This window comes from Leptodactylus fuscus, chromosome 1, assembly GCF_031893055.1.
Source record: "Leptodactylus fuscus isolate aLepFus1 chromosome 1, aLepFus1.hap2, whole genome shotgun sequence".
NCBI lineage: Eukaryota > Metazoa > Chordata > Amphibia > Anura > Leptodactylidae > Leptodactylus > Leptodactylus fuscus.
Window position 1 is genome coordinate 57,779,261 of NC_134265.1, and position 288,358 is coordinate 58,067,618.

At 41.5% G+C, this 288,358-nt stretch overlaps 1 protein-coding gene across 4 annotated transcripts; it reads right to left on the reverse strand.

The window, feature by feature from the left end:
- Positions 1 to 752: 752 nt before the first annotated feature.
- SSBP2 (single stranded DNA binding protein 2) lies at positions 753 to 147,344 on the reverse strand. Of its 4 annotated transcripts, none has more exons than XM_075271250.1 (18): positions 147,186 to 147,344; positions 96,666 to 96,738; positions 85,930 to 85,991; positions 83,160 to 83,244; positions 25,346 to 25,435; positions 17,629 to 17,712; positions 11,487 to 11,546; positions 11,335 to 11,401; positions 10,483 to 10,553; positions 9,062 to 9,153; positions 8,115 to 8,163; positions 7,525 to 7,560; positions 4,810 to 4,864; positions 4,580 to 4,650; positions 4,306 to 4,384; positions 3,282 to 3,310; positions 2,894 to 2,992; positions 753 to 1,454 (listed from the first exon to the last, which is right to left on the reverse strand). In XM_075271250.1, exons 1-18 carry the CDS (start codon positions 147,239 to 147,241, stop codon positions 1,425 to 1,427), a joined length of 1,188 nt encoding a protein of 395 aa, XP_075127351.1. In that variant the 5' UTR covers positions 147,242 to 147,344; the 3' UTR covers positions 753 to 1,424. The 4 variants fall into 4 exon arrangements, with proteins under 4 accessions (XP_075127351.1, XP_075127359.1, XP_075127368.1 ...); XM_075271258.1 differs by having other exon boundaries at positions 9,062 to 9,129; positions 147,186 to 147,341; XM_075271267.1 differs by lacking the exon at positions 17,629 to 17,712 and having other exon boundaries at positions 147,186 to 147,339.
- Positions 147,345 to 288,358: the final 141,014 nt, after the last annotated feature.

A 288,358-nucleotide genomic window follows, 5' to 3' on the forward strand; every position in this document is an offset into this window, starting at 1 on the left:
GAATTGATTTTAACACTGCCGAGTGATCTGTGGTTCCTTTGGCAAATGTTAGGTTCATACTTGAGTTTTTGTTTAGGTTCTTAGTGTCCACTTGGAGACAAGAAAAACGTAAACCAAATCCACCTAAAAAGCAGTTACCCGTGAACTCTATACACTAATGGGACCCGATTAGAGATGAGCGAGTACTGTTCGGATCAGCCGATCCGAACAGCACGCTCGCAAGGAAATGAATGGACGTAGCCGGCACGCGGGGGTTAAGCGCGCCGGCTACGTCCAAGCGGAAGTACCAGGTGCATCCATTCATTTCTATGCGAGCGTGCTGTTCGGATCGGCTGATCCCAACAGTACTCGCTCATCTCTAGTCCCGATGTGTTTGCGCACAAAAAATGCAGAGAGAAAAGGACTTTTCTCTCCGTATTTTTCAAGTGGATATAGGGATGGAATCCCTGAATGGAGACCGGGCTCAAGTGTGAACCTAGCCTAACACTGCCAGTCCCCCTCCCTAACCCACCACTGAGCTTTAGAAAATTTACATTTAACAGGATGTTATCCGTGTGTGTGTTGTACAGCAATGATCTGTATGCACAATACTTGTTCTTCATATGTAACTGTTATATTTTACTGTAGGTTTCACGCTGTAATAAGAAAATAAGTTGCTTTATTTGTGTTTGTTATCATTTTTGTAATATTAACAACTCTGGGAACGAAAAAAAAAATGTATAATGCACTAAAATAATCAAGTCCTTGTGTCATTCTTGAAGTTTTCATTTTTTATATACAAAATTGCACCTTTACACAAGTCTCTCAAATGACATAATTGAATTTCCCAGACCCATCAGTCAGTTATTCATAGGATAACTTGTATCAAAAGCAATTTAATAAAAGCACTCGTAAGCATTTTATTCCTATCCATGATTGCAGACATTTACAAAAACCAGAACAACATTTGAGTTTACCTTAAAAAATAACTTATTAAGCAGTGATATACACAGCACAAAATAGTTCAGGGAGAAAATGCAACAATTTAGAATTCAAAAATGTAAACGTGAAAAATAAAAAGATGGAACAGAAGTCTCTATGTCTCGCTACTTAAGATGGCATGTGATAATATCCTTTTACAATGTCCTGTGGGAATATATATATATTTATATATATTTATATATATGTACAGATGATAAATTGCAGTTCTGTTTAGGGCAATTTTTTTTACATATGCCACTCTTTACAGTTGCTTGAGTTTTTAACGCTTGGACCCGCTTCTTCACAAACAGGGTAAATGGCAAGATATAGAAAAAAAAATGTTTCATGTGACGGGGACCAGGATCCTTAAGTTAAATGGCATGGTGATGAATGGTTCTCCTCAAGGGCAGATCTGTGAAGAGGGCTAACTCACTGCAGTCTTCATGACGAGACATGATGAAGAATCACACACTCATTGTCATGCTAGGGGAATACTGTAAAGAAAAATAAACCAGGAGTTAGCAAAGTGGAGCATTTGATGTATTTTATATAGGGCATTATATGCTGTATTCTATTCTAAGCGGGGGCGTTTCCTACAGAGGTTTGTCCTCCCTAGAGGAGCAACTACCCTTCTTGTGGTTCCTCGGTAGAGATAAGTAGGAAGCTCCTGTATTAGATCAGATACAGCCACAACAAGCATTCGAGCCATGATCTATTATTACACCATTATGTCTATATCCTGGAAAGCTTCCTTAGAAGCCTACAAGGACTGAACAATATTTTAAAAAGGACCTTTCTCCATCTCCCACCAGTACAGGTCTTTCCATCCACTGATTCGGGCACAGTTGGAAATTTTTCTCTAGCCCCCACCCTTTCCAAACAATAAATGCATTAGTTTTGGTGCCTCATATACTGTTTAGGCTCTGCAAGCTCAGATGAGCAGGAGCAGACAAGGGGTGTCCATCTCCGCCTGGCACACCCTTGTTGTTTTCCTCGCCTGATCCCACCCATCTGAAAGTAGAGATCCTAAGCATATGAGGCACCAAAACTTATTGCTCAGGAGAGGTAGAGCAAAAAACTTCAATCATGCTGGCAACAGTGGAACAGCAACTACACCGTCCAGTCATATTAATGTGACCACCGCCTACTTTTTGACATCAACGTTAAATAACCAATCGCAGAAGGCACGTGTCATCAGCCATCTGGGTAAATCTATCCTTGCGGACCATGTTCACCCCTACATGCGAAATGTCTTTCCTCAGGATGATGGCATCTACCAGCAGGACAATGCGACGTGCGTGGTTCAAGGAGCACCAGGATCAGTTTACCGTACTCCCTTGGCCAGCAAATTCCCCGGACTTGAACCCAGTTAAGCATCTGTGGGACCACCTCGATCGGGTTGTTCGCGCCATGGATGCTCAACCGTGTAACCTAGCGCAGCTGGCTACGGCACTGGAGTTGGCATGGCTCAACATCCCAGTGAACATGATCACAACATCCCCTCTCTTCCTGCACGTCTCGGTGCTTTCCGCTCTGCCAAAGGTGGTTATTCTGGATTTTGACAGGTGGTCACATTAATGTGACTGGTCTGTGTATTAATGGGTGCTAAGAACTGTATTTGGTGGAGGTGGTGAAAGGCTCCCTTTAGGAGGATGTGTCCTCTATTAAAACTTAGTAAATATGACAACATTTCTTTAAAATAATAAGCAAAATGGACAAACATATACATTACATAACATTTTATAATGCTAAAGTGATACACTCAGATATAGCTCCACACTAAGTGAATGGGACAGAACTTTATGGCCACTACACAGTATATAGAGTGTTAGTTCTGGTGTACTACAGGTCTACTAAACAGGTGACTGGTTGAGGCGCCATTATAATACCAATGACTTATCAACAGGACATAAACAGGACATAAGACACTTACACTCTCGCTCTGAAAGGGGTTTAAGAAGTTCCCACCCATTTCTCCGTCATCTCGGGGAGTGCCTGGCTGGTTACTCAGGCTCATGTTGTTCGGAGAGTTCTGTGTGTGGGATTGAATTATAAAAGGTTATGTAAGGCAGTGCATCCATGTATAGATATGTGCGTGCAACAGAGAGTATCTCCAGACATTACTAGGAATCATACATAAATAGTAATGTATCATCTCACGGAAGTAGAACATTCACTGCGGAGCTGTCACTTCTACAGGATATACCGTAAATGTCTGCTAAGTGGGGTACAACATTAATACAAATAGGGGGTCCCTGAGCCCCTTTCTGGATGGACTTAGTAGCAATGCTGGGCTAAAAAAGTAGAATCAATGAACTTACCTTGGAAATACTGTCCATGTCCCCTGAGCCTAAAGAAACAAGGCAAAGGTTAGTAACAATCCATGTGTACTAATACAAGGTAATGGCCAGAGCGGTGGAGTCGGTAGGCCACACCACTAACTCCGACTCCCTGATGGATTTAATGGTACTTATCTCCATAGACACTGTGGAGATCGCTGCCCAACATGTGTCCACCGGCCACCAAATGAGGGGAACATAAGACCCCATGGACTATTACACCCCAAATCACCCATCCAGCCACCCTACGCCCGCACCCCCATACTCCCCTCCACTACTTGCTTTGGCAATGTCAAATATCTATTTGGACGTGCCAATAAAGTTTCTCAGATTTTTGATTCTGTAGGTTATAAGATTTGTATCTCTAGAGGGGTGTGGATATGTGATATCAAAACAGAAGGAAGGTCATCCTTGACTTGCAACTAAGTTCAGCTATGAATCTGTTACATGACTTTGTGTACACAATGCAGTGCATCATATAAGGCGGAGCTCACACTACCGTTGCTAATATCCGTTGAGGTCTTCCATTATAGGATGACAGTAAAGGACATTAAACTGTCACCAACAACGGTGACCGATTGAATCTGTGTCCGTTCCCATTGACAATGTACATAGTATGACAGACACCATCTTCCGTCATGTTTGTTTAGTTTTGTAACGGAAGATAAAGTCCTGCATGCACTACTTTTTAGCTGCAACCCGCTGTGTGGGTCCTTAGCATTAAAAGGGATTTTCCAGCCCCAAGAACAGTCGGCTCTTATTTAAGTAAGCTCCTCTAGTATAGCTATATAGTGGTCAGGGCTTCAGCTCCAAGTATATGAATAGGAGAAGACCACATGTGAACATGGTGCAACTGCATTTTATTTCCAATTCTACTCCATTCACAGTTTTTTTTCCCAGTTTCATTTCAAATGAGAAAAACCTAGGTAGTTTTCCCTATTGACAGGACACATAAGAAGTTATACAAATCTAATGTCTTTATAAAATAAATAAATGGGGCACTCACCTAATGAGCCATTTATATGGTGCGGTTCCATCCCACCTAATCCACTCATTGGACCATCTGATCCAGGCCCCATAGGGAACTAGCATGGAAAAACAAACAATAAAAACAAGTGTTATTCTGGCAATCTCAAATTGGCCAATATATTCTATACTTACTAAGTGGATAAAAGAAATACATAAAACCATGCAGGAGATTGGTACTAAGGGTTAAATCTTAGCTACAATTCCAGCTATACAATTATAACCCAACCCTACCGCACCCTATCCCAACTCACATTAGGTCTGTTGGCGCCAGGTGGTACTGCATTCATTAGTGTGTACATATTGTCTCCAGAGTTTGTGGAATCTGAAATAGAAGGACAGAAAGAATGTAAGTAAAGCGGACAATATCTAATACATAGCAGCTATATATACCAACCAGTCCATATGCAACACATATGGGACAGAGCAGACACCCCTCCACATCAATGTATGTGCACAAAAAGAAGAGTATAAACCAACCAACCTGCTGGACTGGGCATAATAGGTGTACCCGGAGGACCACCACCACCAGGAGGACCCTGTGGAGACAAATGTATGTATTTATATGTACAATCATAAAAATCCCAATTGTCCAAAAAGTATTATTATGTTGAGTATAACTTACAACATCATGTATAACAAAACAGAATCATTGCATAGCTGAGGTTTTCTTTCTTTGTAAGAATATAAACCACTAAAGACGTAAAATCAGATACTATGAAACCAGGATTGGGTATTCTGGTTGCCTAGTCCATGTATTATCAGACAGCGCCACCTATAGAAGCTAAAGTAACAAGTCATGGATTATACTTAAAGCATAACAAAACTTTTGGACAACATTTGATTTTCTCGCACTGTTCAGCACTATACTTTATTAATGTATTTTGGCTCCTTTCTGCGAAATTCTGTATTCCTTTTCTGCCCTCCCTTGTTTAAACCTAGAAACTTGCTTCTGGTGTTGTACGAAAGAGGAGATTCTCTTCTTTCATATGACTTTAAAGTTGTGCCTATATTATTGCCAAAGATATCACTGGTTGAAAATACAGTCACAATTGGGATACTTATATGTAGTTGCACCAATTCAGTGATATCTCTGGATATAGTAGAACTGCAACCTAGTGTCACATGAGAGGCGAGAATATCCCCTTTTAAACAACAGCAGAAGTAAGTTTCTACGTCTTATAATGCCCAAGATATAATTGTATGAAGTGACCCTCTCCTTATTTTTCTTGCATTACATGCCCAAGCCCATCCATTATATACCATACACGGTGAGAATCAGGGAACAGCTCTCAATAGAGAAGCAAGGGAAAGAATAAAGAGATGCCGGATTTCACAGAAAGGAGCCAACGTTTGTTAATAAAGTATATTACAAAATATATTAATGACAAAAATACTGCCAGAAAAACAAGAGATGCTTCAAAGTTTAGTTACGCTTTAAAAATAAAGAAAAAAAATGTAATACATTAAAAGAAGTGATTCATCAGATCTACTGGAAAATGCAGCCACACAGCTGACGGTCTGTCCAAAGTAACCATAACTTTTCAGCTGACTTAATAAAGTGTCTGCTAAGTCCGTGCTTACTACTTCAGAAGTGATTTTGACACTTATATAAAAGTGCCGACCCCTCTTCACAACTATACAACAAGACATATTCACAGCTCCTCAGGGATGTGAAGATCCCGGTTCTGTTAGCGGTTAATAGGGCTGTTCTCTAATAAATGATGCCCAAATATACGTAGGCACCTGCTAAGTGAATGGCACCGTCATGCACACATACTATATAAATCTCATTAGAACACCAGAAAGATGAAAAATTGCATCGGGAAATTCTCTAGAAGAGGTTTTCAGGATCAAATATCTATTGCCCAATGACCTATACCTGCTAAAACAAGCCACGTTGCAAATTACGGATGCTGCCGAACCCATAGATATTGCCAGTGGCATAACTAAAGTATTGTGGACCCCGATGCAATCTTTTGTCCGGGGCCCCTCCCTCATCCCTACAGCAAATTCTTGATAGTGATGTTAGGGTTATCTGTGGGTCTCCTTGGCTTATGGGCCAGATGGAAGCTGCAATCTCAATACTGATGCCAGGGCTTATGGCCCCCTAAGGCTCCTGGGCCCCGGTGTGACTGCACCTTCTGCACCCCCTCAAGTTACACTCCTGGACATTGCCCAATCTTGTTGCAGGCCAAAAGATTTCCCTACTTCCTCTGACATTTAGTGGTCTGATCCCTTACATATTTTTTTGATACATGGAATGTACAAGGGGGCAGGATGAGCCGAGACCTACACTGAAGATACCGGTACATGGACTTGGTAACTACTAGGGAGTAGAGATGAGCGAGTACTGCTCGGATCAGCCGATCCGAACAGCACGCACCATAGAAATGAATGGATGCACCTGGTACTTCCGCTTTGACGGCGGCCGACCGCTTAACCCCCCCCCCGTGCCGGCTACGTCCATTCATTTCTATGCGAGCGTGCTGTTCGGATCGGCTGATCCCAACAGTACTCGCTCATCTCTACTAGGGAGGTGTATAGGTGTCTCAGAAATTACAGTGAAACTGATACAGATCAGCTGGTCAAAATGCTAAAAATATATATTTGGAAAGCTTTATTTTATCACCAAATGTTCGCAACGCACTAAAACCTATTTTAAAAATGGTTCTCCGTAATTGATGGTGAAAAAAAAAAAGTTTCTGTAGAGTTTCCAGCAACTAATCTCACATGAAACAAATGGTTAAATGCTATAATAAAAAAAAAAAAAGACACTTAAATTATACAGGCGGAACGTATACCGCTGATTCCTACGCCAGTCGTTTTACGGGTTCTCCATAAGCTGACCACATTAGTGTATACCTCTCCAGCAAACGGCAGACTTAATCAATGGATTCTGAAGTCCTCATTGTAGGAAATGGTTGTGAAGTGCCTTTTAACAGTCACATGCATTACACGGATGTTATTATGTAGGAAAGCCTGGCTCTCCCGGCATCTGTGCGCAGATTGGTAACGGTTCTTCAAACGAATATCAACATATGCACATTAAACGTCAGACAAAACACTGGAACGCGGCTCAGATGTTCGCTCCGCAGACAATACTCAAGGGCTCCTCTTAACATCTGGATAACTATTTCTTTGACTAAATAAAATGTAACATCAATTCCAATGAGCAAACAAAACCAGATGAACTTACTACATAATTCCCGGGAGACGCGGACGAGTAGGGTATCTAAAAGCAAATAAAAATCAAAGTTACTCTTTTATTGTTCAGAGAGAACATCTATTGATTGCTTTCCTTGTTGGGGAAATTTTGCTTGCAGGACATATTGTCGTCTTTAGTTATATTAGTCCAGTCTGTGCCATGCAGATAGAACATAAAAGCCAGGGGCGCACATTTCACGCACAGGACCAGCTGCTTAGAGAGGCAGAAAAACCTGCAGATTTTGGTGGGACCAGCTAACCCTCTCATGTGTATGGGGTGGCGTCCAGACCTTTCCCAATAACAGATGTTGGAGGAAAGAAGCATAGGGCATGTTGGACTTTAGAGTGGCTTTCAATATGGATGACCAATCCAGTTATCTGTGGGGTGGGGAAGTCGGACACATAGACCCTGCACTGATCAGCCAATCTGGCCGCTTCCAGGCACTGGAAACTATAGAAATGGCTAGAGATGAAAGTGCAGCAATGGGCACAGCCATTGTGCAGTGGAGACACCAGGGTGGTCTGATTTCTTGAATAGGATTCTGACACTAGGAGTATATTAGAAAGTAAACATATACTAACTGAATTTGCACTTCCAGGATTTGGCCATGGTCTTCCACCTCCGGGACCCCTGAGTAGTAAAGAAAAGATCATCATCATCATCATTATCATCACAATATAATTTAAATATATCAGAATATAAAACAGCATAAAAAGTTGTTCTGGTCTCGTAAAGTATTTCTAACAAAACACATTAGTCACTTATCCACTGAATAAGTATCTGGTCACAAGGGTCTCACTGCTAGGCCCGGCACCGATAAGGACAATGGGGGTCCCGTGTTCCCAGTTTCAATGGAGTGGTGATCACACTGCACACTACAACTCCGTGCAAGCACTTTAGGACTGGCAGAGATGGCTGAATTCTGTACTTTCAGCAAGTTTCATATTTGTTAAATATAGTCAGTAAAATTTTTGGGTGAGTGTGTTCGTTCCCATAGGCTGCCATATAGCTAAGATATGCAAAACTGCAACGACACAGATTGTCAGATAAAACAAACTCAAGAAGAAATACTTGTAGATCTCAGGTCCCAGCTACTGAACCCCTACAGATCAGACTTTGTGAACGCCACACTTACAACATGTCTAACAGATCTTATCTATGACTTGAACGGGTAGGTGTGCGCCATGCCGACAGTGATAAAGTGATAATCACATTTAATAATACTGTCAGAGCGCAAATACAGACTTAAAATGTGCCAGATTTATCTCAGTGACTGACGTTAGACTGTATATCATCCTACAATACACTAAATTTTAAGTGGTTCTGCAAGGAGGCTCAAAAATGTATATCCTGGACACCCCCTTTAAGTTTATATCACCTATGAGTTCATTTTTCGACAAAATGAAAAGTTCCAAAATGTTAGTGCGTTTATCTATAAAAAGCCAGTATCCAGTACATGCAATAGCTCAATGTTATGTACGAATTGTATGTTTCTGTACATTTAGATTTGTTTAAGAAGTCCACTTACATATTCATCCCAGGCATCCCCGGGCCACCAAGTGCGTTCAGTGGCGGTCGCATCCCACCTCCGTAATTCTGTAATGATAACCAAGGGTCAGACTACCACAAAACAAAAATCAAAGAGGAAAGGGGAAAGAAAGGACAGCACATTAATGGCAGCCCTACAGAGGTTAGCGGACAGAGGCTGAACACACAACATACAGCAGAGAACAGACTCATTCTGTCAGTCATTTATACTCTTACAGCTCATCATTGTACTTCGAAAGGTTGGTGAAATAAGTAAAACTTCTTTGTTTTCCTAATGTCATGCAAACAGCGCCACTTTTGCCCATGGGCTGGGTCCGGTACTACAGCTCAGCCCCTTTTATCTGTGTAACTTTTAAACTGACCATTTTTGTTGAGCGCTTTAATCTATGGACAGAGATATTCTGTGGGCTACATCAATACCATAAATCTGACCCTTCCTGCAATCCCTTCTTGTATGATCAGGACAACATTTAAATCCTAAGATGAACACTACATGGACCACCTGGGATCTGGATGCAGAGCGGAAGATAAAATCACCATAAGGAGGTTTTCCTCATTGTAACAGAAGGGTTAGCTTTTTTGGTTACTTGCAAACCTAAATCCATTAGGTGGAGTTCTCCTATATAAATGCCACACAAAACTTATCAATGAGATGGAAAAATCTTTGTGGTGAAAATCTGACGACAAAAATTCTTTCAGCAGGACAAAGTATGGACTAGTATCACACTGGCAATTGTTGCAATGGGAAGACGTTAATGAGTAACTAAAAACAGAAGACATTTCCAACATTTTGGGGAACTTCAACTATACATCATGATGAGAGGTTCAGGTGACACTATGACACAACATGGGCAGTGTCACCACAATTCGAGATCACAGATCTCTTCAATATAGTGTTAGCTATGCACACTACGACCAAGACACAGCATCAGAATTGTTGGTAAAAGCCTCCGACACAAGAAGACTTGAGAACTGACCATTTTCAGACTGTTCCCAAGTCATCAAGGTCACACAGAACCTGTCCCAAGTATCACACAAAACGATATGTTATATTAAAGAAGTTTTCGGGGATCACAATAGGCCATCAATACCAGATCGGCTAGGGTCCAAACCTCGCTACCAGTGATGGTACTCTGCTGAGATTTGCAGCCTCCACTTTGGTCACCTTGGTCCATCTACCTGCACATTGTCCAGTAAAAAGGACTAAACTGCAATACCCTTCAGTACTACTGGTGTAGTCAACATGCGGGTACATGGAGAAGTGTGAGCAATGAAGGGACTAGCTCTGCCCAACTTCTGCGGCTCCTTCAAATAGCTGAAGGGGGAATTGCAAAGAGTTACAAATTGATGGAAAACCCCTTTAAATAGAGCAATAGTACAATTAAAACTTAAGTTACATACCTGTGGACCAAGAGGAACCATTCCTCGGGGGCCACTCATTCTCTGCATTGGCCCTCCCATGTTTGGGTGCCCTGAAGAAGTAAAATCACACAATAAAAGTTATTAATATGATACTACAGCAGTCGACCAGACTTCAGCGTGGTGGAGACAGGTCAGACATATCACATTTAGACTGAATGTCACACTAGGAAATGTATTCTTGCAGTAGTTAGCAGAATCATCACCTTGGATTGAGATGACCCAGCAATGTGGTGACTGAATGATAATGTGACTTACATACTGCACCGAAAGCAATGACAAAAGACAAAGATTTCATTAATATACCCATCAATTTCCTGAAGACTGGTCCAACAAACTGCGGCTATGCCGGCATATTTCTGATGGATGACCATCCTAAATGATCACCACTATTTTAATGAAGAAATCATAATAAGTGATTGTAAACCTAAAATATTGTATCAAGAATACAGATGTTTCTACATATGTGCTCAGAATTTCTTAAGATCATTGATCTCAAGAAAGCTGTGTATGACATTTGTCTGAATTACAGAACTGGATGACAGTGTCTGGTACATAGGTTAAAGAGAATGCCCATTACAGCAACATATTATCTTGTCAGAGATGATATGCATGTCATTGCTGGAACTTCCACCGACCATAAGTACAGGGTCCTGTGTCCCAAGTCTGAATACAATGACAGCATGAATGAACGCCATCGCTCTATTCAATCTCTATGGGACTAACAGACACTGCAGCCAAATACATTGCTCAGCTGTTTGTGCCCAATGACAAATCCAGCACTGCTACATCAAAACAAACACTGTCTTACCAGCTCAGTCCTAGTTCTATTACCTTGTTGTCTTGAAGGATCCATACCACTGGGAAGTAATGTCTGGCTTCCAGGAACGCCCCCAAGTGCCTAAGGAAATAGATATCTTTCTTATAGACAGACAGATAACAGGGATAAATGATGAAGTTACTTTAGGGGTTAATGCTGGAGTTACCTGATTGGGTATTCTTAATGGAGGCCGAGGACCACCTGGATATCGAGGGGACATGAAGGGCTAGAAAGACAAGGAAATAAAAGATTATAGTTAATATCTAAATTTCAGTGTCCACCATTTTGTTGCCACAATTGTATTCATTATAAATCAATACCAAATGTATTCAAGTCATTGTATGTAATAGTCCATAGGCAATAAACATGTAGCAGTGCCGTAGTGTCCAGGTCAAGGACATCCACACCCTGGTCTTTGAAAACACTTTCCATCTTAAAGGGGTGTTCCCATCTTGTCATATAGCTAGGATATATCATCACTTTATATTGGGCAGGGGTCTGATCTCTGGAATTCATACTGACCCCGAGAAGAAAGATGGTGCATGGTGTAACTCTGTATCCGCTTCATTGCAAAGAGATTGTGTTATACAAGTATTTATCAAGTGCCAAATCCACCTGAAAAGCACTTACAATTTAGGGTCCATTCACATGGAGGAAAATAGTGAGAAATTTGGTGTGAAATTTCAGTGCTGAAAAAAAGCCTCCCATTGACTTCAATAGGTTCTGCTAGCGGAATAAAAAGTTAGCAGAACCCATTGAAGTCAATGGAGGCTTTTTTCCAGCGCTGAAATTCCAGACCATTTTCTTCAGTGTGAATGGACTCTTAGGGTAAGTTTACACGGGGCTTTTTGGACCGTAACCTGAGGCGGAGACCGTCTCAGATTCCGGTCCAAAATACAGTAGCTGTGACTGGATGCAGTGCACCAGCATCCAGTCACGCAATCCGTTCCAGATTAGGCCCAATGAAAGGGCCTAGTCGGGAGGAGGGAGTGTCTTCAGGCCGAATCGTGAGGCGAAAGAGACTGAAGAATGAGGATCTCGCTTCCTTTTCTGGGAGCCGGAACAAACCGGCTCCTGAAAAAACAAAAAACACCTGACCGTCTCCCATTGATTTCAATGGGAGCCATCTTTTTGGTTAGGATTTGAGGCGGATTTGGTCAGGATTTGAGGTGGATATGGCCTCAAAATCCTGACCAAAAAACTCTGTGTGAACTTACCCTTAGAGTCAAGTGATTCCTCTTGAGTTCCCCATATACATGCAACTTCGGCCGAGTATGCAGAGAACAAGGAAATGACTGCTACTAGACACCTCTAGCAATGACATTATCCAGAGGAAAAAAAAAAAAGATTTGGCCATACTGGATTCCAACGCCACCAAGTGAGAGTCTGCCCACATTTATACTTGCAGCTGTATACATACAAGCTCTTATATATACAGCTCTCACATTTTTACATGGAATATTGGGACGGCGAGTGGAAGAGACTCAAAGTCACCCCTCACATTTACTCCTGCAGATTACTCCAAGACTGCGATTTCTACAGGTGAGAAAGTAAAAGTGTACGGTAACCCATAACCATCATCCAGACATTATCTTTCATTTTCCGAATAACTACGTTGTTGGATTTCAGTAAACCCGGTGGTTTAGCGGCCATGGATCTAGAATTACAGCAGAAGACTGTATTTTATGTCATTTGTCCACAGGTCTAATTTGACTTAATGCACCATGTTATTTGCTTCCTAATACCCTCTGTGTCACACTGCTATTTTACTACAATGACAGAAAAGACATTCAGCTGGTACTGTATGGAAAAAAGACAACTATAGGATATAATAGGATAAATGGAGTAAACCAAGAAGGAAATGTATTAAAGTGGTTTTCTAGATCCAAATCAAGTTAGGTCATCAGTATGTGATCTGTCCAAGCCTGACACTCTGCCTGCACGGATCATCTGTTTCACCAGCCTCCTGTTGGATAAGTAATGGATGCAGCACCATTCCTATTTAAGTAATAAGAGCAGTGCTGCAATTCACCAGAATCACCACTATGCAGAGGACGGTGCTGCTGCGCTCAGAGCTGTGTGCGCTCCAGGCGTTGAACCGCGCCAGTTCACAGGTCACCATTTCGAAAACTCAATTTGAGTCTGGAAAACCACTTTACAGCTGGTGCCACATGCAACATAAACCACAGTGTTTTTACATTAACTGCAAAGTCCATCACAACACATTACATATAAATATCCGCAGCTGACCTACTGCGTTTTCAAAAACAGTTGAGTTTTTGTAAATCAAAAAATGTCAATTATACCTTGTGGAAACGCCGGCGGTTTTCCAATACGTAAAGAGGAAAACTCTGCCTCCATCATACCTATCTGTGAAAAGGGATGTGCGTTTTTTCCAGCAGCATTTTTTGGCTGTGGTCCGCTACGCGGGGCTTTAGCCTAAAAAGTAGCATTTCTTACTGCTGAAGTGTTCTGGATTAAGATGTGGCGAATTTACTAAAAAAATACTTTCAGGGTGAGGTCATGGAAATTTTTCATATGGTCAGGGCCCCTTTTTAAAGCCACACCACATTTTTTTTTTGGGGGGGGGGTTGTATCATGTCCGGCACATAGTGCTCATATCACATATAATATGGAGATTTCACCTGCTCTCGGAGATCTGCCCACTCTTCTAAGACACCCTTTTTGTAGGCACCTATTGGACATTCTGGGGGAGTTGCCATGTATGATTAGAGGACACTGCCCTCTTAATAAATTGGGGATATATAATCACAGTTTGGTCATCAGAAAGTCAAATCTACAGCAGCTTTAAGATAACATAGGTTTTATAGTAAATTGATCAAGATTTTGGCTGGCTCCACCTTCTAACTGCTAAGTCCCAGCGTCTTAATAAAAACAGATGACAGGAGTGGAAAATTTCACAAAAAGTTAATTTTTTTTTATTTTTGCTAAGATTTATTTTTTTTTTTTTACAGCAGAAAACCGTGCATAAAGATTAATAAATCTCTGCTAGGTTTCTAAAATCTCCTTTAAAGCACTTTTATAAGATGACCACAGGGAGGTCTCCCACACCATTTACACACGGGCACAGAGTAGTGTATTTTGGTCCCGATTTTGACGCGGGAAGCCGCGTCAAAATCGGGACCAAAATATGCCTGCCGCGACTGTCAGTCACGGCTACTCGCTCCGGAGAAGGCCCAAAATGAATGTGCCTAGTCTGGAGGGTGTTGCCGCAAGGACGGCGCGGCCCAATGAGCCGCGGAATCCGCCTGAAGAAAGGGTAGCTCCTTTCTTTTTTCCATGAGTGGCAACATGCCGCTCACGGAAAAAAGATCGCTAGCAGTCTTCATAGACCACCGTAGTGAGGGGGCTGTTTATGATGTGGTTTACGTGCCAAAATCCGCCCCCTGTACCCGTGTGAATGAGCCCTTAGATAGCATACTGTATAACTAGGATTTGCTCCCCCTATGTCTAGGACAAAGTCAGTGCAGTACTAGAATAAGAAACAAGCCCCTTCACCTGTACACGAATTTATTACAGGCTATTAGAATTCATGAACGACCATGTGTCATATAAAAAAAAAGTCATGTTTACGTCCTTCTACCTAACAGGTCTCAGGAACATGTTCCGTTATTTTACATATCCTATACCTCTGATAGACTTTTTGTATTTATATTGTAAAATGATTTTGTTTTAGCAATTTACAGTTCACATATAAAACTACAAAAGACAAATACAGTACATCACACTAACCCTGAACTAAATCCTAAGATCCCTTGCTTTAAAGTCTCAGGAATCAGTCATAAAATATTCCAATATTTTTTCTGGCTTGATGCCTGTAAAAAACTGTCTTATGAATTGCCAGTAACAATCGGCACCGCGCTAAAGTACAGGCTGAAACTCTGGATTCATACAAGACACATAAAATATCATGTATTTACAAGAATATTAGGTTTATTTCCCAAAATAAAAAAAACTATTATTAAATTATATAACTATTATATAAAATGTACAAAATGTTACTGAAATGTGAACCTTAGTTTTTCAAGGTTCAGTTTTAGATTGATTGTGAAGGATGATAACTCATGAAGGAATATGAACTATGAAAGAGACTAAATTTTGTTCCAATTTTTTGATATGGAAATATTCAACAGATATCCTATGCATTTTGGAAAATGCCATGTGTCATCATGTAATATATTATCTATCTATCTATCTATCTATCTATCTATCTATCTAACTATGTATCCATTTATCTATCCATCTATCAAAACTAGATTAAACTAATTCTGTCTCCGATAGAGATCCTCCAATGACCTCTATCCTAAATTCTATAGCCATGTGGGGGCTGTGCAGCTCTCAACATGTCCTGTAACAGGAAAAGTGCTCCAACAAGGACAGAGCTTGGACCAGACACTTGGGGGAAGGTGCTTTGGTTTGTCACGGTGCCACCGGGATCTCTGACCCTCAACTAAACAAACAAATGGCGTGACTTGGCATCATGGTGACATTGTTTTATCAGCAGGAATTGTCTAGTCTGGGAGTCTCTACTCCTCTTTCCTCTGAGTTATTAGAAATCACGGCTGTGCCAACAAAACAGCTGCCAAATTAAAGGGCTTTTACTATTTACGGTCATATATATTGTTACTGTTGTTGTCCTGACTTTATTTAAAAAGGGCAATGTGGATATACGGGGAACAGAAGGAGTAACCATGAAGACTACAAAGGTGTTTTTTTTTTTGTTTTGTTTTTTGAGAGTGGGAGACTCTAGAAAAGGTGGGCCAGTTATCATAGACTTGGCCCTTATTCCCACTGAGCTGATTCTTGGTCAAGTGTTGGATGAGTCAAATGTTGGATGGGTCAAGTGATGGCTGTGTATGGAATCCGAGCCGATCCTGTGGAAATGGACCAGAGTCTGCGATAAGTGTAAAAAAAAGTATAGGAACCTTTTTTTTCGTGAGTCAAACACCACACAGTGTGTGAATAGGCACTTTATGGGTACCTATGCTGTCGAACAACTTGCAATTTTCTGGCAGCATTTGTGACATGAATAAATATTGTAATATATTAGGTTTTGGCTCCTTTCTGTGAAATCGACTTTCTGTTCTGCATGCACTCACTTGTTTCTTTCACTGGAGTATGGGTTCATGGGTTGAGGGGGGAATTAGCATCTTAGTTTTGGGTCATAGAAAAAAATGAGAATTCAGTTTTTCTTATGACATCAAATAGTTTGACACCCCGGCCACCATCACCACCAATCGAGTGTCATTCGATGGATATCTCGAATGAATACTGGCAGAAAAGTGATCTGCTTATATATGACACCGAAAGTACTGTTCTAGGTTTTATAATGTCTAGATACTACTGTGACTCCCAGCTTCCCTGTAATACACCAGAGCCTGCACACCCATAATCCAGTGAAAAGCAATGGAAGAAACAAAGTGTAAAATACTGAACAGGCAGTGACTTTTTGCGGAGGATTTCATAGAACGTATATTATATCATATGTTAGTGACACACAGAAAACATGGATACAGTGTCTTGTAGAAACTGCCCAGTAGGTATAGGGAGGTCATGCATGCACCCCTGGAAATTTTAGTAAAAGGTATTCCAAATTAGTTCCTTTTGCTGGAATAAGGACAACAGTAGCAGCACCACCTACTAGAAGGTGACAGCCTTGTAAGTCAATGTCCGACTTTCACAGACGTTTTGTAACATGACTTGGATACAAACAAAATGTAGAAGAATCTCTTCAAAAAGCAAAAGACCCCAACCCCCAGATAGCAGTTTCAGGGTTCTTGAATCAATGCAGAGCGGGCTATGGATTGGCTAAGTGAGAGGCCACTGATGTGGGAAAGGAAGGGTACGTGACTAGCTCCCCGATATCAGGCACCAACGCAACTCTTCAGTGGCATTACCACTCATGTGCTGGACCTCAGGCACATGCACTGTGTAGAAGAGATGGACTTCCTTGGCTTCAATGTAGAGCTGCGCAGGCACCAGACACGAGTCCCACAAGACTTGCCTTTAGTCAGGTATAAAAGCAGCCATGTAAGCCTTCGGGTCTATAATCTGTGAGTGGTTAGTGCCCCAAAAAGTGCTGACAGGAACCCTTTTAAAGGATATGTATGTTCCCCTGGGAATTTTGGGTATACAAATTAGTTGCGCTAGAGGCGTTTTGCTTTTTCCATTTAGGAGAAGTAATTTGCATACTTCTTCCATAGAAAACAAAGTAGAAATTTGGCACCCTGGATCTTGCACTGGACTCTGCCCAACCAAACAAAAAGAAACAGTGTGTGGCCTCCTACCTGACCGTGGGGTCCTATCATGGAGCTGCTGAGGTTGTGAGGTAGGTGATGTGCATGTGGTGATGACTGTGAGCCTGGAGGACCCTAGGGGGTAATGAGATCATGGATATTAGACAGGGACTTTACCATCTGGAGCAGGAAAAGCTGAGTGATCAGATTAGAATGTATTCAGCCAGCTAAGGCTCTGTTCACATTAACACTTATTTTCTGTCAATATATTTGAAGGAAATAATAGTATAGTCTGCAGCACTATTCTTACGGTCAAAAACACCTGAACCAAGCCAGATCCCATTCAAAAAGCAATGATGCTAGTGTGAACGGAGCCTAACAAGGCTCTCTGCCCCAATATTGTAAAAAATCTAAAAGGGACTGTAATTAAAATGTACATCAACAAACATAAAAAATGTATTAACCTTCTAAATCCTTTAATTTACTCTTTTTATTGTATTTGATTTACCGTATTTCATGTCATTTTTCTGCATTTCTCTACAGAATTGCCGGTCGTGGTGAGAACAGGCAGTGGTTTATCTCCACTTTGCTGTCAAACATTTGAGTTGTCAAATAGCTTCGGTCTCAGAAAAGCGATGTTTGCACATGGCGAGATTTCTTACAAAATACTCCTTTATACATAGTAACACTTACTGTCTGGTTTAACACATGGAAATAAGTGAGAAACCCCCCCCCCCCAAAAAAAAAAAACATATTTTGACCATCAAAATGCATTGTGTGCTCATAAAAATAATCGGTATTAACAGTTGCAATGGTAAACATGAAACATCGAATTTTGGCTTTACAGACGGCGCTTAGATTATCTGATGTTCGGAAATGGCTGAAATTCTGCAAATTTCCATCTGATTGAAAGGGGTTAATGAATATATAATATTGATAACCTAGCCTTAGGATAGATCTTCAGTTTTAGATCTGCACGGATCCCACACTAGGGCCCCCGCAGATCAGCTGCTCCAGGATAGCCCGGCACCCAGTCATGTTTACATGCCAAACCGTGCTGCTCACTTGCCTTACAAAGTGCAGCGCTAACCAGATCCCAATCAAATCTATCAGTTATGACTAGAAGCAATGATGCTAGTGTGAACAGAGTCTAAGAAGGCTCTCTGCCCCAAATCTACGGGGCTTTAAGTACTGCAGAGTGGTCTCATAGATTTCAATGGGGTAGTGCTGCAGTAGCTAAAGCCATGGCTACGCATTGTATGGTGACAGCATTACCAGGAGCTGCACTCTGCTGGAGCAGCTGATCTGCAGGGGGGTCTGGGTCCAAGGCCTAAAGAAGGGTCATCAATATTGGAAAGTGGATAATGCCTCTAATTCACAGACTGTACTTCAGTGGTTGAAAACCTGATCCATTAAAAATAAATCTCAGGATTAGAAAAAAAAAAATCACGATTTTTTTCCCAAAAAAATAGTGCCACTTCTGTCCACAGGCCGTGTCTGGTATTGCATCTGCATAGAACCGAACTGCAATACCAAGCATAGACCATGGACATTTGTCCTCATGCCAGTTATTGCTCCCAAATAATAGGAAACTAATACAATTCTGAATTTAATATTAGAGATTATAAAAGAAGACACCATTGCGGCAGTGTGATGGTCTCCGTTAATAAGTGATCAACTGGAAATATAAAAAGACATCTTCATGTTCAAGTACAGTATAATCGGGAATGTAAATCTGTATAGCATCCTTACATTTCTAATGCAAGAATGTGGTCAAGCACACAGAAGAACACTTTGTACAAATGAATGTCCCCGTCAATACAAAAATTCCAATTATAAAATATAAAACACTAACTTAAACAAATCTAATTTAGGATTGGAGAAAATGTTCCCAACTGCATAATAGAATAGATGAATATTAAACCTAATTTTTGACTGATTTTTTCACATTTTTGTATTGGACTGCAATTACCACTTCATTCCACTAGGTGGCAATGTAGACACATTGAAAATCACATTGCTCCACTTCCCCTTCTTTTTAACCTTGTCACTTATTTTTTAGTTTGAAATATAGTGTTTAATTTTATTTTAGGTTATAAAGTAGTCTTTTTATAAACACCGGGTCGTGCACTGGATTTCTCAGCTGAGATTATTTACCAAAAAATGATCATTTTAAATGGATGAGGAAGAATGTGAGCGCCCCTGTCCCGATATTATTTTCAGATACATATATACTGTTTCTCTCTGTATTAAAGCCAAAACCAACGATTGATGTGATGGAGCCATGTTTTTCCAAAGTATAGTCACCGGAAGCTTAAAAGAAATCCATCTCCTGTCTAGTCATATGACTGAACATGGTGGCGGAGAAGATGGATGAATGAATGAATGAATGGTTATCAATTCTAAACAAATTCCATAAAATTGCCTAAGGCCAATCATAATATGACTTTTATATGGAATTCTTGTCACATCGACTATACTGAATGCAGGATCTGCAGAGGTGGTTCTCCAATATAGGTTTTATGAATCCCTTTGTTATGTATAATGTGCACCCCTCTGCCCCAGACTCTGCTTTAGACATAATATAGTCAATTACTGTTGTCCAGAGTGAACGTGTCACTAAATCGGGGGCCACTGGACCCCCAGAATCTACACACTATGAAAGATTCCTTTTAAATGGTTTGTCCGAGCATAACAAGTTCTCACCAATCCATTGATGGAGTTGCACAGATCACAAGAACAGGAGTCTGGGGTCCCTAAATGTAGTGATGGTCGTGCATACATGCAGCTGCTCCATTTAATATCTATGGGATTGGTAAGAGCCATAAAGATTGAGTGGCATTGTCTATGCACAGTCATAGCTCCATTTTAAAAAGGATCCTTGTTGTTGTGACTGGCGGAGGGTCCAGCAGTGGTACCGCCAAAAAACAGACACTTATTACCCATATTGTCAATAGGTGATAAGTTTGTGATTATGAGAAAAACTCCTTTAAATCACATTGTGTGACTCCATACACATCTGCAGATTCTCAACTAAAATGCTGCAGGGGGTTATTTTTTTTTCTTTACACTACAATATCAATAGGGGTCCCTACCTACACTGGGGTAAGAAGAATACCCAAGTATCCAATAGAAATATTCATTTTGCCAAGTGGTAGTGAAATACTCTGCCCCCCTGTGGATGAGAACCTTGTATACAACTTTCATGGTACACCGGAGAGCAAAACAAAACGCCGCATAGCTACATGACGGGAACAACTCTCACATTTCAGTGTCATGAAGAATATTAGATTCTTATTAAATTGTCCACTAGGGGGTGTTCCAAGTGCATATATAAAATACAATACAACACGTGGGGCTGTGGAGGCAGAAAAAAAGATCAATTACCTTAAGGGTTAAAATATATTATAATAAATTATAATTAATTAGATAAAGGTTGTTGTATATTTATTTTCATAGGAATTCAATCAGTAGCTTTTAATGAATTAAGAGGATTTTTACTACTTCTGTCTGACGCTGGATGTCAGTCCTCTATGAAGAAGCTGGAGTCAGGCTGTGAGCAAATGAAAGAGTTGGAGTCGCTGGTTTGCCCGATACTATGGTTCCCTTTTGGACAGTGGGTGTTATATTACATGTGGCGGCACTATGGAGCTCTGTTGTACTGAGTGTGAGGGCCATTATACTACATGTGGGGACATGGACAATTTACCGAGTGTGTGGGCTCTGACAGGGCCATGATAGTACATGTGGGAGTGCTATGGGGCACTATTATATGTGGCGGCACTATGGAGCTCTGTTGTACTGAGTGTGAGGGCCATTATACTACATGTGGGGACATGGGCAGGGATATTTTACCAAGTGTGAGGGTTCTGAAAGGGCCATGATAGTACATGTGGGAGTGCTATGGGGAACTATTACATTACATGTGAGGTGCCATTATATTACATATGGGGACATGGACAATTTACCGAGCGTGTGGGCTCTGACAGAGCCATGATAGTACATGTGGGAGTGCTATGGGGCACTATTATATGTGGCGGCACTATGGAGCTCTGTTGTACTGATTGCGAGGGCCATTATACTACATGTAGGAACATTGACAGGGACATTTTACCAAGTGCGAGGGCCATTATACTACATGAGGGGACACAGAGAGACATTTTACCAAGTGTGAGGGTTCTGAAAGGGCCATGATAGTACATGTGGGAGTGTTATGGGACACTATTACATTACATGTGAGGTGCCATTATATTACATGTGGGAGCATTGACTGGTCCATAATACTGAGTGTAAGGGCCATTATACTACATGCGTGGGCTCTGACAAGGCCATGATGTGGGAATGCTATGGGGCACTATTATATTACATGTGAGGTGCCATTATATTACATATGGGAGCATTGACTGGGCCATTATACTGAGTGTAAGGGCCATTATAATACATGTAGGGGTAATGAAGGGGCCATTACATAACTGCTGACGGAGGCTCCATACAAAGCCATATTTTATTAACATTTATAAGGGATCACTACTCTGGGGGTACTTCGGTTGGGACATTTTTTCACAAGGCGGCACTTCGCTGGAAAAATTTGAGAAACACTACTATAGGAGACGTCAGAGAAAGAGACATAATGTACCCCCCCCCATATCAGAGACTGTTGGGACTCCCTAGGCTGTAATACAGTCCAGTTATTGGCCAGAATATCCCCAGATTTGATAACATGGGGTGTTTTGGCTGTAACAACGTTAATGTTATTGCGGTTGATTTTTATACATCTATTTTTGCTTCAGCGAGTCTGTCAAACTGCAGAAGATATTTTTCACAGATACTTAGAGTTTAATGTTACAGTAATAAGCATAAAACACAATCTGCTTGACGGCGAACGTTTTAGAACTTGTGAAAATAACCACGACAGAACGGGACTGTGGGGTCAGGGATGAGCGGGTTGTTCGGTACTTTAGGCCTAGCATTACATTAGCTGGGCGGCTCCTTAGGCTTTCTAGCAGGTAGGCACGGCATGTTCAGAAATAGCCGTCATTAAATGAAGAGCTGTCAATCATGTCGCCAAGAGACGATGATATGTTAATTGCAACGTTCTCCGAATTGGCTCATAAAAAGGTAATAACTGGAGCTCCTGTCATACTAAGCGAGGAGTGAACAGTGACACCTAAATATTTAATACTAGTTCTGTTCTAGACTGAGAGGCAATGACTATAATAGGGGAGGGATCGGAATAAATGGAACAACAGCCAAAGCTACACATAAAATATCCATATCTTGTAGCCCAATCTACTTGTCTTCAGTCAGAGAGAAGACAGGAAAGCCTAAGACACCCTATAATGAATGTATCAGTGGAAAACAACACCTTATCTAAAATCAAGCTTTATTACAAATGGATGTTAAAATTTTTTGGAATGTTTATTTTTGAATGTGACAATCTGACCCCGTTCTCTGCTTTATGGAGTGAGCCAACATGAGCCCCTAGGGTGGGAGTGTTAATGACCACTCTATTGTACAGATGGATAACATAGTACCGGGGCAGGTCAGCCAACAAATAACGAAGAGGTATTGAGTGGAACAACCGCTTAAGATTCCTCTTTGTTATCCAGTTTTTAGTCGCTGATCAGCCCCTCTTGATTGTGGCAGATCAGCTGACTGTTTGGTTCTGGTCCAGCAGGACCCTTACTTTTTTCATCATCCTGCTCCAGTCTCTGCCTCCCATTGAAAACAATAGGAGGCACACAGATACGCACCCTCCTGATCTGTGCAAAGGGGGCAGTCACTTTTTGGGACTGGAACTGTCTAGGATATTTTTCTTGACTCCCAGTAAAGAGTTGGTAAAAAAAATCTGTCAGTATTTTCGGCTATACTCATAGGATAGGAATACATCTTTAACACCACCACACCTTCTCTTCACACAAATCTGCCGAGAGCCAACAAATGATCATGAAAACTAAATAACTACAACCTATTGACTTCATTTTATATATGATCGTTCACCTATTACATTATGGGAGGCTTTTTTGGAGGCCAATTTTGAGGCGGATTCAGAATCAAAATCAGCACCGAAAAACTCTGTGTGCACTGACCCTTAGGCTGAGATTTTTTGGCGAGGATTTTGGAGAGGAAAAAAAACAATTCAGGAATTAGGAAATGTTTTTTTACATGAGGGGTTTTTTTTGGAGCTTTTTTTGAGGAGTTTTTAGTTGTTTTTTTTCTTCCAGCACAGTGTACGGACCTTGAAAAAACTGCTAGCGGTTGCAAAAACCGCCTGCGATGTTTCCAGATCCCAATGATTTTTTCAGGCGGAATCTGCCTGAAGAAAGGTCATGTCGCTTCTTTTTTCTGCTAGCGGGAAAAAACACTAGTGGATTACATAGGACTCTACTGTGAGGCTGTTTTTGGAGGCAGATTTTAATGTGGATTCCGCGTCAAAATCCTTAACAAAAAACTCTGTGTGAGCTCACTGCTCCATTGTTGTCAGCTCTGCAGTACCTAACGCCACCGATACACGCACAGTAAGTGAGCAGCGTGACGCCTGCTATGTAAACATTATGAAACATGAACTTTAATATCACTGCTTGCTGTAAACCTTCACTATTTAAAGCAACAACAACTTTTTTTATTGCAAATCTGCATCATGTTCAGACTCCAGATTTTTAACTACTGTGCTGTTTTTGCAAGTAATATTACTTAATTTCTCATGATCTTCAAATCAAATAATAAATAAATAATACAGAAAGTTATATTGGAAGTTTGTAAAATTTTTCATTATATGAAAAAAAACAACAACACACAAGTGTTTCGGTGCACGAGTGACAGAGGCAGAGGTGAACCTAGGGTTTGTGCCGCCTGAGGCGGACGTCTGAAAGCTGAGGGGGCGGGGCCGAGCGGAGGGGGTGGGGCGAGCGTTGTTAGCAGGCAGAAAGCAGGCAGGGAGAGGACCTGCTCTCTGCTAAGTGTGAGGGGCGGCCGCTGGAGCAGCGCTGCGTCCACAGGGCCGCCCCAATCCGGCGCTCGCTTCCCGTGCCGGGCTGCCGAGACGGTGACGCTACGCCAGTCCAGGACAGCTTGTCCTGGACTGGCTTAGCTCAGCAAAAATGCCGCCCTCCCCCGGGGCCTCGGTATAGCGCCGCCTGAAGCGGTCGCTTCAGGTCGCCTCATGGGAGGTGCGGCGCTGGGCAGAGGTATGGGGCATGTCAAGTGAAGCTGGAGTGTACTCCTCTGACTTCAATGAAGAACCGCTCTGGCGTACTACAGCGGGGGGCCGGGCCGGTGTGGCCGGGCCGCAACCATGGTCCGCAATTTATAGCACATGTCCGTAATGGCTGTGAATTGCGTCACTGCACGGACTCGCCCACAGAACTCTATGGGCGAGTGCGGCAGGACACGGACATCTGCAGAGTCTATGTTGCTGATCAGGAACTAGTGTTGCTGATCAGCAACTTGCGGACCGTACATTCAATACGGTCGTGTAAGACCAGCCTTAACTGTAAAAAGACAGCAAACAGCTATTCTGTCAAAATAACTTTAATGTGGTGAATTTACTGCCCTGCTGGCATCTGAGATGACTTGTATGTTGCATCTGAATGTTCTTTATAGTAATATAACAAGAGGTGAGGAAGGTGAACTATCCATTATTAGGCACCACAATAGAGACGCTGCATAAAACGCACTCCGGCAGCTTCTAACAAGAGACAGTATATGCAGAATTACATGAAGAATCTGCAGTCAGCGGCCTCTGTGTTGATGTTTAGTCTACGCATACCTGAAAGAATCCAGGAGGAACTGGACCCACTGGCATTCCATCCCCCGGGGGCATATTTCCTAGAACAGGACTGGGTGCAGCTGCGGCACTCTGCAAGGAAACAAAATGTTGTCATTAGTGTCAGTCTTATCTGTAACTCTGTCATCTAAGAGCATGACCCAGACCAACTCCATTGAATACAGGCCACCATACCATCACCTACACAAAAATACCTAAAGGTTAAAGTGAACCTGCCAGGTGATTTCTTCCACCCCGATTTGAGAGCAGGATGGCCACACCGATGTGTATGTGATACAGAGTAGGACAGCAGAGCTCTGTGACATATAGGTGTATGTGAGTCAGAGTAGGATAGCGGAGCTTTGAAATTACATACGTGTATGGGATTCAGAGCAGGATTTCTAAATACCAAGTAGAGCAATTCCTGCCAGGACTTCTAGAAGAGACAGAGAGTCCTGCTTAACCTGTGCACACAGTGACTGACAACACTAAGGTGTCTTTAGGGCTAATTCACACGAGGCAAATTGACAGTGAATTTGACGCAGAATCCGCCTGAAAATCCGCTGATCCCATTTACTTCAATGGGAGCTGCTCGCTTCTTTTTTCCGTTAGCTTTTAGCAGAAAAAAAAGAAGCGAGCTGCTCTATTTTGCTGTGGATTCTGCGGCTGATTCAGCCGCGGCGTCTGCAGCGCGAGGTCCGGCCCTTTCATTTGGGCTTAATCCATCACGGAATGATGTGACAGGATGCCAGTGCACTTCACCGGCATCCCGTCGTGGCAGACGTGACAGAATATGTACACGCGGAACCCCCGTGTGAACGAGCCCTTACATCATCAAAAGCTTCCAGCCAACAGCTATTTCTCCTGACAGCCAACTACCTCATTCGTATACACGCTTGTCATGGCCAAGTGTGCATGTGTTCTGAATGGGAAGAGGAGAGTTAGCTATTGCCAGACATCTTGAGACCAGAAGGAAATTTAACCTTGCACACTTCAGCTTCTCTCTCTATTAAAGTTCATTGTACATAAGAAAACAGTAGTCATTCTTTTCAGACATGGAATTCATCACAAGAATGGGGAGACCCATCTGTTCTTGCAGTCAGTGTGGGTCCCAACCAAAACCCTTCAACCGTGACATAACGCACACCTGATGAAATAGGTGTTAAAATTGGGATACACAAAACTATTCCAGTGAAAACCTAAGCCTTTATGGCTGCTTCAAATCTCGTAGTATAGAATTACTTAAAGCGTATTTTACCTCTGAACAAACTTTGCAGAAATCATTAGTACCGTGAGTGTACATTCGGAATTATTGGCCATTTATAGGGCTTTTATTCAGCATTTTTCACTCAGGACATTAGAGGGACGTACATCCTGTACTGATGTGAATAAAGCGCTTGGGGTGAGAAAGAAACTCCCTAATCGGGGGCATATCTCTAGGAGATAGAAAGTGCATGGAGTCAGCAGAGACTTCAGAGTGAATGTCAGTTTAACAGGAGGGACCAGGAATAAAATCATATATGTGAAATTTATATTTGGTTGTATTATTGATTCGCAAAGTTTGTTGAAAAGTTACTGATCATTTACATTATAGATTATACGGGATTATTAAAATTCCCCATTTATCTGGGGGAAAACCCTAATAATACCATGAATAAATCTAACTTGATCAAGAATGCGCTCCAGATCTGTTTTACAGCAGCCTATAGTACAATACATAGATCAACCAGTGTCAGGATTTTTGCATTTTTATTAATAACATTCTACTACTTTTCTTTATGTGGGTCTCCTATATTAAATAAGAACAGACAATTCCTTTAAATAGGATTGTCTATTTTAGTAAACCCTAATGTTCCCCATAAAATAATGCTTTCCTAAGAACTCTGCGCCGGGTCATTTGTCCTGGACATTTATGAATATTTGACAACTGGTTTAGTCCATTTTTCTTGCCAAAGGGGTGTGTCCCTACATAGGCAGACCCAAGCACTGATTGGTAACCCCAACTATCAATGTATTAGGAGGAATAACAGAGGAACATCACAACACAGTTCTAAGAGATTATTCAGAATTGCTATAGTGTGAGAAATGCAAATATTTGCTAAACATATCAGGAGAGGTGACAGGTCCCCTTTAAATAAATAAGATGATCAGATATGTCCCGACAGCTCTACAATTTCAGACGCCATCAAAAACTCACAATTCGCACATTACCAAACAAAATAGTATCTGATTTTGGCAATATTTTAAGGAGAAATGACACAGTTAACCCTTACAGTCACAAACCAGCTCTGCCAGAATGACATAGTTGGGTATCCATATACAAAGTGTCTGGCTATGCCCCTTTGCATTCCTATGTTGCAGGCTAGGCATTATGTCATGGGTATTTTACACCAGAGCTTTGCATTCCACAGAGAGAACACGGAAGAAAAAGAGAGAGAAATCATTGATCCCTCTGGGGCTTTTCTCAAGAACATGTGGGCTTATGCTGCGTAGAAGAAAAGCCGCGTGGATCATGGTTCTATTAACTCGCACAGCGGGCTGGATGTTGTCGCTGGCTAACAACTGGAGAGCCACAGGTTAACAGCACACGAGGTTTAATGTGCCAACAAACAGGCAATAAGGCTGAAAGTATGCCAACAAGTTCTAAATAAAGCCAAGTCATTAACACGTAGGGGAAACGGATTTAGACGTCTTCCAGATACAACACTACGATGGCATAAACTAGAATACGACATGCAAATCCTGCCTAGACTAACATTAATATTCATAATAGATTTCAGAGAGGTTTCAATAAACAGATCGAGCACAATATAGTTAATATTTTATGACGCATATTAAAATATTTATCAGCAGTTATGGGGTCTTCCATTAAAGAAAGATGACAACACGACCGCATCTGCATCTGTTGACAAATACAAAGACACATTATTATAGTTTATTAAGCAAAGTATTGCACGATTATTGGGAAATAAGGGAGGAAAAAAAAACCAAACCATAACATAAATACACACACATCTATCTATCTATCTATCTATCTATCTATCTATCTATCTATCTATCTCATCACCTGTGAAAGGTCTAGAAAGTAGAGGACACGTTCACATCCACCAATGGCCAAAAAGGGTAAAGTCAAATTTTTATTTATTTTTTGCTTTCCAGCGTAGAAAAAAAGATTTCTACCTGGAACCGGTCAAGCAAGCTTGCTGAAGTTACAGGATTTTTTTGCATCTTACCCCGCAGCTTATTATAACCTATTAGGATATGCTCAAGCAACAGAATTTCACAGTATATTCCATGGTGAAATCTGCATAAAATCAGCCTTCAATTGATTTCGATGTGAATCATCTCCGTAGTCTGCGTGGCGCAGAATTGTTCACATGGATTTGACATCCACGCCAATACGTAACATTTTAGTTACTGAAGTGGAAATTGAGGCAGGTTATCACACGTGGATAAATCCCATTCTATAGGGCTAATCTGTGGGTGGAACCACAGTGTATAACACTGCAAATCAACAGCTGAAATCTCTAGGTTCAACGTCCAATTTCTGCTGTGGATTCTGTGTCGGACACATAAAACATCAGATATGTGAACATGACCATAAGGTATAATAAAGGGGTTGTTTGGCAAACTTTAACAAAAAAAACCCCCAAAAAACAAGCGCTGGAGTCCTGGGTTCGAATCCTGCCAAAGTCTACATCGGTAAGGAGTTTGTATGTTCTCTCCGTGTTTGTATGGGTTTCCTCTCACAAAAACTCACATACCAAAAAACTAAGTGCTACCACTTGGCAACAGCAGCTTGTTGATGGGTTCTAGTAATGGGAATCTATCCAACATATTTACACAAAAAATAGAAATGATTAAAAATCAGGGTAATGAAGATACATGGCAATTGTAAAATCTTCATCTTTGTAGACTACAGAGGCAATTTTGGATTATCTATTTTACATCTGTTTTATTTTCTATTGAAAACGCGAAGGTACAAGAGCAAGTCAAGGTTGATATATATAATATCATAATATGCACACAATGTGGTTGTTAAGTACACAAAGCAATGGGTAACACAAAGACAACTCTCCTGGTTTATGCGCCATTGATATATCCATCCCCGAATGACTGCAGACCCATATTCAATACTAGTTGGAGTCGTTCTACAAGTTACAGCCATTCATGTACCTAAACTTATACTTTATAAATATCACAGACCTTATTGTAACCACATGTAATTCACTAAGTATACTGGGCGAAGGCTAAACGGGGAATAAAAGCAACACTCGTCTCCTGGATAGCAGAAATAAGGTCTGAATAGGGTTTAATCAAAATGACAAAAGACGACAATCTATGGGCGGTCATGGTCTTGTGATGTCTACATCCCTAAGATGGTATATGTAGAAAAGGAGTCTTTATCAGAAGATTCAATATGGCAATATAGGCATCATATTCACGGATTCTCTACAATTACAATTAAATCTGTGTTTATAGTCTGACTGAGTTTTTTTTAAAAAATTTTTTTTATATCTGGGCAGCAAAAAGTGGACAGTAAAATAAAACTAATGTTCGTGTGTCATTAAATGGATCAGTAGAAAAACCAGACACATTAACATCAGTTAGTGTCCGCTAATGTCAGTTATGAACATAGTAGGGTAGAGTGAACGCCCTCTAATGGACACATTGCTGGATGTGATGTGCATTTATCTATATAGAGGGGTGAGCTTCTACTGTAATGCATAAAGAGGTGCTATCTTCTATTGTGATGCTGTCTGCAAATGAAGTGACGATTGCATATTCTGTAAGGGTTTTCTTTTATAAGTGTTTAACATAAAAACATGGCTTACAAAAATAGGTCAGTTTCTAGTGACACATTGCTTATAAAGGAGTTTTTCACAGGATAGGTGACTAGGGTCTGATTGCTGGGGGGGGGGGGGGTCCCACTTCCATCAAGGAAATGGATTTCAATGGGACCGGCATAGATAGCAGAGCTCTGTACTCTGTCATCTCCGTAGTCTCAGAGTATTAATGGAGTAGCAGATGCACATGCACAACAGTTGCCCAAATCAAATGGGGATCATGGGACCCCTACTCTAATGATCAAGACTCCCACCTCATCTACCCTGTGGATAGGCTATAAATTGTTATTGTGGGGCATCCCCTTTCAGACCCCCTTCTATAGCCAGAGGCTCTAACATAATGACTTTAATGGATCTGACCCGTCCATGTAGTACATCAGTGCGCGGGCAGGGCCCTCTACCCCACTGTGCCAGTCGGTCATTGTTAGTATTATATCTATTTGTATATTTTGTGTACTGTATGTGAACCCTCAAATGTAAAGCACCATGGAATTAATGGCGCTATATAAACAATAATAAATAATAATAATAATTTATGTAATCGGCATGCATTTCCTCTGCGGCTAGTAACCAGAGTTTCTACACATCAGATCACTATATGTAGGATATTTGCTATACCTGGCATATACAGTACAACAGTCATTGATTTATTTACTTCTCTTACTTGTATAGTGTTAACACTTTACAGACACTGTCGGTCACTGTCCTATACAGGCTTTGGCGGTTTTCAATATACTACTATCTTATACTGTGATACAAGCGACCACCTCTCAGGTTTATCATACATCAGGACAAAGCACGGTCTTGCTTCACCTCTCCCTCCTCTAGAAGTTTAGTGCGCAGCACAGCAGTCAATATAACGGCTCCATGAAGATGGAGGGGGCTCCAGATAAATAAGTACAAAACCCTGCCATATATTTGTAATGACATTACTTGCACAGCGTGAGCATTAATGGCAGGCACGGCATATCTCCTCCGCACAGAGCAGGGGACCTAAAATTTATTGATGCAATTATCAATGGTTTTGTTTGCTACACCTGTAATTTGGCGGCTTCCCTCCTTCTCTTTCATACAATAGACAATTTAATTTGCTCCATATTTTATAAATAAAGCACATTGATGTAACATCAAGAAGTCATTATACTAATGGGCTTTCAATAGGTGAGTGGCACTGCAATGTGTGCACTGATGTCTTTCCATTGTCTGCTGATTGTTTTAGAAAATACAACTCATTAAACTGTGCCGACACAAACAACTCTGCTATTCTGACTTTAATATACTTCTGGCACCATAATGAAGTGTCCCTGGCTCTTCTAAATACCACCTAGACATCTAGTAGACCTGGTCTGGCCATCCATCTTGTAGGTCTCAAGGCCTTTCTGGTACCGCATACCGCTATACAGGTATCAGACATGTTTTATATTCTGAACATTAAATTTCTTACAATTGGCAACCCAAAATTACACTGCAAAGTGGTCCTCTAGATTGGTGGGCTTGTGAGACAAGATGGACAGAACTGACAACTGAGTCATGCGTTGGTATACCCATGACCAATGAATGCTTCTACCTTAAAGGGATCATCCACTTTCACAAATTAATGGAGCATCTGTATAATAGGCCAAGGGGGTATTTGACAGTCAACCTCCATTGATCTAGAACTGATGGCCTATATTATGAATAGGCCTTTAATATAATGAAAGTGAACAATTCCTTTAAGGCCAAAAAGACAACATCTCCCCATTCATGTCTGACATGATCTGTCACCTTTTTATTCAAGCCAGTGTCCGTTCTTATTCTGTGTACGTGTAAACCTTGATGACTGAAGAGCAAATGATACAATGGGGGAGTATTCAGTTTCCCCATCGGTCTTGATAACTTCTGACCCGGCAGATGACGCACCCGATTTAAGACGCTTTGATACCTTGTCATTTATCAAGCGCGTCTGGCTGTACTAAAAAGATTTTAGAAAAACCTCTGAGGCCGTCCTCCTCATGCTCCCTTTTAGGAAAGTGGCGAGGGTGGTGTAAAATCACCAACTGTGACAAATATTGTTGGAAGCAGCAGTGTAGGTACACGGGGCGAAAATCGTAAGGAACGCTTCATTCCTGATCACTGTCCAATATAAACTTGTCAAGAGATTGAACAAGCTGCAGATCTGCATTGGGATACATTCCGATTCAATGAGGCCAATCCACGCGTGGCCACCTGCTTTGCTAAAGTTAATAGGTTATTATTGATTGAATTGAAAAGTCGTGGCCATGCAAACAGCAATGTGGATTCCCATTGAAAACAATGGTTTGATGCAGATTTTGTCATGCAATACGTAGCAAACCATATTAAAATTCCATCGCCTGAACTTGCCCGATTACCAAACCAAGGAGCAGCCATTGTGATCTACTTTAGCTGCTGTCCGGATGGAATACAAAAGCATATAGTAAAGTACAAAACAACAAAACTAAATGCTGTCTCTGTATAGGCTGTATGTAAGCTACTTTACTGTCTGAAAATCTCCAGGTAGAACCATCTATGTCTTATTCTTGGAGGTTTCGCATGGATTGTGCTACACAATGCAGGAATTTACAGCCCATTCATTCTACATAGAGCATATAACAATGTAGACTATATAGAAGGCATACATATGTGTTAAGCTATTCCTGCTGTAAGGTCATGCAAACATCGGAAGAAAATAACACAACACAATAATAATAATGATCAGGAATGTGTCTGTAATATACACCGCCATCCCCCAGGTTACAGACTGTGTGTCATGGATGTATAGACACTGATTCAGCAAACCCTTCGTAACAGTAATTAATATACATGGACAATGATCCCAGAAACTAGTAATAAGAAATGGAAAATATTGATATTAAAAGGATTTTCTTTCCTTCCAAGACATTCTGATTTATTTTATATTTAGCAGGAAACCAATCTGATGTGAACAATGGGGCCCGTTTTGGAAATGAAAGCTGAAGTTTGGTTGCAATGGATAACACGGACACTCTTACGCTGAGACAATTTGATACATGAGGCCTAATGTTCTATTCTATAGACAATAAGAGAGTGGACACAACCAATTCCTGCTATGACCTATAGTATATCAGCTCAACCTTGTATAACTATTACTACTAAGTAGGTTATAGCTGCAAACTAGGAATATAGCCCTAGTGTGAGAGAGCTCAAGATCAGGTAGCGGAAAACTGGGGAAGTAACAAAGTATCCGAACTGGGGGGAAGGAATAAATAAAACACATAAAAGGATAAAATAAATCACAAATCTGGGTTATGGAATCAAAGTCTGGAGCATAATGGGAAAAAAAGTTACTAAGTCGGGCTTCAAAATAAAGAATTTATTCATTTTTAAATTATATTATACAATTATTAATATTGAATAATTAGTCACATAATTTGTTACAGATTTACTTTCATAGGAATTCAATCACTGTTTTTTTCATGAATTATATGATCTTTATTGCTTCTATCTGACCACGGCCAGCCATTTAATAAAGGAGTCGGAGCAGGCTATAGAAAAATAGAGGAATCAGAGCTACCGACATACAAACCTGCCACTAATAAGCAATGACAGTCTGTGCAGGTCAGATATAAAATGGCATGCTCCATCAAATTTACAATAATTGATCAAATTAATCAATAATAATAATAAATATATATATATATATATATATATATATATATATATACACACACACACACACACACAGTATATATATATATATATATATATATATATATATATATATATATATACACACACAAATATATATGAAATCCGTAACCGTACAATTAAAAAAAATAAAATAAATATAAATATAGATAAGCAGAGTCTTTGCCATATGAAAAAGTACATGCGATTCCCATGTTCTCCAATAGGTGTCACTCTCAAACTCTGTTTTAATGCAGATTATGAAAGCCATCAAAAAATAAAATACTTTTGTTGTCAAAGGGACGGGGAATAAACTCTGCTGGAGACTAACTGACATATTCCTACTTTTCTCGGAAACCGCAAGACACAGTTTATCTACTTGGGGTTGGCTGGAAAATAACATCTGCAACAAAGGGCTAGGTTAGAATAGAGCGAGACTCTTGAATATTACTAGCCGTATCTGGCTTGTCCTTGTCACAGCTCTGAGTAAAAGCACCAGCAGGCTGCAATATTTGGGGACTTGATGCGGTTTATATAAAACCAACAAAGATTCAAGAAACACAAAATATATAAAATAAAAGTGTAAAATTACCCGCAGATGCAGCGCTCCATAAAACCACCATATAGATGAAATTCTATGGTAATGGCTGGAAGTCCAGAGCTTTAAAGTCAACTATAAGCTAGAATATGGTCATGCATATGGGATAAAATTACTGCCCCCTCTATCAGACTATAGACCAAGTAATGTGGTCACATTTATGTCAAAATCCAAAATAAAAGTTGATTCCAGCCAAGTTTCGTGGAAAATTGAAAAATTCTTCTTTATTGATTAAAATAGCATAATAAAGATGACAGCACACATCTCACAGGAGCATGGGCGTCAGACTGACGCGTTTCGGATTAGTACCTTTGTCGAAGTCTGATGCTCCGAGCCGAGGGAGTGCATTCCGAGCTGAGCTTCTGAATCTGGTGGAAACAACTATGTGCTGGAGACTGATTTGATGCTGCTATTTGGCTGAGTATAAATTCCGTTTCTTCCCCATTTCCTCTATGCACATTTATGTCAGCCTGTGGTGGACAGTCCACACGTAGAAAAGCTGACCAACATACTTAGAGGAGAATTAGGAGAGTCATGACAATCCTTGGCCCAGAGCGAAGAGTAAATGAAGACAATGAACTGCATTAGAAGAAAAGAAAAAGCTTCTTTAAAAGGAAATTTAAGATGTGGTTGCGGATTTGTATGAATTACATTTTTCACCACAAAACCACACCCCCATTGATATAAGTGATAAAAAATACATTCCTTTTTTTGATGTGGCTGCAACAATGCCATGATCGCAATGTTTTAATATACACTTACAGTAATGCCTCAAGGTACACTGCCACTAGCTGCCAAAAACCCACCCAAAGACAATCACCAACAAAACCATGCGGCCACTGCCCGATACGTGTGCGTGGGCTCTGGCTATAAGTGACAGCCACATCAGGTGTTCTTACACTTATAGTTACAGCCTACTTTTACAGAAAAACTTATAGAATTCCCACCTGATAAATAAGAACAAATAAGAATGAACCACTTAAAGGAAGTTTTTTTTTGCTACCACTAAACATAAAATGTCATGTTAAAGGACAGGTAGACCAACCTACCATTAAGTTACATCCTAAACACCAAAACTTCACCACACTGAGTCTTCTTCAGGATCTGCCACGTAATATGGTTCCACCCCAGCTGAGACATAGGAGTTTTCACCAAAGATGGTGAAACATTGATGCTCCTGGTTACCGGCCACATGGTGTTGTGCGGCAGCAGCGTAATACAAGCCCCAATATGACTTACCTTGGCACCTGGACTGGGACCTTGTTAATAGACTCATCTACAAAATGCTACACATTCAGTGTCTCTACAACATTCTTCATTCCTGATCCCAATTAACTATATCAAATAACAATTCATTAAACAATTAGATTACATTACATTTCTATTAACAGAAGTGATGAAGATCTGCTTGCAGCTCCATTGTGGCCTCGGATGATATATCTGTTGTACTTGGCAATACTTTGCTGCTAAGCTGATGCTGCCAGTCCCATCCAACAATATGGATGAACATTCCACAAGTATAATATAGTGGTATATAATAAATAAATACATATATAGATATATGGGAGATGTCCGGGAAGATGAGGATTGGGCTTGCTGGATCTGTTCAATCTTAATATACATTGTGAGAAAATCCGTTACCAGACCGGTTCAGCAGGGGCCTTCTCCCCCCACCACTTACTACACGCGTGGAAAGTGTATTTGTATAGGGAGCTTGAGTCATATAGCAGTCAGTTGAACTAGACCTTGGCCGACAGCCATCACATAACTATAATCAGCTTTTAGGTTCCCAAAAGGAAACCTATAAAATAAATTATATATATCCAAATTGGTAAGTTGATGGTTGGCCATCACCACCACACAAAATTCTCTCCAACGCAAACCATACATTTTAGTGTTAGTTGAACCTGCGGATTCTGGAGGGACTGAAAGATCATCTAGTGTGAATGGGACCTTTTACATCTCCCCAGACAGTAGAAGTCAATGGGAGAGATGAACTGGGTACCAAGACTGTAACAAAGCTGATACTTTTGTTCAAACACTACTTATTTCTAATGGAGGCTTACTCCTCTTTCCCAAAACATACATGCCCAGTTATATATGCATTTATATGGGGAGAGAAATATCTATTCAAGGATGTTTAAAGGTACCCATACCCATTCAGTAGTTGTCAGCCAAGAAACAATCTCTCACATATACATGCACCCTCAGATTGGCTGAGTGTACAAGTGTTTTCAATGGGTAAAGGACAGTAAGCCACTTCTAGCCTGCACTGGTGGTAGCTTATCACCTGGGAAAGCAAAATATTGAGCATATTGAATGTTATTATGCCCAAACCATCTTAGACCTAGGACTAATTCTGCCAAACATCAGTGGGTTTATCCATATTTTTTTTTTATGTGTATGGGGGGCTTAAATGGAGTTTCCCAGACTAAATTAATAATATTAGGATTCGTGGTGGTCAGACACCCAACACTCCATCAGTTTTCCGCATCTGATCCACAGAGAATGGAGAAGGGAGCAGTTAGCTCTGTTCTTTGTGTAGTGGTCACTCCTGGTACTGCAGATCAACTTCTATACATTTTAATGGAGCATAAACTGCAGTGTTCATCTGTACACAGAGAACAGAACTGTCCGCTTCCTTTATGTTTCAGCTTCTGAGAACAGCTGATCAGTGAGGGTGCCCTGTACAAGATCCCCCACCTTACTTCATTATACGTCCAACAGATTTAGCCTGGACAACCCCTTTAATTCTGAGCAGATGACAATGACAAGTCAGACAGCTATAGATTATTTTGTAGCAGGACAAGTTGAAAACAACCACGTCTATCACTTTTATTCCACGGTCAGCCAGCAATGGGGATGGCGTTCAGATAGGTATTAGATAACCGTTGATCTATCCTGCTGATTTTGGCAAGACTGACCACCTAATACGTATAGGTTACTCCATCAATGGCAGATGTAGGGGGAGATAAGAATTGGGCAGTCAAATTTTATATTGTAGGGGAAATAAGTGGCCATTCCCATTCAGTACACATACACTGCTCAGCTGAGCATGCATGTGTAGGGGGAGAATGTGCAAGACAACAGTTGATGGAATGTAACGCTATGTTTATGGCCTGCATTACAGAATGGTAAGACTCATCTGACACCTACAGATACCTCCCTCTATCCCAGAGGTGTAAGATGCGACTACTAAACTGTTATCCTAGTTCTAGTTCCCAGTGCAGAAACCAGGCTGATAATATCTGAAGACAAAGCAGCAAAAACTTCAATAGATGAGAAAAAAAAAAGGGCACGGGTTTACACAAAGCTGAAAGACGGGAGCAAGAATCTACGTGTTAAACAGCATTCAGCCTGACTTAAAACATTAAGATCAACTAGATTGCACGAATGGAGGAAATGTATTTGCATCTCTGCTCCTGGATAGCTTGATAAATAACTAAATGAAAATGTGATACAGTTGGCTTCACACGGCAGTAATGATTTAGTACAAGGACCTGAATGAGAAACAAGGCTGTAACAATCTCACGGACCCAGAAAACAAGATGGAATTTGCACTGTGTTTTGCTAAAACAAGGCGAAAAAAAAAAAGAAGAAGAAAATATATGCAAGATCCAGAATAGATTAAAGCATGGGGCGTATATTGACCAAGCTATGGGGGATATTGATTGCCGGGCTACTGAAAATAAAACTAAATAACATAGAAGTAGAATTAAACTGTACGAGACATTTGCTGCCTCATTTTACAATCTCATCATCTCCTAATGACCACGTTAACATTAGAACCTGCCGCGAATGCAGAGAATACAAATCTTTTAATCCCCCGGTTAGAGAGCGCGCTCTAATGTGGTGACATCCTAAAATAAGTGACAGCACAACTTCACTTCTAGCTGTCGTGAAAGCGTACACAGCCATTTAGTATTACGGTATTATGTATACAGAAAGACAAAGAATATTCTAAAATAATAATAATAATAAATAAAATATTCCTATAGGTATCGGTCACTCGGTGTTCGTATATTCCCTTCTCCCCGCTCTTACTAGGTTGGAGTGGCCTGCGTGCTTCCGCATACTTTGTTTGCCTATTTCGTCTTTGCTGTTCCTATTGTGCTTGGAAATGTCTAATAAAAATTGATCAAACTTAAGTATCTGTCACTCAGGTTTGGAAAATCTTATTGTAGTAGGAGAGGGAAGACTGGCAGGCAATTGCTTATCTGGTAACTCCAACAAGGCTAAGTTTACACAGGTAGATTTTGGTGCAAGTTATATGATAAAATGTAACTATTATAGTAAGAGACCATATTTTGTTCTGAATAGCAGGCAATTGTGTGGCACTCATGATGTCCATTAGCAGACTACAGACCGCTGTAAAATGCAGACTGCACGCTATAGCCAGATGGACAGCGCAAAAGTCAAGAAATATAACAATAAGAAATGAAATATCAGTGTACAATGAATGCCTCATATTGATGCGTGGAGGTCATGACTTGTAAATTTGCAATATGTCCATAGCTCAGAATATTATGTTATGAATCAAAACTAAACTATATGAGCTCCAAGGACTTACAAGAAGCAAAGAAAGGCTCTTTTCCTTCTATTAAGATGCATACTGGAAAAAGTCCCTATTTTTACAGGCATTTACAGACAGTTGGCAACCCTGAAGTAAAGGCTTGCCGCAGGAAGTAGCTTCCATCCTGGAAACATAACAGGAAGTGGAATTCCAGCACGACCACATTCACCATAAATTCAGAAGATCAGTAACTGCAAAAGAAGCCTCCAGTGACTACTTATCTCTCCTAGTGTCACCCTCTCCACTTAGAGAATATATTACATCAGTACTTTATCTCCCCCTTGTAAATTTAGGAAGCTAATACACTACGGTAGTACCATTAGCATCTTCCTTTACATCTCGGCCCTGTACAGTGTGGGATCTTGTTGACTAGTCTGATCTGTGAAAAAATAGATTACATTCTATTCTGCCATGAATCTTAGGTGCCACACCAGCACTAGCTATATAGAGCTATACTACTAAAACAATACAATATGACGGTATGGAGCTATCCTACTAAAACTATCCAATGTGAAGCTATATTACTAACACTATACAATATGGAGCTATATTACTAAAACTATCCAATATGGAGCTATACTACTAAAACTATACAATATGGGGCTATATTACTAAAACTATACAATATGGGGCTATATTACTAAAACTATACAATATGGAGCTATACTACTAAAACTATCCAATATGACAAAATGGAGTTATATTACTAAAACTATACACTATGGAGCTATATTACTAAAACTATCCAATATGAAGCTATATTAGTAAAACTATCCAATTTGGAGCTATATTGCTAAAACTATACAATATGAAGATATATTACTAAAACTATCCAATATATCCAATATGAAGCTATACACTATGGAGCTATATTACTAAAACTATACAATATAGAGCTATACTACAAGTATACAATATTAAGCTATATTACTAAAATTATACAACATGGAGCTATACTATTGAAAGGAGTGCAAAGCTTAAGCAGCGTCACCTGACTAAAATAAGAGTTTGATGGACTTTATTGATATATAGTTTTTTATTTCTTTTTTTTTCTTTTTTTTTTTTTTTTTTTACACCAAGCTTCACCAACCCAGGGTGCGGAAAGAAGTATATACAGAAACGGAAGAGAGGTAGAAAAGAATGGGGGTAAACCTACAAAGGAGAAGCAGAAGAAGAAGAACAGAACAGAAAAAGGAGAAGAAGAAAGAAAGAAAGAAAGAAAGAAAGAAAGAAAGAAAGAAAGAAAGAAAGAAAGAAAGAAAGAAAGAAAGAAAGAAAAAGAAGAAGTGGTGATACTTGTCCAATAAAGGAGAGGGGTGGGGAGAGGGGGGCAGGTGATGGTGGAGAGGCGAGCGAGGGTGAGTAAAAAGGAGGAATGGGGATACAATGGCCAGAGTGCACAAAGCACGTAGGATAGTTGTAGTTTTTACAAGTATATTTTGTGACAGTTTTTGTCGTATGCTGGCACGTGGCTATAAACTGGCATTGATTAGTAATATAATTTACACTATCTGCCATAAATTATAATAAATGTCCGCCCCCTCCTGCTAAATCCCACCAAGGTTGTCATTGTTTTGAAAAAGTAGCAAAAGGACCATAAAAAGGCAAAAAAGTCCATCACAAATCTTTTGGCTCAAATGTTCTACGGCAAATTTGTGAGTTGGTAAGCCAGAACACTGACGCAAACCTCTTGATAAATTCCTCTCTTAGGCTACATTGAAATCTGAGTCAGAGGTTCTGTTTGGAGCCTCCATCAAAAATCACAGATGAAAAAGTCCTACATGCAGTACAGCAAAATGACTGACATGACAGAAAGCCTATGAATCCCATTATAGTTGATGGAGTGCACCGGGATCCATTTGTGATGGTCATAAGATGGATCTGTCCCCATCAAGATCTTTTTTTTTTCTTTTTCTTTTGGTAATGTCAAGACAAAATCTAGGGTTTGTTATGATATACTGGTAATACAATATATGTAATACATATACATAGAAAGACATAATATAGCTTAGGGGCAGAGGTCTGGATGACTCCTGGCCCAGAACCTGTGATCTAAAGAAAGTCATCTACTGCTCCATGCTATGAATAGTACTACAAAAAGGGAGAGAAAATAAAGCAGCAGTCGGAGCTAATGGGACTCGATGTCATTTACTGCAGCTTTCAAGGGTCCACCGTGAATTTATCCTCACTGGCCAAGCCAATGATTTCTCCGTGTACAGCTCAATACAAAGCGGCTGCTTTAACTTTCCAAAAAGATCAATTTGGAAGTGGAATAATGTGCAGATGCTGAACTGTCAGACGCCGGGGCAGTAAAGGCGTCACAAAGCGGTGATTCTCCAAGCAGTGTGGACTGTAAAGAATACGAAGAACTGCAGCTCAAGACAGTCTGCAAGGTAGCAGGGCCACCGCAAGACGTATCACCCTCAAAACCTATTGCGTTGTATAAATTCAGCCTGCCACGGGCACAGGAGATAATTCAACCCGACCGGTGAACGCTGGTTTGTAGCAATAACCTCAGCCGGTGCAGAAGGAAACAATCAATCCCGTACATCGGCTATACTGGATAACATAAAGTATACACCTTTGTGCTGGATATACTGTGATTTTTAGCTTTACTTTTACAGCAAATTATAGTAAGGATTTCCTTAAATGTTATGCATAACATTATGTCGGCATGGCAACGGCGAGCGCAAATTAAGAGAGTTCAATTTTAGAACATTTAGCTGCCCAGTATTTTTCAGCGCACATCTGATGAGCAGGCATTAAACATCGCTCATGTCAAAGGCAATTTACAAAAACACAAACATCCCCAAGACTTCAAGCCGTTCACATTAAGTGGAGCAAATTATTGCAAATGTTACCTTATAAAAATTGTATATTTCTCATTTAAGGCTTTTTAAAGTCGGGTTATATCTTGTCAATTTCATCCCACAAATAAGCAAGATATTTATGATGAAAAAATAAAAATAAAACGCTAATGTGGAACGTAACAGTATTTGGGTGAATCGCGCAGACTCTTCGCCACCCTTGACAGATAGACAGATTTAAAAAAGGAATGCAGTCAGCCACTATTAAAGGGGTTGCCCAGGATTTTATCTATAAATATCTGACTGGTGGTGGGCTGGCAGTGGGACCCTGCACAGATCAGCTGTATAGATGTGTGTCTAGTCCCTGGTCTTTACAGCTCTGTATTCTGGTCTGGCACTGTTACTACACCTACTGACTTTAATGGAAGATGACCTGCAGTAACAATGTCTGGCCACTATACTGTCTCAAGAGCCATCTATTTCAGGCTCTGTGCACTGTATAGTATGGGGGGACTGGATGTGCCCCTGAACATCAGCCCCCCACCAATCAGATATTTATGGCCTATCCTAAGAATAGGCTGTGGATAAAAAAAATCCTAGACAACCCCCTTTAGGGTGAGTTCCAAACATTTCAGAAAGACAACTTTTTTTTGTTGCAGATTTTGCTGCGGTTTTTTGAGCCAAAACTAGGAGTGTATTGAGCAGAAGGTGGGAGTATAAGAACTTCCTTTTGTGGTCGTTGTTAGCTTTGGCTTAAAGGGATTTCCCATGATTTCCCAGGAGTCCATTTGCTGGGATCCTCAATGATCACAAGAATGTATTTTCTGTGTCCCCCATATACAAGAAGTGGCAGTGGACATACTCAATGGGCGTATTAAGAATAGTCAGGTACATAAATCGGCTATCTCCTAAAGTCCAACAGTGAGAAGAGCAGCAGCAAATGCTTGACTGTTACTCTACTGAAACACAGGACCCCCAATCTCATGATCAGTGGGATCCAACCACTAGGCACTTATCACCAATCCTGTAAAATAGGTAATAAACTTTCAGCCTTGAGCTCTGTGGACACAGGCAAATCCTGTCCATAAATTCTGAACCGTACATTGCCCATATTTAGACCTGGTACAGAAATGGTGATTTATGATGCTTGGAGTCACGGCCTCTTCAAGGTTCTAATATCCTCTACTATATAAAGTACAGGCAGCAGAGCTGTAGGGAAACCGGGGCTCCAAGTATCTCTGGATCACTGTGCTACCGGAATTCTGGTCTCCACAACAGATTCAGTCCAAGACGTTCGGGCAACGCACTGTCCGGATTTTAAGGACTAGATTTGTCTGAATGCAGGAAGCCTTAACCAGTTCAAAGGATAAACAATCAATATTAGACTGGTGTGGTCCAACTCCCACCAGTCACTTGTTTGGAGAGGTCAGGGCAAACAGTTGAGTGCTACAGTGACTTACTAAGCACAGCACCGTACATTATATAATGAATGCACTTGGTATGATAAGTATAGCCTCACTTGAGTGGGTCTGAGCTGCAAACAGGCCATGAGACCATTGAACGTGATGTTACATAGCTGTAAAAGGGAAGCAGAGCTCACTCTAAACACACCATGCACAGTGAAGAAGTGGGGCTTTTAAACCTCCATTAAATAAGAAAACAGAGACCAAACTACATACCAGACATGTTAAATAAAGCCTGTGATTTCCAGTGAGATCTGCAGAGTATACAGTAAGTTACACCATATATCTGTTATTGCTTATAGCGTACAGAAAGTCAAAGACGCTCAAAACTGGGCAGGAAACGGAAACCTGCAGTCAGTTTTCAAACCCATTCATTTGAATGGGTTTGAAAAGTGTCTGGCTGTGAGCGCCGGTGAGCGTTTTATGTTCTCCGCGGCGAAACCGTTTTTTTTGTTTTTTTTTTTATAACCGGACACAAAGTCGGACATGCAGGACGCTCACCGGCGATCACAGCCGGACATGGTCTGACAGGTTTCCGTCTTCTGTCTGCAGAACACGGAAATCTGATACGGAGACCGAGACGCTGGTGTGAACTCAGCGTCAATTGCATTTGGGTGAATTTTACCCTAGGGATCTAATAAGGAACCCTATGGCTCCCATAATACATTAGGAATTCCAATAGATTTTTTTTTTCTATCAAAAGAAGAATTACCCAACTATTATTTATTTATTTAATTTATTTATTTAGCTCGGGGGAAAAAACAAACAAAAAAAAGTTACTGAACTGAAATGTTGCTGTTCATGGAATAAAATTACCCATCACTTTTTCTTGTCAATTTGAATGCCTGTTTTGTTTTTTTTCTTTACTGCTGGAGGATTGACTTGTAGCCTGCTTTTTGTCATGTATTTTTTGATTATATATATATATATTTATTACATTTTTTTGGATACATATTCCAATAAAAATCTAAAATTAAAAAAAAAAAAAGAAAACCCCCCAAAACAACCTTACTGCTATGACCTAAAACATTGAACTTCATGAAGGAGCAGGCACCTACATAACATGGAGACTACCAGATAATCAATAGTCCAATTTAGACAAAGCCTTCTCCAGCCACTACTTAGCAAATCTGAACCTGCATCCCTGCCAATTTCTGCAACATTTCCAACACATAAAAATGCTCTTGTCTCATTCAAGGTTGAATAGCAACGAAAAACTTTTTGCACAGGCAAGCATTTTCTTTTTGTCGTAGATTCTGGCTGAGGACACAGTTACGGCAGGAAATAAAAATTACACTGCTCAGGAAGGAAGCTAATGAGCTCCCCTCCTCCAAGTGCCATTAGACGACTTCCTGAATACATGAGAAGCATAGCAGTACAAAAGATAGGCAAACACAGGCCATGTACATTTCAGCACATTGCGTGTTCACAGTCACATATGCCAACCTTCCAAACCAGGCGCCTTGTAAACGTAGGCAGTAGCCTACCCATCAGAACCATGTAACACAAGTAGGATACAAGCTACACCCATGCTATATACACTGGGGTGACTGGTGAATTGCGCTGCCTATTGTCAATGTGGAGTGACATATGTTTGCCATTATGCAGGCTGGAAATAAAATGATGACCTTGATATAGAATTCCTTGAGCTACATTGCATGGCTCAGATGCTGCCTTCACTGATACCCTTGAAGGTTACGTCTTACTGCAGTAGAGGATAACATAATGTATGTGTGTGTTCGATACAACGCTACGGCAGAGCTGGCCATTTCTAGATCAGAAAGACGTTTTTAGATGCTTTAGCCAAGTGCTGAAATATACTCAAAAATAAAAAATGATCAATACATTGAATATAAAAAGCAAGCAAAAATGTAACTACATATAATGCACACACTCCATGTAAAATAATATAGGCAAAAACAAATAATAAAAAATTACATATAATATATATATATTTGGACTGCTAGATACCGCAAAACTTTATGGTCCAGTGATTGATCATTCAAAATAAAATTAATTAAAAAGAAAAAAATTCTTAGTAAATACAAACCCATGATAAAATGGATTCTGTACAGGCCTATGTTAGAGAAATACAGTAAAATATAACTAAAACTGATGGTCTGAAACAAGGCGTACACATTCAGTGTACAACCTGCAATATTACAAGATTCCGGTTCAGGCTACATTCATATATGTACCAGACTATCGCAAATTCTGCCAAAAAAATCACACAAAGGACTTTTTCTTGCACCGCTTTCCATTAAAGAACAACAGACACCTGACGAATGCCTATAGTCATAGGGCCCGCCGGGGGGCTCCATGTGTAACCACTGTTTTAGCGGTCTACCATTCTGTTCCTTCAGACCACAGCAAAAGAGAGAGCTAGTGCTAATGTGAAATATAAAGCTTCAACACCATCAAGTCAAAATATGCTGCCCAATCCTCAAGGTTCACAATTCTGGAAGACAATGGCAGTCTCTGCTGGTGTGTGATAAATTCACTAAGTAGGTATATCTCTGGACCTGGTATTCTAGGATATAACTAATGTACATTTTGGCTACATTTTACACTAGTTTCAGGGATACCCAATAGTTTCCAGAAAAATGTGGTGAACAGTGCAAAAAGTTCCTAGTTTTTGAACCAAAAAGTTTCAACTTCTTTTTTTACACCAGTAAAGGGTTTCATATATACCCCCTACAGCTTCTGAGTAATGGCTCTGATTTGATCCAGCGTTGTGCTTGTCTTCTAGTATATGGACAGGGCTTCTGTTGTCTGATCCTGAACATGAGGACAGGGACCTTGACTGTTGTTGTTGTAGACATTCTCCAGGTGGGTTGGGTACGACAAACAGAGCTGGTAGTAGATACCTTTCAGTCTGCAATGACTGGAGACTACAAGTATCCTAAGCACAAGAGGGAAAAGGTCAAGCTGTCCTAAATCAACAAGAATGGAAATGTGTGTCAAAGGGCTTCTTAAGATTCTTGAAGGATTGCAACATACATCATCATGACTTGTTAGCTTCTGGCAAATATATACTGCAGACACAATGTGGTCTCTCTGTAGGATGTTTACAAGGTCTACACATCAGAATATACAAGCTTAAAAAAAAGCACACAAAACCAATTTAGTGCTATTCATTAACTAAAGCAAAGGTGTCCATTTCCCCAAGGAAGGGCGATAAGAACATATGCACTTGACCAAGACTAACTGTAACGAAACTTGTCAGTAGTATACAATGAAGAAACCCCAAAGAGAAAAGTCATGAAAAAAACTTTTCTGATATAAGTGTATGCATACCTATTACACACAAACACCATACTAAGCTCCTCCATATAACATTACAGGTACTGCACTCAACACAAAGTGAGAAGCTAAAGAAGACCTCCACTCCCAAGTGACGTCAACAGGAGCTAAAGGGCGACACAACCTTTGTGCTATAGGTAATGGTGAAGTTTCAGTGCTCAGACCTGGCATCTCATACATCATAAGACAGAAATCGGTGTATATTTACTTTACAATTCCTTAAAGGGGTTATTAAGCTGGATATGATACAAAAACAAAACAAAAATCTAAAAAACACATAAAACCCATCATAATATTATTATTATTATTATTAACAATGAATACATTATTTACATAGCGCCAACATATTCCACAGCACTTTACAAATGGTATCCAGTACCCCATAGGTATTAAAAATGGAAAATGAATTAAACACCTACTCCCCCCCCCCCTTCCATAGGACACTTATGCTGGTGCCCAATTTCTAGCCTCAAAGCAGGACTTGGTCTTTCTTTGCACGCTGAAACAGATGAAATACAGAAGATGGAGCAGGAAGCAGACAACTCTGTTCTCCGTATGATGGCCAAACGGAGTCATTGCAGCTTATGTCCCATTTGAGTGAATGAGACCTGGTTTACCTACTGCTCAGAGAAGTGCGCTATCTGCATCCTGCTCCGTTCTCTGAACAGTTGATTGTGGGAGTGTAGGGTGTTGGAGCTCCACCAATCTGGTATGGATGACCCCTAGAAACCCCCTTAAAGTAACTAGATAAGCTGCCTCCCAAAAGACAAGCTTATAAAATAGAGTAGATTTAGACAGGAGATGTTTTAGGTGTTCAAAAAAATGCTGATGCACATCCATGGACAGAGGTGGAAGGCAGGAGGGTGCTGTAGTCTGTATATGTATGTATATATGCAGGGGGAGGGGACAGAAGCAGCCTGGACCAATAGTGAGATAAGAGGCGTGTCACAGACTAACAAACTCCCTGCAGACACTGTAGATAAACTATAGTCACAGATCAGAACTCTAGACTAATGGATCAGACCTAAAAGCTGCCAAAGAAGCAAGATCCAAGGAAAACAATTGGTAGACATTCATCCTTTGCAGGTACTGATTTGCATATAATTTTTGAGACCGACTGGACAGTCCCTTTAACATCATAAAATATCATTTTCATAAAGATTATAAACTGGCCATACACATAACGTACACAAACCTACAAAATGCCAAATTACAATCCAATACCGGTGTGAACCGTTCAGAAGAATCCAAAGATGGATTCTTACATTTCAATTTTTTTTTTGCCTTTTCGGTTTAGTACATGTAATGTACCTTGTAATCCAACATGGGTCGGTTTGATAATCCATAGTCAGAATGTTCCCACTTGTTTATTTACAGCAGTAAATGAAGATGGCGATGTGCAAACAAAGAAAACAACCCAAACCTCTTCACGTAGTTCATAAAGACTGATTCCTATTGTTTATCCACCACATCACATCCGCCATATAGAGCTAATTCTAAACCTCAAATAGCACATTTAAGCAAACAAGCACTTACAAATAGAACCAATACTGCGGCGGTATTTGCCTAAATGAATTGGTGTAGGAAGCCGTAAAATGCCTAATAAACATTTGTATTAACTTTTTTTAATCTAGTTAAATGGAATAGCACCTTTAAGAGAAAAGAGGGTCAGACATTCAATTAAAAAAGTATGTATTGATTTCATTTCACTACATTAGAGAGCCGAGACGGCAAACTCCTCTCAGCGTGTAAGCTCTCAAACACATACATCTGAATCTGCAGATCTAACGTCTACGGAAGCAAAGCTAGAAAAAAACAAAGCAAAGAAAAAAAAATATATATATGATATTGAAGATGAACATTGCGTTGAAAGTGCTGGTATAGATTAGCATAAAGTAGTGGTATTATTAGGAACACTCCCTATAGGTCTGTTTACAATGTGACCATGCAATCTGTGTTCTATTCATCATTATTTCTGTATGTAAATGAATACAGGGAACCCTGTCAATCACTGAGTAGGCCCGCCCACTGGACTCTTGAATCCCAAATTACCACCAATTCTTTACATCAATAGACACCACTCTGCGGATTCTAGCACAGTTCTGTAGCTGTAGTGTTCCCAAGCAGTTTCAGCACCCAATATGCTAATTAAGCTGTCTAGTGTCAGGTGGGCTGTACCTGCTCTTGCCCAGGACCGCCCATCTGACAGTAGAGCACCTACTTTGAATGTTCCAACAGTTCCAAAACCAGTGGAGCAGCACCTGTTGATGGATGCAAAGAGTTGTAGTTGGTGGAAGGTTCTCTTTATAGGAGTTTACAGTATTTATTTATTTTTTTAATTATTTCTCCTTAGGATAATCCATAAATATCAGATTGTAGGGGGCTGACAGCTGGACCCTACATGGATCAGCTGTCCAAGGCAGTGTTCAACCCAGTACTATACAGTGTATAGAGCCAGAAGCAAATATGGTTGTAGTGCTCCTTTAATACAACATTCAATAATTTAAAGATTCTAATAGACAGAAAATTAATCCAGAAATATACAAGTCCAGAAGAAGAATCAGGACAACGTGTTTAGTTTCTTCATGAAGGTTCTCTATACCCCTTTAAGAAAGTCCACCAGAATGCTCAATAATCCAAACCTTATCAGTTACTGACGTTTCAGAATTGAAGGAGCTTTAAAGGATTTGCCTAGGATTAGAAAAACAATGCTACTTTTTTTTCCCAGAGACCGAGCCATACCAAGCCATAGGAGGTATCTGAAATTTCAGTGAGCCGCAGTACCTGACATGACCTGTGGACCGATGTGGCACTGTAGCTATACAAGTACATACAATAAAATACAGTAAATACCTAAATATATACATAATATAATAAAACACTATAATAGAAAACAATATCCATGACTACATCTTGCAGAGTTTTTGTGCTAATCCAACTTGTACATGAATTGTCGCCACCTCTCATTTAACCCATGTTACATTGAATCAATTTACCAGACTAAATCCTTCTATTCAGGACTTTTATATGACTCTAAAAACATTAGTAATCCTGCGGAGATGGAGCGGGCTGCAATGGGATTTTAGACGAAAGGCCACATTAAATGAAAATGTCCCCAGTAGTGAGAGTATTTTCCTAGAAATGGTGAGAATACCAAACTGTGCGAGTCACTATAGTAACATAGAGCACTAGTACAAGGCGGCCTTCATGGAGACAGGCGAGCGTCTGACCAAGGAGCGTGAAGAGTTCAGCAGACAATGAAAGGAGCATTATACATATATAATGAAGCCGCTCTGATCAACTATTATAGCATAGATAAATATTTATTACACTGTATGTTCTGGATGCAAGGGGTCCAACTTACCACCCAAAAACAATCAACATGATGCGTAAAAACTGCATTATTTTTTAGTTGCAGATTTTTGCAGCATTTTTTTTTCTTTAAATCAGTCAATTTAGCAGAAGGGACAAGTATAAGTGTAAGTTCACACAAGGTTTTTTTTTTATCAGAACCTGGATGGTTCCGATCCATAAGCTGGGTAGCCGCGACTAAAAGCCGATGCACTGCAGCAGCATCCAGCCGCGCACTCCGCTCCAGATTAGGCCCAATGAAAGGGCCTAGTGCGGAGGAGGTGGTTTCTTCAGGTCAAATTGCGAGGCGAAACGGCCTGAAGAATGAGCACCTCGCTTCTTTTTCCGGGAGCCGGCACAAGCTCCTGAGCAGCTCCCATTGATTTGAATGGGAGCCGTCTTTTTAGTCAGGATTTTGAGGTGGATAAGGCCTCCAAATCCTGACCAAAAATCTCAGTGTGAACTTACCCTAAGAGTTCCCGTTTATATTTCTCATTCCTTTTGAAGCCACTCTCCTCATTGGCACAAAAAAGCCGCCACAGAATTACAGCTTTTTCGCAACATGTGACCTCAGCCTAAATTTGATAACTAGACCGTGTATATAAGAGGTAGTAATGGAAGGATATATTATATACACATATATTTTATGCATGAGGCAGCACCACTTCCCGGCATTCGGGTTGCCTTTAAAGGGGTTGTGACTAGAGATGAGCAAACACTGTTCGGATCAGCCGTTCCGAACCGCACGCTCCCATAGAAATGAATGGAAGCACCTGGCATGTACACTTTACCGGCGGCCGGTCGCCGTGCCAGGTGCTTCCATTCATTTCTATGGGAGCGTGCTGTTCGGAACGGCTGATCACAACTAGAGATGAGCGAACACTGTTAGGACCACTCAATCCCCCGTCTCCTTTGATTATCTTTCTCCATCTCTGACCAGCCCTCTCCCCACATTCCCTAAACTCTTAGGGTTACAACTGCTATCAGCGGCCAAAGCCATTACTCCCCTATATCCCCTCCCCAAATCCTCTTCTCAAAAAGATCACACAGACTACCCACTTGGAAGAATACTCACATTCAGAGCTACACTCATAATAAATATAGATTTATCTGGTCAGCACAGTACTCCTTCAAAATAGAAGCCACATGGACAGACCCCACCGTGTGACAACACCTGACCCCATCTACCACACCCTTGACTTGACTGGTTACTCTATCGCAGCGTTTTACCCACCGACAGAACCCTGTCCTATGTGTTACTGCTTTCATGTCATGTACATCACATGATCATGGACGACTATGAACAATGAACGACAGCAAGCAGAGATCTAGAAATCTGAGAAATTGATACAGAACTTTTCATTACACAATGATATATTTATACTGTAACAAAATGCAGTTTCTTTTGTATCTTCATGGAAAAGTCCTTAAAAAATTCCAATATGAGATGTTTATTTCTGGCCAGTGGTGTGTATTTTCAACATTCCAAGATATAAAGGGGTCCCCGATTTTAGGAACCCATGTCCCTGGCACAGCAATGTACAGCACTGTGTATTGCAGTGTGAGATGTGATGCTGGGCAGATAGTAATAAGTTCTCTCCACTTTCTTCATCTCTGCACAGGAGGAGGAGGAGGCGAATACCCACTGTTCATGGCTGTATTACTGTATAGCGTCCAGTCCCATCTATAGAAGCCAACACATAGTGCCGACTTTATCATAATCTATAGAGTTGGCATTCTTAGCATAGAACACTATAGAAGCCAAAATCTAGTTTTAGAAACATATATATTAGTGCAAAAATAAAAATCTTGACACGTTCCCTTTAACAGGTGTAATACTGGCAGAACAAGCCAAAGCAATGACAAGGTAAGTCACCAGTGATATCCCTTGAGGGATCACCATGGCTGGGAGTTTTAGTGGCATAAGCCTGTGCAGTGGCGTAACTAGGAATAGCGGGGCCCCGTGGTGAACTTTTGACATGCGTCCCCCCCCCCTCCGACCGACACCGAAGACCTTGACCGACCCCCTGCTACGCATTCCTGCGCGCTCTATTATGCCCCATAGTGGCCCCTGTACACAGTATTATGTCCCATAGTGGCCCCTGCACACAGTATTATGTCCCTTAGTGGCCCCTGCACACAGTATTATGTCCCTCAGTGGCCCCTACACACAGTATTATGACCCACTGTGGACATCCATAAGCAATTATTATACTCTGAGGTCTTTTCAGACCCCAGAATATAATAATCGGAGACCCAGGGGGAGAAAAAAACAACAACAAAAAACCTGTTATTCACCTATCTCCCGGTTCTGCTGCAGTCCTCCGCTGTCGGCCTCCGCTGTAGTCCATCTTCAATGACGTCAGACGTCACATGAACCGAGATGCAGATCGTGGAGAGGTAAGTAACAGTGTTTTTTATGTTAGTTACCTCTCCCGGGCCTCCGATCATTATACTCGGGGGTCTGAAAAGACCCCTGAGTATAATGATAGTGCTTGTGGGGCCCGCGTTCCCAGGATCGGTAAGTAAATAGGGCCTGTTACCAGCTGGAGTATGCGACAGCCGCTACCACCGCAGTTTTTTTTTTTCTTAATAGTAACGGCCTATTAAGAAAAAAAAAAAACTGCGGTGGTAGCGGCTGTCGCCAGGCCCCTAATGTCCCGGGCCCTGTGGCAGCTACCTCTGCTGCTATGGCGGTAGTTACGCCACTGAGCCTGTGCCAAATACAAACCGTATGAAGTTTGACATACGTTGATACGATTTACATACAAAGTCCATGCAGGATTCAAACAACTTGATCCCTTCTACCTGTGTATGCAGTTCACACCAGTCAGCGAGACCAGCAATGCAGCACATGGCTCCTGTTTACCAAGCGGCATTAGCGGATTTAGTAAATAACCAGCGGGTATAATGCGCGGTTATGTGATGCATTATACATTGAGTTTTCTTTCGCTAAATAACTCTGCTAGTATAATGTTAATAGAGTCTGACTATAATCTTCCAAGGCTCCGTTCTCCAAGAAGAATGTATTGCCTTAGGTACATAGAGACTTCATTGAGCTCAGAACTCTAAACTACGACAATATAAAAATGTCAATAGGAACGCTGCCGGGAAAGGGGCTTATAACGTTACAAATAGCTATACAATTGGGAAAAAAATCACCACAACGGCGTATTCAGTGCATTCAAGCACCGAATTTTCTCAATGGAGGATTAGGCTAGCTTTCAATTAAGTGCATACATGGTAGCTAATAAATATAGTGTGGGTGTGGGTGTGGGTCTTAACTAATTCAGTGCTGACTGCGCAAAATATAAACTCAAGAGGTGCTCACGTGAGGATAATGTATGTTACGGTTTTTCTTGGAAAAAGTGGTAAGTATGGGCCATCCCGGAATAGAGAATACAAACCGACTGAAAAGCTTTACGGTCAGTTCACACAGATTTTTTTGGCAGCGAATTTTGATGCGGAATCCGCCTTATAATCTGTTGCCAAAAACGGCTCCCAGTGATTTCAATGGGAGCCGCTCACTTCTTTCTGATAACTAGTAGCGGAAAAAAGAAGCAAGATGACTCTTCTTGCCACGGCTTCAGTGGCTGACTCAGCTGCGTCATCCGCGGCGTGAGACTCCCTCTTGATTAATCCCGTTCATTTTGGCCTAATCCGAATTTTGTAGTGCAAAAACAAAAAACAATTTATAAAAAAAAAAAACGTATCTGTCATAATTCCTTAAAAGATGGAACCAGTGTCTGTGTGGGGTACATTGCGCCCGCCATAAGTGCCTATTCTGAAAACCCACTCTCATCCTATACAGGATTTGTGTATGTAGAACACTCATTATTAGGATCTAGTAATTTATGACACTTGTGTATAGAATTCTATAAGAAATGGAATCAAAGTCAAGTGACTACTTCAGGGTCTCCATCAAATCTAGGAGTCTTCTCATGGACTAATAATGTGAGTCTCACACAGGATCCTCTCCTGAACCAGTCCAACCCTGGAACCATGACTTCCATATTACCAGAGACTTGGGCTCAATGGCCTCAAGAACTGCCAAGGTTGCCAATAAATTAGTGTTGAGAAGTGATCAGCAGATGGTCATAAAATGACAGCATCCACAGTTTTACCTTGGTGGGAACTTCACTGTTTGAGGAAAATGTGGCAAGTACAATGAAAAATATCTCAAAATATCAAATTAGACTTTGGTATTTTTGGTGACAATGAACCCAAGGCTGGGATGGTAGTCACCAAATCCTTCTGGTGATCCAGTAGTTGCGTGAAATAAATCTGAATGGTGCAGTTAAAATTCAGACTACATATGGAGTGACCACTGTATATGAACATAGCTACATGCACAGCAATAGCCATGGATGTGAATTATGTACAGACACTACATATTTTAATAGATAGCATAGATAACATTCATCACAAAGCCCAGCTCATCTCTGCATAAAATATAGTTTCCAGTTCCAGCCTCTGAATTACTGGGAAATCCGCCAATTCTTAAGAAAAATGATATTGTCTAGTTAACAACAATGCATTAGCTTCAGGTTCAGAGTCCAGAATGATTCTCCATCTGCTGACAATCATGTGAGTTATGGTGGGACAGCACCATTTGGAGCTATTATATTCTACCATACTATAGAAATATGTATGTATAGAAATCTGCAAATTATACTGTTCTCCGTGATCACGAGGATGCTTGGAAATGAGAGCACTGTATCAGAATGTATAAATGGGCTTATCAAGATGTATCACTTATTAATGTTTTTCCAATCAGTACAAGCATACAGAATCCTCCACAGCGTTGCATACACTATAGTGGGGGTCAAAAAAGACAAACGCATAGCACTCGTCGGTTTCCATTATAGACTTTAAATCGAGCGGCATAGGTCATGAACTCCACCCAACTTTCTTCCAGCCATGGTTTTGTGGCTAGAGAAAATGGAGGATCAGTTCAGTACCTGTTACAAAGGAAATTCCATCTACAGATACCATTAAAAAGTAAGATGTCTGCACATTAAGTGGAAGGAGGAAGGGCTGGTCTCTTTCACACAATGAATCTAGTGGGGAGGAGTTATTTTCCTCACAGCCTCCATATACACCTGCAAATAGCTTTCCCTGTGCACTGGACTGAACATTCTGCACATCACACAGCTTACCATGTAAAACAATTTGCAATGTATTTGAAGTCAGCGTTCCTGGATCTCCTATATTATGTTTACTTGGGTTCTTCTCAGCCATTTGTTTGCTATTGTACAGTTACTCCTGGCAGAATTATATTTAAGTAAACCAGTAGTAATTATAATGGATTGGGGAGGCTCAGACTGCTCCTTACTGTACACGTCTACATCCTCAGAGACAAAGGGGAAATGGGCTGAGGCCATAATTGGGATACTAGAAGTAGACAAACTGGTAGCACACCATGTATGATGGCTTATACAGTCATAGACAGTGAACAGACTTAACAGCAAGACCCTGCAGATATTTCAACTTTTCATGAAGCCTCAGGTACCTTATAATACCAGGTAGCTCCACACAATGTAAATGATCACTGGATGCGCCTCAGCAACTGGACACCCTAAGATACTCTATCATCAGCCCTAAGAAAGGGATCACCTAAATCAAACAATTATTTAAGAAAGAGTCATCTCTAGCAGTGAAAATGCATAAAATTATTTCATCATAGCGTTGTGCGTTTGCTTAGATATCAAAGATATTTTTAGGATATCGCTGTTGATATAACTAGGGATAACAGTGGAAACTTGGAGTCATCATCTGAGGAACATATTTTGATGACGGATATCATGACAAGTAATGATCTCTTATCTGAAGGAGTGAATTAATTGAGAAAGTAACCCGCTTATATCTAAAATTCTCACCCATCTGGGGTGTTATGGTATCCAATGCAGATGACGTAGGGAACCATGGAACTGAAAGGGTTAACAAGACAACAACTTGTATAATGCTATTATTACTTCTGTCCCTACACCCTGCTCGGCAGCCCATACATATGTTAAATCATATGAATTAGTAAATTTGGCTTAGGTGGTTGTTGGAGTGATAATGGTATGGGGAGGTTTCTCAGGGTTTAGGCTTGGCTCCTTATTTCTAGTGAATGTTACAGCATACACAATATCTTAGACAACTGTCACTTCCTATGTGTGGCTTCAGTTTGGGGAAGATCCTGTCCTGTTCCAGCATGACCCTGTGCACAAAGCCGAGGTCGATAAATACATGGTGTGAAGAGTTTGGAGCTGATGAAGTTTGCTGGCCCGCACACAGACCTGACCTCAATCCCATCAAATAAATTGGAACGCCAATTGCCAGACCTTCTCATCCAAATTCAGTGTTGACCGTCACCTTACTAATTCTTGTCTGGCTCAGTGAGTGCAACATCCTACAGACATACTCCAAAAACATCTGTAAAGAGCCGTCCCAGGAGAAACAAAGCTGTTGTAGAAGCAAAAGGGGTCCAAAAATGTATTAACACGCAGGTTTTGGAATATTATGTCAAACAAGGGATGTGTTGGTGACATAACGTAAGTGTGTGAGAAAGGAAGTATGTGTAATCCCATTAAAGGTGTTATCTGGGCACCCTTTTTGAGTTCTGTATGTGCAGAACCTGTGGTTTCCGATCTGGTTCTGACACTGGAGCACAGTATTGGTACCCCAGCCAGCATCTGATTCCCTCCTCTTTGTGTTCAATGGTCTATGACTAGGGAGAAGGATGCCAGGTGCTGGCTATGACCAAGTGACCTTGAATTAGCCCAAAAACCCAAAGTTTGGCAAATAAAAAAATCCCAGGCTGGAAGTTGTGGGGTGAAAAAAAAAAAAAGAAAAAAAAAAAAAAGATCAATTTGCAGATGATCGATGGATAGAGAATCTGGCAAAGTAGAAGGACCCTTCTTTGGCAGGATTTGTTAAAAACCCCCCCCCCCCAAAAAAAACACACAACACTTTAAAAAGAAGAGTAAAAACAAAAATTGGTGGTTAATAAGTGACTAGAATATGGTACGTTACGCTGGGTTCACACATGCGTCTCGGTCTCCGTTCTCAGGTTTCCGTCTTCTGCAGACAGAAGATGGAAACCTGTCAGACAGTGTCCGGCCGTGAGCGCTAGTGAGCGTTTTATGCTCTCCGCAACGAAACAGTTTATTTTAACCGGACACAAAGTACTGCATGTCTGACTTTGTGTCCGGTTAAAAAAACAAAAAAAAAAAAACGGTTTTGCTGCAGAGAACACAAAACGCTCACCGGCGCTCATGGCCAGACACTTTTCAGACCCATTCAATGGGATAGGTTTGAAAAATGACTGCAGGTTTCCATTTCCTAACCAGTTTAGTGAAGGAAACGGAAACCTGCATATCGGAGACCGCGGGTGCAGATGTGAACAAGCCCTAAAAGAAAATTGCAGAAGCTATGTGTGTTTCTTAAGTGACTCAAGAATAAACTAGGAATGAAATGTCCCAATGGTCAGATAGCTGTACGTGTGTCCAACTACACTGGGTAAAATATTTTTGCAGGAAAAAAAAAAAAAAAAAAAAAAAAGTATAGGTATATTTTTTTCCCAAATAATTGGACTTGACTTGTGCGACTCGCCCCATGCAAGTTTTGCATTAATTCTGACTGATATTATAGTCTGTAATTCTCTTTTTCAATTTGTGTATCTGCAGACGCCGGTGGAGGGGCACGACGGGCTTCAGATAGGCAGGCGTAACAAGGCTTAATCGATACTGAAGAAACAGACTTCTGTCAGTCATGTGTAGCCTCATTTCACAAAATTAAAAACGCAAAGTGTTGCCATGGCAGCCAGCCTGCCCCTAAGGTATAGTACTTCACACGAGTCTCGATGTGTCTCAAAGTCATATTAAGCCGCAGCATGCGAGTGATGCACAGTGCCGGGTTTTGCAATGCTCTAAAATAAACCTATGGAGGAGGATGGGTAGATTGTGGGGGCTGAAATAAACATCGCATTAACCTTCAGATCACTTGGTACAACAGCAGTGACTAGATAGATCTATGAATATGATACGGTAGTGGGAGAGTGACCGCCGTAGATGAGGACACAAGCGGCCTAGGTGGTTTCACAATGATTGTCTCTATGACTAGGACATCGATTATCAGATCAGAAGAACTTAATTACCAAATCCTGTCAAAATGAGACATTGTAAAGATTGTTCTAGACCTTATAAGGAGGACTCTACCGAGTAATAGCACTCAGCTGCTCCATTTATATAGAGAAGACTAGAAACTCCAATTGGTGGAGGTCTCTATTAGAATAGGGGGATAAGTGTCTTTCGTAAGATAACCCCCTTTAGAGGGGTTCTCCAGGTAGTCCATAAAGGCTAAGTCCTCCGGAGTTATTTAAGTGACCATCCCAGGGGTTAACAGGTCATGCGACCAGAACCAGCACCCAAATTCGCTCCACCTTAACTTTCCACACTTGTCCGTCTTTGTAAATTCTGGAGCAAGTTTTCTTAAAACTCTGTTTTGTTCCATTCCTCTATTATTCTGAGAATTTTTTTTAATACAAATGGATAAGGGGGTGTTACCAGACAGACAGTCTCACTCCAGTAGCATTGGCTGGTATAGACATTTGGTACCACCTCCGCCTCCGAACTGGGAATACCAATTGTCAATGTATTCCTACATTCCAAGGAAGAATAAGAAACAGCACGGCGTTACATGAAAATTTACTATAGCACACATCACATGTCAGGATTGGTGACAAGTCCTCTATAAATAGAAATGAATGTATTGCAGACAGAAATGAATACAACAGCGTTTTGCATCTAACTTTTTTCTCAAAACATAATTAAAATGGCAGAAGGTTTGCTCGCATTTGGACGGCGTCTTCTAGACAGTGCTGTTTATTCTCTGTCTTTACAGAGACCAGGACAGTATTGTGCATATCGAGATCGGCTCTCTGGGACCAATCTGTACCATGTCTTCCATCATTCAACACAAATCCAATCTATATATATTCAGTCTTCCCCCTCATTCGAGAGATGCACCTTCCAAAGTGTCTGTCTTCCTTAATCAAAAATGGGAAGAGATCCCAGCGCAAAACGAAAAAAAAAAAAAAAAACGTTAAGGAAACTATGGGAATGTTTTCTTTCTTCCTTGATCTGGGAAGCGATCCCATTTTTAATCAATAATTAAAAAAAAGGAAGGAAGAGCTCAAATGTAACAAGAATTCAGAGGAAGTTAAACTTACGGTATCCAGAGATCCGAAAAAGTACCCTGAAAATTTAAAGAGGACATTTCACCAACATCTTCGACTCATTGCACCTTTCAATAGTTACCAATTCCGGACAGCTAGATTTTTTTTCTCTAGACCAGACCATTCCTGAGAAATCGGTGCTTTTGGCTTCAGTATCTGATATGCTAATGTGACTGTCAGGTGGGAGGTCCTGATTTGTCTGCATCAGTTTGGTACCGCCCATCTGATAGAAGCCTAATTAGCATATTGGGTGCTGAAATTAATAGCACTCATTTCTCAGGAATGGTGAGGACTACAGAAAAAAATTCTGACCGTGGATCGGCATCTATTGTAGGAAGCAAAGAGTTGGTGAAGGCGGCCAAAAAAATTGGCTGTAGGCTCAGAAGGGAAACCGGAAGGAACGTGAAAAGTTTCCCTTTTTACAGCTAGTCAATAATGAGATATTTCTGATCTGAACAATCCCTTTCTAGCGTAGCATTATGTGAGAGAACTGCCTTTGATTTGGGGCTTATTTCTTCCGTAGTGAATCCTCCAAATGTTGTGTCTAAACCAAACAATCCCTTAAAAAATGTATTTAATCTGTAGGTGTAAAAATTTCCTCTCTTCTAAGAAATAGTTAAAAAAGTTCATTACAAATGGCCGACGTCCTCCCAGTAGTACCGACCCGTTCACTTTACTGACAGAATGATTACGGTAAACATTTCTTCTTGCCAAAAGCAAGTAACTATAAAGGCTCAAGATCTTCCAAATGCATTTTCATCTAAAACACGGAAACTAAAGTATACAAGTGCTTGGTAGGCAAGATCTTAATATATTACATACACAGAAATGGCAATGTAAACTATCAGCTTTTTTTTTGGCGGCTCTGCATCCCGCCTGTGCCAGCTGGTGAATCGATATATGTAAGTGATCTGACACTATAGCTGTCATATACAAGATAAGGCACTGTCAAGGAGCTCTCCAAGAAACATGATGTAGCAAATAAACGGTACACATGTACCAGAGTATTTAAGATACCAGATGACCATATAAGAATAAATTTACATGCAGTTTTATACAGGCCTATGAAAAAGTTTGGGCACCCCTATTAATCTTAATCATTTTTAGTTCTAAATATTTTGGTGTTTGCAACAGCCATTTCAGTTTGATATATCTAATAACTGATGGACACAGTAATATTTCAGGATTGAAATGAGGTTTATTGTACTAACAGAAAATGCGCAATATGCATTAAACCAAAATTTGACCGGTGCAAAAATATGGGCACCTCAACAGAAAAGTGACATTAATACTTAGTAGATCCTCCTTTTGCAAAGATAACAGCCTCTAGTCGCATCCTGTAGCTTTTAATCAGTTCCTGGATCCTGGATGAAGGTATTTTGGACCATTTCTTTCTACAAAACAATTCAAGTTCAGTTAAGTTTGATGGTCGCCGAACATGGACAGCCCGCTCTCAAATGATCTGAAAACAAAGATTGTTCAACATAGTTGTTCAGGGGAAGGATACAAAACGTTGTCTCAGAGATTTAACCTGTCAGTTTCCACTGTGAGTAACATAGTAAGGAAATGGAAGACCACAGGGACAGTTCTTGTTAAGCCCAGAAGTGGCAGGCCAAGAAAAATATCAGAAAGGCAGAGAAGAAGAATGGAGAGAACAGCCAAGGACAATCCACAGACCACCTCCAAAGAGCTGCAGCATCATCTTGCTGCAGATGGTGTCACTGTGCATCGGTCAACTATACAGCGCACTTTGCACAAGGAGAAGCTGTATGGGAGAGTGATGAGAAAGAAGCCGTTTCTGCACGTACGCCACAAATAGAGTTGCCTGAGGTATGAAAAAGCACATTTGGACAAGGCAGCTTCATTTTGGAAACAAAAATTGAGTTGTTTGGTTATAAAAAAAAGGCGTTATGCATGGCGTCCAAAAAGAAACAGCATTCCAAGAAAAACACATGCTACCCACTGTAAAATTTGGTGGAGGTTCCATCATGCTTTGGGGCTGTGTGGCCAATGCCGGCATCGGGAATCTTGTTAAAGTTGAGGGTCGCATGGATTCCACTCAGTATCAGCAGATTCTTGAGAATAATGTTCAAGAATCAGTGACGAAGTTGAAGTTACGCTGGGGATGGATATTTCAGCAAGACAATGATCCAAAACACCGCTCCAAATCCTCAGGCATTCATGCAGAGGAACAATTACAATGTTCTGGAATGGCCATCCCAGTCCCCAGACCTGAATATCATTGAACATCTGTGGGATGATTTGAAGCGGGCTGTCCATGCTCGGCGACCATCTAACTTAACTGAACTTGAATTGTTTGTCCAAAATACCTTTATCCAGGATCCAGGAACTGATTAAAAGCTACAGGAAGCGACTAGAGGCTGTTATCTTTGCAAAAGGAGGATCTACTAAATATTAATGTCACTTTTCTGTTGAGGTGCCCATACTTTTGCACCGGTCAAATTTTGGTTTAATGCATATTGCGCATTTTCTGTTAGTACAATAAACCTCATTTCAATCCTGAAATATTACTGTGTCCATCAGTTATTAGATATATCAAACTGAAATGGCTGTTGCAAATACCAAAATATTTAGAACTAAAAATGATTAAGATTAATAGGGGTGCCCAAACTTTTTCATAGGACTGTATAAAGCAGTGCATGGACTTTATATTACGGGTGGCACTTTGAGATTTCGGTGTAAAGTGACAAAACATGGCCCCCCTTTCCCTTCAATACTTTGGATATTGCTCACTTTTATATATTGACATGATATAAATCAAATGGGCTAAAACTTATTATAAAAGGTTGTCCACGGAGTTTAATTTGACTTTTTTCCTCCCCAGAAATTCTGAAGCTTGATCTAGGCGTTCCGGGCTTGGTCCCATGATCGGAGACACCACTTGGCCCTCTGGTCGCTCTGCCTTCTCTCACCTCTCCAGTGTTCACAGGTAGTGCGATGGGGACTGGTAGACTGCATTATACCTTATTTACTTAGGAAGTAGCTAACTTCTCCCCCTTCAGTGTCAAGAGAAACAGGGAATTTGGTTGCCTCGTATATCATAGTATGGAGAAAATAAGGGTATGTTAATGGTATGGTCACACTTGGGGTAATCGCACATGGCCCAAACCTTGCCACATGCAGTGGTCATCGACAACATTATTTCACTTCAAAATTTGTACGGCCATTGTGGGTTGGGTCTGGCAGTTGTGTTTGCTGCAATGTGTGCCTATAGCCTTACAGATCTGTATTGCTCACCAATACTATCATCTGTAGGCCCCATGCAGCTCATAATTTGCATCGTATGAAAAAACTAAAAACATCACAAATATAGTAAAAAAAATTAGCAGTGTTAAGAAAATAAAAATTGCACGACGGATCGTGTTTAACTTCTATGTGGCAAATTAAAAGTCTGAACCCGGAGGATGGTTCGCCTTCAGGTTAAGCCTGCCTGTCATTAATAAGTGACTGGAACAGCATAATAGAGCGAGAGACAGCTCAGGACGCACTGAATGAAGCGTCCTCCTGGCTCCAGACGTGATCCTTCTATCCTGATCAGCAGCGTCTACTTATTAATCCAGACAGGTGTTGAATAGATGTTTACCGCCAAGTTGTAGATTTTCATACTGAATTGTTTTCACTGTCTTGGCTGACTGATCTCATTCTACTTAGTGCTGTCAAAGGTACAGACTTCATTCTAGGATGCTGCTATGTGTAGGAATCCTCCATACTAAACACACATGAATAAAACCAATTTGTGAGCCTTAGGGTTCTGTTCACATCACGATAGAGCCTTCTATTGAATGTGCTGTATATGTTGGAAATATTGCCCAGTCTATCAATGTGTGCCTCCGAACCATGTACTGTATAGGAAAATATTGGGATGCGTTGGCCAAAGACTCCCAACACAGTCTCCTAAAAAAGCAAACAAAAAAACCCCCAAAACACTATGCAATACACTTTTATAGAAATGAACCCCATGCATACACTTAGCATATGTGCTGGAGAAAACTAAGAGTCCGCTCACACGGAGGAAAGTGGCGCTGATTCTGCCACGATAACTCACGGCAGAATCCGCGCTGATACAAAAACTCCCATTGAGTTCAATGGGTTCCGTCTTCCGCGAGGACCTCATTGAAATCAATGGGAGGCTTTTTAAACCATTTATTTCAATGTGTTCCGTGCGGAAAATGGAACCCATTGAAGTCAATGGAGTCTTTTTTATCAGCGCGGATTCTGCCGCGAGTTATCGTGGCAGAATCAGCGCCACTTTCCTCCGTGTGAATGGACCCTAAGTCTATCTTCACACAGATGGGAATAGTCCATGACATATGGACCACATTGCTCGTCATGTTTTCTCGACCAAACCCAAACTCCCAACCTTATAGTGATCCATCATGCTAGGTGGCCCTACTCCCACCTGTACTGTACATAAGTACAGTATGGAGCGAGACAGAGCCACGGGGAAGTGAGAACTCCTAGCATCATAGATCACTGTGATGCTGGGAGTCCAGGTTGTGGCTCAGAGTATGGGTTGGGAAGTATGGCAGACATCTGGTCCTTATTTCATGGGCAAAACCTGCTCAAGTGAAGCCAGGCTTGAACAAGGTTTCAAAGTTTCTATACAATTGGGCCAGAGTAAGGAAACGATATAAAACAATACCTGGTAAATTGCCCATGGCCATTACAGGCAGGTCCGTTGCACTATTCTTGGTTTGGGAGGAATTTTGGACCTGGCAGTTTCCTTTTCAAGTATAGTAAGAGCCATGAATTTTATCATCAAGCAGATCTTGGAAGGAAGAAGCAGCGTCATCATCTGGGCTGTCTGATGGAGGTCACAATGTTTGCTCCTTAAACAGATCCGTTTTATGTAAATAATAAAACTCATTCTCCATCCTGTCCCACAATAGAGCGCCTGTTCAACAGGTCACCTAAGGAGAAGCCCTATGACATCACACATTTCTCCAAAGCTAGACACACAGCATGGTCAGAAGACAGGGACAGTTTAAGGCTGTATTCACACTGAGTAACGCTGGCGTTTTTTGTGCTTATTTTTGCACATAGCACCGCGTTAACGCCGTGTATACACCACGTTAACGCCGGGCAACGCCACTGCAAAATAGCGCCGCGTTAACGCGGCGCTATGTGCAAAAATAATCACATAAAACGCCAGCGTTACTCAGTGTGAATATAGCCTAAAGCATACTTCCATATATGTAAAGATTTTACTGCAGATCAGGAAATACATTATATAGCAATTCGCTAAGGGAGCGTTCACACTACCGTCGGTGTCCGACATGTAGTGTCCGCTCCTAGTGTCCGCTCAAAATCTGTCACGGACACTAGGAGCGGACACTAGATGTGTCCGTGACACCTGTCATTCACTTGAATGGGCATCGGGTGCGTTCTTTTGCACTCCGTGCCCGTCCTTTCCTGTCCGCAAGAGAAGATGCAGGGTTCTTCTGTCCGCTTGAGAAGTCGGACATCTTCTCTTGCGGACAGGAAAGGACGGGCACGGAGTGCAAAAGAACGCACCCGATGCCCATTCAAGTGAATGACAGGTGTCACGGACACATCTAGTGTCCGCTCCTAGTGTCCGTGACAGATTTTGAGCGGACACTAGGAGCGGACACTACATGTCGGACACCGACGGTAGTGTGAACGCCCCCTAATACAGGGTTGTTCACTAAAATGCCCCCAGAGGTGATCAAACTGAAAATAAAACAGGACAGCAAGGGTTAATTTAGAGCGCATTACTAAAGAAAAGATGTAGGTATTGTATCTGGTCTTATTCCTGCTTTTGGCTTCTCAAGTGACTTCTGTAAAGGAGCGGACCCTCTGCACGCCATAAAGCCGCCGATTGTGTCATCTCTGGATTACTTGCTTAGCTGCCAGGCAGTTCAGTGAGAAGTATCTAGCCTATATGTTTATTATTTAATATTTCAGATAATTATTGTATGAAGACGACTCCGCCTATATGTCCAATTAGAGTGTAAAGATAATATAGGACCCTTCCTCTGTGAACCCAAGCAATTCTGTAAGAGCATTTGTCGTTCTGGCAGATACCATCCAGGTATTTCATGGATAGCCATTCATCGAAACGGCCATCGTGTAAAGCTACACAGGTCCACAGTAAGCGGATATCCTGGGCTACTATACAGTACACAGAGCTTATCAGCTTCTGGCTCTTCACACTATATAATACAGGGATCTGATGCAGCCTCGAATGGATGACCCTTGAAGGGCTGGCTGACCACTGATCCAATATTTATGGCCTATCCCAAGTCATAAAAATATTTAAAAAAAATCCCAGACAAGTCCTTTAATTTCTGACTACAATTTGTCTTAGTCTTTGCTCACATCAGTGTTGGAGGTTTTGTCATTTTGCCCTATTTTGGTAAAATTCTGTCAACCATGATGGACACAGATCAGGCATCACTGGTATCCAATATCAGGGATCTGGAACTTATTTTTGTTGTCCTGCTTCTTAAATGGAGTAGGACAAGTAAAACAACCAACACACATGTGAACAAAGCCCAAATGCACAATATTACTTATTACCATAGGATACTAGATTATGGTTTGTGGCTTTTTTCATTTTTTATTTTTATTTTTTTTATAATTTTTTAAAGCCCACCCAGAGGTCTAGATGTTGTAGAAACTAACTTGGGCTCATATTGTTGCATTACTGGACTGAAACAACTCATAACCGAAAATACATTTCCCTTTTTCGTATTCCTGTTGGCCGGTCACCACAATCTTTATGTGTTTATGTGGTTATTGGTCAGCCACATTAAACTGTTCATCGTAGGTTTTGGCTGAATTACCACTTGATGCTTCCTGTGCTGGCAGCCACATCCATTGCTAAAATGGACATTTGGTGGTCAGGACAAGCGTCTATGGCCAATTTATGGAGAAATATAGGGCGCATGAAATTGATATATCAATGTAACAAGACAATGTTGAATTAAAATACTAGAAGCAATGCCACGCAATAATATAACAAAGGTATCACATAAAAGTGGGCTTCTTAAAAAATAAGAAAATGGAAAAAATAAGCTGCTTGTGCCTAGGGGGCCATAAGCTAGCTAGCTGTCCTTGGCTCAGTCCTATAGAGACATAGAAGAGTATATAGATATATTGTAATTAGAAATGTTTCACTTGCACATTGTTCTTTTCCCTTACACAATTCCGTATCCTTGGATGACCAGGTAGTGTGTGGGTGGAAGCATTTCAAGGTAAAAACTACTTCTTAAAGTCTGAAAAGTTTGTTTCTAGTCACAATAAGGACAAAAAAAGATTCTTTTAACTGGTACCACTAAAAAAGGGTCATATCAAAAAATACACAAAAATAATCAAGTGAGAAAGCAAAGTAGACACAAGTACGGTTACCATACCGCCAGTCAACGTCCTCGCCATCATTTCAGAAGCACCGTTTTTGTTCCTGATCCTAAATTCCCTACATTTGTGTCTAGTAAGGAAGTCTATGAATAAACCAACAAGAAGCTGACGCCAGAAGAGATCCATAGACGTAAATACAGCCGTGTAATATAAACTACAATAAAATAAATATGATCCAATCCAATATACCTTACTATCCCTGTCCGCATTGTACTCCCAGTCATACCTAGTTACATGCTACTGTACACGTTAACTATATTTTGGCATTACCGGTCTTGGTAGTGATGAGGTTAATCATTAGGAGATGGCCTTGTATAACAAGTAGTTAAAAGACGGAGCTACTGTATAAGTTACTTAGTGTTTCTCCTACATAGGAGATGTAAATACGACATTGTTTTCTATATTTGTGTTGCCAATACATTGAGCCTTATAAGATCCCTTTAAACGGAAATGTCCAAAACAAGAATTATTTGGCCAAAATGTTCTCAGCAAAGAATTTCACGGTCCCAATTTAATTCAGTATTAAGGGGTCAACTACATAACTTTAGAAGGAGACCATACATGGCCATGAACAGATGAGAGTAAAAAATTACCGTATTTTTCGGACTATAAGACGCACCCAGGTTTTAGAGGAGAAAAATAGGGAAAAAAAAATTTTCAGGCAAAAAATGGTAAAATATTTAATATATGGGAGTTGTAGTTTTGGAACAGCTGCAAGGCCACATTGACAGGTGACCCTGCAGCTGTACGGGGATGTATAGGGCGTTTTTTTTGTGGGGCCAGGTGTAGACCGGGCATTTTCAGACACAGGGATACCTAATGTATATGTTTCACAGTAATGTTATACTTTTATATGTATTCTAGGGAAAGGAGGTGAACTTTTATTTATTTTATTTTTTATTATATTTTTTTTAAGTGTTTTTTTTTTTTTTTTACTATTTTAATATCCCCCGCCTAGGGGGCTTGAACCTGCAATCATTTGATTGCAAGTCCCATAGACGGCAATACAAGTGTATTGCCGTCTATGGGAGATTCTATACATTACTATCGCGGAGGGTCATAGACCAGCCGCGATAGTAATATATATCTATGACAGGCCTGGGAGCCTTCATTAGGCTCCCGGCTGTCATCGGAACAGGTCGGCTCCTGCGGCCTCGCCGTGCAGGAGCCGGCCTGCATCACTAAAGGTATGGGGCCGGGGGGTGGGGGGGTGGGGGGGGGTGGTGGCTAACTGACTGCCGGGACCCGCGGTGGAGGAGTGGGTTTGCAGCATGGCCGCGCTACTGCCACCGCTGGTTTTCTTCAGCGGCAGTAGCGCGGCAATCTGCAGGCCCCGGCAGCTAAGACAGTCCCCGGCATCTGCTGTAATAGACCGGCGGATGCCGGGGAGTGTCTTAGCTGCCGGGGCCTGCAGATTGCCGCGCTACTGCCGCTGAAGAAAACCAGCGGTGGCAGTAGCGTGGCCATGCTGCAAACCCACTCCTCCACCCACATTCAGACTATAAGACGCACCCTCATTTTCCTCTGAAATTTGGGGGAAAAAAAGTGCGTCTTATAGTCCGAAAAATACGGTACTAGTCATAGACAACACAACCACTACCAAAGAAAGGATTCAGGTTCATGAGTATGGTACAATACTACTCTCACCCCCTTCCCCGATCTTAGAGAGGTGGAAAGTCTATACTGGATTAGAGAACCAGTAACAGTAGGTTAGGACAAGAGACAAGGTGGAGAAGAGGGGCAAGGCCAGATTAGATGCCGCACTTTTCAAGCAGTCAGCATTCTACACCTTCGGAGATGTTCACTCCACCGATGTTAATGTCTGTTGCTATCTTTCGTCTTAGGAAGTCCTGCATCCTTGATTATCTTCTGTTCTAAAGGTTAAAAAACATGGCGGGATATTGACTCTAATGTAAACATCATGATGGATGCTATGGGAACGGACACAATTAGTCTGTGACAATTCTCTGCAATAGTTTAATGTGAGTTGCTGTTATCCTATGACAGAAGACTGCAACGGACATTAACAATGGTAGTGTGAACACCCCCTTGCAGACAGATTGGACAGCTTCTGCATAACCCACTGACTCTGTAAGGATTAGTCACCCATATAATGCATATGGTGGTGTCCAAACTTGCTTCTGTTGACAGATGACAGAGGAAAGAAGGTCTGAACGTTTTCCACACACCTAATCCTTTTGTAAGCCATTAGAAGAGAAGTTAGTCTCATCTAGTGGTGAAATAACTTCTCGAGAACTCGGCATAGGGCCTAGTACTTCTTTCCAGACTTCTGAGGAGAGTCAGCTAATGGGTATGGCCAGCTTACTCCCATCTACCAATTTAGAACACATGAATGCTTGGTGTTTGTTGGGAAGTTGGAATGGATAGTTGTTGGTTGGACCATCTAACAGCTATCTAAGGTGTATGGCCACCATATCAACAGAATGTATCATTATTCCCAAGCACACTAGTGGAAACCCTCCATTGGCAGGTATTCCATAAATACCACCACTTAGTTGCCCCTCACGTATTAGATGCACTTTACATTGTTACACAGCTGGGTTTACTGCCATGACTTTGCTAAATAACGTAAAGTGTTTCTCCCATATCCATGTATAATTCAGGATCACTTTATACAGTTACAACACATGAGCTCAACATCATATCAATCCTCCCGCTCGGAGCAACCCATTAGTGTGAACCAGCAGTAGAGAGCAGCCTGGACTTTGGCACTTGTGGCACGCAGTTACTTTTGTTCTACTTGGCGGAGGTGAATTTGCTATTGACTTTACCACCTGACCTGCAGTGATATTTACAGATAGGTAAGGTGTGTTCTGTACCTTGGCTGCGAAGTGCATGGTTCATCTAAATCACAGAAAAACGTGTGCAGACTGAACAGCGCACGCCGCAGAGAGGCCGACCTTTACAAGAACTCTGCTGCTCTAGAGCCTTATTTCTAGCACTGGTGAGGTAATGGGGGATATAGTGCAGTGCCGGTGTCCTAAAACTTTAAGCTGCTTTACAAGGCTGATTCCTGAAAATACCCCGTCCCCATGACATCTGACTCACGCATCACTGTCACTGGTCTGATCTATTCCCTGAAGACTAATCATATTTGAGCCGAGAGCTGGCCGGTCAGGTGTAAATGGGAAAACCATAAAGCTTATTATAAAACAGATCATTAATAGAACTACAATTCTCAGCATGTGCTTGCAAATTTGCCTACACACCTACTGTATATATACTAGATTCAGCTGCAGAATCCACGACACGTGTGTAATACTCCATTGTGTCTGAGGCTAATCGGCAAACAAGCCGTAGCCAAGACTGAAGCTCTGCTCTGGCTTTCTACCGCGGAATACACTGGAACGGAATTTGGAGAGTAAACTATTGCAGCCTCAAATTCCATGTGAACCCGGACTAAATCTGGAATGATTTTTTATTTTTTTTTTAACCAGCCATCAAGCACAATAATAACGGATTTTAATGTATATTATTTTGCCATATGAATGCAGTCAATGCATAAAAACAGGCAGAACCCTTCATATGTCAAACATAACACAAGTTTATACACAGATCACTTGCAGACACTGGATACTGACAATTATTGTAGCAAAAGCTGACAAGAAAATCCCTCAGATTTACATTATATGAAGTACATAATGTATATACACTTAACATCAAAGCCATAGAGATGAAAGCAGATCTATTGTATAGGAGAAAGTGAAATCATTAGTAAAGACAAAACAAAACATACAATTATATTGAGCAAACGTGGAAATGGGGCCTTGTGTCTTTAATAGGCTGCTTATCTGCAAGTCTACAGAGGCGGCTGCTATCAATTAATCACCTGCCAGTCAGAATCAGTCAGGTACTCGACAAGAAACAAAGGCAAGATCACTTCAAGCATTAAAATGGATTTCATGACAACGCCATACAAGATGTCGACATGTGATAGAGAACTTTACATTATTAATACAGATCTGGATGTACAGAATAATTGCCTTAAGTACTTATAGCGCCGAGGAAATATAAAGGCGATTACGGTATCAAGAGCTACATGAATGGCTGCAAAGTAACATTCAGGGCTCTGGAGGGAGAACATAGTGGAGGGAATTTTTCAACACATCTAGGACAGTTTTCTGGTGTTGAGGTGTGAGAACGCGGCGCACATTTGGCACAAGCGAGGCAGGGGACACCTGGGCCCGACATATTCAATATAACTCATGGCATGGCTAATACAGGAAATATACAGCAATTCCTGACTGGTGTAGATCTCCAGTGTGTGCCCAATATATAAAGAGGGTGGAGCCTCTAGATCAGGTGTGCTTTGCCCCTCGTGCCTGTTGAGCCCTTTATTAAGACTGGCATACAAAACGCCAGTCTTAATTAGTCTGCACCAATGTCTTAAGACTTGACTAGCATTACCCGTGACTTAGTACGCTGCCCCCTCACCCCCTGCGCGACCCACCTCCAGCACGGCCCTGGCCCCACCCTCCTGCTGGCCTCTTTCCCCACCTCCCCCCCCCCCCCCGCACGCGCTCCGGCGCCCTTCTTCTGCCTGGGCGCACCCGCCACCGCCACACCTGCCCGTGCCCCACCAGCCAGCCCCCCCTCTGCAGCGCGCGACAATGGCCCCCTCTGGTTCAACACACACAAACCCCCGCCGGGGCCCCCCCACCACATTAACCCCATGAGCCCAACTCTCAACCCCCCACCCCTCAGAAGACCAAATCAACCTTGGATTTCTGTCCCAAATATACATGTCAGATTTACGTATGGCAATTCCTGTACAGGTGACCGTATCTGGATGTTACACATCACAAGCCTTACGATGACAGAACGGTGTATAAAATATCATGGTATATACACAAACCACCATATGGTCAAATTGTATTGGTCTAGATGTACAGCCTGGTTATGCAGGTAACTAAATGGGGAATGCAGTATATAATTCATTATTAATATTTGTTATTTTTTTCAGTACATAATGCAGTATATCATTCAAAATTATACATATATATTTTCACAATATACATTAGTTATAAAAAAAAACTATTGCTATTACACAGTTTAGTTTCAGGAGAACAACCAAACGCTTAACATTAGACTCTACATCGCCCACCATCTCTTATTAAAAGGTGTATACATAGCAGTACATACATTACTATTATTATGGATATCAAATGTGCCATTAATTCCAGGGTGCTATACGTGTGAAAGAAGGGTACGAGTACATAAAATGAAACAAACAAAACAAAAAAACATGAACTGAGTAACAGTCAGGGCGTCTCTACATAAGTGTTTTCGTTTTGTTAGGGTTTTTTTTTTTCAAAATGTTGATGTTAAGGGAGAGTCTGATGTGTTATAGGTAACAAATTCTAGAATACGGGTGAAGCACGAGAGAAATTCTGAAAACTGGGCAGCACAGTGGGTCAGTGATTACCACTGCAGTCTTGCAGTGCTGAAGTCCTGGGTTCTAATCCTTCCCTTGACAACATCTGCAAGGAGTTTGTTTGTTCTCAGAAATTCTGAAAATGATGAAATGGTGAGCATACATGATGGAGGTTTTGTGAGGATTTGTAGAGAAAGGATCTAGGAGTGGGACAAACTATTGGTCTCAACTTTCATCAATTTTTTTTTTTTCATCTTGCTGAAAGACTACAAGACGACTACATGACAATTTTCTGTTATCTTTTCAACCAGTGACCCCAAAGAGTTAACAACCTACTACCAAGCACTTACTATTACACGTTACCCTGTCTATTGAGTTCATACAGTAAAAAGAACAAAATGCAAATTAAGAAAAAACTAAAAAGTGAAGACGTGCCATCCGTCTACTCTTTGGATTTCTATATCAGTCAGCTAGTACTAAAAGAATTTCCTATACAAACACACGCTCAACTTGGCCAAGGATGCATGTTTTCTGAATAGGGAAAGGGGAATTAGAAGACGCCAGGCCCTATAGCTTCCCTGAAAACAAAGGAATCTATTTCAATTCCACATTCCCAAATTCCTATCCTTCCCAATGGGAAAAGAGTCAGGAGACCTCTATATACAACAGAGTCATTCAAATCATGCAAAATCCCTCTTGTATCTCAAGTGTATGGGGTGAAATTCACCATACTGTAGAAATCAGAAATATGGCGCTGCCCCTAAATATGGCGGACTGTTTAGGGGGCACAACAGGCATCAATAGTTTTATTGCTTTCACATGCCTATACTGTACGTAACAACATGAAATTTACATAATTGTTAGGATATTCCTGCCAACCCTGTGACAAAAGCAAACTCAGCGGGTCATCTCCTTCTATGATCTGCTCTGCAAAGGTTATGTATTTTCTAACACTGGGGGTTTACATCAGAAATAGATGACCCATGTGTTTTTTAATAGACTGCAGCGAAAAAAGCAAGAATCCTACTGAAATGTGAAACTGCATGACTGATCCCTGTACTAAAAATGAAGTCAGAGGGAAACCACTGAAACCCACAAGATGCAAGAGTAAAGTCAAGACCTAGAAAATGCATTGCACGATGTCCTTTACACAAAGAGATAAAGCTGTCGGGAAAGGTATCACAATGGCCATAACTGTGGGCTGCATTTTACTATTTGCATCCTGCAAAAATCACAAAACTCAGATATCAAACACACATATGTAGCACTGTGTAACATGACTTTCTGCAGCATGAACACTTTCTGTGCTGTTATATCCTATCTGAAACGGCAACAAAAGACATTGAAAACCTATTGAGAGAATTAACACTCTGTGCAGCGCTGTTAATGCATTATGAGTCATGTTAACCTTTGCTACATACGTACACAAAATGTGTGTGTGTATATATGAGACAGTCCAGGTGTAGATCCTTAGCTCATTACCAAACCATAAAAAGCTGCAGTGCCTGCAGTTAATGGCAGTTCCATGAGGTGAAAGGAGGTGTATGGGTCTGTCCTGTAACCCTGAGTCCGGTGAGACTATATTGCTCCTGTTTTGTTCATGGGGCTGTAAGTATGCCACATGTATAGTTAGGTTATCCTTATCCGTTCTGTTTAGTTAGGTTTTTATTTTGGTTTTGCCTGAAGTTAAAGAGGACCTTTCACCGATTTGGGCACGGGCAGTTCTATATACTGCTGGAAAGCCAACAGTGCGCTGAATTCAGCACACTGTCGGCTTTCCCGATCTGTGCCCGGTGTAAAGAGCTAGCGGTGCCGGTACCGTAGCTCTTTACAGTCAGAAGGGTGTTTCTGACAGTGTCAGGAACGTCCTTCTCCACAGCAGTGCCTATCTATTCTGTACACCGTCAGCTTTATAACTGTACATAACATACCCCATCTTAAAGGACATAAAGGTCCCCTTGAAGTGGTCTATATGTAATACTACTTTCCCTTGTAGCAGCCTCAGCAAGGAAAATTAATAACCAATAATAATTTGCTCCAGGAAAATTCTTCTGTTGGGTCTGAGATTAAAGAGATTGTCTAATGAGAAAATTCCTTTAAAAAACTGCTAGTCTCGTCGTCAATACATAGGAGATAACAAACGTGGCACTATGAAAGGCTAATAGCCGAGGCAGCCAACGCTTCCCGTCATCCATGGTTTGAGAGGTTCACTTGGCCTTCTAAAGAGGAGATCAGCGCTTTATAACCAAGATTTACGGCAAAGACATTTCATTTAGAAAACCTGAACACCATGTAGTGATAAAATAGGTGCGAGACAAGAAGCCAACCTTTCAGCTTGGATTTTCTACACTAAATGTAAAGTTTCTGTTCTTAACCATTAACCTTCTCCCAGTAATATTTTTCATTTTTTTCTCTTGTAAAATGATCCTTTTTTTATATAATTTCAAAATTATTGCAAAGCTCCCATTTCTTTTTATACCTTATTCAGAATGAAGACATTTCAGAGGTATTATGGGGATGCTTTACACAGCCTGGCTTGGAGAGTCTCCAACAAGATTAAGAGATCTCCACAGTACAGCGTCTCAAACGTGACTGTATTCACTGCTGAACCGAAGTATAGCACTATGTACTGGGTAAAGGATCTACAGGAGTGAAGGATCAGGATAACATCCACTATAGTGTGCGTAGGGGTATAAAAGAGACAACCACTGTAGTTCAAGTAAGAGATTATCTGAATGACTGAAGACCAGAAAATGGACACCAGCGGATCTCATTGACTATGACCGTTCCAAAGCTGTGGAGAAAAAAAAAAGTCCTCCATGTAGACTCCAGCGCAGATGTGAACATAGCCTTAGACTCAATCCCTGGCTGCAGCAATGACCTGACAGCTGTTGGCAGAGCGGTCGCATCCTGTGTGTAAGGGCTCATTCACACTGGGCAAGAGGGGGCAGATTCTGACACAGCTCAGAATCCGCCCCCTCACAATAGAGGTCTATGTAGACTGCTAGCTTCCTTTTTTCCATGTTCTGGCTCACGGAAAAAAGAAGCAAACTGCCCTTTCTTCAGGTGGATTCCGCGGCCGAGTCAGCCCCGGCGTCCACCTTGCGACAGCACCCTCCGGGCTAGACCCATTCATAGGCCCGCATCAGAATCAGGACCAAAATACGTGGTCCCGTGCCCCGTGTGAACGAGGCCTAAAGAGGGCCCAAGAATTCCTGATTGGATGATATGATACGGATGTTGTGTGTGCCATATTGAAATAGGGGAAAATTCCTTCCTAATTAGGAATTATAAATCTCTGGTTCAACATCACATGTCCAAAAATCCAACACCCAAAACTTACAATAATTTTTACTTTCCAGGCCTCTCGAGTACCATACCTCATACAATGTCCACACACATATCATTCTACCAAAACAATGTAGAACCTGTATCCGTTCCATAGTTTAACACAGTATATACAGATGTAGCATAGTCATTTTCCCCTATACAACCCTGCTACATGTACACTAGTTACTGTGATTTCTCCCTATACATGATACCTGCATACTAGTTACTGTAATTTTACTCTATACATGATACCTGTATACTAGTCACTGTAATTTTACCCTATACATGATACCCAAATACTAGTTACTGTGATTATACACTATACACATCAGTACATGGATACTAGTTACTGTGATTTTTTCCCCTATACATGTATAATAGTTGCAGTAATTTTTCCCTATACATGTATAGTAGTTAGTGTAATCTTGCAGTGATTTTATCCTGTATACCCAAGTGCAGAGAGTGGAGCCCGAGCACTTACATAACCGGAATTAAAGTTTATTTGTAAGACACAAACTGCGACTTACTAAACCTGAAATGTCAGCTACTTGTGCATTGCAAGCAGGGAGGAGAAAGTAAATAAAGATTAGTGTAAGACGCCCATCGTTCTTACAGAAAACTCCTGTGCATATCCTGGAGAGTCAATGTATGAGGAAATAATATTCTGTAAAAATTCTGAATAAAGTCCAAAATAGTAGGGACAGAAAAGCAGATATTAAGAGAAATCCCACATTCAATAGAACTACTCACATAAGGGTGACCATACACTATACATAGCAAGCACTTTTTTTGGCTGACAGCTATTCCTCATGACCCCAAACACATGTAAAGCTCAGATTTTCCAATTCTCTGAATGGGGAGAAATAGCTTTCAGATACCTCTCCGACAGCAGCTATTCTGAGAACAAAAGGATCAGGCATACTAAAATCCAACAGCCCCATCCTCCAGCTTCTATTGTCGAGATACTGCCGTTTTTGTTGACATGCAAATGAGATCTTCAGAGCAATAAGGGCTATGTGGCTTAACAGTTTGGGGAAGGAGAACACCCTCATTGCGCCAAAGAGCTCATCTGCATATCAACAGAAACAGCGATACTTCGGCAACGATTCACAAAAGGAAAACACCATTTGACCCTAACCTACCCAGCTAGGATTGGGTTAATATGCTGGGCTCTGGTGAGAAACTCCCTTTAAAGAGAATCGTGTCAGTTTTTAATAAATAAATTATGAATAAAATAAAATTTTTGAATTTTTTTAAAATAATGTTTCATAGTGGTGTTCTGCTTTGGTCCATCTGGAAACCTATGAATATTTGACAACCATTTTTCAGGCCAATAACGTGTCCCTACAGTCTAACACGGTCGATACTTAAACCAGACAATAATAGATTTATACCATTTCCAGGAAGAATAACAGAGGGATGTCACAATGCAATATATTAAAAAAATAAAATAAAAAGTTCTAGAATTATTACATAAAATACAAGTATTTAGTAAATTGGACATGTGCAGGAGAGTTCTACGTGTCAGTAATGAATTTTTTATTGTATAAATTATACGGCACAGTAAAGATTCTGAAATGACTTCGATCTGTTACCCAAGATGATTTTGTTTTGTTCCTCATAGGTTCTTTAATATTTACACTGAAGAACCTTTATATACAACAGACAACTAAAGTTGTTACAGTGGAGAAATACTGGAGAAATACAAGTGTCTAGATGCTCCTGGCATGTTCAGGAAAGAAACGACTTATTCATGGTAAATCAATGTGTACTTAAGCTGTAGATTTCCTTAAAGGGTGTGGGAGGCAACAGCGGGAACTCCAGAATAATCAGCCTCTATTGTGCACAGTCTATCCACATCACACACTGCTCTGACTTATAATAGATTTCAGCTTTAATAGGAGTGGAAACTTTGCCATAAGTACTATAGTCCTGTATATGCTGTGCAAGAGGGTCCTTTATGTATTGGCACTTCTCAACATATGGCATTAGCTACACCTATAGGAGGAAGCAAAGAAAATGGGCACAGACTAAGCAATTATATCATAGGTTTCAGGTCATGTCTTTTCTATAACTTTTCTTTGCCGTAAATCCTACAATAATCCTGGACCCATAGGCTATACATGTATACTGTCTGACGTGCAGCGCGGTAAAAAAGGCCAAAGCCTTGCATGTCACAGCCATACAATTCATACAAATACGGGCGGGTTCACACCTGCGCCCCGGTCTCTGCTTTCAGTTTCTGTCTTCTGCCCAAGAAACTGGACAGGAGACAGAAACCTGCAGTCATTTTTCAAACCCATTCATCTGAATGGGTTTGTAAAGTGTCCGCCTGTGAGCGTTTTTTGGTCTCCGCAGTGAAAGTTGTTTTTTTTTAACTGGACACAAAGTCGGACATGCAGGACTTTGTGTCCGTTTTTTTTTTTTTTTTTTTTTAAAAAAAAAACGGATTCGCCGCAGAGACCAAAAAACACTCACAGGTGGACTTGGTCTGCCTGTTTTCCGTGCCCTGTCGGCAGAAGACGGAAACTGAAAGCGGAGACCGGGGCGCAGATGTGAACCCATCCTTCGTAATATATTCTTTCACAAGGCTCCATGGTAGAGCTTTACTTTAAGGCCAAGGCCCCACTTTGCAAAAAAAAAAAAAAAAAAACTCCAAAAACTGTGTGTTTTACACGATCTGCAAAGCGGAAGGGATTCTTGCTAACCTCATCCTCACATTGTTGAAAAATATCCACACCAGAAATGCTGCGATTTCAAAAGCCACTGCGTTTTTGTAAATTACAGAATGTCAATTATACTTACGGAAATGCTGGCAATTTCTGTATCGGTATAATAGGGACATTAAGTCAGTCTGCAGAGGAAAACTATGCAGACTTTCTCTGAAAAGCGCTGCGGGAAAAAAAATCATGATGCATTTTTGCTGCGGCTCACTACGTGGGACCTTAGCCTAAAGGGATTTTACTCCTCATCCCCTATCCACAGAAACATACACTTAGAGAGCTGTACACGACCATCTCCTTTGTAGTGGTCATACATGAGCAACACCACAGCATATACATACAACGACTCCCATTCTCATATAGGCAGAGGGTTTCCACATTCCAGACCCTGAGTAATCGGACACTTATCACCTATTCTTGAAAACCCCCTCTGAAGTATAACAGTATGGACCAGACATTCTTCATAACATACTAGACCAGCTGTCACCTACACTGACCTAGTCCCCTGACCACAGAGCATAATGTCGTTGCGACTATTACTAGGAACCATTCCCATTGGCCCCCACACCACAAATTACTAAATTATACTGAAGCACAGACGACCAAGAAAAGCTTAAAGGGGTTCTATCAGCAAAATTAAGCGGGGATTCAGGGTCCGACGTCATCTTCAGCCATACCTCCTCTTCCAGTGATGTCTTTGGGTCCCATCTTCCTCCGGAGCTCGTGAACTGGCATTGATAAAAAATGTGCAGGTGCATGCGCAGTAGTAACATGCTACTGCGTATGCATCCACGCCATTTTTTATCAATGGCAGTTCGCTGGAGGAAGACAGGACCCGAGGACATCGCTGGAAGAGGAGGTGTGTCTGAAGATGACGTCAGACCCTGAATGCCTGCCCACTGCGCATGATAGATAAGTTTCACATATTCTTTTTTAGGGTTTTATTTTAAAACAGGGGGTAGTTTAATATAACTTTAGCGGTGCCTGAATAGCCTTTTTAAAGGCTATTCACGCATATGTGGGGCTCTATCAGCATGATTTTGTTGATAGAGTCCCTTTAATTCTATATTCTAATGGATTTAGCCGAGGACTTTAAGAAAAAAAAAAATAGAAGTTCTTAATTTGTGTTCCTGTGAATACAAGGAACTAACACCCCTGATATAAAGTACTGAATTAATAGATTTCACTTTTTGCTTTTTTAATAATTTGGCAATATTTCACAATTAAGGTAATGGTAGAAAAATTTACTGTCATGGAGATGTCAGAAAGACATGATCCCCAGCTAGACTCTATACTTCACACTTGCTGGATACAGATGACAGCCAGGAGGTGACTTGGAAAGGATTTACGTTAACAAGATTCGGGAGCCGATATTATCCTAATCTTCCTATGCCAAAGTGATCACCATAATCTCTTGAGGTTACGTTGATCCACACCCGACTGCAAAAACATGGAAGCCTAAATAATGGCACATCTAAAGACTTATTTACTTCTTGGTAGTAGCTATATATATTTCCTATCTATCTATCCATCCATCTATGGCTCCACTATTGGTCAGCAACATGGGTCATTATCTTGCCAATATGGCGGATGGGTGCACCACAGCTATGGAAGGGTTTCAGTAGATACAATGTGTATCGTACAGTAATACAACAACCTTGTAACGAAAGTCAATAAAAACAGATCCATTGAGTTCTGTTGGGTTCATGTTATCGGGAAAAGATGGAGCACGTTAGTTATGTTAATAACTGTGAAAAACAGCCATGTGAACAGGCAAATCAAAAACGTCTATCATAAGTCAGTTTTTCATGATCGTGTAAATAAGGCCTCACAGCACCAAATTTTTGAGACATAATCCTGGCAAATTTCTTTTGTCCTGGCATGAAAGGGGGGCGATGTTTATGGAAAGTTTGTGCCGTTAAGTGAGTAGTGGGTAGTGAAGAGTCTCAGGAGCAAAGATTAAAGGGACAATTTTTACCAACAAAAAGTTGTTATGTATGCCAAGATCTGTGCTGCCAGCCATATATATAGCAAAGCTGATGGTAGAAGAAACGTATATGCTAAAGAGAAATAGGAGCTGCAAAGGGAAAAAAAATCCTACTGTATACATAAGTCTGGGCAAAAGAACTTGTGCTCTTACATAATATGGCAAGGCTTGGAAACTAAATCTGGCAAATCCACTGACAAATTTTTATACAGTGAAGCCTCTTTGAGATGAGCTAACTAGCAGGGAAAAAATGGTCTTGTATGGGAGTGAAAGCACCATATGCAATATCTGTAACTCCTGTAGTTTTCACGCTGACCATCAAGTCTAATAATAGCCCAACATTTCCTGTTCTGTAGAGATCACTCCTTTCATCTCAGGAAGAGATCAGACACATAATACAGATAATACAGTATCAGGGCACGGTCACGTCTCCTCCCTGTCCATGCACACGTCACAAAGCACGCCTAGAACATCTCTAGATTGTTGCTGCTTATTGTCCATGTTGCTGATGTAAAGCATCATTCTAAATGAGGTTAGAACTTCAGCTCTGGCCCCACCACAATCTTGCACAGAAAATAAAATACAACTTTTATAAACTATAATATATATATTTATATATTGGATACATTCCCTTTAAAAGTGTCTTCCAGATTGCAGTGGGAACAGATGGTCACTAACTTATTTATAGCCTGCTTTTTGGAGGTCAGTTTACCCAACCTTTCAATTATACCACTAGAACCGATGAGAGCGGATATTCATTTAATTAAACTTATGCATAGTAGATGAGACGTCCTTAAAGGAGACTCTTAACAGAAAAGGAACCTTACAAGGACCTCTTGATGTCAAGCTCTGCATTTCAGGACTGAGGGAAACAAATTGCTGAAAATTGAACATATACCATGTGTGCTATCAGCTTCTAATCAGACTATTAGGATGCAGCCGCCCCTTTCGGAAAGTCCAATATACCTAGCAAATTTATTAAAAATACCCAACATACAATTTTTAGTAAAGCATATATCCATATTTAAGAAGTATTTCTAGTTAAAGCACCTGTATTCAGACTCTGTGGAGGGTAACAAAGGTAACAAGCAGAATTGCGAATGCAGCTCTGGAGTATAGTACAGACAGAAAGGCAGACTGTATAAGTATAACAATAAGGATTAAAATTTGCACGTAAGTTTTTCTATATATAACCTCAAAATGGTGTTGTAGCAAAGAATGGATAGCAAACAACAAGACGGCCGCATGTAAATAATTCAGGAAGCGGCACCTTCTTTTCTCCAGTTTCATGATTTAGCGCCAAACACCAAAAATAACTTCACACTTCATCCTGTAGCTCACACAAAATTGACAAATATTTCATGTACAAGCCAAACAACAATCTTCGCATGGCATGAAACATATGCTCAGCACTGTAAGTTTATGCCGCTGTCAGATTGCTATATAATAGTGACCTGACGACAGAGTAAACCATGTTCTCCTCACTGAATCTACACGGAAGTCACCGGATAAGATGTAGAGAGCAATGCAGACACTGAGCCACACGAGTATGAAACACAGCAGCCCTGCCATGACAGGACCAAAGGCCCAACCACATCATGAACATGGCACTGGTATGTCTCGAGGCGTCGCCGTCATGACGCCCCAAAGTCCATCAGGCCCCGAGGAACCATAGTTAGCATATGGCACACTATTTATGTACTAGGCCTCCTGAATAAGTGCTCAGGAAATGGCGTTACTAAAAGCGCCTTATAGACATTCTTACATTACGTTCACATTAGCTTCAGCTCTCCGGACTACTAAAATAGCAATTACATATGGTGCCCAACACACCACATGGACTATGAAGGGGTCCATTGTTTTAAAACTAAAAAAGGCCATATTTTTCACGTCAGCGGGAATTATCAGGCAGAATCCTCCTGAACATCGAATGTGATGCTTTCAGCTTTGTAAATATACCCCACGGCATAATTCAACCGGAATCTGTCTCCCATGGCAGAGATAGCATATACCCGAATATCAGACCGCTTTAACCCAAGTTTATAGATATCTGGGGTGAAAGTGAAGAATCCTTGAGACAGATACACAAGCCAGAAAAACGGCATCCAGTAACTTTCGCCATGCCCCATATTTGCTGAAATTTCTTGGCACCAAACTAACAGCAAATTCATCCAATGATATGAGGGTGTATTTAAAGGGGCTGTCTGGTTTTAGATAAAAAAAAATTGTCCATGGGCAGGAAATGTTTTAAAAACACAAACTGAGGACTAACCAACTTTATAAGTCTCCTATACTACCTGTCATTGTTAGGGTCCATTCACACAGAGGAAAATGGTGAGGACTTTGGTGTGGAATTTCAGCGCTGAAAAAAAAGCCTTCCATTGACTTTAATGGGTTCCTTCTTCTGCTAGCAGAATTTCAGCGCTGAAATTCCACACCAAATTCCTCACCATTTTTCTCCGTGTGAATGGACCCTTAGGCTGGTCTTACAAGACCGTATTGATTGTACGGTCTGTAAGTTGCTGATCAGCAGCACTAGTTGCTGATCGGCAACATAGATACCGCAGACGCCCGTGTCCTGCCACACTCGCCCATAGAACTCAAGACTCAAGACAGTGCCGCAATTCACGGCCTTTGCGGACCTGCTCTATAAAGTGCGGACCTCGGTTGCGGCCAGGCACACCACGTATAAAACATCCGGTGGTGTAAGAGGCCGCACTGAATATAATGTGTCTGCAAATTGTCCGCAATTGAAAACCCTCAATTACGGACCATTTGCGGACTTACATTATGGCCGTGTAAGACCAGCCTTAGTCGATAGGCTGTGGGAGAAACATCGACAGTGCGTGACTGCTGTGACCCACTAATAAACAGGGACCAAGTAGTGCTTGATGGGTTTTTAAATTTTTTTTTAATACATACACATTGCCTGCCCGTGTCCAATTTTGATTCCAACCTGGACAACGTCTTAACCATGTTTCACCTATAAAAGCTGCAACCAACCTAACATACAATGTATCCAAGAACAGCACCATAACCAATCTACAACAAAACCATACAGCACAATGTGTTCGTAGCAGTAAAACTCTTTACATATGAGAATGTAACTCAAATGCTGAAGAAAATGCGCCATAAAAAGCGCTCGCCACTTACGTAATCATGAAAGGCCTTTGCTTCACTTGAATGTTCACAGGTTTCTCGTCTCTCTGGAGCAGCACAGTACAAATCCCAAAATACACTGAAAAACAGGCAAATAAAAATTTAATAAAACAGCCGAAAGACAAATATTCCTAAAAAGTTCACATGAAGGTTTATGCATGTGGATTTTGGCAGGTTTTATCACCAAAATCCACATCAAAAACGCCACACTAAAGTACCATTGTTTTCAAGCGTACAGAAAAATGAAGAAATCTGTTCTATCTTGACAAGTTTCCTTGCCAAAAATAGCAGTAAAAACCTTGTTGGGTGACTTCAAACATAGTAATGTGGGGAAAAAAAACACATTGACACATTACCTCATCGGCTTTTTACTTGACACCAAAAAATTGGGGCTGATTTATCAAGGGTCGTGAGCCAGAAGAAGCAAGGACCTGACATAGACTTTTGTGCAAGGACCCTGAAGGATGTGCCTAATTTATAGCAAGACGTGCACGGTGTCAGAAGTTGGGTGCAAACTTTGGAGGGACAGGGATTATCAAGACTGGTACAGAAAACGCTAGCCTTGATAAATCAACATAACCTTACAAAAAATCTTTAATATATATGATTTTTAAAGAAATTTTCACAACTTTGACCCCCCCCCACTGATCAGGAGAACAGGGAACTTTCATCCCCCCCATGCTGAATGGAGCGGTGGTCGGGCAGCGCACACACTGCATTGGGTTATCTTCCTATAAAACATAAAGATTGGGTTACAATTACATTGGGTAAAGTTGGTCGTCATTACAACAGATACCCCAATCTCTCACAGCCTCAAAGTTATATAGTGAAATAGGAGTACAGCATATATATTATTGAAGACATTGGTGCTATGGGAGCCAAGATGGCAGCTACACTGGTTTCTCTTGATAATCTTAAAAAAACAAAGACAACAAAAGGCAGGTCAAGGACTTTTCAATTTTAGGGGAGACCAAGCTTAAAATGTGGATACCCCAAAACAATCCCTGTCTAAATAAAGTTACATTTACATCAGTGCTGGCATACACCCGTCGCAGAATCTGTCTGAAATCATGGACTGCAAAGCACTGCAAACATCAGAGAAAACAATGGATACCTTACAGACGCCATTATAGTCAATGTGGTCCCTTGGGATCCATAGTTGTCGGCCATTAGTTCTTCTCTGCCTTTACGATTTAGTCCTTTCCTCTAGTCTTACGACAGAGCACAAACAGTGGATCACAGGACACAGATGAACGCGCCCTAACATAGTATACTGTTCACGGAATTATAAAATACACAAATACGTTGGTTTTAAAGCTAGAAAAATATTGTCTTGAATCAAAAATAGGCCGCCTACCATAAAAAATGAATAACGACCTCAGAATCTCCCAAAGGGTTTCATCAGCCATCTTGATTTTCCATTCTGTTGAATGAAGTCCAGATTTTTACCCTCTAGGATGGGACAGAAGCTGTAGAGCGGCTACTAAAGCCGAGAAGCTGAAATATTAATGACAATCTAGGCATCTAGACGGTTTGTTCTTTGCTTGTTGGAGCCGATGTGCTCAGACACACGCTGCTGAAGATGATTAATAGGAGTTCTTATGAGTCTCCATAAAAGCTTTAGACGTGCACTTATTGGCGGGTCTCCGGATTCTCAATGCACGGGCACATACGGCAATCAATGAGTATTGAGAAAAGCTATTAGGGGACTATATATGTGTACGGCTATGTGAATAAGCACAGATAGGGCTGGTGTGAATTGTAATCTAACTGCTTACAGCTGAAAATGACACAATCTAATACTCATCCAGAATAAGGGGATTCAGCAATCAAGGTATACTCCAAGACGGGATACTGAGGACCTAACCTTAGGATAGGCCTTGAATATCAGATCAATAAAAGGGTCCGCACATGGCTCCCCCACCGGTCAGCTGATCAGAGCACAATGTAGACAGAAAAAAAACAGTAGACAGCGTTGTACACCCAAGGGACCATGTCACATTATTGCTATTCACAAAGACTAGACCGCCGCTGGCTCTGTACACAGTGCTGAGAACCGTTAAATAACAGGCAGGCCAGGAGTTGGACCCTCATCGATCTGATTCTGACAACCTACCCTAAGCATAGGCCAGCAATATCCAGTCTTGGACAGCCCTGTTAAGGAACAGAACTAAAAGTAATAACAGAGCCTTACAAAGTCAATTCTTCTTTCAAGAGATGATAGTCAGATTATTGCTGCAGGTATGGCTTCCAGTGACTGGCCATGTAATGCATACAGTAATAAAAGATTGCACTCCAATTCCATAAATGTATTTTTATGAGGCAGTGCAAAGTTTAGACCTCAGTTGGGGTCTTAAAGGGGGTGGCCAGCCTGAGCAAGTTACTCCCCATGGAGTGGTGCGCACTATTCAACCAACCACTCCATTCATATTTATGGATAGGGGCTAACTTGCTGCGACTGGCCAACCCTTTTAATGCAGGACATTGATGTGCCATGTCCATTACAGCTGAAGCCACTGTTGTAAAGCAGATCTCCATTCTGGCTTATACTACAGAACAGGGTCTGGGCAAGTACGTTTCCTCCATGACAATCATATGCCCTAACTGGGCAGACACAATGGGGTTATCCTTTTACAACAACATCTATGGTTACTCTCAAGGTTTAGTTTACATTTTCGTTAGCATTTTTACTTTTGATGATTTTTACGGTTGTTTTCTATCGCACAATCCCTTATACCTCACGATACATATAAGCAATACTTACCACCACCATGAGTGTAGGAATCCTGGGGGTTCGCCCAATGTGATATTTTTCTCCCATCTTATCTGGAATGAAGAAGAACATTTAAGAGTTAAATCTAATGCTACAGCTTCGGTATATAGAAAGACAAGTCACCGACGCCTGAGCAGTTAACATGAGAAGTGGAGCAATAATGCCTACAAGTGATCAGGGGTAATGGCTTATAGACTAAAAAGCAGCGTTCAGGAGTGTACAGAGCGTCTGGATACATGCAATCTGAATTACTCCCAAGGGATAGTGTTGCTACTCAAAACACAATATATAGCGTATACAAACAACTATAATATGGTGTCCGTGTAGCGGTCCAAGACCGGATTATTTTTTAATGAATTGGTAACGATATGAAATAAGAATAAAATATTAAATTTTACAATGTGATATATGAGGCATTTCTTTGCAGTAATGATTAGCATAGTACACTAAACAAAGGTATGCTGTGCCAAAATGTATACCATACAAAAAGGTATACCATACCAACGGGCAGGTCTGTAGCTAGCAAAGGGCATGAGCCCTGGGTGCGGAATGCCATAGGGGGCACTAACAAGCCACTTTGCCTTGGTAAGTATATTTAAACAGGATCTGTCCTGAGTTTTTCCCCACATGGACCCGGGATCATACACATATGGGGCCACAGACAATAATGGTCAGTGTGTTTGCTGTGGAAACACTTCGAGGCTACGGCCTCACGGGATGTCCCGCAGCAAAAAAGCACTGAGGGAAAAACGCGGTGGCAACGCATCGTGGTTCTTCCTGCAGCTCTTTAGACAAAAATTTTGCAGAGTTTTCCTCCGCAGACTTTCTGTTACAAGTACCTATGGGGAAACCACGGGCGTTCCCGTATGGTATAACTGACATGCTGAGATTTCCAAAACCACGCCGGTTTTGGAAATCGCGGCATGTCCACTCCACAGTTTTTCTTGCAAAGTGGGCTTGGGATTCGCTTGAATCCTATCCACTTTGCCCTTACAGTAAAACGCCACGATTTTTCCCACGGTGTTTCCATCCCATGCGGCCCCGGCCTGACCAAGCATACCTTTGTATGTATGCAGCCTTAGGATAAAGGTGCAAGGGCAGGGATTGCAACAGATTCGCCGATGTGAACTTGCCAACATCAAATCCAAGGCAGTGTAGAATGGCACTATATTGGATTTCTACAAAGCCCAGAGCAAGAAGGAACCAGCTTCATAGGTTCTCCCATGACTTTCTATGTTTGCAGGTCTTTGCAGCTTGCAGGCTTTGCAATGCAAAGTTTAAGGAATTTCACACAGAGCATTGTTTGGGGAAAAAAAGCCAATTTCATCCACATTTCAACGTTGCTTACTACAACATCCATGTGAATGTAGCCTTAGGCCTCCTGCACACAACTGTAGTGGTTTTTACTGACCGCAAATACTAATCTGCAATCCACAAAAAATACATGTGAAAGGGGCCACACGGTGGCTCAGTGGTTAGCACTGCAGCCTTGCAGTGCTGGAGTCCTGGTGTTCAAATCCCGCCAAGGGCAGAAAACCATCTGCAAGGAGTTTGTATGTTCTCCCCATGTTTGCATGGATTTCCATCCCTATATTTCAAAGACATACTGATAGGGAAAAAATGTACATTGTGAGCTCTATGTGGGGCTCACAATCTACATTAAAAAAAAAAAAAAAAAAAAAACACAACACGTGACACTGCATGTCATCTGCAAAAAGACTTCTATGATGCCCTACACTTGTATGTGTTGCAGATGCGGAAAAAAAATAGGACATGCTTCAGAATCTGCTTTTTCTCAATGTGGGGTCTCAGCCTACAAGGGTCTTGGAGGAATACAAACAAGACACCTCCAAGAAAAACCTCAAAAGCTTTGCTTAACCATTGTTCAGATAGCATTGATACTGTAATTTTGTTCTGCAAAGCCTTCTACATACAATAGCAAAAAAGCCAGAATATTGCACCCCATGGAAAAAACTGGGGTCCTGAGGTCAGACAGATGTACATACATCCGGTAAGGAGCTGACTGCTGTGCAGAAGGACTCTTAATCCAAAAATTACATCAATATGTCCAAAGAGTCCTAAGCATTAAGTGTCATCACGTAGTTCTCGTACAAGCATATAACAAAGACAACAGATATTCTATAAAGCTTCAATTTAACAATTTATCCAGACATCCCAAAGTATATATTAAGAAGAGAACGGTACGATATTGATATACAACAGACTTCTATAGTAAGTGTTTTATGAGGTTATGAAATTCCTCTTTATTGAACACATTTACAAGCCTCAAAACAGCCAGAAAAGATTTTGCTCGGTATTCAAAAAGAAAAAGCAAAATAAATCACAAAGAGCTGGTCAATGAGGCAAGAGCCTTTACAGTAAATTCTGGGTGGGGGTCTGGGGACAGATATTCCAGTTGTACAACCATGACTTAATAGGTTAGATGGCTAAAAGATACTGAGACATCCCGAGTAGGAGTTTATGAAAGTAAAACAAAGACGACATTTACAACAATGAATCATTGGGGAGGTAAGCGACCTTCCAGGAAGCACAAATGAGGTATCCAAAAAGGACATACCAAATCCATGACCAAGCTCGTCATGATCACCTATTATTCACATTCTGGTTTTCCACCATAATCCAGTACAAATCTATATGTAGGAATCAGACTTTTTTTGAGGCAAAAAATTGGACTAATAGTGTGCAGAATGTGCTATAATATATATAAGTTTAGATTTTTGCAGCTACTGCACGGGTAATCATATATCATATCACATATCATATGGGTCATCACACATGTTACGATTTCATACAAGTCCTATCAGCTAAAGATGGTCATACACAATAAATAAAGGCAAGCCCTGCTAATGGATAACAGCGGGACGACTAATGTGTATGGGGACTCCTAACTCTATCCCCCCAAATGCAGGCGTTGGAGATAAGGATCAGGATTTTGAATTTCAACAAGTCTAGTGGCAGCACTGTGACCCAGCTGGAGTCCTGGGTTCAAATCCTACCATGGACAACATTTTCAAGGAGTCCTCATATGATACAGTGACCACAAGGTCTGTAAAAGCACTGCGGAATATGTTGGCCCTATACAAGTAAGCTAAATAAATAAATCAAACATGTCTAATCCTTTGCTCTGAGCCACCACCAGAAGTATCTATCAGCTCCTTATTCTCTATTCTCCATTGAGGCTATATGCAACTCCACCAAGACAAGCATGTACAGTGTTGGCCAAAAGTATTGGCACCGCTGCAATTCTGTCAGATAATACTCATTGTCTTCCAGAAAATGATTGCAAGCACAAACTCTTTGGTATTAATATCTTCATTTATTTTGCTTGCAATGAAAAAACACAAAAGAGAATGAAAAAAAGTCAAATCATTGATCAATTTACACAAAACTCCAAAAATGGGCCGGACAAAAGTATTGGCCCCCTCAGCCTAATACTTGGTAGCACAACCTTTAGACAAAATAACTGCGAACAACCGCTTCCGGTAACCATCAATGAGTTTCTTACAATGCTCTGCTGGAATTTTAGACCATTCATCTTTGGCAAACTGCTCCAGGTCCCTGAGATGTGAAGGGGGCCTTCTCCAAACTGCCATCAAGATATCTCTCCACAGGTGTTCTATGGGATTCAGGTCTGGACTCATTGCTGCCACTTTACAAGTCTCCAGGGTTTTCTCTCAAACCATTTCCTAGTGCTTTTTGAAGTGTGTTTTGGGTCATTGTCCTGCTGGAAGACCCATGATCTCTGAGGGAGACCCAGCTTTCTCACACTGGGCCCTACATTATGCTGCAAAATTTGTTGGTAGTCTTCAAACTTCATAATGCCATGTACACGGTCAAGCAGTCCAGTGCCAGAGGCAGCAAAGCAACCCCAAAACATCAGGGAACCTCCGCCATGTTTGACTGTAGGGAATGTGTTCTTTTCTTTGAAGGCCTCTTTTTTTTCCCTTAAACTCTATGTTGATGCCTTTTCTCAAAAAGCTCTACTTTTGTCTCATCTGACCAGAGAACATTCTTCCAAAACGTTTTTGGCTTTCCCGGGTAAGTTTTGGCAAACTCCAGCCTGGCTTTTTTATGTCTCTCGGTAAGAAGTGGGGTCTTCCTGGGTATCCTACCATACAGTCCGTTTTCATTCAGACGCCGACGGATAGTACAGGTTGATACTGTTGTATCCTCGGACTGCAGGACAGCTTGAACTTGTTTGGATGTTAGTCGAGGTTCTTTAACCACTATCCGCACAATCTTGTGTTGAAATCTCTCGTCAATTTTTCTTTTCCGTTCACATCTAGGGAGGTTAGCCACGGTGCCATGGGCTGTAAACTTCTTGATGACACTGCGCACGTTAGACACAGGAACATTCAGGTCTTTGGAGATGGACTTGTAGACTTGAGATTGCTCATGCTTCCTCACAATTTTGCTTCTCAAGTCCTCAGACAGTTCTTTGGTCTTCTTTCTTTTCTCCATGCTGAATGTGGTACACACAAGGACACAGGACAGAGGTTGAGTAACCTTTAATCCATTTCAACTGGCTGTGTGATTTAGTTATTGCCACCACCTGTTAGGTGCCTCAGGTAAGTAACAGGTGCTGTTAATTACACAAATTAGAGAAGCATCACATGATTTTTCAAACCGTGCCAATACTTTTGTCCACCCCCTTTTTATGTTTGCTGTGGAATTATATCCAATTTGGCTTTTTGACAATTCTTTTTGTGATTTTCCATTGAAGACAAATTAAATGAAGATAATAATACCAAAGAATTTGTGATTGCAATCATTTTCTGGAAGACAACGAGTATTATCTGACAGAATTGCAGGGGTGCCAATACTTTTGGCCAACACTGTATCTATATGAGAAGGTCAAGAGGGATATCTGCACAGAAACTGACCACAGATAACACTGTTGCCCTGTAACGCCTTCACCTTCTAGTCACAAAATAAGAAATCCTTTGCAGTCTCACCACCCTGCAATACAACTCCATTCACTTAATGAAGGAGTCGCAGGGCAACGCATTTTGGTCATGCAACAGGTCAAAACGCTATCTAAAGAACATACAAAACAGTTATATAATCTGTCACTGCTTCTGCCATGCCTGTTTCAGTAAAACACTCGATGTTCAAAATATATTATATATCCACCTTAAAATGAAAGCTGGGAGTTACCATTCACCTTACCCAATCCTCTGGCCAAATTTCTACCCACTGTATCAGATGGTGTTGGGACACACCCTACTGACATGATGCAATGATCAGTTGTCAATTCATTAATTTCCAGGAAGAATAACAGAGCAGTAGTACTCACTTTCAAGAAAATATGATGAAACACTTATTTTCTAGGAATAAGAATTTATTAAACCAGACGTGTCAGGAGAGCTGTCAGGTTGTGTTTTACAAGTGAGGTGTATCCATCCTTATAATTAAAATAGAATTCCTTTGGCATGTAATCAGCCATTTATTTCCCCATTGCCCAAACCAGTCCCCTATCACCTCTGCTGCACTACCTATATGTATACACGGTTTAGGGTTGATCGCTCTCCCGGCTATTTACATTTCTGTATCAGCAACTCATTTAACTGCTGTGCAAGGGCCATGCACCCCCACGACTGCGCCTGACGGACAACATTAACCATCATGGCACTGGGGAGAGATAAGGCAAGTGCTGCAGAAAGACCTGTTGCATAGAAGGCATCTGTGTATCTTAGACTCTATTTACACTACTGATGATCACAGGCGAGTGCTGCATGTAAACTGTCAGCAGAGAATACTTTTTGATGGATTAAAAACGCTCTTTATAGACCCAGCTTTTTAATTTTACCAAGTCAATGGGTCTATAAGAAGAAAAAAAAATAAATAAAATTAGATAGATAGATAGATAGGAGGGGGGGGGGGTCTATGAGCAGCCACAATATCAATGTATAGAATCTCCCATAAAATACTGGGAAAAAAAAAGAAGGTTTAAAAAAAATAAAGTTCTGAATCCCTCCTTTCCCTAGAATACATATAAAAGTAGAAAATTACTATGAAACACAAACACATTAGGTATTCCTGTCTCTGAAAGTGCCCGGTCTACTGAATATAGGGTATCTGCAGAGCTCCTGTTCCATCGGGAAGGGGTTAATAGGATCACTGCAGATACCCTATATTCAGCCAGGCTGAATTCCAAGTGGGGGGGGGGGGGGGGGAGAGAGAGAACAGTCCTCAAGCTCAGGGAAGGGGCAGACAGACAACCAAAACACCCCCTCCCCTTTCCCAGCAACTACTGCACCCAAAAACTCTGACCATTTTAATTTTTGAAATTTTCCAGTAGCTACTGCATTGCCCCCTCCTAGGGTTGTACTCGAGCCAGTAAATTTTCCCAGTTTTTTGTGGTAAAATTAGGGGCCTCGGCTTATATTCGGGTCGGCTTATACTCGAGTATATACGGTATTTCTAATTAAAGTACATTTATGTTTACGGGAAACCCCCTTTTAAATATGAAGTGATGATATGAAACATGGACCTTTCCAAGGCTCTGTTCACATCTCATCCAACATATATAGTCATACAATACTGCTGAATATATGTAATAAAGACTCTACATTTGGCACATAATTGGCTACTGAAGTGTATGGGCAAGATTCTCATATATAAGCCATTGGTTTAATGGTATTACCAATCCTCTATAGTTACCGTGTGATAGTACGGCTTCCCAGAAAGTGCTGTCTGCTTATGAGTATGGACCAAAGGAAGAGTGACAAACCCATGGCGAAGATCATAAAGCGCTCGGATTATTGTAGGCAGCAGCGATGATTATTCAACCTCAGTGTTAATAACTCATAAGCCACTTTTCCCAACTTATGTATTTTCAGCACTTCTAAATGCTCTCTTGTAGAACGCAAACCTCGATGTGCTCTCCCATGGGCTGACCCATCTGCCATGAAGCAGGAAAAGCAAGCTGTAAGCAAAAGTTAAAGATGCATGCTAAAATGAACTGGTTAGGAATATATCAGCATGTACTGGCGCTGAGAGGGAGCGCTCCAGAGCGTATGGGAAGAACAAAGCCTGTACAAACTGTATGTGAATATACAATATAATGTATATCTTGTATGTCTATGCTATAATAATGTGGGAAAGATAACAGAGGAAGAAGGAAAAAAAAACAAACACACATTTCAGTAGGATATCCATTCCCCAATGTAAAGGAGACTATCAAATTCAACCTTCTCAAAACCTAGAGTATGTGAATAAGCCAACCCTCTCATCATCTAACAGATACTGTGTAATAGAAGGGACAATATTGGGAAGTCAAAAGATGTCCTATGTCATAAGATAAAATAAGATAATCCTTTAATAGTCACACAGTGGGGAAATTTCAGTATGTTACAACAGCATAGTAATACAGATACAGGGTAATACACAGTAATATATTACAGAAGTAGACACACATAGCTGAGAAGAGAAGATATACTAGGAGTCCATAGCAGCTAAGTAAGAGAAGAAAGAAGGAAGATCTCAGAGTCATTTAGTTTTCTGTTCGGAGTGAGCTTCGCTTGGTCTGATGTAGATTATGTAACCTGACCACGGTTGGAAGGAAGGACCTGTGATAGCGCTCCTTCTCACACTTGGGGTGAAGCAGTCGGTCACCTACAGTGCTGCTAAGTGCCATCAAGGTCCCATACATGGGATGGGAATTATTCTCCCGCATGGAGCTCACCACAGACAGTATCCTTCTGTCACCCACCACCTGTACTGGGACCAAGGGGCTCCCCAGGACAGAGCTGGCCCTCCTGATCAGCCTGTCAAGTCTATTTCTGTCTCTAGTTGACATACTAGCAGGCTACCCCGAGGAAAAAAAAAAAAAAAAAAAAGGGGTGATACAAAAGGTTTAGAATTACAGACTATATAACCAATGCCAGGCCATATATATGTGTGCAAGTATTAAGCAAGGTGGGGCGGGACGGGACTAGTTTTTTTGTACTATGCAATTGGTCATAATTCTGTAATTCTGTCCGTTTATGGAGAGGACCATCTATAGAGCAGATAGAAACTTCCAATAAAAACATTGGAGACTTCACAATTTTTACCTTTTTCTCACAAAAGAAGCAACAATTTGAACTTGTTTTCTGCACGTGCCCAGTTAGAGTAGTAGGGAGTGCCCACTCAACAGGACAAATGAACCATTGCAAAATTAACCTGCAAAAAGTTTTGGAAGTGATGTGATGAGTACATAATGGGTAAATAATGTGGCCGCATCACATACAAAACAACAGCGAGTCCACTGGACGCAGGGACATTCCTCTGAGTCCCATGAGATTTGCCAGCTCTGAATCTTCAGGTCACCTCTTTTCTCGGGAGCCTTATGAACATTCTAGAACAACTGGAAAGTATAAATTTCAGCCACCTTGTGACTCTCGGGTCTACATTTACACTATTACGGAAAGTTCACACAATGGATTTTGCAGTGAGACCAGATATTAAAGACCTGCTATGGTGGCACACGTCAGAAAACGTTCCTAGTCCTATTCGTTTCAATGAGAGGTTTGTGCGGAATCTGCAGGATGCTGAATTTAGCAGATAATGAAGAATCTCAATCCCATTAAAGTAAATGGTAGGAGGAATTTTTTAGATGGATTTAAAAAAAAAAAAAAAAAAAAAAAAAAAGGAAGAGCTGTGTGAACCTTTCCTTAGGTCTGGTTCATATCTGCATTCGGTAGTCCGCTTGCTGCACTTTTCTCTCTGCATGATTCGTGGGGACACCGTGCGGAAAACACACAGACCCCATTATAGTCTATGGGGTCCAGTGGTTTCCTAGCTAACTGATTTTTAATGTGTTTGATATTCCGTTTGGAATGCCGAATGCAGATGTGAACCAGGACTTAGAAAGAGTTAGAAGATATGGGCCTTTGTAGCAACGTAGCAGAGATTTGTATTGCTGATGTAATAGAGGACATAGGAGGAAGAATATAATACACAGCTTATGAGTAACTACTTTTGTATCAGTCTAAGAGCAGGACTAGCTATGGACAGGTTTGCAGCCTGGGAACATGAACCAGAGCAAACAGATATCCTGCTCCGCTTCTGCAGCAAGCTCCTTACTGACACATGGTACGGTGAAAGAGAGCAGATGACTGTCTACATATAGTGTATAAAGTGTCACCTCACTTGTGGTTTACCATTTATTTGCATACTCTTACTACGGGAACAAACAATTAGAAGATGAAATTAGCATTACAAGTGTACAGACAGCGTTTCCTTCAGGGCTTAAGGATAACCAAATTATTTAGAGAAAAGAAAAAAAAAATCTGTATAAATAAAATATCCATGTGCCCATGCAAAATTTTAGAAACTATAAAGTCTTGTAACTATTTTAAGTGTTCCAGTGTAATATATTACATTACAATTTTGTCCAGTGAGCTGACTATCCTCAAGTACATGCCAGTGCAGCGTGCAGGAGGGTGTACAGTAACACAAGGACGATATATGCTACTACATGATGCTCATTTTTGGGACATTTTTCCCTGGAAACACTGGTGAAGAGGTTGGATTCCCTCCCAATCCAATTGGAAAGTGTGTGGCTGTCCTGTACCTCTTTAGATGTCCCATTACAGCCAGAGTTGAGGAATCGGTAGGTCAAAGCACCAACTCTGCCTCCATTTTTCCTACAATTGAACTCTGACGACTCCTCACACTGAATCATAAATGGTAACTTAACAGCCCTGGTCAGTCTGAAGCAGTAGAGATCCTCTAATTCAGTACATGTGTAACAAGTGATACATCGAATTCTACAATATTAAGAGAATTTTAAATATTTTTAAATTTATTTTGAAGTCTGATCTAGTAAGTTTTTCCTGGAGACTGTACAGACCCCAAATATAAAAGTGTACGTGAAGCTTTAGGACTTCTGGAACAAAACTAAATATTCCAACGGGTCATACCTCTACATCCTACAGCATTCCTATGGATCCAGGGGTTTTCACATCCCTCCATTACACACAGGAGAGTCTATCATCTTATCATAGGCTTATGTTACGTTACATTAACATCCAATTAAAGGGGTGGTCTCAAAAAACACTTTCCCCTATTGCTAATAAACAAAACTTTGTATTATTTCTAACACCATCTTTTTACCATCTATAACACTTCTTATTGTGACTATGTCTTCCCACTGCCACCTCCAGAACACAGGCAAACTGCACTATTGTAGGCAGGGCTGCCTTGGGGTACCCTCACACATTTTTATTTATTTATTTATTTTTTAATTTGCTGCAATTTTTTTTTCTTCCTGACATTCATTTCAAAGAGAATTTAAGGCAGAGTCTGTCTGAAGATAGGTTAAGGCATAAGAGTCCTGATTGAGGATCCAAGTGATAGGAGAGCCTGACTGAGCAAACAAAGCATCAGGTGGGTATGGTACCAGTAAACTGTATGAACAACAGCCAGCAACACTACGAGTAGGTGGTAAACAGGCTCTCTCTCCATATACACAAAAATTACAAACCCTATAATTTGATGAAGAGACCATGCCTTGAACTCTTAAAGGGAGTGTGCAAGAAAATGAGTATCAAGCTAAAGGCGCAATGCAGAAAAAGAAAGGCATCTTTGGAAAGTATAGAAGCTGCCCTACAAGGAGCTGTCATTAGTTTGATACGGATTTTCCTGCTGACAGACTCCCTTTAAATCACACAAACCCCATACATTCTACAGCATTTGCCCCATTTACAGATATCACTCACCTCTGACAAAAAGGTCTGCGCGGACTTCTGTGCCCCTACGTGTAGCAGGTATTCATACACATATAGCGCTAATCTGTGGAAACAAGAAGAGACATTGTTATAATTAATATATATTTGTATGGGACAAAACATCGCACTATGAAGCCAAATCTACACCAGTCCCGATAGACAATGAAATCTAAAACCGCTGAGCCATATAACAAGAAGTATTAGGAGTTCTTCATGGATAAAGCGTGTTCTTTGTGGCTTGCAGTAAATTCTGATATAGAAAAACATGAGTGTGTAATAGAGCCAAAGAGATCAAATAATGTTATAAAATCGGCCCTATAGATATCTACAGGTCAGAATGCAAATAATCCAACATTACTAGAATCCCGGGGAGCCAATATGGCCTCCACTACCTAGCCTAGCCAATTTCTGCAATCCGATTGTCTTCTGTTGTTTTTGCTTTGACAGACGGCACAGGTTTTTCACTGTTCTATTGATTTCAATGGCCTACTTGGACACTTATGCGAATGGAAGTAGAAGCCATTTGTATTTGTTCGAGGAATGATGTAAATGATTATCTGCCCCTTTAATTCTAAGCAGTAGTTGCTGTCAGGTCAGGTGGCCACGTGCCTTTTATACCTATCCACCAACAATTATTTCTCCAGACTCCTCATAAAAATGCATACTTGGCAGAGTGCTCCTGTTTTTTGGCACTGCCAAACACCTGAGCAAACTCCTTTGAGAACAAAGGATTGAGTGTATGTTGGAGCCCAGCTACCCAATTCCACCCCCCAACATGGAAGGGAAGTGTTGATGCACCTCAATACACATTATATGGTAGGCCAGCCCTCCCAAAATCATCCATCATCCTCATAAGCAGTAGGTATGAGAGCACATTGCCTTGTCTACAATGCATAGTCGTGTACATGTAGCCTAAGTCCATAAGAAATGGAATAGATAACATATGGATAGTATTAGTATTACCTTCCATACTCTACACAGACCTATACATGTTATTGAATGAGCCTGGACCACAGAATTAACAGAAAAAGGACTTTCCCTGAGTTTTATGGCCTGGGCTCAGAGTCCACACATGGACCTGTACAAAATAAATAATAATAATAATAATAATAATAATAATAATAATAATAATAATAATAATAGACAAAAAAGCAAAACAAAAAAAACAAAAAAAACAAAACAAAACTGGTACTGACAAATTGAGCATCAAATTCCTACGTGCAAACACCCCCAAAGTCAGACTCCATACGTATAAGAATGATACTTGAGCGCCAAGAACAGTTTTCCTTCTCCTGAAATGCTTGATCTCATTGGCTTACTATATATTATTTGCTGAACGCCAACGCCATGGCCAGCCATTTCTGTTAGATAACCTGTAGGAAGGACTTTTTGATCATTTACAGGTAGACACCTCAATAATCAAAGAGTACAGTAAAGTGTTCAGAAGCTCTTCATAAAGACTATCCACAAAGTACATAGCCGAGGCTACTAGCATGGCCAGGAAAGGGAGAGAGACTTTATATCAAACACCTTCCCCAAAAAGTTTTCTGTTTTTCAGTTGTGGAGACGAGTTGGGTACATCTATGGGAAGACTAAGTGGGTCAGAATAGAGTCAGTATATATAAGAGCTTATGTGGCATGGTGGTCATACAGTATCTATATCCTTCATACACATATACAGAATATATCCCTTACAACACGCTTGTTAAACCACAACTAATTTCAAGACCTGAAACCACCCTACATAGAAGAGCATTAAAAATGTATGGAGAAGGATTGCTGAGACAGCAGCAATAAGCAGAGCCAGAGGGAACGAGAAATAAAAATACATAAAATACAGCAGCATTAGCAATACACGTCCCCAGAAGAATGCTTGACTAATCTGTACAGATCGCCAAAAACATTTATTGTATCAAGTCCTACATCATCATCTCGCTCTCAGATCATCTAGTGCAGCTGCCCTCATGAATGGCGATAGTAGGTTTTACGTGGCCTTTGTAGGTATAATACACCTAGACAAGGGAACGCCTGCCCAAATGTCTTCAAGCAAAGCCAGGTATACACTGTAGTCAGCCGAACGCTTGTTCCACTGACAGCTATCTTGCCTAACACCCTACTACCATACACATGCATGCCTGGCTTGGATCTGGCAATGTGAGGTGGTCTTAACTGGAGATGAGCGAACACTGTTCGGATCAGCCGTTCCGAACAGCACGCTCCCATAGAAATGAATGGAAGCACCTGGCACGGCGACCGTGCTTAACCATAATGGAAACCAGAACACACAAGTGTGAGATTCCCAACAGGAGTGCCTTGAAAACCCACCAAGGGAGGCCACAACTTTCTGTTTGTGTTAGATTAACATCCAATGCGGCAGAATACTGGTCAAAAAATAAAAGTGTGCATAAATAGACTGCACCACCATCAATAACCAGCGTGCAAACTCAGACCTGCTTACACCGTCAATAATTTGGCTTAGTTTTGGCAAACTTTTTGCACATTTTTTGTTACAAAATGTTTGAACTAAAGCTCTATCCCTTTCCAGACAACACCAACCCTTTTTTCCCAATAAATTGCACCCTCTTGCTGGAGAATGTACAGAAAGCCTAAAAACCTCTAAATTTGGTGCAATTACCAGGACTCTGGGAACTTTGCCATATTTTCAATAACAAATTTGCCCTGTTGTGTATTTCCACCTGTGTATGTGGGGTCAGATACAGCCGAGGATTATCCCTGTTGAATTCAATGAAGCTAATCTTTGCAGTTTCCAGGCCAAAAACTTCTATCTTTTTGTCTAACCATTCTGCTGGAAAACAGTTCTAGAAATGTTCCTATGCATGTGAACAGGGATGGTAAACCTCCATGCTAAAAATCCACATGAATTCAGACACATCTGAGCAAACCCTAAGAGTCATTTAAATGGATTTCTAAAAAAAAGTCCTGTAATTACTTACATTTTTTTTTTTCTCCAAAAATGTGACTGGATCACAAAACAAAACAAAAAACCACCACAATATAAAAATGCAAAACAATAAAATGCAGTGATTTCTGCTATACTTTGGGAGGACGATAATAAATCTTTCATGGTTGACACCTAACAGAATTTGTTCACAGGAAGCAAAACAATGAACGCTGCCATGCAAAGAGATATCACAAACCTTGAAGAAATCAAATGGCTTATACGGGAAAAATTATTGTTATTGCTATCATACTACCCAGCTCTGAGAGGTAATGCCAGTGAGCAAGCCAAGTGACCACTATTATTATTATTATTATTCTCATCGTATAGACTCGAGTATAAGCCGACCCCCCTAATTTTACCACAAAATAACTGGGAAAACGTATTGACTCGAGTATAAGCCTAGGGGGGGAAATGCAGCAGCTACTGGAAAATTTCAAAAATAAAATGGTTTTTGGGTGCAATAGTTGCTGGGTGCTGGGAAAGGGGAGGGGGTGTTTTGGTTGTCTGTCTGCCCCTTCCCTGAGCTTGAGGACTGTTCCCCCCCCACACACACACACGTGGAATTCAGCCTGGCTGAATATAGGGTATCTGCAGTGCTCCTATTAACCCCTCCCTGACGGAATAGGAGCACTGCAGATACTCTATATTCAGTAGACCGGGCACTTTCAGACACAGGGATACCTAATGTGTATGTGTTTCACAGTCATTTTCTACTTTTATATGTATTCTAGGGAAAGGAGGGATTTAGAACTTTTATTTATTTTTTTATTATATCTTTTAAAGCTTTTTTTTCCCACTATATTATGGGAGATTCTATACATTACTATTGTGGCTGGTCATAGACACCCCCCCCCCCAGGAAAAAAATAAAAAATTATTATAATAATAATAATATATATATAATAATAATATATATAATTTTTTTGTTTTTGCTGACTCGAGTATAAGCCGAGGGGGGCTTTTTCGGCTTATACTCGAGTATATACGGTATTTTATTTTTTTTAAATTATTTAATTTCTTTTTATATAGGACATTTGATGTTTTATTTCCATCTGCCTTATGGAGAGAATAATCTAGCCACATACCGCAGCGCCAATAAGTTCCCTTATTTACCATATACAACATTTAACCTCATGAACCTAAGTCTAGCCGGATTTACTAGGAGTAAGCAAAGTAAGCACACATCCAGATAAGAAAGAGTCTATTACCTCTGATTACAAGATTATACTTGATTACAACCTACAGGTGCAAACACTACTCTCTACATTCTCCATGCAAATCATATGAGAAGACACAGAAGGCTCCTGGAGAAAATACTAAGAAGTCCCGAAACTGGGAGCAATAACAAATTCAAGACTCTTCTTCCAAGATATAGCTGACCACTACTGATATCAGGATGGGAGGAAACCTGTACAGAAGCCGCCACTGGAAACCGTGGACTGGGTAGTGGTGGGAATTTTGTCTCTGTTTAGAGAGCTGGATCTTTTAGCTTCGCAAGCAGAAAAGTGAGGATTATTTTGGATCCAAAATAGCTGTCAAAAGATGTAATCTTTTCTGAGGTCTGCAGAGAGCCAGTGTTGGGTCAAATGGGACAGGGTTGTCTGTTTAAGGGGTTGAAGATATCTGGTTAGGGACATGCTTAAGATAAGATAAGAACAGATAAGATAATATAATCCTTTAATAGTCCTATCCTGGGGAAATTCAGTGCTTACAGCAGCATAGATACAATAATAATACAAGTATACAACATACAAAAGGTCCACAGTAGAGGCATTACAGTGACAGTAGGGACAGATAAAAAGATAAAGGTGAAGAAGATAGTACAGTGTTGGCTTTAGGTCTCAGACAACCCCTTTAAAATAATTTGCAATAAAACCACTTGCTGCAGTTTTTTCAGCCACTATATAGATCCCCATCATTAAAGAGAACCCCATTTTTGTTTCACTCGGAGCCTCCAATATGCCCAATTTACTGTAATATACCCTATTTAGCAACAAGATGGAGTGAAATAGTAAACCGGCACAAAATAACTACAAAATAGTCATAAAACGGACTCAAAGGGCTAAAGACTGGGTAAACTGGCGTGGATTTCCCCTACAGATGCAAGGCCCTCATCATATATGCGGCAGATCAGGGTTTATGAAGACTTGCATTAAGTCTTCCCGTTGCTTCGACCGTAAGATAACTGTAGGTATGACACGTGACCGGCAGAGCCTGCACAGCGGCTGACATGTACATAGGCCTGAGAGTACTAGGACTTGGTTATGAGATTTCACACATCTTACCACTTGACCTCATTGTTGAGTCCTTCATTATATTGGGATTATATACATGCACCTCTCTGACTGTATACAACACTTGTATGGCCGTAAAACCGGAATCATTATTTGAAGCTACTAAAAATAATTGCGCTGAGTAATAGACCATTTATAGTTTATTATTAATTAGCACGCTGGTAATTCAGGAATAAAAGGCAAAGGCTTGGCAAGGCGGCTTCTCTGTACAATAATCAATGTTATCAGTTATGGTCCCAATGCAACACTTACATGGCAATAAGAGCACACACAGTGCTCACAATTACTTCTGCTGATGGTAATTCATTATACAAAGTGCTGCTCTAAATAGAGATTTCAAGTAAGCAATTCAGAAGTGGTAAATAAAAACAAAGATGTCGTATTAGTGGTTAAAAATATATATTATAGGCCCCGACGTAATTGGAAAATCCTTAATTCGTTTGCTAGATCAGCCATATACCCCCTACTTTCTTGTTACGGTCCCAGTCCTACATGGGAATACCGCTATTCTAAAAAACACATGCATTTACCCTTTGTCACATGACTTAAAAGAATTAAACTGCTAAAGGAAAAAAAAAAAGTGAAATAAATGCTCCGTTTTAGCCACTACAACAGTATAGAAAAAGTTGTAATTCAGCTCACCATATATGCTTGAAATGTCCCAATTCCAGAGAGCACGGTGTTGGGTGGACTCCTCCCAAAGAATACTTGTGATCCAAAAAATAAAGGTGCACCAGCTACATCCAGAATGGAAATCAGGAATATTGCAGCAGATATGTAAAATTTAACTTTTATTCTTCATTTTCCAATAAAAAAGTTACATCGTAACTATGGTGGTACATCAACAATAAAGCTTTATTGTTGATGTACCACCACAGTTACGATGTAACTTTTTTATTGGAAAATGAAGAATAAAAGTTAAATTTTACATATCTGCTGCAATATTCCTGATTTCCATTCTGGATGTAGCTGGTGCACCTTTATTTTTTGGACTACAACAGTATGGCTACTTACTAGGGCAAAGTCCCATCAGGGCAAAGCTACAACCAATGACGGTATACATACACAGTGGTCAGTCAAAGGAAATTCATGGTAATCCGAAACATACTTCTTGTCTATTAAGAGCCCAAAAAATGCGGCGGCAACACATTGCGGCTTTTCCCACAGCACTTTTCACAGAAAGTCCGCAGAAGTTTCCTCTGTGGACTTTCTGCTTCCGTTAAACCTATAGGGAAACTGCCGGTGTTTCCATAGGTATCATTGACATGCTGCAATTTCCAAAACCGCAATGGTTTTGGAAATCGCAGTGTGTCCACTGCAAACATTTTTCTGCACTGTGGGGATGGGATTCACTAGAATCTCAGTCACTAGATGGTGACAGTAAAACATTACTTTTTTTTTTTTTTTTTTGGAGTTTCCAACTCGTGGGGCCTGGGACTAAAAGGGTTGTTTAGGTTTCAAAAAAATCCCTGGGTCACATAACTGGAACGAGCCCTTGATCCATCTTCATACTTCTTACCTGACTGAATATATCAATACAATAGTAAAGCCAGCCCCATAGTACAGGTTACTAGAAGCGAACACAAGAGAGCGGACAGGAAATGCAGGGACTTACCCTTTGTTCACATCTGCATTTGCATTCCGTTCGGGGACCCCATAGACTATAACGGAGTATGTGTGCTTGCCGCCAGACCTCTGCACAGAACATGCGGAGAGGAAAGTAGTTCACAATCTAATTTCCTGTCCACGTGATTCGTGAGGGCACCACACGGCAAGCACACAGACCCCATTATAGTCTATGGGGTCTGTGTGCTTTCACTGCACACCACTTGCAAACGCGTAGTCCATTCAGAGGTTCAAATGCGGACTTCCCAAACAGATTACCAAATGCAGATTTGAACGAGGGGTTAGAGGTGGGGCTCTGGTTCAGATCACATAACTCAGGGTCAGAACCAGCCCAAACCTGCAGCTAATCCACAATCGAACCTGGGGAAAGTAAGTCCTGAAACCCTCCCCCGGAGAACCTCTTTATAGTTGACATATCAACCTGAAAACACTGTCAGTATCAGAAAATCCATATTTTTTTTTTTGCAACACAGCCCATATTCCACTGTGTTTGAAGGGGAAAAAAACCCACTGTGAATAATAAGAAAAAAAAAAGAAAGGCTCCGAGACCGTAATCTGAAAAGCGTATCTCAAGAGAGCGCACATTTTCAAATAGATTCCTTAGACAGGTTACTGAGAACTATTACAAAATGCCACTGCAAAACGCAGGCTCCTATCAGGCAGATGATTTATATCTATACCTTGAAAAATTGGCAGAGTTTGTTTTTCCAACAAAGCTTCCTGAATAGAAGTCAGGACAATGATTCAATTACTGGATAAATGATACAGCGCCTCCGATGTACGCTGACATTATTTACACAGCATTGCCAATGTAATTAACTCTCATCATGTCGAGTGTATACTAGTAGCCAAAAACTCGTAGGAGCCCTGCGAGTACTCACGTTACTGGTCAGGGAGCAATATAGCAGTTTTATTATGGTGTGAATATAGTGGAAACCTATTTGTCAGAAAAAAGGTGTACTAAAATGTGTGAACTTGTTAGTGTTGACTTTAGAATGACTTAAAAGGCGATGTGTCCGTTTAGACAACCCCATTCACATGGCAGCTCTTGGCAGATAGGCTGATCCCCAAAGGTTCTGCTCTTGGCAAATAGTTTGCCATAGAAGGCTTGTCTGGTTAAATGGCTCTAAATTCTGGCATAGAGATGGGGGTCCTGTGTTCCCTTACCCCCAAAAACTTCTATATACCCTATATGGCCTTTAAAGTGTTTCCTGACAACACAAAAATATTTTCAACTGGCTCCCAATGGGTTAAAAACAAAAAAAGAATTGGTACTCGTCTCACTGACCGCCTATAATACGCATGCATATACCAGGTCCCAATCGCTGAGGCCGATGACTGGCTGAACAGGCATATCCTGAGTGTCAAGACAGGACCAGGAGACTGACTGGAGACCAGTAGGGTGAATAGCGTTTTGTTTTTTTTTAACCCATACAGGAACGGTTTAATTTATTTTTCTTTTTAACCATTTAACTAATAGTACTTTTACACGGTGCTACAACTAGGACTGGCCCATAGCCCTTCTAAATCATAATGTTAGGAAATGACAGCATTGCATTGTAGTAAAAGTATATAAATAAAATGTACCCCCAAACAAAAAGCAAATAAAGTACCGTACTCCTAGATCATATCTGTAAAGCCCTCCTAAAAAGAATTGCACTAGATTACATTAGAGCTACGTCTCCATTGCTTTGGTCCATTGGCGATGGAGAGATGGACTGCTAAAATAGCAGTGACGCACAGAAACCGAGCCACCCCATTGACTAGAATGGGGTCAGTTTGGGGTCCATTGTTTCAAAACGGAAACGATGCAGATGTGAAGGTAGCCTTAGTAGTCCATTTCTATAATGTCACATATATGAAGACTCCAGGAATCCACTGTGCATACCGGGTGCTCGTGTTCATGACAGGAATCAATCAAAAAAATAATTTAAAAAAATTCTCGAAGAAGCACCTGCGCATAGAGACGAGGCTCCTTGTTAGCCCTTGAGCACTGAAGTTGTACACTTCTTCTTCAAGGGTGCTTGGGAATTTGTGGACTAGAGCCTCATATATCAGACTCACACGCTCGGAGCGCAGGTGCTGTCATGCTCTTAAAATAACAGGACTTTTTTTTCCCCTCTCTCTCGTGTTGGCGACAACAGTTTTATGATCTAAGAATTTGTTTGTTACTTAAAAACCCCTCCGCTGCTCACAACAGTAACAACTTATAATTAAACATTGGCACGACACAAGTCACTGGCACGGATGCCAAATTTACTAATCTTACTGTACAAAACAAGTCATTATTAAGTCAGTCAGCGCTTCCCAATGCTCCTGACACTAGCAGCATCCTGTAGACAACCACCGGGACCATCTTTATCTACAACCTGGAGCCTGTGACCTGGAGTCTACAACCTGGAGCCCTTCGGATGTTGTGAAACCACCATGACATGAGACCACCGGGAGAGCTCACACTTTACAGTAGAGTGTTAAAGGGGAATTCCTATCAAATAAGATAGGATACTAGGATAGGCCACCATTTTGTGATTAGCAGGGGTCCAACTACTGATGGCTCCTCAGGTTACACCAGAAACTGAGCCAGAGTGGTGGACAGAAAAACAGAATTGAAGCGCTCACCACAAGGTCTCCATAGTCAAACACGACTGTTGTTTGAGCCTGGATTTGTCAGTGAAGCTGCCCACGTTTCTCGTTCACGACACTTCAGTGTCGACGGTTTCTGGCCGTCAATGGCAGGACACATAATGTGCACCACAACACCAAATTTCCTTCTGTGAAGGCCGGAAATGGTCCAGGTAGAGACAGAGGTGCATAAAGAAGTTGTCACCTTTGTCTGGATGGCAGACAAAAGCTTGTGCTTGCTAAAATAAAATGATCGTCCCTCCTTAAGGGGCATTCACACGCAGTAAAGTGGCGCTGAACACATTGAAATCAATTGATTTCAATGTGTTTCGCGCGGAAAATGGAACCCATAGAAGTCAATGGGAGTCTGTTTTTCAGCACTGATTCTTACGCGAGTTATCGGGCCAGAATCAGCACCTCTTTACTCCATGTAAACGGACCCTTATGGTCCATCTAGAGCCGTTTGCTGTGTTTGTCCTTGCATAAGTAACACCTGAAATCTCCTAACAACTGGGTCAAAATGGCTCACATGGCAGGCAGTTTATTGATGCAACCAACCCGCTTCTCACAGCCCAATGATACGCCACTCTCAAGTTTGACAACTGGACAAAATTCATTGAAAGTGCATCACAGAAGTAAGTGTAGCAGTCAACGAGCACTCGCCAACAGTTACACTACCCAAAAGTAGCCTCTGAGAGCCTGTTTATAGAGCAGTGTCACAATCACTTATACGCCCTCTTGTGGCAAGCCCCAGTGTCTAATCAGACAACACCTGTAATCATTTACATATGAACCTGAGACATAACTGCACCTCAAATTTTACAATAATCCTACATTTCTGTCTGGGTGTTTTATTTTTTTTGTCAATGAGTACGTAGTGTATAATAAAAGACACCCACTGTGTGAGCATACCCAGTGTTCAACAAGACCTTGGGATCAAACGTGCGCAGTGAGCTAGAAGACATAAATGAAGCGGCAGTGAAGTCTTGTAAATAATGGCTGCAACAATCGCTTGTGACCTTAATTATGGCTTCACCGCAAAAAATTGGATTTCAGAAATGCTAAATTCAAACAGATGGCCACATTTAGGTAGATAAGAGCAGGTCTTCACATACAGAGATGTGCATGCTGTGCTTACTAATGTTTTCTACGTAGTAACAGCTGAAATGCCAGAAATGTACGCTTACAAAACAGAAAATAACATTCCTAACAAGCGGAGCTAACCAGCCTGCAAAACACATATTTATCAGCATTTATAGCAAATGTATCTAGGGTAAACGGGCAGCAGCAGAATGCCTTAGGCCAAGTTCACACCACATTATGAAAAACTTATGTCTCAGATAGAAGTCCATACATTGGGCTATGTCGGCAATTATCTGTCTGCCGTACGTGTTTTTTATTTATTTGCATTCAGAAGTGAAAGGGACAGTGAACGGTACCGGCGATTCTATAACTCAGAGTTTCTGTAAAACCAGACCACGGCTCAGAATATTATCAGTGATGTCACAGTCAGGCATGTAGCGGAGGCCATCATTTTAGAGAGCTGAGACCCCCAAGTATCAGTAAGAGAATGCTTTATCACTGTTCAGAATGAGGTCATAAATCACTAGTTTGGATTGACCACCTGTCACTCTACCCTTCTCCTTGGACTTGTGTGCGTTGCCCCGTGGTCTCCAATGGAATAACTGTGTAGAAAAATGGTCACTGCTGTAGTCAGTGACTGGCTGAATGGTCATCTCCTGTGGGTCTGCAGGTTCCCGCCAGTTTCCGCCTTCTGCCCTGAGATACTGGATACAGAAACCTGGCACTCAGTTTTCAAACTCATTCATTTGAATGGGCTTCCAAAGCGACAGCCCGTGAGCATTTTGTGCCTCTCCGTGGCGAAACTGTTTATTTTATTTATTTTTTTAACTGGACACAAAATCCTGCATGTCTGTGTGTCCGGTTAAAAAAAAAAAAAAAACGGTTTCGCCGCGGACAGGCACAAACCGCTTCGCTTCAATTCAAGTGAATGGGTTTGAAAACAGACTGCCGGGTTTCCTTCCCCTGTCCAGTATCTCGGGGCAGAAGATGGAAACCTGCCGGATTGGCTAAGGCGGGCTTGGGGCAGGTGTGAACCCGCCCTAAGGGCTAGTTCACACGTGAGTATAAGGGGAGGTTTTTGACAGCGGATTTCGCGTCCAAAACCTCCCCTTATAAAGGTGGTCTATGGAGACCGCCGGGCTTCTTTTCTCCGCTAGCGGCGGGCTGCCGCTAGCGGAGAAAAGAAAGGACATGTCCTTTCTTCAGGCGGAAGCCGCGCGGCTTCCGCCCCCAGCAGCTCCCTCCTTTGTCGGCTCATTCATTTGAGCCGACAGCAGAGGGTTAAGCCGCGACAGCGATGGTCGCGGCAGGCGGGTTTTGACAAGAGAGAGACGTGGCTCACCGCGTCTCTCTCTGTGTCAAAACCCGCGCGGGCAGTTCACGTGTGAACTAGCCCTAACTTTTCAAAAACTTTACGAGCTGGACAACCCCTTTAACAGTTTAGCATTTTTATAAACAGTAAGTCAGCTCTCTTTTACAAAAAAAAAAAAAAAAAAAGGTTTTTTTTGCAAAATATGCAAAAATTAAAAAAAAAAAAAAAAAAAAAAAAAAAATTGACAAGAGTAAGGGGATAGATAACAAATTCTATACTTTAGATTACTATATTGCTTTCCACTTTAGCATATTAGCCTTCCACTTCAGCTTGCAGCCAGTTTATCACCGCGTGGCACAGGTCAGATGTGAAAGTAGCGCTACGTAAATAGAGATACACAATAGCAATTATGTTCCTTTGATTAGGTAGAATATAATCACATCTTTATCTATGGCGTTGTGTTTACCTTTGTTAATTAGATCTTGGCTCTTGTTATCTTGGTACAATGAGATTGCTCTGCACTTCGATTAGCCACTTGAATGTAACAATCTGCACTCTTAGTCCACACACATCGCTCCTTAGGCTCTGTGCACACAGCATTTATACCTTCTTTTGAAGGCTCCAATGTATGTCGCCCATTGACTCCGATGGTAAAAAAACACATAGACTGTCCAGTACGTTCTCTCGTGGGTGTCCACTGTATAGGACAGCGTTTTGAAATTTTCCTATCCAGTTAAAAAGTAAGGTATACCAACCCAATGAGGGCCAAAATATGGTATGTGGAAGCCTATGGTTATGTTGGATTAATACTTTGGCGTTCATAAGATTTTCTCTGACTAAAATCTTCCCATTCACAACTATCGAGCTGTAGCTCAACTGGTAGGTCTCCTGCCAGCCAGAAAGGACGTCCTTGGTTAGAGACTCTGGACAAAGTTTATGTAGATGGAAGAAAAGAACTGTCTATAGGTCACCACTCCCTGGTGGACGAGGACCTGTGGCTCGGCCTAGGACTCCCTGTTCTGCTTTGTAGGCATCCCCAAAGCCGGATGAGGTGGTGAGGACCCGTGGTTAAGATTAGGAGTCTGTTGGAGTCCAAAAGTTGGGCAGGGGGTGGGACCTGTCATAATATAATACCCAAACAGAGATAACTGACCAGAGCAATATCATATTGGATAGTGCAGCTAAACTTTGGTTTCACTTATTATTGCCCTACCCTAAGGTGACCACACAATTTATACATATAAAAAAACCACCGTGGAGCTAGTGCATAAAGGGTTAAAAGTCTTATGGCAACCAATGAAGTTTATGCTTTTAATTTTCCTAGAGTAGGTGAAAATGGGAACTGGAAAAAGTAAAATGTCAGGAGTAGCTAGGGTCAGGCCCTTATGCAAAGTGGCAATTATAATGAGCCAAAATCGGGAACCTATAGAAGAAGCCTGAAAACACACTGCCTGAAAAACAGAAACACCCAACAATACAAAGCATTGTCTGTACATTACCATCAGTGATACTACTGTGTCCTTAGAGACCTATCTGCAAACAGTGGGGGAGACTTATGCCGGGAATTTTTGATTGAGTTTTTGTTGCTGTCATTTAGGCCCAAATTTATCAAATGTTGCACAATATGTGATAGTTTCGGGTCATCTTTATAACTAACCTCTGCCATGAGAAGTTACAAGGCCACTGCTGAAGAAGAGTGAAATTTTTTTTGAAAAAACTGGTGTAAATCAGCTTAGATGGGCTAGACTGAATGGGGTAAAAAAAAAAAAAAAAAAGGCAAAATATTTGCACAAATAAACTCAAAAATTGCTATATGATGCCAAAATTCTGAAGTGCAAGGCTTGACAAATTCCTCCAGCGTCTCTTTAGGGCTAGTTCACACGTGAGTATAAGGGGAGGTTTTTGACAGCGGATTTCGCGTCCAAAACCTCCCCTTATAATGGTGGTCTATGGAGACCGCCGGGCTTCTGTTCTCCGCTAGCGGCGAGCTGCTGCTAGCGGAGAAAAGAAAGGACATGCCCTTTCTTCAGGCGGAAGCCGCGCAGGCTCAGCCGCGCGGCTTCCGCCCCCGGCAGCTCCCTCCTATGTCGGCTCATTCATTTGAGCCGACAGCAGAGGGTTAAGCCGCGACAGCGATGGTCGCGGCGGGCGGGTTTTGACAAGAGAGAGACGCGGCTCGCCGCGTCTCTCTCTGTGTCAAAACCCGCGCGGGCAGTTCACGTGTGAACTAGCCCTTAGGAGAATATGGTCAAAGACACCGCATCCAATGGAGTACAAACAAGACAAAAATAAATTAATGTGGCGCATTCAGCGGTGTTGACAGTGCCCTCAGGTTGTTTCGTTGTCAGGAGACCACTTCTCTGCAAATAACACAATAGCTTCTTGGTACTATACTGTGGCCACAGGAATGTCCCATCAAGATCTGATATATAGTATGTTGCCATAATAATCCCATAACAATCCTTCATAAAGAATTCACCAACATGTAACACAGAGATAGAAATAAAACTAAATGTTCTGAAATCTATTGACAAACATCATCTTAAGCTTCAAAATTTAATTAAATTGAAAAGTCAGAACAACCAAACTAAAGATTCCAGTTCTTCTAGAATTTATATTAATACAAGTAAATGTCATAACGCACCAAAACACAACAATGTATCAACTCTGGAGATCTACAAACTGAATTAGCCACACTAGGATATTCATTTGTTTCTAAAAACAAAAAAACCTAAAACACCCTGTTAGAATCTGAAACCTATTTTTTAGAGTGCTACCAATGATAGGATTTTACTGCCTTCTATTCTAAAGGGGGCATTCACACGGAGTAAAGTGGCGCAGATTCTGCCACGATAACTCGCGGCAGAATCAGCGCTGATAAAAAAAAAAAAAAAATTAAACTATTTCCATTGACTTCAATGGGTTCCGTTTTCCGTGTGGAACCCATTGAAATCAATGGGTGGCTTTTTAACCCATTGATTTCAATGTGTTCCGTGCGGAAAACGGAACCCATTGAAGTCAATGGGAGTCTGTTTATCAGCGCTGATTATGCCGCGAGTTATCGGTGCAGAATCAGCGCCACTTTACTCCGTATGACTGCCTCCTAATGCTTTGAGCTAACGGTGGTATCCAAGTTTATAGAATGGCCATACTATAGCAGAACCCTACTGCACCTTTGTGTTACTGGTCAGTGGGTGTCTCAGCCTGGTACAAGGACTTGTTAGACCATACTTACTAAGAATTGTGGTAAAGGAATATGTAAATAAGTCCTTCAATGTGGAAAAGGAGAATTAGCTCTAGCACCACCTTTTGGAAGGTAGCTCCCTGTGAATCAATGCTTGTTGTTGGGTTTTTTTTTACCGAGAACCAAAAAGAATCAAGGTGTTGCAATGGCCCAGTTGAAGTCCAGACCTCTACCCATTTGAAATGCTGTGTCTGCATCTTAATAGACCCATGTATAAATGCGCACAACCTCAATGAGCTGAAGAATTGTAAAAATGTGTGGGCCAAAATTCCTCTGAAAAAGTCACATATAAAAATAACAACTTCAAGTTCTTGCTGCTAAAGGTGATTCATGGGGTGGAGGTAGCTTTACACACATGGATTTTCTATTTTGGCTTCATTTTCTGTGAAATCTGTTGTGTGGGGTTGTCCATCTGAGGTTATATTTACCAGAGTTTAGGAAAAAATTTTATTATTATTTATGGAAATGTGAAACCATAAGAGCAAAATATGAGATTATACAACATATTAAAAAAAAAATAATACTATGTATAAAAAAAATACTAAAAAGTATATTAATAAAATTCTGGGAGAACAAAAAGTAAAATGCTCGACACAGATTGTAATCCAACGTTCTAGTCAAGTACAATCCATGGGTTACATAATCAGCCATAAGAGGATCCAAGTGGCTCCCTGCAATTTCCATAAGTACACCTGTCACCATTCATTGACATTTTATGATATAGTGGTATATTAAAATCCATTTCTATAACATATTTTATGTTTTTTGGAAACACTTCTTTCTTCAACTCACCCATTCACAATCTTAGCGGATTTTTCGTGCTAATATTATAGACTGTAATGTGAATAAGTAGATTTGGCAAGATTCAAGTAGTTTTAAAAGCAGTTCTTGCCAATGAAAACTTGGCAATATTTTAGTTAGCCATATTAAATCTAGCTATATTTTTGCTACAGTAATATTTCTGCCACAAAAAAAAATGTAAGTGTTTATTTGGGACATGTATCAGTGGAATGGGAACGCTGGGATCTACTTGTTTGGTGAGGTCTGACCCCTGAGGCCTAGCAGCTTGATTTGTGGGTTGACCACTGGAACCAAATCTGACTGATCAAAGGCACCTGAGCGGAGAACGAATTTCTTGATCAGTGGATTTGCCCTTGATCTGTGGGGCTTTTGGGGTACAAAATGTAATGAAAAAATGTGTAAAAAAAAAAAAAAAAGTCTGGAAAGCTAGGGTTATTTACATACACTTATATTAAAAGGAAACGCTATCTTTCAGCTTCCTTCACACATTTTTAATCTCAAAAAATGGAAGCAAAAAGTAAATAAAATATGCATATAAAAACACCAGGGTTTTTTTATTTTTACTTTTTTTTTAAGATATGACATGCAATTTTTTTTTTTTTGCAGTTTACTTTTTTTTTTTTTTTTTTTTGTGAAACAGTGTGGTTTAGAACGTGTGTTTTGTTTTACACATGGAGTTTTGTGGCGCTGTTTTTTCCCACAATAACTCGTGTAAAGAATCAGTGCTGAAAAACAGGCTCCCATCGAGTTCAATGAGTTCCGTTTCTCACGCGGTACACATTGAAATCAATGGGAGTCTGTTTTTTCAGCGCTGATTCTTTACACAAGATATTGTGGCAACAACAGCGCCACAAAACTCCACGTGAATGCACCCTAAGGCTGCTTTCACACAGAGTAACACTGCGCTCATGCTGACACGTAAACACGTGTCAGAGTGAGCACAGTAAAACAGAATCCTGTTGACTTCAATGGGTTCAGTCTTCCGTGCGCTACCCATTGAACTCAATGGGAGGCTTTTTTACCTATTGCCTTCAATGTGATACGCGCGTATTACATTGAAAGCAATAGGTATATTATTTAAAAAAAAAAAAAAAGCCTCCCATTGAGTTCAATGGATAGCACACATAAGACCGAACCGATGGAAGTCAAAGGGATTCTGATTTAGCTCACTCTGACATGTGTTTACGTGTCAGAATGAGTGAAGCATTACTCCGTATGAAAGCAGCCTAAGTGTTAAAAGTTCATGTAATTTTTATATTCCTCATTGGGTTACGTGATTTTTTTTTTTAAATATGAAGTTCAGATTGGTGCATCATTGGGCCTTTGGAAAGGAGGGTACAGGCATCTGGGGTCAGACTCGGGTCCTACATATTTCCAAGAAAAAGGCAGAACTCCAAAAATATCAAATCCAAGTGATTTTTATTAACTGATATACAGCTGCATACTGGGTGAGGAAAAAAAAAAAAATCACTTTGATTTGATATTTTGGGAGTTTTGCCTTTTACTCTGGAGACTTGTGCACCTGTGTTTGTAGTGTTTCATATATATATTCTTAATACGTTTTAGCTAAAATACAACAGTTGGTTTCTAATGCAAAAACATTTAAAAATAAATAAATAAATAAATAGCTAAACACCTGTAAGTGAAACTATGCTCAGACTAGGATAACACTAGGTAGATGTAAAGTCACCAGTGGCCAACTTGCTGCAATCTAAAGCAGTACCACTGGCTGAGGGCACACGTAACGGAAATGTGAGGTTTTTTTGATTGCAGATTTTGCTGCGTTTTTTTGAGCCAAGACCAGGAGTAGATTGAGCAAAAGGCAAAAAAACAAAAAAAAACAAAGGCAATGTGCAAAAACACATGTGAAGTGTTAGGAGTCAATTACTGCTGCAGGTTTAATTCATTATTGACAACCTATGCAAAGAAGTAGTTGAAAGTGACCAGCAATAAGGTGCCACAGTATAAAATACCGATTTCAGATTGCAATTCCCCATGGTAAAAACTGAGAAATACAAAATGCTAAGTTTTCAAGACCCTGGCATTAAGGGGGCATTCGCACACACCTATATACTCAAATATCATTTTGTGGTACTTTGAGGCATTTTTTTCTAAGATTCAAACAAAGCGGTAAATACAATGTTAGCGCTTATACGTCTCCTTCTTGCTGGATCCACTTCTGACTTTGCAGTTTTTGCATGGATTCTGCGTCTGATTCAGGTGCAGAAATCTATGGTGCAAGGCTCAGACTGGTCAACAAGGAAAACCACACAAAGCTCTACTTCGCTTTTCTGCCACAGGATGCAATGAGCAGGAATATGGAAAAGAATCTGAAGCAGATGACTGCTGTCCATATTCCATTGTGTGAACCTCGCCTTAGTAAAGCATGGAGTCACTGGGAATACAATTCTAAGAAACTAGAAATTTAGGGATCTAAACATTTCTATTAGGACGGATAGTCTAGTCTAGCTATGCAAAGCTGAAATAGGTGGTGGTAGTGGTAAAATAATAAATAAAAATCTAAAAGGTAGGTGAATAATAATATAATAATAATAATAATAATAATAATAATAATAATAATAATAATAATAATAATAATAAAAAATCTAAGGTAGGGGATAATAATAAAGCTATACTATTAAAATCTAAAGTACCGTATTTTCCGGACTATAAGGCGCACATAAAAACCTACGATTTCCTCAGAAATCGTAAGTGCGGCTTATAGTCCGGTGCGCCTTATATATGGATGGAAGCGGCGGCAAAGTCTGCGTGCCGCTTCCATACATACATAAAAGGCACCGTAAGGTGGCATTCACACTACGGAACGCCGGCGTGTATCACAGCCGTACACGCCAGCGTTACAGCAGGGCTGCCGGACACTTCCTATTCATTTCTATGGGAGCCGGCATGCGAGCGCTCCCCATAGAAATGAATGGACAGACACTTCCCATTCATTTCTATGGGAGCCGGCATGCCGGCTCCCATAGAAATGAATGGGAAGTGTCCGGCAGCCCTGCTGTCACGCCGGCCTGAAACAGAACGTGAAACTTACCGAGCGGTGCAGGGCGGGCGGGCATTCAGGCCTCCTCTTCCTCCGATGTCCTGACCACTTCCTCCAGCACTCACGAACTGATAATGGCCTGGGCGCATGCGCAATATCATAATGCTTCTACTACGGCTACTGCGCATGCGCCCAGGCCATTATCAGTTAGCGAGCGGCGGAGAAGGAGGAGGACGGAACATCGGAGGAAGAGGAGGCCTGAATGCCCGCCCACCCTGCACCGCTCGGTAAGTTTCACATTCTGTTTCAGGCTTTTATTTTAAAACGGGGGGTAGTTTAATCTAACTTTTACGGTTGGGATCTATCAGCATGATTTTGCTGATAGAGCCCCTCCTCGCCTGCCGAGCGCTTCCAATAGAAGCGGCTGGCACGCAGGGGGTTAAGCGGCCGCTGGCAAAGTCTGCCTGCCGCCGCTTTCAATAACATATAATGCGCACCGGACTGCGGCTTATAGTCCGGTGCGCCTTATATATGAACCGAGACGAACTATAAGGCGCTCATGGGCAATGCGCCTTATAGTCCAGTGTGCCTTATAGTCCGTAAAATACGGTAGGCTAATAATAATAATAATAATGGTAATAAAATCTAAGGTAGGGTAATAATAATAATAATAATACCACCGGTAATAATAATAAAATCTAAGGTAGGGGAATGAATAAATAATAATAATAATAATAATAATAATAATAGTAATAAACTATTAAATAAAATCTAAGGTAGGTTAACAATAAATAATAATAAAAATACTAATAATAAACTATTAAATAAAATCTAATGTAGGGTACCTTTAAATGTGATGCTAGAAGCTGAAAACACCAACCCATGGCACTTTGCAGTTTATGTTTGCATACTGGTGTGGTAACATATATATATATCCTATTAATATTATAAATGTGAAAGTTTGTGAGTTTGGATGTTTGTGGGTTTGTGTGTTCGGATGTTTGTTAAGTCAATCACGCAAAACCCGCTTGACCGATTTGGCTGAAATTTTCCACAAACATAGTTAATACACCCCATTGCGCAATAGGCTACTTTTCGTCACAATAGCGCACATACATTTTTCCCAGGACCCCCACAAACCCCAAACTCACATCACTATCTCTGCAATCTCACACACTTTGGACCCCGATTTGGCTGAAATTTTCCACAAACATAGTCCCTACACTCGATTGCGCAATAGGCTACTTTTCGTCACAATAGCGCACATACATTTTTCCCAGGACCCTTTGGATGTTCGGATGTTTGGCGGTCAATCACGCAAAAACCGCTCCACCGATTTGGCTGAAATTTTCCACAAACATAGTCCCTACACTCAATTGCGCAATAGGCTACTTTTCGTCACAATAGCGCACATACGTTTTTTCCCAGGACCCTTTGGATGTTCGGATCTTTGGCGGGCAATCACGCAAAAACCGCTCCACCGATTTGGCTGAAATTTTCCACAAACATAGTCCCTACACTCGATTGCGCAATGGGCTACTTTTCGTCACAATAGCGCACATACGTTTTTCCCAGGACCCCCACAAAACCCAAACTCACATCACTATCTCTGCAATCTCACACACTTTGGACCATAGCAAGCCACAAAATTCATATTACCCCCTACAGCAGAGGTCAGCAACCCCTGGCACACATGCCAAGAGTGGCACTCCTGCCATATTTCACTGGCATGCCAGCAGCACAGGACCTGCAAGAGTTAAATAAAGTCTGTGCTAGAGCTGAGGCATAAGGACACTCCCCTTTGAGAGATGTGCAGGAAACCCAGGGGGTGGAGCTTAGTCGCTCAAGTCTCTGCCTGCTATAGTGATAGCTCCTGCCGAAGCTACTAGCAAACTGAAAGTAAGAAACACACAGCTCCCTTCCTTTACTTCCTATTCTCATTAATGTCAGGCATGGGGTTATTAGTTTTAGTGTTAGTAACTCCATGTGCCTCACATTAATAGGAATAAACCCCATCATGTCCCTCATATTAACCCCTGTGTGCCCCATATAAAGGTTACTACTATGTGAGACATATGGAGGTACTAATAAAAGACCTCAGTAATGAAGATACTTAATTATTACCTCCAAGTCTCTCACATATCAGTAACTAGAGATGAGCGAGTACTGTTGGGATCAGCCGATCTCAACAGCACGCTCCATAGAAATGAATGGATGCACCTGGTACTTCCGCCTGGACGTAGCCAGCGCGCTTAACCCCCCGCGTGCCGGCTACGTCCATTCATTTCTATGCGAGCGTGCTGTTCGGATCGGCTGATCCCAACAGTACTCGCTCATCTCTATCAGTAACTCTTACACTGGGGTTAATGTGAGGGACATGATGGGGTTAATTGCTATTAATAAGAGGCACATGGAGTTACTAAACTGTCATGCACAGGGCCAGACATTATGTTGCTTACTCAAGAGTATCCTGTGCCCAAAACTTACATGTACTGGCGGAAAATAACAAATCATACAATGTCGTATATCGAAGTATATTAACCTGAAATACCTCTGTCCCAAAATCACTATGTACAGTTTATACCAACACCGTATAGCGGCTGAAATACAAATTACATTCAACACAAAAGTCTCATGTGCTCTCAGAATTATAGCAACAACAAGATACACAGTTACATTTTATATCCCATACCTTATACACAGTACGAAAACCTTACCCACGCCTGTATATACCCACTTCTACAATCACCGCAGACGAAGTCGCGGGTACCAGCTAATATATATATATATATAAAAACTCAGATTTAGACAAATGTGTGTACTGAGCAGATGTTTCACGCGTAGAGACTGCAAAAAGGATACTTTAGGAACTGGCAGGAGCCTCTGAAGATTTTAAAATATTTAAGCACAATGATCGCTTCAGACAAGAGCGAGACAAACCGTGTATTCATGGGAGAGACAAGGGACTGCCACTTTAACTGGGACTTTCAGCACCATTAATCACATACATATGGTACCGCTTTACAAGGAATGTACTTTAGAGGCAGGAGCAGAGCCTTGGAAGACAACAAAAATGACCCCTCAGGCAGATTGGCACGGCGAGAACTCGGATGGCTGGAAAAAGCTTGTACAATAACTTATGTAAAACAGTTGCCTAGTGGGCCCCTCCACCACAGATCCTTCCTAGTCGTAGTCTTAGGTTATGGTGTGAGCCAGGAAATAAACCATATTCTGTTAATAAATAGCATTTACTGTATTATAAATTGTAATGTGTGTAGGCCAGGGAGAACTTGGTGGTACTGATGTCTTTCAATATAGTCTACAGCTTTTGGTGGGCATTAAAGGTGAAGAGCACAAAAACCATAAATACAGAAGAAAATAAAATAATAATACACACACACACACACACACACACACACACACACACACACACACACACACACACTCAAAAATGTCCCATGCTGATGAAGCCTAACAGGTACAATCATACAACCCATGTAGAATGATAACACAAGAGGAATACAATGTGAATAAAGAACTACCATATGTTTTTAGCCAACAATCAAAAGCAAAGAGTACAAGTGCTATGTACACACGTTACTGTTGATAATTTTATCATCCGTTTGCAGTGTACGGTGACATGCACACAACCATTGGTGATACAAGTACAGGCTCATACATGTCTACGGTCCCCATGCATAAAGCCGTCATTTTTGCAGTCGTGTGTCTGGGCTGTAGTGAAGAGCCGCAAAATATGGAGCAGATTCTATACATGTCTGTATTTGAGGCTTGGTCCATTCCATTCGGGAATTAGTTCTCTAGCACGCCTCATTTCCCAAGCAATCAATGCTGTTAATTTCAGGATAATGATGTACAATACTGTCAAGTGGGCGGGGTCAGTAAGGAGCAGATAGAGACTGCTGACAGACAACAACAACAGTGAGCAGAATTGTACTGAAACTACCAGAAAAGATTACTCAGGAACATTGGTGGCTGGAGAAAATTCTACATGCGCCGGAATGGTTGGTGGGGCATCTAATGAACGGTGCGATAAATTGGAGCTGGTGAGAGGTCCTCCTTAAATGCTGTTGACCAGATGATAGACAAGCTTTATGATAACAAAACCCACACAGTAATGTGTGCACTCTTCTTATAAGATATGGTAACCCATTCTACAAGAAAAGACTAAAAAAAAACAATTATTAATCTCTTTTTTTAACTCAGAAATCCTAACGTACTTGGTGGTAATGTAAGCAAATAGTCAACATGAACTTACTGTAATATGAAAAAAATAAAATCAGCATAAAAGGGGAAGGAAATGGGGAAAATAACAAAATCTAATAAAATAACCACAGTGAAGAAGACCACACAGAGCTCCAGATGGCAACCAAAATTTGTGATTAGCCATGCCGCCTCTTTAAGACAAAAGCTGGCAGCCGCGGCACACGCAGCCACATGAATTGACATTCGCTCTATTTGCAGTGAATAAAGTGGTGAAGCATTCATCATCCGTCACTCCATCATTCACACAGCTGCTAGTAAAGTCTGGTGCAGGACAAAAGGAGATCTGGGGAACTATTACTGGAGACTGGATTATAAAGGGCGCGAGCCACTGGGGATGGCATTATGAACGTTGGGATGAGACCATTATACTGTTTAAGGGTGCAACTGAGGAGAAGTATTATATGGCTTGGTGACAAAATATTTGTTTTGGCTCCTAAATTTTTTTAGTTTAGAAGCCCATGGGTTCTTTTTCCCCTATAAATAGGGAACTTACTAGCACTGTTAACTCCTTGAAGGGCTGTCCAGGGTTTCAGTTTTTATGACCTATCTGTGTCAGCCACCACCAGATAGTTGTGGCCTATCGTAAAGCTAAGCCAAACCAAAATCCTGGACAACCCTTTTAAGGCTAAGGCCCCACGTAACATCCCGTAGCAAAAAAACGCGGCAATATGTATCATGTTTTTTCCTGCAGCGCTTTCTGCTTTAATTTTACCTACAGGGAAACCACCAGCATTTCCATAGGTAAAATTGATATGTTGAGATTTCCATAACCTTGACAGATTAGTAAATCGCAGTGTCTTTTCTGTGTGAATTTTACCGCACTGCGGGCATGGGATTTGCTAGAATTAGTACACAGTGACTGTAAAACACTGTGGTTTTTGCGGGAAAACTGTGACGTTTATGCTACAAGGGGCCCTGGCCTAACTCAGGCTTGCCCATCTTCTGATCACAATGCCAGTTGTGGAGTCAATCTGATGAACAAGTAGTTATGTTGCAGCCAAAAATTCTCCAACTTGTTGGATATTCTCGTTCATGGGTCAGTGTATATATATATATATATATATATATATATATATATATATATATATATATACACACACACACACACACACACACACACACACAATGGCCTCTTAAAGTTGACAGCTGATCATCTATCTACTGTGTGGGGCCAGTTTGACGTAGATTTGTTGGGGCATCTTATAGAGGTTATTACACCACATACTTTGACAAGTGCTAGGTGCCCTTTATAACACAGAAGAGAATCAATACTCCAAGTCTTCTCTTAATGCCATTAATTGCTTTTCCTCCAGTAACTCCATCAGATTTTACTTAAAGTTTAACCATTTCAGGGTTCAGTTTTCCTTTTAGTAGGGCCAAGCTGGTTCAGGAGATATACATGCGACCTGTCTTATATCACTAGATTGCATTCAGCAGAACTGGGTAGGGTCGAGGGTTTGGAGACAGGGGTGGTTCACACCTGTGATAAAAATAAACTATTTATTTACAGAAAGATCATCCCATGGTTTTGCAAGTCAGCTGCTGGTATAAATATAAAGGTACTTGCCTGAATTTAGACTCAGATTTATTTCAAGACTACATGCAGTTTGGTGGCACTTACAGTGTGAGAGAACTGCATAAATAGTAATTTCCTAATATATACTCTTGCTCAAGGAATGGACGTCAGACAGAAGCAGCACATCTGAAGATAAGAGGATACAATACTTAGGATAGGTCATCAATATCAGATTTTTTCAGGGTCTGACATCCATCACATTAGCAGCTGCAGTGCTGTGTAGTGGCCAAGCCAAGGTGCTGCAGCTTACTACCATTCAAAACTATACATATGTTACGAAAATTATTTATCTTCTATCCTTATGTTAGGGAATAAATTGCTGATCAGTGGGGGTCAAACCGCTGAGACCACAACCGATTAAAGAAAGTAAATAGGAACTGAACTGTAAGGCTAAGGCCCCATGGGTTGGAAACGTGGCAGGAACACATCGCGCTTCTTCCTGCAGCGCTTTGAACAGAAAGTTCAAGGAGTTTTCCTCCGCGGACTGTTACCATTATATCTACGGAAAGCAGCCAGTGTTTCCGTAGATATAATTGACATTCTGCGATTTCCAAAACCGCGCCGGTTTTGGAAATTGCAGTATGTCCGCGCTGCAGTTTTAAACGCAAAGTTTCGTATACATTCGTATGAATCCCATCCACTTTGCAGATACTGTAAAACGCTGTGATTTTTCCAGTCCATGGTGCCCTGGCCGTCGAAAACCATACCAAGGTTTTGTAGGAACTGTACAACGCCACATTTTTCTGTGGCGTTTCTGCCACGTCAGGCCTCAGACTTAAAGGGGTAATGCATTAAAACTATTTATCCCTTAGGTTAGGGAAATAAAATTGTTCTCAGTGGTTAGACCTCCACAACCAGCAATGGGAAAGCCAGAAAAAGCCAAAAGTACAACGCTCAACTTGAAATTGGTGATGTCACAGCAGTCACCCTAGAATCAACAAGTTATTCCGAATCCTATTAATAGGTGATACATTTTAGTGGCATAAACCCTTTTTTAAAAAAACAAAACCCGTCTCCGTTCACATTGTGGTTCACCTTATGTCGAATGAATACGGCAGCGAATCTTAAAAAACCTAAAGAAGCCTATGGTATGGAACTACAGCATACATCAAGGGACACATGCTCATAAAAAGCCACTCATTAGGCAACAGTCAGGGCTACCATCAGTACACTGGAAATACCTTCCATGACACACACTTAACTGAAAGTGGTGTGAACAGAGTCTTATGCTGCAATACACGAGGAATTAAATTAAGCAGAGCAATACGAACATCTGAACTTCTTACTTTCATATGTTGAGACCAATTAAACTTTGGCAACCAAACAGTTAAACGCAGGCATAGTTAAAAAATAAATAAAAGCAGTGGTCAGATAGAGGGGAAGTTGATGGATGGCTGATAATCCCATCAGTTTCCTCTTCCTCTGGGAGACTTCAAAGCATATCGGCCCTTATTTGTCAGTTGATGATTTACATAGCATCCGCAATGGGGTCACCAGGGTAAGATTTCCGCCTGTGAACCAAAACCAAGACACTCAACAATGGATTTTGCTATAAGGCCAACGACAGGAGCGGAACAAAGCCAGAGATTGGGCAACACGGAACCACAACTCAAGTAAAAAATAAAAAGTTCACAACTCTGACTTCAAAATAAAAAAAAAAAAAAGAAGAAAGAAAATATTCATTATTTGATATATTACATACAACACTTATCAGTATTGTATAATTAGATTCTTTAGTAGATTTTGTCGCATATTTTCATTTATGTGACGTTAATCAGTAGTTTTTGTGTGATTTAAAAGGAGCCTTAATGAGACAGACAGCCATTTATGAAGAAGTTGGAGCCAGAGCAGGAATCGGAGTCAGGCGGTGGGAAATTAGAAGAGTCGGAGTTGGTGTTTTGGCCTAGTGACCCCACAGACCTTCTGTATACAGTAGAAAGTCTAATTTTATTGGAAGTCAATTATTATCACAGTAATAGCATTATAAGGCAATAGCTATGACTATATCATGGGTTCACACTCAGACAGGTCAACAACATTGGGGGAGATTCATTATTACAGTCTTAAAGGTGTTGTCCAGGCGTTTTAATTGGGACGGGGGAGGTAAGGAAACTTTTTTTTACTGTTCACATAATAAATCTGGTGCTTGGCATGTCCGCTAGCTTCCAGGTGAGGAAGAGTTCTGGCACATTTACGCTTAATAAATCTTCCCAGTAGGTTTTCAAATGAAAGTATTCATGAGATTCATTCCACATCCCAAAACGTACAGACGACCAAATAGTCTATGACTTATTAGAAGCAGGTTAAGCTTTGAAAGTCATCCAGAATAAAAATAATGTACAAATGTCAAGAAGTGAGCACCTGCTACTCCGCTACCCATCTTCCAACTAAAGCTCTATTCACACTTTAGTTCTTTTCCATCAGGCTTTCCTTGCTCCTCATCGGCATGAAGACCCTACGACATTGCACTATCCTAGTAGAAGTCAAAGGGCTTAAAGGACGAAAAAGAAATGGTTTGTTCTTTAATGAATAAATCTTTATGTGTCACGGGTACTCAACTACTTCTAGTAAAGGTCTGAGGTTGTAATCTCTCCCACCCAATCTGACATTACAAATAATTCATCAGAATAGGATCCATAAGTGATACTAGAAAGGACTGGATAGATGCCACTGAATTGGTTCTTTCCAGGATGCCAGAGCAGTGCTGTTGGTCTACACATGCCAAGGAGAAGCCGGGGTACAGCACTCTAATCTCTGCCAGTCCTATAGACATGAATCAAGTTGGCTGTTCCATTCTGATGGCAATGTAGACTACCATTATTGTTATCAATGGGTTTCCAGTGGCCAGATCCCACCCTAGGCAGACACAGTAGGTTGTAAATACGGCACAGTCCCCCAGATCCAAAGAATCTATGGTGGAAAGTCTGCAGTGTCAAGACTTGGACCACTTTGAGCAACTAACCGTAGAAATAAAATCCATGAGCGTTTTAAGAACTTTATTTTATAGGGTGGGAAATTTTTTTCCAAATTTCCTCTAGCAACATAGAGTATTATATCTGTCTTGTACAGTAAGGTCTGACTACAGGTAGGTAGCAGAATACACTCAGCTGACATCGGAGGGTTTTCCACCCGCCATTTATTTCAGTGGGGGGTGGCATAATTCCGTTTTGATGAGGTAGGTTAGGACTTGATCTAAGTTTATCTCAACAGAACAAAGCATCGGATCCCCTCATGGAAGACCCTCAGGCTATGCATGAGGCCCATAGGTAGCCTGGTCACCAATATATATACACTGTATGTAGTGTACATATATACACATACAAAAGACACATTTACGCGTTTTTTTATATCTTTATATTATACATATAAGCATGCATCTTAACTCCCTCCCCTACACACTCTCGAGGGTGGAAATATGTGACTGTGAAGCACCAGGATCACAGCCCTGATAGAAAACTTTGATAAAGGAATCTCGGTGTACATTTGCTCTTTTGTGTTTGTCAGTGCTCAGAATAAAACCCACTTCATATTGACCTCTCGCTGTTCCTATTTGTCGGTAAGGAAATGAAACGTTCCCTGTGTAGAAACAGCTTAACTCAGGAAAACATGGCATACACAAGCGCTCGTAATTCCCTAACCTGGAGGCCATTCCTCAGGAGATAAACATGCGCTGGCTTTTTGTTCCTGTGACTGTCATGGTAGCAGGAGGTCATTATCTGCCTGTTTGGCAAGTGCCGTGAGGGTCAACCTGTTGTGTGTCACGCGACGTGCGGAAGAAATCCCCTGAAAATTGCATTTAATTAATAAGGTTTACCAAAAAGTTCAAAGATTTTTTTTTTATTCTTAACATTTCTGAAGTCTATAATGGAGCAAAACGGAAGGAATTTTTTTCCTAACAATTCAGCTTTAGACACAAGCGCCAAGTAATAGATAACAAAGGGGGAGGGCGGTATATTTTTAACCATGTGTCGCTAATGACTGGGCGAACAGCTATATATTAGTGAAAAAAGACAAAGGTACAGACTGTTGTAGGTATCACATCAGAACTACTCAGTATTACAATGAAGAACAACAGATGGAGGCCTTTAAGATTGTTAGGCCTAAGTAATACTCGGAGAGGCTTGTGTTTACATCCAGATTAAATAGAAAGCGAAAGTAAATACCATTAAACACGTATGACAAAAATATTTACAGGAGAACACAAAGACTTCAGTGACATTCTACAGAGGAAAGTATAATTGATATCTGGCTACTGCGCACAACCATAGACGATAAGTACAATAGACCTATGCACCAAGAAAATTACCAAAAATGTGCCTAAGGGTGAATTCACACTGAGTAAACGCTAGCTTATTCTGAACGTAAAACACGTTCAGAATAAGCGGCGTCTAAAGCAGCTCCATTCATTTATATGGGAGCGGGGATACGAGCGCTCCCCATAGAAATGAATGGGCTGCTTCTTTCACTCCGTGCAGTCCCATTGAAGTGAATGGGGAGTGCCGGCGTATACGGCAAGCTCTGCTCATGCCGGAGCGTACACGCCGGCACTCCCCATTCACTTCAATGGGACTGCACGGAGTGAAAGAAGCAGCCCATTCATTTCTATGGGGAGCGCTCGTATCCCCGCTCCCATAGAAATGAATGGAGCTGCTTTAGACGCCGCTTATTCTGAACGTGTTTTACGTTCAGAATAAGCTAGCGTTTACTCAGTGTGAATGCACCCTAAAACTGGCACATTTTCGGCACACTGTGGTGTATCTCATCCCCTCTGCCCCACTTTCTATCATTTATTTGGCAGTGTGAAGCAGGAAAACAGCCCGAGCTACATCACAAATCTACGTCAATTCCGGACTAGCACAGACGGGTGATCTCCTACATGTACAAGACTCACTAAGAGGACAGAGCCTCTTATAAATTTGGAGAGTCTTGCGCCTCTCCAGGAATCAATTAAGACTAGTGTGAGAATTGTCAGTCTTAATAAGTTCCCCCAGAGTGACCCAGTGCCAATCTTGAACCCGCCCCATGAACCCTTTCCTGTCTGTTAGGCCAAGTGCATTCAAATATGTGCAGCAGCGAGTCAGTGGAAAAATGGTAGGGATGGCAGGTGGATGATGTACATGTGCTGCCTCCACAGACCCAATGATTTCCTTCAGTGAGACCAGGCTGCAAAAGAGACCTGTCCTGAATGTTGCTCACGGCTCACAGCCCCATATATGGACCTGTGATAATACACATGGGTGTGTATAGGGTCACAGAAAATAATGGATCAGTGTGCTAGCTATGAAAAACACAGCAAGCACAAAAACACACACATTTGCGTACATGGAGCCTACATTGCCCATAGACACGTCATGCAGTGGTTCTCTTCATTCGTGGTTTAGCATGCGCACTCTTCTTTGTTAGTCTCTGAGCTCACTCTATCACTCTCTCCCTGCAGTATTTTGGCACAATGTGCCTGCCGGACCAGTGCCAATATCACGCATGTGCCACTCATCCTATCCTTGGAGAGAGCCTAAGTAAGGATCTGCTGCTGGAATGGATTAGCAATGTGAAGGAGACACAGGGGGTGAACGGGCAGAGGGATCTCGTACGAGACATAAGAATTGCTCCCTAAACACTGCTCGCATGCTCGAGAGCTGTCCAGACTGCCTTTCTAAACAACCAGTCCCACCATAGCCATGGTGGTGCCAAACATAATTTTACAACTACGTAGAAGACCTTTAAATGAAAATCCAAACTTGAAGTGGTTATAAATTAATGGTACAAGAGAGTCTGAAAGTTTAAAAAAATAAAAATAAAAGTTTTGTAAAGAGGATAGGTGTGGGATTATAACCAGCTAAAGTCCACAGTGGAATACAGTAGCATTAACCTTGCACTGAAAAGCCACAGGGATTTTGATCACGAAGGTGGAAGCATTGAGCGTGTCAATCTCTGTCACTGCAGATTTTCTACTATGGAATAGCGGGAATAAAATCTGCAAAGTTTACAACAGCAGAAAAGTAACCAATATCTGACCAATCCTTGCCCACGCACTAGATAAAAATACAAAGTCTGTATAAAATCGGCGCTCTGGAGAAGATATTCTATCCACATATGTAAAATTTGGATCTGGGACGCAGGCTACATCAAAATCTGTGTATTACAAATGGATCTATGACGAAATCCACGGCAGAAAAATCCGCCATGTGTGAAAACAATATAAAATCATTAAGAACGAATGGCTTGACATCTGTAACTCATGTAAAAATCCCAGTTCCATAATGTTCACACTGTATAAACACAAACGTATGCTTAGAAATGACATCTATGTCACAGTGTCTTTTACACCGCTGCCTCGCGTTCATTGCGAGCTCTGTAAATCAGATTGTAAGCTCCACTGGGTCACAGACAGCTGTGAGTGAAGAAATTTTCGGCAAATTGCTGCCTCATATGTTGGAGCTCTATAAATAAAGTAGGATGATGACAATAATGGAGTCGCAAGATACTAATGTAGCTTTTAAGATTTCTAAAATGTTGTATTTTTGTGAACAGGCAATAAAATTGGGAATATATATGAACTGGTGAGAAGAATATTAAAGCAATGTGAGAAGCAATGTAAAGGCTAATTTTTTCCATTTCAGGCGCTGTGGCTGGCTGAGAACCATGATCCCGCACACGATCCTACTGCTTTTTACTGTCTGCAAATACTGAGCCACAACAATCGTTTTCACATGTCATCCGCAAAACGATTTATATCATCCCTTACAATTGTCTGTGCTGCAAATGTGGACAAAAATAGGACACGCTTTATAATTTGTGGCCCTTGCACAGACATGGTTGGAAAAAAATGCAGTGTGTAGGGGCCCATAGAATTGAATGGGTCTGTACTTTCATGCGCAATTGCAGTCGTGCACATGGGGCCTTAAACTGGACCAAACCATCAACATATAGCAGAGCCCAAGCAGCAAAGACATAATGGGGCTGGAGAGACACAGGGTGGAAATGCATTGAAAACACTTTTAGAAAAAAAAAAAAACAGTTTTATCTTCCTATCGAACTGGATGAAATTGAGAAAATGCAGCGGAAAACACACAGAGATGCATTAAAAGGGGTTTTCCAAGCTAGGGGCCGTTTTTGAAGCTCGGGATAGGCCATCAGTATCAAATCAGTGGGGGGGGGGGGGGGGGTCCGACACCCTGAGCCCGCACCCAGGCAGCCTCCAGCACCAGAACCTATACAGGGAATGGAGCCAGAAAGAAGGGTCCATCCATTGTATAGCGGCCGTGCCAGACTACTGCAGTTCTGCTTCAATGGGTCGAGAAATGGCAAGAATGGAAAAGTTTTTAAAACTTTTAGCTATGGTTTGTTCTTCTGATGTGGTCTGTCCCCACGTAATGTGTATAAAAATAGAAAGAGCAAATCGCCAAGGAACAAACTGAGCTTATTATATGGCAAATGCATTAGTCTCTCTATAAAACACATATTATACTGACAAGTTATCCTACATTGTTATTATATAAAACCTGATAATATACCATAACTATAGTATACAAGTCACCAGAATTATTGAAAGCAATTGCGTAAAAATAGGTTTAATGTCACTTGGACGTCCAAGAAATCTCCTGATTCAATCACTTATTAAGTAACAGTATAAGGATGTATAAGTCAAGATGAAAATCGCCAGCAGGAGAGACGGACATCATTGGTAGAGTAGTGACATACTGTAGCGTTGTATAAACTTAGAATACAGTCATAAAGACAGCCCACACATGCTGTCCAGACAATAGAGGAATGGGCGACGGAAAGCAAACAGAAAACGAGAAAGGAAGAGGACGGGGCTGATTTCGGAAGGATGCAACAGCCAGGAGATCAAAAACACAACTTGAGAAGCAAAGGAAACACTGGATTTTTACAATGTGCAAGCGAAATCAGATCACAAAGACAAAGAAGAAAATGAAGCGAGACACAGACTGGTGCTGAAAGGCTTTCTTCACACCAGGTTTGTTGTGTGAGCTCAGAATATAGGCCAGACATATGTCAAGAGTGGCATATTATTATTAACCATCATCAATGGGATTATCCCCTATATATAGTACTGGATAAATTGCTAATCGGTTGGGGTCTGTCTGCGGAGACCCCAACAAATCCCAAGAAAAGGGGTGTCCAGAATGTAGCTGAGGACGCAGAATGCACTTTCTCCAAGTTCAATTCAAGAGGAGCACATGAGACAGCTGAGAGTGGTACTTTGCCACATTCTGTGTACACCACTATGTTCTGAAAAGGAGTATAACATCTTGTTGTTGGGATCACTGGGGATCTCCGTGGGTGGATTCCCACCTATCATACACCGAAATATATTTTGTGGCATAACTCCTTTACAGGTTCTTTACACCAGACAATAGATCACTGTACCCCCCACGCTCAGCCGTACCAAGCATGAATGTGTATGGGAGGAATAGATGATCAAACAACGATTTGGTCCATATCTATTGAAGGTGAATTTTTGAGCTGGAATCTGCCTCAAAAAAAAAAAAAAAAAAAAAAAAAACCTCCCGATTCTCCCATTCATATCAATGGGAGTCAGGAGCCAATTTTTTTTTTTTTTAGAGGAAAAAAGTGTCAGGACCCATCCTCAGGTGGATACTGCCTTGTAAAGCCCACTGAAATGAAAAAAGGAAAAAAAAAAAAAACAAAAAAAAAAACGTTTTTTTGCAATGAACAGCTCCACACCTGTCCATAGGCCGTATCCGGTATTGCAGCTCAGCTCTATTGAAGATGAGGCTAGCCTGTAATACCATACACAACCTGTAGACAGATGTGGCAATGTTTAGGAAGAAAGTACCAATTTTCTATAATCCTTCTCTTGTAACCAGATGTGGATCTGTGTCAGTCGGGCATGACAAGTAATTCCCCTGGACACAAATAAAAATCTTCTCAAGCCACTGACAGTAAGCGGCCATGTAGCGATGATAGTTACATAACGTCTCATTCATTACATAAGACCCGAGACCCCCTTTCATCTCACATCTGTCTCTCTCGTCTCTGTCACATTGCCAGGGGTTGCCTTTCATTTTTTTCGAGGCTACTATATCCACGAGGAGGACTATGGAGAATGTAGAGCAGCTATTATTATCTCTGTACCAGCCAAAGGCAGAAAAAGAGCAAGGCCAAAAGAGGTACAGGGTGGTGCCTTTACAGTGCGGTTAAAGGGGTGGGGTGGGAGGGTCAAAATTAGGAATCTGTATGACTGGAAATACATGTGTCAATGCGGTGTCTGAAGAGATAAAATTAGACGCAGTTTCTTGATGTTACTACACAGACAGTGATAGGTATTTTTCATGGGTTAACAGGCAAAAGTTACCACCCAAAACAATTCTTTCCCACATAGATTGTTTCCATGGCAACGTGAAATTTGGGAGAAGTTTAACTTATTTAACACCCACCTTTCTGCAAGCTTCTGACAAAAGGCGTTCACCAAACCAGGTAGCCTAAAATTAGACAGGGTACCATAAAACGCCACAATGTCACATTCGTCTCCCCACATTCACTAATACTACATACGCCTGTTATATATGGGAAACTAAACAAGGCCAGGGGTATATTCACACAATGCAGATTTGATGCAGAAATTTCTACAATTGTGCCATTTATCTCACTAGGGTTTGCAGGAGTCCATGCGCCTGCTGCAGAAACGATCCCATTCTGATGTATGGAAATTTCTGTGCGAATATACCCAGTAACATTTTGTGACTTGAAAGGCCCGCTTCTATGTGCCAGGGTCCAAGGGTTTGTACAAGGGCTGCAACATAACCTATACTTATCTACATAACTTATACTGTCCAAAGATGTATACAGCGCCACTCTTGCCCATGGGCTGGGTCAGGTACTGCACCTCAGACAAGAAGAGGTTAAGATCAGTATCTGCGGTAGTCTAGGATAGCGTGAATGGATAATGTTGTATGCAACAAGGGGTTAATACTGCATACCTGCTGTCCAGCGGGTTAGTTCTCGCCCCTAAAGAGTCCTACATTGAGAGACAATCCCCCCCGCATCCCATGAAATAGGCTCAGTGAAGTAGGAACCCCTTTCATAAATGACACTTGAAGTTCTGCGACCATTAATGGAAGCGACCTGTAAGGTTATGGTCACACATGAGAAACAACAACACAGTTTTTCTAAAAATTCAGCAAAGTAATTTGACCACATTGTCTGAACAGGACTTTATAAAATCCCATTCATTATAATGTAACTACCGGTTCAAGCAGAGAAAACAAATTAGGAGATTCCGATTGGTCTTGAAGTCAAAACCGCTATTTTATTTCTTGTTGTTAACACATAACCCCAAACGTCCTTTCTTTCAGAAGCAAATAAATCTGCTGCATAAAATATCAGACACGTCATTAAATACATATTAGAAACAAATTTGGTGAGGTTACTCCATGCCAAGCGGGGTTAGTCACTGTGAGCCACAAGTAGTAAAGAAAAAGTGTCTCGTACTCAAAGGATATTCTAAGTATTTACTGCTAAATATTAACGTCTCAGGACTATTTACCCAGAAGCCCAACTCCTTAGGAAGAGGAATCAACTGGATTACTAGGAACCGCTTCTTACAACAAGGCCAGGCCAGGCGCCTCATGAGGATGGCCGGCCAGCAGTCCAGGAGGTATACCGCACTAAAGACTTTTACAGTCTATTTCGACCACAGTTCCATATTTAAATTTCATACAATACATTATTGTTCATTAGTTATTTGAATTATTGTGACAATATTACATTAATATAATAATGCCCCAAGGTTTAAACTTGTGAGTTTCCATATAAATAGAGGACCCTTAGGGGATCTGCCCTTATATACAGTCGGCTTCCCCAAGACATACATACATACTGACTCTGCCCTTATACATATAAGGAGTCTTGAATTTAAAATATAGTGCGCACACCTCCCTTCTCCTCCATACTTTACACTACAGCTATGACCGCCAGAATTTACTGCAGTAAAACTACAACTCCATCAGAGAGTCTGTGAAGGGTTTTTGTTTTTTTTTGTAATAAAATCTTGCAGTTCTCACACTTCGTACTGAGACTTCTAACACCCTTCCTGTAGAGATCACTTCCCAGCAGTCACCTTATCATAGGATCACAAGGACACCTATATAGAGATAAAATAGCCCCCAAGCTCTTCTGCATCCCTGTACAGGTCACAGAGCATGCCCACAACACATGACCACAAAATTCAATGGACATCTCCAATGTCCAGGTTACTATGGTACATGTGGTTACTATAAAGCATATCCCTGACGTATAAGTGCCGGGTTTTAATTAGTTATAAGATAAGTAGGTAGATCGCTATATTCCCTGTAAAACATTGCGAGAACACACGCTCCTTTTCTACCTTTACCATTTGTACCGCGTCAAGTCTTATCAACACGCTGGAAAGATTTATGATCACGTGTGGTAATTCAGCAGAAAACACTATCAACAGTCAATCTGATGGAAACGTTTCCATTCCAGTGATACACGGCACAGACTAGCTCGGGATGAATGTGACTATGTCTGTGGTGCTGGGGACAATAACTCAATGAAGGGCAGACGGGGCAAACCGAGCAAATCTACAGAGCGAATACCACTGTTTACAACCGCAGACACAAGTTCATTGCAAATCTAAACTTTTACTTTTTTTTAAACATACAACACATGGGGTTCATACTGAAATATTATACAATGAGCAGATCTCTACAAATCTAAAGATATACTTGCATCACTGGTACAGCATACATGAGACTGGGACTTGGGAGAAATGTACACAACAAAATGTAACAGAGCAAGGACGTGTCAAGAAAATGCAATCTCAGGACCGTTTTGGATCTGGGTTCAGTACTATGAATAAACTAGGAGCATCTTCTGCACAAATTGAAATCTGCGCCACTTATGGGCCGGGTAGATTTTACACTCGTGCCAGTTTATAGAATGAATTATATACAATACACTAGCTGGTACCCGCGACTTCGTCTGCGGTGATTGTAGAAGTGGGTAAATACAGGCGCGGGTAAGGTTTTAGTAGTGTGTAAAAGGGGTGTAACTTGAAGGGGTGCAGTCACACTGGGGCCCAGGAGTCTTAGGGGGCCCATAAGCACTGGCATCAGTATTGAGATCGCAGCTTCCATCTGGCCCATAAGCCAAGGAGACCCACAGATTACCCTAACCACACTAAGGTGGATTAAACTCCTTAGGACCCATAACCATCACTATCAAGAATTCACTGTAGGGATGAGGTAGGGGGCCCGGACAAAAGATTGCACCGGGGCCCACAAGACTTTAGTTACACCACTGGTTCACACCTTACCCACACTCAACTCACCATGCCCCTCATTACCTTCCATGACATGGGTACAGGTAATAGACACGGGGACCAAGAGAGGAAGAGTTTGGGATCGTTTGCTAGCTAAACCTGAAGAACAGAGAGGCTAGAATATAGGGCTTGTTATTTTTAGCCTTTCCAGGGGTGAAGAAAAAAAAAAAAAAAAAAAAAAGATATTGGAGAAATCCTTTACTTACTTTGATGGCACATATGTAGTGTCTGGTAGGGTAAAATATGTCGACAGATTCCTTTGACAAGAACACTAAGCAAAAGCTATAGACGTCTGTAATAGTGCAGGGCCTAAGGGGAGATATATGACACAGGAGACTCCCTGCATCATGCGTCACTGCCCCAGGCCCTGCTCAAGTCATTAAGCAGTCTATAGGTGTGTGACTTTAAGAAGACGGAAGCAGCTTGAAAGTTGTAAGAGAAAAGTCTTCTCTAAAATACATGAAAAGTAATAATTTGCGACAATATTCAGGATCTTATTTGGGGCTTCCTGAAAAATGAGCAGGTTCTGATAATAACTATATTCCATACTGCTTTCCAGCAGGCACCAGTGGCTTATCATAGGGGCTTGTAGTGCCGTATCTCGTATGCTGTATTAAACCAATACCAGATTAGATAGACCCAGATTAGACATATCTGATGTGCACACACTTGGATCCAGTCCTGTATCAGCTCATTGTGACAAGTGACAAATTGCTTGACGTACTCCTACAAATAGCACTGTAAACCAAAAAGTATCATCAGCACTATTAAAAGGGAGAGGAAAAACAGCTTAATGAATACATCACAAAAGATACATATAGTACCCCAGCCCTGAACATACAGCAAAGCCAACAAAATATTACACAACCACAACAAAGATGCCCCAAATAAATAATATTAAAATTTAAGCACTACATCCAGTGACTGTCTCTCTGCTGTCTCAAATATCATGTCCTCTCTCTATCTGAAACTAAATCTCTCCAAGACTGAACTACTACTGTTTCCACCATCTAATAGATCTGTCCCTGATATATCCATTGCAGTCTCAGGCCTTACTATAACTCCTAGGCAGCAGGCCCGCTGCCTCGGGGTCATGTTTGACGCAGACCTCTCCTTCACCCCTCATGTTGAATCACTCGCACGTTCATGTCACCTCCACCTCAAAAACATCTCCAGAATACGCCCTTTCCTTACCAGAGATACACTAAAGACACTTATTGTCTCTCTGATTCATTCTCGCCTTGACTACTGTAACTCCTTACTAATCGGTCTTCCCCTCACTAAACTCTCCCCTCTACAATCTATTCTGAATGCAGCGGCCAGGCTCTTGTATCAGACTAGACGCTACAGCGATGCTTCGGGTCTGTGCCAGTCGTTACATTGGCTGCCTATTCAATATAGAATAAAATATAGAGTTATCACCCTCATCCACAAGGCTCTCCATAAAGCCGCACCTCCCTACATTTCTTCCCTCATCTCTGTCTACTGCCCAACCCTTGCTCTCCGCTCACTCAATGACCTAACACTTACATCCTCTATTATCAGAACCTCCCACGCTCGTATACAAGACTTCTCCCGAGCTGCACCACTTCTCTGGAATGCTGTACCCCGGACAATCAGATTAACTCCCAATTTCTACAGTTTCAAACGCAAACTAAAGACGCATCTTTTCAGATAAGCCTATCACAATGTCTAACGTAAACCCTTAACCGTCCTCTGTCCCTGCCCCCACATTACCCCACATGATATGATGTCATCTCAGGATAACTTTATAGGTCCAAGCTCCATCCACACGTTACAGGACACGACTGGTGACGGCTCATAAAGTCTTATGTTTGTGTAATGACAGTCACCTCTATTACAGAATTGTCTGACCTCTGTATAAGCAATTCCGCCCCTGCTACCTCTTGTGTCACCCCCTCTACCTCATAGATTGTAAGCTCTTGTGAGCAGGGCCCTCAGTCCCATTGTGTGAAATGATTCTCTTTGTAATGTATCTGTCTGTATTTGAACCCTACAAATTGTACAGCGCTGCGGAATATGTTGGCGCTATATAAATAAAATGTATTATTATTATTCCTAGAGTAAAAATATTTCCCTTTGCATTTTTTTGAGGAGTATTTTTAGCCAAGGAGAACAAAATTTGCAGTAATGAAAGTATTACATAGACCTGTATAACTTTAAAGGGATCCTATCATTGGATACCCTTTTTTTTTATTAACACGTAGGAATAGCCTTAAGAAAGGCTATTCTTCTCCTACCTTTAGATGTCTTCTCCGCACCGCCGTTCGGTAGAAATCCGGGTTTTCTTTGGTATGCAAATTAGTTCTCTCACAGCACTGGGGGCGGTCCCCAGCACTCAAACAGCAATGGGGACGTCCCCAATGCTGGAAGAGAACTCTCCAGCTCCACCTACATCTTCTTCTTGAACACCCTACCCGCAATGTCTTCTTCCGTCCTGGGTTTCAATCTTCAAGGCTTGCGCAGTCGGCTCTGCCATCGGGCAGAGCCTACTGCGCATAACCGTGGCCACAAGAAAATGGCACACAAGCTGGTGTAAACGGCCATTTTCTTGTGGCCGTGGGCATGCACAGTCGGCTCTGCCTGAGGCCCGATGGCAGAGCCTACTGCGCATGCCTAGAAGATTGAAACCCAGGACAGAAGAAGACACAGGTAGAGGGCGTTCAAGAAGAAGATAGAGGCGGTGCTGGAGAGTTCTCTTGCAGCATTGGGGACGCCCCCAGTGCTGTTTGAGCGCTGGGGACCGCCCCCAGTGCTGTGAGAGAACTCATTTGCACACCAAAGAAAACCGGGATTTATACCGAACGGCGGCACGGAGAAGACATCCAAAGGTAGGAGAAGAATAGCCTTTCTTAAGGCTATTCCTACATGTTAGTTAGAAAAAAAAAATGGTATACAATGATAGCAGCCTCTTAAAGGGATCCTATTTCGGCAGCCATTACTATATCAGTCTTCCATGAACAAATATTGAATTTAGGCAATTCAAAATTTATCTTAGGCCAAGTTTTCATATCTGCTTTTATAGTCTGTTGCTCTCATCCGACACAGGATAAGAACAATGGAGTTAAAAGGTGTAGATGGAGTTGCATCCATCTGCATTCACTGCAATTTGTTTATATTTTTTACATTGGAGTCTGTCATTCCAGCTATGTGGACTACAAGAAAGGAGATGTGAACTTAGTCTTACCTGATACACAGTAGAACAGGTAAGAATACAAGCAAATATAAATAAATGCCAGAAGACTAGAGGAGTTTCATGGGCTACAGATACAGATGACGTAGAAAGAGAGAAGCATCAAAATCATGAAATCAATGTTAGCCCCAACCTGGTGTCTGAATTATTTTAGGAAGGCTTTTGACTATTGCCATAAGCCATCATCAACAGTTTCCTTACTGACGTCAATAGTTGTGGGTGGTAGTAGAAGGAAGCCTGCGTGAAATCTACACGAATCCCTCTTTCTGTGTCAGTTCACTGAACATTTGTTATAGTTCCTTTAAGCAAAAGAAAATCAACAATAAGGGCCCTTTCACACTAAATATTTCTGTCTCAGTACAGTCCATGAACCCCCCCACCACCACAACCACTGATCTGATAATGATGACCTATCCTAAGAATAGGTCATCAATATCTAAATCTCATAAAGCCCCACTAAATTGGACGACCCCTTCTTCTTAGAAGTATCCTAAAGATTCCCACTCCGAGGAGCTCAGGAATCAGATGTAACCCTAGTGCAACTCAGCAGCAAGTGTTGAGTTTCCCAGCCGTGCCAATACTGGTGAAATAAATCATTACACAGTTCCTGCTGGAGTCAACACATTGTCCATGTAACATATGGATATTCTCTGGAGGAAGAGACACTTCTTGTCGCCACTGTCTGCGTTATCAACTCAGAATTCCTACAAAATGTATATTTAAGACTTGCGGACCTTTTATAAACTTAGAAGTGCTTGTTCTCAGCCTGTGTAAACAGCGTGTGCTGCCGACAATAATGAAACCGTATGGAAGAACGGGCGCACTAATGATAATTCGGTCACATACAGTCATGATGACGACTTTATGCAAATTAAAATAATGAGAGGTGATCATGGATCAGCACTGACTAGAAGCAGAAATATCAGCCCATGTCAAAGGACTTAAACCTAAAATGTAAGATGTAAATAATTCACAAGTTCCAGCAGAAGCCAAGCTTTAATGGTCATGTTTGTTTTACCTGGGGCTCATACACAAGGAAAAGCTGTGTGTGCTGAGCATGTAGAGCGCCACACAGAGTCCGTGCGGCTCTCGCTATCATTTTCTCAGCAGGTTTTGTCAATACCAAAATAACAGCCTTAACCACAGCGGCTGAAAAGCAAACCGAAAAAGTGACAAGAAATATGGCTGCACTTCCGGTCGTCAATTCGGAAAAACAGCTAAAATAAAATGTAAAAAAAAATTTAAAATGCCAATACCTCTAATTAAAACAAAATAATTATTACGGTTGGGTTACTACTTTTCTATCGAAATTCATTTTTACATCTTGTATGCCAGTACTCTGCTAGATTATGGGGATAATGTTCCTCCTTAAGGAGAAACCACCTATTAGGGGTGTGGAGACTCAGGGCCGCCACCAGGAATTTTGGGGCCCCATACACCCTAAGTGTCTGCCCCCCCCCCCCCCCCCGCCATTTTAACACCACTTTATTTTGTGACATACCAATTATGTATTACCTCCCAACTTTTGAAGAGTAGAAAGAGGTAGAAAATGTGCGGAGCGCTCCGCGCGCCGCAACAAGTTTAGCTCCGCCCACTTTTCTGTTGACTCCACCCATTCTCATTCATTTTCATGTGCTCCCACACAGTATAATCCTCCTACAGTCACCTGTAAATTATATGTCCCCCTCTCTATCTCTCCCCCAGTTTCATATACACCCTTCATCTGCCCCGTTTCATGTCCCCCCCTCCATCTCTGTCCATTCTCCCCCCTTCATTTGCCCCAGTTTAATGCCATTCTCCCACTTCATCTGCCCCAGTGTAATGCCATTCTCCCACTTCATCTGCCCCAGTGTAATGCCATTCTCCCACTTCATCTGCCCCAGTGTAATGCCATTCTCCCCCCCCCTTATCTGCCCCAGTGTAATGCCATTCCCCCCCCCTCATCTGCCCCAGTGTAATGCCATTCTTCCCCCCCCTCATCTGCCCCAGTGTAATGCCATTCTTCCCCCCCCTCATCTGCCCCAGTGTAATGTCATCCCCCCCTTCATTTGCCCCAGTGTCATGCCATTCTCTCCCCACCCCCTTCATCTTGCACAGTGTCATGCCGTCCCCCCCCCCTTCATTTGCCCCCCAGTTTCATGGGCCCCCTTCATTATGTTAAACACAAAACAAACACTTATTTACACTCACCCTTCCTTCATCGCTCCCTCGCCGCTCCTCTCTCTGACGCTCATCTCACTTCACTGACAGGTGTAAGCGCGATGTGACGTCGTGACGTCACGCGCGATGTGACACACGCCGAAGCGCAGCATTAAAGCAGGAGCTGAGCTGAGCTCCTGCTTTAATCGCCTGTGTATTGAGCTCAACGGCGTCCGACGGACGCCGATGAGCTGAAATCGGGACAGGCAAGTGCCGGGGGGCCCCAAGAGGCTCTGTGGGCCCCGGCACTTGCCCGACTATACTATAGTGACGCCGGCCCAGGGCACAATTGCTGCTGCGGGCGCCAGGGGTCCGGCCAAAACCGGGCCCCCCCCCATTTTTCAATTTGGCCAGGCCCCTGACACCAGTAGTGGTAATACTGCCCTATCGGCGGCCCTGTGGAGACTTATAGAGCCATAGCCGCTCCACTGCAAGGGACCATGGGAGGAATATGCAAATCTGTCTCCCAAGTACTCTGCTATGCAGGAAAGATCCCGATCAACATATCTGAGGTATTGCAGCCCCATCCCATATCATTAATGGTGTCACCAGAAAATTATCTATTTTTTTTTTTCATTTTTAAGCTAATTTTTTGAGAATTTCTATTAAAAAAAAAAAAAAAATGTTTTCCCATTTCAGAAATAAAAAAGAAAACATTATATTCTGCAACTAGCTGGTACCCGCGACTTCGTCTGCGGTGATTGTGAAAGTGGGTAAACAGGCGCGGGTAAGGTTTTCGTACTGTGTATAAGGTATGGGATATGAAATTTAACTTTGTATCTTGTTGTTGCTGTAATTCTGAGAATACATGAGACTTTTGTGATGAATGTAATTTGTATTTCAGCTGCTATACGGTGTTGGTATAAACTGTACATAGTGTCTTTGGGACAGAGGTATTACAGGTGAATATACTTCGATATACGACATTGTATGAGTTGTTATTTTCCGCCAGTACATGTAAGTTTTGGGCACAGGATACTCTTGAGCAAGCAACATAAAGTCTGTCCCTGTGCATTACAGTTTAGTAACTCCATGTGCCCCTTATTAATAGCAATTAACCCCATCATGTCCCTCACATTAACCCTTGTGTAAGAGTTACTGATATGTGAGAGACTTGGAGGTAATAATTAAGCATCTTCATTACTGAGGTCTTTTATTAGTACCTCCATATGTCTCACATATTAGTAACCTTTATATGGGGCACACAGGGGTTAATATGAGGGACATGATGGGGGTTTATTCCTATTAATGTGAGGCACATGGAGTTACTAAGACTAAACTAATAACCCCAAATGCCTGACATTAATGAGAACAGTAATCCTATGTACCTGTGTGTTTTTTCAGTTTCACTTTGCTAGCAGCTTCCTTTCCTCCTCGGGGAATCTTTGCAGGATGCAGACCACTATAGCAGGCACAGACCTGAGCGACTAAGCTCCACCCCCTGGGTTTCCTGCACCCCTCTCAAAGGGGAGTGTCCTTATGCCTCAGCTCTAGCAGCCCACTGAAGAGACTCGGACTTCATTTAACTCTTGCAGGTCCTGTGCTGCTGGTGTGCCAGTGAAATATGGCAGGAGTGCCACTCTTGGCATGTGTGCCAGGGGTTGCTGACCTCTGCTGTAGAGGGTAATATGAATTTTGTGGCTTGCTATGGTCCAAAGTGTGCGAGATTGCAGAGATAGTGATGCGAGTTTGGGTTTTGTGGGGGTCCTGGGAAAAACGTAAATGTGCGCTATTGTGACGAAAAGTAGCCTATTGCGCAATCGAGTGTAGTGACTATGTTTGTGGAAAATTTCAGCCAAATCGGTCGAGCGGGTTTTGCGTGATTGAGGAACAGGAGGATTTTCTCTTTTGCTACCAAGCCTAATAGTAGACTCGTATTTGCCAATTCAGCAAGGGTTTTCTTTGCAGCAGTCACCTCATTTACATCACAGGAAGTATTACAACAGAAGATAACACCACTAACCCATCATTATATCCACTACTGAAAATAGAGGTCACAGTTTATGACCACTATCCCCCCCCCCCCCCCCCCAATCTTTGACAGATCACATCTCAAAAACTTTCCAGTTCACTGCTTCTTATGGCCATGAGTCTGCTGTAAAGCAGATCACTAAATGCTGTTAACAGAGCAGAAAAGTATGGGCAAAAACCTTAGACTCCCTGTATTGTAGCTAAGGGCTCGTTCACATCAGCGTTGTGAACTCCGTTATGCAGGTTTCCGTTTCCTGCCTAAAACAGAGGCAGGAGACGGAAACCTGCAGGAGTCTCTCTCACCCATTCATTTGAATGGGTGAGAGAGATGTCCGGCCGTGAGCGGCGGTGAGCGTTTTATGCTCTCCGCCGCGAAACCGGGTTTTATAATCCGGACATGCACTACTCTGTGTCCGGATAAAAAAATCCGGTTTCGCGGCGGAGAGCATAAAACGCTCACTGCCGCTCACGGCCGGACCCGGTCTGAGCTTTCCGTCTTCTGGCACGCAGAAGACGGAAAGCACAGAACGGAAAGAAGAACGCAGGTGTGAACCTAGCGTAAGCTGTAGTTACAGATCACAGCTCTACCCTAATGGAACTGAGATAAGAAGCCGCTAATTCCAGGTTTGGTAAGGTTTTGCTGCTCGATGCTTCTAAGTCCAGATGATATAAGGCATGTAAGAGCTGCACACTTTCTAGGCCACGCCACTGTTATTTCTAACCACAACAGACCCCATCCTTGGTGTTCGAGTGGCAGTGAAAGGCTGTTGCTCGTGATTTTCAATCAATGACTGCCATCTTCTCCACATCCTAGGTATATATTCAAAGACTTGGGACTGTATTCACATATTCAGTTTTGGTGAAGTTTTTCAAAGTCAGGAGTGGATATACAAATGTATCCTCTGCTCTACTGTACTTGGTTCAAAAATTCCATGAAAAACTACCATATTATTTACAGAGAGATTTTTAATTATACACATACTGAACAAAAAAAAAAAAAAACAACTACTTCTTGGGTGTTTTATAAATGTAAATATCCATTTAAAAAAATAAAAGAAAATATTGCATTTTTCACATTATCAGCATAACACACAAAGGCACAGAGACACATGCTATTTTCTTTAGCTCACTCATCAGCTTTGCTGTATAGACAGGGGCAGACTGGTCAAAGTCATCTCATAATTATTAAATATTAGATAGATCAATGGATCTACTGTACTGATAGAGGCCTAGATAAGCACGGGAATACACAGACAACGCCATATAATCACGCTTCTTTGTCCTGTCTGATTTCTAGTGGAGAGTGTGAAAATTGCCAATCAAGCCAATACTTCTTCATTATATCTGCGGAAGCGCGATTCATTCTCTCCCCACCTCCCAAGTAAGGTTCGGGATTGGTCCCTACTTTGGGATTTCTAGTGGAGGGGGCTTTGCTAGATCAGTTCTGGACACTGTCATAATCTAAGATTTATTAGCTGGCAAGACTGTATTTCCAACATGGCGACCTCACTGTTTTCTAAATACATAATGAAAAAACAACCACATAATACCACATCTACAGACTTAGGGCCCGTTCACACGGAGTAAACGCGCGTGTATTTTGGCAAAATACACATGTAAAAATAAGACTCTCATTTACTTCAATTACATCTTACATGTTTATTTTGACGTGTTTTACACGTGTAAAAAAAAAAAGTCATTGAAGTCAATGGGAGTCTTATTTTTTTACACGTGTATTATGCCAAAATACAAACATGTTTACTCTGTGTGAACAGGGCCTTATAAATAAAATGTAAGTAACTAAAATGAAATACAGGAGACAACCCCATCCTATGTGACAGATAGTACCCAATATGAGCTGGCTACAGGAAGAGACCGTTTCCATTCCTGGGAACCCAGAGATCAACCTTTATAACACAAAACAGCAAATTAGAACAGTAGTTCTTAGAATTTTTTTTTTATTTTATTTTTTTTTTTTGGGGGGGGGGGCAGCAGGAGCTTATTTGGGGTAAGTTTACATAGTTTTTTTTGTTTGTTATTAAAAAAAAAAAAAAGAAAACCCCAGTAAGCAGTTTTTTCTGCCCGATTTTTTTTTTTTAAGTAGATTTTAGCACTTTTTTTTTTTTTTGCTGAAGTCTCCTCTAGAAGTTCTTTGAGCAGTTCTTTGCCTTGCACACATGGTTCAGTTTCCTAAAACATCTAACTTTATGGCGCACATTTTTTTTCATTTCTACAGGGGTTTCAGGCAGAACAAGGTTTTTTTTCTCTAGTAAAACAAAACACATTATTACTGACTCCCATTGAAATAAGTGGGAGAGAGAGAGACTCGGGTGTTTTTTTTTTTTTGTTTTTTTTTAAAGGATTTTAAAAGGCATATACCCATAGGGTCCATTTCCACACCAAATTCCTCACAATTTTCCTCCATGTGAATGGCCCCTTAGCATTGTTATAGTTACAGCAATGATTTAAGTATCATTAAAATCAGTTTTCACTCTTTAGATTGCCAAGTCCTTTTTCTTTCTTTGTGGTATTTATTTTTCAATTTAAGCACAACGAGGAAAAAAAAAAATCCTTTTTCTTACCTGGAAACAATCAGCAAGTTTTGTAGTTTTTTTTTTTAAATGGATACTTCATTTTTTGCATATCTTAATATGTGTGAATGCATCGACTTATTGACACAAGCACTTAAAGCAAGAACTAGTCTGGTTATCATATGAACAACTGTCTCGCTATTCATGCATTATAGTGACCATACAGTTTTGATAGCTGTTGGACCGATACTGGTTTATCTGACATCTAATAGTCCAACACACATGCAAACTCAGCCAAGCATGCATGTCTTCTCACCAGGAAGAAGGGAATAAGCCGCTACTAGACAACCCCAGTAGTGGATTATTTCCCTTAGGGCCCGTTCACACAGAGTAAACGCACGTATATTTTGGTAAACTACACGTGTAAAAATAAGACTCCCATTGACTTCAATGACATTTTTTTTTACACGTGTAAAAAAACGTCAAAATACAAAATGTCATTGAAGTCAATGGGAGTCTTGTTTTTACACATGTATTTTTTCAAGTGTATTTTGCCAAAATACATGCACGTTTACTCCGTGTGAACGGGCCCAAAGGGTCCATTCACACAAGGAAAATGGTGAGGAATTTGGTGTGGAATTTGAGCGCTGAAAAAAAAGCCTCCCATTGACTTCAATGGGAGGCTTTTTTTTTTTTTAAACGAGTTACGAGAGGGGGTCCGACCGCTGACAATCTATATTCGGTAGCTCATTGAAACGAATGGAGCAGAAGCACATCTATATCCACTGCTACTTTTTCAATGGGAGAGGAAAGACACCCCTGTACTCAGGACTGGTGGACGTCTCAGTGGTCAGACCCCAACCGATCAGCAATTCATCCTCTATCCATATTTTTCATAGCATAACCCCTTTAGGATTGGGCATATTGAAATCCAACATGTCCAATCCATCCTTCACCCCAAAGCAGGGAATTGGAAAAGCCCCATGCACATTAGATGGCCAATTTGCCCCATAGGTTCAGCTGACATTTGTCTAATCCGAATACGTCTTCAGGCAACTTCTCATCCTGGTCACAAGATTTGCGTTGTTTTAATTCTTTTCTGATTAAAAGTAATATTTGATGTCATCACAAGGGTCAGTGACGACATAACCCAAGGATAGGTTAGGGGATGTCTACCTTCTGTGTCCTACACTGGAGAAAACTGCTTGAGGGACCGGGAAACAGGACCAGTAAGTAGAACCCAGGAAGCTGCAGAACTGGAGTGGTGGGTATTGGGTCTTCTCTTTTTTTTAACCCATTGTAAACCCTTTGTCAATGTTTTGTTCTCTACTGCACAACCCCATTAACAACCACACAGCAATAAGCTTGTCCTAAGTAGTCACAAACCCATACTAGTTGCAATACTTGCTGATGGTTTCCAGTTAACAAACAGAGCACATATAATGTTCTGCTCTCTATTTCATGAAAGCTCTCAGGACTGGATAGGTTCAGCATGTAGATGATTGTTTACATACACTGCACATACACTTGTCTGAACAGTGCCTTAAAAAATATTCTGTAATAACTATGTTAAAATCTACAGCTAAATAATGGAAATAAGTCAGAAAACATCAAACCAAAAAACTTAAAGACAGAAATGTATCCATCACAAGGTTGGCATATACACAAACAAGAAAAAGTGCACAACTATACACAAAGGGCATTAATGGGGGCACTAATACCCATCACCAAGTGCTTGCCATCTATTGCTCTGTAACTATTCTCCAGTGTTAGTGTGGTCAGTGAAACACATTGCTACAGTGCAGTAGCCTCCACCTCTACAAGTTGCAGGGTATATACTGTATACAGTGCAGTAGCCTCCACCTCTACAAGTTGCAGGGTATATACTGTATACAGTGCTGTAGCCTCCACCTCTACAAGTTGCAGGGTATATACTGTATACAGTGCAGTAGCCTCCACCTATACAAGTTTCAAGGTATATATTGTATACAGTGCTGTAGCCTCCACCTCTACAAGTTGCAGGGTATATACTGTATACAGTGCTGTAGCCTCCACCTCTACAAGTTGCAGGGTATATACTGTATACAGTGCTGTAGCCTCCACCTCTACAAGTTGCAAGGTATATACTGTATACAGTACAGTAGCCTCCACCTCTACAAGTTGCAAGGTATATATTGTATACAGTGCTGTAGCCTCCACCACCACAAGCTGCAAGGTATATACTGTATACAGTTCTGTAGCCTCTACCACCACAAGTTGCAGGGTATATACTGTATAGAGCGTTGAAAAGTCCACCACTACAAGCTATATACTGTATACAGTGCTGTAGCCTCCACCACTACAAGCTGCAAGGTATATACTGTATACAGTGCTGCAGCCTCCACCACTACAAGCTGGGGGTATATAGCGTATACAGTACTGTAGCTTCCACTATTACAAACTGCATGGTATATATTGTATACAGTCTGTAGCCTCCACAAATACAAGCTGCAGGGTATAGTCTATATACAGTACTATTTCCTCCACTACTACAAGCTGCAGGGTATATACTGTATACAGTGCTATAGCCTCCACCACCACAAGTTGCAGGGTACATACTGTATACAATGCTGAAAAATCCACCACTACAAGCTGCAAGGTATATACCGTATACAGTGCTGTAGCCTCCACCACTACAAGCTTCACAGTATACACTGTATACAGTGCAGTAGCCTCCACTACTACAAGCTGCAGTGTACATACTACTATATACAGTTCTGTAACCTACACAAATACAAGCTGCAGGGTATGCACTGTATACAGAGGACTTGGAGAAGTTGCTGCTGGCCGGGCTGCAGGTAATGGCTGGGTCCCTGCACTTTCCCCGGGGATCACACCTCTGTCTCTTCCCTCCAAGCCTTGCACGTCCTAACAAAGCCCCGGGAAGGCTGCCGCACAGATGGGACTTGTCTAGAGCCGGAGCCGGGGGGACGAGCAGCTCCGTGCCCCAGGGATGTGAACCTGAGCATGCGGCGCTACTGCCGGAGGAGCCGGGAAAGTTTACCGTGAGAGGGGCTGAGCTCTGGAGCTCCCTGGACTGGGAGAACGGAGAGAAGAGGCGCACGCTATCAGATCGTACAATAATCATTGTCCATACAGAAGGTTGTCAGGGAAATTGCAAGATCTCAACCAATATTTTAAGCTGTCTCACACCTGCAACAAAAGTTATCTAGGGTGCGACATGATCGGCCGTCAGCCACACACACAGAGACAAGTAGAGGAGAGCTGTGCACCTGGAGGATGGGGAGGCCGGCACAGGGCACTCCGTGCACTCACCTCTCTGCCCCAAACTTACTTTCCCCCTGCCCCGGTGTACTGCTCCGTCCTAGCACACACATAGAAGGGGAGGAAGTTAGTGTCAGCCCCGGCCCGTGGCCCTGACTGCCCCCTGCACTTGTCCACCCCCCAGGCTGAGCGCCACTTACTTCTCCCTGGCCTGGCTGTCGGACGGTACGCTGTTACTCTTGCCTTTGGCGTACATGCTTGCAGAAAGCTCCGATTGTCACACACCTGTCAACCGATCACAGCCTCCCCGGGAACAACCCCGTCACCATGGCGACACCAGCAGCGCCCACGCTGATAGGCCCGCCCGATGGCCGGCCCTGCCCATTCACTATAGCAACCAGTTTGATTGACAAGCTCTTCCTTCAGTGTGTCGCTGCTCCCTCCTCCTCCTCCTCCTCCTCCTCCTCCTCCTCCTCAGCAGGACGGGCTCGGCGCGGAGCACACAGGCTGCCTCTGCCTCTGCCTCTGCCTCTGCTGCTGCTGCTCCCTCCTCCTCCTCCTCCTCCTCCTCCTCCTTCTTCTTCTTCTTCTGCTTTCCTCGGAGCTGGAGGGGGGGGAGGAGGGGGGATTTGAAACCGTTCTAGAAGGATTTTTAAACAACTGGCTGTTCCATGGAGCGCGCGGCCCTCCCGCCGCTGCCGGGAGAGAGCGCACAGGAGGGGGCCGGCCGGGAGGAAAGTGCGGCCTGGAGTACAGCCTGTGCCCGGGAACAGCACACTGACTGCACACTGCTCCGCTGCACTACAGCCTAGGGAGGCGCCACAGAGGCTGCTGCTGCTGTACCATGTCTAGTGACATAATGGTGGAAATACACTACAGAACGGATGCCAGGACTATATCACATGTTTATTACCGGTGCCCTTCACATTGTCTGCACAGTCCTTACCCGTGACAGTAAACAGAACACAAACTGGATCCATAAAAACCCTCCCCAGTTCACCTCCATAACTAGCTGCAATTACAGACACCAACACATCAAATCTCTACTTCCCAAACATTGGCCCATAGTAAGGAATGACCCCTTCCCCAATAAAACACTACCTAAAACTCCAAAGGTAACAGTCAGACGTGCAAAAAATAAAGAACTTATTATCTCCAAGCAAACTCAGGGAACCAAAAGCCCCCGTGACAGACCCTTCTCAGCATAACCATGGGGGCAGATTTAGGCTAAGGCCCCACATTGCGAAATGCAGCTTTTTTTGTTGCAGAATTTGTTGCAGTTTTTTGAGCCAATGCCAAGAATGGCTACAGATAGGAATGGGAAATATATAGGAAAATCTAATATTTCTCCCTTCTTCTTAATCCACTCCTGGCTTTGGCTCAAACAAATGCAACAAAAAAAGCTGCGTTTCCGCAATGTGGGGCCTCAGCCTTACATGCAACGTCCCAAGATGCAAATGTTGTATTAGCATCACCCATGGACAAACTACAATCCCCAGCATGTCCACGGCCAAGAGTCTTCTGATTTATTTGTAGTATTTGTATTATTTCATTTTATATTTTAATCATGTTTATTTTGGAGTGTATTATGTATAATAACCTGATATATCATAATCTTTGTTTTATCACGCAAAAGTTATATGTACATTCATTATATTTTTATTGTAAGTTTTGTTCACAGTTTGTATATCCTATATATATTTATGTCATTGCATCTTTTTTTACCCTCCCATTATATGTTCTTTTCCCCTTCCTTTTTATCACTACTGACTAAAGATGAGCGAACACCGTTTGATCGAGTAGATAGTCGATCAAATATCAGGCCGTTTGAGGTATTCGATTACAATCAAATACCACGAGGCAAATGCAGTAAAAATTTGTATCCCCTCCCACCTTCCCTGGCACATTTTTTGCACCAATAACTGTGCAGGACAGTTGGGACAGGAACTATGACAACGGAGGCATCGAAAAAAAATCGGAAAAAGGAATTGGCGGCCGAAATCAGGTGACCTCCAATTTAGACAAATGGTGGATTTAACATTCTATTAATTTGGGACTGTGAACTATGTGACTGTGAGACAGGGACAGATCTACAGGCAGGGTTAGCTAGGGATTACCTTTATTTAGGGGGGAATGTCACTCACCCAGCTCTTTGGGGCTCTATCTGGTGGGGATCCCTGTCAGCTTGCGATATGCGCGAGCTGACTTTTTCCCATAGGAATGCATTGACCAGCGTTGATTGGCCAGTGTACAGCATTTGGCCAAACAATGCTGGTTCTGCCGGAGGAGGTGGAGTCTAAGATCTGTCCACAGCAGTTTCCATTGTGGTCCGATCTCAGATGTAACAGTGCTGACACAGCACTGCTACACGGAGAAGCGGCAGAGCTCAGCACACAGAGATGCAGCAGAGTTGAGTGTGCAGCATGGTTCAGCGCACACTCAGCACTGCTACATCAGATTCAGCAGAGCTGAGTGTCCAGCATGGTTCAACGCACACTCAGCACTGTGGAGATGTAGTAGTGCTGACCGTGCGCTCAGCTCGTCTGCATCTTCGGAGTAGCTGAGCTGAGTGCACGGCCAGCACTGCTTCATCTCCGATGTAGCATCTTCGGAGTAGTCGACCTGAGTGCGCAGCCAGCTCTGCTACATCTTGGCCTAGGAATGCAGCAGTGCTGAGTGTGCATTGAACCATCTTGCACACTCAGCTCTGCTGCATCTGATGTAGCAGTGCTGAGTGTGCGTTGAACCATGCTGCACACTCAGCGCTGCTGCATCTGATGTAGCAGTGCTGAGTGTGCGCTGAACCATGCTGCACACTCAACTCTACTGCATCTCTGTGTGCTGAGCTCTGCCGCTTCTCCGTGTAGCACTGCTGTGTCAGCACTGCTACATCTGAGATTGGACCACAATGGGAACTGCTGTGGATGGATCTTAGACTCCGCCTCCTCCGGCAGAACCAGCGTTGATTGGCTGAATGCTGTACACTGGCCAATCAACGCTGGTCAATGCATTCCTATGGGAAAAAAGTAAGCTTGTGCATATCACAAGCTGACAGGGATCCCAACATAATACAGGTACTTGGGCATGTTAGATGCCCCCAAGCATGCTTCCCCTGCTGTCCCAATTGCATTCCAGGATGTTGGCATCATTTCCTGAGGTGTCATAGTGGACTTGGTGACTCTCCTGAGTCGAATGGTGGGAACCCCTGAAATGAAGCATTTTACCCCATAGACAATAATGGGGTTCGATATTCGTTCGAATAGTCGAATATTGAGCGGCTATTTGAAACGAATATCGAATATTTTACTGTTCGCTCATCTATACTACTGACCTCTTCCCCCCAGTTCTTAGATACACCCCTTTATTTTGTTTCCATGAATATATCCTTCTGATTAATTATATCCTCTTCCTCACTTTCATCCATTCTATATCTAATTACTACCCCAACCCCCATTGCTGGTTTCATCCCAAACCTAAATCTAACACACACCCAGCTTTCCCAGGTGCTGATCAGCCTGCCACATCTTTTTGAACCACGGACTTGCATGGACGCAAGTGATTCAGAAATGCTCCAGCCCCCTGCAGTCTACTTGACAATACATAGTAGGAGGGACAGAGCGCACTGAGCATGCACCATCCCTGCACTCCAGCTCTCCACATAGCAGTTCAGATGACACCTTATCACGCTTCTAACAGTGTTTAGCATTCATTCACCCTCCTTTTTTTCTTTCTTCTCCAGTGTTATGCCAGGTTCACACCTGCATTAAGGTTTCCGTTCCAGGACCCCCTGAGAGGAAACCTTACCTGCTTAAAAAAGCGGTTACCTGCAAAAACCCGCAGATCCCACAGAGTATATTGGGGTCTGCTGGTTTTCAACACGATTTTCAAAAGGGGTTCAAGCGCTGGTGTGAACCCAGCCTTATCTGTACTATTAATATTATAACTTAGCAATGGTTTATTGTTTGTTTAGTATGTTTAACATGATTATTTGCTTCACCTTTGACCCTATGACCCCAAGGGGGTGGAGCTACCACACATTCTTTTTACACTTTTTTCATATTTTTTTGTGTCTAAATATATATATATATATATATATATATATATATATATATATATATATATATATTCCGCGTTATGTATGTACCATTTTGGAATAAAGACCAGCGCTCTTCTGCCTCATCTTTTGCAGTCACTTGGATTATCCTGACGTATACCCTTCACCACGGCTTTGAGGCCAACAGCTGCCCATCTGGAAATTATTCGTACATGCTTATTGAGTGGTTGTGAGCTTATCAGGTGAGCGGCCAGTCAGCAGTACCTTGTTCTAATTTCAATTGCCTTACAGTATTACACTATTAGCGCACTGCACTGTTTTTTTCTTTTCTTTGCAGGAACCAACTGAGAACAGCTGTACAGTGTGGAGAAGACATTTCTGTACAGCGCCACCACAGGGGAAATTAAGCATTACACATTGTCCATTCAAATCTATGGTTTGCTTGTGTAACATAGGACAGGGCTGGTCCTCCAATGAGGGAGACACTCTTTGTAACTGCACTCTACTTTGATCAAGGGATGAAGATCCTGTAGAGCGGATGTATTAACAGAGAATTATCTTTTGGGGTGTATGAAAATGGGTTTAATGAACGAGACAACCCTTTAAAGACAAAATCAATGTCTTATATCTTAGGATAGGGCATCAATATTAGATTGAGAAAATCCTAAGGGCCAGTTCACACGGAGTTAACGCGCGCGCATTCTGGCACGTATACACGTGTCAGAATGTGAGCGCTCAAAACAGAATCACATTCATTCGTTATGGGCGTATAACGCGCGTAATTTTGCGGCTGTAATGACACATTGAAATAAATGTGATTCTGTTTTGAGCGCTCACATATTGACACGCGTATACGGGCCAGAATGCGCGCGTGCTACCTCCGTGTGAACTGGCCCTAAAAATCCCCTTAAAGAGCTCTAATTGTACTGGTCCCAGAAACCTTGTCTGTGCAGTAAGCATTATTGTACCTAGTATCCAGCTGAAAACAACATTTCTGAGAAAACTTAGTACTCTCAGCTAGTCCGGGTGGCTGAAAATACCCCTGGCAAAGCTGGGTGGCTGAGATCAGCTTGACTAAAACTATTCCCCTCTAAGAGTCCTTTCCATTTTGATGCCAAGTACACAAACCTGCTGAACTATGGTCCCAAGAGTTTATGGTGCTCAATATTTTACATCACAGCGTTTTTGGCTGAGGTTGGCTACCTGGGGTCTTATCCTGAAGCTCACGGTACCATTTTTGGAGGAGTTTTGTCCCATTCTTGCATTTGGCTAAATTTATTTTGTGGAAAATGGTCAAACTACCAGGGATCCTGCGATTTTCTAACGCTGCCTAAACTTCCAGCCCAAAATATGCGGAGAAGAAGAACATGAGATAGGGGTGATACCCAGCGCCGCACCTCCCATGAGGCGACCTGAATCGACCGCTTCAGGCGGCGCTATGTCAGGACCCCAGGGAGGGCGGCATTTTTGATTACCTAAGCCAGTCCAGGACAAGCTGACCTGGACTGGCTTAGCACCGAGCGGTGGTTTGGGGAGGCCACTGGAGCAGCGCTGCTCCAGCAGTCTCCCCTGCCGCTCAGACAGAGAGCAGGTCCTCTCCGTGCCTGCTCTCTGCCTGCGAACGGTGCTAAGCCCCGCCCATTCGCTTTGCCCCGCCCCCTTCGCTGCGTCATGCCCCCCCCCCCCCCCGCGCTCCGCCCCCTCCTCCGGGGGGGGGGGGGGGCGGCTTTCTGTAGTTCGCCTCGGGCGGCGAAAGGGGTAGGTTCATCCCTTGTGATACCACACACATTGTCACATACGGTCCAAAAAAATGTGTATGTTAGAAGCAGGATGGTGGTTGAACAACCAAAAATAAATGGAGATGAATGCAGATGGAGTTCTCCACATTTTAGTCTATACTGGGCATTACCATAGTTTCTACTAGTTGCACATGTTCTACCTACAGAGATATAACTTGTTGAAAACACAGTTAGGATTGGGGGCACATATTACAGATCTCTAATATGGTTGTATTCAATATGGCGTTGACTCGGATTAGGAAAAAGCTTCTCCTTTTATTCTGGGAACAGCGCCACTCTAGTCGATTGGTTGTGTCTTGTATTGCAGCTCACCTCTTTCAATAGGATGAGCTGTAATACCAGGCACAGGCTATAATGAAGAAGAGCGGCGCTGTTCCTGGAATAAAACAGAATATTCTTTCTACTCCTGGACATCCCCTCGTAGAATGGAAATGACTCAGAGGCAACATTTTAGTTATCTTTCACTATGACATTTATTCTTTCAGAGATTGTTCTTTAATATATAGTATGTAGTAAATTCGCGTACGTCTCTGCGTCATTTTTATAAATCGGATGCTTATCTTCTGAAACGGTACCATTTTTGCTGATGTAAAACTATGCTCGCAATGACATCATTTATAAATCTGTCCCATTATCTGAAGGCAGGCGCTAAATAACATGGCGCACATGGATTCAGATGCTTGTTTTTATGGGGATGTGTAAGATTACAGCGTGTGCCGAGATAATATTATAGTCGAAGGCAGTCAAGGGTTAAGGACGGACAGGAAACAAGCTACTGTCTGCGCCTCTGCCTGGGAAAAGGAGACCTTCTAAATACAAACGCTGCAGAATCTCTCCTGAAATACAGTATATGCCTATATTACATACCATGGGAGGGGGCAGTTATAGCAAAAAGCCTTCACACCCTTCCTGTCTACAAACATACCATAACATGCTACTCCTCAGACCCTCCCTCGCTTCAGAATTAACCCCTGCTTCTTCTAAAATACAAACAACCTACAATGTAACAAACAACAGCAAAATATAGGACATGTGTTCCGTAAAATGGTAAATTTACATGTCATTGAATTTCTGCACATCAGCGGATTGTACATCTGTACAGCACAAATAGGAGTAGACCCATGTGATTTGACACTGTGATTGTTGTGTTTTGTTTAGTCTTTACCTACAAGTCCCCCCAGGGTCCCCACCCCTGTGGGAGGGAGACTTTAGCTGATAGTATCTCAGCAGGCCCCTGGCTTCCTTGCTTTGTTGTTGCCTTTTCAGCCTGGCTGGTTTTATATCCTTCTCCCTATAGTAAGCACCTAACATCAGAGTCCGATAAATTTGAGGAGGGGGATAGCAGGGCCGGACAGTTTGGGAATATCATGTCTCAGTCACTTGTATTTTGTTAACATATAAAATACGATATAAAACCTGTCATCTGGAATGCCTTTGGCACAGAGCTTTCTTGTAAGGAGTTTTCTCTATAGCTAAGGGCACCATGACTAGAATATATAAGATGTACTAAGTCACTTTAAAATCTGTCTACTGTTCTGGATGTTGCCTGTAGCCTTTTTTACTTTATTGAAGGGTTTCTCCTGGAGTAAGACTTGTATATGAAAATGTGGTATAATGATATAACTAGAATATAATATACCTGTATATAAGGCTTGGTTCACATCTACGCAAGAGTTTCCATTTGGGAGGTCCGCTTGGGGAAACCTAATCTGCTTAAAAAAGTGGTTACTTTAGGAAACCTGTGGACCCCATAGACTATAATGGGATCCGCATGGTTTCCAGATTAAAAATGGGTTAAAAATGCGGAGAGAAAAGTGCTGCTTGCTGTGCTTTCTCTCCACATATTTCATGCGGAGAATGCCCGTATGGAACCGAGCCTTAGATACTAATATTCTACCTGGCCCATAAGATGGTATCCCCTTTGCTCACAATGCTCAGCAGCTCAACGCGGCAAGTTCCCACTAAAAGGGATTTCCCATGAATATAAATATTTAATTTTGTAGACGAATAAAAGTTAAACATTTTTGAAAATATAAACAATTCAAAATTTCGAGGAGTTTGAGGCTAAAGCCCCACTTGGCAAGATGCAGCGCAAAAACAAGTAAAAAAAACACTGTGAGAAAAACTTTATTTTTCCACTGCGTTTTATTGAATGCTGTTTTGTAATTTCATCCCCTATAAAATATATCAGAAGAATGCTTGCAATTCCGTGTGCTTTTCTGCAGCTCTTTTTTTCTACAATGTGTGGATGAAATAAAAAAAAACAAAAACAGTACGATGCTCTGTGTTTGCAATGTGTGGCTTAGGCTAAGGCCTCATGTTGCAGAAACGCAGCTTTTTTTTTATTACAGATCTTGTTGCGTTTTTTTTTATAACCAAAAACCAGGAGTGGATTGAGCAGAAGGTGGAAGTATAAGAGCTTTCTATATATTTCCCATTCCTTTTGTAGCCATTCTTGGCTTTGGCTGAAAAAATGCAACAACATCTGCAACAAAAAAAGCTGCGTTTCCGCAACATGGGGCCTCAGCCTTAGCCACACATTGCAAAAACAGAGCATCGTACAGTACCTGCAAAGTGGGTGGGATTCTGGCTACTCACATATACATTGCAGAAAAATATCCGCAGTCGAAAAGCTGTTTTTAAAAACTCCTGCTTCTTGAAAAGTCCCGGCATGTCAATTATACATACAGAAATGCGTTTTCCATATAATAGGGGCAGAAAGTCAGCAGAAAAAAACTCTGAAAATGCAATTAAAAACATTGTGAAATGCTTCTGAATCGCAGTTTTTCCGCAGCTTTGTGGTTGGGATTAGCCACAATCAGCCTGAATCAGAAATGTAAAATTGCATTGTAAAATGCATCGAAAAAAACACTATTTCTGCTAAAAATAAATCTAATTTAATCTAATAAATCTTCCCCTGTATTCAAAATTTACAGAGGCATTGCTAATACCAGGCAACAAGTATTATGTCTTTGCCCATAAATGCTAGTGATCCCTTTAAGACGTACTTTATTAAGTCTATAAAGAAAAAATATCATACCCACAGAAGTCATCAACCACAAATACAGAAAAAAAAACTACTGCAAACCTAATGCTATGTGTGTGGAGAAATATTCATAGATTTCTATAAACTGGTAGCAAACATCTGGACGCAGCTTTTTTGGCTCTGAGAAACACCCCCCAAAAATCATGCAAAAACACCCCTAAATTCTGTAGGAGAATCACTGAAAGCAATGAAACAGAATAGGGACTAATACTACAAGATTTACAGACCTCACTGTCAGGAATCTGCACCTTGGGTCATTATACTGCCGAATGACCTTATGGTGTAGATCATACATTATTAAAGTGATATCCCGGGTGGAATTCTCTGCACAGTCTATGGCCGGTTTATTTCATTCCTGTATAAAGACTGGATTCTGAAATTGATTTATATGGGAGGTAATATAATGGTGGCAGGGGCACATTTGTTCACCCCATGCTAAATATTTGTATTTGATACCCAATTGGAACGAGTTGCAGGTCTGTTTCAATTATCAAAAAATAAAGAATAATTTCCATGTATGTCTATATACGATATGAGTATGTATAGAACGTCTGTTTTAAAGGGAATCCTATCCTATCCTACTAATTAGGGTTGAGCTGATCTTGAGATTTCAAGATCGATTTTAAAATCCGATTTCATATCATTTTCGCGATCGTGAAATTTGCTCCATTGCCGATCGGAATCCGATCCTTTCCGAACCTGATCCTCAACCCTAGTCAATGCTTCTCTATGGGAAAAGTCACTTTTAGGGTTGAGCCGATCTTGAGATAACCTCCGATCTCGATCCCGCTGGAAAAGATCGGGTCGGAATTCCGATCGCGTTCGTGAAATTTACTCGATCGCCGATCGAAATCCGATCTTTTCCGATCCTGATCGCTCAAACCTACTACTAATATTACTACTAAATGTGAAAGTTTCTGTGTTTGGATGTTTGTTCCTCAATCACGCAAAAACGGCTGAACGGCTTTGGCTGAAATTTGCAACATACATAGATTGGAACCCCGATTAAAACATAGGCTCTTTTTTATCCCGGTAAATTACGTAACTTCCTGATCGCTATGAACAAATTTAGTTTCAGAGTACACTATTATTATTATTATTGTTTATTTATATAGCACCATTAATTCCATGGTGCTTTACATTTGGGAGGACCTGTGATGACATCATCAAAGGTCCTTGAGCAGTTCTCTGATAGGATCACGCTATTATGTGGGCAGAGCTACACACTATTTTGTGGGTGGAGCTATTTAGGAGGAAACTGGACAGTGTGAAAGCTGCAGGAAATGGAGTCTCATGGAAGATCAGGAGAGTACAGAAGTACAGAACATGCAGGCTGTGTGTTGGCAGAAGGACTATATCGGGTGTCGAGTTTTTGTGAGTACGACGGGGAATGTGCTGTTTATGGGGGAGGGGGTAGAACTGTAGCAAATTTCAGCAACATCCATTCAGCCGTTTCAAACACAGAAGCAGCTCACACACTCACATAACCAAACCCCTGTAATCAAAATTGCGGGATGTAGCAGAGCTTAAGCAGTGCTGTAGCACAGCTGAGTAGGCTTTCCATATGCAAAGCTGTACATACAGCTGGGTATCCTGCGCATATGCAGCGATATAGCAGAGCCGAGATGTGAAAGCAGGCGGATCAAACTGTGGCAAATTTCTGCCACATCCATTCAGCTGTTTCTAACACAGAAGCTGCTCAGACACTGACATAAGAACACCCCTGTAATCCAAATGGCCAGATGTAGCAGAGCTTAGGCAGCGCAGTAGCACAGCTCAGTAGGCTCTCCATATGCAGAGGTGTACATATAGCTGGGTATCCTGCTCATATGCAGTGATGTAGTAAATCCGAGACGCGGGAGCAGGCGGATCATCGACAACAATTGGCTAAATATAAGCGGATCATCGCCAACAACAACATGCAGACGAAGTCTTGGGCAACTGCTAGTATTTGAGATATGTAATTTTATTTGTATATGTCTATGTATATAATGGATATGTATATATTTGTATTGTTTATTTGTAGCTTTTTTTTTTTTTTTTACATATGTCTGTAGAAGTGAATTTATTATTTATTACTTTTTCATTTTTTGGGTATTTTTTTATTTGGAAGAACTTTCCTGGGAGCAGCCATATTGGAGAGACCTACATCTCCATCCTATATTGTCTGTACAGATAGTGCAGTAGGTTAGGTGTCCTTCATCACACATTATAGCCTCCTCTGTTGAGAATGTTGAGCAATATGGAAAATCCATGTGAACAGTCACATAAATAGAATGTGCTACTAGAAATTGATCTGTTGTTTAAAACAAGTTTCATGTTAAACATTTTTCTGCAACTTTGGAATTTTTATCTAACTTTTAATGTTGTTATCTATATTTAAAAATCCTAAAAATCCTGCAGTACCCCCATTAACCACTAAGCCAAATGAGTTTCTCATGTTCATGTGATGTCTATGGGCAGTGGTCCATCTCCAGGAAACAGAGAGTGATGGATTATTTTAGGCTTAGTGGCCAGAGTTGGAACTACAGGATTTTTGACAACATGGAAATTTTTTTAAAAAAATGTAAATATTAAAACATAAACATTTCATTTAAGTAATTGGTCATTTTCTCACAATAATTTTCCTTTAAATAATAAAGCCATAGTTAACTCAAAAACTATTTTGATTTATTTATGTACAGAGATAGCATTTTTTAAAATGTGACAATAAATATTTTGTCACAATATCTGATCAATAACAGTAAAAAAATTACTTACATCTGAGTTTTTTGAAATGCGACACTAAAGCTCAACTTTATGTTATATTTTCAGAAAAGAATACAAAAAAATATACATTTTTGAACAAATAAAAAATACTAAAAATTTTCATCGACTCTAACTTACTAATATATGGAAATTTGTACATTTTATGTAAAAATACAATTTGAATAATGGAGAAAAATATGAGCAACCTACACAAAGGAGTGGAAAACAGAAGAATTCTTTCTGCTGTTTCCGTAACTCCTCACAGGTTGTAAACACAGCGGTGTGCATGTACAGTGGGGCAAAAAAGTATTTAGTCAGTCACCAATAGTGCAAGTTCCACCACTTAAAAAGATGAGAGGCGTCTCTAATTTACATCATAGGTAGACCTCAACTATGAGAGACAAAATGAGAAAACAAATCCAGAAAATCACATTGTCTGATTTTGTAAGAATTTATTTGCAAATTATGGTGGAAAATAAGTATTTGGTCAGTAACAAAATTTCATCTCAATACTTTGTTATATATGCTTTGTTGGCAATGACAGAGGTCAAACGTTTTCTGTAAGTCTTCACAAGGTTGGCACACACTGTTGTTGGTATGTTGGCCCATTCCTCCATGCAGATCTCCTCTAGAGCAGTGATGTTTTGGGGCTGTCGCTTGGCAACATGGACTTTCAACTCCCTCCAAAGGTTTTCTATAGGGTTGAGATCTGGAGACTGGCTAGGCCACTCCAGGACCTTGAAATGCTTCTTACAAAGCCACTCCTTCGTTGCCCTGGCGGTGTGCTTTGGATCATTGTCATGTTGAAAGACCCAGCCACGTTTCATCTTCAATGCCCTTGCTGATGGAAGGAGGTTTGCACTCAAAATCTCACGATACATGGCCCCATTCATTCTTTCATGTACCCGGATCAGTCGTCCTGGCCCCTTTGCAGAGAAACAGCCCCAAAGCATGATGTTTCCACCCCCATGCTTTACAGTAGGTATGGTGTTTGATGGATGGAACTCAGTATTCTTTTTCCTCCAAACACGAAAAGTTGTGTTTCTACCAAACAGTTCCAGTTTGGTTTCATCAGACCAAAGGACATTCTCCCAATACTCTTCTGGATCATCCAAATGCTCTCTAGCAAACTTCAGACGGGCCCGGACATGTACTGGCTTAAGCAGTGGGACACGTCTGGCACTGCAGGATCTGAGTCCCTGGCGGCGTAGTGTGTTACTGATGGTAGGCTTTGTTACATTGGTCCCAGCTCTCTGCAGTTCATTCACTAGGTCCCCCCGCGTGGTTCTGGGATTTTTGCTCACCGTTCTTGCGACCATTTTGACCCCATGGGGTGAGATTTTGCGTGGAGCCCCAGATCGAGGGAGATTATCAGTGGTCTTGTATGTCTTCCATTTTCTAATTATTGCTCCCACAGTTGATTTCTTCAATCCAAGCTGGTTGCCTATTGCAGATTCAGTCTTCCCAGCCTGGTGCAGGGCTACAATTTTGTTTCTGGTGTCCTTTGACAGCTCTTTGGTCTTCACTATAGTGGAGTTTGGAGTCTGACTGTTTGAGGGTGTGCACAGGTGTCTTTTTATACTGATAACAAGTTTAAACAGGTGCCATTACTACAGGTAATGAGTGGAGGAAAGAGGAGACTCTTAAAGAAGAAGTTACAGGTCTGTGAGAGCCAGAAATCTTGATTGTTTGTAGGTGACCAAATACTTATTTTCCGCCATAATTTGCAAATAAATTCTTACAAAATCAGACAATGTGATTTTCTGGATTTGTTTGCTCATTTTGTCTCTCATAGTTGAGGTCTACCTATGATGTAAATTACAGACGCCTCTCATCTTTTTAAGTGGTGGAACTTGCACTATTGGTGACTGACTAAATACTTTTTTGCCCCACTGTATTATACTCACATACTGTACACGTTTTCTGATCATGACACCTTGCTCGCTGTCAGAATGCCACTCCACATTTTATACACACCTATTTATGGATATAATTTTGCATCAAAGTATAACTTTTTGTAAAAATGCATACCAATGAAAAAGTCTGGCTAAAGGTTTGTCCTAAGCGGAAAACTAACACCTCGTAAGAATAAAAGGTCAAGATGCGCAGTCGTCTCGCAACCTGTAACACTTGCCTATGTCTACATGCAGATATCTTTAGTAAAGCACCAGAACCGTAGAGACTAAAAAACTGGTTATAGGCTAAGGTCACACATTGCAGAAAGGCAGGAGGAAAGAAAATTCTATGTTTTACAGAACCGCAAAGTGAATGAGATCATTTGTAATGTCATCCACACCATGCAGGAAAAAAAGCACCACAAAAACGTGTGAGATCTGAGGAAGGCTGGGTTCACACAGGGTTTTTTGGTCCGGATTTTGATGCGGAATCCGGCTCAGAATGCAGCTATAAAAAAAAAACACCTCCCATTAAATTCAGTGGGGTTTTTTTCGTGAGCGATTTCTTACCATTCATTTGGAGCAGAATGCCACGACTGGATGCCAGTGCACTATATGTAGAATAGCACTGTTCGACTGTTACTGTATTTTCTGACCATAGGGGTTGGGATGGGGAGCAGATATTCCCATCTTGGCAATGATTTGTTGATATGGGAATGTCCTTTGAATAGTTTACACTTGCAACCACCTTCATGCGACTTTGCATTGAGTAATAATTGTAAACAAAAACTCCATGAAAATTCACATTTACAACTAAGATACTTACTGAAGTTGACCCCTTATGCAAACAAAATGTACGCTTCATAAATCTAAGATTGGAGGAGGTCATAAATACCAAACATATCCACATTCACTTTTGCATGTGTTAAAGAAAAGCCAAAACCACAGGAATGCCCCAACTGAGTTTTGCATATTGGCTTAGAGACAAGTGTAAGAGTGCAGCTGTACCACGATCTAGCCCGAGCTAAAACACATATGGCTCTTGTATCAACGTGCAAGGATCCAGTACTGTGCCTTAGCAAGGAGCCAAAAAGGCTTTCTGCATGGTCCGTGGGTATGTATAGCCAAGGATGAGATCAGATCTTATGTGATAGGGAATACAGTCCAGATCCCACAGAATGGGATGGGATTACATCCATAGAGCTAAACAACTTACAATTAGCCATCGTAAGATGTCAGCAATTATATTACATATGCAGATAATTAGAATAAAATGACGCAATCCATATTCAGACACATTGCAAGCAAGGTTAGCTCTGCAATCTTGTCAGGTGTGCTCTGTAAGCTATGTCTGCAATCTTCACTTACCATGTTTTTAATGCTGACAGAACCCGATGTTAGCACAGCTGGCAGTGTGGTATTACCCAGCGTGTAGTCACCGGGTGCCTGTACTGTTAATACACCAGGAGCCGTCAGCATGGAGGGGCTTCTATAGACAGGACAAGCCATCTGATATAATTCAGTGAATATTACCAGTCTACCACTTTTAACTGTATCATTGCTAGCTTTCCCATCTTGACCAAAGTAGGGTTATGTTCACAACGGTGCGGTTCACTCCTGTGTTTTGAAATAAAAATGCCAAAAATTTAAGCAAACGTATGCCATAGATAGGGCACCCATTTACAGATGTTTTACATAGACATACATGATAAAAAAAGTATATGTCTCTGATACAGTATGGGTCAATTCACATCACATTTTCATGTTTTTTCATGCAAAGTTTTTTGTTTATTTTCCCATTAAGCTGTATGTAAATGGATGCCCATCCGTTTATGTAGTTTTTTTTTTACATCCTTTACGAATCTGCTAAACAAATGTAGAAAACAGGATGTGAATGGACCTGCGGTCATTTTTTTCAGTCCTGCAATGAAAGCCAACAAAGATATATATGTTTTTTCATTTAACATTGGATCTGTTTTAGGCTGAAGTGGATTTCTATTGAATCCCATACACACATTACAGAAAAATACCTGCACAGGAAATGCTGTGATTTCCAAAAACTCGCATGCTCATGTCATCTCCACCTCAAAAACTTCTCCATTTCCTTACCAGAGATACACTAAAGACACTTATTGTCTCTCTGATTCATTCTCGCCTTGACTACTGTAACTCCTTACTAATCGGTCTTCCCCTCACTAAACTCTCCCCTCTACAATATATTCTGAATGCAGCGGCCAGGCTCATCTATCAGTCTAGACGCTACAGCGATGCCTCGGGTCTGTGCCAGTCGCTACATTGGCTGCCTATTCATTATAGAATACAATATAAACTTATCACCCTCATCCAGAAGGCTCTCCATAATGCTGCACCTCCATACATCTCCTCCCTCATCTCTGTCTACCGCCCAACCCGTGTTCTCCGTTCACTCAATGACCTAAAACTTACATCCTCTATTATCAGAACCTCCCACGCTCGTATACAAGACTTCTCCCGAGCTACACCACTTCTCTGGAATGTTCTACCCCGGAAATCAGATTAACTCCCAATTTCTACAGTTTCAAACGCAAACTAAAGTCGCATCTTTTCAGACAAGCCTATCACCATTCCTAATGTAAATCCTTCCCTAAAGCACACCCTCCTCTGTCCCCGCTCCCACATTACCCCACATGATATGAAGCTGTTTCAGGCTAACTTTATATGTCCAGGCACCATCTGCATGTTAAAGGACACGACTAGTGACGACTTATACAGTTTTATGTTTGTGTAATGACAGTAACCTATATTACGAAATTGTCTGACCTCTGCATAAGCAATACCGCCCCTGCTACCTCTTGTGTCACCCCCTCTACCTCATAGATTGTAAGCTCTTGCGAGCAGGGCCCTCAGTTCCATTGTGTGAAGTGACTATTTCTTTGTAATGTATCTTTTTGTCTGTACTTAAACGCTACAAATTGTACAGTGCTGCGGAATATGTTGGCGCTATAGAAATAAAATGTATTATCATCATTATTATTATTTTTGGAAATCGCATCATGTCAATTCTGCCTACAGAAACACTGGTGGTTTCCCTATAAGTATAATAGAAGCAGAAGGTCCACAGGGGAAGACTCTGCAAACATTCTGTGAAAAGCGCTGCGGGAAAAAACATGGAGCCTTGGCTTTACATAGATTTTATACTGATGCCCTCTCCATGGCATTTTTTTTTACAAGACAGAGGCATGACTTATATTGTAAAAACATGATGTGAACCTAGTCCTAAAATGGGTTATCACCACTCTGGGATTCATAGCTTTATGTCACAGAATTATTGCCTGAAAAGTAAATTGAATAATAATAATGGTAATAATAGTATTTCACCATCTGTTCCTCTGCCATTGTATGTGCTTCTGTGTAACAGCACAGCCATGGAGACACACTATTTGACTGCTTGTAATTTGCAGCAAAGTATAATATACTTGGAATTAGGCAGGCCATTGTGTCTCTTAGATGTAAGACCTACAGGTGACAGCTATTCATATTATTCATCTGCGTTGACATAAAATGGTGTAGCTCCTGTGGCAGCGAGTTCATATTCTCCCAGTCATTTTCATCTAGACGATATTAGGCATCGTGATTGTGCCAAATGGTAGTCCATTCAAATAATGTTTTCCAAATGCAATGATGAATGTCATTTGTTTGGCTCTGACCGCCTGCACGGCGTCCTGCCAAAAATCCAACTGCAATGTTAAGCAATAAACATAATTGTGATCCTGCTCATTGTAGGAGGACGGCATCCAGCGCTGGACGGACATTCTTCTCATGCTGAAATGTTTTGCTTAATTATTTAAGATCAACATGTCTCCTGACAGCGCCGTATTTCTTCCATCCTTAACTTACAGCTTAAAAAGTTCATATTAGTTGCATATATTAACATCACTTTCTGTACTCTTTATGTCTGTTTGAGATATTTTTGTGGTAAAATTGGAAGCAGGCTGCTAGTTCCTGAAGGGGTAATTCAGTAACATGACGTCCCCCCCCCCATATAAATTATAGGGGCTAACCTGCTGATTGGTGGGGGTCAACCATTTGGACCCTCAATGTTAACAAAAACTGGTATTTTTTGTACCCTAGTTTATGTGGAGCTGCGGGTCAGAAATACATGATACTGCTTCATTCTATTTAATGGGACCCAAAGGAGATAGCCGTAATACAGCCTTCTGTTATCTATGGGGTTCCCATTTAATAGTATAATAAAATGGCAGTGTGCACTTCCAACCTACGACTTCATTCAAACTGGGATGCAAGACACCCCAGTGCTGATAGACAATGGGATCCAAGCAGTTGGACACCCACCGATTGGCATCTAATCATTGGATAGAGGGTACATTCTTGTTAATGGAATACCCCTTTAGGCTAAGGCCCCATGTGGCAACACATTGAAGTTCTTTCCGCGCAATTATTGACAGAAAGTTTGCAGAGTTCTCCTCTGCGGACTTTCTACTTCAATTATACCTCTAGGAAACCGCCAGCATTTCTGTTGGTATTAGTGACTTGCTGCAATTTCCAATACCGCAACACTTTTGGAAATCACTGCGTATCCACTGCACGTAATTTAATGCAAAGTGGGGAAGGCATTCACTAGACTGTGACGGTAAAACGCTGCGGTTATTTCTGTGGTGTTTATGCCACGTGCGGCCCCAGCCTAACAATGCTCTTGACACTATGATAAACTATAATATGTAGGCATTATGTTATTGCGATTTTTTTGTGGAATTCTGTAGAATTTATTGTTTGAAATTCCTTCTCTTTCTGTGCTTAACAGTCAAGCGGGTGGTCACTGACTGTTGTCTTGACATCCACTGGACTCCTATGCTCAGAAAGAACAGGGATTTCAATCAATAAGTAAAAAGTTATACTGACTGGCTTTCATGCCAAGGGTGGCAGAATTTCTAAAATAACACAGTTCACATTGCGTATCGTGAGGGACAAATGGCACCATTGAGAATAACCAGCATGAAAACTGCGGAGTACCATGTGCCATGGATGTGAAAAGTGAACATTGGCTACAATGGTGCATGAGGGCTTACCAAAACACTACAGCGGAAAAGATCACTTTGAAAATGAACCAGAGGCTGTCAGACGTGTGTCTAAGACAACAGTTTTAGGAAACTTACCGCATATGGGGCTTCGAAGAAGATGGAGGGTCACTGCATCCATGCAGATAAAAAGGCTTCAGATTACACAGTATAGGAACTAGACCAAAGGGTGGCCTTCTCCGATGATGCTTTATCAAATGGATGAACATTGGTGTGTCAGACGAGAAATATAAGAGAAAAAACACCCTGTAACCATGGCATTCTCTAGGCCAATTCATCCTTGTGATCCGATTTGGGTATAAAACCATCCCTGCATGTCACGTACTCCCTTATATTCTATATATCTTTCCCGAGCAGATGGAATTTTCCAGCAAGACAATGCGACATATAACATGTCTATAAATATCAATAGTGGTTGGAAGAGCCTAACTAAGATTTACAAGTACTTCTATAGTCACCAAATTACCCAGACTTTAAGCCAATTGAGTATCTGTGGAACCATTTTGATTTTCATGTTTGCTCTACGGATCCACCCCAATGCACCATCATGCAAATGAGGGATCTGCTATAATCAGGATGGCTCCAGATACCTAAGACGGCCAACCAGCACCTTACTGAGTCACTCCCAACCCGTCTAGCTTCTGTCTGTGCTGCAAACAGTGTTTACTGTGGATATTAGCTGGTGGTCACTCGACTCTGTATATTAACCCCTTAGAGACACAGCCCAAAAGTGACTTAAGGACCAGGCCTCTTTTTTCAAATCTGACATGTGTCACTTTAAATGGCGATAACTTTGAGACGCTTTAACTTATACAAGTGATTCTGAGATTGTTTTTTCGTAACACATTGTACTTCATGTCAGTAGTAAATTTTCGTTGATATGTTTTGTCTTTAATTATGAAAAAATAGGAAATTTGGTGAAAATTTTGAAAAAAATGCAGTTTTCAAACTTTGAAATTGCAAGCCTTTCAAATAGAAAGTCATACTACCCGAATTTTTTCATAAATATAATTAACCATGTCTCTGATTTATGTAGCAATCAAATTTTAAGCACCCTTTCATTTTTTTCAGATATTATAAGGCTTACAAGTCAAGCAGTAATTTTCCAAATTTTCAAGAAAATTTCCAAAACACATTTTTCAAAGGACCAGTTCAGTTCTGAAGGGAACTTGAAAGGCCTCTCTAATAAAACCCCCCAAAAGTCACCCCATTCTAAAAACTGCACTCCTGAAAGAATCTAAAACAGCAGTTAGAAAGTTTCTTAACCCTTTCAGCATTTCACAATAATTAAAACAAAATGGAGGTCAAATTTACATTTTTCAATTTCTGTCACTAATATATTCATTTAGCCCTAGAATTTACACATTTACTAAGGTTTAAAGGAGAAACTGCACCCCACATTTTGTTACACAATTTCTCCCGAACACGACAATACCCCATATGTGCTGGTACCCTAATGTACGGGCACACGGTCGCTCTCAGAGCGGATGGAGCACTAATTGGATTTTGTAGGCCAGATTTTGCTAGAATATTTTTCAGGCGCCATGCCCCGATTGCAAAGCCCCCAAGGTGCCAAAACAGTGGAAAACCCCAAAATGTCACCCCATTTTGGAAACTAGACCCCTCAAGGAATTTATCAAGGGGTATAGTGAGCACTTGGACCCTACAGGTGTTTCACAGATTTTTTTACCATTGAGATGTGAAAATGAAAAATTACTTTTTTTATAATAAAATGTCACTGTAGCCCCAAATTTTTCATCTTCACAAAGGGTTAAAGGAGAAACTGCACCCCACATTTTGTTACACAATTTCTCCTGAACACGACAATACCCCGTATGTGCTGGTACCCTAATGTACGGGCACACGGTCGCTCTCAGAACGGATGGAGCGCTAATTGGATTTTGTAGGCCAGATTTTACTAGAATACTTTTCAGGCACCATGTCCCTTTTGCAGAGCCCCCAATGTGCCAAAACAGTGGAAACACCCAAAATGTCACCCCATTTTGGAAACTATACCCCTCAAGGAATTTACCAAGGGGTTTAGTGAGCCCTTTGACCCTACAGGAGTGTAACAGAATTGGCCCAACAAAAGGAAAAGTGACATTTTTTGCTATAAAATGTAGCTTTAACCCCAAATTATGCATTTCCACAAGGGGTTAAAAAAGAAAATGCACCCCACAAATTGTCAAGCACTTTGCCCCAACTACAGAAATGCCCCACATGTGGATGTAAAGTGATGTATGGGCACACTGTAAAGTCCAGAGCTGAAGGATCGCTATTGGGATTTTGGAGGGCAAATTTAGCTGAAATCTGTTTCAGGCACCATGTTGCATTTGGAGAGCCCCGAAGTGCTAGAACAGTGGAACCCCCCCCCCCCCAAAACGACCCCATTTTGAAAACTAGACCCCTCAAGGAATTTATCAAGGGGTTTAGTGAGCACTTGGACCCTACAGGTGTTTCACAGATTTTTTTACCATTGAGATGTGAAAATGAAAAATTACTTTTTTTTCCAATAAATCGTCCATTTAGCGCCATATTTTTAATTTTTGCAAGTAGTTAGAGAATTAAGAGCCCCCCACAGTTTGTTACACAATTTCCCCTGAACACGGCAATACCCCATATGGGATCATAATCTGCTGTATGGGTACATGTTGGGGCTCAGAATGGAAAGATGGCTATTTGGATTTTGGAGGGCATATATTGCTGGAATAGTTTTGAGGTGCCATGTCGCATTTGCTGAGCCCCTAAAGTATCAATACAATAGAAACCCCTCAAAAGTGACCCCATTTTAGAAACTACACCCGTCAAGGAATGTATCAAGTGGTATTATGATTTTGAGACTAAAAATGCTACCCAAAAATTGAAATTTTTAAAGAAATATGCCATTTTGGTATCCAATGCATTGCACCCACTTTGTGTTGTCAGAGACCTGCACTCCTAAAACTATTAAGTGGGCCTTCCCGAGGGGCAAAAAAATTATATATGTGGGTATAAACTGCTGCTTGGGCGCACAGCAGGGCTCAGAAGCGAAGGAGCACTGCGCTTTTTAGCTTTTGGGGTACAGATTTAGAGGGACTTTCTGGGTGCCATGTTGTTTTTGCAGAGCTCTGGAGGTGCCAGTAAACTGGAATTCCCCAAGAAGTGACCCCATTTTGTAGGGGAAATTTTAGAGTCTCTGCAAAAGTGCCATGGCATCCAAAAACCAAACCGTCTAAGTCTGTGCTCCAAAAACCAAATAACCTTCTTCCCTTCTGTGTCTGGCTGGGCCCTAATATCAGTTTATACCCACATATGACATTACGTACGTTATCCGGGGTACACCAGTGTCATATATGTGCCCTAATATCAGTTTATACTCACATATGACATTACCCCGGGTACACCAGTGTCATACATGTGGCATAAACTGCAGTTTGGGCACACAGCAGGGGGCAGAAGGGAAGGAGCGCGATGCGGCTTTTGGAGTACAGATTCAGATGTTTGGTATCTAGACGCCATGTCATGTTTGTAGAGCCTGTAAGGTACCAGAAAAGTGGATTCCCCAAAGGAGTGACCGCAGTTTGAAAACTGCACCCCTAAAAGAATTTATCAGGGGGTGTAGTGTAGTATTAGTATCCTGGACGTGACTGCACAGCGGATGGCGAAGAGGGAATATATAAGCGGTGCGGAGGACATTGCAGACACTAAATTCCCTACTGTACCCCCAGTAGCTCCTATGATTGGGGGAGTCACACTGGGGTCACTTTGGGGGTCACTTCTGGTATATTTTCCCTCATAAGCTGTAAATATAGGGTGTCCCCTGATATTCGCTTGCACAGCTTATACATTCCCTGCCTGCCGCACCCAGTTGTGTTCTAATGATTTGGCGATTTTGCGTGATTTTGTCTTCACATTGGTAGAGGCTATATTTTCTTTATTTTTCTGCTGACGTGGCCATATAAGGGCTTGTTGTTTGCGGGATGCGATGTATTTTGTAATGACACCATCTTGGGGTGCCTAAAACTTACTGATTACATTTTATTAACTCTTTTTTTGCTGGATTTAAAAGAGAAAAAATCAATTCTGGTATTGAGTTTTACCTTTTACATTTTTCGCCATGCAGCGTACAGTATAAGTAACATGTGACCTTTATTCTGCGGGTCGGTACGGTTACGGCGATACCTCATTTATGTTATTTTTTTATGCGATACTAAGTCTGCAGAACAAAAACACATTTGGGGACATAAATCAGTGATTTTTGCATCGCCATCTTCTGAGAGGCGTAACATTTTTATTTTTCGCTTGACAGTGTTGGTTGAGGGCTTATTTTTTGCGGGACAACCTGTGCATTTTATTGGTACTATTTTGGGGTGCATATGACTTTTTGATCACTTTTTATAGCACATTTTGTAAGGTGAGATGGCGAAAAATCACTACTTCCGGCGGGTTTTTTCCGTTATTTTTTACCGCCGTTCACTGTGTACATTAAATATTGTTTCAGTTTTGTTGTACAGGTTGTTACGGACGCGACAATACCAAATATGTATTGTTTTTATTAATTTTTTGTGTTTTTTTTACATAATTCATTTTTTATAGAAAAAAGGGATTTTTGGGACTTTATAACTTTATTAATTGTTTTCAAATACTTTATTTTTTTTTTACACTTTTTTTTTTACTTGTTCTTGTGTCCCTATGGGACACATGGATCAGTGAAGATTGCATCACTGATTCTCTACTCTAGACTGAGACACAGGCTGCAGTGACAGCCTGCACGTGTCTCACTCGAGACACAGGAAGTGAGCTGTGCGGACGGGACAGCTCACTTCCAGAAGACGCCGGGAGCATCACCAGGTAAGTGAGTGCTCAGGGCTGTCTGGGGTCACTAACCAGACCCCAGACTACGTATTACAGATACCGGCACCCCCCGATCTCGGTCCGGGGGGTGCCGGCGGGGGGGGGAGAGATCGCGGCACCCTTTGTTTGCGGTGGTCATGTTTGACCATCGCAATCAAAGGGTTAAAACCTCCGATCGGTAAAAGTACCGACCGGAGGTTATGGAAAAGGGTGATAGCTGTCAGTAACAGCTATCACTCAGTTCCGATTCCGCCCGCTCAGCTAGTGAGCGGGCGGAATCACCATGACGTAATATTACTTCATGGTGCGCGAAGTACCTCGCGTCCATGACGTAATAGTACGTCAAAGGTCGCTAAGGGGTTAATCTGCTCATTTCATGCCAGAATGTAACATGATAATAGTATATTGAGTAGTATTTTCACAGTGACAGGCTCTCTTTATAAAGGACCTGACCTGTCTGTTTTAACTGTTTTAATTTAATTGTATTTCTCCTGAAATAACATTTTGGAACATTCTTTTTTAGATCTATACATTGTGTTATTCCTCTGTTATTTGTCCTGGAAATATATGAATAATTTGACAACTGAATATCACCCCTCCCAAAAACTGATTGGACAGTGTCGGTGTTTGTAGGGATACACCCAGTTGTCAGTTTATTCCTATATTTCTAAGAGGAGCTACACAATGAAGATCTCTAAGAAAAGAATAATTTAATGGGGACTACAAATCTATACTAAAATACTGTCCAGCAGGAGTTCTGAGAGGTGTTCTTTTGTAACTATTATTTTATTGCTCCAATAAAATAAAGTAGAATGACTAACATCCTTTATCAAAAATATCCTGTAATTTTGTATTTACAGCTACTATTTATGTACAGTTTTATAGAAATAACATATACTGTATATTTACCAGACCTATAGCTAGAACTAATGTTTGTTTAAAAAAACAAACAAAAAACTTTAATGATAACCAAAATGACCCTAAAATAAGCTCTTAAAGGGGGTGTCCATGTTGTACATAAATCTGACACAACGATCAGCTGACCACTCTGGTCCTGCCTTCATCTCCCACTGGCAGGGTGCGTAGTGACCAGCTATACATTTTCACCACAGTAATTGGATTATGACGAATTAACTAATGGCCATCTTAATAGAGCTCCTCTCACCTTGGTGGACCCAAAAAGGGTCAGCAGGACTCTCTGCTATTGTCTCTCAAGTCCAGCACATACAAGGGGTGTGATACCACTATATTGAAAAGGGTATCAGAGAAATGGCAACCGCTTAAAAAAGCACCAGTCACTGTTTTTTAGTTCTGATCACTGTTATATTGTACGTTGAAGGGATTTCCCGACCCCTAAAAATAGCCGACAATGATAAAAACTATTTTACCTCTTAAACTTGGAGCTGTTCCCATGGCACGCGTGACTGGGGTCTTCTGCCGCTTCCTGTTGTCTGTACAACACGTTGATGCTTTGTATGGCGCCACAAGACCACAACATTTGAGCCTAAAGCTGTGTTCATATCTACATCGCTGTTCCTAGGAGTATTTTATTTATAGATGTTACATTGTGCTCCACACAATGTAACCCGGGGCTGTAATATTTTTAGGATATGCTTTGTTTTGTTTTTGTGGTATATCCTGCCCATGGCAATCATGGTTTTCTGCAAAAATAATTTATAGGAACAATTCCTAGAACATATTTTCTTTTATTAAATGGCGTTGATAATTGTAACAGAACTTTTTTGCTGTGTGAGCTTCGCCTTACAATGAGTCTGTGACTCGGATACTGGTTTACAGACACTAGATACAGTGTGTAGGGCTAGGGAGGGAGAGGAATAAGGCAGAGTGTCTGCCACAGTAGCTTCAGTACAGCTCCCAGCTCAGGGAAATAATCAGCAGACCTGCAATTCAATACAGAATTGTGTAGCAGGATGTATAGATGCATCAGAATACTAAGATCTCGCAGAAATACAATGTTCTCAGTGCTAGGTCTTATAAGGAATTGCAGTGAGTTGTTAAAAGCGCAGAAACCTTTTACATTATAAAGAGAATCTGTCATGGAGGTACGCACTGCTGAAAAAGGGAACAACTAGGAACCATTTAGTGTGATTTATGCAAATGTATAAGGGTTGCTATATTTGTCACTGGATTTCAATGTTGTGCCACTTGTAGCATGTACAATGTGTTCTATCTGCAAAAAATAATAAAATAACGTACAGTACTTGTCTAGCATGTTTACTGAATTTCCCCATGGTGCAACTATTAAAGGATTATCTTATTTTATCTTATCTTAACTTATCTTATCATCAGTGCTGCACAGTGGAGTGGGAGGTCATTTCAAACTAATCTTAAAAGGAATGAGTTACCAGAATTTTTTATGTACATTTTTTTTTAAATTTTCCATGTTAGTATTTGTATTTAAAGAGTACCTTTCACCACCTCCACCAATGAAAGCTCTTAGCATCTGTGAAAAGGCGTCACAACAGCACAGTTGGAATTTCCTCCATCATTCCTGAGTAACAAGCTCAGGCTAGGTTCACATCTGAGTTTGATGACTGTTCGGAGATTCAGTTCCCCATTCTGGGTGGAAATCGGGTGGAAACCCAGTGGATGCCATTATAGTCTATGTTGTTGGGGGTTTTCTGTGGGTAACCACTTTTTAAGCGTATTGAGTTTTTGTTTTTCTGGTCCCCAAGTGGACCTGAAAAACGAAAACTCCAATGCAGGTGTGAACCTAGCATCTGTTAGTTTTGGTGCCTGACATCCTATTTAGACTCTATAATGGTGTGATTTAGAGCTCCAGTCAGATGCAGCCAGTATCAAAGCTCAGAATCACACCCCTAGTCTGCTCCTGCCTGACACCGCCCACCTGACAGTAAAGAGACTAAGACCAGGTGCACACAGAGTTTTTTCGTCCAGAATTTGAGGTGGAGGCCACCTCAGGTTCCAGTCCAAAATACAGGTAGCTGCAACTGGATGACGGTGCAGTACATGGCATGCAGTCGCGCACTGCGCTCTGGATTAGACCCAAATGAATGGGCCTAGTCAGGAGGAGGGAGTGTCTTCAAGCAGACTTGCGAGGCGACTCCGCCTGAAGAATGAGCACATCCACTCTTTTTTACTGGGAGCGAGAAGAAATCATTTCAGGAAAAAAAGAACTGACTGGCTCCCATTGATTTGAAACGGAGCCGTCTTTTTGGCCTTGATTTTGAGGAGGATGATTATTTACTTCAAAATCCTGACCAAAATACCCCGTGTGAACTCAGCCTAAATAGCATATCAGGCACCAAAATTAACAGCCTAGATTGCTCAGGAATGGTGGGGGTTAGGGAAAAAATTCCAAGCAAGGCAGAATCAGTGGAGCGGCAACTATGAAAGGTCATTTTTAACCATTTAGTAGTGGACTGTTTTTACCCCTTGATAACCAAACAATGTTCTGTGTTTTTCAAGTTCTATAGCTTTTATATCTTTCTGTCTAAAGGGTTTGTTTTTAGTGGGATAAGTGGTAGTGTTTAATTGCACTATTTTGGGGTAGATATACTTAATTGATTAACTTCCTATTAGCTCATCCTAGAATAGTATAGAAAAAAATGTTTTAGTCATTAACAGTTTTGCTAATAGAAAAAAAAACTATTTTTCCATTGCCATTTTATGTTATAAAATGTTGGTGTCATTCACTCTGTGGCCTAAGGCCGGGTTCACACGGAGTTACGTGCCGCGAGATTTGGCACGTAGATGCCGCGTGACCCTTTGCGTGCCGTACACGCTCCCATTCATTTCAATGGGAGCGGGGAGCGTATGCGCCGCGCTAGTTTGCGGCCGTGAATAAATGCACGGCCGCAAACTAGCGCGGCGCATACGCTCCCCGCTCCCATCGAAATGAATGGGAGCGTGTACGGCACGCAAAGGGTCACGCGGCGTCTACGTGCCAAATCTCGCGGCACGTAACTCCGTGTGAACCCGGCCTAAATAATCTGATCAATGGATTGATATGACTAAATTGTTACCACATTTCTATACTTTTTAAAGTTTTAAATCATTTGCAAAGTAAAAAAACTTTTTTGTTATAACAATTTTTTTTTTCTATCATTACTTTCCAAAACCCATAACTTTATTTTTTTTGTTAATGGTATTGTGCAATGGCTTATTTTTTTTAGAGGGAAGACCTGATGTTTTTAATAATACCACTTTGGGGAACATAATGCTTTTTGATCGCTTTTTATAATGTTTTTTTTTTCAGCGGCTGACAGATAAAAATGTCAGTTCTGGCATATTATTTTAGATTTTTTTATGTCGGTCGCTGGGCGGATAAAATAACAGCTGTATTTTTTGCGTAATTACAGACGTGACAATACTTATATCTGTGTTAAACAAATTTCATTTTTTTAATACTACATTTTAAGTCCCTCCAGAGGACGTTAACTTGTAATCTTCTGGTCACAGGTAGTGCAATGTCTTATACAGGCAGGAGGAAACCCCTTCCCTCCAAAACACCTTAAATGCCAACTCAATTGTGGCAGAGTAAGGCCCATTAATGACCGTTGTAGAAAGTCTATATATTGGTTGCTTATGGGTTACAAAAAATACTATATCCGGCAATCTTTAATCTGGCCCGCAAGTCTAATGTGACACTTATCTTTTCTTTACAGGTGTTCTTCATAGAAGAAATCTCATTATTAGAGATGAGCGAACAGTGTTCTATCGAACTCATGTTCGATCGGATATTAGGCTGTTCGGCATGTTCGAATCGAATCGAACACCGCGTGGTAAAGTGCGCCATTACTCGATTCCCCTCCCACCTTCCCTGGCGCCTTTTTTGCTCCAATAACAGCGCAGGGTAGGTGGGACAGGAACTACGACACCGGTGACGTTGAAAAAAGTAGGCAAAACCCATTGGCTGCCGAAAACATGTGACCTCTAATTTAAAAGAACAGCGCCGCCCAGGTTCGCGTCATTCTGAGCTTGCAATTCACCGAGGACGGAGGTTTCCGTCCAGCTAGCTAGGGCTTAGATTCTGGGTAGGCAGGGACAGGCTAGGATAGGAAGGAGAAGACAACCAACAGCTCTTGTAAGAGCTAAATTCCAGGGAGAAGCTTGTCAGTGTAACGTGGCACTGACGGGCTCAATCGCCGCAACCCAGCTTTCCCAGGATCCTGAATGGAATACACTGTCAGTGTATTCCCGTATACCCGATATATACCCCGATACCCGTTCCAACGGTGTGCCCCCCCACCTTCACCCCAGAAATACCCTGCAAGTCCCCTAGCAATAGAATTGGGGCTATATACACCCACAATTTTTACTACTGGTATACAGTGCCATTGTCTGACTGGGAATTCAAAGAATATATTGGGAATACAAATACCCTCATTTCTTGCTACTGCCATATAGTGCCAGTGTCTGACTGGGAATTCAAAGAATATATTGGGGTTACGTGCACCCACAATTTTTACTACTGGTATACAGTGCCATTGTCTGACTGGGAATTCAAAGAATATATTGGGAATACAAATACCCTCATTTCTTGCTACTGCCATATAGTGCCAGTGTCTGACTGGGAATTCAAAGAATATATTGGGGTTACGTGCACCCACAATTTTTACTACTGGTATACAGTGCCATTGTCTGACTGGGAATTCAAAGAATATATTGGGAATACAAATACCCTCATTTCTTGCTACTGCCATATAGTGCCAGTGTCTGACTGGGAATTCAAAGAATATATTGGGGTTACGTGCACCCACAATTTTTACTACTGGTATACAGTGCCATTGTCTGACTGGGAATTCAAAGAATATATTGGGAATACAAATACCCTCATTTCTTGCTACTGCCATATAGTGCCAGTGTCTGACTGGTAATTCAAAGAATATATTGGGGTTACGTGCACCCACAATTTTTACTACTGGTATACAGTGCCATTGTCTGACTGGGAATTCAAAGAATATATTGGGAATACAAATACCCTCATTTCTTGCTACTGCCATATAGTGCCAGTGTCTGACTGGGAATTCAAAGAATATATTGGGGTTACGTGCACCCACAATTTTTACTACTGGTATACAGTGCCATTGTCTGACTGGGAATTCAAAGAATATATTGGGGTTATAAATACCCTCATTTCTTGCTACTGCCATATAGTGCCAGTTTCTGACTGGTAATTCAAAGAATATATTGGGGTTACGTGCACCCACAATTTTTACTACTGGTATACAGTGCCATTGTCTGACTGGGAATTCAAAGAGTATATTGGGAATACAAATACCCTCATTTCTTGCTACTGCCATATAGTGCCAGTTTCTGACTGGTAATTCAAAGAATATATTGGGGTTACGTGCACCCACAATTTTTACTACTGGTATACAGTGCCATTGTCTGACTGGGAATTCAAAGAATATATTGGGGTTATAAATACCCTCATTTCTTGCTACTGCCATATAGTGCCAGTTTCTGACTGGTAATTCAAAGAATATATTGGGGTTACGTGCACCCACAATTTTTACTACTGGTATACAGTGCCATTGTTTGACTGGGAATTCAAAGAGTATATTGGGAATACAAATACCCTCATTTCTTGCTACTGCCATATAGTGCCAGTTTCTGACTGGGAATTCAAAGAATATATTGGGGTTACGTGCACCCACAATTTTTACTACTGGTATACAGTGCCATTGTCTGACTGGGAATTCAAAGAATATATTGGGGTTATAAATACCCTCATTTCTTGCTACTGCCATATAGTGCCAGTTTCTGACTGGTAATTCAAAGAATATATTGGGGTTACGTGCACCCACAATTTTTACTACTGGTATACAGTGCCATTGTCTGACTGGGAATTCAAAGAGTATATTGGGAATACAAATACCCTCATTTCTTGCTACTGCCATATAGTGCCAGTTTCTGACTGGGAATTCAAAGAATATATTGGGGTTACGTGCACCCACAATTTTTACTACTGGTATACAGTGCCATTGTCTGACTGGGAATTCAAAGAATATATTGGGGTTATAAATACCCTCATTTCTTGCTACTGCCATATAGTGCCAGTTTCTGACTGGTAATTCAAAGAATATATTGGGGTTACGTGCACCCACAATTTTTACTACTGGTATACAGTGCCATTGTCTGACTGGGAATTCAAAGAGTATATTGGGAATACAAATACCCTCATTTCTTGCTACTGCCATATAGTGCCAGTTTCTGACTGGGAATTCAAAGAATATATTGGGGTTACGTGCACCCACAATTTTTACTACTGGTATACAGTGCCATTGTCTGACTGGGAATTCAAAGAATATATTGGGGTTATAAATACCCTCATTTCTTGCTACTGCCATATAGTGCCAGTTTCTGACTGGTAATTCAAAGAATATATTGGGGTTACGTGCACCCACAATTTTTACTACTGGTATACAGTGCCATTGTCTGACTGGGAATTCAAAGAGTATATTGGGAATACAAATACCCTCATTTCTTGCTACTGCCATATAGTGCCAGTTTCTGACTGGGAATTCAAAGAATATATTGGGGTTACGTGCACCCACAATTTTTACTACTGGTATACAGTGCCATTGTCTGACTGGGAATTCAAAGAATATATTGGGGTTATAAATACCCTCATTTCTTGCTACTGCCATATAGTGCCAGTTTCTGACTGGTAATTCAAAGAATATATTGGGGTTACGTGCACCCACAATTTTTACTACTGGTATACAGTGCCATTGTCTGACTGGGAATTCAAAGAGTATATTGGGAATACAAATACCCTCATTTCTTGCTACTGCCATATAGTGCCAGTTTCTGACTGGGAATTCAAAGAATATATTGGGGTTACGTGCACCCACAATTTTTACTACTGGTATACAGTGCCATTGTCTGACTGGGAATTCAAAGAATATATTGGGGTTATAAATACCCTCATTTCTTGCTACTGCCATATAGTGCCAGTTTCTGACTGGTAATTCAAAGAATATATTGGGGTTACGTGCACCCACAATTTTTACTACTGGTATACAGTGCCATTGTCTGACTGGGAATTCAAAGAGTATATTGGGAATACAAATACCCTCATTTCTTGCTACTGCCATATAGTGCCAGTTTCTGACTGGTAATTCAAAGAATATATTGGGGTTACGTGCACCCACAATTTTTACTACTGGTATACAGTGCCATTGTCTGACTGGGAATTCAAAGAATATATTGGGGTTATAAATACCCTCATTTCTTGCTACTGCCATATAGTGCCAGTGTCTGACTGGGAATTCAAAGAATATATTGGGGTTACGTGCACCCACAATTTTTACTACTGGTATACAGTGCCAATTTCTAACTAGGAATTCAAAATGCGCAAGGCTCCCGGAAAGGGACGTGGACGAGGCCGTGGGCGAGGTCGGGGGAATGGTTCTGGGGAGCAAGGTAGCAGTGAAGCCACAGGGCGTCCCGTGCCTACTCCTGTGGGGCAGCAAGCATTGCGCCACTCCACAGTGCCAGGGTTGCTTGCCACATTAACTAAACTGCAGGGTACAAACCTTAGTAGGCCCGAGAACCAGGAACAGGTCTTGCAATGGCTGTCAGAGAACGCTTACAGCACATTGTCCAGCAGCCAGTCAGACTCTGCCTCCTCTCCTCCTATTACCCAACAGTCTTGTCTTCCTTCCTCCCAAAATTCCGAAGCTTTACAGAACAATAACCCAAACTGTCCCTGCTCCCCAGAGCTGTTCTCCGCTCCTTTCATTGTCCCTCAACCTGCCTCTCCACGTCACGATTCCACGAACCTAACAGAGGAGCATCTGTGTCCAGATGCTCAAACACTAGAGTCTCCTCCATCTCCGTTCGATTTGGTGGTGGATGACCAGCAACCCACCCTCATCGACGATGATGTGACGCAGTTGCCGTCAGGGCATCCAGTTGACCGGCGCATTGTGCGGGAGGAGGAGATGAGACAGGAGTTGGAAGAGGAAGTGGTGGATGATGAGGACACTGACCCGACCTGGACAGGGGGGATGTCAAGCGGGGAAAGTAGTGTGGATGTTGAGGCAGGTGCAGCACCAAAAAGGGTAGCTAGAGGCAGAGGCAGAGGTCAGCAGCTTAGGCGAAGCCAGGCCACACCCGGAATCTCCCAAGATGTTCCAGTTCGTACCCAGCCCCGAAAAACTCCCACCTCGAGGGCACGTTTCTCGAAGGTGTGGAGTTTTTTCAAGGAATGCGCCGAGGACAGATATAGTGTTGTCTGCACAATTTGCCTCTCGAAATTGATTAGGGGCTCTGAGAAGAGCAACCTGTCCACCACTTCAATGCGCCGTCATTTGGAATCCAAGCACTGGAATCAGTGGCAGGCAGCAACGGCAGGACAAAGGCCGCCTGCCGTTCACGCCACTGCCACTGCCTCTGCCACTGCCTCTGCCTCTGCCACTGCCACTGCTGACTGTGCTGGCGATGCACTCCAGAGGACGAGCCAGGACACCACTTCATCTGCCTCCGCCACTTTGTTGACTTCTACCTCATCCTCCCCTGGTCCTGTCTTATCTCCTTCTCCTGCACCATCAAAGGCACCATCAGGCGTTTCTTTACAACAACCCACCATCTCTCAGACATTGGAGCGGCGGCAGAAATACACTGCTAACCACCCACACGCGCAAGCCTTGAACGCCAACATCGCTAAACTGCTGGCCCAGGAGATGTTGGCGTTCCGGCTTGTTGAAACTCCCGCCTTCCTGGACCTGATGGCAACTGCGGCACCTCGCTATGCCGTCCCTAGCCGTCACTACTTCTCCCGGTGTGCCGTCCCCGCCTTGCACCAGCACGTGTCACTCAACATCAGGCGGGCCCTTAGTTCCGCGCTTTGCACAAAGGTCCACTTGACCACCGACGCGTGGACAAGTGCATGCGGACAGGGACGCTACATTTCACTGACGGCACACTGGGTGAATGTAGTTGAGGCTGGGACTGCTTCCCAAACTGGCCCGGTGTACCTCGTCTCCCCGCCTAACATTCCTGGCAGGGACACGAGAAGAACACCCCCCTCCTCCTCCTCCTCTACCGCCTCCTCCTCCGCCACCGCCTCCTCCTCCGCCACCGCCTCCTCCTCCGCTGTTAGATTGACCCCAGCTACGAGTTGGAAACGTTGCAGCACTGGCGTTGGTAGACGTCAGCAGGCTGTGCTGAAGCTGATCAGCTTGGGGGACAGACAGCACACTGCCTCCGAGGTGAGGGATGCCCTCCTCGATGAGACGGCAATATGGTTTGAGCCGCTGCACCTGGGCCCAGGCATGGTCGTTTGTGATAACGGCCGGAACCTGGTAGCAGCTCTGGAGCTTGCCGGACTCCAACATGTTCCATGCCTGGCCCACGTCTTCAACCTAGTGGTGCAACGTTTCCTAAAGAGCTACCCCAATGTTCCAGAGCTACTGGTGAAAGTGCGGCGCATGTGCGCCCACTTTCGCAAGTCGACAGTAGCCGCTGCTAGCTTAAAATCTCTCCAGCAACGCCTGCATGTGCCACAACACCGGCTTTTGTGCGACGTCCCCACACGCTGGAACTCAACGTTTCAGATGTTGAATAGAGTGGTTGAGCAGCAGAGACCTTTGATGGAATACCAGCTACAAAACCCTAGGGTGCCACAAAGTCAGCTGCCTCAGTTTCACATCCATGAGTGGCCATGGATGAGAGACCTTTGTGACATCCTACGGGTCTTTGAGGAGTCCACAAGGAGGGTGAGCTCTGAGGATGCGATGGTGAGCCTTACAATCCCGCTCTTGTGTGTTCTGAGAGAATCCCTGATTGACATCAGGGATAACTCAGATCACACAGAGGAGTTAGGGATAGCATCCGATCCGTCACAGCTGGAGAGTAGGTCCACACATCTGTCCGCTTCACTGCGTTTAATGGAGGAGGAGGAGGAGGAGGAGGAGGAAGAAGAGTTGTCCGATGATGTGATGGTGATACAGGAGGCTTCCGGGCAACTTCGAATCGTCCCATTGTTGCAGCGCGGATGGGTAGACATGGAGGATGAGGAGGAAATGGAGATTGAACTTTCCGGTGGGGCCAGAGGAGTCATGCCAACTAACACTGTGGCAGACATGGCTGAGTTCATGTTGGGGTGCTTTACAACCGACAAGCGTATTGTCAAAATCATGGAGGACAACCAGTACTGGATCTTTGCTATCCTTGACCCCCGGTATAAAAACAACATCTCGTCTTTTATTCCGGTAGAGGGGAGGGCCAATCGCATCAATGCTTGCCACAGGCAATTGGTGCAGAATATGATGGAGATGTTTCCAGCATGTGACGTTGGCGGCAGGGAGGGCAGTTCCTCCAGTAGGCAACCAAGTTCTCACCGGTCCACACAAACGAGGGGCACACTGTCTAAGGTCTGGGACACCTTGATGGCACCCCCTCGCCAAAGTGCCGCCACGGAGGGTCCTAGTGTCACCAGGCGTGAGAAGTATAGGCGCATGTTGCGGGAATACCTTTCCGACCACAGCCCTGTCCTCTCCGACCCCTCTGCGCCCTACACGTATTGGGTGTCGAAGTTGGACCTGTGGCTTGAACTTGCCCTATATGCCTTGGAGGTGCTGTCCTGTCCTGCCGCCAGCGTCCTATCTGAGAGGGTGTTCAGTGCAGCCGGTGGCATCATCACTGACAAGCGCACCCGTCTGTCAGCTGAGAGTGCCGACCGGCTCACTTTGATAAAAATGAACCACCACTGGATAGAGCCTTCATTTTTGTGCCCACCTGTGTAAAGCACCCCAACATGAAACTCCATGTCTGTACTCAACCTCTCCAATTCCTCCGCATCCTCATACTCATCCACCATAAGCGTTGCACAATTCTGCTAATACTAGGCTCCCTCCAACATGATTTCCCCCAACTCTGCTGGTTAGAGGCTCCCTCCACCCTGATTTCCACCAACTCTGCTGGTTAGAGGCTCCCTCCACCCTGCTTTCCCACAACTCTGCTGGTTAGAGGCTCCTTCCACCATGAATTTGCCCAAACTGGGCTGTTTAGAGGCTCCCTCCACCATGAATTGGTCCAAACTGGGCTGGTTAGAGGCTCCCTCCACCATTAATTGGTCCAAACTGGGCTGGTTAGAGGCTCCCTCCACCATGAATTTGCCCAAACTGGGCTGTTTAGAGGCTCCCTCCACCATGAATTTGCCCAAACTGGGCTGTTTAGAGGCTCCCTCCACCATGAATTGGTCCAAACTGGGTTTTTTAGAGGCTCCCTCCACCATGAATTGGTCCAAACTGGGCTGGTTAGAGGCTCCCTCCACCATGAATTGGTCCAAACTGGGGTGGTTAGAGGCTCCCTCCACCATTAATTGGTCCAAACTGGGCTGGTTAGAGGCTCCCTCCACCATTAATTGGTCCAAACTGGGCTGGTTAGAGGCTCCCTCCACCATTAATTGGTCCAAACTGGGCTGGTTAGAGGCTCCCTCCACCATGAATTTGCCCAAACTGGGCTGTTTAGAGGCTCCCTCCACCATGAATTTGCCCAAACTGGGCTGGTTAGAGGCTCCCTCCACCATGAATTGGTCCAAACTGGGGTTTTTAGAGGCTCCCTCCACCATGAATTGGTCCAAACTTGGCTGTTTAGAGGCTCCCTCCACCATGAATTGGTCCAAACTGGGCTGGTTAGAGGCTCCCTCCACCATTAATTGGTCCAAACTGGGCTGGTTAGAGGCTCCCTCCACCATTAATTGGTCCAAACTGGGCTGGTTAGAGGCTCCCTCCACCATGAATTTGCCCAAACTGGGCTGTTTAGAGGCTCCCTCCACCATGAATTTGCCCAAACTGGGCTGGTTAGAGGCTCCCTCCACCATGAATTGGTCCAAACGGGTTTTTAGAGGCTCCCTTCACCATGAATTGGTCCAAACTTGGCTGTTTAGAGGCTCCCTCCACCATGAATTGGTCCAAACTGGGGTGGTTAGAGGCTCCCTCCACCATTAATTGGTCCAAACTGGGCTGGTTAGAGGCTCCCTCCACCATTAATTGGTCCAAACTGGGCTGGTTAGAGGCTCCCTCCACCATGAATTGGTCCAAACTGGGGTTTTTAGAGGCTCCCTCCACCATTAATTGGTCCAAACTTGGCTGTTTAGAGGCTCCCTCCACCATTAATTGGTCCAAACTGGGCTGGTTAGAGGCTCCCTCCACCATGAATTGGTCCAAACTGGGTTTTTTAGAGGCTCCCTCCACCATGAATTTGCCCAAACTGGGCTGTTTAGAGGCTCCCTCCACCATGAATTGGTCCAAACTGGGTTTTTTAGAGGCTCCCTCCACCATGAATTGGTCCAAACTGGGCTGGTTAGAGGCTCCCTCCACCATGAATTGGTCCAAACTGGGGTGGTTAGAGGCTCCCTCCACCATTAATTGGTCCAAACTGGGCTGGGTAGAGGCTCCCTCCACCATTAATTGGTCCAAACTGGGCTGGTTAGAGGCTCCCTCCACCATTAATTGGTCCAAACTGGGCTGGTTAGAGGCTCCCTCCACCATTAATTGGTCCAAACTGGGCTGGTTAGAGGCTCCCTCCACCATTAATTGGTCCAAACTGGGCTGGTTAGAGGCTCCCTCCACCATGAATTTGCCCAAACTGGGCTGTTTAGAGGCTCCCTCCACCATGAATTTGCCCAAACTGGGCTGGTTAGAGGCTCCCTCCACCATGAATTGGTCCAAACTGGGGTTTTTAGAGGCTCCCTCCACCATGAATTGGTCCAAACTTGGCTGTTTAGAGGCTCCCTCCACCATTAATTGGTCCAAACTGGGCTGGTTAGAGGCTCCCTCCACCATGAATTGGTCCAAACTGGGTTTTTTAGAGGCTCCCTCCACCATGAATTTGCCCAAACTGGGCTGTTTAGAGGCTCCCTCCACCATGAATTTGCCCAAACTGGGCTGGTTAGAGGCTCCCTCCACCATGAATTGGTCCAAACTGGGGTTTTTAGAGGCTCCCTCCACCATGAATTGGTCCAAACTTGGCTGTTTAGAGGCTCCCTCCACCATGAATTGGTCCAAACTGGGGTGGTTAGAGGCTCCCTCCACCATTAATTGGTCCAAACTGGGCTGGTTAGAGGCTCCCTCCACCATTAATTGGTCCAAACTGGGCTGGTTAGAGGCTCCCTCCACCATGAATTGGTCCAAACTGGGTTTTTTAGAGGCTCCCTCCACCATGAATTTGCCCAAACTGGGCTGTTTAGAGGCTCCCTCCACCATGAATTGGTCCAAACTGGGCTGGTTAGAGGCTCCCTCCACCATGAATTTCCCAAAACTTGGCTGTTTAGAGGCTCCCTCCACCATTAATTGGTCCAAACTGGGCTGGTTAGAGGCTCCCTCCACCATGAATTGGTCCAAACTGGGGTTTTTAGAGGCTCCCTCCACCATGAATTGGTCCAAACTTGGCTGTTTAGAGGCTCCCTCCACCATGAATTGGTCCAAACTGGGGTGGTTAGAGGCTCCCTCCACCATTAATTGGTCCAAACTGGGCTGGTTAGAGGCTCCCTCCACCATTAATTGGTCCAAACTGGGCTGGTTAGAGGCTCCCTCCACCATGAATTTGCCCAAACTGGGCTGTTTAGAGGCTCCCTCCACCATGAATTTGCCCAAACTGGGCTGGTTAGAGGCTCCCTCCACCATGAATTGGTCCAAACGGGTTTTTAGAGGCTCCCTTCACCATGAATTGGTCCAAACTTGGCTGTTTAGAGGCTCCCTCCACCATGAATTGGTCCAAACTGGGTTTTTTAGAGGCTCCCTCCACCATGAATTTGCCCAAACTGGGCTGTTTAGAGGCTCCCTCCACCATGAATTTGCCCAAACTGGGCTGGTTAGAGGCTCCCTCCACCATGAATTGGTCCAAACTGGGGTTTTTAGAGGCTCCCTCCACCATGAATTGGTCCAAACTTGGCTGTTTAGAGGCTCCCTCCACCATGAATTGGTCCAAACTGGGGTGGTTAGAGGCTCCCTCCACCATTAATTGGTCCAAACTGGGCTGGTTAGAGGCTCCCTCCACCATTAATTGGTCCAAACTGGGCTGGTTAGAGGCTCCCTCCACCATGAATTGGTCCAAACTGGGTTTTTTAGAGGCTCCCTCCACCATGAATTTGCCCAAACTGGGCTGTTTAGAGGCTCCCTCCACCATGAATTGGTCCAAACTGGGCTGGTTAGAGGCTCCCTCCACCATGAATTTGCCCAAACTGGGCTGGTTAGAGGCTCCCTCCACCATGAATTGGTCCAAACTGGGGTTTTTAGAGGCTCCCTCCACCATGAATTGGTCCAAACTTGGCTGTTTAGAGGCTCCCTCCACCATTAATTGGTCCAAACTGGGCTGGTTAGAGGCTCCCTCCACCATGAATTGGTCCAAACTGGGTTTTTTAGAGGCTCCCTCCACCATGAATTTGCCCAAACTGGGCTGTTTAGAGGCTCCCTCCACCATGAATTTGCCCAAACTGGGCTGGTTAGAGGCTCCCTCCACCATGAATTGGTCCAAACTGGGGTTTTTAGAGGCTCCCTCCACCATTAATTGGTCCAAACTGGGCTGGTTAGAGGCTCCCTCCACCATGAATTGGTCCAAACTTGGCTGTTTAGAGGCTCCCTCCACCATGAATTGGTCCAAACTGGGGTGGTTAGAGGCTCCCTCCACCATTAATTGGTCCAAACTGGGCTGGTTAGAGGCTCCCTCCACCATTAATTGGTCCAAACTGGGCTGGTTAGAGGCTCCCTCCACCATGAATTTGCCCAAACTGGGCTGTTTAGAGGCTCCCTCCACCATGAATTTGCCCAAACTGGGCTGGTTAGAGGCTCCCTCCACCATGAATTGGTCCAAACGGGTTTTTAGAGGCTCCCTTCACCATGAATTGGTCCAAACTTGGCTGTTTAGAGGCTCCCTCCACCATGAATTGGTCCAAACTGGGGTGGTTAGAGGCTCCCTCCACCATTAATTGGTCCAAACTGGGCTGGTTAGAGGCTCCCTCCACCATTAATTGGTCCAAACTGGGCTGGTTAGAGGCTCCCTCCACCATGAATTGGTCCAAACTGGGGTTTTTAGAGGCTCCCTCCACCATGAATTGGTCCAAACTTGGCTGTTTAGAGGCTCCCTCCACCATTAATTGGTCCAAACTGGGCTGGTTAGAGGCTCCCTCTACCATGAATTGGTCCAAACTGGGTTTTTTAGAGGCTCCCTCCACCATGAATTTGCCCAAACTGGGCTGTTTAGAGGCTCCCTCCACCATGAATTGGTCCAAACTGGGTTTTTTAGAGGCTCCCTCCACCATGAATTGGTCCAAACTGGGCTGGTTAGAGGCTCCCTCCACCATGAATTGGTCCAAACTGGGGTGGTTAGAGGCTCCCTCCACCATTAATTGGTCCAAACTGGGCTGGTTAGAGGCTCCCTCCACCATTAATTGGTCCAAACTGGGCTGGTTAGAGGCTCCCTCCACCATTAATTGGTCCAAACTGGGCTGGTTAGAGGCTCCCTCCACCATGAATTTGCCCAAACTGGGCTGTTTAGAGGCTCCCTCCACCATGAATTTGCCCAAACTGGGCTGGTTAGAGGCTCCCTCCACCATGAATTGGTCCAAACTGGGGTTTTTAGAGGCTCCCTCCACCATGAATTGGTCCAAACTTGGCTGTTTAGAGGCTCCCTCCACCATTAATTGGTCCAAACTGGGCTGGTTAGAGGCTCCCTCCACCATGAATTGGTCCAAACTGGGTTTTTTAGAGGCTCCCTCCACCATGAATTTGCCCAAACTGGGCTGTTTAGAGGCTCCCTCCACCATGAATTGGTCCAAACTGGGGTGGTTAGAGGCTCCCTCCACCATTAATTGGTCCAAACTGGGCTGGTTAGAGGCTCCCTCCACCATTAATTGGTCCAAACTGGGCTGGTTAGAGGCTCCCTCCACCATGAATTTGCCCAAACTGGGCTGGTTAGAGGCTCCCTCCACCATGAATTGGTCCAAACTGGGGTTTTTAGAGGCTCCCTCCACCATGAATTTGCCCAAACTGGGCTGGTTAGAGGCTCCCTCCACCATGAATTGGTCCAAACTGGGGTTTTTAGAGGCTCCCTCCACCATGAATTTGCCCAAACTCTGCTGGTTAGAGGCTCAATCCACCCTGATTTTCAAAACAAATGTTGGTGCCAACCTCAACTTACTACAAGGGCCAAATTCACTGCTGGTGACAAGCTCTCCTCACTGCAAGTGCCAAATACACATGTTTCAAGGTGTTTTCCTACTGTCAGAGAGGTGGTATTGAGTGTGTAAAGTGTGTAGTTGTTAGGCTGTGATGTTGGGGTAATAGAGGGTCTTTGGTGTGTTAGATGCCCCCAGACATGCTTCCCCTGCTGTCCCAGTGTCATTCCAGAGGTGTTGGCATCATTTCCTGGGGTGTCATAGTGGACTTGGTGACCCTCCAGACACGGATTTGGGTTTCCCCCTTAACGAGTATCTGTTCCCCATAGACTATAATGGGGTTCGAAACCCGTTCGAACACATGAACATTGAGCGGCTGTTCGAATCGAATTTCGAACCTCGAACATTTTAGTGTTCGCTCATCTCTACTCATTATATCACAGAAAAGACAGGCAGCATAACAATAGAAGTTAAAGTGTTATCCAACTTTCATAAATACATCCACTGCAGTGCTAAATTACATGCAGTAAATCTGTAGAGAAACTACATTTCCTATGATGCCTCTGCTCCCACTCTATGTGTTTGCTGCTCACAAGGGAGAGGGGGGAGTGAGCATCCAAACAAAACATCACAGCATCATATGACCTCAAATGTGGGCATGATTTATTACTTGTGATTTCAATGGACGGAACAGGGAGATGCATCATGGGAAATGTAGTTTGTTCACAGATTCACAGGATGTAAATAACAGTGATACAAGGAGTCTCAAGTAAAATAAGGCCAAAAAAAGGCTGCACAAGGAAACAGTGAGAATACAGCAGAGACCCGACGTTAATGGCGCAGTAAGTAAGGCCCTCGCCACCTCAGTCAAAGCTGATCAAGACGCCATTTTGTCGGTGATTGCTGATGCCTGGAGTGAGATATGGGGCTGTTGTCCCATTGTCATGACAGTCTAGAGCCTATTGAAGGCTCCCAGGCTTGTCTGCCATTCTTCTGTACGGTAGGCTGCTTTATTCAACCTGTCATACAAATGACTATATTTTACAACCCATTAGCATTGTCATGCATTGCATTAGTGATCAGACCCCCTGGGGTTCAAGACCATTAAGAGGTCTAATAAATGTAAAAAATATAAAAAAAATTAAAAGAATTAAAAGTTCAATTCGCCCCCTTTCCCTGGAATGCATATAAAAGTTAACCATTTCAAAAACACACGGTCTACAAACTTCTAAAAATATTTTTCCCATACGGGGAACACCATAGCAGGAAAAAAAAGTCCCAAACTGCTGTTTTGTTGCTGTTTCGTCTCTGATAAAAATTTGAATAAAAAGTGATCAAAGCAATAGACATTCCTCAAATGATAGAATGTCTATGTTGTGCCTTTCTGACCACGAATCTACTCAGACTGGAATGAGCATCCCATTGTAGTGATGGTGGGTTTCCAATGGTCAGACTGATCTTCAACGTATGTCATATCCAGTGGCAAAAAAACAAACAAACCCTCAAAGGGCTTCGGACTCCTCCTTTGCCCCAAACCTCTTCCTTCCCAGAAAAATGCAACAATTCTGTGGTATATATGAATATGTGTTAGTGGCCCATGTACTGAATATAGAACCATGCAGAATACAAGACAAGGCACCTTGCAGTGTCGCTTAACAAATAGGATGAGTATAAAGACAGAGCTAATAAAGTACTCCTAAATCCTGACGAATAATGACAATAGGAAGTTAGAGATTGTGCTAGAGTGTCCCTTTAATATGATTATAAAATTGCAAGAAACAGGGCTCCAATTAAAGCATGATCGAGCTTTGTTAAGGAATTCTGTATTGTGCCGCAGGATGCAGTCTAGACATATCATTTAAACATTGATTCAAGTTCTCTTTCCCTCAAATCAAAGTTGTACAATGTTCTCGAGAAGCGAGCGCCAGCTCTAAATGTAAGCTTTACTGAAAATCTCTAACATAAAGGTACAGAGGCAAAATACTTGGAAAACGCCATGCTAAATTAATGTTAGAAAAGTTCTTGTCGCATGTTTATTTCTGTGCTTCTGAATACCTGAACTTAAGGTGCCGATAAATTATTGATCAATTTGAAGACAGACATATTGTGGCATTGTGCATAAATCCCCCCAATATGGAAGTGGATAGAATGATGGGAATCCTTTACAAGTTTAAAAATGTTTTTTTTAAAAATGTAAAAGTTTAAATTTTTTAATATATATATATTTTCTGAAATCTCAGATGATATGAAAACCCATCCTCAGTCTTCATTCTAAAGTTCAGTTTAGTCAGGGTTTGTATACTGTAACCATGTCTTTCTTAAACAGGTTTTCCCATGAACACAACCATATTTAAATTTGTAGTCAATTAAAAGTGAAATAATTTAGCAAATATAAATAATTCAGAATTTTGTAGAATTTGATAAATTCTCTTTAACCATATTGGTGTTGGTCCATCTGTTGTCTTGATCGGTTACCAATGGATATGGCCATGAATGCAGGAACTTCATTAAAATTCTTAAAACGTTTAATGACCAATAGTGTCAAAAATAATTAAAATGTAATTGCCTACACATTTACATATGGTTATGTTCATAGGAACGTCCTCTTAATGTCTTAGGAGAGCGCACCAAGGTTAATTTAAGTTTTAATTTTGTCTTTTGTTTTCATTGTTATTTTTTTCATTGACATAGCCATATGAGGGCTTGTTTTTTTGTAGGTTGAGTTGTATTTTTAAATAACACCGCATATAGTGTATTTGTGCAGTAGAATGGAAAGAAACCACAGTTCCTCTATTGTTTTCTGTGTTTTATTTTATGACATTCACTGTGTGATAAAAATAACATGTTAACTTTATTCTGCAAAAGAATAAACAAGAGCTGAACCTCAGCTGGGGTATCTCAACCCAAGTGTAGCAATAGTCTCTAGAAGTAGGTCAGCTTTTAAAATTGCAGAAATACAGTACAGACCTTTACACTGTCATTTATATAAACAAGGAATAAGGGTGGTGGTAGGAAACATCTTCTATCAATCTACCGGTATCAATAGAACACTATATATAATGATTCCTGGTGGCCAGACATGATAACTTGACCTCCGGTATCTATACTGTCATATCCCTCTTGCTGAAAAGAAAGGAAAAAAATTAAGATTTGAGCATCTGGTGACTATTACAGTAATATTTACCTACATATTGTGTATTATCATCTCAAGAGAACAGTGAATAGCCACCTGTAAACATCAAATAAAAGCATACTAGACATTACATTCCTTCACCATATGCAATTTGAGTTTTGACAATTTCATTTCAGGAGGGATTCATTTTTTGGTTTTTATAGTTGCCCCTGGTCAAATTCACTAATAGGGCAAACCAAGAATGGTGACTTCCATTACTTAGTATCTTGTAGTCAGTCAATGGAATAGCAGTCAGGATGCAGCAAGCCAGGGATTACCTCTAAAAACTTATGGATGTGTTAGACTGTAGCCCCACATTGTGAAAATGCAGTGTTTTTGCTGCTACAGAATCACCACGGCAAAAACACAGCATTTTAGAGTACCTGCAAAGTAAATGTAGTCCTGGCTAATCCCATCTACACATTGCAGAAAAAAATCCATAGCGAAAAAGGTGGGACTTTAACCTTAAAGGGGTTTTTCCATAAACATAGCCATATTTAAATCTACAGACAATTAAAAGTTAAACATTTTTGCAAATATAAGTCATTAAATATTTTGCAGAGTTTTAAAGTTTTTCTCATTATACAAAAATATGTCTTGATAGGTTTCCATTGGATATGACCATGAATCCCAGTATAGTTGGCATCCAGCCATGATTTCCTTATAGTGAGTGGTTACCATACATGTAGTCTCATACATGTATAATAAGATAATCATAGGTTTCTAACAAGTCCCAGACTATAGAAGGTTCCTGCATTTGTGGCTATATCCATTGGCAACCAATCAGGACCCCCCCCCCCAAATGGAATACTGAACGCAACTGCAAGAAGTGTGCCAGTGAAAGCACACAGACTCCATAGACTATAATGAGGTCCTTGTGCTTGCCGCCAGATCTCCGCAGGGATCATGCGGGCAGGAAAGGAGTTCACAATCTACTTTCCTGACCACATGATTCGTGCAGGCAGCAAGCGAACAGCACACAAACCCCATTATACTCTATGGGGTCCGTGTGCTTTCACTAGCACACCTCTTGCAGTTGCGTTCAGTATTTCGTTCGGGGGGTCCCCATGTGGACTCCCCCGGACAGAATACCAATATAGATGTGAACAAAGGGTAAGACGGTTAGAGAAAATCTTTAACGCTCTGCAATATTCATGAAAGATGCCCTTTGTATTAGAATTGCGAATAAGGACATAAATCTTTCAAATTTATTTAGATCACATTGGTGTTTACGTCTGTCATACTGAGTTGTAGTCTGAATTATAGAGTACCATGAAAGATAATAACATACTATAAAGATATAATAAAAATGATTGGTTATTTCTTTGAATTTCCATTTTGGGTGAGATCATGCCTCTTTGCCAACGGACACTTTTTCTCCATAGACCAAAATTTGGACGGTTGGCAGTACATTGGCATAAAACATTAAACAATCTGAATAATGGAAACAGCCAGATTAAAATCACTTAAAGGGAATTTATAATCTGAAAATGACATATTAATTAAACCATATTTTTAGGGAAAAACATTAAGTATTGCATGTACATCGAAACTATTACTGTGATTAAATCATTATTTTTACGAGAGGATATGGGAAAATCATATTAGTACAATTACTGCATTTATGGAGACCTTTCAAAGAGGAACTGAAGGAGCAGGATAACGTGTTGCCAATATATAGTCCCAAAGGAAAAGGAGGTGTTTCCTGTGAACAACCAAAGGAAAATGCAATGCATGCATGATTATATTATTACATGCTGGGGAAAAGGATTGGCACATCTATCTATAAAATACACGCACATACAGACACATTTACAGAAGAAATACTGAATGTTTAAATAGTCTTTGTAAAGTAAGTTTTGTACTCAACTATCAATGAAAAGGTTTTTGATATTAAGGGCCTATTGTTATGATAGATTATCAATATCAGTGTGGTGGTGGTGGTGGGGGGGGGGGGGCGTCAGAGTCCTGAAACCCAAAATGATCAGTTATTATAAGCCATCAGATTACACAGTGAGCAGAGTCCAAATCCATCCACTGTGTAAAGGCTGTGCCTGTTAGGAATCTCAGTTCAGCTGAATCCTGATCATGTGCACTGGGTAGCATATACTCACCCCTGCTTTGATAATAGAAAACTGCCTGTCTCCTGATTCTGCCTCTGATCTTACCCTTGCTTTGATACTCATAATCACTTTGTCTTCTGATTCTGCCTCTGATGTGACCTCCTGGAACTGATCATTGGCCTGGATATTTACTTTCCCGATTTATCCTGCTGATCCTGAGCATCCTTATAATCGTTAATTGTAAGTTCTGCTTTTGATTTCAGATTTTGAGTATTTTGAGTATTTATTCCTCGCATGGTTTCTGGTCATGATAACTTAAACCCCAGATTCAGCTAAGTCCAACTGGTCTAGCAGCTGGCGCTAGTGAACGTGTTTGGGTGTCTGGGACATACCTGTAAGCAATGTATAGGATTTAAACAGCTAGTCCTACTGCTCTCTGTTTTCAGCCAAAACTTGCTATTTTCTGATATTCACTACAGGAACTGAACCACAACAGAGTTAGGTTACTGAAGTTTCTATTCACTTGAATGGGAGCTAAGCTACAGTAATCAGCCGAGAAAAACTTGTTAACTCCTTTAAAGCCATGATAATAACTGAGGTATTGAATATTGTTTCATAGTTTCAACATGGATAGATGTTTAGCAAAAGGTTAATTAACTGATACTCTTTGTAAGCAACATGATATGTCACTACCTCCTTCACAGGTCCTCAGTATCACATTCCTACTAACTCCTACTGTCTTGATTCCAATTTCTTTGCATTTCATCAGTTCCTTGTAGCCAGTTACAGATGCAGTGAACATTAAACAAATGTTCGGCGTCATATGTTAATAGGATAGAGTGCCAAATGTCCATACACTACTACTAGCTGAGCAGCTTGCTACACAGATATCATAGGCATTAGGTTAACAGTGTAATGCGCAAGATAATTCTGCTTCATCTATAGTCCAACACTTGCACTTTCACATTATAGGAAAATATTCTGCCATAGCAATGCACCTATTTCCTGAAAATGAATTGTCATGATTCTGTAAAGTCAATACAAGTAGGAGGTGCAGTGTTTTTATGCAGAAAGTATCACCCAATAACTTGTATACTGGAACCATATTTGACTGGTCTTGATGCTAGGATGAAAAACAAAGTTTGGCTTATAAATGGACAAAGCAACAACTTCAATTACCCGGAGTTTATACAAGGTGCAGGAAACACCCCTGTTCCCACAAGCAAAGCTCCCACTCACACTCACGGACTCAGTCCTCTAGGATAATTGCTTTCTGAGACAATATTGACTGGAGAGGGACAACACATAGCAAGAAAACAAGAGAATGCCCGTATAAAGAAAGTCCTTGCCCTGGTGTAACCTTAATATCAGGCTGCAGCCAGTGTGGGTTCATACCATGGGACAAGACAAATAACCCTCTTGTGATAGCAGCCACAGTTTTGCCTTTTCTGTACCCATCAAGAGAAGACAGCAACCAACACACCAACCCACATCAGAAACTGACAACATAGAACAACAGAACAATGATCAAATATTGGTCAGTACAATGAGCAGAACACGGACCATGCAATGGTAAGCAAGGGCTACTAAGCCATCTTGGGTTGGGACACAGTATTTGGATATGGCTAACTAGAGAGGTTGGTCCTCTACAATTCCATAAATAGAAATGTAATAATAAGATAATTACATATGGCTTGTATGGTATGATATTTTTTCCCCCAGTTTTTAATTGCAAACTGCTTCTTTAAACAAGCAACTGGCTGGGCTGCCAAGAGTTGTTTCCATACCATTCCTGATATCAATAGCCCGTCAATATCCTGATCATGGAAAACCTCTTTAATTTTTATTTATAACATGTTAGACAAGGTTCACATGACTAGCGGCCATTCCATTTTCATAGGAACAGAAATATACAATGCAAAAGGGTCCGAAATTATAAGATGAACTCCAACGGAGACCAACAGACCTAGCTGACCATATTGGGTTAGGTTTGGTTTTCATTACGGTATCCTGCATGTTCCTGGACAAAATGAAAGGCTTGCAGGACTTTGTAGTTTAGGGTTTTTTTGATTTATATTTTTGATACCTGCTTAACAGTCAGCTCTTATTAGAAACTGGTAAGTAGCACTTTGTGAATGGCTCTATTACCTTGTAGAACCTTGAAACTGGTGTGACCAAGGACAATCTCTGTAACATGTGTTTATATGCTCTCCCAGTGTTAGTGTGCTCTGGATTTGCTTCAGACACATCAGTTTCCACCCACTTTCCAAAAACATACTGATAGTCTAATTGGCTTCTTGTAAGATTGATTCAAGTGTGTGTTAGATATAGGAAAATTAGTTTGTGAATCCCATTAGGGACAGAGATTTATGTTAATCTTAACCCCTTAAGGACCAGGCCATTTTTTGGTTTTGCATTTTCGTTTTTCCCTCCTCACATTTCAAGAGCCATAACTTTTTCATTTTTCAGTTCACAGAGTCACATGATGGCTTATTGTTTGCGGGACAAATTGTACTTTGTAATGGCACCATTCAATGTGCTGTGCAATGTACTGGGAAGCTGGAAAAAAATTCAGAATGAGGTGCAATTGGAGAAAAAATGCATTTGCGCCATTTTCTTATGGGTTTAATTTTTACAGCGTTCACTGTTTGGTACAAATGACATGTTACCTGTGTTCTACGTGTCAGTACGAATGCGGTGATACCAAATTTATATAGTATTTGAAATGTTTTGATACTTTTAAAAAAATGATAAACTTTGCAAAATAGAAAAAAAAAATTGTGTCATCATGTTCTAACACCTGTAACTTTTTCATATTTCCATGTATGGAGCTGGTTGTGGTGTCTTTTTATGCGGGACAAGATGACATTTCTATTGATACCATTTGGGGAAAGATCTGATGGTTTGATCACTTTTTATTCAATTTTTTATAGGAGGCAAAGTGTTGAAAAAAACGCTTTTTGGCTGTTTTTATTTTTTTTGCGGCTACGCCGTTCACAGTACGGTATAAATGTTTTAATATTCTAATAGTTCGGGCATTTTGAAGCGCGGGGATACCTAATATGTTTATGTTTAATGTTCTTTATTTACTTTTATAGCTAATCTAGGGAAAGGGGGGTGATTTGAACTTTTATATTTTTTTTTATTTTTTTAATACTTTTAAAAACTTTGTTTTTCTTCTGTTACATTTATGATCAGACCCCTTAGGTACCTTGAAACCTAGGGGGTCTGATCGCTCATACTATTCACTGCAATACTACAGTACTGCAGTGAATAGCAGAATCCCAGCACTTCTATTAGACGATGCCTCTGGCATCGTCTAATAGATCTCGTGCAGAGACAAGCCTGGAAGCCTTCAATAGGCTTCCGGCTGTCATAGCAACCGATCACCGCCCTCATGTGACGTTCAGGAGGGCGGCGATTGGCGAAACATGGCGGCGCCCGTGCCGCCGGCGCCGTTTACACACTGCGGTCACGTTTACACACTCGGGCACCGACCGCTGCTGTTAGTGGCAGGTCCTGGCTGTATGATAAAGCCGGCATCTGCCCTGTATGGAGCGAGCTCAGCGTGTGAGCTCGCTCCATACATCCCCATGCGACCCATGACGTACAGTTACGTCAAGGGTCGCTAAGGGGTTAAAGGGTCTGTCAGGTCAAAAATGTTGTGTAGGGATTTATAATAGGAGCAAAAATATATCTTTGTGGCCAAAGCAAAGAAATGCAGAGATAATTATCTTTTTATGGACATGTAAATCAGCCTGTAAGTGCACTGGGGGCGGGTTTGATTTGCCAAATGTCCCTACAAACAGTTGCAAATGCTTTGACTTTCTTCTGGAATCTGTGTCCTATGTCTCTCTTTTAGCCACATATGACACTTTTAGCCTACAGTTGTCTGTAGGCAAATCTGATAAATCAGCCCCCCCCCCAAGTGCACTTGCAGGATACTTTGCATAGTGTGACTATTGGAGATAGATTAGCAACAAAGGTAGCGGTTTCCTGGACTTAACAGAGGTGTTGGTGGCATTGGGTGCCAAATAAACAGCGTAGCGGGTAATGGCAATCCAAAATAAGTGGCTTTATTCAGCTTGTAAGTGATAACAGGAACAAAAATAACAAAACAGCCTAGCCCACACGCAGGGCAATACCTCACTTCTTGTACCCTGACTAAGAGCAAGATACTTTACTGAGGTTTCTTATTAGCAGTCTGGCTTACACTGAGCTTAACCAAATTCCTTCTAGAATTCAGTCCTCTTGGGACAAACCACCTGTCCGTCTCCAACTGCACCACAGTCTACCTGCTCCTGCAGGTCTCCAGCAGCACTCTCCTTGGAGTTGGGCTTCTTCTGAAATCCAGTCTTCTTGGGACAGATTTCCTGTCTGTCTCTAAGTGGTCCAGTCCACCTGCTCCTGCAGGTCACCAGCAGCACTCACTCTGGAGTTGGGCTCCTTTTGGATTCCAGTCTTCTTGGGACAGATTTCCTGTCTGTCTCTAAGTGGTCCAGTCCACCTGCTCCTGCAGGTCACCAGCAGCACTCTCCTGCGGTTTGCACTCCCTATGGAGTTGGGCTGCTCTCTCAGGTATGGGTGTGGTCAAGGTCCTTTTCAACCCTGTTTTTGGTCACTCTACAGCACCCTCTAGATTCACACACTGACATTAACCATAAAAAGATGATTATTTCTGCAGTGCTTTTCAGTTTCAGGCCACAAAGGCATATGTCTGCACCCACAAAATGCCTACAAGGCAATATTAATGGAAGCCTGTCACCAGGAGTAAATCATTAATAAGTAAACACTCTGTAAGATACAGATGCGCCAATACTGCAAATCAGAGTGCGAGAATTCAGGGCACAGACCATACTTCTACCTGGACCCTTCATTTTTACATGAGCAGTGATAAGGCAACCTGCCAAAATGCACAGGGCAGGAGCAGCCAGGAGAACCGGAGATGGCCTCAGTGCCTTAAGCTGCTCAATTGTAACAGAGCACTGAATGTGTAAGGGTAAGTTCACACAGAGTTTTTTGGTCAGGGTTTTGACATTGTCAAAACCAGACCGGAAAATGCGTGAGACGTTTCCTGAGGCGTTTTTTTGAGGCGTTTTTCGAGGACTTCCCTGATCCATTTCCTCTTGGGATGTGGTCAAGGATTATATTTTTAAAAAAACGCCTGGCGTTTCCTGATCAGGTTTTTGGCCAAAAAACCGCGAGCAGGAAAAACTGGCTCACATTGACTTGCATTGAAGCCGTGAGCCGGAAAACACGGCTTCAAAAAGAATGGACATCTCGCTTCTTTTTTGCTACTAGTAGAAAAAAAGGCTAGGGGAAAAGACTCAGAAACGTTTTGTATACTTTGAATGGTGAGGCGTTTTTTGGTTCAGGGTTTGGAGGAGGATTTCTGCCAAAACCCTGACCAAAAAACTCTGTGTGAACTTAGCCTAAAAGAAAAACATTCTCACATTCAGGTGACCCGAAGATCTCTTATAGTGTGTTTACTTTGATTTATTAATTCCTGATTCCTTTAATTTTTTGGAAGGCATTTGAACCAGACAGACTCCCTTTTACTACCTCTAAACACACAGAGTATGTTGGAGCTATATAAGCAACAATAAACAGTCTTCATGGCTCAGTGCAATAAGGATTTGGTGCACAGTTAGGCCTGGTTCACATCTGCGTTCGGTATTCTGGTGGGGGAGTCCGCTTGGGGACCACCGAACAGAATACCGAGCGCATTGAGACGTGGTGTTCTTATGGAAGCACATGGACCCCGCAGACTATAATGGGGTCCGTGTGTGTTCCGTGCGGTGTCTACATGGAACATGCGGAGTGAAAAGCACTTCATGAACTACTTTCTTCTCAGCATGACTCGTGTGGACACCATGCAGAAAATACATGGACCCAATTATAGTCTACGAGGTCCGCGTGTTTTCATAAGCTCACCGCTTGTCAATGCATTCGGTATTCCGTTCGGGGGTCCCCAAGCCGACTCCCCAAACGGAATACCGATCGCAGATGTGAACCAGGCATTAGTTGTTATAACCATGATCATATTTGATACAGTCCTATGAAAAAGTTTGGGCACCCCTATTAATCTTAATCATTTTTAGTTCTAAATATTTTGGTATTTGCAACAGCCATTTCAGTTTGATATATCTAATAACTGATGGACACAGTAATATTTCAGGATTGAAATGAGGTTTATTGTACTAACAGAAAATGTGCAATATGCATTAAACCAAAATTTGACCGGTGCAAAAGTATGGGCACCTCAACAGAAAAGTGACATTAATATTTAGTAGATCCTCCTTTTGCAAAGATAACAGCCTCTAGTCGCTTCCTGTAGCTTTTAATCAGTTCCTGGATCCTGGATAAAGGTATTTTGGACAAACAATTCAAGTTCAGTTAAGTTAGATGGTCGCCGAGCATGGACAGCCTGCTTCAAATCATCCCACAGATGTTCAATGATATTCAGGTCTGGGGACTGGGATGGCCATTCCAGAACATTGTAATTGTTCCTCTGCATGAATGCCTGAGGATTTGGAGCGGTGTTTTGGATCATTGTCTTGCTGAAATATCCATCCCCGGCGTAACTTCAACTTCGTCACTGATTCTTGAACATTATTCTCAAGAATCTGCTGATACTGAGTGGAATCCATGCGACCCTCAACTATAACAAGATTCCCAGTGCCGGCATTGGCCACACAGCCCCAAAGCATGATGGAACCTCCACCAAATTTTACAGTGGGTAGCATGTGTTTTTCTTGGAATGCTGTTTCTTTTTGGACGCCATGCATAACGCCTTTTTTTATAACCAAACAACTCAATTTTTGTTTCCAAAATGAAGCTGCCTTGTCCAAATGTGCTTTTTCATACCTCAGGCAACTCTATTTGTGGCGTACGTGCAGAAACGGCTTCTTTCTCATCACTCTCCCATACAGCTTCTATTTGTGCAAAGTGCGCTGTATAGTTGACCGATGCACAGTGACACCATCTGCAGCAAGATGATGCTGCAGCTCTTTGGAGGTGGTCTGTGGATTGTCCTTGACTGTTCTCACCATTCTTCTTCTCTGCCTTTCTGATATTTTTCTTGGCCTGCCACTTCTGGGCTTAACAAGAACTGTCCCTGTGGTCTTCCATTTCCTTACTATGTTCCTCACAGTGGAAACTGACAGGTTAAATCTCTGAGACAACGTTTTGTATCCTTCCCCTGAACAACTATGTTGAACAATCTTTGTTTTCAGATCATTTGAGAGCGGGCTGTCCATGTTCGGCGACCATCTAACTTAACTGAACTTGAATTGTTTTGTAGAAAGAAATGGTCCAAAATACCTTCATCCAGGATCCAGGAACTGATTAAAAGCTACAGGAAGCGACTAGAGGCTGTTATCTTTGCAAAAGGAGGATCTACTAAATATTAATGTCACTTTTCTGTTGAGGTGCCCATATTTTTGCACCGGTCAAATTTTGGTTTAATGCATATTGCGTATTTTCTGTTAGTACAATAAACCTCATTTCAATCCTGAAATATTACTGTGTCCATCAGTTATTAGATATATCAAACTGAAATGGCTGCTGCAAACACCAAAATATTTAGAACTAAAAATGATTAAGATTAATAGGGGTGCCCAAACTTTTTCATAGGACTGTACATTCTATAAGATATATATATATATATATATATATATATATAGAGAGAGAGAGAGAGAGAGAGAGAGAGAGAGAGAGAGAGAGAGAGAGAGAGAGAGAGAGATCTAGATTTATGTTATTCAAGTAAATATTCAGCTTACGAGTCCCATTGTCCTATGAGACGCTGCACAGACATGTACGCTCTTGTTTATTTCTTACTCCGGATCTTTGGCTGCATTTGAGAGGCATTTGCTTTTTCTTGTTGTTTTTAGCATATGACGTCAGAGAGGGAGAGAGCTGGAGTAGATCTGACCTGCCACATAAATGTAAGTGCTGACATAGAAAGTAATTACTGGTGCCGCACCATGTTTAGACCGCAGAATATTATATTCTTCAGCAAATGGTTTCCTTGGTTACTGCTTTTAGAGCTGATGTGGTGCAACTTTCTCCAAGTTTATTGTCTCAGGCATAAAGTGTCTGGATGTTCTAGCTTTGCTATATTTTAAGCACATGACACAAGATTTACCCTGTTATCTTTTTATACAACAACCACAGAAATTCTTTTCACTATAAAACAGAAAGAAATGTATAAATCGGAAGGAAGTGTTGTCTACATGATGTCCCTGATCATCCTGTCCTAGAAGCAATCCTAGTATTTACCTGCCTAGGAATTCTCTCCAATGTTCCTATGTCGTATAATGGGGGTCTGCAGCTCCTTGGCGTGTCCTAGGGGTCTGCACAAGGACCTAAGCCGTGCTATTTTTTGTATTGTGTCTGCTTTGAATTCATACAGACATCACCTGCATTGTGGCTATCTGATCCGCAAGTAATCCTACAAATTGAAGGTATTTCAAAGAACGGATGCAAAGAGATGGTCAGGTCATCCATTTACATAGATTTGTTTCTGGGTCTTTTTTGAAGGACACAAAAAATTAGTAAATCATAATTTTGTATCCACCCAAAAAATGATCCTTTTTTTTTTTTTTCAACATTGATATCTGCCAATCGGATGTAAAAAAATGAGGTCTGAATGGAGCCTAAGAGATTGTTTCCACAATGTCATTTAGAACATCCTTTCCCCCAGAGTCCAGATAGTGGAACAGAAGATGTATAGAGAGTCTTATGTGGGACTATATCACCGTCCTCCTTCTGCTGATTCTGTCCCAGTCTCTACAGCAAAGCTGACAAGTGAGCTGCAAAATGCATGAAATGTCATTTTATGGTGTGCGCTCCAGTGGTCAATGTGAAAGCTAAAATATGTTTTTATTAATGATAAAGTCCCTTTAAAGAGGACCTTTCATCAGATCGGGCACATGCAGTTCTATATACTGCTGGAAAGCTGACAGTGCGCTGAATTCAGCGCACTGTCGGCTTTCCCGATCTGTGCCCGGTGTAAAGCGCTATCGATCCCAGTACCGTAGCGCTTTACAGTCAGAAGGGTGTTTCTGACACTTAGCCAGGGACGCCCTTCTGCCCAGCAGTGCCTATCGCGCTGTACTCTAAGACTGGGGAGGAACGCCCCCTCCCTCCTGATAATACTCGTCTATGGACGAGCTGTGTGAGCAGAGGGAGGGGGGAGTTCCTCCCCAGTCTTAGAGCACAGCGCGATAGGCGCTGCTGGGCAGAAGGGCGTCCCTGGCTAAGTGTCAGAAACGCCCTTCTGACTGTAAAGCCCTACGGTACCGGGACCGATACTGCTTTACCCGGGCACAGATCGGGAAAGCCGACAGTGCGCTGAATTCAGCGCACTGTCAGCTTTATAGCAGTATATAGAACTGTATGTGCCCGATCTGATGAAAGGTCCTCTTTAAGCTGACTTTAAGCTGTAGTGAGTAAATCTTAGCACAAAATCTCTGAAAGATCACAATGTAATGCTTCTTTCAGGCATCTGCAATGTACCCATCATTTTAGCATTCATATTACGTCCACAATAACTAGACCTCCTATGGTTCAACTAAAGTGATTGCTACAGAACCCTACAGTGATCTAGGTCATTTACAGTAGTACAGTGGGAGGTCCGTTTACTGTGACCATCATAGGAATGAACCAGTATTATGGACATCTGAAACAAGTCCTTCCTAATATAGCAGTCAATGGGGAGTAGTCAATTAAAAAAAGTGGCACAAAAGAGCTTAGTGCAAACCTACATGAGTGAGCTTCTCCATCTCTTCTAAGATGCAAACCTTGGTCCATTTTCAGGTCAGGTCAAAGTTGCCAACTGTTAAAGTGATTCAATCATGAAAATGCATTTTTTTCTCACTAACACATAGGAATACCCTTAAGAAAGGGTACCTACCTTGAAATCCTGTCTTCTCGGTAGGCAAATGAGTTCTCTCGCAGCACTGTGGGTGGTCCCCACCGCTCAAACAACACTGGGGGCATCCCCAATGCTGTGAGAGAACTCTCCAGCGCCGCCTCCATCTTGGCTCACATTCACACTGGTGCTTGCTATTGCCTCGTGCTTGCTGGCGTTAGTCTTGCTGTTTAGTTACTTCTATTCTTAATCCTGACCTTGGCTGTTCCTATTGACTATTCTTTTGGACTTCGATTTGGCTTAACCGTTACCGAACCCTGGCTAGCTGACCTCCCTTTGTTGTTGTTTGTCTTGTCTGCATTTTGTGTGTCACATATATAGGAATGGATCGTCTCCAAGTTGCCGCCTATTACATAGGATAGGACCAGGCAAGCAGGAAGGGACAGTGGGGGGTTTCAGCTTAGGACTCACTGTCACTTGTGCCCCTTCCCAGGGTTTCCAGCAGCCACTGGGGAATTGCTGTCCTAGCAATTCCCTAACACCTACGCTGCGGAAACCACATACCGTATATACTTGAGTATAAGCCGACCAGAATATAAGCCGAGGCCCCTAATTTTGCCACTAAAAACTGGGAAGACTTATTGACTCGAGTATAAATTGAGGGGGGGGGGGGGGGGGAGGATGCAGCAGCTACTGGAAAAGGGGAGGAGGTGTTTTGGTTGTCTGTCTGCCCCCTCCCTGAGCTTGAGGACTGGGTTTGTTTCCCCCACTTGGGATTCAGCCTGGCTGAATATAGGGTATCTGCAGTGCTCCTATTAACCCCTTTCCGACGGAACAGGAGCACTGCAGATACCCTATATTCAGTAGACCGGGCACTTTCGGACACAGGGATACCTAATGTGTATGTGTTTCATAGTAATTTTCTACTTATATATGTATTCTAGGGAAAGGAGGGATTTAGAACTATTTATTTTATTTTTTTATTATATTTTTTTAAAGCTTTTTTTTCACTATTCTATGGGAGATTCTATACGTTACTATTGCGGCTGGTCATAGACCCCCCTCCCCTTGACTCGAGTATAAGCTGAGGGGGGCTTTTTCAGCACAAAAACTGTGCTGAAAAACTCGGCTTATATTCGAGTATATACGGTATATGTATTTAAAAATGCAGCTAGATATTTCACTGGTGAGAATGCTACCTTTTCTCCATTTATTTACATAGGGATATGCAAATCACTGCAGAAAAGCAATGGAAAATACATGTTTTTGCTGAGTTTTTTCCACTACCTTTTTTGCTTAAATTTTCTGCAATTCGCTTTGTGTGGCCTTAACCATAAGCATCTTTGAATAGTAATAGTAATAAAGTTTGATAACAGTATATTTATGATTACAATAATTCTTTAACCCTAAAGCTAGACAAATAGACCTTTAAGACAGATGTGAGACCAAATGAAATACTTTTTTTTGTTATATGCTTACCCAGCTTTATTTCTTACTTTGCTATTTTATATTGGGTGAGAGCTAGAAGGAACAAGTCAATAAACGTTATTTATAAAAGCTCAGGATGCTGTAATAAAATAGAAAAAAATCATACTGGGTCCTTAATCCCCTGCTGCTCCTATTCAGTCACTTCCCGAGTCCCCCACTGGTTTCTGTCAACTTGTCCCTCTCGAAACACTGGCTATAACCATTACCGCCTGTGGGGGTCCCACCATAAAGTTGGGAAGAAACTATACTATGCTTACTTTTTAAATTTGCCTTTAGGCGCCCAGCATTTTTTGTTGTCAACTCCATGAATTCTGGTGCATGGACTCCTAGGTAAATGCAGTCTATATATTATGGGTATTTCTAGCACTTAAAGGGGTTTTCCCATCTCCCTGTTTCAGCTTTGCCTGCAGTCTCTTCTTCTCACTTCCTGTATCCCCCCCCCCTTTGCTGAACGACACTATGAGGTGTCACAATACCTTTACAGGTTAAATAATATGCAGATGCTTGTACAGAAGACTCAGCATCATCTGTGTGTTTGCATAGAGAGATAACAGCAGTGGCATAACTAGGAATGGCAGGGCCCCGTGGTGAACTTTTGATATGGCCCCCCCCCTTCCTGACCGACACCGAAGACCTTGACCGACCGACCCCCCCGCCGCATTCCTGCGCGCTCTATTATGCCCCATAGTGGCCCCTACACACAGTATTGTGCCTCATAGTGGCCCCTGTACACAATATTATGCCTCATAGTGGCCCCTGTACACAGTATTGTGCCTCATAGTGGCCCCTGTACACAATATTATGCCTCATAGTGGCCCCTGTACACGGTATTATGCCCCATAGTCGCCCCTGTACATGGTGTTATGCCCCATTGTGGCCCCTGCACACTGTATTATGCCACATTGTGGCCCATGCATGCAGTATTATGCCCCATAATGAACACCCATGAACAATTATTATACTCTGGGGTCTTTTCAGACCCCAGAGTATAATAATTGGAGACCTGGGAGGATACAAAGATAAAAAACACTGTTACTTACCTATCTCCCGCTCCGCTGTAGTCCTCGGTGGTGTTGGCCATCTTTAATGACGTACTGATGTCACATGACCTGGGACGCAGGGCCCGATCATGTGACATCAGGAACATCACACAACTAGGCCCGAAGCCTGCCTGGAGTTTGGAACGGTAAGTAACACATTTATTATGTTCCTTTACCTTTTCGGGGCCTCCGATCATTATACTCGGAGGTAACGGCCTATTAAAAAAAGAAAAAAAACGCAGGGGTAGCGGCAGTCACCAGGCCCTTAATGTCCCGGCCACTGTGACAGCTGATACCCCGGCTACCCCAGTAGTTACGCCACTGGATAACAGGCTCCGCTTTATCAGAAAACTGCAGTTAGCTAAACTGATTGTCCTGTCGGCACTGAGTAAGTGACATCACTTGTCCTATTTCACAATAAGAGGAATAAGTTCTCATAGCAGGCAAACAAAGCAGAATTTCTAAAGCAATATATTTAGGAAAAGTCTTCAATTTACATAAGCTACCAGTATAGATAGGATCCTTGAAATGGGACAACCCCTTTAAAGGGTATGCATATAATCCAGGTGTCCTTGAATATCCCCTACTTTACAGAATTAAGTTTTGTACACTACTAACTATTGACAAATAACTGTGGCAGCTAATTCAAGCATCATCCATAGTGATGTGCTTTCTGTAGTCAATGGTTGGCTGCTATGGTCATGTGTGAAAATTTTTGTAGCATTTCCGCATAATTTAACGATTTTATTTAAAATTGTTAAATGCTGAAACTAGCTACACTTAAGCCATTCTGATACTAGCTGTACTTACGCTCATTAAGTGTGTGGAATTGTATGTTTTTCCTCATTATTTTCTAATTTCTCATGGCTTCTAGTTTGAGTTTTTTAATGATTTATGTAAACATCGCCTATTACCTTAGGCTAACCAGAGCTGCATTTCAATTGATGTTTCCTGAAAATTTTTTTTTCATACATTAAACCTGTGCTGTCGTTTTTTTTAACTTTTCTTAGATTCTAGGTGTCATGTTGAGATGCAACAACTACTATTTTTTTTTCATTTTTGTTTTTTCCTCATTTTTACGATTCAATACTATGTTTATTGAAAACTTCAATAAATAATTAGCTAAACACAAACAATTTTAACTCTCCTTAAATTTCTTGGCCATATCTGCTTGTAAACTTATCTAGTAATTCAATCTTTCTTGTTGAATTAATGAGGCATCTTGCACATCGAGATGATAGTACATTGATTAAATGTGCCGAAAATCATTATGTAAAACGACACCAGACTTAAAAGTAAACAGAGATCATGGTATTAGAAAGATACGTTTTAAAATCTCATACCATACATTAAGGAAGAAAAAACAGGAAATTGTTATGTAATATGCTATTAGTTGTTAGATTTTTTTTTATTATTCAATATTGAACGTCATTTTAAGATAGGAAGTGATTAAAGGATGAAAATATTCCAAGTCAGTAATTAAATATGTTATAGCATAAATCTCAACGACTAATCCTGTTATATACAAATATATTGAACATATACAGGATATAGGAACATACCATCTACGTCATACCATGTTGATCCAGAGGAAGAGAAACTCCCCTATGAGACAGATGACAACTGTTATTATTGATACAATTATCATTTATTATATAAAATATTAAGAGAAAATGTATTTTCTGACTTAAAATAAGGCATCAACAATACAACTTCAGAAATCTTAAAAGTAATATTTTTAGTTTTAAGACTAGGTGTAAAAAAGATCATTTGAAAGGTCTGTATTCATATATTTGTGTGCCCCATACCTACCTTTTTCTTAACTGAATAACCCCATGGTATAGTTCAACTAATATATGGATCTTGAAATTCATGCTTCTAGAACAGGTTACAAGGTTCAAGATAGAGTCCATGAAAAAGTCCAAGTACCAAGGGACCAAAGGAATATAAAGATCACCGCGCTTCGCCGAATAGATACATGACCAAATCTTCTTTATTGTTGTCCAAAAGTAAGTTCTCGACCCCTTTTTCAAGTGTAAAGAACAAGTCAGCGCTATCTATTATCAACCTTAGACACATATTAATAGAGAATGGTACATCATCATGGTACATCAATGGTACATCATCATGGTGTCGCCCACTCCACCCAATTAAGGTGAGAGGCTTTTTGCCTGACTATTACTTTCTTTACCCTACGGTATTTCACTATGTACAAGCTCGGTGCTGTTCTTGTTTATGTTTCCATGAAAAAGTCCAAGGATCTACATTTCCTAATCACTTCAATGAGGCTAAGCTGTTTCTGCAGATCCTATTCTCTTCTGTTTCCATACTCATGACCACCTTAGGCTGCCACAGACCTTGGGTATTCCAAATTCAGTCTTAATCGGAATACTCTTTAAATTCTGCTGAAGATGGCGGTCTTGGGGTTCAGATGTTTACTATTTAAAATTGGTCTATCATTGGAATAGGCCACAATATTTCCCTTGTGGCATTAAGATGGTTTTGGATCCCAATGGACGCTTATCTCTTGGACACTTATATCATATCCTGTGGATAAATCATATCTGTCTGGGTTGGAAAATATTCCTATAAACACCGTTAAGTACAAGACTGAGTGATATAGTCTTGCATTCCTTCAATACAAAGAAACCTACAGGATTCACACCAGGATCGATGGAAACCACGGCTGTCTTTCTAGTTACATTTGTAATATAAAATCTTTATGCAGTTTTCATTTTTCTGTTATCAAAGCTGTGTTTGCTATTCTCTATCATATAGTGTTGTTCTCCCAGCTTCTGTTTGCTGTTACTTATTTTATGTATTGTCCTGGATCCTCGACTGTGTTCGCCCATGCTGTTCATTAGACTTAAATGGGTGCAAGAACATAGTTACATGTAGACGCTTGGTGGCTGGCTGCATTCTTGTTATTGGAGTAAAGAGCAATGGAGTGAAGACCATGGATGAGATAAGTGTGCCCTTTTATAGGGGCCCAGGTGTGCATACAGGAGGACTTTTATCGCCACCACTTTCAGTATGAAAATGGCAGTCCCTTGAAGGACTCCTTTCAAGTCAATGTATTCTGCCGGTGTCTATGGCTGTTTCAGTGGTCCGGCTCTACGTCGTTTGGGCCTATCGCAAATGTGAACCTAGCCTAAGGGCTTCAGCCTCCTCGTTCAATACTAAGCACAGCTAGTGGCTTTACCTCTTCCATACAGCAATCACTTGGCCCCCACTGATCAATACTTCTAAGTTGCTACCATGATATGTCAGAAGTTTTATGAAAATATTGATTGATTTCACTAAATCAATATTTTTATGGTGTCAGAGTAAACCAAATGTTTCACATGCATTGTCTCAGACCGTGTTCCTCAGAACTTCTTTGCGAGAGTTTTTGGCTGTTGTTTAGGCATGCATCAACATTTTTCTCAAAATCTGTCACTCACTTCTCTATGTCCTCAGCATCTAATTACGCAATCAGAAGTCAATGTTCTGTATTATCTGTTGTCACATGTCAGGACGCGTTACTCTGCTTTATCGTACATAATGCATAAAGCCAAGCACCGCACCCATCTGTAAGTAAGAAAGAAATAGATGTGTTTGAGTGAGGGCATCTCACATTTTTAACCCTTCCTACGTCACAACGATAAATAGGAACGTAAACTTGGAGGCAAACATGTTACAAGATGTACTGAATTTATTTTGTTGTTGTATTTGATGGACATGAGAATGTGGGCAGCAATTACTTTAATAACCAATGACTCAAAATCAGCCATGTCTTATTTTCAACTTCAAAACATAAAAAGGCTTATCTCCTTCTTATTCTATATTCAAACTGCTGTTTCTTTGTTCCTCATTTTAGCCATATTTGTATTTTTAGTGGAATGTTAAGATATAATTAGTTCAAGTTCAGGGTCATTGTTTTATTAAAGCTGTAGCTAATGAGATTCTAAATGGCTTCAAAAACTGCAAAACTTAAAGGGATTGTCCAGGATCGGATAAAATCTATGGGAAGAAAAAAAATGCCATATGAAAAATGCTAGAATGGCAGAATATTGACCTGGTATTGGTTTCCCAGTTATTATTATAGCCCAAATCAGCCATTCTTGGCTCCTATAAACCTGTTCCATTGGATGGGAGAGTAGCAGCACAAATTGCACCAGGATTCTGGTACATTTTGCTTAGTAAATCTCCCCCATTATTTATTATTAGTATCTGGTGAAATGTCAGAGTGATGTCAGAAGTTTGATCACTGAAAGTCTAGGATCCCTATTGAAATGAAGAGGTAGAATGGCTTACTCTATGCTGGGATCTCCATTCTTCTGGTCCATCATAGGACCAGAAGAATGGGAAAATGGTCCATTTAATGGCAGGCACAAATGCTTCCCGAAAGAACCCATTGAATGTAACGGAGTCCATTAGGTGTCCATTGGTAGTCCATTTGTCCTCCCTGAAATCGCCTGTACTAAAAAGCTGGGTTTGCAGGACTTTTTTATTCTCAGACATGTCTTATAAGAAATCTGCTAAACATTTATGAAATATTCTGCAATACACAGAAGTCAAAATTTAAAAAAGTGAATATAAGAGTTGTCGCATAGAGGTATATCTATGTATTCTGAAAGAATTTGGTTCCGTTGCTGCCACTTCATTATTTCTAATAGCTCTAGCTTCCTATAGACATATATAATAACAGTGAGGGGTATACATCAATCTGGGGGTCTATTTTATACAGCAGCATATTGTATGAAAGCTATGCGAAGGGCTGCTAATGGGAAACATTCACGAACATGCCACCGAAAACACAAAAAGAAACATAAAATGTCTTTATTAGAGACTGATCTTATTTTTTAAAGAAGTTTTGACTGGAAGCAATACTGAATATTGTGCTTTTAGCGTTCTTAAAATCGGACTTTGTGCTATACAGAAACTTTTTATATAAGTTATATTGTTAGTTTGGCAAGTCCATTATGTCACTGGATAGAAATCTGGCTAAAAGATATTAAAGAGACTGCACAAGGATAAGAAAAATATGTCTGCTATATCTCAGAAATAGTGCCATACCTGTCCATGTGCCGTGTCTGGATTATCCCCTACAGTGTTGATCCAGAGGATGGCAAAAAAAACCCATGTCAATTGCCCCATTTCAGGGGAAAAAATTCCTTCCTGACTCCTTCCCGGGGCGAAATACGTGGCAAATTCCTTTTTGTGAACACACCCTAAATGGGGTCTGCATTTGGATCAAACATTCATGCTATGATATTTTTTTTGCTTCAGTGTACCATCATATTCCATTGTCATCCTTCACTGCTCCCAGTATTGCTTACAATCTGAATTCCCTATCAGTATTTCTTTTGAAATGTGGGAAGAAACTGGAATATACATAGGAAACCCATGTGTACACAGGGAGAACAAACAAGCCCCATGCAGATCTTGCCCTTGGGTTGATTTGACCCAAGAAATGGGTTGACATAAGTTCGGAATTGACCCTGAAGCAGATATGCAGCATGCCACAGTGACCTGCAGAAGTTTTGAAAAATAAGGGTCAACATTTTACACATTGAGTCTTTGCATCAACTTTATGAATTGGTCAATAAAAGACTAAAAACTAGAGATGAGCGAACACTGTTCGGATCAGCCGATCCGAACAGCGTGCTCCCATAGAAATGAATGGAAGCACCTGTGACGCCGGCCGGCCGCCGGCAAAGTGTGTTCGCTAATCTCTATAAACATATAAAATGCTTAGAATTGTAGTTCAGTATGGCATATAAACATCTTTGTCAGTACTTACGACCACGACTGTATGCTGCCACGGAACCTCTATAGCAGATTGTATTCATTCATTCATTCATTCATTCATTCATTCATTCATTCAATGTATACTATCTCATCCTTTCCAGAGCTTTGGGATACAAACATCTTTACCATATTTGTTATGAAAACAAAGCAATTTCCAATACATTATATGGACGTTTACTCTACATAGTATAAACTATAATAATTTTTACATTTTTTGACTACTGTGCTTGTAGAAGTCAATAGATAGTCAATGTAATACTAGTAAGAGCCTTAAGAGATTCATGTTGATCTCCTCACTAAGAACCAAACTGTTCAGCTTTGGCATTCAGTATTTTGTGACATTAGGGTCTATAAAAGTGGTTCTGCCCATCTGCGTATCATCATCAAAGGAGCAATCTGTCTTAAAGCGACTGCCAGTGATCTATAGTGACATCTGCCACTTAAACACCTACACATATATTACTAAGTACTGGTTTGTTCATAACCATTATTGTAGATTCTATTCACACAGCAATTCAGTGACATGAAAACCTTATATTAAATCATCTATATTAGTACATCTAAAATGTATCAAGTGCGGCACGAGCGGGAATTATAGCATTGTAAGGAATGATACCCTGGGGCAAATGTGTTATTAGTGTCATTTGGCTGTCAGGTTTTTGTCTATGAAAATCCTGTAGGTTTTTCAGTCGTACGCCATATGTAGTGTACACGTCCTCCAAGCCATTGCTGAGTTACTGTACAAGGCACATCGCATATTGGTACAGCGAAACAGCAAAATGCAAATCTATGATATAAATATTCCAAAGCAGATGTCATGTCATGTATGGTTGAATATTTCCTCCAAATGTACCTGTACGGCTGGCTTCATTACAAGTACATGTTTGTATAACAATGGAAAAGTTTGCATATCCTTAGTTTTTTATGTGCCAAACATATTCTAAAAGAATGAATGTCATATGTTTGATATCTAAATAGTTGAGCTCTTACTTTAATTTAAGGGGCCCCTTACGTGACGGAAAATGAAGAGGAATTTTCCAGCTCCCATTTTCCAGCCTCCGACAAGGCAATTGGTGTCTTTCCGCTGAATTTTTCTGTGTCTTGCTGTGATCTCTACTTCCCATTGAAAACAATCGGAACCTGAGCAGAATCTAATGCTAAATCTGCCCCCAAATCAGTTGCATCTACGTGTGGACACCTCCTAATGTCAAGACCTACCACAATGTTCTGTAGCAGGTTCAGGCTGTACTCGCTATAGTACTTATATTGAACATAGAGTGGATTGTGCATACTCTAATATATAGAAGTATACAAGTAGAAGAATAGAAGTATACAAGTATACATTATATAGAAGTATAGAAGTATACAAGCCACTCACTTTGCTTCTTTACTCAACTATCTTGCAATGTAAGTTCAGGGCATGTTGTGGTCAGTCCACATGTCTTATCAACAGGTCATGAAGACTTGTGGATAGGCAGCAACTTGTACGGACTTTATTAAGAGCTGAGCTGCAGTACTGGCATGGCCATCCGCTATACAGGGCATGGAGCCAACTCCTGCCAGCCCCATGATGGACATTGGAAATGGCTTCATACAGCTGATTAGTAAATGGTTGGCTGTCATCCTCCACCTATCAGATGTCTGATAGCCTCCACCTATCTGATGACCTAAGGATAGGTCATCAGATGATTTCTGGACAACCCCTTGAAGTGTCAAGATACTTGAATAAAGAAAAAAAAATGAGTGATGTGGTTTCTTGAATCCAAACATATGGTCTACATTGGTTAAATACATATAGAATTTTCTGTAGGTAACCCCCCCCCAAAAAAAAACGTACTTCCCGTATAAAAAGTGAAAGGTTGTGTGAAAGAGATGCCTTATACTGTGTTAGGGTGCGTTCACACGATGTAACGTGCCGAGTTACGGCCGCAAAATAACGCAGCCTATATGATCCTAACTCCCATTGAAATCAATGGGAATGTTTACGGCGCGCAAACTCTCACACGCCATATACGTGCCAGATCACGCGGCACGTTACATTGTGTGAACGCACCCTTATACTGTACTTTTTGGGAGATCCATTTATGCAGATGGAAAAAAAATGATAAAGTTGCATTTATTTTATGTAGTTTCCTTTGTTCGGCTAAAGCCCCACGTAGCAGACTACAACAAGAAAAACGCTGTGGGAAAAACCGCAGTGTCAATGCATTATGGTTTTTGTATACTGCTTTTCATAGAAAGTCCATAGAGGTTTCCTGCTTCCATTATACCTATAGGGAAATTATGTCCACAGGCGTAATTGACATCCTGCGATGTTCAAAACCGTGTCCATTACACATATTTTTTCACAATATGTGGATGGGATCCTCTACAATTCCATCTACTTTGCAAGGACTGTAAAACACCGTCATTTTTTCCGCCATGGCAAAACCACAGTCTTCATGCCACGTGGAGCCCCGGCCTTAGACACATAACCCAGCTTTATACCGAGAATCCAAATGCAGTATATGTATACTTATTGGAGCAGATTTGATAAGAAAATTGGCGTATATGGGAATGTTGGGTTCCCCTGATGCACATTAGAATGTCAGTGATCCCTGTGGGCTTGGAAAACATCGTGTCGAAATTGTTACCATTGTTCAGACCTTTTAAAAGACTAATGGAAGTTTTTTTTGATCTAATCTTGTTTTTGGCTAAAAAAAAAAAAAACTTGTACCAAATCTGAACAGAGTGAACAAGGATCTCATTCCTACAGCTCTAAGGCATTCATGTCTAGCTACCTAAAACCATCATTGGGCTCCAATATGTGCTATTAAAGATGAAGAGTGTTATTCATTTTTAGCTCTTTTTGTTGCAGATCACAAAATGTACTGTATTGTGCCAGTGTAATGTTCAGGATTACTATAAGGTGTCATTATAGCCTATACGCCGCACATTTATACCGCTATTGCTGCTCTGTTGTAAGAGGGGCTTTATGTCCTCCATTAATAGGGACCCTCTACAAGCTCTAGTATAAAAATAAAATCCTATTATTCCACTTCAATCCTTGCTGAATCCAGAATAGCTTGTGTCCATAGTTTAAAGTATTTTGAGTTAAACCAGAAGTATAAATTGTATGGATGTGCCAAAAAATGAACTGATAGGGTAATCGTTGTCTATTAAAGTGCATTTGAGACTGAATTAAAATCTCAGCCCTATTGGAACGGAGTGAATGATGGCAATGTTTTACAACACTACAGAATATGTTGGTGATACATAAGCAACTGGAAATAAATGCATAATGAAAGGAGCAGACTAGAAATACCATGCTATGTGCCACATAAGCACAAGTGACAATAGCTCCATCTTTGGTCATGGGCTGTGTCTGGTTTTGCAGATCTGATCAATTTAATTGAATGAACATTAGCTATAAAACAAGATGCAAAAATCTCTCTCTCTATATATATCTATATATATATATATATATATATATATATATATATATATATATATATTATCATCTATCTATCTATCTATCTATCTATCTATCTATCTATATATATTGTGGGGAAGGTAGCTGGGTAACAACAATGGTGTGGACCCAAATAGTCAGAGACACAAAATCTAGTGCAAACCATCTTATTTTAAAAAATCCGCAAAATAAATAAACCTTCACGTCAGGTATTAAATACGAAAAATAAAATACCGCCTTAACGTCAGGCAAAAGGCAAAACAACACTCCTGCTCGTCCGAGCTCTAACTATTACAGAATCAGGCTAACTATACATGTGGCTTACTTCCGGCCACATGATCAAACAAAACACATGTCCCAGTTTGATCTCACCAAAACTCAGCTCTCCAGGACAGACCCAAGCACCTCCTCTCACTCCCAGGATCTGCCCTATAATGCAGGCTATGTGCCCTTTTATGGGCCAGTAATGAGCCTTAGGACCAACACCTGGGGCTGAGGCCTACTCCAGACCCACCCTCGACCACACATAGGTCAGAAACCTGGGGGAGATATACCGTGACTCCAGCACTCTGCCTGTCACCTTCCACAGAAAAATTTTAGATTTTTTTTTTTTTTTTTTTCAGGACAATTTAAGTTTTATTTTTTTATTGATTTCATTTGGGGAGTCAAAACTCTATTCTACCATATCTTTTTTTTGTAACACTGTATATTTTTATTGCCTATTATAAGTGTACTAGCTTTTACCCGCGACTTCGTCTGCGGTGATTTTAGAATTGGGCGGACACAGACGTGTGAAACTGTAAAAGTGCTTTAAAAAGTTTGGTGGGCTAGCAAATGTGATGTGATCTGTTATATTGTGTATGTAGTGATACAGACAATGTGATGTGTTGTATTGTGTATGTAGTGATACAGACAATGTGATGTGTTATATAGTGGAAAGCTATATGTAAATGTGAGTGAGTAGAGTGAGGGCTACTCCTGAGGTGACAGTAAGGAGTGTGCAGGCAGGTTGAGGCAGGAAATGCCAGGCAGTGTGTGTGAGTCTATAGCTGGGGCTAGGAGTCCTGCTTTTGTGAGTCTCCTGCTAGGAAGCCATGTTGTTTAGTGGCACCAAAAGTAGCCTGTGACTCAATCCTAAGGGAAAACTATGTTTGTGGAAAATTGCACGCAAATCCGTCCAGGCGTTTTAGCGTGATTGAGGAACAAACATCCAAACTCACAAACATCCAAACATCCAAACACACAAACTTTCACACTTATAATATCAGTAGGATAGATTTGCAGTACAAAGTAGTAAAATGATGTGTATATCAAATATTGGAAATATGTTATTGAATATGTTTTTCTGTTAATAAAATAATTTTATTAAAAAATGCTTTTTTATTAAATTTTTTATTAATTTTTTAACAATGTTTAACTTTTTTATACTTTATATTTCATCCCATTAAAGTAATTTGATATTTCTTACTTTAATACAATATACATACAGTATTTAAGCCATTATATTGTGCCAGGCCTCCTTGTTTAGAACCTCTCTGTCACCTGTGACTTGTGGGAAGCTCTAAAAACTTGTTCATTTAGAGCAGGGGTAGGGAATAGAGATGAGCGAGTACTATTCGAAACGGCTGTTTCGAATAGCACCCAGCCAAAAGAATGAATGGAAGCGGCTGGCACGCCGACTTTGCCGGTGGCCAGCCGCTTAACCCCCTGCATGCCGGCTGTGTCCATTCATTCCTATGGGTGCGTGCTATTCGAAACGGCCATTTCAAATAGTACTCGCTCATCTCTATTCCCTACCCCTGCTCTAAATGAGCATCTCTAGTAGGGAACCTTGGCTCTCCAGCTGCTGTGAAACTACAACTCCCATCATGCTCCATTCACTTCCATCAGGGTTCCAAGAACTGCAGAGCAAGTATGCATGCTGGGAGTTGTAATTTTGTAACAGCTGGAGAACCAAGGTTCCCTACCCCTGATTTAGAGGCTATTTGGGGTATTCGTTGGCTCAGTAATGGACCAGTCTGAACCTGGATAGAACCAGTACTGATAATATTGGCAATACCAGTACAGTAACTAGGGAATTGCTCTATATGCAGTCCTCTAATATACATGTATATAGGGTCAATGAAGGTGAACTTGCTCTTTATGATCAGCACATGAATTTCATCCATAAAACAAAAATGACTTTTAAATGATCTTATTACATCGGGGACATGACTTTTAAAAGCACAGCCGTATAAAATTAAATAACGCCAGAACTCCATAATGTGCCTGAGATATACGACAAGTGTAGACTGAGACGTCTTCAACCATGATTGTCTAATTATACCAGACCAGCGCAGGAGTCCTCCGCTCCAGTTAACCAGACTATTTCTTTGTTACCTGTGTTCTGTAAGATTTACTACGTCCACTACAGAATGATTTCATGTATTTACCGACCATTTACATTACGCTGCCCTAGGGCTCAGCATTAAAGCGTTGAATCTTTACGCTGCAGCTTTTTATTTCAATGAGAAAAAAATGTTAAGCTTTGCATTTTGTTAAAAAGTCTCCTGGTAAAATATGCAAATTGAGAGCTTAGGCTCATTTCCCTGTGCTGTCATTTAGCATATTCATATGACTGTTTCCCATATTCATGTGTCAGTGTGTGCCAATTAAATCTGCATCTTCAGCCACATCAATATGCATGTGTCTATGTACCCAGACACACACAGATGGGCAAGGGTATATACATATGAACACATTTAGGATAGATCAAAGGAATGGATCCCTTATTCTTGCAGATATTAAACATATTGACTTCTCAACCTATACATTTCTGTACCCAGATCTTCATAAGAGCAGAATAGTCATATGTGTGTATGTACTGGCAACACATCTAGCTACCTGTCACGTGTTGTGAATTGCTGAGTATCCTGGCATATCTGTGAGAGGCTACATTCACATCTGCATTGTTTGGAGCCTGAAGTGCAGAATTTGTCTGAATTTTTTTCATCTAGCAATGTTATGGAGAACACAATGGATACCTGAAAGACCCTATTACAATACATGTGTCCCTTGGAATTCAAAGTTGTCCATTATTAAGCAGATCCGTCTTCATTGTCCAATCTGCTCTTCTGTTAAGCAAAGCTTAAAGAATGGAATAAACAAAACAGATGTGAACGCATCCTAATGTCAGCCCTTGCACCTGCCATAACCAGCAAAGTAACACCAATCTCCACCGGCTGGTAACTATAGGGGTCGCAGTAGCTGCAGCTGTGTCTGGGCCCAGAAGACAAGAACCCCCCCCCCCCCCCCCGGGTCACTCTCAAATTCTTTGATCTCCTTACTGATTTCCTCTGATGGCTGGCACTCTGTGGGTACATTTATGACTCTTGCTTCTGAGGCATAACTTGAAACTTCTGGGCCCCAGTGCAAAATCTATAATGGGGTCCCAACGTACCTTGTTCTATTTAGAATGGTGGTTTATTTTATTTGTCAGAGGGACATTTGAGGGCCCCCTCAGGGTTCAAGGTTCACTGCATCCCCTATAGCTATAGCTTTGGTGACCAGGAGTGAGAAGATTTGATATAAAGTCTTCCCCGCTCAGAAAAGCCAGATATGAGTTGAGAAGTTGAGCTTTTGCTCCAAGGGCCCTGAGCTCCTGCAACTCCCCCAAGCAGAAAATCTAGGTTCTGAATTTCAGATTTCAGTTTATGTGCTAACTGTCTAACACAACATCGACAACCATTGCTTTTATCACAGATCTTTTTTTTTTTTTGCATGCCGATAGCAATCATTGATATTCATTTTAGAGGCCGCCCTTCCTTTGTTAGTATACGCCCCTGCTTAGACTGCTCCGTCCCCCAAAATGTTTCTCTATATGAATCTTATAAAACTAAAGATAATGTTTGTCATTCTCATTTGTCACTTAAAACTTATTACTTTATCTATAATATTAAGGTAATATGAATATATTGCTGCTTTACTATTAAGCTATGAATTCAGGTTTTTGTATTGTCAGGGTCTGGGGTTGCTAGGTGGGGTGGCATAGACACACAAGTCCAGTTTCTTTAGTCCAAAACAAAGGTAGAGTTTTATTTTCACTCAAAAAGGTAGTGCAGCAACAAAAGGAAACAATACAAAAATAAATCCCTGCCCGGCTAGGCTCTAACTAAACATAGAATAGGTTACCTCACCTAGAATAACAGAAATCAGAAGCCAGTAGAATCAGTCAGGACACAGCTCCAAAAATATGACCTCTGTGTCAGCTCTCCAGCCAAGCTCTGCCACAGTCTGCTGCTGGAGCTGGCTTCTTAAGCCTCCCTGACAAGGAGACTCTCTGCAGCTGAGTCGCTGCCGGAACATCCCCAAAGTCCAATACTGAACATTTACCAAAATTCTCAGCAGACAAAAGTTGTCTGCTGAGAACAAACATTCCTTCTGGGGTTTTCTCATCTCACCCACCTGAGTAGTCTGGGTGAGATGTACCCCCCCTCCTTTAGCTGACCAGCCATCGGCTTACAGTAGTTACTAGTTACAATGAAGAGTACTAAAAATATAAAATATTCATACGTCATCTAGGGACAACTTATGATTTATTCATTGACATATCTGTTCTTTCTATGTTAAGAAGTCAAGGAGGCGGTTCTATAGGTGATTGACAGCTATCTCCGGTGTGTTCAGTCCTATAAATCACTGATAAGACCGTCTCCTTGACTTCTCAACATAGAAAAAGCAGAGATTTCAACCTATATATCAACCTGATCAGCTCCTCCTGCTCTATAACATGCTGCCTAACAGTCACAGTCAATACACTGTAGTTCACAGTCAGAGTAATACACTGTATACTGGTGGTAAATTTTGGCTGTTACATTGTAAGCTTATTTACTGGATTTTGCGGAAACATTTTAAAAAATTTGTAATTTTCAAAAATTTCAATTTCTTATACTTGAACGACAGCTAACCATAACACCCAATTAAGTTACTAGTTGTCATTTACCATATGTCTACTTTGTATAGCTATGTTGGACTTGAGTGTTTGTCAATATTTTTCCAATTCAAAAGCCATCATTTTCTAATTTCTGCACCATAGCCATATGAGGTCTTGATGTTTGCATGATGTGCTGAATTTTTAGATGGCCCCCTTTTGATGGACATATAATGTCCTGTTCGGCGTTTACTAAAGTTTCTGAAAGGACTGTAAAAAACAGTTGTAATTTTACCATTTCATTACAGTTTCATTTCTACCGTCAGGATTAAAATTACTCATATTTTTTTTTTCTGTTTCATTATGACTGCGGTAATACCAAAATGAAATGTTTAGTTAGTTTTTACTACTTTTACAAAGTAACACTCCAAAAACCTCAATTTTTTTCACAAAACAAATATCTCTGCTTGCTATTTTTTGGCTGAGGGCTTGATTTTTGTGCACTGTATTATTTTTTGGTATCATTTCTATTTACCGTATATACTCGAGTATAAGTCGACCTGAATATAAGCCGAGGCCCCTAATTTTACCACAAAAAACTGGGAAAACTTATTGACTTGAGTATAAGCCAAGGGGGAGAAATGCAGCAGCTACTGGAAAATTTTTCTTCTTTTTTTTCACTATTTTATGGGAGATTCTATACATTACTGTTGCGGCTGGTCATAGACCCCCTTCCGCCAAAAAAAAAAATATTTTTTTCCTTGACTCGAGTATAAGCCAAGGGGGGGCTTTTTCAGCACAAATACTGTGCTGAAAAACTCGGCTTATACTCAAGTATATATGATACCTATATCTTTTTGATCAATTTTTATTCTTTTTTTTTGGCTAAGCCCCCACGTAGCGAGCTGCAGCCAAAAAACGCTGTGGAATAAACCGCAGTGGGAATGCATCATATTTTTTTCTGCAGAGTTTTTTTTACAGAAAGTTTGTAGTTTTCCTCTGAAGACTTTCTGCCCCTGTTATACCTATACAGAAAATGCCAGTGTTTCTGTAGGTATAATTGATGTGCTGCCATTTTCAAAAACACAAGTGTATACATACGTAAATTACAGATGCGTGAATAAAGCCTTAGTAATTTGCTAATCTGGCATCTCACTAGCATCATGAACACTGTAGTACTATGTATAGCAGTAGCATACATTTGCACTATACTTCATTATGTTGTATAGTAATATTTGAAGACCACAACAAGTTTCTTGTTGTTTACTCTATGCACTCTTGGTATTAGCAGGCTCTTTATCCATGGAGTTCTTTGATTCTCTTTTCATACATATTGCATTGTCCTACTTCCTATGCAGAAGATAAGCGAGTGGGCCGAACATGGTGCACTGTGCAGTCTGAGGACAGGTATGAGAGCTCTCTTTTGTTATCAGTCCATGTGTCTATTCCCAGCACTCAGAACTCTCCTGTTAGTAATTAGCGCGGCTGATCAAACGCCATAGAGTTCACATAAACTGCATGATCTATTTCTGCTGCCTGTATAGTAAATGAGCAGCCGGGAGTCTCTGCAGTACGCTCTGACATGGAGAAAGAGCAGGGCAGAGTGAGCTGTCACTTGTCCTCATTTGCATCCTGGAGTGGCTTAGCTTGTTTGCTTGACCTAGATGGCAAAACCTGTACGCTGCACTGGAAAATGATTAGTGTTACAGCATGCCAATGCAATGGGAGGCGACTGGGCGTAATCTCATCGTAAATGTAACACTAATTATTATCACACAAGAGCTGAACAAGCAAAATAAATCATCACAATAGTTTACAACAACCACTAATAAAAGTTCTGCCCCGGTGTCACTAGGGCTGTACATTGTACTCATTTATGGGAGGAAATCAGTTCCTTATTTTAAAGGGGCCTGTCCAGTTTTAGCAAATAGTTGTACAATTTTCCAATATACTTTCTGTTTTAATTCATCACAGTTTTCTATATCTCTGCTTGTTGTCATTCATTATTTACTTCTGGTGGATAAAACTCAGTCAATGGTCATGTGCTATACAGTCCATGGTCATGTGATATACAGTCCATGGTCCTATGATATACAGTCCATGGTCATGTGATATACAGTCCATGGTCATGTGATATACGGTCCATGGTCATGTGATATACGGTCCATGGTCATGTGATATATGGTCCTTGGTCATGTGATATACAGTCCATGATCATATGATATACAGTCCATGGTCATGTGATATACAGTCCATGGTCATGTGATATACGGTCCATGGTCATGTGTAATACAGTCCATGGTCATGTGATGGACACACTGGTGCACAGCTCGTTACCAGACACATGTCTGATTACTTTGCTGTGACTATAATGAGCTGTGCAACTGTGTGTCCATCACATGAGCGTAGACTGTATATCACATGACCATGGACTGTACATCACATGACCATAGACTGTATATCACATGACCATAGACTGTATATCACATGACCATGGACTGTACATCACATGACCATGGACTGTACATCACATGACCATAGACTGTATATCACATGACCATAGACTGTATATCACATGACCATAGACTGTCCATCATATTATAAATTAGCAAAAGACAGGAAAATACTGATTATAGCAGACACTAATATTGTAGTTTGCAATATGGGGCATTATAACCAGAAATAGGGTGCATTTTAGTTAATGGTTTTTTTGGGACTGAATTACTGATGGTCATGTAGGTCATCAATATCATGTTGGTGGGGGACCAAAACCTAGGACCTCCACAGATCAGCTATGTGAAGAGGGTGAGATGCCCGTGAGCACCATAACCTCTTTTGTGTGTCTGGAAAACCCTTGTAACGTTTAAGTTCACATTGTATATGACACTGTATATGGGTAGACAATGGATGGAAGTGTATGAGGTTGGCAATGTAATGTGTTGTACTGTTACTAGCATTACACAGACTGGCAAATGCTATTTGGGAGCACATTGTAGTGTACAGTGTAACTGACAATTTATGGGGAGAACACAATGCCTCACGCTGTAGTGGACATCTCATTGTCTGCAGATCGTTATTTGTCACCAAGTTTAATTTCCTCTTCAAAATGAGGTTCTGCAGTAGCTGCAGGATTGTAAGCAATGGTAGACCCTGTCATGTAATGCTTTTATAAATTTTACAAAATGTTGCTTATCAAACGATATCTATCTATCTATCTCCTATCTATCTATCTATCTATCTATCTATCTATCTATCTATCTATCTCCTATCTATCTATCTATCTATCTATCTATCTCCTATCTATCAATCTATCTATCTATCTATCTATCTATCTATCTATCTATTTATCTAAATCTATCTATCTATCTATCTATCTATCTATCTATCTCCTATCTATCTATCTATCTATCTATCTATCTATCTATCTATCTCCTATCTATCTATCTATATATCTATCTATCTATCTATCTATCTATCTATCTATCTCCTATCTATCTATCTATCTATCTATCTATCTATCTATCTATCTATCTCCTATCTATCTATCTATCTATCTATCTATCTATCTCCTATCTATCTATTTATCTATCTATCTATCTATCTATCTATCTATCTATCTATCTATCTATCTATCTATCTCCTATCTATCCATCTATTGTCTTATGATATTAAATTCCCGCATATAAATACATCAATTCATAGCCATTATAAATATATAAATTCATAGCCATTTCTGCAGATTGAGTTAGGAATGACACACAGTTTCTCCCCACATGACATCGTAGATGTGGTTTCATGGGCGTTCCATTGTGGTGATCTGCAGCTGCTACATAACATAGATGACTATCGAGTGTTTGGGATATTGTTTGCTTGACAACGTTACGTAGCAATCCTGGGATGACAACAACAATGTTACACTGGGAGATTGCTCCATTATTATTCTGCTGTTACAGTCAGAAGGTGATTTTTTTTCACTGAAGGTGTCTTTTTAATAAATTCTGAAGTGCACCTAAGAGCACATGGACAGCACTATGGTGAGAATTGTAAGCCCAGCCTGGAAAAGGGTCGAATGTACAAATCTTATGACAAGTTTTTTCTCTGTGTAGGTCCCACTCTTGGTTTTACTTTACAATTACTAGTACAAAATAGTGACCAAAATACTACCATGTGACACTAGGGTGTTTTCAGCACTTTTTGTGTTTTCTTTTTCTGCAGAAAAGCAGCATTTTGGGCTATTGTGAAAATAGAGCAGAAAATATGTTACATTTTACAATACTAACAAAATGAGATTTTATTTTATGTCACTGAAACATAAAAGAAAAAAGCAGCAGAAATGCGTTTTTATAAAAATGTGGATTTTTGAAAATTACAGCATGTTAAATTTACCTGCAGAAATGCTGCATGACCCATAGATCTATATGGGGTGCATTTCACTACAAGTGCCCTTAAAGGTGTATTCAAAATTCGCTTGTTTCACCAACCTGCATGCTGTGTGCTCTGTTCACTTCCTGGTTTTCTTGGTGAATTGGTGGGCGGGGTTTCACTTGCTGTCACACAGGCAAAGCTCTGCTATCTCTCTTCATAGCAGTACATGTTTGCAGTCAGTAATGAGGGATGGTTGTAAATAAATTAGCACAGTATCACTGGAAGATGCACAATATGAAGCTGATGTAGCAGAGCTGGATTTGATAGGTGATGAGAACCCCAAATTTACAGGCTACAGGAACAAGAGACAGCTTACAATAAACTCCATTTTAGGTCTGTGATTACATATAGAGGTAGTGGACTCCCTTTCTCAACCTCTATCAGCAAAATTCAATTAGCCGACCTGATAACTTGGAGATAAACAGCTCAGAAATACAAGCTGCCCTGAGTCTCGAGCACTCAGCTCCCTCTCCCCTCCCCTCCTGGGAGCTATGTCACTTTTCCTGGGCGGAGAGATAAGATCATCCCCAGTTCTGTGGTTATGGAAACGCAGTGTAAACAATGCAGTGAATAATCTCAGATAGTATCCAAACAAAGCAGTATAGATAGGATCCTTGAGATGGGACAACCTCTTTAACCTATGAATTTTTTTTCTAGAGGGGGTGTTTTTTTTTGCTTCCATGGTGATTTTTGCTTCCCCACAGCTTGCTCAGCATGGCATTCATTATATGTATGAACAAGAATGCTGGAAAATGGTAGAAAATTGCTAGAATTGCTAAATTGCTTTTTTTATATTAATATATATAAAAAAGTGAAAAAAAACTTTCAAGTCTCCAAGTAGCCTGAAACCCACCTAGCAAAATAAGTTAGACCAGAAGCAGATTGTTGTATAGTGGGTGAAGTGAGTCACTTTGGAAAACATATGCTGTTATTCTACAAGTGTTCTAGATGGATCTTTCAAAAGATTTGATATACAGTGATATCCTTTATAAACAAGCCATAGCAACACAATCATATATTAGACTGGTCAATGATACACCGGTTGTTACATGTCTGCTTTAGAACAAGGGGAGTTAATAGGGACATACATGTTGTTTTTTTAATTAACCTTTTTAACGGACTGTTTAAATAATAAAATAATTTTTGGTACAGACGGATGGATAGATCAATACAAGTCAATGGGTCTATTTTTAACATCCGTCAAAAAGGGATTTACATCTGTGTAACTGAGTTTGGTAAAACACAAAATTGACCAATAAAGTTCCTCTATTTTTATAACTGACAGTTAAAACAGAGAAAAAACTGATGGAAAACGAACCTTAAGGCCGGGGCCCCACTCACTTGGTGTAAACATCACAGTAGAAACGCCCTGGCAAAAAGCTAGAAAAATACCAGCATTGATTCCCAAAACCATTGAATAGCATGTCAATTATACCTATGGAAACACTGACTGTTTCCCTATAGGTATAATAGACGCAGAGAGTCTTCCTCTTTCCTCTGCGGACTTTCTGTGAAAATCTCTGCGGTTTTCTCCACACCGCTTTTTTCGCTGCGGCCTGCTACATGAGCCCTCAGCCTTATAATCGCCAGAAGGCCAGAAAACTGTTGAGAAATAAGTGACACACTTCTGGAAATTGGACGTTAAAAAAACGACAGTTTCATCAGTTTTTTTCACAATCATGTGCATACAGCCTAAGACCATGTTCAGAAGTGACAGGTTACGTGCTAGATCTTTAGTACTAATTCTACCCCAGAAATCTGCAATATATTACAGTACAATGGAAATGAGTAGGGTTTTAGGCCAGCACCCCTCGGGTCGGAAACGGTGCAATTTTCTTTATACTGTATTTGCCATTCCTTTACAAGCCACTCTTGACTTTGGCTAAAATAAAACGCTGCATTTCCACAAAGTGGGGCCTTAGCTTAAAGCTCTGTTCACATCTGTTCTCAAGGTTCTGTTAGGAATCTCCTTTGCAGATTGAAAAAAATACAGGGCAAAACAGCACAGCATCCTGAACTATTTGCTATGTATAAGGCCCATGACAGAAACCTAGTAGACCCCCATTATACCTGCTGGTATCTTCATAGAAGGGATCTGGCACTTCTGTAGATGTGAACAGAGTTCAAACAATTTCTACAAACATATTAAGGCGTCCTGCATGTGGCCATATATTAACTTGTAGAGAGCCTTACCCTGGCTCCATATGCAGTGTGCCAGATGGGAGAATAGTCTCATACACATGGCACCCAACTGAATCTATATGGTAGCACTGGGCCACTATGACCCATTACTCTATGGTAGAGCTGGGAAGAGCAAAATCATGGCCGCAAAATAACACGGCATATACGATCCTGGCTCCCATTGAAATCAATGGGAGCGTATACGGCGCGCAAACTCTCACACGCCGTATACGTGCCATATCACGCGGCACGTTACATCATGTGAACGCACCCTTACAGGTGGAATTTGGTGATGATATTGGCATGGAATCCACTTCGAAATCAGCTCCAAATTTCTCTTTGTGAACATACTCTTATCTAGACCAGATCCCCTATCACAGATTTTCAGTTCCACCATAGACTATACATACTGACCATCTTCTTTGCAGAGGGCACCCCCTACAACACCACATTTCACTTGTATTTTGTGTAGTCATTGCAAAGAGTTTTTACTGTATTTTGAGAGAAAGTAATACAATTTAGAAATGAACTGAGTGACCCCATCCTGGTATTACTTCTTTAGAACCGCTCTACTCCTTCTAGGTCTTCAGGCACTTAAAGCCCCCACCTCTGGAATTCCGTAGCTCTTATCTTTTGCCAATTCCTATATTCATAATTAACTCGGAGACCATTTTTAAAGATATTTTCCTATAAAGAGGATTTCATAAGAACAATTTAACCCCTCTAGGATCACGGATTGTGATATCAGTTCAAAGTCTTTAAAAAAGCATCTGAAAATATGGAAGCCTCCATGTTTGGAAAAAATCTATCATATTTTTCCTTGATTTGGCTCCTTGCCTTATCGGTGCCATCTGCGGTGCCTAGCATTTATCGCCTTCTTGCATCCACTATTGCTTCATTCAGCGCTGAGATGTTGGCAGTATAGATAAAAGCAGAATAAGCTTGTGTTGTAGCAGAGGTAATCTACGTTCTATTTATTTGCTTGTTGCCGGATTCTAACAGACTAACAAGTGTTCATGATAGATGTAATTATCACAGCTTTTAAGAAGTCTCTCAGGTGAACTGGAGCAGTGCGCCGAAGCCAAAAAGTACATGCCTGCTGAAATCTAGCGCTTAGATGGTAAGTGCCATAGCTTAGGGCTCCTGAAAGGCTTATTATACTGCCATGACTTAGAATTATTCACTTGGCTTACTCATAGAACTTATATTTTTCTTTTTTAATGTTTGTTGTGATTTAAGGGGTTACACAAATTAAAAAAAACCAGATACTTAATCCAGGGAAAATTAGACGAAAGTCCAATTACATCCATCAGTCAACGCATCACAAGCTTTCTTTGTGTATATGTTACATGGTACACACTGGCTCCAATGCATTGCAAGAATCCGCCCTCTACTAAAGTTGTTACAGTGTCGCTATCTTATATTGTTCTTGATTGGACAACTTGATTTCGTCTTGCCAAAAAAATGAATCCCTGCCCTCCCTGTCTTAGGCCCGGTTCACATCTGTGTTCGGTATTCCATTCAGGGAGTCCACATGGGGACTGTGTGATGTCCACACTAAACATGGGGAGAGAAAAATAGTTCATGAAATAGTTTCCTCTCCGGGCACTGCGTGGAAAACACATGGACCCCATTATAGTCTATGGAGTCCGTGTGCTTTCATAAGCTTACCGCTTGTCAATGCGTTCGGTATTCTGTTCAGGGGACTCTCCAAACGGAATATAGAACGCAGATGTGAACCAGACCTTAGAGTTCAACAAGACAGCTGAGGTAAAGGGTTGTAAAGGTCAGGGTATGGGACTGATGAAGATAGCCTAACACTATACTTGGCAATTTCCATCAGTTCCATAGAGGTTGAAACACAACATATGTGCATGATCATATTGTTTTTTTATGGGAAAATTGGGATTCTTTTCCTTGTTCCAATCTATTAAAATGTATAGTACCATGCAAAAGTTTTAGGCAGGGGTGTCAAAAGCTGCAAAGTGAGGCTACAGTCACATGACCAATATCCATTTTTCACAGCCATCTTGCACCTGAGGGGCACCTGTTTTCACAGATACCTCATATATTTGAGTGTATGGAGGAGTCCATGAAAATGGACAAAAATAGGACATGACCTATATTTTGTTGGTCTGTTACAACAGACCACCAAAATAACTCTCATGTGAATAGTCCCCATTGACTTAAAATGAATTTAATGCCGCCATGTGTCCATTAAAATAACAGACATCACATGGTCATTATTCACTGTCGTGTGTCGTGTGAATATAGCTTAAGAATTCTCATCACTCAGTCTGTCTGGGATTACATTAAGATACAGAAGGATTTGAATAAGTCTACATCTACAGAAGATCTAGAACAACCTCCCTTTGAGTGCCTTCAGAAACTGTCAGAAAGTGTACTTAGAAGAATTGATGGAAGGCAAAGGGCGGTCACACCGAATATTGATGAGATTTAGATTTCTCTTTTCTTCAGTCACTTCATTTTGTTAATTCCTAAAAATTAAATATTAACACTATTAACATAGTATTGTATATTAAACATATGGCTTGAGATATGATTTGGACTTTAGTGCCAGGTTTTAGCAATGCTCTGCCATCTTTGGTGCTACTTCAGCAGTAGCTGCAGCTGCCAATAGTTGTATTGCAGGGTGGTCTAGTCGTGTCTGATCCACTGGTTGGAGATCACGTGTAAAATAAAAGACACAGAAATGCTCAGCTCTCTTCAATATTGCTCAAAAATCTGGACAGTGTTTTTTCTGAAACTTTTTTGTAATTTAGCAATCAAAATATATTTTCCCATTTAAGCAGATCCTATATGATAATCTTATCTTGTACATGACTATTAAGAAAATCTGACTTTAATCCCTGGTAAGAGAGACAGAAAATGGAAATGAAAAGGTGTTTTATACCTGGACGGCCAGAATACAATCCCTAGGTTTCACAGGCGGATATAAAATGATGAGGAAGGGTAGAAGGGACAAGATTATCTTTTTAATAGATTGTGCATAAGGCCGGGGCCCCACGGGACGTAAACGCCGCGATTTGCCCACAGTGGAAATACTGCGGGAAAAATCGCGGCGTTTTACAGTGCAAGCAAAGGGGATGGGATTCATGCGAATCCCATGCCCACTTTGCGGAAAAAAACACAGTGCGGACACACTGAGATTTTCAAAACCGTTGCCGTTTTGAAAATCGCAGCATGTCAATTATATCTACGGAAACGCCGACGGCTTTCCCATAGATATAATTGTAACAGAAAGTCCACGGAGGAAACCTCTGCGACCTTTCTGTTGAAAGCGCTGCGGAAAGAACCGCAGTGTGTTCACATGGGGCCTTAGCCTAAATATAAGACAAATAAGGAACAAAGGAAATAAGGAGATTTGTTGGGGAATCTCTGTAATAGTGCACCCGTCAGTGCACGCCATAGATCCCTTATCAGTAATAGTGCTCCTCATAGTGCCCCAATAGTAATAATGATTCTCCAGTGGTAATAGTTCTCCATAGTGCACCCAGTAGTAATAATGCTCTCCCAAAGGTGACCCTATTAGAAACAATGTTCCAATCAAATTAAATTGAATTAATAATAATAATAATAATAATAATAATACATTTTATTTATATAGCGCCAACATATTCCGCAGCACTGTACAATTTGTAGGGTTGAAATACAGACAGATAAATAACAAAGAACGTCATTTCACACAATGGGACTGAGGTCCTGCTCGCAAGAGCTTACAATCTATGAGAATTGAATTGAATGGGGTACATTCAAAGCTCTAGACAAAAGATCCAGGCTGCTGCTTTTTTGCGCTAGTGACATCCTGGAATTGGCGACTTTTTAGAGAAGACAAAGGTCCCAGAAATTATTGAAAAATATCCCCAAGCATGGGGAAGGTCTCTATCTAGCCACAGCCAGTGAGGTGATCATGGACCTGAAAAATCCTAATCCAAAATGGAGGAAGTATAGAGCACCACCATCTTGTTTAAGTTCCATTAATAAAAAAAAAAGCCCTGGGGCAACACAGTGGCTCAGTGGTTAGCACTGCAGCCTTGCAGAACTGGAGTCCTGGGTTCAAATCCTGCCAGGAGCAACATCTGCAAGGAGTTTGTATGTTCTCCCTGTGTTTGCGTGGATTTCCTCCCATACTCCAAAGACATACTGATAGGAAAAAAATGTACATTGTGAGCTCTATATGGGGCTCACAATCTACAAAAAAAATAAAGCCCCGTTGTTCTAGTTTGGTCACAGTATAGGGGCCACATGTTGCCATTAGTAGAGTTATAGTTATTTAGAAAGTAATATTTGGTTTGGCCATTGAGAGGGCAATGCTGAGTGGTGAAGGGATTAAACCAGTCTCACCATTTTCCCACAGATGAATCAGAGCCGATTATGAATTAATATCAACTGGCCAAAAATAGGAAATAAATGTTAGAAGAAGTTGAATGACATAAATGTTATAGCGGCTGTTCCTTCCCATGTTTCTTAGAGATATGTTCTTTCACTTCCTTTAGTTTTTGGTTTTAGCTTTTAGTATGTCCGGAAACCTATGATTCTTGAATAGATTGAGCTGAGAAGAAATGTTAACACTAAACTATTTCAAGACACTAAGTCATTTTAAATGGGAAGTTAGTATTCCTTCTGTCAAACAAAGACTTCTTAATGCTGCTACTCTGAGATCCAGATGTGACATAGCTTATTTTTATAATAGGACAAAGTGCTTCAGTTTTCCAATTCTTCTCAGTATATGTTCTACTCTGATCGTAAGTCGTAACTATCTAGTATCTAGTATATGTGACACATTGCTATGGCTGCTGGTGTATTATGTACACTGGATTCTTTACCGCTAGGGCTGTAGCTATTACTAGTATTCTATGCCCGAAACACTGGATTGTTTCAATTACAATCTGTATAAACATGCTCTACATCCATCAATCTAAGTATTAGGGACCCACTTTAATTCTGCATAAAGCTTAGGCTCCATTCTCATCTGTCTTCAGGTTTCCGTTCGGGGAGTTCACTTGGGGAACGGAAACCTATACGCATAGAAAAGTGGTTACCCAAGAAACCACACAGACCCAATAGACCACACTTTGAGCTACTTTATAACATTACACAAAGATCTACTACCCACTTATTATGGGCGGGGCCGGACGGGCCTGTGGGCGGGGCTGGGGTAGGCACGTGGGCGGGGCTGGGGCAGGCATGTGGGCGGGGCCGGGACAGGCATGTGGGCGGGGTGGGGCATGTTTGTGGGCAAGGCTGGGTATGTGGGCGGGGCCGGTCGGATCGTGAGAGCAGGAGACAGTGGCATTCTGTGGCCGCCCAGGGATCCCCGCTGTCTGCTTGTTCACAGCGCAGGCTGAGAGTTATCTCTGGACACTGACAGGCTAGGGCTGCGGAAGCCTCGCCTGCCAGTGTTCGTAGATGACTCTCAGCCTGCGCTGTGAACAAGCAGCACCCCCGCCCCCTCCATCCCTAAGAGCGGCCTGCAAGTGTCCAGAGTGCTTGTTCACAGCGCAGGCTGAGAGTCCACTCTCAGCCTGCACTGTGAACAAGCAGACACCGGGGATCCCTGGCTGCATCCCGCGATCGACCCATACGTCCATTGCGATCGACCGGTAGATCGCAATCAACATATTGAGCACCCCTGCTATAGACTATAATGAGGTCCGTGTGGTTTCCACTCAGTTTCTGCACAAAACGTGCTTGCAGTACTTTTCTCTCTCTCATTATAGTCTATGGGGTCTGCATGCTTTCCCAGGTAACCACTTTTCTATGCCTATAGGTTTCCATTCGGGAGGTCCCCAAGTGGACTCCCCAAATGGAAACCCAAACACAGATTTGAATAGGGCCCTACCCATATAGAAGTACTAATAAGGGCTCTTCCCATTTCCCTCATCGGTCGCATTATGGCAGTTAAAATGACTCTCCTTCCTAAACTATTGTATTTATTTGAAACCCTCACGATCCCTGTCCCGCGCTCGGATTTGCGCACTCTACAGAAATCCATTTCCCAGTTTATCTGGAACGGTAAACGCCACCATATTCCCCACTCGGTTATGCTATCTGGTAAAGGGGAGGGGGGGTTGGTGGTCCCACATATCCTGCATTATTACTGGGCTATTCACTTGCGTTGCCTCCCTTTCTGGGCTGCTCCCCAAGCCTATACAAAGTGGGTTGAGATCGAGAAGCTTTGGCTGGCTCCGATTCATCCCAATTCCTTTTTATGGTCCCGCTCCTCCCCCTCCCTTCGGCTCCCCTCCTAGGTCCTATTCGTTTCATGCGTGCAATTTGGCTTACCTGTTCTAAACTTTTCCCCCTAGCCTCCCCATCCTCCTCCATGGTCTCTTTTTTGTATAACCCACTCCTTCCAACTGGGCTTATGGTAGCGATGGTACGGCCATGGAGTCAGTTAGGGCTTTTCCACATTGCTGACTTAGTTGATCCGTTGACTATGGAGCTCAGGCCCTTTGATTACTTTACCTCGGAGTTACACTTATCTCCTTCAGAGTGGCTTCATTACCAGCAGATAGCTCACTTTCTGTTCTCTCAATTTGGCTCTCTTAAAATTTCCCCGCCTTCCCCTTTTGAGAGGATATGTTGTGCGGGTACATGCACAGTTGGATTAATATCCTCTATTCATAGGCTTCTCTCCTCTCCTGAGGGGCGTCCCTTGATCTCCCATAAGTATATGACCAAGTGGTCTGAGGCATTGGGAAGGCAGGTCTCGCCCGGTCAGTGGCAGGTTTTATGGTCTCGTGCAGCTAAATCTTCTACCTGTGTTACATTCTGTGAGACCCAGTACAAATTGCTTATGCACTGGTATCATACACCTGCGTTGCTTCACTCACTCAACCCTTCACTCACTCAACCCCAGTGCTGACGCTGTCAAAATGCAATTGGCTCACTTTACCACATTTGGGACTGCTCCCTTATTCGCCTCTTTTGGCTGGAGGTTAAGTCTATCGGATGCACTCTTTATTCAGGGAGTTGCGCTTGACCCACTCGTATATTTACTTAACCTCCCGCCAAATCATTTGGGTAAACAGACTTCAAAATTGTTCCTCTATATGTGTACAGCTGCTAAGACGCTCATAGCTCTCCATTGGAGGCATCCCTCCCCCCCTACAGACCCCGATCTTATAGCCCGATTGAAAGACATACGTAGTTTGGAACACCTCACAGCCTCCCTGAATAATGCATTAGATGTTTTCCAGGCCGTTTGGTCGTCCTGGGACGCCTACTGTATTCTGCACGGTTTGTGACTCCTTCCTCTCCCTTCTCTTCCCTCTCCACCATTTTTGGATTGTTGTATCCACTGGATGTTTTCTAATTGCCTGTTTTTTGGTTCTTTCTTGCATTACTAAGTTTTGATTTCTCCCCATGTTCTTGTTTGTAAAAATTTATGAAAATCTTTAATAAAAATGACAGTTTAAAAAAAAAAAAAAAAAAAAGAACTACTAATAAGTGAACTACTACTTAGAGAGTTTCAGTCCTGTACTACTCATAGTATTTCATATTATTTTCCACAAATTATATTATCTTCTACAGATGGTTTTCATACTATTGAACTGTATCATCCAATTTTGTGGATTCAGTATTTTACTGCCCCATCTCTTGTATACAGTGAATTGTGTGCAGTTATGCAAGTTGAAGTCTGGAAATAGCTGGTATAGTTTGGCCACAGGTTTAAGACTATTCGGAGTCAATTTATTAAGACTGGCACTTTGGGTACATTGGCTCCTGCTTCTTAGTGTGGACTACAGGAAGGTTCCACATGACAGAAATGTATACTGGTGTAGATTTCTGCTGTAACTTACACCAGTCTTCTGCTGTGAGTTATAATAAATCTGCCAGGGTCTGCCTAGATTTCAGTTCTATTTTACCCGTTTTTTGATGAACAGGACACAAAACAGGAAAAGTCCCAATTATTGTGCAAATATCAATGTAAATGCAACAAAAGTTGCAACGTTTCATTCTATGTATGGCAGAAAACTGGAAAATTAAATTGGCTTATTTGTGTTACCCTATAGCTTTAGTACTCCTAGTTGAGGAGCCTGTCTAGTTCGAGGGTGCACGGTCTAATATCCGCCATGCATTGGGAGACAGACATGTTTGCTATTCTCCCCTGTGCTTAGAACTTTTGTATAAAGTTGGTGGAGCAGGAAGGGGATCAAAGTGGGTGGGACAGTGATCCCTCTGCCTTACGGATTTAGGCAGTTCTCTGGGGATTAAGACGTAGACCCGGCGGGCAGACATGGGTGCAAGTGTGAATGCTGCCTTACAAGTTATAGTTAAAAATCTATGAACGCTCCTAACTGGTATATACCAGTATTTCAATTCTATCACATGGGATCTCCCAAGAATAATTCTAGTGCATTTTACGCCAGCGGATTAAGACAGAGACATGAAACCCTGCTCCCCGTTTCATTCAGGTGACCCTATCCTATCTGTTTGCAGGGGCTGGTTGATATGCTGGTTACAGGTAATACCCATATGGTGACTATTGGCCATACACAAATCATTCTGAAAAATCATAACTAATGATAGTAAATGTGGTTACTGTGAGTCAACACTTGGAAGAAATCCAAACCTGTTGGATTTCATTGCAACCACGCTGACTATTATTAGTTGCCATTTAACACAGTAAAATCACAATTTGATGTTGCACAGCCACAAGTTGTGGTGTAGCCCTCGCCTTACCCTAGCCGCTCTCTATGACCTGATGTGTCATGTCCAATAAAACCTATTACAGTATATACTTGGTGATCCGTAGCCCATTCTAATCAGTTAACAGACTCCTTCTCCTTATTATGTGTTCCAGTTACACACGCTGAGACACCTTCTTACTGCACACCGGCATTCATTAGAAATGTGTGGGATTAAATGCTAATGTATATACGCAGGACTAATTTATTTAATACTTGAATAAATCTTTCAGTAAAAATATCTCTCTGACATTTTGCAACGTGAAAACTAATGGAATCTTTGGGAACATAAACAAGAATACAATGTAACACAATAAGAGCACGCTAACATTTCCAAATGGAACGGTAAAACTGGGTCAAGTTAACACTTTCGGCGCCTCCTCTTAATTGATGGCCAATTAGTATTAATCTCTCCTTTCAACACACATGAATTGGTGCCATTTAATAATACCAGCTTGATGGAAAATGTGACATTCAACAGCCTCCACCAACAAAAAAGTGCCAGGAGGAGGTTGGCACCACACGATACATTGCTGTGGGTTGATTGTCATAATACAGCCTGCGCTTCATAATGTTTCTGACACCACTAGAAAATGTTGCTTCCAAGAGCTAGATTGGCATCTACTAGATCTTCACCTGCCAACATGACGAAATCAATTTCCATTCCTCCAGGCAGTCAGTGTTAAATGAGGGGGATCTACCAAAATAATAATTAAAGTAAATGTCAGGAAATTAGAGCTTGCCTGCCCATCAGTTGCCAATACACATGCAATTTACTAGGCAGGAATACACACTTGTGTCATTTCAAGATAACACCTTCAATAGACGATTTATTTCAGCTATTCCTATAAAATCTAGTCATATATTAAGTTTTTTTTCTAATGTAACAATAACAAAACTGTTATCTCACAAGGCTATCTACTACAGAGTGGACAAAATAGGTGATCACTAAGGGTCAACTGTAACCCCATACACATTAGAATGTAGATCCCTCAATTCCTCCTTATATATCAGTTCTAAGGAATTTTTTTTATATACAGATCTCATTTAGTCAAAAAATGCATGGCTGTGATTCTATTAAGCCCCCCCATTTAGTGATCATCGGAGATCCCAGTGTTGGCCCCAATAACGATCAAACTTCTATGTCCATTGCTGGAAAACTTCCTTATTGAAAAAAAGCCAATATAAGACCACAAGGAGTGAGGTAAAAGGAAAAAGATCCTCGCTGTGAAAATCACAATGTTTGGGAGCCTTCACACGGAGATTACGCTCTGCTCATTCTGAACGTAAACTGGTTCAGAATGAGCGGCGTTAAAACAGATCCAATTGGTTTCTATGGGTGCCAGCATATGCGCACTCCCCATTGAAATCAATGGAAGGCTTTTTTACCTATTGCTTTCAATGTGATACGTGCGTGTCACATTGAAAGCAATAGCTAAAAAAGCCTCCCATTGAGTTCAATGGGTAGCGCATGTAAGATCGAACCCATTGAACTGAATGGGATTCTGTTTTACTGCGCTCGCTCTAAATGTGCTTACGTGTCAAAATGGATGGAATGTTAACTCCGTGTGAAAGCAGCCTTAGGCTCCGTTCCCACGGAGTAATGCGCTGCTCATTTAGACACCTAAACACGTGTCAGAGCGAGGCACTTCAATACAGATCCCATTGACTTCATTGGATGCCGGCTTACGCGCTCTCCCCATTGAAATCAATGAGTGGCTTTTTTACCTACTGCTTTCAATGTGATACGCGCGTATGCCGGCACCCATTCAAGCCAAAGGGATCTGTTTTTTACGCCGCTCGCTCTGAATGACTTTTACGTTCAGAATGAGCGAGCATAAACTCCGAGTGAAGGCTCCCTTAGAGTCACTGGGTATTATTAAGATACAAACTAAATATCTTTTTGCAGTTTTCTCATATGCCAAAAGCAGAATAATCCCTTGTTGTATCCTGTCGGGAAAAGAACCATGCTCTTTCTGTTGCGAAAAATGTGAAAGAAAATAAAGTACAAGCTGGAAATAAGTAACAAAAATGACTGCACGCATTTACTAAGGCTGATGTTTCATACCCCAGTAATGATACTATTACATGTATGGCTGAATTATGGGTACTGCACATAGATTACAGCTATTTGCCAGGCCATAGGCAGTACCTGTGGTTGTAACTTCAAACAATAGCAAGTCCTGGTAGAAGACGCCAACTACTAGTAATTTGTGTACAATACCAGTGGCTCAGCCACAGATGTTCAATAGTACACTTTTTTTTCACCACAATTCTTGCCATTCTTCTTATTCCACATAGAAATGCGGTTTAGGAGAACACCACTACTTTTCTTATCACTGGCCAGATTTGGTGCGAGATAACTAAAGTTGCTAAAGATGGCTGAGTTCACACGTAGATTTTTTTGCCTCAAAATCCTGACCAAAAAGACGGCTCCCATTGAAATCGATGGGAGCCGGTCAGTTCTTTTTTCCGGGAGCGGTTTGTTCTGGCTCCTGGGTAAAAAGAAGCGACATGCTCATTCTTCAGGCGGACTCGCCTTCCGAATCCGCCTGAAGACACTCCCTCCTCCCAACTAGCGAGTGCGCGACTGAATGACAGTTCACTGCATCAGTATCAAGTCGCAGCTACCTGTCTTTTGGTCCGAAAATTGATGTGGCCTCTGCCTCAGTTTCCAGACCAAAAGCCCCCCATGTGAACCCGGCCTAAAGGGTTTTTTTTTTTTTTCTTTACAATCCACATTCAACCTGAGCACAGCCCAGCTGATGGTGGTCAGGACTGGTGGTGGAAATAGTTGAAGTACACACTAGGCTATCTCCAGGGATCCCATTCACTTCAATGGGACCACCAACAGGGTCTCCCACATTTAGCCTGGCTGAGTTTGAGAAGGGTCTTGCCGTCTTCTGTTCTTCCTTTAAATCTGCTATACAAAAAAAAAAAAATCTAACCGCCTAAAATGATAAATATACAAACTGTACAAACTAATAAACAAACCAATTTTAGTATGTAGTACTTGTTTTTTTCATATTCAGTTTCTAGTATGTACATCAAAACAAGAAAGATCTTCTAGAACATCTTGATCAGCTGGATTCATTTTATCCATTCATTGTAGCCAATAATCTTGTTCTTGGAGGTCAGAAAAATAACAAAATTTGTTCTCAAAAAGATGTGGTCACATGGTCCCTTGTGGTCATATAGCTGAGGGCACCAGTTTGAATATTCACATAGTAAACTCTTGCCATCGGGTATAGCCAACAGATCACTTCTGCTGCACACAGTACAGTTCCTACATTTCCATCTTGCTATGTGTAGCTGGGCCTACCTTTAGAGCCAGCTAATCCCTGTCAAACTGTGATATAAAGATCTACTTCAGCAGCTGCACCTTGCTTGAGCAATACAGGTTCAAAGCCTTATTTGTTCCTGTGAGGGTATTTGTTGGTTTCTCCCGAATTTTCTCAGTTTTCTTGCGTTTTCCTTTGTTTCGATGCATGTTAACTTAACACCTTTCTACGAAGATATACTCATCTTACCAACTCTGTCTTGTCTCAACTCGACACTGATCTACTCATCCTCATGTACCCGATACCTGTAACCTTCTCTTTGATCTCTACATAATCAAATTTTTTTCTGACCATTTGGTGTAGTGCATCGGGGTCTCTCTTGCCGCTAGCCAGTTTCCACCTATACTGGGACCATTCGATGAGGAAACAACCCGGTAGTCTTGACGCAGCAAAGTCCAGACCCCTGTACAGGGATTAAAGGGTGAATACCAGGTAGGACACATAGAAAACACCCTTGGGAATGGCCAGTGGATCCACAACTTGCTGTCTATTGTATATAGTGTGTAGTCTATGGCATCATTCTAAATGAGGGTCACCTGCTGGCTTGTGTTTGATACCATCACTTTTTGCACCCTCAGCCCTTTCATTTGTAAACCCAAGCTGGTCGGAGACGTCATCAGTGGGATCATCTGACGCTTATCTATGACAGATCAGTAGACCACTTAATCCTAATATCTGTATATCTCCAGCTGACACACTCTCATTCACCACCAGGTATTTTGTCTCGCTTAGAACTTATTTTGCAGACACAGGAATCCTCCAGAGTCTCACAGGTGCTCTGCTTTATATAGCCCTGATGGTTTATATCTTATCTGTTCCTCCAGCCTCAGCTACATTACTGCACTGTCTCCTTTTACACTGTTTGTCCTTATTGCCTCTCAGGGTGCCCTTATACTTTCTGATTTTCAGGTGTGTTTACAAACAAGCGCCCTTTAAAAAACCCAAAAGTTTTTACATATGTTTTACATGTGCATTTTTGCTTTAGACTGCATTTATATGTTCAGCTTCTACATGGATTTTTCTGATTCAGTTTTGAAGGCAAAATCAATGTGAATCACCTGGTTTTGGGGAAAGGGTGTGAAAGAGTAAGGATGAGTGCACATAGTGTTTTTTGGTCCAGAAACTGAGGCAGAGGCCACGTCAGTTTCAGGTCCAAAAAACGGTTAGTCGCAACTGGATGCCGGTGCAGTGCACTGGTATCCAGTCGCGCACTCTGCTCCGGATTAGGCCCAATGAATGGGCCTAGTCGGGAGGGAGTGTCTTCAGGCATATTCACAAGGCGAATCAGCGTGAAGAACGAGCATATCCGTTCTTTTTTCCGGCATTTATTGTGAATAGGCATTCCTAGGAATCTAAAGAAAGGACACATGTTCAGGTTTTGTTAAAGGGAGTCTACCACCACTAAAATAGCTTCTTAACCTGTTATATGTTGTTGTAGGGTCAGATAGTGACATAGTGAGCATGCCTTTTTAGTGCCAATGTACAGACTTGCTACTGAAAAATTCAACCAATATTCCATATCTAAATGAGCTGTCCAATGTACTCGGGATCACACCTGCTGTAGCACTATGTTTGTTTGTGGATGCCGCAGATTGGTTTTCATGGGGCATGTCAGTCTTTCTGTTTTGTGGGCAGCACTGGGTGGCAACCATGAAAGAAAACTGGTACTCCAGCAAGTGTGACCCTGCCCTGAGGGCACCAAACAATTTATGTATTACATATGGAATAAAAATTTAATTTCTCACTATGCCACTAACCAGTGCTACAATAGCATAGAAGTTGTTTAGAAGACTCTCAAACCTTCTGCTCAATCCACTCCTGGCTTTGGCTCGAAAAACCGCAGCAAAATCTGCAACAAAAAAGCTGCGTTTCTGCAATGTGGTGCCTCAGCCTTAAGGAGCACCAATGAACATGTCGGCAATCAGTATTCATTTTATTCCCGCATCTAAAAAAGACAATTAGGACATTTCTGAAGTCATAATATAAAATACAATCCCATTTTAAAAATTCAATTTGCTCTATTCTAAGTCCATAAAGATGTGTCTACCCCTACCTTGAAATTTGGTATAGAGCAATTCATTATGAAAAGCAGCATTGCAACATGCTAAGAAAACCCTAGACTGGATGATCCATGTGAAGACATATGACAGTCATCATCTGACAATTGTTTTGAAAAGCTGGTCATCTTGTGCCATGCATCTGGAGTCTGAATATGTGCAACCAAGAGGAAAGTTATGTAAGGACACATCTGTAAAATTCAGCATGAAATATTAATAGCAATTTATTAAACCTAAACTTTCTCCATTTAGTAAATAAGAAACATAAGATATAAAGGCATAAAGTGTAATTTTCCTCATGTTGGTGGTTTCTTAATAGTTAAATAAAAATAAAATAAATTTGGTTGCTGGGAATAATTAAGACAGGACTGATATTAAATTGCATGGCATTTAGGCATGAGGGTGTTGAATGTGTTTAAAAAAATCATCTAAGGGTATCACTAAGCATGAGAGATTGAAAAGCAACGCTCTGAGCAATAACCTTTTCCATAATTACTGCGCTTCGTTCAGAATTATCCTCAGCGACATGTTAGAAAAAAAAAAAGTCAATGCCGAACAATTATTTCTTGTTATTTTTTTATCTAGCTCAACTGCAATGTGCCTCACAGAAAGGAATGAATCTTGTCTGAAGGAGGTTAGAATCTGAAACTGGGAGACTTGAGGCCAGTTACATAACTGGAAGAATACTCCAGGAAAATGTGAATTTTATCATTATGTCTAGCACACAGCCAAAATATAACTTGAGTATGTTCCGTACCTCCAAATCTGCCTAACAACTGAATGTCCTTCCTGGCTCAGCTACGTCTGGCAGAGTCTGGACCTGATTAGTAACAAGCGCTGCAGGGTTCCATGAAAATGTACAGGCGAAATTCGGAAAGTTTATGGACATGTTCAGAAGACAGCAAACTGGGTGGTGATTATAATTGTAAAAGTGTCTCACCGGTGCCCAGATATGGTGCCCATACACATTGCAGCACAATATCTCAGCAATCATTCCCAACGGGACCAATATGACTGAACTAAGAACAACTCCTAATAATGACTCTGTTGTACTAGATTCACACTTTTCCTGCCCTGAGGTTAAGTTACGGCATGGCAGATCAGTCACGTGCGGGACGCTAAAGATGAGTGCACATGACAGATTACCATGGCCGAATTTGCCTCAAAATCCTGACCAAAAAGACGGCTTCCATTGAAATCAGTGTGAGCTGGTCAGTTCTTTCTTCCGGAAGCTGTTTGTTTCAGCTCCCGAAAAAAAGAAGCAACATGCTCATCTGGAGCGGAGTGCGCAACTGGAAACCGGTATATTGCACCGGCATCAAGTCGCAGCTACCCATTTTTTTAGTCCGGAAACTGAGGCGGCCTCTGCCTTAGTTTCCGGACCAAAAAACCCTGTGTGAACCCAGCCTTACTATTCACTTCAATATAAAAAAACAAAAAAACTTGATAGTCTTCAGTAGTTGATACCTTTTTAATGGCTAACTCATAATGATGACAAATTACTGACGTTTCGGAACCTCTAGGGTCCTTTATCAAAGTAAATTTAAAACATTTCTGAAGGATGCATATATACAGAGCAGGCACACAGGGTGTTAGAATTCCAGGAGGAAGGGGGGGTGGGGTGGTTGTTAGTAATTGGTAGAGACAATGTAAACACTTACAGGTCCTTATCAGTTCACACGTTTCTGTAAAGAGACATGAAACTCTGTGACACATTCAATCCACACTCCAGTGTCTGAAGCAGGGTCATGAATTTGCACTCATGAATGCGTCATTCTCTCTTTGATCTGAAATTCCCTCTCAAAACCAAAACTTTCATGTGATCGGTGATATTATGATCCCCACTGCAGAAATGTTTTGATACGGGAAGGTCAAATCTTCGTTTTTTAATTGTATGGCGATGTGAATTCATCCACATTCTAAGTTGCTGTCCGGTCTCTCCAACATATAGATTATCAGTGGAACATTTGATGCACATTATTAAATACACTACATTGGATGTGTTGCAGGTGAACGTACCTGGAATTTTATATTCTTTGTTCGAGTTTGGTATCCTTATCCTGTCAGTCGTTAGTATGTGTGGGCAGGTTTTGCAACGTTGCTGACCGCATGGAAATGATCCTGTGTTAGTTGGGGGGTGACGGAGCTACTGACCACCATATTCCTGAGGTTTGGTGGCTGTCTGTGGCACAGGAGAGGGGGATCTGGAAATATGGATGTTAGACGGTTGTCTTTTTGTAGTAGTGGATGTAGTTTGCGTGTGATACCTCTTAGTGTCTCCAGGTGTGGGTTACATGTGACAACCTGGAGACACTAAGATGTATCACACTGGCTAACACGGTACAAGAACGAACATTTTCCTTATTCACTTCAATAGGAGATTCAGGTGGTATCCGCCTGAAAAATTGGCAGAATGCTTTTTGTTTTGCTAGCTGATTTTTTTCAGTGTTTGCTCCCTTTCCCATTAATATCTATGGGAAGCAGATTTAGTGCTTGAAGTTAAATGGCACCCAAGGTCCTGCTCTCACTGAGAAATCTGTTGCTGATTATGAGGTGGATTGTATCCCGACATTAGCGACAAATTCCACCTCAAATTCCTCTTCAATTTTTGAAGTATAGACAAGGCCTAAGTTCCTTGTCCGCTGCATGACTTAGGCACACCTGATGTCCGCCCTGTTCTTCTCCCCCCAGGTTTCCATCCTCAAACCCGAGAAACTGGATTGGGGAAGGTTTCCCGGCAGTCAGCTTTAAAACTCATTAATCCTGCATGTCCGACTTTGTGGCCGGCTGAAAAAAAACATTTCCCCGCAGAGAGGCGCAAGGTGGACACCAGCGGTCACCTTTAAAAACCCATTTTAGTGAATGGGTTTTAAAGCTGACTGCCAGGAAGCCGCCCCTGGTCCAGTTTCTTGGGGCTGAGGATGGAAACTCAGTGGAGAGGCACAGGATGGACACTGGGCACAAGTGTGAACGCCCCCTTAACTTGTCTTGTCACTTTTGTCATTTTTACACTGTGAAAAAAGTATCTGGTACTAGTACTTCCTTATTACCTTAAGGCCAGTTACCAGGAGAGCCAAAGTGGTACTAGAAGGTCACATGTCCAAACACTGTTCAGCTGTTGGCCGTCACTAGGATGACAACCAGCTATATAAACGGGTACTTTTTAGGCTGCTCTTACACGACCGTAGTGGGTTTTGCAGTCCGCTATTTGCTGATCAGTAACATTAATTTTACTCCAAAAAGTTATTTGGCAGACATCCGTGTCCCGCGGCACACGTCCATAGAGTTCTATGGGACAGTCCGTGCCGTGATGTCCGTTAATTTGCGACCCTGCAGTATTCAATGCGGACCTCGGTCACGGCACGGCACACCAGGGATAAAATATCCCGGTGGTGTAAGAGGCTGCACTGAATACAATGTGTCTGCAAATAGTCCGCAATTGAAAAACCACAATTGCAGACCATTTGAGGACTAAACTTACAAGACCAGCCTTACAATCAAGAACAAACTACATGTGCGAGTTAAAACAAAATGAATCGAGTAGTCGATCCACTACTATGCAGTGCAAATTGACTTGTAATGGTGTTCATCAGATTCAGTCATTTCAACAGATAAAATATTGCTGCACATCAAATGTTTCGGAATCAGAGAAGGATTCTCTAATGGAGCCTACTCTGAAAATGTAAGCGGAGTTAAAAATGTGCGTGAATGCGGTCTTATAAAACCTCACTCACATGTTGCAGAAACAAATGTCCACTAGTTTAAATGCTGCAAAACTAGTCCGCTATTTTTCTTAAAGATATATGTTAGTATAAACAGATATCTGGAGCTGACTTACAGGTGAGTCTCACAGCTTATTTTTTCTGCCTTGTGTGAACCTGTATTAGGCTAAGGCCCCATGTGGCAAGCTGCAGACAAAAAGTGTTGCAAGAAAAATCAAAATAGAAGTGCATTGTGGCTTTTCACAGAAAATCTGCAGAGTTTTCCTCTGTGGACTTTCTACTTCAATTATACCTATACAGAAAGCACCAGCCTTTCCATAAGTAGAATTGACATGCTGTGATTTACAAGAAAAAAGAAAAAATGTATTGTGCGGTCAATGTAAATCCCACGTTTCGAAAAATAAAAGAACAAAAAAACCAAAACGCCCATTAAAAATTATAATAGGAAAATTCTAGTATGTCAGACATACATGGCTCATAACCAGAAATCCAATTCAGCTGGTATGTGTCCGATCAATAAGTCATTGTATGTCATTGTATTCATGCCAATGGTTCGACCAACATGTCAGACAAAACTCTTAGATCAGACAAGGAATATAGCATGGAGGCCAATGATAGCCATGTACTTGCATGGTCATCTTGAATTTTCAGTTGACAACAGCAATAATAATCCAGCCAGACAGATCACAATTTTGGCAGATGTCTGCCTTCAGCTATTATGAATCATCACTTGAACAATACTGTGCAAAAACTTTGAGGCGGGTGTGAAAAAAATGCTGCAAACTAAGAATACTTTCAAAAATAGAAGTGTGAATAGCTTATTTATATCAATTAACAAAATGATGTGAATGAACAATAGAGAAATCTAAATGCCATCAATATTTGGTGTGACCGCCCTTTGAAAAAGAAGTCCTGGAAGTGATGATACGACCCCCACGGAGCCCTGATCTCATCATCATCCAGCCTGCCTGGGATCACATGAAGAGACAAAAGGATCTGAGCAAGCCTACATCCACTGAAGATCTGGGCTTAATTCTTGTTATGGTAAAGTTACTGGAGCAAATATTAGAAAATAGCAGTATATGGCAGATAACAGAGAGCCGCAGAACTACCTGTTTAAATCCTATACAATCCTGATAAATGGGCCCAGACGCTATAACCAGTGCCAGCCACAAGGTCAGATGGACTTTGCTGAATTTGGAGTCAAAGTTATCACCACCAGAAACCATATGAAAAATAATCGCTCCATGAACATTAATCAAAACCAGAACCCATGGATGTTGCCTTCCTTGGACACAGAGAAGACTTTTGATAGAGTGGACTGGGGGTTTCTGGAGGCCACTCTTACATAGTTTGGTCTTGACCCTACTATGTTCACTCATATTTGCTCCCTCTATAGCTCCCCACGCGTGCTAATACCATTAAATGGTATGCCCTCTCCTCTCTCACTATTCATAATGGTACCAAGCAAGGCTGTCCCTTATCCCCGATGCTATATGTATTGGTGATGGAACATGTGCTAGAAGCCATTAGGAATAACCCAGATATCCAGGGTCTCCGTGTACATGATCTGCATTTGAAAACCACTCATGAATATCCCTTCCTTCCTTCGTGAAATTGGCACTTATAGTTACTATAGTAATTATAAAATTAACCTGTCTAAAAGCACTGCCCTCAGTGTTTTGTTACCTTCCTAAGCTCCGATCCACTTCCCTTTCACATGATCCCCAAAAGCGATAAAGCACCTGGGTGTGCAGCCCCCTAATAACCTACTACATACTCCCTGTATATTGTGCATTCTCCATACTGATCTTGTTTGCTGGGATACCAAGGGCTTTTCCTGGCTAGGTCATATCTATCTCTTCTAAATCGTCCCCTTAATGTTATCTAAAGATTTTTTTTACTATGGTCCAAAAAACACTTATTAGGTTTATCTAAGCATCAAGGGATCAGCAAATCGCAAAAAAGGACTCTTGTTACTCAGAACGCTCTAAACTCTGGGTTGCCTTGGAGAAGTCCTTGAGCCAACTCACTTTCACTATTCTCCCATGGCTTCATAAGTGCTTTTGGTAAGACAGTGCTCCCTCATGTCACGTGCCGGAAACTCGGGTCTTGTCGACTCCATGTAGACTCTTCTGTAATGATGGCCCTATTACCCCACTCTTGGGCAACCCAGACTTCCTTGCCGCACTTCATTCTTCTTTCCCCTTCCACACCGTGGGTCAACCCGCCCTTAGATTCCATCAGTTTATGTCAGCCTCTTTCCTCACTATGAGCTACTCACTGCGACCCAAACCCTGACTCCATTGCCTATCACTTGCAGTATGCCCAGCTTTCCTATTCTTATACTACTCTTAAGACGTCTCATATTTTTCATAGGGCATTGTTGCCTTTTGAAAGTTTGTGCCTCTCATCTAGTGTTCCAACCCATTGCTTTAGAAGATGACACTGTTCCCCTGCTCCTCTCTATCTTCCCGTGTAAGTTTAAGAAGCACACCTGCAACCTATTAGGTCTCTTATTAGGAGCGGAAAAATCCATTATCCTGGGGAATAACTTGTGGTCGCATTTGGGCACGGGAGCCTTGGAAGGCCCATAAGCACTGACATCAGTATTGAAATTGCAGTTTCCACCTGCCATTCTTGCTCTCCCTACCAAACCCTCTGTTCCCTGACCCTCCATCTACCACGTTCATACTTTATTGTTGATATCTTATTTGACATGTTCTTTATGATATAACAAAAATTTAAATAAAATTCTTAATGTTAAAACCAAAAACCATGAAAAACTTACAGGACAGAGTAAATGTCCAGGCCAAGGGACAGTCCCAACAGGTCAATCAGAGGTAGAATCAGGAGACTGTCCAGTACACATGATCAGGGTTCAGAGCCTAACTAGAGTACAAACTAAATTAGCAGGCTCCTGGTTCAGAAAGAAGAGGGTTTAAATATGCCTCCTCAGATGGTAATTGGATAAGCCCAGAGAACTTCTGACACTGGAGGAGCTTCTTAGGTAGGCAGGGCAACCTTAAAGCAATAGAAACAGAACTGAGATTCCTGACAGTTTTCCAAGATGTTTGGAAAAACCTCCCTGCTAACCTCCTCTTCCATCTGCAAGTGTACCTGGAAGAATTGATGGAAGGCAAAAGGTGGTCATACCAAACATTGATGAGATTTAGATTCCTCATTTAGTCACTCAGTTTTGTTAATTGACAAAAATAAACTATTAACACTTCCATTTCTGAAACCTTTCTTACTTTGTTTTTTTAACCACACCTACCTAAAACTATTGCACAATACTGCATATAATTTATATATGATCATTGGCCAAAATAGTCATTTTATCTATTACGTATTGCCAGATTTAAATGGACAGATGGCAACTTTGACAGAAAGAAATAGACGGACAGATGGCAACCTTGACAGTAAGAAATAACCACTTGACTTGACCATTGGGGCATAATATAATCTAAGAAAAAATTAAGATTGCATTATTACAGTTGAGTTCTTCAAGTCCTCACAAGATCCCAATGTCTCACTACAGAAGGTCCTGTAATTATTAATAAAGGTCAGAAGATCCTTTTGCCAAAACTATACAAGTAATGTTGGAGAGTTGCCTTCATTTCTTACAATCCTATTACTCATCGGTACTCGCACGACTATTAGTTGACATTTCAAACTTTTCTTTTTTTGTTCTTTCCTGTGAGTCATGTTTCTGGTGAAATACAATAATCAGCTTATTTTCTGACTTCCTGGCTGAGAAGAACGGCATGAACGTTTGCCTCCAGGTTTAATACAATGAGAAAAAGAGACACCTGAAGAAAAGTAAAGCTATTCATGAATCTTCTATGAAATACACGGCCATAAAATATTTCTCCATAAGAACATATTTACCTGCAGTGGTACAGTCCGTTCCGCTTGCAGTCAGAGTTTTACCCCTTAAGGATGCATCTATTTTTGAGTTTCAGGACTGCGCTATTTTCTCTGTAATGCCAAGCACTCAGAACTTCTGTTCTTCACTCTACAGTATATAGCTGCAATATACTGTTCTTAGAAGTTGAATTCTGTGGTTTGAAACGCAAGCTCGATATATATTTTTATTCTAGTTCTGCTAAAAAAAAAAAAAACTAGAATAAAATTTTAAGATTTTGTTTTGAGTAAGAAAGTAAGAAATAAACTAAAATAAGTGCAATGTAGGTTATTGTGAATTTAAAAAATGATACTATATATGTTGTATTTTTAATAAATTTGCCCCACTGGTCCTTTCAATGTACACCATGTTCCAAATTATTATGCAAATTATTTTCTTTCTCGGATTTTCCTGTTTGATGCAAATGACATTCAGTATAATGGTCAAATCTTCAACTGTTAATAAATGACATTTTATTGGACAAACCTCACAAATGCTAACAATTTTTTTCACAAATTAAAAATTTAGAATACACTGTTCCAAATTATTATGCATAACAGAGATTTAAAAAATTTAATAGGTTGTAAAAAACTGAAAATGGTCATTTGTTGAATTTGCAACATTAAGAGGTGACATTTACTGAAATCAAAAGATATTTTGAACAAAAACATCCTAATTAGAGATGAGCGAGTAGTGTTCGATCGAGTAGGTGTTCGATTGAATACTACGGTATTCGAGATACTCGTACTCGATCGAACACTACTAGCTGTTCGAAGTTTAAGGTTCGATGCAGAACCATCATTGATTGGCAGAATGCTATACATTCTGCCAATCAACGCTGGTTCTTCTCTTACCTTTAGAAGTCTTCTCCGCGCAGCGTCCCCGCAGCGTCTTCCGGCTGGAATTCACTCTGCCTAGGCATCTGGCCTAGGCAGAGGCGACTGGGCATGCTCAGAGTCGGCTCTGCTCAGGCGTCTGGCCGGGCAGAGCCGACCACGCATGCGCAGTCGGCTCTGCCTAGGCCCCGATGCCTAGGCAGAGTGAATTCCAGCCGGAAGACGCCGCGGGGGCGCTGCGCCGGGGGAAGGCTTCAAGGGGAATCCAGCCCGACCGTCACTCGTGGACTTGGTAAGTATAATTTTATCGAATTTTGCGTACCCCTGAAACGAGCATTTCCCCCCATAGACTATAATGGAGTTCAAAATCCGTTCGAACAGCCGAACAGTGTGCGGCTGTTCGAATCGGATTTCGAACCTCGGACATTTTAGTGTTCGCTCATCTCTAATCTTAATAGGTCAACCCACTTGTTAACTTAAGACTCCTTTGATAGCACCTTCACAGTTTTCACATCCATTGAACTTGTGAGTTTTTGGATAGTTTCTGCATTAATTTCTTTGCAGGATATCAGAATTGCTTCCCAGAGCTGATGTTTTGATGAGAACTGCCTGTCACTCTCAGAGATCGTTTGCTTGAGGATACTCCAAAGGTTCTCAATAGGGTTGAGGCCAGGAGAGGATGGTAGCCACACCAAGAGTTTTTATGTTTTTATGCCCATAGCAATCAATGACTCAGAGGTATTTTTTCTGCATGAGATGGTGCATTGTCATGTATGAAGATGATCTTGTTATGGAAGGCAAGGTTCTTCTTTTTGCACCATGAAAGAAAGTGGTCAGTTAGAAATTCTATATACTTTGAAAAGGTCATTTTCACACCTTAATGGACACTAAAGGGGCCTATCAGCTCTCTACTCATGACACTGGCCCAAAACATGACTCCACCTCCCTCTTGCTGTCGTCACAACCTTGTTGGGACATGGTGGCCATCCAACAACCATTTACTACTCCATCTGGACCATCCACGGTTGCATGGCAAGCATCAGTAAACAAGACTTTTTCAAAATTAGTCTTTGTGTATATCTGGGCCCATTGTTTGAGGTGGCAAAATAGAAGGAATATGCAAAACTGCAGACCTTTGGTGGAACCTACACCTTGAGGTTTGTGGGACTCCAGAGGCACTAGCCAATTCAAATGCCTCCTTGCAGCTTCTTAAAGGCATTTTAGCTGCCAGAAATCTTTCTCATTATACCTTTATCTGCACGAACCCATCTGTCCTCTGAATAAGCCACAAATCTCTTCACAATACGATGATCATGCTTAAAGTTTACCTCTAGTTATAAACAACATTTCAGAAATGAATAATATAGGTGAAAATAAAAAAAACCTTTGTAATATATCTTATTGGAGAAATATGTTTTCTTCTCGACTTTTCAGGCAGTTACTTTCTCCATATTAGTTTATGAAGAGAGAAGAGGGACAGAAATGACACTAAAATAATTCCTGCTGTTACACTCTGTTGTTCCTTGCTTTTTTAAACACTGCTGTGTAGATAAGAGAATAATCATACACATTAGGGAGAATGTGTGCCTACGTAGGCGTACGGAGACTTACAAGTCATTCCTGCTCCGCTAGGGATTCTGGGTAAAAAAAATATGCAAATCTATTCTCCAGGATGTAATTAGGAGAACAGTGCCTCTGTATGCTGGGAATCTTTTCCTTTTGGAATAGAAATACTAATTTGGTAATAAACTCCGCATCATGTTAGTAGGCTTATTAACTGAGTTATGCATGATGTTAAGGGGGCTGCCCTCTAGAGGGCAGCATACAGAGGCACTGTTCTCCTAATTACATCCTGGAGAATAGATGTGTAGATAAGAAGCAGATAATACATAGATTGAGGCAATAAATCAATTAACCAACCCACATGAGAATTCTGCTCAGCCCTTCCCTACTCCATAGAGTTGTATGAGACTGAATAAGGAGACTGGATATAATGTAAACAAAGAAGAGAAGAAGCAGGAGAATAGCTTAAAAAGTGGTGAAGGAAACAGAAATCAATATTAATATTGCTAGGTTCACAGTAGTAGTACATACCGCTTAAAATAGGTGGAGAGAAAAGGTCTAATTGACCATTATAGTCTGTGATGTCTACGGGTTTCCCTCACCGGGGATTCTGGTTTTCAGGTTTCCATGTGGAACTGAAGGATGGAAACCCAAAAGCTAGTGTGAACCTAACGTTGGATTTAATACAAAGTTTCTTTTATTTGAATGTATTATTCATTTAGGAAAAGTTGTTTGGAGGTACGCCTTAAGTTTTCATGAAATATCTAAGGCTTTCATACCTTTTCAAAGGCATTGCACTATTTGACGCTTTTCAGCAGCACAGAGATCCTTTTACTTTCCCATATTGCTTGAAACCTGAGGCCTGCTTAATAATGTGAAACGTCCTTCTTAAGTAGGTGTTCCTTTAATTGGGTTCACCTGACAAAGTAACTGTCACAGGTGTTGAAGATTAATGGTCCAAAAGGCCCTAACGCCTGGTTCACGTCTGCGTTTGGTAATCTGTTCGGGGAGTTTGCATGGGGACCCCCCAAAAGGGAATACCAAACGCATTGGCAAGCAGAGAACTAATGAAAGCAGACAACCCAATAGATTATAATGGAGTGCCTGTGCTTTCCACATGGTGTCCACATGGAACATGTGGACAGAAAAGTACTTAGTGATCTACTTTCATGTCCACATGATTTGTTGCTGTAGCATGCGGAAAGCACACGGACCCCATTATAGTCTATGGGGTCCGTTTGCTTTCACTGCACATCGCTTGCCAATGTGTTCGGTAGTCCGTTCGGAGGGTCTACATGTGGACTCCCTGAACAGATTACCAAATGCAGATGAGAACCAGGCATAATTAAAAATGACACTTAGATCCAATTTGAATAATAATTTGGAATGCAGTGTATGCTGAGGTGATGAACAAGACATAGACTCCGAATGGACTTGGCAGGAGACGCATATTTAGCTGACACTCAATTCTAATTCACTAACACACACTAACACAAATAATATATAATATTTCACTTTTGATATACTAAGTAAGTCTTTGTTCACATTAAAATAATTTTTCAGATCTAAGCAAGTTATAGCAAGTCGTCCATAGGATAGGGGATAACTTGCAGATCAGTGGGGATCCGACATCTCAGACCTCCACTCATCAGAAAAACGACTATCTACTTTGGCTATCTTCAGTACTCCCATTGAAATGAATGGAATATATCCTCCATTCTCCTAATCATTGGGGGTCTGCACCCAATGATCAGCACAGGATATAACTTGGTTATAGGGGAAAAACCTCTTTAGGCTAAGGCCCCATGTTGCAGAAAAGCTGCTTTTTTTGTGTTAGATTTTGCTGTGTTTTTTTGAGCCAAAGCCACTAGTGGACTGAGCATGATGGAGAAATATAAGAACTTTCTATATACAGTATATTCCCCATTACTTTGTGGCCGCTCTTGACTTTAATAAAAAAATAAATAAATAAAATAAACTGCAGAAAAATCTACAACAAAAAAACCTGCTTTTCCACACTGTGGGGTCTTAGTCTTAATGTCAAACAGACCCTTCCCAATAAATATGTTCTCTGGGGTTTATGTTAGAGCTTTTTTACTACTAAAAGTACATGTAATCTGGAACAGGCAAAATAAAAGCCTAAAATGATGGCATAATATGTATAAACTTATTCATGAGATCATCCATTATTACCATTCCTCTAATAATGGCATTGGTAATCCATTCTCTGTACGGTAGGTGGGCCTGTACATAGGACTAAACATAATACGCTTGTATGGGCTCCCACCTGCTGTGCTTGAAGTTCGGCCATACTGAATAATGTCTGCTTTTATTTCCTGTTTGTCTACATTTACCAGACTTCTGGACTTCATGATTTCCTGGCTTGGAGTTTGACTTTCTTGCTTGACCACATTTTTTTTTGTCTTTTACACCTCAATGATCGCAATAAGACAGTTTTCTCTGAAAACACTCTCTATATATGACTCTATCAGGTCAATGAATGTGCCCAGGGTTATGTTTTCTCATAGTATCTCCATTTTGCCAGTAGTTTCAGGTACATAACCATACAGGTGTCCATCTTCTTATGCTATAAATAGATGCTGATTGAGTGCTGTGTATACAGTGATTGGGAAGGCAGGGACGGTAATAAACCACCCCTGTCTTCCCTCTGGGGATCAGTCAGCTTCTGGTTTCTGCAGCTTCACGATCTTGTGCAGGTGTCTGTGAAGACAGTTGGAGACCACCAAGATGTATGTAGTCAATGGGAGGTCGGCATCTGGTTAAGAAGCAAGTTGGTAACTTGAAAAGTGGACAATCATTATTTTACAGTACAAATAATGCACACGGTGATATCACAGTATTCAACATGTCAACTTACTCGCGATTCCAGGAGTCTCTTGGTCATAAATAGTCTCTTTCTCCCGACTGCCATCACCTTAATACAGTGAATAATAATGAGGAGTTTGTCGGGAAATCCTCCATAAATTTAAAGTTTAACGTCATTTTAAAAAAATTAGGTATGAGCCAGGATTTAAACCCAAGAAACAGGGTATGTAAGGTTGTTACTCAGACTGAGCCACAGAGTCTATTAGTTTCCATTGAGTTTTTTTTCTTATACCAAGCTGCAATAGTATTGTAGTGTCTGTAAATAATGTATACAGAGGTATCTATATGTGCCAGTACATTGTATACATAACTGTAACATCTCTGCCTGTTCGGGCCTCTGCGTCAGCCTCTGCTCGCGTGCTGCGGCGCAGGAGGTGTGTGCAGTTTCTCTTGCTTGCTGGTTTCTCTTGCTGTTTAATTACTTGTATTCTAATCCTTGACCTCTGGCTTCCCTACTGATTATTCTTTTGGACTCCGATTTGGCACTGCATCTCTCGACTGTTACCGAACCCTGGCTAGCTGACCTCCCTTTGTTGTTGTTCGTCTTGTCTGCGTTTTGTGTTTCACGTATTCAGGGAGGGACTGTCTTCGTGGTTGTCGCCTATTACCTACGATAGGGTCTGGCAATAGGAAGGGAAAGTTGGGGGCTTCAGCTTAGGGCTCACTGTCCCTTGTGCCCCTCCCTCCAGGATTGGCCAGCAGCTTCTGGGGAATTATCATCTGGCTATTCCCTAACAATAACATTATATTTTCTAAGCTAACGATGTACTAGTATATAGAGATACGTCTATAAGACCTGGGTCCCATGGACCAGAAACGCCGCGATTTGCCTGCAGCGGAGACGCTGTGGGAAAAATTGTGGCGTTGTACAGTGCAGGCAAAGTGGATGGGATTCATGCGAATCCCATCCCCACTTTGCGGAAAAGATTGCAGTGCGAACACGCTGCGATTTGCAAAGCTGCAACGTTGCCGTTGCGGTTTTGCAAATCGCAGCATGTCAATTATAACTACGGAAATGCCGGCGGCTTTCCCGTAGATATAATGTTAAGAGAAAGTCTGCAGAGGAGAACTCTGTGAACTTTCTCTTAAAAGCGCTGCAGAAAGAACAGCAATGCATTCACGCAAAGGTTCTTCCCGTAGCGTTTTAGTGCTGCAGATACGACCCGTGGGTTCTTAGCGTAAGAGGGGACTTCATCCACCTCTATGTACTGGTCCATTATGTATTATATCTCCCCATATGGCTTTCAGTACTATTATACTTATAGTGGCGTCATATTTGTTTTATTTATTTTCATATGGGTATAGTATAAAAACAGACTGAGAAAACTATAGTTTAGAGATGAAAGATGGAGCTATTATGGTCCCCATAGAGGTTGCTAGATATGTTTCAGTCTTTAGTCTTTTGTTTGCGCAATGCAGAGATTTGAGAATAACAAAAACAATAAAGCCAATGCAAAGTCCTTCAGAAGTCTTCATATGGTAGGAATAGCTGCTTATCACAGATGTGTACTATGGTGGTATAAGTACAAAGGAGAAAATTCATCACCACTGGCAAACTTCGCAAACGTCTTAATCTACGAATCCTATTCATAGTGTAAGCTGATGGCTGGTCAGGTAATGGAGGGGGTGTATATCTCACCGAGACTACTCAGGTGGGTGAGATGAGAAAACTTCAGAAGGAATGTTTGTTCTCAGCAGACAACTTTCGTCTGCTGAGCATTTTGGTAAATGCTCAGTATTGGGCTGGATTTTTAGGAATGACAGGTAGGATTGGTAGTGGGACCTGTCATTCCACCCCCCTCCAGTCCACACTTTTGGGATGTTCTGGCAGCGAATCAGCTGCAGAGAGTTCTCCTTGTCAAGGAGCCTTAAGAAGCCAGCTCCAGCAGCAGACTTTGGGCAGAGCTTGGCTGGAGAGCCAACAGAGAGGTCATATTTTGGATCTGTGTCCTGAATCATTGTACTGGCTTCTGATTTCTGTTATTCTAGGTGAGATAACCTATTTCATGTTTAGTTAGAGCCTAGACGGCAGGTATTTATTTTTGTATTGTTTCCTTTTGTTGCTGCACTACCTTTTTGAGTGAAAATAAACTCTACATTTGTTTTGGACTAAAAGAAACTGGACTTGTGTGTCTATGCCACCCCACCTAGCAATCCCAGACTCTGACAATAGTTTTAGATATATTTATGAATCTTTTGTATGGACCTTAATAATATGGAGTGTTTCTAGAAATACCAAAATTCTGACACGGGCTAAAAGTGCCGAGCTTCATCACGAGACAGATAATTGGCGCATACAATAGATTTATATAAATTTTAGGCGCAAAAAAAACCAACTTCACCCACATGCAGTAAGGAAAAAATATTTGATGCTCATATTAAAAACTCGTCATTTTTTGGACCAAAATAAGGTAACACAAATCATCTCTCGCTCACGCTAGGTTTACAGTAGTATTTGGCTTTTTGTTCTTTGGGCCGGCTTGTGGACCCAGAAAAGGTAAAGCTAACCTGCTTAACCAGCGCTTACCCGCAGAAACTAAAGTTGAATCATAGACTATAAAGGAGTCCACCGCAGTCTCGGCATTTTTTAAGCGGGCTCGGGGACAGAAACCCTGAACGGAATAAAGGTACAAGTGTGAACCTAGCCTTACTGAGAAGATACATATCCAGCACATAGAGGAAATTAGCATAAATTTGTAATTTTAATCCATTTTAAACTTTGTATCCATTGCACAACATAATTTCCACCATTTTCATAAATGTGTTGGAAAGTTAGACACTTCCTTGTCCATTCTGGCAAAAAAATTTCAAGTGTCAAGAATGTTGTATTTCTCTGTGTTTTCTGGCACACACTGTTCATAAATATGTTGTAAAAGAGTTATGCTTCTAGTGATACGTATGCCCCCAATGTGTATAAGGGTTTAATCCCACAATGAGGTCATGACGGGTACATGGTCCAGCCAAAAAGTGGGTAGTCATGCCAGTTCCCACAATACTATATTTCATTATACATTACAGACTGAGAGCTTCTAGTTAATGCCTGTGTGGTAAGTAACCTATTATTATTATTATTGGAAAACTCTAAAAGAATCCATTAGTAATGAAATAATGAAATACTGTAGTATGGTATCACGGGCGTCTTGCGTGCATCATGATCACAACATGTGGTCGCATCCTTCAGCCTTACATTTATGTTGACATTGTTCTGGTTTAAAGTTCTGCCATATATAAATTGCAAAAATCTTACTATGTATTGGAATTCGTACCACATGATAGTGGCAACTATTGAGATATAATATATATATAATATATATATATATAATATATATATAATATAATATATATATCTCATATATACAGTATGTAGAACCACAGTGCACAATATTTCAATCTGAATAAATTCCATGCTCGTATGCTTCAATATTGCTGTTACTCACCTTCCCTGGGTTTCGGTGAAGTTGTATATACTTAGTATGGCGCCCGATGCTGCTCTTCTGATACCCTCTTAGAACATCAACCTATTGTGCTCAGTTCTGCTGGTCAGACATGCTCAGCAGCTCAGTCCCACCACCCAAATCATCTTATACACAGAATGCAGAGATGTTTCTATTACTGTTCAGGCTTGTCAGTAGGAATGGATGCAGTGCGAAATGTCTTGTTGCCTGCGGCTGAAAGGGGGCCCAATGTCAAATAATTACCCATTTGTCCCCATTATAATGTAACTTTGTAATCAACTGTAATAAGATCCACCAATACAGCTGGTTTCTGTTGTGTTGCATGGAAGTCAATTGGAGGTGAGTATTTGTTGGGTGAACCTTGCGATATTTGTCTTGCGAAAATTCACAAGGTGCACTGTCCAAACTAGATCTGCTATTATTATACTCTAGTATCTCTTTAGAAAGGGAGACGTGTGCGAAATAACAAGCAGTATTACTTACCTCCCCTAGGCTCTGGCGTAGGTTTCTGTCCTCTTCAGGTTTCTTTGGGCCTTCTGAATGACATTACAAACTGCTGAGGCCACTCATGTGGGTCACACAAATGCCATGTTGTATAGATGCTAGTGTCTTGATGCTCTGTTACCCATGAGACCACTGGAGGCCCAATCACAGGCCTCAATGATTCCTGATGTCATTCAGAAAGCCAGAGGATGCCTGAAGAGGACAGGGACCTGCACTGGAGCCCAGGGGAGGTGAGTGACTGTGTTATGTTTTCTCACCTCCCCACTCTGGCTTTTTTCATTCTATTACCATAGGGGCTACTCTGGGATATTATACTGTGCTGAGGGCCTATTATAGGATATTATAAAGTGTGGAGGGGCCACCATGGAATATTATACTAAATGGAGGGCCATTATTGAACTTTATTTCTGCATGGAGAGGCCACTATGCACATTATACTGCATAGAGGGTCGCTATGGGACAATATACTGTGTGTAAGGACCACCATGAGACTTTAGTCTGTCACAGGTATCTTTTTCGTGAATGGGGAGAGGCCTGTGATGTCTGAACAGGCTGGGGCCCATGGTACCCTTAGTCCGACCCTGAATGTATATACTAGACATGGCTTCTTTTTACTGGCACTGAATGCATTAGATGAACTAGCTATTGGTAATGAAATAAGCAGGGGTGCCATAACAAATCTGTAACATCAATATCTAGACATAGGAGCAATTTATTTACATGACTCCACTTGAAATATTGTTAATTTTTTCTTTAAAGGGATTTTACCATTAAAAAACTTTTTTTTTCTAGTTAACACGTCGGAATAGCCTTTAGAAAGGCTATTTGTCTCCTACCTTTGGAAGTGATCTCCGCCGTGCTGTTCGAAATACCGGTTTGTACCGGTATGCTATTAGTTCTCTCGCAGCGATGGGGGCGTCCCCCAGCGCAGGAGATGCGATGGGGCGCCCCATTGCTGCTCGAAAGCCGACTCCAGCGCCGCCTCTATCTTCTTCTGCATCCTCCTCTTCCTTCTTCGGCTTGACGTCGGACACCTGCGCAGTACGCCCTGTTCGGAGAACTTGCTATGTCGGCACTATGGCCGCAGGCATGCGCAGTACGTTCGGCGAAGTTCGCCGAACAAAGCGTACTGCGCAGGTGTCCGACGTCAAGCCGAAGAAGGAAGGGGAGGATGCAGAAGAAGATAGAGGCGGCGCTGGAGTCAGTTTTCGAGCACCAATGGGGACGCCCCCATCGCATCTCCTGTGCTGGGGGACGCCCCCATCGATTAGATAACTAATTAGCATACTGGTACAAACCGGTATTTTGAACGAACAGCACGGCGGAGATCACTTCCAAAGGTAGGAGGTACTTCCCCTCATATAGGGAAACTGCTTGTGATTCCACAGCTAGTACTGATATGCTGCATTATTCAATGCATGATAACGCATGTGTTTCACAGTTTCAATCCAACTCCCGCCCCATCAAAATGTGAGGATGGGATTAGAAAAAAATCTCAGGCTCAGCTCACATCAGTGTTCAGGGATTCTGTTCCCCTCTCCGCATGAAAAATGGGGAGAGAAAAGTCTTGCAAGGAGCACTTTTCTCTCTGAATTTTTTGTGCAGAACCCGAGAAGAAACCACATGGACCCCATTACAGTCTATGGGGTCCACAGGTTTCCTAAAGTAACTGCTTTCTTATGTGGATTAGATTTCCGTTCAGGGGGTCCCCAAGCGGAACCCCCTAACGGAAACCCATGCACAGATGTGCATCAAACACTTTGTTAGAGTTCCAGCAGTAATCAAAGATGCTACGTTTCAGCAACATTGAGCTTTAGTCTAAAGGGGTTTTCAGGGAGTTAAAGTGTAACTGAAATTTCAGACAACTTTTGATTTTCTGGCAATATTTGTGTCATTAATAAATTTTGTTATATACTTTATTAACAGATTTTGGTTCCTTTCTGTGAAATCCTGCATCCCTTTAATCTTCCCCTTGCTTCTGTGCTGAGAGCTGTTTCTGTCTCACTGAATGTTACTCTGTATGGAGTATGGCTCTGTGTAACATGCATAGAAAATTGGGGTGTAGGGGCACTTCAAACTGTTATTTCTCAGACATTTTACAACGTACAAATTTGCTTTTATCGTCATATGAAAAAGGAGAGATTCTCTTCCTTAATATGACACTAAGGCTGCCTTCACACGGAGTAACGCCGGGCTTGTAAAAATCCTCATTCACAGCCGTACACACGAGCACTGCGGAAGGCTCCCGAACACTTCCCATTCACTTCAATGGGAGCGCTCGTAACGCCGGCTTTATGAGTGCTCCCATTGAAGTGAATGGGAAGTGTTTGGGAGCCTTCCGCAGCGCTCGTGTGTACGGCTGTGAATGAGGATATTTACAAGCCCGGCGTTACTCCGTGTGAAGGCAGCCTAAGGCTGCAATGCTATCTAAATTATTTCCAGAGATATCACTGGTTGAAAACCCATGTGGGATTAAGATATTTCTATCATATATATTATACAGCCGCATATAAATATCCTAATCCTGACTGTGTGCTCAAGCAGTGATATCTCTGGATATAATATAGAGAGCACTGCAACTTTAGTGTCATATAAAAGACGAGAAAAGCTAATTTTTACATTTTACATCACCTGAGATATAACTGCTTGAAAGACCCTCTCCTACATTATACACAGCCCATACTCCATACACAGTAACACTCAGTGAGAAGCAGGAACAGCTCTCAATAGAGAAACAAGGAAAAGAGTGAAATAATGCAAGATTTCACAGAAAGGAGATAACATTTGTTAATAAAGTATATTAAAAGTTGTCTGAAACTTAAGTTACGCTTTAAATATTAATGTCCTATACTTGGGATGTCACTTAACAATATCTGATGGGTGGGGTCCCATAACCAGGACCCACAAAGAGCAGCTCCCACTTCACAGGCCGGTAACATCATGTTCATTCCTTTCTAGATCAGCCCCATTCATGTCGCAGTGCTTGATATTCAGTGAAAAGGTTGCAGTCCTCACCGAAACATTGCAGTTGCATCAAAAAACTGATCATGGGGTCCCAGGTGCTGAAAACCCACCAATCTGTTATTGATGACCTATAACAAGGGCATCAATATTACAATTCCTTAAAACCCCTTTAACTAATACTGAGCTTCAATACTAGAACACATTAAAAACGAGATCTGTAGGGACCCTGCTCTCAATAGCGACGATATCCATTACCTAGGTACTAATGAATATAAGTTTAATGAGGGATCAGTTTTTATTTTAAACAAAATCAGAATTTTGAGGTTTAGTGATTATGTTGTTTTGTCTTAGAAACCCCATTCAAAAGTTTGCTAAAGAATAATTTTATTTCTATCGATACTATGTATGAGGTATATACAATATACAGGGAAGTCATATCACCTCATAATACAAATAACAATTCAACCATTTTTGCTAAGTAAGCCAAAAGAATAGGTATTTACTACGATATCCTGAAATTCAGAGGAAATATGTAAACAGACACACCAGACAATGGCAGCAGATGTCTGTACACCTCCGAAATACAACTAATTTACAAAAAAACATATATATATCAAGTAACAATATCCCTGGGATGTAATTTAGTATATTCCCAGAGGCTGTCATACTAGCGGAACGTTAAGACAGATGTTGTGAGATTTGCAACATTTTTGTGTCCCAAATGAATGGATAAATCACTTCAAATCAACAATGTGTTAGTGTCAGGCTGTTCCTTATCTAAAGGCTTTGTTGCCTTCTGCAGAGAATCCCCAGCTTATGGTGTATGAGCCTCACAATCTCTGTACATATGTAGGACATGATGTTCAAAGTCTTGCTAAAGCGGACACAATAGTCATATTGCTGAATGTTTTCCTGCAGATTTATTACTGGCTGTGCACAAGAATTGTATCACAAGAGGAACCGTTTTTTTTGGAAGACCCAATCTTTTATTTTTGCATGTGTAACTTTGTAGAAAGTGCTTTTCTGCTTTGACTGCACCTCTTTCCTTAAAACTGGATCTGGCTTCTCAGGAGGGGCCTCACTGTGTCTGAAAAATTTACTATTACTTAAACCAGAAGTTGGTATAAATTGTATCTCAAATCTGCACCTCTTATGCTTAGTTCACATCTGCATTTGGTAAACCATTCAGGGAATCCGCATGGGGACCGCCCAAACGGACTACCAAATGCATTTGTAAGCGGTGTGCAGTGAAAGCACATGGACCCCATAGACTATAATGGGGTCCGTGTATTCTTTGCGTGCGGCCCACACGAATCATGCGGACATGAAAGTAAATCACGAAGTACTTTTCTGTCCGCATGTTCCGTGCAGAAACTGCACAGAGAGCACACGAACCCTGTTATAGTCTAGAGGTCTGTGTGTTATCACTGCACAGCGCTTGCAAAAACGCAGATGTGAACAAGGCATTACGAAGCACACAACTTAGAGAGTAAGAGATGTACCTAAATGATAAAGGGGTAATAAATTTGGTGCATTTCACTCAGTTGAGAGGAAATCAAGTAAAACACCAATGTAGATCAATACTACACCTACACTCACCGGCCACTTTATTAGGTACACCTGTCCAACTGCTCGTTAACACTTAATTTCTAATCAGCCAATCACATGGCGGCAACTCAGTGCATTTAGGCATGTAGACATGGTCAAGACAATCTCCTGCAGTTCAAACCGAGCATCAGTATGGGGAAGAAAGGTGATTTGAGTGCCTTTGAACGTGGCATGGTTGTTGGTGCCAGAAGGGCTGGTCTGAGTATTTCAGAAACTGCTGATCTACTGGGATTTTCACGCACAACCATCTCTAGGGTTTACAGAGAATGGTCCGAAAAAGAAAAAACATCCAGTGAGCGGCAGTTCTGTGGGCAGAAATGCGTTGTTGATGCCAGAGGTCAGAGGAGAATGGCCAGACTGGTTCGAGCTGATAGAAAGGCAACAGTGACTCAAATAGCCACCCGTTACAACCAAGGTAGCCAGAAGAGCATCTCTGAACGCACAGTACGTCGAACTTTGAGGCAGATGGGCTACAGCAGCAGAAGACCACACCGGGTGCCACTCCTTTCAGCTAAGAACAGGAAACTGAGGCTACAATTTGCACAAGCTCATCGAAATTGGACAATTGAAGATTGGAAAAACGTTGCCTGGTCTGATGAGTCTCGATTTCTGCTGCGACATTCGGATGGTAGGGTCAGAATTTGTTGTCAACAACATGAAAGCATGGATCCATCCTGCCTTGTATCAACGGTTCAGGCTGGTGGTGGTGGTGTCATGGTGTGGGGAATATTTTCTTGGCACTCTTTGGGCCCCTTGGTACCAATTGAGCATCGTTGCAACGCCAAAGCCTACCTGAGTATTGTTGCTGACCATGTCCATCCCTTTATGACCACAATGTACCCAACATCTGATGGCTACTTTCAGCAGGATAATGCGCCATGTCATAAAGCTGGAATCATCTCAGACTGGTTTCTTGAACATGACAATGAGTTCACTGTACTCCAATGGCCTCCACAGTCACCAGATCTCAATCCAATAGAGCATCTTTGGGATGTGGTGGAACGGGAGATTCGCATCATGGATGTGCAGCCGACAAATCTGCGGCAACTGTGTGATGCCATCATGTCAATATGGACCAAAATCTCTGAGGAATGCTTCCAGCACCTTGTTGAATCTATGCCACGAAGAATTGAGGCAGTTCTGAAGGCAAAAGGGGGTCCAACCCGTTACTAGCATGGTGTACCTAATAAAGTGGCCGGTGAGTGTACAAATAATGCAGTATAATGACCCTTTAGTGTTTCTCACAAGCTATAATGCTCAGGCGCAGCATAATGCCCCCTTAGTGGTATCTACACCATATAATACCTCCTTAGTGGTCCACATACAGTATGTCACAGAGTGTAATGACACTTTAGTGGTTTTCATATGCTAAAAATGCCCCCACACAGTATATTGACTCTTTAGTGGTTCTGACAAACTGTAATGCTTCCCACAGTATAATTCCTCCTTAGTGGCACCCATAATATATAATGCTCCCTTAGGCACCCACACAGTATAATGCTCCTTTACTTGACCCCACACAATATAATATCCCCTTTGCTGGTCCCCACACAGTGACAGTCATCCACTACCTTTTAGGTTATTCCGATTGATAATCCCCTCTACTTACCAGTACACGATCTTCCTCAGGCCTGTCTCTTGAGTGGCTTCGGCCTGCCATTGCATACTAGACACTGAACAATGTCAGCAAACGAGGAGGAATTCAGGGACTGGTGAGTATAATATCAACTGTTACCTATAGGATTAGTGGCCGATTACTGAAAAAGAATACCAAACCTGTTTTGCCATTGGACTGACCTTCTAGAATCAGGGCAGCAAATTTAGGACTGTTGACAACTAGACTACTATTCATTTCTGTGTTATCTTTTGTCACTTTTGTTAATAAAATAACTTATGACTCCAACAATTTGCACACAACAAAAGCTGCAAGGCTACAAAGTATTAGTAAATTTGGCAGAACTGGGAATAGTCAAGTCTTTAAGACTATGAAAAATAAAAAATATTTTTGTCAGTGACCCAGAAACAGGCCAGGATATACAGTACCTGTGCAATAGTACTTCTAAATCAGGACTTACTAGTGGCTGCCAACAGCTCGGAACGTCTAGGCCTTTGGCTCTTCCCGAATGTCAGCACTTGGCAATCTCCATTGTTATTCACTTAAACATGCAGAGAACTTGATTTCTTTCCACACATGTCCTGGGCATAACTTACATTTACTAATCAATCTTCCAGTCTGTCTGTGCCGGACCAACTTTGTGGTCTATAAGGAGGCAATAGCCAAATGTTCTGCCGCCACTTAATGATTTCACTGAAATACATGGTAACTGCTATAAGAGCACGGAACAGTCGGCTGAACTTTTCTTAGTTATCCCTGTATGTTACCGACTATTTCCCTACATTAGTCACGATTAGTTACATATCTACTGTAGTTTTACTGACTAGGAGATTGGCAAAAAGAGGTAAAATCTTATAGCAGACATATTATCTTATAGCCGACATTTTACGTCTTTTATAAACCAAAACTATGATAATCTTGTATTGCGTTATTATTACTCTTTAGCTACAATCTCTAGTTTGTGTGGTGTATGTTGTATGTTGCAGTTGTAAGTCGCTACCTTAAGGTTTCCATGCTCCACCTGTGTGTGCAATGCTTGTCAGAACTTTAAGGCTTTAAGGCCCAGATCCAGTAAGTTCTCTGCTTCATCATTTGATCGGTTGGGTATATAAGCCCTGCTTAACTTCAGTCTTTTGCCTGTGATTGTCTATTGTAACTGGGATCTAATTCTGCTGAGAGAAAGTTTTCCTACTGATCTCTTGGTTCTGACTGCTGGCTATTTCACCTAGTTTACTCCCTTGGCTTCTGACTTGGAATAGGCTTTGACTTGGATTTGACCTCTTGGTTAGGACTTCAACTCTGCTGTGACACTTCTTTGGCTATTATTTACTCTCCTGCTAAAACCTTGGCTAGGTTGTTGCTCCCTTTGTCCTTCTATAGGTAACTGGTTTCATTATTTTTTTAGTTTACCTGTTGTCTGACACTCCTTGATTTTCATGACCTGGGTCCTGAGCGACCAAGTCCATTCTGCTTTGTAGTGGGATCTGTTGAAAACAGTGATGATGCCTTAGATTTCACACTCCAAAATAATGTTCAGCAACTGGTAGCAGTTTATTAGCAGAATTCTGACCCAATCTGTTCCTAGGGGATTTCAGGGAATACTTTTTCATGGGAGTTGCAAATGGGAGTCTATTTAACCCATTGATTTCAATGTGTAGCTCGCGTGAGCCAGCACACATTGAAATGAATGGCATCTGTTTTGAGCGCTCACACTCTGACACGTGTATACGTGTCTGAATGCACGGCGCGTTACATTGTGGGAACGAGCCCTTTCGAAAAGACACAAAACTTTTGTTCAAGAATACTCCACTTCTAACTCTGCTTAAAGGGAGTCTGTCACCATAACCTAGCATATCAACTTTGTTCCACAAATAGGTTACAGTCACTTAAATACAGTCACTTTTCCTTTGATTCACAAGGGAAATTCAGGTGACCCTAAGGCTGCATTCACATGGAGTAAACGCTGGCGTTTTTTGTGTGTTTTTTGCACATAGCGCCGCGTTTACGCCGCGTAGCGTCGCGTTAACGCCGCGTATACGCCGCGTTAACGCCGGGCAACGCCACCGCTAAATAGCGCGGCGTTAACGCGGCGTATACGCGGCGTTAACGCGACGCTACGCGGCGTAAACGCGGCGCTATGTGCAAAAAACACACAAAAAACGCCAGCGTTTACTCCATGTGAATGCAGCCTAACTTAACTATCTGCACATCTTGGTTGATATCCTGAATTCTAGTAACCCCCTTTAAAAATGCACTGAACATCCTTGTGCTCTTGCTTACGCCACTTGGAGAATTGTGACATATTTATGAACGAGTATTAGATATTTTGATAAATTTGTTACAAAACATACACTAGCACAAAATATACAAAATATAAGCCATTACAGTGTTATAATAAATGGCCTCATGATAAATTTCCCCAAACTTTTTGGAAATATTTAGCATGGTTTGTTGCATTTTTTTTAAAAATAAGTTCTGGGTACAATTATGTTTTCTTTTAAAACCTAAAAATGATAGAACAAACTTGTAACCTAAGCAAAGAACAGGAAAAATTGTGAAGCGCTTTTTCTGCTACTATTGAGAACTTTAAGAGATTTGCACAGGTTCTCCATGTGAAGTTTCCAGTTCCTGTAGTGATCTCTTTTTGAGTTTGGTGTAAAGGAATAAGTAGGATCGTAAATGGTATTTCCTTCTCCTACATCTTCTCACACAGCGATCCTACTGATTATATTTAGGGGGAGCCTGTATGTCCCTAAGCAAAGGAGAACCTTTCATATATACTGGGGTGAATGCAGATGGACACCTAACAGATGCTGTCATCCTGTGACGGTAGTGTGAACCTAGCCTGAACTATACTGTATGTAACCCACAATCACTGGTAACCATATGTGACTGAGTGAAGTGGGTGAAAGGAAATCCTCCAAGCGTCATTTATATGGGATTGTTTTGTAGTTTTATTATCTTTTACATCACAGGTTTTGCAAAATAATAATAATAATAATAATAATAATAATAATAATAATAACAATAATACAAACATTGCACACAACAGCAGCATTTTTGCAAACACTTTTGTCACATTTTTAGGTAAATTACTACATGGCAATAAAAGAGAAAACCAAACCAAACTGGCTTCTGTGAATATGAAAGTATAATGGAGGTATAAGTGGCATATTGGCTGAAAGTGCAAGTAGAGCTACATGGCAGAGAAATTAAAGGGATCATTTTGACAAAGTTGACACGGGCAGCAGAAAAAACATATGCATGAGAAATTGTGCAGATAACTCCAATGAAATACTGTAGGTGGAGGTTACATAACACCGCTGATTCCTGTTCTCTGGACAAGTTAACTCAAGAGATTGCTAAATTTCAAAGGTGCTGGTATACAATGTGAAATTGGCGCTAGCGGAAAATTCCACTAGTGGTAAAAAAAGCTAGCGGAAGCCATTGAAATCAATGAGAGGCTTTTTTTTCAGCGTGGAAAATTTAGCGCCAAATAAAGCACCAGTTTCCTCCTTGTGAATGGACCCTAACCTCACTACTGTTATATTGCTGGGTCATGCCCCAGTGGGTGAGGCTTGGAACATGATAAACTGTTTGAGATACGTTTAAATTCTTTTACCATGAATGTTATTTACCTGTATTTTAGACAACACTTGACTAATTAGTCAAGTTCATTTAACCCCTTCCTGCCATTTTCTGGTTTGTTTTTTTTTGTTTTTTTTTTATGTCTTTCTGTTAACATAGCTATATTAGAGCTTTTTTTGCATATTGTAATTCATAGAGGTAGCATTTAATATTCAAAAAATTCTTGGAGTCACCATACTCACCCATAGCACTTTAATATTTCCGCTAACAGGGCTTTGTATGGTGTCCTTTTGGGGGAACCAGTTGTCATATTTTTCTGTATAAAGGGTTAATTGTACGTAATAAGAGACTACTTCTGAGAGGTACCATATTTAAATGGGCTGATATCTGTTATACTATTATAGCACGTGACAGCAAAGGGTTAATATAGACTTGTATTGATCATAAATTAACAATTAGAGATGAGCGAGCACTGTTCGGATCAGCCGATCCGAACAGCACGCTCCCATAGAAATGAATGGAAGCACCTGGCACGCAGACTTTGCCGGCGGCCGGCCGCTTAACCCCCGCGTGCCGGCCTCTTCCATTCATTTCTATGGGAGCGTGCTGTGAGGAACGGCTGTTCTGAACAGTGTTCGCTCATCTCTATTAACAATATTCAAGGATATGTTCTTTCCTCCTAAAATACATGAATAAATCGGCAACTACTGTATATGTTAGATTTACCTTTGTTCAAAAGATATGTCCCTACTAGGGTTGAACGATCTTTTCCAGCAGGATCGAGGTCGGAGGTTATCTCAAGATCGGCTCAACCTTAAAAGTGACTTTTCTCATAGAGAAGCAATGATTAGGGTTGAGGATCAGGATCGGAAAAGACCGGATTCCTATCGGTGATCGAGCAAATTTCACAATCGCGATCAGGATCGGCGGGAAAATGATCAGAGTACGGATTTTAAAATTGATCCTGAAATCTCAAGATCGGCTCAACTCTGGTCCCTACACAGTCCGAGCTCTTTTTGGGCAGCATCAGACAGTGCAGATACACCCCCAACTGGTAACAGCCTGTTACCAATTTATTCAAATATTTCCAAGAGGAATAATAGAGGAACACCATATTGTAAAAGATCCTGGGAAAGATTCCCCATTATCATGATTTCATGGAGAATTTACTAAAACAGACATGTCAAGAGAGGTTAAAGACATTCTTTCTATCCTAAAAGGACAATTTCTATAATCTCTTCTCCGAAGTGTCCTGAAATGCAGTGAGTGCTTAGAATATCAAGCGTCGGCTATATACGTGGCCTTCAGTGTACAACATGAATATAGAAATAGGCTGAATAGATTATTGCAGTAAGAGCTCTTACGTATTGTTTCTGCTTTGTATTTTCCCACATTTAGTGAACACAGAATGTTTTTTACATGCATATACGTTGGTTCCGCTGTGTACTGCGTTTCGCTGCTGACTACTCCTGTGTTCTACCCTGGATAGCCTTGAGACTACTATTCTGTTTTCTCTTTTTGAAATGTGCCATCTTTTTTTAACCCTGTATATTGACAAAAAGGCTTCTATCAATACCAGCAACTATCTGCTCCTGCGGTAAGGATTGTAATGGCAGGTAGGGGGTGATATCGGGTCTGGGGGGGCAGGGGGACAGCAACGCTTCACAGTCATTTCCAGACTAAGGGTGTATTCACACGGAGTAACGCTCCACTCATTCTGACACGTAAACACGTGTCAGAGTGACCGCTGTAAAACAGAATCCCGTTGACTTCAATGGGTGCCGGTCTCACATTGAAATCAATGGGTTTAAAAGCCTCCCATTGATACTAAACGCAATTGGAAGCACTATGCAGTAAAAGCACACAGACTCCATAGACTATAATGGGGTCCGTATGCTTGCCGGGCGCTGCCCGCACGAATCATGCGGACAGGAAAGTAGATTGTGAACTACTTTCCTGTTCTGTGCGGAGATCTGGCGGCAGCAATTTCTCCTGTATCTTATGAATAAAGGATAAAGATATTTTGTGGAATAAGAGATTATATACTTAGCTAAGCAATGGGAGAGTTGCATTTTTTTTTTCCGTTAGCAATGAAAGGGTTAAAACCTTATATGCGCAACACATTTTTTAAGTTACGCACAATTCCTGTGACAAACTCAGCAGCCTTTACCTAAAATATAGGGTCAAACATTTCACAAGAAAAACAATAGCATGCCTGCATCCTGACTTGTGAGCCAAGGGATGTTGTTCTGGTGACTGTCCTGTAAATGGGAGGAAGCTGTGAATATTTCATGAACAATTAAGGTTGGGGTTCATGTCCCCTCTATTGAGTTCACAGCCAGCAAGGTACACATTACAGGAATCTATGAGGAAAAGTAGAATTTGGTATTATGCAATCTGACGTTTGTGAGTTGATTCATTCTATACTCATTGGTCACTTTAGTGTTAATTCTGTATACAGGCACGTGGGGCTCACATGATATTAAAGGGCTAAAGCTCGGCTGCAACTCAAGCTCAAGCATCATAAAACTCCATGATGACTGTGAAATATCTACATAAATTGTCCTTTATATGTCCCTGTTGTGCTTGAGTCCACTATCTGAAGTACTAGAGCGCGAGTTCTTCCCATTTGTAAGCTATTCATCATGTATATATCTATGTATAGAATTTATATTACATTAAATTTTAACATATATTTAGATGTATGTTGTGGCTGTGTCTTTTTCAATTAAAGGGAAGTTATTATTGGCAAAAACGTTGATTAACTAAACCCCATGTATTGTAGCCTTTATAAAGGCTTTTCCAGCAGTACCTTTGTTTTTCAGATGCATCTTGTAGATTTTAAATAAACTTGTTTTTCTTCTTTATCTTCATCCTTCTCAGGGAGCCCAGGGGGGTGTATACTTTCACTCACCACATACAGGTGCATTATCCTTCTGGTCTCACCTATGTTCCGTTATGCGCCGTCCTCTTCTGTTTTCTAAACCTTCCCTAATTGTCATGCTATTGACATCACTGGCATTCCAGCGCTGCTCTGACCGCCTCCTTGCTCCAAATCCCGCACTTGTGCAGTACACATGGCCACTTCGGGTCCCGGCTGTGCGTAAGGCGCATGCTCAGTTCCTAAAGCATACTCGCTACTGCTTAATTTAGAAAATCCAAGATGACGCACTAGCATGCGCAGTGTGCCTGGCTGGGACCCAAAGTGGCCATGCGCACTACACATGCGAGGGATTTGGAGCAAAAAATAAATAAACATATTAGGTATCCTCATGGGCGTATAAGTCCCCACTGTTTAAAAATAGTGTTATTTAACCTATACGGTGAACGCCATAAAAATTAATATACCACATTGCGCAAATTAGAGTATTTTGGTCACTTTGCTTTCTGCAAAAAATAACAATAAAAAGTGATCAAAGTCATATATACCAAACGTTGGTACCATTAGAAAGTAGAACTTGTCCCACAAATAAAGATCCCTGAAATATCTCCGTCAACGGCATAGTGAAAAAATTCTAGGCATCAAAATACAGTGACCCCAGGAAAATTGTTCATTTTAAAAATGAGATGTTTTTATTTGTAAAAGCAGTAAAACATAACAAAAACCATTCTAAATATGATATTGACGTAATTGTAATGACCCGCTGGGCAAAGCTGCCATGTCATTTGTAATGCAGACTGAACGCAGTAAAAACAAAATGCAAAAAAATAAGTTGGAATTGTATGTTGTTTCACATGGACCCCCAAAAATGTAAATAAAAACTAATTAAAACATATGTACCACAAAATGTATAAAAAGTACAACTCATCACACAAAGAATAAGCCCTCACATAGCTATGTCAACAGAAAAATAAAAAAAGTTATGAATTTTGAAAGATAAGGAAAATATGAAAAATTCGCCAAACATTAACGTACAAACTATCCTGCGCCCTTAAGGGGTTAAAGGGCTCTCTGATGCTATTATGTTAATGCCATCAATGGCTATCAAACCATGGACCCCACAATCAGCACTGCATTCCATTGTAGTGACACTATCCATACGACTACACGTGTTTTGTACTATACTGAAGCTTAACCGTGTTGAGGCCTGTTCACTTGAATGAGCTAAGCTCCAGTACCAAACACAGCCTCATTTGCCAATGTGATTCCAACTATATACTGAAACCTTAAAGGGGTTTTCCCATCCTCTTGTTTCATCAGTCTGCCTGCAGATTCTTTTTCTCGCTTCCTGTACCCCCCCCCCCCACTCCTGCTGAGAGGGACAGGGAGGTAGCACAATACTTATGCAGATCAGATAATATGCAGATGCTTATATGGAATGGACTCAGTGTTATCCGTGTGTTTACATAGAGAGAAAACAGACTGGCTTCATTAGCAATCTGCAATTAGCTGAACTGATTGTCCTGCCACAACTGTTTAAGTAATGTAATGTATTCTATCTCACAAGTCCTTGGGTATAGCAATGCTGTGTAAACAATGGGAGGGATAAATTCACATAGCAGGCACACAAAGCAGCATTTCTAAAGCAATATATTTAGGAAAAGTCTTCAATTTACATAAGCTAACAGTATAGATAGGATCCTTGAGATAGGACAAAAATAAATAAGTGAAAAAGAATACTTATACTATCATATATCTACAATGTCTACTGTACTGAAAATGCCTCTATTTTGCATTCTTCAAATTTCATACAAAGTTTTACATTTTTCAAAGATTCAATTTGATACAGGTGGTATAACCTTATTTTGTAACATATTTTTGTATTGAAAAGCTTCGTTGACTGCCCTTTCCAATACAATAAAAAAATGTATGTAAATGCACACTTCCCCAGTATATTCTAAATTGACAGTCTCTTAGTCAAAGGTCATTCCACAGAAGCCTGAGATTACATTGGTCCATATTTTGTGAGTCATTTTCATCCCATCGTCCCTTCATTTTATTTTATATTCTGCACGTAAACGTGTCTTGTATTTTTGCTGTGACTCATAATCTCTTATTAGGTTGATTTTCTCAATTATTATGTTTTTTTTCTACAGGTGTTTATCGACATTTCCTCTGTTACTTCTGTGATTTCAATAAAAAAAATTGATTTACCCCAAAAGCAAAATGAATGAAACGTTCAAATTCTGCACAATTTCTAATTCAAGTTTAAACACGTCCCTATTGTTCTGTGTAATGGAACCACGTAGAGACAAGAGGACAGAGCGTGAGTATGGCTTCAGACATGTCTAGAGCGTCTGTAAATTCCTCCATAAGGTAGAGGTTATTGACTTCTGCTATGAATTCAAAGGTTGGAAGTTTTGTTGTTTTCTAAAAACTGGTAATAAATCACCTTTGTGGCCAAAACAAATGCCAGTCTGAATAAGTCTTTATTTAAATTGTGAAGTAAATTCTTAAATTGTCACTAACTGTTCAGTCAACTTAGTTTAATTTCATAGAGCATGTAATTTGCGTCAAGATAGGGTAGAACAGCAAAAAAACGCTAGCAGAAAAAAGAAGTGACCGCCTCCCATGGGAGGCGTTTTTTGGAGCCGGATTCTGAGGCAGATTCTGTGTCATAATCCAGTCCAAAAAACTCAGTGGAACTCAGCTTTAAAAGGGTTGTCCCATCACAAGGATCCTATCTATACTGCTTGATTTTCCTAAATACACTGCTTCAGCAAAACTGCTTTGTTTGTCCACTATATTACTTTATTCATTTTTTTTGACACATCCCTTGGCTTATCTGGTCATAAGTCAAGTGATGTATCTGCTGCTCTCAGGGGGGAGGGAGGAGGGGATAAGTACACGGGAGCGAGCCTGGAGCGGGGGGGGGGGGGGGTGTAGTTTACCCTTTGGGGGGAAGGGAGCGCCAATACAGACTGTGCCGGCGTCTACACTCCCCGGCATCCGCCTCTCTATTACAGAGGATGCCGGGGAGTGTAGACACCGGCACAGGTGCCTGCAACATCGCTATGCTCCTGCCCTGCATGAAGCCAGCAGCGGCAGGAGCGATGCTGCTATTCCAGAGGGGAGGGGAGGGGAGGGGGACGGAGGAGCGGAATAACAGGAGCTCCTGCCGCTGCTGGCTTCATGCAGGGCAGGCACATAGCGATGTTGCAGGAATCTGTGCCAGCGTCTACACTCCCCGGCATCCGCCTCTCTATTACAGCGGATGCCAGGTCTGTAGTCGCACTGTGAAGGCTACACTGGTCTCACTATCTATGACCGTGCACGCAGGGCCAGCGGCATCTCGCCGCTGGCTTTGCATATGTAACCCCGCCCACCAATGATGCAACAAAGCTGGAAGAAAGAAGAATTTACAGCAACGAAGACTGGTGAGTATGCGACGTGGGAATACCCCTTTAATGAGTGTGGAGGCCGGTCACACAGTGAATGGAGAGGGAAGGGATGATTTTGCTCACAACCTGCAAAGACATGCCTGCAAACGGTTCTGTTAAATAGACTGAGGATTCTGCAAATATTATCGCTTACAAGATAAAAAAAAAAAAAATTCTATGTACTTATATCCACTTCTGGCTGCTTTTGTGGTTACAGATGGGATTTTATTCACAGCTGCAACTTTACTGACCGTGCTCATAGATTGATTATTTTTTTCTTGTGTTTTATCTGCTTGGTTGCATGTATTTGCCCTGTATTTGCAGTTCAGAGTTCTTGGTTCTCCTATATTATGGTCACTTGGCTTTTGGCAGGTATTTGTTTGCAATTGTATAGTGATTCTTGAGAGAATGGTAGAACATTATCACTAATGGATAGGGAGGGGGAAGACTGTTCCTTATTGTACATACCCACAGCCTCAGACAGAAATGCAAAATGTGTTATAGTGATTATTAGAATCCAAGAAACTGATAGGAGACCATATATGAAGGCTTTTACGGTTATAGAACAGACTGCCCAGCAAGACCCTACACATATTTCAACTTTTCATAAAAAAAAAAAGAAACTGCATGGAAGACAGGGCCACATAGCAATTGTAATGGCTTGCCCAGTTTCAGATAAGTAGATAGAGGATTTCAATTTGTGTGGCCCCACCCTAGTGCCTTTCCCAAGTTAAATACAAGAAATAGGATTTGAGTAGAGAACAGTATCTTTGAAGAAACCCTTCATAAGGGTGCATTCACACGGAGTAACGCTCCGCTCATTCTGACAAGTAAACGCGTGTAAAACAGAATCCCATTGGCTTCAATGGGTGCCGTCATACATGCTCTACACATTGAAATCAATGGGTTTAAAAGCCTCCCATTAGTACGGGGATGGGAGATCATGAACTGGAGTAGACACTTTATTTTACTTTTCATGACATCTCAAATGGTCATAACATGGTGATCAACTTGCCGAGGTCTAGTGTTACTTTTATATTATGTTTTTCAAAAATCTTTGGCCTACATTCACTATTGTGGGTAGACTCGGCACTGGCAAAAATATGGGGCATCTTTGGCACATCTTGGTGCATCTAATTAGGGGTAAAAATTTTTTGAATAGCTAGACATATGCATATGGATTTTTAGGAAATGGGGCATGGAAAGCAATCACGTGACCACTGAGGCCAATCAGCAGCTTCAGCAGAAGAGATGCAGGATATCACAGCCAAGGAGTGAGCGAGGAGTTTCACTTTTAGAAGACACCGGAGGTGCAGGACTGGACCACGTTGGGAGGACACCGTAGCAGCGGGGAGAGATGATTTAGATTTTTTTTTTCCACTTCCCCTGGCCTATTTTGAAAATATTTTTTTGCCCGGACATCGTCTTTAATATAGATAATGTAAAGCTAACAGATTTTTGGTGCAATATCCCTTTTAAGTTATAGAAAAAAATAAGCACATAAACATAAGAAAACATTTGCAAAGAGTCTAGGGGTGAGAAAAATCCTAAAATAGACACACTTAGTTCCAGTGTGTGAATACATCACTGTATGCTCTTCTGTCATTTTTAAACTCATGAAGCATAAAAATATTATGAAATTGCATTATTTTTTAAATCTATTGAATCCTCTTTAATGCAATCACCTGAAAAAAATGCTACGTTTGTTTTTCAATGTCAAAACATAATGGTGTAAATGAAGCTGCTTAATATCCAATTCAATTTGTAATAATTCTATGTTTGCTAAATTTTACTCACTTTAAAAACCCATTTATATTTAATGTATTTATTACCTACAATATACTTATTGTTTTATGAGTGTTTCACTTATTCTAGCATATCAACCAGCCAAAACGATGATATAGAGATCTGAGTATTTTGTTGTGCAGAGAGCGAGACTGCAAGAAGCACCATTGGCCCCAGTGAAGCTGTTGTTTGATTATACCCCGATGTGTCTGCATATTTACCCTGGACCTTCCTACAGACCCCTGCCTAATCTTTACTCTATGGGAAGGCTGATCTTTATACTTCTCTATACCATACTATACTTGAGAGGTGACAGATCCTTTATAATACACCACACAGGAAAGATGACAGATCCTCATTATACTACACCACACTTGAGAGGTGACAGATGCTCTATATTATACAACTCAGGAAAGCTGAAAAATCCTCTATACCACACAGGAGAGCTGATAGATCCTCTATATTATTCAGCTCAGGAAAGCTGATAGATCCTCTAAAACACACAGGAGAGCTTTTTTTTTTTTTTTTTTTTTTTAATGTATATTGCGAGCCCCATATAGGGCTCACAATGTACATTTTTCCCTATCAGTATGTATTTGGGGTATGAGAGAAAATCCATGCAAACACGGGGAGAACATACAAACTCCTTGCAGGAGAGCTGACAGATCCACTATAGAAACGACACAGGAAAGATGACAGATCCTTATTATGCTACATCACGCTTGAAAGCTGACCGATCCTCTATATTATACAACTCATGAAAGCTGACAGATCCTCTATACTACATCACATGGGAGAGCTGACATCCTCTATATACTATACCACACAGTAAGGCTACCTTCACACGGAGTAACGCCAGGCTTGCAAAAATCCTCATTCACAGCCGTACACGCGAGCGCTGCGGAAGGCTCCCGAACACTTCCCATTCACTTCAATGGGAGAACTCGTAACGCCGGCTTTACGAGCGCTCCCATTGATGTGAATGGGAAGTGTTCGGGAGCCTTCCGCAGCGCTCGCGTGTACGGCTGTGAATGAGGATTTTTACAAGCCCAGCGTTACTCCGTGTGAAGGCAGCCTAAAGCTGACAGATCCTCTATACTACATCACACGGGAGAGCTGATATCCTCTATATACTACACCACAAAGGAAAGCTGACAGATCCTCTAACCAAACAGGAACCACACAGGAAAGCTGACAGATCCTCTATATTACACCACACAGGAGAGCTGACAGATCATGTATACTACACCACACAGGAGAGCTGACAGATCCTCTATACAACACCAAACAAGAGAACTTCTCTAGTAAACCATGGTGCTCTTTTTCTCCTTTTACTTTTGCTAGTCACATACAGTTTAGTTGCCTTCAAAATGCCCCCCTTTGAATATTGTTTATTGGGCACACAATCCTGCTGTTCTATTCCAGCCTTTTAAATCCCTTTTTAAACACTCCCTCAATTCTTTGAAATTCATCCCTCTAAATTCTAATACTTTTGAAGAAGTATCATTGCTCCCAGTCTGTTATTATATCAAACCATAAACACTGGTGGTCACTGGAACCCAAACGTTTCCACCCTAACCTCTGACACAAGATCTCCATTTGTGAAGACTTAGACTTTCTGCTGAAAATGATACTGGCAAGGACCCGTGCCTCATCAGCTGGTGATCTGGACCTCACCAGTATATTTTACCATTTGGGCAGCAGGCAGGTCCTCTATCCTGTGATTTAAAGTACACAAGGCGTACTGACGACATGATGCTCGGATAGCTCCATGTAACTGCTGCTCTTCGTTGTCCTGTTAAGCAATTTAATGGGTACACTGAATTTGGACAAGGTTTCCCAATGATCTCCTTGGTAGGAGTAGCTAATCTTCCAAGTTCCTATAAGACTCTTATTTAGACTAGGGTGGAGTCACTGTGCACAAGAAAACTTGGAGAGATAAGAAGACTATAGCACCAGTGTATAGAGATAACCAAGTATTACACAATACAGTAAAGAGTGTTTCCAGTTACTTATATAGTTTTAACCCTACTGACACGATGCAGTGATATTCTAAAGTCACTAGTGCAAGTAGTGCCATATAGTAATAGCAGTTGCCAAAAACTGGAAAGTGATGTATAGATGGTCCAAGAAAAAGTGATTGAGTAACAATGGTATTCAGTCTTTGAAGTCTCTTGTCATAACTTTTTAAGGGTTGTGATATCTTCAGGAGGACATAGCTCATGGGACCACCATCTTATGATCAAGATAGCGCAGAAAGGGTTCACTCCAACACAGTGAATTTTCATTTTTAATAATCTCACTCAGTTGTATTTTGTGTCTGTTTATTACATTAGTTTTAGTACTGATTCTTAAATAGTGTAGTGTTCGGAAACAAAAATGTTGAACCCTCCCAAACCCACCCTCTAAAGACATAAAAAACAAAGCCCCGAGTTAATAGACAATTTAAGAATTTGTTAGTCTCCTAATGTGCATAAAACATGTAACACATGGACTCTGTGATTGCTCCCATAATGCCATTCTTAGCATAAGTATTAGTGTTTGTACTTGCTAAACTTTCTCTTGACAATCCCTGTGTCTTGTATTTAAAGCTTAGGCCTTATGTAGTGAATCATATTTAAAAATGCTGCAGAAAAAAAGCAGCAAAAACACATTCCTTTTTATAATGCATTGTTTTTCACTGAGATTTTTCAGCGTTTTTCCTTTCCTTATTAAATATATAGGAAAAATGTCTGCAATTCTGCATACTGTATTTTTCAAAAGTACTCGTATTTTTGAAAACATAGCTTTTTCCACAGCTCTTTTTTTCTGCAATGTATGGATGAGATTACATAAAATCATAGTTTCTTGCGAGCAGGGCCCTCAGTCCCATTGTGTGAAATTATTTTCTTTGTAATGTATCTTTTTGTCTGTATTTGAACCTACAAATTGTACAGCGCTGCGGAATATGTTGGCGCTATATAAATAAATTTTTTTATTATTATTATTATTAAAATCTCATTCACTTTGATGGTATTATAAAACACAGTATTTTTTTTTTTCCTCTAGCCCCGCTGTTCCCAAGCAACAAATGCAGACAGTTTTGGTGTCTGATGTGCTATTGAAGCTCAGTAATGTTAGAAGGGCAGTGTCAGGCAGGGGGTGTGATTCAGACCTCCAATCAGAGGCAGCCAGTGTCAGAGCTCAAAATCACACCCCTTTTCTGCTCCTTTCTGACACCGCCCACCTGACAGTATAGAAACTAAATAGCATCTCAGGGACCAAAACTAACAGCATTGACTGCTCTGGAATGGTTGGGACTAGAGAAAAGAAATCCAACGGTGCCAGAATCAGTAGACTAGATGCTATTAAAATATGCACAGAGCTGGACTTGTTGGAGGCGGTGAAAGATCCTCTTTAGGGAAAAGAGGAATGTATAAGTGCACTACATCTCCATTAAAGCCAATGGAACTATTGGTGGCCACTTTACAGCAGCAAACAGGTGTTAGCACTTCTGTGAAAATATCCAATGGATGGGAAATCTTCTGTAAAGGATTAATTTACAAAGCATATAATATACCAGGGGTTGGCAACCTCTGGTATATGTACCAAAAGTGGCACGCCAGCCCTAACTTTGTGGCATGGCGGCATCCCACCTAAGTGCTGTATAATACTGATGACCCCTCTACCCCCATTCTTTTGATGGAGATTATCTGTGCTCCCCCATCTTTAGTCATTTTTGATTGCTATAGGTAGACAGATACTTTGTGAGCAGTACATATGTAATTTTGATGTTGACTGTAACTTTACTGTATAGACTGCAGTGCTGAGCAGAGTCAAGCTAGCAGCTCCAGGCAGCCTTTATATATTAGGGAGCCAATGCACATCTCATGGCAGTAGCAGGATAATGGTGTAGTAAAGAGTAGCATGTGTCAAGTAGCAGAGGGAAGAATAGTGCAGGAACACCTACACCAATGTGTGATGACCTAGGACTGGGGAATGAGGAACAATCAACCCTGGAGACCCAATAGAATAATGAAAACCACTCCCGAGGTGTAGCTGATTATGGTCTGCTACAGTGACTATGGTGACTTCTTAAGCCCAAGGTCCATGCCCATGTTTCCCAAGTGTACTGCCAGTGTAAGTGCAATAAGTGAGCCATTGCTGTAGAAATAACTGAGGTGTGACCAGAGACCTTCAATCTGCAATAGGTGAGCAGAGACTAAAGAGAGTTCGGTACTGAAACGGAAGCCTGTACAGAACAATAGCCAAATTGTCTGTGACATTCACTGCGAGGTAGAAAGGGCACAAGGCTGCTGTTGTGATGCCACCTGACAATATTTCTAATGGTGAGAGGAATTCATTGTGAAGATGTTACAGTCCATGTGGGTCAGAACTGAACTCTGTGCTGGTGATACTAGTAACCGCAAAACTCTCTTCACCCCTCCTCTTCTCTAATATTATGTCCTCTCAGCAGTTATCTACCTGAAGAAGTAGAGAAGTCTTAGAGGACTTTATAAAAGAGAGAGGAAAGATTGAAAAGAAGGATTTGGATTCTCAACCATTTATTACCAGGATCTCAAGGTACAGAAAAAAATAAAGTATTAAATAAACAAGATCACATTCCCATGAATAATGCACCTTGGGCAGAATACGCTTCCAAAGTACCTCAGGTGGTACAGTATTGTGTAAAAGTTTTAGGCAAGTGTGGGGATATCAGCATATCAGCAAAGTAAGAATGCTTTCAGAAATAGAAGTGTGAAAAGGTCTGTCCAATTTCAACAAATAAATGTTATTGTTTGTATAATGAAAATTTATAAAAAATTTCCAATACACTTTCTGTATTGATTCCACGTTTTTTTTTTTTGTTTTTTTTTTTAGATCTCTACTTGTCGTTATTCTTTATTTCCAAGGGATAAAAATCAGCCTGTGGTCATGAGAAGGACACGCAGGTATGTGGCTTATCACATGGCCAAGATACTATTACTACTGTGACAGTAGCAAGCTGTGCACCTGTGTGTCCATCATATGACCATGGACTGTCCATCACATGACCATGGACTGTCCATCACATGACCATGGACGATCCATCACATGACCATGGACTGTCCATCACATGACCATGGACTGATTTTTTACCTCCTGGAAATTAATATAGAATGACAATAAGCAGAGATCTAGAAAACCATGAAAAATTATTACAAAAAGTATATTGAAAGATTATAACACTTTTTATTATACAAACAATATTTATTTGCCAAAACTGGACAACCCCTTCAATGGTTACTATTTGTCAATCTACAAAATAGGTAAAGGTGCACTTCTAGGTACACTTGCACAGTTTTTGAAGGAACTCAACAGGGAGGTTGTTCCAAAAATCTTAGAAATCTAAACTCAGATCTTCTGTGAATGTAGGCTTACTGAAATCCTTCTGATTCTTTACTTAATCCCAGACAGACTGGATGGTGTTGAGATCAGGGCTCTGTGGGCACCATATCATCACTTTCAGGACTTCTCTAAAGTTTGGCCACACCAAATACTAATGTGAATTCCATTTTTCTATTCACTTCATTTCGTTAATTGACTAAAATAATCTATTAAAACTTCTATTTTTGCAAACATTTTTAAGCTAGGTTTACACTAGCATGGGGAACCTAAATGATGGAGAACCCGCCCGATAAAACATTGGTTACCTGCAGACTCTATAGACTATAATGGTGTCCGTGGGTTTCTGCTAGTTGTATAATGAAACCAGTGGAGAAGAAAGTTATCCATACAGGGATGACCCCAAAAAGAAGCCTGAATTTTGATGGGCTGCCGCTCTCTGTGGCCATAATTTCTGTTGGAGGACGTCTTTTCCATTTTTCAGCGGCATAGAGAACCCACATAGAAGATCTTTGGGTTCTACAGGTGGTAGAACACGGTTACTCCATAGAGTACGATCATCTACCTCCCGACCGGTTTGTCATCACCCGGCTTCTTGCCGTTGCTCAGCAATCCATCCTGGAAGCTTCAGTTGCGGAGTATATCACAAAAGGGGCTCTGGAAAGGGTTCCTCCCTCAGACTTCGGTCTGGGGGTTTACTCTCCAGTCTTCCTAGTTCCAAAACCTTCAGGAGACTAGAGAATGATTATGGATCTAAGGTACCTCAACCGATACATAAAAAGAAAATCCTTCTGGATGGAGTCTGTAGACTCTGTAACATCTTTTCTACAGCAGGGAGAAGTAATGATCACTCTAGATCTCAAAGAAGCATATCTCCATGTCCCTATTTTTCATCCTCACAGGAAGTATCTCAGAATCGCCATTTATATGGCTGGCCACAGAGAGCATTATCAATTTGCCGTACTGCCATTTGGCATTTCCTCAGCCCCTTTTGTATTCACCAAGATGGTCGCTCTGGTCGCCGCCGCCCTTAGACTATTCATCGTTCCCTACCTGGACGACTGGCTCATAAAAGCTCAGTCTGCTGCAATCCTCCAAGATCATCTCCAGATAGCTATCAACTTCCTACAGAAGTTAGGTTGGATAGTCAATTGGGAGAAATCAGAGATCGTGCCAGCTACACGGAAGAGGTTCCTGGGTTTCATTGTGGATTCAGAGTCGATGGAGATCTTCCTTTCCAGCCCAAGGAGGTTGAGAATAGAGGCTTCGTCCCGCTTCCTATTTCGGAACCGGCGAGTTACCATCCGCACCACCATGAGAGTCCTTGGCCTGATGTCATCCTCGGCCAGGGCGGTCCCTTGGGCTTTATGGCATTTGCGTCCCCTCCATACAAAAGGGTTCAGAACCCTGAATGGCTCTCCACGGGGACTGCACAAGAAGATCTGCCTTTCTCCCAGTACCTGTCTTTCCCTCAGATGGTGGATACACCTAAAAGATGGAAGGTCTAATTTTGTCCCGTGGAGGTTCACGCTGTTCTACATCTTCCCTCCAATTCCAATCATACCGAAGGTATTGATAAAAATAAGACAGGACTAAGCCTCAGGAATCACCATAATCCCGGCCAAAAAGGGCTTGGTTTGCCCAGCTCATGAAGCTGAGTCAAGGCATTTATTGGAGGCTTCCCCCCCTCCCAGACCTGGTAAACCAAGGAGAGCTGAGATGCCGGGATCTCAAGAAACTCAACCTGACAGCCTGGAGGTTGACCCGTCCCTATTAAGGAATAGAGGACTGTCTCAAGTCGTTCTGAAGACTCTTGCAAGCACCAGAGCTGTGTCTACTAATAACAACTACAGAAGAATTGGCAATATCTTCAATGCCTGGTGTCTTGAACATGAAGTGGACTCCTCCGATCACCCAATAAGGGCGACCCTGGATTTTCTTCAGAACGGACTAGACAGAGGGCTTGCTGCTGCCACCCTAAAGATACATGTAGCCGCTCTGTCCGCCTCTCTAGGGAGGCATTTGTCTCAAGATCCTTTAGTAAGCACCTATATCAAAGGGGCAACTAGGCTGAGACCTGTGGTTATCACTCCTGTCCACCAGTGGGACCTCAATATGGTCCTTTTGGCACTATTCACAAAACCTTTTGAGCCTCTGGAAGAGGTCAAACTAAAATTCCTGACCTACAAAACAGCAGTTCTTCTGGCTATAGCATTAGCCAAAATGATCAGTGAACTGCAAGGAGGAGCCATATACCTCCTTTTTTCTGGACCATGTTCAGGTTCCTTTCGGGTCAGACCCAAAATTCCTTCCACCACAAATACAAACCAGCTGATAACGTTACCAGCTTTTTTTTCCATTTCCTTTCTCTGCTGACGAAGAAAAGTTCCATACACTGGTCCTCGTAAGATGCCTGAGGATCTACCTCCAGCGTACGTGTTCCTTCAGGAAGTCCGAAAATCTCCTCATCAACTTCTTGGAGAGACACAAAGGGCTTAAGGCTTCCAAAGCCTCAATTTCACACTGGGTCAGGGAGACAATTAAGATCTCTTATTCAACCCAAGATTTATCTCCTCCGCCCCTTCTAAGGGTGCATTCCACGAGGTCGGTTTCCACCTCCTGGGCAGGCTTGTCTCTAAGTCAAATTTGCTCTGCTGCATCTTGGTCCTCAGAGTCACCCTTTGTGTCCCACTACCGCCTGAACACTTGGGTTTCAGAAGCTACTGCTTTTGGTCGCACGGTTTTAAGTGCAGTTTGTGGTGAGGACCCACCCTAGGGGATTACTCGCTAACTCCCCATATTATGCCGTTGGTAGGATGACAGGGAACAAAGGATTATGAAGATAATCTTGTTTCCCTTAGTCCTAACAGCAGCACAAGACTTCCCGCACAGACGAATTTTGTCATTGTTATTAATATATTATGTTACCTACGTATAATTATGTTACTCTTGTATATACACGCAGGGGGAGGTCCTTGTGCCCTCTCATAGGGCAAGCCATGTTAATTAATTAATTGGCTAATTAAAATTCCACCTGTCCTACCAGTACACAGGGGCAGAAATACCCCATATTGTTCTGCTGTTAGGAGTAAGGGAAACAAGATTATCTTCATAATCCTTCATTCCTTTTCCATGTATCAGGTTGGGTTACTTTTTACATAGAGGTCTATGGAGAGGAAAGGAGGACACTGATGGAAAAAACTCAGAAACAACTACAGCTGCTAAACTCTGCTACTCTGTGAGTGAGAGAGCTCTTTTGTATTGCTGTCTTTACCGATAAGACTTTATAACTGCACAGAAATAGCTGTTAAGCTGGTAGCAACCTCATCCTTCTCCCCTCTCCATAGAATGCCAATTTTATCAGAAGTTCGCTGGTGGCAGATGGATATCCACATGCTGATTCTTTTGTATGCAGAGAAGATAAACCAACCCCAAAGATATTTGGTTAGAACATATATCTGCTTGAGTGAGCTGAGAGTACATGTGTATGGGAGAGGAAGGTGTTAGGAAGAATAGATTTTGGCTGAATGAGAGTTTGACTTATTGCTATCTAAAGTGTCGGGCCAACTTAACATATGCCTAGTGCTGGCTGTAAAGCAAACCTCTACAACTGCTGCAACAACATGGACACTATGGCAGTCCCTATCATCATGTAAAAATGTACAGTGTAAGTAAGTGTAAGTATATATAATTCTATGTTGCATATATATGTAAGAATATATGTTGCAGAAATGTCTATACATCTGAATAGGATAATCTTTGCAGCATGTGCAAGGATTTCTGCATATCCTATTCCAATGGATGAGCCAGTCAGAGAAACCTTTGCACTATATCTGCCACATGTGAATACATCCTTATAGTAAATAGTATAAACACCAGAGCATCATATTCTGTTATTTGTGAGCCTCCATTTCAATAGTAACCGTGTCCCCTTGATTTTTATTCACAGAGCAGTGATACGGTATCCAAGAGTAATGATTTGTATTAGTTCTGTATTGAAAAGGTCACGGATACTGAATATCAATAAAGCACTGTATGCATATGGCTGGAGTTTTATAGAACCAGATTTTATTACGGAATCTGCTTTAGAGTTTAGTTAAATAAGGCTTTGCATAACATTTTTTAAAATGTGCTAAAAATCTTTTGTAAAATGTGCTAAAGAACACAACACAACACACATTGGTAAAACATTTTCTGGGGACACTTGAGCTTTGACATGGGATGGTTTGTTGGCATCTGCTTTGTTATGGGGAGGCGCTTTCGGGTACGGTTTAAGCAACATGTCAAGAACTTTTTTTTTCTTTCCAAAAAAAATGTCATTCTGCTCTGCTCATGGATTTAACTAAATGAAAAAAATACATCAAATGGTGCTGTGTAAACCTGACCAAACGGTGAGGCCACATAGACGTGACTGCACTATAGCCTAAAACCACCACTGCATGCGCCACACTACACTGTCTGGCAAACAAGGGGGTTGCAGTTTTTGTTTTTAACTGGTTGTTGGATTAATTCTATTGCATTGCACCCAACTTTTCGTATTACTTTTTAGCATAAGCTGCCATGTGTGAGTATGTGAGGAGTCTATTGCGCTGTATTGTGAGAGGGGGCATTACTTACCACCGAGCAACGACAGAATGGTGAGGAACGCCCCCCCCCCCCAGTACTCGTCTATGGATGAGTACTATCAGGAGGAGAGGAAGGCATTCCTCACCGCTCTCACAGTACAGCGCAATAGACACTACTGTGAGGAAGGGCATTCCTGACTGTCAGAAATGCCCTTTTGACAGTGAAGAGCTACGGTACCGGCACCAATAGCTCTTCACCGGGGGCACAGAACAAGAAAGCTGAATTTAGCGCACTGTCGGCTTTCTAGCAGTGTATTACACCACATGTGCCCCAGGAGTTGAAAGGTTCTCTTTAATTCTCTCTTTCCCCTGAGGTAGCAGATGTAGACTAGCTACTATAAAGTCTCCTATAGACAGCAAATAGAGAAAACAGGAGATCCTGATCTTTAAGGGTAAGTTCAGACAGCATATTCAATTTTTGGTACGGAACAGGTTCCAGACCAAAAGTCGGGTAGCCGCAACTGAAAGCCGGTGCACTGTCCAGCATCCAGCCGGGCACTCTGCTCCGGATTATGCCCAATGAATGGGCCTAGTCCGGAGGAGGGAGTGTCTTCAGGCCGAATCGCGAGGCGACTCGGCCTGAAGAATGAGCATGTTGCTTTTTTTTCCCCGGAAAAAATTCCTGAGCGCCTCCCTTTGATTTCAATGGGAGCTGTCTTCTTGGTCAGGATTTTGAGGCGGATAAAGGTGCGTTCACTCATGTGACCAGTGGCGCGCCCCCCCTTACGTCACAGTGAAGGGGCGTGGCTATCCCTATATACAGCTGGCTGTGCGCGGCGGTGGCTTTACAGCCGGAGACCATGGCTGGCTGGACTAAAAACTACAGAGCCCACAAATACGCCAAATGAATTTAGTTTGGGGAAGCAATACTAGTTTTTTTTTGCCTCTGAGGAAGCTGTTTTACATACTGTAGCAGAAACGCGTCAGGAAAAATAGTGGGCTAGGCGAACTTACCAATGTGTCTGTGTGTATGGGACAGATAGAAACTCTGACGAGCTAAATGCTCTATAGCTAGTTTGTGCTGGGTGAATGATACTACGTGAACTGTGGGGAAACACAGTTTGAGGTATTAGAGATAATTTAATAAAGAAAAGGGGGGGGGTTCTTTCTGAGTCTTTCTGTGGATGTAACATATTCATATATCCATTAGCTGACTCAGCAGGTGGGCAGACCCAATTGGGTATTATACCCCCCCACTCTATCCCTCAACAATTACATTTACCCCCAGCTGATCATCCATCCACTACTGGGCTATATGAACTTATATTGAACTTCAATGGCCCATCCTAAGTATTAGGTTTTGAATTATTAATCTTGGAAAACCCCTTTAAGGATAAGGCATCAATTTGAGATCAGTGGAGGTCTGATACCCCCACTATTAGCTGTTCAAAGCAGTAGCTCATGGTTTACAGGCTAGTGATGCCACATTCATTGGTCACATGGCCTATTTGTAGCTGTAATACAAAGCACAACCAATACACAGTGTAAGGCACTGTGCTTATAGGTAGTTAAGAGGCTATAGCACTCATCCAAATGCTGATCAGTGGAGGTCCCGATTCTGCAGTGGGAGTGGCTTAAAGGTCATATTCTATGTAACTTGTATACAACTTCAGAAAAAGTGCTGGTCTAGTATGGTGGGTTTAACTTGGGGGAGTTCAGAAGGGTGAGGGTGCATCGTATCCCTCAATGACATACCCAAAGTTATACGAAATTGCTACTTCTGCGCTTTGTTATAAACTTCCATGTCCTTATTAGGGTATATTCACACACAGATTTGTTGACCAAAAATCAGTTTGCTTATTGGGGTCATTTTTACAGCAAGAACATCAACTTCTGCAAACCCTATTTAGGTAAAGGGGACAGTTGTCAAATTTCTGCAACAAATCTGCTGTGAGTGAACAGACCCCAGAAGCTGCGGGATTTACTATGGCTTCTTTTGAGGACACAAAAAGTTTCAGGAGAGTTGTACAATGTGCCTGAGGTGACAGTGCTGCCCTGGACTAGCTGGTATTGGCAGAGCTGCTATACTTTAGTATAGCCTGGCACAAGCTGGGGCAGTTTGCCTTATAAGACTAGACGTCAGGTGTACACAGTGGGTATGAGGTGTGCACAGGAGGCATGAGGTGTGCATAGGAGGTATGAGGTGTGCACAGTGGGTATGAGGTGTGCACACGGGGCATGAGGTGTGCACAGGGGGTATGAGGTGTGCACAGGGGGTATGAGGTGTGCACAGGAGGTATGAGGTGTGCACAGGGGGTATGAAGTGTGCACAGGGGGCATGAGGTGTGCACATGAGGTATGAAGTGTGCACAGGGGGTATGAGGTGTGCACAGGAGGTATGAGGTGTGCACAGGAGGTATGAGGTGTGCACAGGAGGTATGAGGTGTACACAGGGGTATGAGGTGTGCACAGGGGGTGTGAAGTGTGCACAGGGGGCGTGAGGTGTGCACAGGAGGTAGGAGGTGTGCACAGGAGGTATGAGGTGTGCACAGGGGGCATGAGGTGTGCACAGGGGGCATGAAGTGTGCACAGGAGGTATGAGGTGTGCACAGGGGGTATGAGGTGTGCACAGGGGGCATGAGGTGTGCACAGGGGGCATGAGGTGTGCACAGGGGGTATGAAGTGTGCACAGAAGGTATGAGGTGTGCACAGGGGGCATGAGGTGTGCACAGGGGGTATGAGGTGTGCACAGGGGGTATGAAGTGTGCACAGAAGGTATGAGGTGTGCACAGGAGGTATGAGGTGTGCACAGGGGGCATGAGGTGTGCACAGGGGGTATGAGGTGTGCACAGGGGGTATGAAGTGTGCACAGAAGGTATGAGGTGTGCACAGGGGGCATGAGGTGTGCACAGGGGGTATGAGGTGTGCACAGGGGGTATGAGGTGTGCACAGGGGGCATGAGGTGTGCACAGGGGGCATGAGGTGTGCATGAGGTGTGCACAGGGGTATGAGGTGTGCACAGGGGGTATGAGGTGTGTACAGGGGGTGTGAGGTGTGCACAGGGGGTATGAAGTGTGCACAGAAGGTATGAGGTGTGCACAGGGGGCATGAGGTGTGCACAGGGGGTATGAGGTGTGCACAGGGGGTATGAAGTGTGCACAGAAGGTATGAGGTGTGCACAGGAGGTATGAGGTGTGCACAGGGGGCATGAGGTGTGCACAGGGGGTATGAGGTGTGCACAGGGGGTATGAAGTGTGCACAGAAGGTATGAGGTGTGCACAGGGGGCATGAGGTGTGCACAGGGGGTATGAGGTGTGCACAGGGGGCATGAGGTGTGCACAGGGGGCATGAGGTGTGCATGAGGTGTGCACAGGGGTATGAGGTGTGCACAGGGGGTATGAGGTGTGTACAGGAGGTATGAGGTGTGTACAGGAGGTATGAGGTGTGCACAGGGGGCATGAGGTGTGCACAGGGGGTATGAGGTGTGCACAGGGGGTATGAGGTGTGCACAGGGGGCATGAGGTGTGCACAGGGGGCATGAGGTGTGCATGAGGTGTGCACAGGGGTATGAGGTGTGCACAGGGGGTATGAGGTGTGTACAGGAGGTATGAGGTGCCTCTCT

Coding starts and splice junctions, on each gene's coding strand:
- SSBP2 (XM_075271250.1), bottom strand. CDS start 147,241: ATGTACGCCAAAGGCAAGAGTAACAGCGTACCGTCCGACAGCCAGGCC. Junction 10,554..11,334: donor GGATCCTTCAAGACAACAAG/GTAATAGAACTA, acceptor TTACTTCTTCAG/GGCACCCAAACATGGGAGGG. Junction 4,865..7,524: donor CGTCTCCCGGGAATTATGTA/GTAAGTTCATCT, acceptor TTGTCTCCACAG/GGTCCTCCTGGTGGTGGTGG.